The sequence below is a fragment of the Pelodiscus sinensis genome, chromosome 6, assembly GCF_052426305.1.
Source record: "Pelodiscus sinensis isolate ZL-2025 chromosome 6, ASM5242630v1, whole genome shotgun sequence".
In the NCBI taxonomy this organism is placed as follows: Eukaryota; Metazoa; Chordata; order Testudines; family Trionychidae; genus Pelodiscus; species Pelodiscus sinensis.
Genome location: NC_143057.1, coordinates 70,117,338 through 70,405,695, shown reverse-complemented (window position 1 = coordinate 70,405,695; position 288,358 = coordinate 70,117,338). Strand labels below are relative to the sequence as shown.

General features: G+C 41.9%; 3 protein-coding genes and 2 long non-coding RNA genes across 10 annotated transcripts; 2 read left to right on the top strand and 3 right to left on the bottom strand.

The window, feature by feature from the left end:
• Positions 1–38,644: 38,644 nt before the first annotated feature.
• LOC149524166 (uncharacterized) lies at positions 38,645–45,630 on the bottom strand. The gene is made up of 3 exons (XR_016349900.1): positions 44,788–45,630; positions 40,228–42,546; positions 38,645–40,149 (listed from the first exon to the last, which is right to left on the bottom strand). It is a non-coding gene; the product is annotated as an uncharacterized LOC149524166 (long non-coding RNA).
• RGMB (repulsive guidance molecule BMP co-receptor b) lies at positions 41,560–70,444 on the top strand. 3 transcript variants are annotated; one of them, XM_075932084.2, is made up of 5 exons: positions 41,560–41,605; positions 42,473–42,564; positions 46,102–46,319; positions 52,186–52,694; positions 69,495–70,444. In XM_075932084.2, the coding sequence occupies exons 2-5, from the start codon at positions 42,560–42,562 to the stop codon at positions 70,161–70,163; spliced, it is 1,401 nt and encodes a 466-aa protein (XP_075788199.2). In that variant the 5' UTR covers positions 41,560–41,605; positions 42,473–42,559; the 3' UTR covers positions 70,164–70,444. The 3 variants fall into 3 exon arrangements, with proteins under 3 accessions (XP_075788199.2, XP_089635435.1, XP_075788200.2); XM_089779309.1 differs by lacking the exon at positions 41,560–41,605 and having other exon boundaries at positions 42,428–42,564; XM_075932085.2 differs by lacking the exons at positions 41,560–41,605; positions 42,473–42,564 and having other exon boundaries at positions 45,823–46,319.
• Positions 70,445–100,803: 30,359 nt separating this feature from the next.
• On the bottom strand, positions 100,804–200,328 carry CHD1 (chromodomain helicase DNA binding protein 1). 4 transcript variants are annotated; one of them, XM_075932080.2, is made up of 37 exons: positions 200,191–200,328; positions 198,083–198,288; positions 173,465–173,669; positions 171,891–171,998; positions 166,647–166,714; positions 165,773–165,922; positions 164,896–165,158; positions 154,600–154,825; positions 153,227–153,327; positions 151,983–152,161; positions 151,507–151,634; positions 147,243–147,459; positions 144,716–144,805; positions 142,811–143,001; positions 139,000–139,188; positions 138,411–138,573; positions 130,879–131,031; positions 129,597–129,668; positions 128,855–129,004; positions 127,746–127,894; positions 127,332–127,428; positions 127,146–127,241; positions 122,864–123,040; positions 122,571–122,731; positions 120,399–120,440; positions 119,228–119,358; positions 118,640–118,778; positions 117,130–117,280; positions 116,287–116,409; positions 115,789–115,926; positions 111,381–111,644; positions 110,867–111,007; positions 107,963–108,141; positions 104,385–104,481; positions 104,082–104,139; positions 102,781–102,994; positions 100,804–101,811 (listed from the first exon to the last, which is right to left on the bottom strand). In XM_075932080.2, the coding sequence occupies exons 2-37, from the start codon at positions 198,130–198,132 to the stop codon at positions 101,448–101,450; spliced, it is 5,424 nt and encodes a 1,807-aa protein (XP_075788195.1). In that variant the 5' UTR covers positions 198,133–198,288; positions 200,191–200,328; the 3' UTR covers positions 100,804–101,447. The 4 variants fall into 4 exon arrangements, with proteins under 4 accessions (XP_075788195.1, XP_075788196.1, XP_075788197.1 ...); XM_075932081.2 differs by having other exon boundaries at positions 102,781–102,991; XM_075932082.2 differs by having other exon boundaries at positions 104,082–104,136.
• LOC149524165 (uncharacterized) lies at positions 161,096–163,838 on the bottom strand. The gene has a single exon (XM_089779308.1). It carries the CDS (start codon positions 163,416–163,418, stop codon positions 161,193–161,195), a length of 2,226 nt encoding a protein of 741 aa, XP_089635434.1. The 5' UTR covers positions 163,419–163,838; the 3' UTR covers positions 161,096–161,192.
• Positions 200,329–200,645: 317 nt separating the features above from the next.
• On the top strand, positions 200,646–211,840 carry LOC149524164 (uncharacterized). Its single transcript, XR_016349899.1, has 2 exons — positions 200,646–200,784; positions 211,694–211,840. It is a non-coding gene; the product is annotated as an uncharacterized LOC149524164 (long non-coding RNA).
• Positions 211,841–288,358: the final 76,518 nt, after the last annotated feature.

The following is a 288,358-nucleotide window of genomic DNA, read 5'->3' as shown; positions in this document are numbered from 1 at the left end:
AGTGTATGTGGGGACCTAGCTTTCAAGCCTGCTCCCTGTGCTTAGCAGCTTCCATGGAACTGCCTACCCCCCTGAGCTGCTGCCTCTATATCAGAGGCAGCAGAGGGAGTAGGCAGATTCTGGTGCTTGCAGGGATCTGGCTTAAAAGTTGGTTCTCTGGGAGCACTAGCTCCTTCCTGCCCCCCTGTGTGTAAAGGTGCAACCACTAAAAAATCCAGTGGTTATATGTTTACACAAATACACGTTTGTTAATATCCCTAAGCTGAACTAATGCTAGCAGTACTGGGAGCCAAAAATAGTAAACAAGAGCCTGGTTATTGCACTGCTCAATAACATAGAATAGTTCTGCAACAGAAATCTGTGAATAGAGAAAAAAACACCACTGAAATACTTGCCATAAATTTCACTGTGTTCTTCCAAATCTAAGCTGAGGGTGAATTGCATGTGGCCCCTGAAGACATAATATGCAGACCGTAACTTTCCTCTGTCAGTAACTGCAGGGGGAGGACAAAGAAGATTAATTTCAGGCATTTATTGCTTTTGAATTCAAAGAACAAGCAATTTCTATTTGATTATTAAGGAAGATACAAGATCAAGCAAATAGTATGGTTCTATGCATTTATCTCTGAAAAACATTATGTATATTAACATGCAAATTAAGAGCAACCCTTGGTTTCACTAAGACTGAACAACACTATCAAAATTTTAATTGAAATGAAAACAAAGAAGCATTTTCCTGTGCTCCTGGTTGTGAAGATACAGATTATTTTGTACTGTAAATTCATGTACTGTACTTCTGTTTTGTTTGCTCTGCAGCAATGCAGAATGAAATATGTATCGCCAGCAGTGGTATCTACTACTCTTCACTGCACCCTTTGTCTAAAACTGAACATTAATTTCAGTTAATGAGCCTGGGTTTGGATGAGAATGTTTTCACACTTCTAAACAACATCAGAAACACTAGCTCTAATCACTGGAAGATTAATTATAAAATAATTCATGTTATGAAGTTATGATAGAGGGCCAATTGCTATGTTAAAATTTACACAAGGTAGTATTTTAGCAGACCAACAAACTAGCAACATATTTAGTTTTCATGTGCATATGCAATTAGCAGTTTCTAACCCTTTCACTAATGTGTTCTCTGTTGTGAAGCACTAGGGCATTTTTCCTTTGACTTCCTAAGGTTACAGTGGAATCCAGAGTTCCACTGTAACACAAAGCATACCTAGCAGGGGAGACAGCTCCTGACCTGAATCCAGGTTTTCATCACATACCTGGTTCCACCTGGACATCCCCAGACCATTTTTGGAGATGCAGATATGGTTGAGGATATCAGTTTTGTATCTCTGCAGGGCTCTATTCAATCAGGTAAATGTCTGGAGCTGCTTCCTTGTTCCCTGGATGAAGGGAGAATCAGAGACCAAGACCAAGTCTACACTGGCACTTTACAGCATTGTAAGTTTCTGTCTTAGGAGTATAACCCCTCACCCCTCGCCCTCAAACACAGCCAGTTACAGTGCTGTAACATGCCAGTGCAAACCAGACTATAGTTTGGGAACTGCGCTCCCAGTGCAGTTAACTACTCCCCTCATGGAGGTGGTTTAAATAGAGCAGTGGCTCTCAACCGCTGGTCTGCGGACTGGCTCCAGGCCGTGAACTACTGGCTGCTGGCCCATGGCAACTCTGGGGAGGTGGGCAGGGATATACTGCCCAGCACCTCCCCCACCACTGCAACTGTTGGGAGAGGTGTGTCCTGCCTTGCCTCTTAGCCAAATAGCACTGGGCAGGGCTGCAGGATGCAAGGGGCATCCGGGCACTGCTCTTAGGGCTGCAGGTGGCAGCAGGGCCCTGATCCCAGCAGGTGAATGCCTCCTGGCCCGTGTCCCCATGCAGTGGGCTGGCTGGGGAGAGAGGGCTGTGCCAAACACTGGCTGCATCAGGCAGATGCAGAATGCTCAGCATGCACCGCTGGCCGGGGCTGCCGCTGCTGTGTGTGTGCTGCTCCTGGCAGGACTGGGGCATGTGGCTGGGTGTCTCAGTGCCGGGAGAGATGCGCTGGTCATGGTGACAGACAATAAGCGTGAGCCACAGCACTGGCTCGGGCCCCCTTTCCCCTGCACGGGGTCAGTGACTGGACCTCCCATGCTGGCACTGGGGAATTGGCCTGGCCATGGGTAAAGCCGGACCTGCACTCACCTGTCCATAGCTCTTTGCTGCTCCCTTAGCATAACCAACCTTCCCCCAGCCCTGGGGCTCGGGACCCTGCACTCCCCCCCACACACATCCCAGCCTGCCCTGGCCCCAAGACCCACCACTCCCACTCCTTTGCCCAACCTTCTGGCCTCATTCCTCAATCTGCTTTGTCCCAAGCTGACAGCAAGCCCCTCTGCTTCCCTAGCCTGGCTACCCAGTTGCAATCCTCCCTCCTCTCAGGATCTGCATGTGCCCAGCTCCCTTCTGCACTCTTCTGAGCAATGGGGTGCTCTTCTTTCCCTCTTCTCGGAGGAGGGTGAATTCACTGGCCTGCCCAGGGTGTGTCTGTTCTTCTCCCCTGCACTCTACATAAGAATGGTCATAGAAATGTAGCCGTGTTAGTCTGGGGTAGTTGAAGCAAAATGCAGGACAATGTAGCACTTTAAAGACTAACAAGATGGTTTATTAGATGATGAGCTTTCGTGGGCCAGACCCACTTCCTCAGATCAAATAGTGGAAGAAAGTAGTCACAACCATATATACCAAAGGATACAATTTAAAAAAAATGAACAAATATGAAAAGGACAAATCACATTGCAGAACAGAAGGGGGATGCGGGGGGGGTGGGAAGGGGGAGGAAGGAAGGTAAGTGTCTGTGAATTGCTGATATTAAAGGTAGGGAGAGTGGGATGTTTGTGAGTTAATGGTATTACAGGTGATAATTGGGGAAACTGTCTTGGTAATGGGTGAGAAAGTTCAAAGACTTGTTAAGTCCTTGTTGGTAAGTGTCGAATTTTAACATGAATGACAGTTCAGAGGATTCCCTTTCAAGTGCAGATGTAAAAGGTCTTTGTAGCAGAATGCAGGTGGCTAAGTCATTTAGAGAGTGTCCTTTCTGGTTAAAGTGGCAAGAAACTGTTTTCTCTTTGTGATCTTGTCTGATATCTGTTTTGTGGGCATTAATCCTTTGGCGAAGTGTCTGAGATGTTTGTCCAATGTACATAGCAGACGGACACTTTCGGCACATGATAGCGTAGATTATATTTCTGGATGCGCAGGAATATGTGTTCTTGATCTTATAACTCACTTGGTTAGGTCCAATAATGGTATCAGCAGAATGAATATGTGGACAAAGCTGGCAACGGGGTTTGTTGCAAGGGAAGGTACCAGGGTTGGTATTAGTGTGGTATGTCCTGTGGTGGTTGGTAAGAATCATCTTGATTGGTAAGATGATTGGTAAGATGATTCTTACCAACCACCACAGGACATACCACACTAATACCAACCCTGGTACCTTCCCTTGCAACAAACCCCGTTGCCAGCTTTGTCCACATATTCATTCTGCTGATACCATTATTGGACCTAACCAAGTGAGTTATAAGATCAAGACACATATTCCTGCGCATCCAGAAATATAATCTACGCTATCATGTGCCGAAAGTGTCCGTCTGCTATGTACATTGGACAAACATCTCAGACACTTCGCCAAAGGATTAATGCCCACAAAACAGATATCAGACAAGATCACAAAGAGAAAACAGTTTCTTGCCACTTTAACCAGAAAGGACACTCTCTAAATGACTTAGCCACCTGCATTCTGCTACAAAGACCTTTTACATCTGCACTTGAAAGGGAATCCTCTGAACTGTCATTCATGTTAAAATTCGACACTTACCAACAAGGACTTAACAAGTCTTTGAACTTTCTCACCCATTACCAAGACAGTTTCCCCAATTATCACCTGTAATACCATTAACTCACAAACATCCCACTCTCCCTACCTTTAATATCAGCAATTCACAGACACTTACCTTCCTTCCTCCCCCTTCCCACCCCCCCCGCATCCCCCTTCTGTTCTGCAATGTGATTTGTCCTTTTCATATTTGTTCATTTTTTTTAAATTGTATCCTTTGGTATATATGGTTGTGACTACTTTCTTCCACTATTTGATCTGAGGAAGTGGGTCTGGCCCACGAAAGCTCATCATCTAATAAACCATCTTGTTAGTCTTTAAAGTGCTACATTGTCCTGCATTTTGCTGTAAGAATGGTCAGACTGGGTCAGACCAAAGGTCCAGCTAACCCAGTATCCCGTCTTTCCACAGTGGCCAACATGCCAAGTGCTTCACAAGGAATGAACAGAACAGATAATCATCACAGGATCTACCCACTAGCAACCATTCCTAGCTTCTGGCAAATGGAGGCTAGGGACGCCATTCCTGCTCACCCTGGCTAATAGCCACTGATGGACCTACATTCTATGAACTTGTGTGGTTTCTTTTCTAATCCTGTTATAGTCTTGACCTACACAATATCCTCTGGTAAAGAGTTAACTGTATTTTGTGTGAAGAAATTCTTCCCTTTTGTTCTAAATCTGATAGGTAAGTATCCTACCTGCCTTTTCCTGGTGCTGGTTGGCTGAGTGGAAGGGCAGGATATGCCTCTCCAAAACAGGCATGGAAGGAGGAGAGGCACTGGGTGGTGTACCACAGCCCCAACCCCCAGAGCCTCTGTGACTTGGTGCTACAGCACTCAGCTGGCAGCTGGGAGGCAGCACAGGGCTAGGTGAGGGGGGGCAGGGCAGGCACTGGGGACTCCGGAAATAAGGCTACTGCTGGGAAGCTCTGGGGATGGGGGACTCTAAGTGGCAGGTTGCTGACACTGGGGGGAACTGGGACATCCAGGGTGGGGAGCTGGCACTGGGGGGCTCTGGAGATGGGGCTAGTATTGGGGGGGGGAGCATGGGGGCAGGGCTGACACTGGGGGGGCTCTGGAGATGGAGCTAATATTGGGGAGTGGTGGCTGGCACTAATGGGGGTTTGAGGGGGTTGGGTGCAGTGAGGCTCTGGAAACAGAAGGTTGGCACTGGGGAGTCTGGGGGGGGAGCTATAAGGGTCGGGGGACTGACAGAGCTGAAGCCCACTGTTCATGGTGGCTCTGAGGGCTGGGACTTTTAGTGAACTGTTAACATTTTACCTGCATGTTTGCGTATTCATAATTTGCATAATGAATATGTAATTATGCAAATAAAATGTTGCCAGTCTGCCAAAAGTTTTGAATGGGTTTGCTGGTCTGTGGTATAAAAATGGTTGGGAACCACTGAAATAGATCACTAAGGGTACTTCTAGGCAGCAGTGCTATATTGGGATACACTGGATGTATCCCAAAATAGCATTTTCTGTGTCTTGTCAGTATGCTCATTATTACAAAATGCAATCATAATAACGGGTTTACTATTCTGACATCCCAGTAAGCATCATTCCATTAACCTCAAGGATTAAGTAATTTGGTCAGAATAGCAATCTATTTCAAAATTTGGCATTGTGTAGATAGTCTATTTTGCAATTTGGTGCTATCTCAAAATAAGCTTGCATGGCTTATTTCGAGCTAGTGCCGTTATGTAGACACACCCTGAGAGAGCTCTCTCCTAGTGCTTGCATTGTGGCCACACTTTCAATGTGAAACGTAGACAAAGCCTAAATTACAACTGTCTGGGTGCATCTACACTGTAGCATTTTTCCAGAAAAGTAGCCGTTGTTTCTGGAAAAACAATACTTGCGTCCACACTGCCATTGAGTTCTTTTGACAAAAAGTCGAAAGAATGGAGGGGTTTTTCTGACAGTGGTAAACCTGATTCTAGCTTTTTCGGAAAAAGGCGTGTGTGGATGAAGAAGAGGGAGTTCTTTCGAAAGGAGATGCCTCCAGGCAATAACACTGGTACTCTGGTGACCTCTCCATCCAAACTAATCCCAACTTAAATGTGAGATAGTGTCCACATTGATTGGATGCTATCTTTCGAAAAAGCACATTGCTTTTTCGTTGCACTTTTGCTGTGTGAACGCTCTCTTTCTAAATAAGCTTTCTCTGAAAGCCTCTGAGTCATAGCTCAATCCTATTTCTGCTCCTGGGGCAACATGGCCCTTAACAGACACCTTTAAATGACCCTCATTTTGACTCTTAAATTATTTCTCATACTAAAGAAGACCAGGAGGCAAAAAGAAATATCTGCCCAGAAACCTCTCTTGTGTCAGATAAATATTTTAATAATTTGAATAGATATTTTTCCTAGGTTTCTGCCAAAATTGCTTGCAGATTTCTATTGTCTCTGGTCCTGACAAATGTTCTTCTATCAAAACCAAATGATTTATTTTTAACAGTAAAATTGGTTGACTTCATGGGCTTGGATTTGGGGTTGCAAGTCACAGATTTGGGGCTACAAGGCTTATGAATCTGTTTCTATCTGATTTTTCCAATTTTCTTTTGAGCTCAGGGTATGTTGGCATTGCCAGGCGTTTTCTGTACTAAAGCTAGCTTCACAGTCAAATTTTCAAAGGTGGATACTCAAAATATTTCACACCTAATTGCAACATATACAGCTACCTGAATTGTAAACATAAATGTTACTTTGCATATGGAAACTTAACTCTTTGTTCCATGCTGAAAGCTTGACTCTCAGGCAATGTCTACACTGCACACTTATTTAGAAATAATTCATGTTATTTTGAAATAACAGAGAGTGCGTCTACACAGCAAACCCGTTATTTTGAAATAATTTCAAAATAATGGACTTCTTACTTCGACTCCTGTAACCCTCATTTCACAAGGAGTAAGGGAGTTGAAGGAAGAGTGTTCTTCCTTTGACTTCCTGCTGTGTAGACAGAACCAAAAGTCGAATTAAGGTACTTCAACTTCAGCTACACAATTAACATAGCTGAAGTTGTGTGCCTGAACTTGACTTTAGCCCATGGTGTAGCCATGCCCTCAAATTTTCTTCCTGGCTCTGACCCTTCTATTCTGATCATTCCCTTTTTCTTGGTCATCTTTACTCTGACATCAATCCCATCTCCATGGCTGATCCCTTTCTGTCAACTTGCTCTCTAGCATTGTGACTCCTTTTTTTTTTTTTTTTTTAAACAGAGGAAAGTGATTTCCTATATCACCTTGCCTGAGTTGCTTAATCTTTCAGTGGCTTGGTTCCCCATCTGTGAAATGGGGAAAATACCACAAAGAGTTGTTGTGAGGACCAGTTAATGAATTAATAATGCCTATCAGGTCATGGCCATACAAAATCCTAGATAGATAGATTAGATAGATAGCAGTGTCATATATATATATATATATATATATATATATATATATATATATATATATATATATATATATATATATATATATAGTCATTTTATTATACTGATCTGATAAACATGTATGTGTATATCTGTGTGTATGAGAGAGACTTTCTGATACTCACCCATACTTAGTTGCTTCTCTGAACTCCTTCCACTATGGTATGGTTTCTTCTTCCTGTCAAGGCTCTTGGCTACAAGACAAGTCCCTAAGTTACTGAAGCCCCAAATATAGGCAAAGGCAAGAGACTAGAAGAATATTTGGCATGGTTAGTTTTCCTTGATGACTCTTACAGCATTTGGCTGCCCTAGGTCTGCTAAAGATGGTGTGCGTGGGCTGACCAATCTTCAGACAGCATTGGAAACTGCTCCCTGTATCATAAAATTCTCCTCTCTGACGGCTAGCACAACATCTGTTTCCTTTCACAGCTTGGGCAGATCAGATAGAGGCAACAGCTCTGGATAAAGCACACAGTCGGCAATTGTTCTTATGTCAACCCTACAGAGCATAGGCAATTGTAACAAGTATGGCAGAGATGTGAGTGTACATGTTCCTCATCCCAAACGTTAGGAGAATTTCACATTGTGGCTTCAAATCTGCCACTAACAAATGAGTCTTTGTTGAGTGCCATGGTTCTCAAAGGGTGGTCTGTCAAGAACTGCCAAGTTGTTTGCACATCTGCTTCTGTCACAGGGATGAAGCATCTTCCAATTTAAAAGCACTGAAGAGTCCTTCCAGTTTAAGCCCACTCCAGGCGTCTTTTAGATTTTCAGAGACATTTTGGGACTGACTGATTTCATATAGACAAGCTTCCCCCTGATCCTTGCACATTTCTTTCGTATGTGTGTGTTTGCATTTAGTGTGGATTAAATGGCGATAAAAGACATGGTCCAAACTGCTGGAGGTGCAGCAAACTGGAAAAGAGAAACAAACTGCAGAGGGGACTGGAGAGAGTAGAAGCTATTAAAAGTACAGAAAACAATGATGGGAAACTGTCCTAGGAAATGTGAAGTTCTGCTTTGGGGAGTGGAAATACAGATACAGTAGGGGAGAAAAGATGTAATAAAGAGTCATTTCCATCACATAAAATCAAGTTTAATTTCATTTTGACTTCTTAACATTTTCCTACCGTCACTCATGAACAAGACCACAGGATATTTGAACTCTTCCACTAAGAGCAACAATGATGTGGGTGTTACCCTAATCCGTAAAGTGGGAGCTGATTTTTCAGATGAAGCTTTTGGTTTACAGATCAGTCTCTGTCAGCCTCACCTATGATCATGAACTTTGGATGACCAAACAGATAAGATTATGGGAACAAGAGGTGGGCCTGAGATTTTTCTCCAGGTTGGCTGGGCTTACTCTCCAAGAGAGGGTGAGGGGCTCAGCTATTCAGAGGAGAGGAGCTTGGACTAGAGCTGCTACTCATCCTGATCAAAAGGAGATGGCTGAGGTGATTCAGCCACCTGATAAGGATTCCATTGGAATGCTACAGGGCACCTCCTACTGAGAGGAAACCCTGAAGCTGACCCAGGACATGATGGAGTCATAATATCTCCCAGCTGGCCTGGGAACACTGTGGAATCACCCAGAAGGATCTGAAACCAGAGAAAAGGAAGGCCTGGTCCTTCCTACTCTTTGTGCTGCTTGCTGTGACTCTCACCAGGAGAAGTGGCTTAAAAGAAAAAGAAAGAAAGAAAGAAAGAAAGAAAGAAAGAAAGAAAGAAAGAAAGAAAGAAAGAAAGAAAGAAAGAAAGAAAGAAAGAAAGAAAGAAAGAAAGAAAGAAAGAAAGAAAGAAGAAAACTGTCCTAATTTTTTTTCAAATATCCAAGCATTCCACATGCTGTGGGAAAGGTACTCCAAAGAGAATCTGAATCCCAAAGGATGATGGCCCCCAAGAAAATATATATTTTAAATGGCCTAAAAAAAAAATCCCCATTACTGATTCAGTGTCATGGTATTATAAGAAAAAAAAACCCCTCAGCTCTACTAATTAATCTCTGATAAAGAATTCTTAGAAGGTTTCACTTAATGATGGGTTAATGAAAAAGTGGTTCTTGCAGCATTTTGGTTTTGAGACAGGTTGATCTTTGCAAATCACTGTGTGTCTTAACATACAACTAGAAAGTGTATACTTGGAGAGTGTTATCAGCAAGAATGGGGGAACTGAAGAGGACATCAGTGAAGGACTACAAAAGGTGCAACAAGCCTTTGCCATATTACGACCAGTCTGGGGTACAAGAGCCATTTCATCAAGAATCAAACTACGTATTTTCACTTCCAATGTGAAATCAGTGCTGTTGTATGGCTCGGAGGCCTGGCATGTTGTCCAGAGCAACACTAAGAGAATTCAGATGTTTGTCAATAAATGCCTTAGACACATTCTCCAGCTAAATTGGTACGATAGAGTGCCAAATGAAACCTTGTGGACCAAAACAAATCAGAAACCAATGGAGGTTCAGATTAGGAAGAGAAAATGGTGATGGGCAGGCCACATCCTGCATAAGGACTGTGAGGAATGTATCACGAGATAAGTGTTAGAATGGAATCCAAAGGGGAAAGGGGATGTTCCAAACAAACATGGTGATGAAGCATCCTGGACAAAGTAAAGCAGCTGGTTTAACGTGGGATCAAATCAAGACTATCGCTAATGATCACAAGAGATGGAGAATGACTGTGGAGGCCCTATGCTCCATTAGGAGCCCAGAATAGAATGTATTCTGACTCTCCGTTTTTAAAAAAAATCTCTTTTTCAGACAATATGTTGCTTAAAAAAGATTTTGAAACAATTCTTTAGTATCCATAGACCATTCCATTACGTATACTTATTTATTAGAAGCATTCATACAAGTACTAACCTTTTAGACATATCCACACAGCATTGTTAGCAACAAAGAAAATGGTCTTCATGTTTTATTTCTAAAGATTTCACTGTGTCTGTAGCTTGCTGCAGCTGTGCAGCAAGCCACATGCTTGTCACTGATATGGCACTTTAATTTTTGTCTAACAAATGTTCATAAGCAATTATATCTTTAATATAATTCACTTATACTCATCCTCTTGCAGATACAGCCTGGACAGACACAGCATGTCCAGAGTTTCCTGAATAACTATTATAGCTAGCAACTGGCAACATATTGTATTGTGGTTGAATTTCCAGCATACATACATACTGTTAGTATGATGGGACGGCTTAAGTTAGATGTCCATAGGAACCAGGCTAAGAGTCAGAAGCAACTTGCATTCTAATCCCAGCTCTAACACTACCTCCCTCAGTAGTGCTGGAAAAATCTACTAGCTCTAAATTGGAAGAGCATTCTTGTCTTTGGATACCTCTAATATAAATAATTATATGCTGGTTGTACTAACACCAAATTTCTTTTTTTTTTTCTTTTACATTTAAGAAAGTTGACACAAACAGCTGAGAACAGCAGGTCAGTCTCCTAACTGCAATAAATCAAGTGTTCACCAATATACTGATAAATCACTTATGACAGCTCTGGGTTTTGCTGAGCAGAACAGGCTGGAACAATGTGTTAAATGTGATCCATGCTTTGTTGAAGAAGAGAGACAAATGTAATGCAGTAAGTACCATGTGTAACCCCATCATCTCTGAGAAACTCAGTACGGGAGACCAGATTCCTGTTTTGCAATGGATAGTTATGGCATTGGAAAAGGTAACAGTCCCATATATATTCTTTTCCATAAGTTAGCTCTCATTATTTTTAGTACTTCAAACTTGTTTTTGTCAATTATGTCCCCCCATGTCTTGTTTGGGGTACATGGGTGCAGGAACTAGAAGTATTGGGGGTGCTGCTGATGTACCATCTGCCTGGAAGTAGTTTCCATCATACAGTTTGGTTTGATGGCTCTCAGCATCCCCACTATAAAAATTGATCCAGAGTCACAGTTGAGGGGAGGGGATGAATAATTTCTGAGATATATATTTCAAAATACAATCTTAAGCAGCAGTTTGAAACCTTTTTCATATTTGGGTGAGAGGGATAGGATCACTTGATGATTACTTGTTCTTCTGTCCATTCACTCTGCGGGCATCTGAAATTGGCCACTGTCAGCAGACGGGCTATGGGGCTAGATGGACTGTTGGTCTGACCCAGTATGTCTATTCTTATGTTCATAAGATGTTTTCATCATGTATTAGTGCCCTTTATAGATGCTCACATAGGATAGCTAAGTGAACATAGTGAATATCATCTCGCCTAATGCAATGGATGCAATTGCTTAGAACCTTCCTCCACTTCTTTCCTATGCACACATTTTATAACCATCAACATGCATAAGTCTGACATAAACTTGCCCTTTCAAACTGATGGCAGTTCATGTAGAATGAACAGCTATTCAGCATTAATAAGGAGGGTAGAACAGGGTCGTTAGTGCCTGTTGTGTAGTACCTTGCTTGTTCCCTAAGTCCTCTCACTTGCTTCAGTGGAAGAACCCAGCTAACGGGTAGCAGAAACAGCTCCCGAGATAAAGGAGAAGTGGTACACCACCTCCAGCAAGGTGTGATCACAAAAAATGATATTTACGAAGTCAACTGGTGAAAATATAACCCAGTGTTTCTCAAAGTGGTCCACAAAACCACTTTGATAAACCTGCTAACTGGCTGCTCTGCTGTGTTTATTTAATGGCACCACAGCCACTGAGCCTCACAGCTCCCATTGGCTCCAGTTCACCATTTGCAGCCAAGGGGGGTCATGGGAAGAGGTGGCCTAGCCCACGCCTCTTCCTGCAGCTCCCCTTGGCTGCAAACGGTGAACTGGAGTCAGTGAAAGTTGTGAGGCTCCATGGCCACGGCACCAGAAAGTAAACACACCAAAGTGGTTTCGCGGACAACTTTGAAAAACACTGATATAAACTGATCCTTTCTCACTGTTTGCCACCCACAGCAGGTAGATCTTTCTAACAAAGAGGAGTTTAATTGTGGTGAGAGCATCACAATTTTATTTGTTTTTATTTGTCTATAGCAGCACCTACAACATTTTTGGAGCTATACAAACATAAATGAAGGCAAGTGTTGCCTTATAACAAAGAAATGCTTGACGTGTTAATGCACTTTTCTGAAAAGCCACAAAAGGCAAAGACCAGGATATATTGTCAGGACTATAGAATGCTGTCTCATGAAGAAAGCCAAATATTTTCTCTGCTTTGTCATAGCAATTTACATGTATTTTAAAGCTTGTTTTTTATTTTTGTGACGCACAAAACAATTCTGAGAGTGTATGGAACACTTCCAATAAATACTACTATGAAACAAGACACAGCAGCAGGTTGTTAAGCAATTACCCTTTTTCAAGATATATATTTTTTTCTGTTTGGCTTTACTAGCACAGGAGAAAAGTCACTGGATTGCAGAGGAAAGGCAGCTGGATTAATGTTTCTTGCTACTTTAGAGGTTCATGATGTTTTTCCCATAGGGTATGTCTATACTACCCTCCTAGTTCGAACTAGCGGGGTAATGTAGGCATACCGCACTTGCAAATGAAGCCCGGGATTTGAATTTCCCGGGCTTCATTTGCATAAGCGGGGAGCCGCCATTTTTAAAACCCCGCTGGTTCGAACCCCGTGCAGCGCGGCTACACGGGGCACGAACTAGGTAGTTCGAACTAGGCTTCCTGAAATGAGGAGTAATGGTAGTTTGAACTAGGAAGCCTAGTTCGAACTACCTAGTTCGTGCCCCATGTAGCCGCGCTGCACGGGGTTCGAACCAGTGGGGTTTTAAAAATGGCGGCTCCCCGCTTATGCAAATGAAGCCCGGGAAATTCAAATCCCGGGCTTCATTTGCAAGTGCGGTATGCCTACATTACCCTCCTAGTTCGAACTAGGAGGGTAGTGTAGACATACCCTATGATCCAAACATTCTTCACAGGTGTCTCTGTAGGATGAATCAAATAAATATAAAATATATGTTAAGGGTGTAATTTATCTCAGTGTGGCTCACGCAAGCACCTAATCCTGAATTCAGAGAAAAAATAAGGTTTAAATGATACATAGGGCTCTCTTCCCTAACACGAGTCTTACCCTAAAATAGTATTAGGTAGCTTCCCTGTCATTACTTGCAGCAAGTGATGCTCTCTGCTTTATGTCACACATCATTCTTGAAAAAATATAATCCATCAGATTTATTACATTTGTGATTTAAATGAAATTTATAAACATCCCAAATCAAGCAAGAGCCTCAGGTATTTACTTTTCTTGTTATCTCTGATGTTTGTTCTTTTTCTACTAGCTTGGTCATGTTATCTTTAGTACTTTAACCTTTCAAATAGGAGGTTATTTTAAAAAATGTTGGACAATTGCCCACTGCAAACAAAACACTGTGAGGAGAGTGGGTATAGAGAAAGCTCAGAATGATGAGCAGATAGAAGCTGGGCAGACTTCCAGGCATATCCATATACAAAGACAGGGTCAGAAAATTGCTAAGCTGATCTAATGGAAGCAGCAAAGATAACACTCAAGTCTGCACTGTCTGACTGAATTTTGTCTGATCCCAGCAACATGAAGTAAGTGTGCTAGTGCATTTTCTCTGGGGGGAGGGGGACCCATCAAAGTACACTATGTCTATTTCCAATCAGAAAGTTATTTTTAACTTTTCACTAAGAATTGCAATAGCTGTTGTCAGTCTTTGCCTCTGTCAAAATCTCTTGCACTCTCCCTTCCTCCCCCCCCCCCCCCCACACACACACAGTGAGAGAGAGTTCTGTCCCCACATATTGGTAATAAAATAAATCTTAGTATTGCTTTATCATTGTGCCGAAGGGCACATTGTAGCACTTTGGCATGAAAGAATTATCTGTCCATATTCATTCTTTCGGCATTTTCAGTATAAATAGAAAATTGCCCACTTAAAAAAACATATCTACTTCTCCCAAGTAAATTTTGGTGATGTAAATACACCTCTAGTGAGGAAGGCTTTAAACTAGGTTTTCCAAGGGATGGCGACCTAGCCCTGAGGTAATTGTGAAAGTCAAATATCAGAAGGAAACACCAGGAGGAAGGTGCAACAGGGGAGACCTCCTGATTCTTACTGAGAAAGTAGGACAGTCGGCTAGTTATCTTAGGTGCCAGTACACAAACACAAGAAGTCTAGGAAACAAACAGGAAGAATTAGAAGTCCCAGCAGAGTCAAGGAACTATGATGTGATTAGAATAACACAGATTGGGAGGGTAATTCACATGACTAAAGTACTGCCATGGGTGGGTATAAACTATTCAAGAAGACCAGTCAGGGGAGAAAAGGTGAAGGAGTAGCACTGTATGTAAAAGAACGGTGTGATTACTCAGCACTCCAATATAAAACTGAAGAAAAGCCTGTTGAGAGTCTTTGGCACATCTAGACTGAATCCCTCTGTTGACAGCAGGCTGCAAATCAAGCACATCAAAATTGCTAATGAAGCAGAGATTTAAATATTCCGTTCATAATTAGCATAAACATGGCCACCACTTTTTTCGAAACAGAGCTTTTTCGAAAAAAAAACAGCAGTCTAGACGTGGATCTGTCGAAAATAAAGCCTTTTTTGACAGATCCTGTATTCCTCAAAAAATGAGGTTTACAGGATCTGTCCAAAAAGGCTTTATTTTTGACAGATCTGTGTCTAGACTGCTGGGTTTTTTTCGAAAAAGCTCTGTTTTGAAAAAAAGTGGTGGCCATGTTTATGCTAATGAGGCACAGGATATTTAAATCCCTGCATCATTAGCAATTTCGATGTGCCTAATCTACATCTCTCTGTCAACAGAGGGATGCAGTCTAGACACACCCTTTGGGTTCAGATTAAAGGCAGGAACAAAAACAAAGCGATGCTTTGATGGGCATCTGCTATAGATCACTAAACGAGAAGAATGAGGTAAACAAGGCATTCTTTGTAAAACTAACAGAAGTTTCCAAATCACAGGTCCTGGTTCTCATGGGTGACTTCTATTGGGAGGGCAATGCAACAGTCCCAGGTGGCCCTAGACTAGTTGCCAGTAACTGGCGCCCTAGGCAAAACATGCAATCGGCAGCCCCACCTCCAAACCCCTCAATGATATTGCACAACCATTTGGCGCCCCATTTAACTTGGCGCCCTAGGCGACCGCCTAGTTCGCCTATATGGACGGGCCGCCCCTGGCAGCAGTGCACAGACAATCCAGGAAGTTTTTGGAGAGTGTTCAGGATAACTTCCTGGTGCAAGTGCTGAAGCAGCCAGCGAGGGGTCATGCTCCTCTTGACCAGCTGCTCACAAACAGTGATAGATGATGTGGAAAATGTTGAAGTACTCTATGCTTTTTTGCTTTGGTCTTCACAACTAAGGTCAGCTCCCAGACTTTGGCACTAGACTGCACAATATGCGAAGGAGGTGAGCAGCCAGACCTATGTAGTGAAAAAACGTGTTACAGCTATTTAGAAAAGGTGGACATGTACAAATTCATGGGGCTGATTCTAATGCATCCGAGGGTTCTGAGTTGGCTGATATGATTACAATACCTTTGGCCATTATTTTTGAAAACTCATGCTGGTTGGGGGGAGATCCCAGATGGCTGGAAAAAGGCAAATGTAGTTTCTGTGATGGGGTACAGCCACAGAAGTCCCCTTGGTTTATCCCCTTAGTGTACTGACAGGCTAAGCAACAGTTCTGCAGAAAATGACCTGGGGATCCTATTAGATGAGAAGCTGGATATGAATGTGTGCCCTTGTTGCCAAAAAGGGCTGCATATTAGTAGGCGCATCATTAGCAGATCAAGGAAAGTGATTATTCCTCTCTATTCAGTACTGGTGAGGCCACATCTGGAGTATTGCATCTAGTTTTGGGCCTCCTACTGCAGAAAGCATGTGGATAAATTGGAAAGAGTTCAACAGAAGGCAATGAAAATTATTAGGGGACTGGGGCACGTGACTTATGAAGAGAAGCTGAGGGAACTGGGTTTATTTAGTCTGCAGAAGAGAAGACTGAGGGTATGTCTACACTGAAGAGGTTTTTTTTGAAAAATGGCCATTTTTCTGAAAAAGTTTCACTTATGTCCACACTGCAATCATGTTCTTTCAGAAAAAAATCAAAAGAACAGAGGGGTTTTTCCGACATTGGTAAACCTCTTTTTACGAGGAAGAAGCCTTTTTCCAAAAGAGCTCTTTTGGAAAAAGGCACGTGTGGACAGGGAAAAGGGAGTTCTTTTGAAAGAAAAGAGGAAAAAAAAAACAGGTGCCATGGTGGCTACACATTCCATAGTAATCACAGCTTAAATGTGAGATAGCGTCCAGTTAGTGTGGATGCTATCTTTCGAAACAGCAGACTGCTTTTTCAATGTGCTTTTGCTATGAAGACACTCTCTTTCAGAAGTTTTTTCAGAAGATCTCTTCTGGAAAAGCTTCTTCTGAAAGAAACCTACAGTCTAGACTTAGCCTGAGAGGAGGGTTTGATAGCAGTCTTCAATTACCTGAAGATGGGTTCCAAAGAGAATGGAGCTAAGGTGCTCTCAGTGGTGGCCCGTGACGGAAAAAGAAGCAATGGTCTCAAATTGTGGTGCAAGAGGCCTAGGTTGGATTTTAGGAAAAGAACAATTTACTAGAAGGACACTGAAACACTGGAATGGGTTACCTAGTGAGGTGGTGGAATCTCTATCCTTACAGGTATTTAAGGCCAGACTTGACAAAATCTTGACTGGAATGATTTAGTTGGGATTGGTCCTGCTTTGAACAGGGGATTGGACTAGATGACCTCCAGAGGTCTCTTCCAGCCCTAGTCTTCTATGAGTCTATGATTCTCTGAGGACAAAGTCAACAATGAAGTAGACAATTCATTTCAAACAAACAGAGAAAGTAAACATATTATAGCAAAATGCTAACTTCCTTGCACGTTAATTGTATACATAAAGAAGCATGTGAAAACGGACAGTTTCATAATGTGGACAAAAGTTTCCATCTTTCACGTGATACCAGCACTTGACTTTCACTCTCTTCAGAGTAGGATTTTTTTCCATGAGAACAAGAACTCACACAAATGTCTATTAAGGGAGCAACATGAGAAACAAGCAATCATTAGCTCAATACAGTATTTTTACTTAAATATGAGATAGGCAGATGGTCTATGTATTCCTTCTGGAAGCTTCCCAGTGACAGATGGATTCTTGGGGGAAATATGCCTTTGGAAATTCAACACATTCCCTGACACGACAGAAGTGATCTTACCTTGCAGACAGTCGTCTTAATTCTCTTCCTCCGGGGATGAGTTAAGCATATCCTCTGTTCCAGAAGGTTCTGAAATTTCCCAGATCACACGGCATCCATGTGCTTTCAAATCCCCATTAAACCAAATTATTCAAAATGGAAAATACTCAAAGAGCAGTTATAAGTGTTTGCCAAAGGGCATTTCAGGGGGGAATATAAAAGAAGATATTTTTCAGCATGAACACAGAACAAAAGCACAATGGGGTTTCAAATGTAAAAATGACCTATTCGAAGAAGAGCATTTCAATTTCCTCAATAACCTTCACTACATTATTTTACTGAGCACCAATGTTAATTCATCAGCTTAGACCATTTCAAAGTGTTATTTTTACTGACTAGAAAAAAATGAATTGTGATTCTTACAAGTCAGGCTAGAAAATATATCTTGTATATAGATATACAGTACTTTATAAGTCCAGTGATCTCCGTTTTAAAATGAAAATTGTTTTTGTTTATTTGCATATTGTACACATAAAAGAAACTTTAGTATGTGGTAACAGCTCCTTTCAAACATTTAAAATCACAGATATTATTCTGGAACTCTTTCCTAATGAAAGAAGAACTTGTTCTGTTTCACATATACATTTCTGTCAGGTTAACTATTGAACTGCCGATAAGTGCTACCATTAGTGAAATGTGATAAATCACAGTAAAAGAGAAAGAATGACTATAAAATACTCAATCCACTAAATGCTAGAAATTCACTAACTGGAGATCAAATCTGGCTTGAGGTTTCATCAGTGTAAATTCAGAGAGTGAAATTCTGGCTGCAGTAATGTCAATGGCAAAGTTCCCATTGACTTCAGTGGGACCAGGATTTCAGCCAAGAGTTACTCTGCTGCCTTTATGGAAGTTAATGTGAGCTTACACAGATGTAACTGAATGGAAAAAATGACCTTAAAGTAGATTTTTAGTTGTATTTTTTAGTAAGGTGAAGACTTTCAGCAACTAAACCATACACATTGGTTTACCTCTTTAGCCCAAAGATTTCCTAACATCATCAACATTACTAGAGCAAGGTGAAAAACAGAATTTTCTTAATTTTTTAAATTTTCTTTGAAGTTCAATATTTTTTAGTGTTGTCCTCCAAAAATGACTATCACTCATATTTCCTCCACCACGTCCTTACTTACATCCAGACTTACTTAAAAAAAAAGCAGGCTGACTTTTTATATGGTTGTATAGTACCCAGTGCAGTGCAATCCCAACCTTGATTGGTAACTTCCAGTACTGGCATAACACAAACAACAGAACTGGCTGAAAAAGTGTCTAAATAAAAATATTGAACTTCAATGAAAATCAAAAATAAAGAAAATCCTTAACATCATCTTCTGTTGGGAAAGGACCAGAGGCATGATTACATGGATTCTCTGGACATTGCCTCCAAAAAGCAGAGATGTAGTAACATTAGAAATTACTGCTACCTCAGGACTGCATTGTAACTGTGGAGGGCTCCAGAAACACTCCACTATTAGAAGATGGAGGTTTGTTCTATCCTATCCTCACCCAGAGGAGCCCCTTGCTTGTTCAGATTGTGCACTACTTTCCAAAATGCTTGTGTGAGGTATCCCTACAGAAGAAGAGGAAGAGGAAAGAAACTGAAAAGCTTCTCTTCAGCATCTGGTGGATTAATATCACATAGATTTCAGCAATATGTGCATTCAAGCTACACAGGTAGCCAGAAGGATTGTTGAATGATTAGGGAACTAATTTTGGAGTAGGGAGACCAGGGTTTCATTCTTTGTTTTGCCACAGACTTCCTGAGCATGACCTTGGGCAAGCCACTTTAGTCTCCTTGTGCCTACATTCCCCAAAGACAAATTATAGTGCTTTCTTGAGGCAAAATATATTAAATCTATGATGGGATGCTCAAATGGAACAATGGAGAGGAACCTGAGCTTGACACATGTAAATGAAATTGGAATTTTGGCCTCCTGATATCAAAAGAAAGACTAGGCTGACTGTTTAAAAGCCTGGGCTGGGATCAGTAGAGTTACAGCAAAACTGAATTTGCCCCCTGATTATTACACAAACTGGCTTGATCTCTGTTTATTTCCCTGTGGTCTTTGACTGGTCCTCCAGACTTGATCTTTTTAACAGTGATCTTTTGTATCTTTTTTTTTAACAAAGACATTTTGAAAATATTTTAGCATGAATTTTTCAGTGTCTCCCACATTGCTGAGCTACATGGAAGTTTGATTTAGTTGCAAACTGACATTTAGATCTGAAAAATATAGGACACTCCAGTAACCTGAAATATCATTCTGCTATGCGTAGTGATTACTGGAGTTTTTCAGATGTTTGTAAGTGCTTGACTTTGAAAAGAATAGGAATTCTGGGGATGTACCATAGGTCGCATTCTAAGCTACTGCTTCAATTTTTCATCGGTTCTTTAGTTAGGAAGTGATGAGGATCCTCTGAGCTTGCCCATGGCAGAATGACCTATTATGTGAGAGAAGGGATGATTTAAAATGCAAGGAGCTTCTCATTCCCAAAAATGTGGTTACAGTTATAGCACCACCATATTTTAAAAGTCTGACAGCGATTAGAACTCAGATGTAACTTTTTTTACTTAAACCTGTCTTATTCCTACATCTATAATAATGATAAATAAACAGCACTTGCTTTCACTGTTTGCACTATAGATATGGAGAATAAACATTACAACAGTAACACCTACCAATGCCACTTATTCAATAAACTAATGAGGAGATAAGCACTTAAGGCCATAAGAAAAAAAATGTAAAGGAATGAGCAATTCTGATTGTTTTTTAAAGGAAGTGTTCTTCCTAATGATCTGTTCGGATTTGGAACTAATACTGAATTATGCATGAATACCAGATGCTATCTTGGCTATCCAGCTTTATTTAGGTGTAGGACCTACAATTTGCTTTTTCTTTGTTTTATCTCAATTTTAAATTAAGGCACTGAAAGGTAAGCACATTGAACCACTTCTGCAAATAACACAGCTCTACTGAAGTCAAGGGAGCTATGTTGATTTGCACTACTACATCCCTGCCTGGCCCATTTTTTCTTATTTTAATATAAATGAATACCAGTGGGGCTATTTTTAACAAATTGTAGTGTTGTGCCAGCAATGGTGCACATGCTAGGAACACCAAGCCAAGCAGAATTCTTGCAGGAGCCACACTTATAGAAGGAAGGCAATTTGGGCCAGACCCACAGGCCATGTAAATGATTATACCACTGAAGAGGTGGCTTTCTAAGAAATAACTCCTAGCGGTGAACATGAACTTATTAAAAACCATCCAGGTCTTTTATAAGTTAATTTATGTTATAGCTCAAGGCAAACAGCTTGCCCTTTCATTGGCCAGTCAGTCACAATTTTGCATCATTCTGAGATCTGCACATGGTGACTAACTCTGTTTTCTCTTCCAGGGATAGGAGGAAAACACTTGCCTCAGGTTCTCCATGGAACTTGAGGGGCTGCATTTCCAACCCAGCATGCCTGTACCTGGGTAGATTTGGCAGTGCTAGAATGTGCATACTGTTTAGACCAAAAATGTGTAGAGAAGGGGATGAGACCAAACATAAGCCTAGTACTGTGAATCTGTAAGGCAATGGGCAAAGATAATCATTGGTTCTGAACTACCCTTGGACCGTGCTCCTTCTTCCATTCTGCAGTGGCAACGCGGAAACACTTCAAAGGTTGAACCCAGTGGGAACAGAATTAGGCTGGCACTGAATAAATAGATGAGCCACATGGATATTTCCTGTGAGGCCTCCATAAAAGCAGAAGTGTGAGGCTTCCATAGGAGTGATGCAAGATTTGCAGATTAATTGTTAAAGCTTTAAATGCAAGGGGCTGCCAGGATCATTAAGGGCATATTTACAAATTCCTTGTGTGACAACCCATCTCCCATCCTTTGCCTGTCTTGTCTATTTAGATTGACACTCTTTGGGGCAGTGTTTGTTAGTTCGGGTTTGTTTGGCGCTTAGCACAATGGGGTTCCAATCTTAGTTGGGGCTTGTAGTCATGCCTGTAATAAAAACTAATAACAATGATTGTTGTATCCTTGCAATATTCAGGTATGGAGCAGCCAGTGGCTATGCACATGTCCAAAGGAATGGAACATATTGTTCACTCTTAGACAAATAAGAATGCTTCAGAACATTAGAGATCCTGAATTCTGACTAGCGGATGGGGGAATAATGACTTATAACATGGTAGAAAGCAGACGAGGTAAAAAAAAACAACCTTATTCCCAGCGCACAAAAGTAATATCCATCTGCTCTGGGCCAGTGGTAAAATGCATGAGAAAGGGACAACTGGTATGCTGCACATTGCATGACAGCTGCACATGCCTCATCAGATGCACCTGGCATCCCAGTCCCCAGTCAAAGCAGCATCACAGCTGAAGCAATTTGAAACTGAGAAGATTCCAAGCCTTCTTGCTGCGCTGGGATCACACTGCAGAGGCTTGTCAATTTCCAGCCAGTTCCACGATCAGGTACATCTGGTTTATGTGGAGGAGTGACATAACTGGGAAAGGCAGACCACAAAGACAGAGGAGTAGTTTAAAGGAAAAGAGAGAGAGAACTGCTGAAAGGAAGAAAGTAGGTAACAGAGAAATCAAAGGACACTTGAGAGAGGCAAAAGACCAAGACAGAGAAAAGAAAAGAGAGAGAATGACAGAAAATGGGGTAACATGGGCATGATGAGAGAGAGCCAGATTGGGACAGAAATGGAAGAACTAATAAAGAAATCCAAAGCAGAAATTGAATAGAGGCCATAACAAAAGAGATGGGGAACTTCTGGGGAAATAAAGATTTGAGGAATAGTGAATAGGACATATAAAGAATAAGTAAGGAGGAATGTATAGGTCACTTCACACTTTTTGAAATTAAAAAAAAACCATAGAATTTTGTTACATTTTTTTCACCCAGCTTTACTGCTTACATCATGTTTACAATAATAATGCATCAAATCGTAGGTGTCCGGGTTTATAGCTACATATAAAATCACACCTGTTTGCTTACCTGGGACTTTTCCTATTGCGCGCGCACACACAAACCCAGAACCTTGATATGAACACAGAAAAATAATGAGGGATTAAATGCAGAGGCTACGACTTGATTTAATACTGTAGCTAGTATACCCATCCCAAACTATTCAGCGGGTTGTTCCAGTGCAATGCTCAGTGATCACAAATAGCCTTGGTGGACTATAAATCTGAGCACTGGTGTGAAAACCATGCCACCCACCCATACCCTCAGACTGTTTGGTCTAATAGTCCACTTAAAATGTATGCAAAACACCACAAGAGGAACTTCATGGCATAATTAGATAGGGTATGATGTGATCCAGACTGACTGTGAAGAAAACATCAGAATTTGGAGAGTGCACCCTGTTCTCCGCAGCCTAGCTTTCAGACCGAGGGGTTAATCTCTGCAGGAGAGATTTGCAAAGGCATCAATGACAATTATTATTTATCATTTGCATTACTATAGCACCTAGGAATCCTAGTTATGGACCAGCATCCCCTTGTGTTCTGGGTTTGTACAACCCCTAACAAAAAAGACAATTCCCTTCCCAGAGAGCTGAAGTCTAAGCCAAGATGCTGACAGATTGGGAAGTACAAGGGAAATGGAAACAACACTGTATAAATAGACAAGACAGAATCAGGGGGAGGTGCAGAGAAAGAGCATATATCACACAGTGAATGGTGGGAAATCACATGGTAGTTCCATGATTTTTATTTATTTATTTAGGATGGATTTACTCAGGAACTTAACTGCATAGGAAGGTAAGTAGGGCAGGAGAGGAAAGGGTAAGAGGGACACACACGTATGATATGAAGATGAGGTGTAGAGCCTGAGCAAGGGGCAGAGGGTGTGCAGCAAACAGCCAGTTCTCACAAGGAAGAAAAAGTCAGAGAACATTCTAGTTTTGACTGGAGTTTCTAAAGGTGCTTAACTCCCATTGAAAGTTGATGGAAGTTAGACACACCTGCTATGTGTGCCTTAGAAAATTTCTCTCCCTATCAAACACATAGATTTGACATTAGCTGTAAAAATATTTAAAAATAGACTCATCCTTCAGAAATAATGAAAATACAGGTTTAAATACCAGGTGAACAAAGAGAAAAAACAATAATTTCTGTTCAAAATGTCCCCCAAACAACTAGAAAATCTTAAGGTTCACACATCTCCTGCAATCTGGAACATCTACACAGCAGCAGTATTTTGGAATTACAGGCAGTCCCCGACTTACGCGGATCCGACTTATGTCAGATCCGCACTTACGAACGGAGCTTTCTCGCCCCGGAGCTCGCAGGCAGCGGTCCTGCCACCTCGACCTCCGGGGCGAGAAAAGCTGCTCCCGGTGCCCCTGGTCTGCTGGGGACCATCTCCAGCAGACCAGGGGCACCTGGAGCAAAGCCGCGCTTCTGGCTAGTGTGGCCCCCCCCCCCCCCAGACCAGGCTTTTGTTGTGGACCCTGGGGCAGAGCAGCTGGGGCGCTGCCGGTTGGTCCCGCAGCGCCGCTCTGGGCACTACTGAACCAACCCGGCAGCACCCCAGCTGCTCTGCCCGAGGCGTCCTGATTCGGCCGCTGCTGGTCAGTTTCAGCAGCGGCTGAATCAGGACGCCTGGGGCAGAGCAGCTGGGGTGCTGCTGGGTTGGTCCAGTAGCCGAGGAGCGGCGCTACTGGAGCAACCCAGAAGCACCCCAGCTGCTCTGCCCCAAGCGTCCCCAAGCTAGCCGCTGCTGAAACTGACCAGCGCTGACTACAGGAAGCCCGAGGCAGAGTTGCTCTGCCCCGGGCTTCCTGGAATCAGCTGCTGATCAGTTTCAGCAGCAGCTGACTTGGGGACGCTTGGGGTTCTTAAGTTGAATCTGTATGTAAGTCAGAACTGGCGGTCAGTTTCAGCAGCGGCTGAATCAGGACGCCTGGGGCAGAGCAGCTGGGGTGCTGCTGGGTTGGTCCAGTAGCCGAGGAGCGGCGCTACTGGAGCAACCCAGAAGCACCCCAGCTGCTCTGCCCCAAGCGTCCCCAAGCTAGCCGCTGCTGAAACTGACCAGCGCTGACTACAGGAAGCCCGAGGCAGAGTTGCTCTGCCCCGGGCTTCCTGGAATCAGCTGCTGATCAGTTTCAGCAGCAGCTGACTTGGGGATGCTTGGGGTTCTTAAGTTGATTCTGTATGTAAATCGGAACTGGCGGTCAGTTTCAGCAGCGGCTGAATCTGGATGCCAGTTCCGACTTACATACAGATTCAACTTAAGAACAAACCTACAGTCCCTATCTTGTACGTAACCCGGGGACTGCCTGTACTCACATTATTCAGAAGTAACATAATGCATGTCTACACTATAAACCTTTATTGCAAAATAATGTCAAGCTGGAGGACTTCTGACTGCAACTCATGGTAAACCTAATTTCATGAGGAGTAAGGGAAGTTGAAAAAAGAGTGTTCTTGCTTTGACTTCCTACTGTCTAGACAGCGCCCAAAGCCAAATTAAGCTATTTCGACTTGAGCTACACAATTGATGTAGCTAAAGTTGCATAGCTTAATTTGACTTTAGTCCTGCTGTGTAGACATGCCCTTAGATGGAAAGGTTCATCCAACCCTCCCTGATCCTATATAATGTTTCTACAATGACACTGATTGTCATGCCAGTCCTCCATATGCCATTCACTTGTTCTATATAGCTGCTGTAATAATACCCAACTTTCTTCCATCATAGCCTGAAAAGGAAGTTAATAAAGTAGATTTATTAATAATTGTTTGTTGGAGAGTAATAGGCTAAGAACTATATTTTCTCTTTTTTTATTTTTAAATGAATCTTTCTTGGCAGCACAGCAATGCAAAGCAATCAAAGATAAAGTGTCTGCTAAAGCTCAGGTATGCACACTAGCACAATGTGTTACTATATGAAACAATAATTCATAATGTTATGATATAATCAAAAGCCTTTTTATGTATCTCATAACAATTATGGCATAATTCAGCTAAAAAATAGACCGGAAATTCTGTGACAGTAAATTACAATATAGAGATAAAAATGGAACACTCATCAAGCTAATAACAAGAAGATGATTGGAAACTCGAAGCACTTTATCAGTTACCTGCTGTTCTTGGAACAAAGGCCAGTAATAAAAGGAACATGGCTGCAATAAAGAAGCAGTCTTTCCTCTTGCATTCTAAGTATAAGATTGCTTTAGGCTTTTAAATTATCTTAAGAACATATTTCTGGAGGGAAATGAAAAAAAAATGTTTTGCTTGCACATTTATTTAAAAATAGGTGTATAGGGTTTTCACAAAAAGAATTATGTAGACAGCAATCTTAAACATTATTCTCCAAATTCCCTAGCATCTCAGTTTAGCTAGTCTTTGAATAGAGCATTCAAATAATAGTGATGGGTGTGATTTTTTTGGACTTAAAAATGTTTTTAAAATGCAGTTTTGTTATTTTTAAGTAGCACTGTCATCCTTTTCGTAGCCCAGAAAACATCACTGATGGCTAATTTTACAAACTTGGTGCTAGTTTTTATTAAAAATCACAGACTATTTGGTATTCCATGCAGCCATGTATGACTGGACTTTGAGGCTTATGACAATCCTGCCCACACAGGTTCCCTGATTTCTGGAAGGACATTAGAACAGTGTGTGGACAGTTCAGGGAGGGAAATGGCTGTGCTCCTCAGACTGCGGGTGATGGCCCTGGGACTGACACTTGTTCCTTCCTATTCGAATAGGAATAGGAGTAGTCAGCACAACATCTGCTCACAGGAGGAACAGCTCAGGAGCATGAGAAAGAAATACTAGGTTGATATGCGACTGAAAGCAAAGAGTTCCTGCATTCTAAATCCAGTGCTGACACTGACTGCTCTGTGCCCTTGATCAACTCAGCAAATATTTCTAGTTGTGATTCTCTGGTAGCAAAGGTTGTGACAACTAAGAAGTTAGACCCAAAATTCCACAAAAAATCCTCCAGTGGCGGGGATGAGGAACAAGGTGTGGAGAACACAATGGGACTAGAGCCATCTAAGTCCCACTTTATTTAAATAATTAACCCTAGCAAAAGATTTTAAAAATTTGGCTGGCAATTAAGCCCAGACCTCAGTTCTGCAGCAAGAGGCTGTGTGTATACAAGGACAAGCTTGATGTAAAACACTCCACTATATTTGGAATATAGCCCTAAAAATCAGTTGGGGAACCTTCGCATCTTCCACAGCCTGGTCTTCTGTCTAATGGGCTACGTCTAGACTGGCATGATTTTCCAGAAATGCTTTTAACGGAAAAGTTTTCCATTAAAAGCATGTTTGGAAAAGCACGTCTAGATTGGCACGGACGCTTTTCCACAAAAGCACTTTTTGCGGAAAAGCGTCCATGGCCAATCTAGACGCGCTTTTGCACAAAAAAGCCCCGATCACCATTTTCACGATCAGGGCTTTTTTTGCGGAAAACAAATCTGAGCTGTCTACACTGGCCCTTTTGCGCAAAAGTTTTGCGCAAAAGGGACTTTAGCCTGAATGGGAGCAGCATAGTATTTCTGCAAAAAGCACTGATTTCTTACAGTAGGAAGTCAGTGCTTTTGCGGAAATTCAAGTGGCCAGTGTAGACAGCTGGCAAGTTTTTCTGGAAAAGCGGCTGATTTTCCGGAAAAACTGGCCAGTCTAGACACAGCCATGATGTAAGGATCATTGTGATCACAGTCACTCCCATATGGGACTGGTGCTACACAACTATCATGACACAACAAACCTATTCATGAGATAACACAGTGTATCTCCTCGTCCAAGTTTTAGCTTTCATTTACCCAGTATGAAATGTATTTATAGAGTAAACTGCTCACAAACAAATACAATATTAAATTAATGTTAAAACTTTTACCTGTGAACTAATTCATATTGTTATAATTACTATTCATTGCAGCACAAAACATTGGCGAGTGTAAGAAAAAGTCACAACAATCATGCTGCCCTTTTGCATAATGGAAGAGTAATATTATCATTTGTAAACAATGTCACATTAGTTTGCACAATTGTCAGGTGCTCATCTGCTGTTCCAATGGTCAAATAGGACATTGTGGCTGTGTCTAGACTGCATCTCTTTTTCGTAAAAGGGATGCAAATTAGACATATCACAATTGCAAATGAAGCGGGGATTTAAATCTCCCCCGCTTCATTAGCATAAAAAATGACTTTGCCGGAAAAAAACGCCAGTCTAGACGTGGATCTTTCGGAAAATAAAGCCTTTTCCAAAGATCCCTTATCCCTTATTTTAAGAGGAATAAGGGATCTTTCGGAAATAAGGGATAAGAGATCTTTTGGAAAAGGCTTTATTTTCCGAAAGATCCGCGTCTAGACTTGCGCTTTTTTCCGGCAAAGCTTCGAGCCGGAAAAAAGCAGCAGCCATTTTTATGCTAATGAAGCGGGGGAGATTTAAATCCCCGCTTCATTTGCAATTGTGATATGTCTAATTTGCATCCCTTTTACGAAAAAGGGATGCAGTCTAGACACAGCCGTAGTGTTTCTGTGTGTCAAAATAATGCAATAATACAATATTTAAAATTATATGAGAAGTTATAGATCAGTTATTTGTCAGTGGAGGAATGGAGTAAAAGTACCACACTTTACTGTACACCTGAGCAATGTACAGACCAAAAATTACTGTACAGACCAAAAATTACAGCAAATTGGCTAATTTGCTTTCATGCAATAATTCAATGAGTTTAGTCCTTTGTGAAGAGTCTGATATTTCTTTTTACAAACAAATATATTCATCTGTTTGCTGTTTGATGGGTGGTTCATGCAGAAGTAGTTTTAGAGAGGGTCCTACATTCCACTGTAATGTCAATGAGGATTTAATTCCTTCTATCCCAAACAGCTCTTGGCCCCAAATGCTCAGGCTTTGGCACTGAGGCTGCCCCTGCACCCACCCACTTGCCCCCCATTCTGAAAACTGATCCACATAGGCAGACAGACCCCAAAAAAAGTCAGAGTGGCCCCACACGGAACCCTGTTCAACCGCTGTTGAAGTACCTTGAAGGATTTGTGAATTCAAATTAATGTAGCAGATTTAGTGTGTTGTAATGATAGCAAGACACTTGATATGTTTCCCCTGCACAGTCTCACAAGAAAACTACAACAAAATGAATCTACCATGAAAGAAGAATACAATTAGCTACTGAAACCCAGACACTGAAAATAATTTTAATGGCAATGTAGTCTGGGAAACAGGACATTAGATGGAAGTTATGAGACCTGCAATCTATTCCTGGTTCTATCATTGCCCTGCTTTGTGACCTTGAGTAGGTCACTTCACCTCTCTATGCCCGTCTCCCCTCTCAGCCTTTGTCTTGTCTATTTAGAGGCTAAGTTCCAGGACAGGGACTGTTTCTTGTCCCTATCTGTTTGTAAAGTGTCTATTGCAATGGAGCCCTAATCTGGGCTCCAAACACTACTGCAGTACAAATGGTTCATTGTCAGATTGTAGAGACAATTGTTCAGGACCGAGATATTTAAGCAACTTGAAGGGGAGACTGTACTAATCAAATTTTAGGCTGCTATGAAATCAGAAGGGGTTACCATTCAATTAATACAATATAGTCTTGAAAAACTAGAGAGAAGACTTAAATCAATAAAGTCAAGTTAAGCCAGAGGTTTCCTACACCTTATTATGGAGAAGGTTATTCTGCCAAAAAGCAAATGTTTTTCCCTCTTGGGACCTTCTTCAAAATGTCAAACCTTAACCCATAAATCTCACCTACTGAGGATCATACCTATCATTTCTCCCGAGACAGCCATGCTTGTCCCACCCCTTCTTCCAAGCCTGCCCTTTCTTTGTTCTTCCTACTCTTGTACTTAACCTTAAGCCCAAAGGGGCCCATAGGTGCCATAGTAATACAAATAAAGCATTCATTTCAATAACCTCAGTGAACTAAGAAGTGAACACATCCCAACTGATGCGCTGTGCCATTGCATCAATGTAACTCCAGTGAAACCACTTAAATTATACAAGGTGTAAAAGAGAGGATGATGGGATCCATGAGGTCTGCTCTCCTGTACACTGGTTTAACAGCACTGATGAGTTGAGTGCCTGTGAGATCAGAATCAGGAGTGATACGCTGTTTATTTTGCATTAATGACTTTATTTTCTGTTTATCTACAGAACATTCTGTATCCCTTCTACAAGCAGAAAAAAGGTTTCTTTTGCATCCAGCTTTTAATAATCTACCAGACAAATTTTCCTTCCCTAAAACAAAGAGGGAAATCCTTACTCTGTTGCAATCAATGAGAGTTTTACTAGTTGCTCCAGTGGAGGCAGGATTTCTCCTAAGGTGTTTAAGGGGACTTGTGAAAGTAGTTCAAAGAGTGGCCAAACTGGCTAGGATGAATGAAAAGAGGATCTGATTTTTGCATAGATGATAAAATAAACAAGAGTCAATGTGATTTGGCCAGAGAAAAGAGCAATTGAACCCAGAATGACATTTAACAGGAGAATCAGGGTAAACAAGAGTAATTATTTTCCTTTACTAGTTAGTATGTAGAGCTCACTTGAAACAGACCAATTAGTTTTGGGTACCACATTTTAAAAAATATAAACTGGAGAGAATTCAGAGAGCAACAAAAGCGATCAAAACTTTGGAAAATAAAAATTTCCAGACAAGGTTATTCTGGGCACTGGGCATGACCAATCCAAAGAAAAGGTGAAGGTGAGGTAATATTCATGAAACAGCAATCTGTCCATCGGAAGATCCTCTTAAGAAACTAGGGATCAATTATTCCCTTAGTTTATGAAGACATAAGTTATGGTGAGTGGGGTGTATATTGAGAAAGAAACAATGAAAAGAGCAACAGTTATGTAATGGAGCCAGCTGGCAAAGGAAGCTGTGGAATTGCTGTCAGTGCACATATTCAAGGTTAGTACTGGCATCCAGTAATTAAAAAAGGTTTAAGACCAATTAAATTAATCCTACCACAAAGAGATGGACTAGATGACCCACTAGATGTTTATCGCACAACAAAAGCATTCTGCGGATTATTTGAGCCAAAATTAATGACATGCTAACACTGTTGCACAGAAAGTATTAATATTCATTGCTTATCTGACATTCACAAACTAGAGACAGAGACTCTCCTTTCAAGCAAATAATCAATCTGCCCAGGTGTCTGAAGTGCAAAGAACATCTGCAATATAAGAAAAAGAAAGTAAACAGGGAAGCTACGTCTACACTGGCATGATTTCCCGAAACTGCTTTTAACGGAAAAGTTTTCCGTTAAAAGCATTTTCAGAAAAGCACGTCTAGATTGGCAGGATGTTTTTCCGCAAAAGCACTTTTTGCGGAAAAGCGTCCGTGGCCAATCTAGACGCGCTTTTCCACAAAAAAGCCCCGATTGCCATTTTCGCTATTGGGGTTTTTTTGCGGAAAACACTACTGTGCTGTCTACACTGGCCCTTTTGCGCAAAAGTCTTTCGGAAAAAGACTTTTGCCCGAACGGGAGCAGCATAGTATTTCCGGAAAAGCACTGATGATCTTACATGAGATCGTCAGTGCTTTTCCAGAAATTCAAGCGGCCAGTGTAGACAGCTGGCAAGTTTTTCCGCAAAAGCAGATGATTTTGCGGAACAACTTGCCAGTCTAGACACAGCCGGAAAGTGCTACATGCAAGTTGCACAATATGTGATTCATCCTGTCAGGTCAGCTGTTACAAGCAGCTTGAGACACAAGACTTATATCTCCCAGAAAGAGACAGTCATTTCCATCCTTTTTAAAGGAGATACTTCATATGATAAAATAGAGGAAGAACCCAGAATCATTCTTCCTCCAATTGTGCAACTCCAGCATCTTTCTGAACAGCCTTTTCTGTGGTGCCATGGGCCACACTGTGTTTCAAAATAACATTATCCCTTTATGCCTGAGTACGTAGCCAATATTCAAGGGTTCATGAATTGTTCACATTCAGAAGAAACATCTGTGATAGCCTGCTATTGGTTTGATGCAATTGTGTTGATTTCCAAAGAACACATGAAGTCTCATTTCTCTGAAAACAGTGGGATCAAACCAAATGAGGCAGGTTATTCATGGTTCCACTCTTGCCTTGCAAGCCAGAACTCTGCCCAAAATGCTCTTTTCTTTTCCTCTCTCAGGGCTATGGTACAAGCACTTCTCCTGCTGTCTCCTGGCTTCTGCTTGCATCTTTTTTGCCAACCCAGAGAAAGACAACTACAAGCAAAACAATCACCAGCCCCTATATTTCTAGTCAGCCTAGTGGTGATTTCCATTGTTTCAGTCCCAACCGGTTCTCTCATTGGATCTGAATGGAAAGTGGCTAACACACCCATCAGCTGAAAGAGTTATTTGAGTGCCCATATAGTTCAAAGATGTGATTGCTGGGAGCAATCCAAATTTTAGCATAACAACAGCATGTGGACCAGGCTAATACTTCAACTGCCTTGTTTTCTTTTTTGACAAACAAGGCATCATGACAAACAAGTTATCCACAAACAAAAACAAACAAAACTGTTATAAAGGTGGCTCAAGCACTTGCTTCTATCAGCATCCTGATTTGTAAATCTTTGGCACAGCAGTACAGAAATCTATATGCTTGGTAAAAAGTAGAAACAAACGTGTCCTCTAATGCACTGAGTATTCTCAGTGTGAATGACTTCACATTAACTGTAACCTGCAGGCAACATTCAGCCCTTTACAAGATCAAGCTGTGTCATTTGCGTGGGGACTTTTCACTGGACTAGAACATTCATTTGAATTAACAACAACAAACTTTGTACAAATTGTATAGCTACATGTAATGCAATGGGTTGCTTATAAAATATAGCTGTTAAATAGTAAAAATGCCTGTCATCTCATGATATATATACTGTCCTATGACACAGGAAATGCCTTGTAGCAAACAGGAGGCCAGGTTCTCAGCTGCTGTACATTGGCATAACTCCACTGACCTCAGTGGAATTACACTAATTTCCGCCAGCTGAGAATGTTTCATTCTGTGAGGTAGTGAGTAATTATCCATGTATGCTGCCTCATCCTGCTTTCTTTCTTCAAACCAGAAAAGTCTCTTTTCCTCCCAAAGCCTGGTTAGAATCTTAAGTTTTGAAATTTACTAGCTTGGTATCCTAATGTTTTATTTAAAAGCATGTGAAATCTAGTTTTGACATTCTAGGATGTGGGAGGATGCAATGTATTTGGTTTGACTGCATGAATGTAATTTTTAAAGGCAGTGGCAAATCTAAGACCAATAGAAAGTCTGGGGTTTTTTTTCTTTACACCAGTATAAATAAGAAAGTAACTCAATTTAAGTAAATGGAGTTACACCAGTGCAAGAACATTGGAAAAAGCAATTAGAACCAAGCTCATAGGGGAGTCTGGGGCTACCCCCAGTCTGGAAAGACTGACTTCAAGGGTCTGATTCTGATTTCACTTTACATTGGTTTTACACAAGTGTAACTGTTTTTATGACTATAGTTATTCCTGATTTATACCATTGTGAAATTGGAATCAGAGTCAGAGGACATAACAGGAAATTTAGATCCTGATTCTCCTCTTTACACCAACTTAAATCAAGAGTAACTCTAATGAACTTGCATCAGTATTAATGAAAGAAGAATCAAGCCATTAGGAAGATTTTCAAAAACAGGTAGTTTCTGAGTCCATGATTAGGCATCTAAACAAGTGGCATGATGCCTAACTAGGAACCACCCATTTCTGCACATCTGAGCTTGCAACCGCTCTCTCCTGAAGTCATGAAACAATGGTAGCTCAAATCACAGTTTAGATAAAGGAGGAACCATGGTTGTGCTGATAATTCTAATCATGTTGATGAAGAATATCTGTTCTCCTTCCTAAACTTTAGGAATATCCCACTTTCTTTTGTCTTCCTCCATCAGCTCCTTTTAAATTTAAAACAAAAATCATTTTTTCTACATGTTGTGTACTTATTTTGTTGGGACTATATACATAATTAGAGTCTATGGTGTCACCCTTGGTGTGGTAATGATGCATATTTGCTCGTGATGATGAACTGATGGAGTAACACAAACACTACAAGAAATGGATAGCAGGTAGATTAATAGTGAAGGTCCTTCCTCTTGAAATCACAGACTCTCTGCAACATATAAAAAGCTTGCTTAATGTGTCCCAATGCAGTATTTTGTGTGACCAAAAATGGTGATTAAGCTATTTTTTCCTGTATAATACCCTTGTAAGTCTGCCAGGAAAAAAGTGAAAACATATTGGCTACGTCTACACTGGCATGATTTTCCGGAAATGCTTAAAACGGAACAGTTTTCCATTATAAGTATTTCCGGAAAAAGCACGTCTACATTGGCAGGATGCTTTTCTGGAAAAGCACTTTTCCGGAAAAGCGTCCGTGCCAATGTAGACGCGCTTTTCCGCAAAAAAGCCCCGATCGTCATTTTCGCGATCGGGGCTTTTTGGCGGAAAAGAAATCTCTGCTGTCTACACTGGCCCTTTTCCGGAACAGTTTTCCGGAAAAGGACTTTTGCCCAAACGGGAGCAACGTAGTTTTTCTGGAAAAGCACTGATGATTTTACTGTAGATCGTCAGTGCTTTTCCAGAAATTCAAGGGGCCAGTGTAGACAGCTGGCAAGTTATTCCGGAAAAGTGGCTGATTTTCTGGAATAAGTGGCCAGTGTAGACACAGCCATTATGAACAGGTTATCTTGCTTGAAATATTGGTTATCTGGTTTTAGATGAATAGTCCAGCTCTGCTTAAAGCAATAATTTCTTCAATTAAATATGGGGACAGTGTTTCTATCCAGCCTTTTCTATCAAGTTGGGTGTTTATTTTGTACCTTTCACTGTAGTATATGAGGCTTCCTCTATACAGGCAGTCCCCGGGTTACGTACAAGATAGGAACTGTAGGTTTGTTCTTTGTATGTAAGTTGGAACTGGTACATATTGAGGGGAAACTCTAGCCAAACATTTCTCCAGAGCTCAGTTTTATTCTCCCACACCTCACTTCCCTCGGTCCTTTATTCTCAAGCTGAGGTGCCTGCTGAGAAAAGCCGCTCCGCGTCTCCCTGGCCTGCTGGGGGGGCGCTAGCTTCGCGTCTCCCTGGTCTGCTGGGGGGAAGCAGCTAGTGCGGGGTTGCCTCCTCACCCCGTTTGTAAGTAGGGATCCGATGTAAGTCGGATCCATGTAACCCGGGGACTGCCTGTAGTAAGGAAATTTCCTTTGGTATAACTGATGTAGTCTGTGGTGGTGGTATGGACATCATCCAGGCCCTGCTTCAGTTTCCCTTCTCTCAGGTTATAAAAAAGTCTAGACAGATCTTTTCATCAAAGGCCACACATTTCCAAAGGTCTGATTTATTAAAAACAGTCATAAGCATAGCAGGACTTTATTCAGATATACCCAGAGGTATCCATCCATCATCTCAGGCTCAGTCCAACTAGCAGTCTTAGGATATTCTTTCCTGCACCTGGAAAGAGTCTTTTCTTCTGGGATTCATTCAGTTCCTGCTCTGGGATACTCCTTTTCAATCCTTCCTTAACCAGCTCTTACCTTTGGAATGGGGCTGTATTAGTTAGTCCCTCACTGTCTTCTTAACCAGGAGTCATCCCCCTCAAAAGGGGTTTTGTTAATCGGGTCCTCTGGTCATTTCCAAGCAGGAGCCCTCAGTTCTCCTCTCTGGAGCTAAGTTGTAGGTTAACCAGCTTGGGACCTTTGCAGATTCTCCCTCAACTAGCTTTCTCTTTGATTTAGCCATCAGGCTTCAGCAAGCCAGTCCTTTCCTGCTCCTAGATTTGGATGTCTACCCAGCTATGAGGAAGGAAGGAAGTTTTATATTGGTCCTCTTCTTCCAGTTCATTCCCACTTGGCTGTATGACAGGGGATCCTTGACTTCTACAATGCTGCTGGCTATTAAAGATATAGTGACAGGATTTCCTTTCAAGCACTATTCATTCCCAGGACTGCTTCTTCTCTCTCTATAATCCCTAGGTCCTTATAGGTATAATAGTCTATATCTATGTAAATATATAGGACCTTTCAAACCTCTAGGAAGCAATGCCACATATCTGGCTGGGCTGATCAGTAGAACCTACTTCTTCTAAGGCCCAGACTGCCCCATCACATAGCAGATGTGAGGCCTGGCACAAACTGGGGCCCACCGTTTTACAATTTACTATGGCAACGTGGCAAAGTAAGCTGCACTGATTACACATTGCTTTGCACCAGTGCAGCACATCAACATGAGGGGTCTCCGTAAATTCCCTAAATATAGGTCAGTCCTGGGATCTGGCAAAATGCACTCTTTCCATGTGAGTAGCCAACACGTAGGCTTGAGCAAGTCTGGATTTCCTGTTGTATGTAGGGGGAAATAATCTTTTCTGTCATGGTAGAGGATGGGAATGGTTTTAAAGTGAAAGATAGCCTTTTTTGGAAAACATTTTTTTCAACATTTTTGTACTTTTTAATCTGAACAATGAAAGCCTAAAAAATCCCCTGCTATGTTTTTCTGTATTGTTTTTCCCTTCTCTTTCTCCTTTTCCCCTTTATCCTCCTTTCCTTTTTTCCTTTTGCAAAAGTGGAAGAGTGAAGGGGTGCATAAGAAAAGAAGAAAAAACAAAGCATGCAGCTTCTGTTGTTTTTTGGTCTATTTCTTCGACAATTTTTTTGTAAATCATTTTAAAAGAACAAACACAGCAAATAATTTTTATGAGGGCATACCATTCTTTCTTCAGTGTACCTACCCAAAAATTGACCATGTTTACTAGATCAGCGGGGACCAGGCCCTATCAGAGAGAGGGCCATTTGGCCCAGGCCTCAAGAGACAAAGGGGCCTCAAATTTTGACATTTTTCTACCAACTCATTTCCATTTATTATGCACCTTGCAGTTATAACAGAGACAACAAAAGAAGCTATATAGACCTGCAAAAAATTGATTTAAATCATTGTGGGACTTCTGGTCTTTGCCAGTTTTTTGGTCACATATGAGTTTTCATCTATGTGACTGGATTAGCTTCTGTGATTAGTGATTCTATGTTATGAAATGCTGTTTACAGTCGTTGCAAAGGTTAGAGGTTTTGAAAGTCGTAATTAATTCTGTTACTATAAAGTGATTTTGCTTGGTCTGAGGGTGAGTAGTTTAACCTTTAAATTAGATGTTTATCTCTGCATAGGAGATTTTTGTATTCCTGGTTTTTTGTATGTGTCTTTTATATACAATAACCATATCAGGCTCAGCTGTAAGCTACCTCTTTGTACAGTTTTAGATTCACCTTCAAAGGCTTTTTTGTGATGATAAACTTCACATCTAATCCGGCAATCACCCTGTGTTCATATTCATAATAACGCATCAGTTATTAGAGGAATTTAATAATGGGAACATGTTAGTAGATGAAATTTCAAGACTTTGAAATAAGGATATAAGGGTCATAGTAAATAACACCCCCAAACTATTATTATATCATATTCATTGTGAAGTATATACAATTAAAATTTTGTATAACCAATAGCCTTTAGAAAATTAATTTATTGTGTGTTACTGTGTTTTAAAAGACAAAATACTTGCACATGAAATGTCAGTATCGCATAAAGATAACTATGTTACATGGACATCAGCTAGTAGAGCAGCACTAGCTGACAGTTCAATTGAAAACTTACTCCTGAGTGAAATAAACACAGAAACTGCTAAGTGGAAAAAACTCCTTGAGCACATATTGAACGTCATTCTTTTTCTTTCTGAATGGGGATTGGCTTTGTTTGGTTCCAGGAAACAATTGGTGACTCTACAAATAGAAACTTTCTTGGTATCCATGAGCTTCTTAGCAAGTATGACACAATCAGGCCATTTTAAGTGTGTTTGTGAATCACATGAGAGATCGGAAAATGTGTGTAAGTCTATTATCTGCCAGAATACAAAATGAGTTTATTGAGCTATGTGGGATATTTGGGCAAATAACAGTTCTTGAGGAGATATGACATGTGAAGTGCTTTTCAATTATTATTGATTCAACTCCAGACTGCTCTCATAAAGAAGAGACAACCTTGGTTTTTTGATATGTTAAAATTGCAGGAAGTTCAAAGATTTCAATTGAAGAACAATTAATTTTGTTCGATAAGTTCACACAAAAAAACCTAGAAAAGAAACCGCCACTTGTGTATTAGAAATTCTGGAAGGCTTCAAATTAAATTTTCAAGTCTGTATTGGCCAAGACTATGACAATGGATCCATTACAGCTGGGAAGTGCAATGGAGTACAAGCAGTCCTTCTTGAGCAAAATCCAAACTGTATTTTCTCCGTTATGGCAACCACACACTAAATCTTGTCAGTGTTGACTGCACTGAATCATGCAAGGAAACAATGACATACTTTGGAACAATCGAGTGATTGTACAACCTCTTCAGTAGCAGTCCTCAGAAATGGGAAATTCTGAAGCAGCATCTGCCTGTTCCCCTTCACAGCATGTCGACAACAAGATGGTCAGCATGAATTGATGGCATTAAACCAGTTGCACAGCATTTGGATTCTGTGAGAAATTTTGTGAGCTTGAATCTCTTACTCTCAGGGCACAGGCTTGCACTAAGTTTAAATCAATTCAGAAGTATACATCCAAATTTGAATGCATTTTAATATCGTCCATGTGGATGAAGCTGCTAAAAAAAATCCACAAAACTAATCTTGTAATTGAAGCATGCAATGCTATTATATGTTGAGAGGGATAACGTTGAATGGTTTCTTAAAAATATTCAAAAGATTCATGATCCGTGGAATGCAATCCTTTCTGAGTCCAAATCAGAAGCACAGGATATTGACATTTCATCTGAGTTTTCCACAAGCTAACATCTCAATCGGATGCAGAAAGGCAGTATCGAACCAATGTTGTTGTTTTATTTGTTATTGTTGACTTCATCAAACATGGTCTTATATGTTGATTTGAGTCACTGCAACAAATTTGTACACTTTTTGGATTCCTCTGGGAATTCAGAGAACTAAGTGATGAAGATCTATATTCAGCAGCTGAACAGTTTCAACAAAGGTTCAACAACAAAATTTCAGGAAATCTCTATGACGAGATTGTTTTCCTGAAACGTATACATTCCATCAACTTTAAATCGGACTGCAAGCCAAAAGAACTGCTTCAAGAAATGTTCAATCTTGGCCTGTCAACTGTATTTCCCAATATCACAATTGCACTATATATTTTTGTCAGTCTCCCTGCATCAGTGGCTTCAGGTGAATGCATATTCAATGTGTTAAAACAAGTAAAGAACTATCATCGTTCTACAATGGGACAAGAACATTTGAATGGGCTCTCAATGCTTAACATTAACAGTGATGTTGCACTTAAATTAGATTTTTCAATTATAAACAATTTTGCACACAACAAAACCAGAAAAGTATTCCTAAAATGAAGAGTTTTACTTGCAGTGGAAACTCACAATTAAAGTTACATTTTAAATATATATGCTATTGATATAATGACTTAATTGTTAATAAATAAATGTTTCAAGTGTTCATTTTCATATATTCTTTTGATTTTAGTATGACCCTGTAAATGAGAAGTTAAATACATCTGCTACCTGGGGGTGGAGCCTCTAAACTCAAAGTGGCTTGGGCCGCTGTCATTCTCTGAGAGGGCCTGGCAGACAGTGGTAATGCCTGCTGAATGTGGACCTTATGCTTTCCAGCATCTAATGAGCTCTCTTCACACTTGTGTTTTGCCAGACTATGGGTGCTCCTGTGCTTTTATTATATGAAAATGTATCAGAAAAAATACACTTCTCTGAATCCTAGGGATGTTATGGGGTTTAATTAGTGTTTGAAAAGCAGCACCTTCAGATTCTTAGATGGCAGTTGTGTCATAAATGTAAAATATTAACTACCTTAATATTGGGATCACAGTGTTAAGAGTAAACTTCAAATAATAAAGATCACTGTGCATGTAAAGAACAGTTCAGATGCCTGTGCCAATGTAATTGTGGGGCTTATGTCCTGTCTGGTTCTCCAGCACCCAAGGACCTCCCTGTAAATAATTCACCTAGTGTCTAATGTGCCGGAAATCAGACAAAAATATAGGAGGGGCAGCTGTCCTAGCCAAGTTGGGTTGGCAAAAAGCTAAAGGGATCTGTGCTAGTAAAAATTAAAAGGTATTTAATTGTTGTATTTATGTTAGTCCTGATTTCTAAGGTAACTTCTAATATATATTGAGCAATGTTTCTGGTAAGAAGAAAGGGACCATGCCTTTGCTCTGTTATCTCTGTTGCATTGGCAGAAACTCAAGAAAGAAAGAATAGTAAAGGACTGGGATTGCATTAGAAAACATTCTCTCAGGCCAGCTTTCTGGGATTGCTTTGAACTTTTACTCATCATTATTTCATGTGCCGAATTTTCTTTGTGCCTGTGGAAGGAGGATAGGGGGGAGAAAAACACACGAGACTTGCCTTTAGGATTTTTAATCAAAGCTACTGCTCTCCTGATTGCTGCAGTGGATTTTCAAACGCCAAAGCAAGTGGGTAAATTAAAATCCCATGTTCCTGTGGGCTAGGAACAGAGCTGTTTGAAATGTTCTTTAACGAGAAGAGCATGTTCCTATTGTTTTTCTTGCCCGAGCCGAGAAGCTCCAAAGAGATCCTATGTCCGGGAATACCTGGCAAAGGGAAACAGAAGTGAAATTAACTAAGGGGAGGGAGAAAGGGCTGGGCTATAGTTGGTTGCGCTCTCTTACCAAGTTGTTTTGGGTCCTGATCCAAACCCCATCGAAGTCCTTGAGGGGTTTCCATGGGTTTTCAATGGGCAATCAGTCTCTCGGTCGCTAGACTGAGCAAATGAGGGACCAGGAATTCTCACAGGAAAAGGAGGAAAAAAAGCTGCTAGCATCTCGCAGTGCATCTGCTCAGAGCTTGAAACGCACAGTCCGGAAAACAAGAAAGCCAAATTCAGCTTCTCCGACCCATGCTGTGGCAACTTAAATGGCGCTATTCTGGTTGAAAAGGAGATGGGTCTGAATGAGACTTTCAGGGCTGGATCCTGAGACAACACAGTAGCGTTATAATTCATCCCTGTTCTCCCCCCTCCCCATAGTTTAGCGAATTCAAAACAAAATGAGCCGAAGGCCAAATTTCCCTCCAGTTAAATGCAGCCGCTTATTTACTAGGTCAGATTTTCAGCCAAACATTCTGCGCCGATTCTTTGTTGTTGTTATTTGGATTCACTGTTAGCTCAAGAACTGGACAACAACGTACATAATAAAACGCCATCAGGAGAGGGATGGAAAACAGATTGGCCGCTGGCAGCAAAACATCTGGAGAAACCAGGCAGAGGCCTATGGGGGGGGGGAGGGGGGAAGCTTGTTGAAACTACTTTGCATGCTCAGGTTATAAAAGGGCTGTTAATACCCCCAAAATAAGGGGGTTGTTGGAGGGCTGGGGGAGGGGGTTTCATATCGTAATTCACTCCCACTGCCTGCGTTTGCTTGCTGAGGAAGTCTGATACGATGTTGTGAACAAGGCTGGGGAGATTGTAAAAGGCAGCCTACATCGAGGCAGGGCTACGTCGGCCAGTAAAAGGCTCCTTTGTGCAAAGCCTTGACTGGGAAGGGCTGGCGCGGCCATGCCCAGCTGATCAGCCAGATGTGCAGGTACATTCCAGCGGTGGCAGGAGCCACTGGCTGGGGGCGGAGGAACTGTGCTGCGGCTCCCGCCCTCCCCGGAGAGAGAGCAGCTTCCCAGGAGGGAAGGGGGAATTATTTTGCACTCTCGCTCGCTTTCTTTTCACCCCCTCCCCTCATTTGTTTGCTATAGGTGGCGGAAAGATCACGCTGTCATTAAAGGCACATCCCCTCCTTTTGTGCCGGTGCCAGGAAGAGAGAGACAGACAGACACTCCTAGGGGCTGGGGGAGCTCACTGGCGCTCCAGATGAAGCCGATCGCTCGCCAAGGTGTCGCTATCAGTCCCATCTTCCAAGGGGAAAGGGGCTGATCCGTTGTCCCGGCCCTCTCCCCCCCCCCCCCCCTCCGACAGCGCCGACGGACTCGCTGTGCCATTCTTGCTGCCATTTTTCCCAGCTGGCAAGCACCAGGGATGAAGACCCGGGGATGTTTGTGGTGAGTTGTTTGTGTTGTTGGTCTCGGGGTTGCGTGTGTGTCTGTCGCCAATCCACCTGTCTCTCGCTTTCGAAGGAGCCACCCGTGGCAAGGAAGGGAGGCGCGCTCACCAGTGTCCCGCCGGGCATCTGAAATCGCTCACATATCTGCAGATTACAAATTGCATCTGATAAAATAAACACCTCTTGCTCCACATTGCTTTCCACTGATGTAACTCCGGAGCGGCTCGAGAATACAGTGTAGCTCCCCAGCGCTGGGCTTTCAGCTGACAACAAGAACATCCGAGGGTCAGTTATGAGCATGTAGTGGAAGAAAGGGCAGAAGGCCCAGGGGGGCACTGATGGAAACTTACTCCGAAGGATCCCAAGACTAGTCCGTGTGCGCGCGTGTTTCTGTGTTCCAGACAACTGCGGGCTTAACGAAGCCCTCTCGGGGCCCGGGGAAGGGAGAGCTCGGCAGGTGTGTGCTTCCCTCTTTGCAGTGACAGTTTCTCCGGTTATCAGAGAACTACATGCAAGCCCAGGCTGCGGTAGGAAAGCGAAAGTGTAACTGACGGCAGTAATTGCATTGTCTGGAAAGTGGGTGGGTGGGGAGAGAGTCCTGAACACTTTAGAGCTTTCTTGGGACTTTCTGGCTAACGAGAGGTTAATTTTGTTTCGGAGGGACGATTGTGTTGGTTTCCTGAGATACATGGGCAGAAAAAGCATTACCTCCTCGGTTCTGGCAGGCGGCTTCCAAATGCTTTCCGCACCTGCTACTTTAGTCAGTATCTGCAAGTCTAGGGCCCCATCAATTTAGGGCCAAGTAACGAACGCTTTCTGTGCCTTGCGAAGACGGACCTAACGTTTTTAATGATCTAATATACAGGTCCTAATTTGCAAAGTATCCCGTCCTCCAGGAGAACATGATGCAGCGTTGACTCCAGCGATCGGCGCCGCACCCTAAGGGTTAAATATGATGTAAGTACAAAAATATTTAGAAGTCGATTTATTATGTACTTATTGCTGATACTTTGCCTTCATTACAGTGGCAAAAGAAATAGTGGGGAATATGACGACTTGTTTTGCAAATTGAAACCCCAGGTTTCAGACCCCGCTATTCTTCCTTCACATGCCAATATAATAAGCAGACCAAGAGGATATTTGTGTTGTGCTTCTGCAACTGAGATTATAGCAGTAGGGGAACAGTTAAGGCATGACGCATACCTTTTGGAAAATAAACCACAGGTTGTTTAAAATGCAGTAATGCTTCTTGCATGTGTTTGACTTTTTCCCAGTTACACGCTCATTAAATTTCTCTTTTTTGTTGGGTCACTGCTTGTTTTGCCATTTGTTTTCCTTTTTGGGGGAAAAGAAAGCGAGAAGGAAAGGTCCGAGGCTTTAAAAAATCTTGACTTATTTTCCTTTTTTACATTTTCAACTCACTACTATGATCCTCGTTTAGATGATCTTTGGTGGGTTATAAAATTAAATGTACACCTCAAAAATCCAGAGACAAATTTGATATTGTTTATAAAAACTGTATACGGAATTCAAATAATTAATAATTAACTTTCACTCTGAAATACAGCGCACACTAACGATGACCTTTCTATGCAAATAGCTCTGCTAATTTTAATATCCTGACACTTGAGACTCTGAACTATTCTCGTAACAACATTGTCTTCTGCTCAAGGATTATACATTTTTATAATAACAAATATGCAAATTTTAGGCATCTGAATCTCAGGCTTGACAAATTTTACAATTAAACAATAAAATGTACTTTCTCCTTTGAATGAACATAGTTACATTTCATAACCCAAAAATTCGGAGTAACTCAAGTGCGCCCTCTATTTGCCAAAGAACAGAACTGACGAACTCAGCAAAAGAATTGGAACAATTAAAAGTCAGCAGCAGGCAAAGATGCCACCGACTTCAGTGAGAATATCGCCTCAGGAGGGATTTCAGGATCTGATTTTAGCCTGGTTACTAATTTAGGAAAACCCGATATTAAAGCGGTAACTCTAGAAAGTCAACACAAGCAAAAAAACCAAGTCACTTTGAGTTTTTTTGGCACAGAACTCCGAAGAACTAGTCTTTCATGTTTCTTTAATGGGTCACCAAATGGGAGAAGTTAAGGATGGAGTGAAAGATCTATTTTCGAAATTCTTGATTTTTATCAATTTAAATCACGTTTTGTTTTTGTTTTTTTTTAACTAAAAAGAAAATTGGGTTAGACACCTGATACCACAATTGCCCCCAAGGCAATGGTTAAAGTCCAGCTTTGTACAGAATACATCATTCCTATGTGGTGTCACTATGATGATATTGTGGATACAACCTAAAAGGCTTGAATCATGCCCAAGGGAGAATCAGCTCTTTGTCACTGGCACAACTACAGGATACAGTGATGAGAAAAGACACTGTCAACATGGTTAGTTTAATATATAATTAGGTTCTCTTGATAACTTTTCCATGTGCATTTGCTAGGAATTACAAAGACAGTCATAGGTAACTTAACAGAGTAGTTTGTACAGATAAAGCATTTTTGTAGGGAAAAATGGATTAGTCCAAGAAATGACTGTTTCTAAACTTTTTTTTTCATACTACTGAATTATTTTTTCCCATGCTTCCTAATGCCTTTGGTTGGGGTAGAGAGATGGGGAGGGAGAAGGTGTATCACTGTGGTCAAATTTCAGTACAACTTAACAAAGAAAAGAAGGTGAAGGAATTGCTGTGGATCTGATCACTGCAAACTTCAGACCAAACACCAGGGATGCTGGAACAATTTGTGTAGTGGGGGTGCTGACAGGTGTTGAAACACACTATAAACCCTGTTTATAATGGAAACCACTTCAAGCCAGCAACACCACCTTCACCTCCTAGTTCTAGCACCTATGCAAACATCCTTCATTATATGGGGCATGTTGGATAGGCCTACTCATTTTCACCTTATTATTAAAAGCACAAGCACTAATTACAGAATCCCCATTTTCCTCTGTAAGCTAAATCCTCAACACAGTGCAGTCTTGGGGGTTGGAAGAAAAGGGGATAAGGTATGTCTGCCTGACTACACCAAAGAGAAATGTGGGTCCTAATGGAAGTGAAAGTGGATTTAAGTGGTAAAGCAATTAATGAAGATTATATCTCACTTCACACCTACTGATAACAAAATTGGACGCTATTAATCACAGCAGTTACCTCCTGTGGTTTGTGTATTTCCTCCTGTTCGGTCTCCTTGTCTGAGTTTCCTCTACAATCCATAATCAGGAGCCTACTTGAGCGCACGGGAGCCAGTCAGCAGTTCGCCTACAGTCCCTGCATGCAAATTAGCAGGGTTGCAGCTGAGAGATTCCTTACACGTAGATTTTAGCAATGCCACTTTAAATTCTCCTAAATTAAGATGTTAAAATTCTCCCAGTCTCGTGTAAACACAGACCGCGAGTCCGACCTGCTTGTTTAACAAGAGCATGCGAGTGCAAGGCGTCTGTCACCCCAGAACGACACAGTGTTTCGATAATAACTCAAGAATAGAAAGTCACCGCAGACTAGTTACCGAGTACCGGCAGAAGGCGAAATCATGCCTGCGGGCGGAGTTCTCCAATGCTCCATTGATACCCCTCGCAGCCAATCACAACCCAGGCACCTCTGCGCCTGCATTCCGATTAGGAACACTGGCAAACACGACGTTCCAAATCGGAATGTTTGGCGCAGCGGCCCGGAGGAGGTGGCTGGCTACTGCGAAGATGAACACATCGGAATCACGGGGTTTTGGAAGGCACTTCTGAGCCGATTCAAAGCAGGGCCGGGCACTAAATTTGCATTTGAGACAAAACAGCGTTTTGAGAGGCGCAGGGCTCCCAGCACGAAAAGAGCCTGCTGGGGGGGGGGAGGGCAGAGCACGGGGACCACGTCTCTCAAAGGTTGAACAGTGAAGGGAGGTAACTCAGCTCAAGAGAGCGACCACCCAGGCAAGGCAAGGCAAGGCAAGGCAAGGCAAGAGCTCCCAGGACACTAGCGGGCGGGAAGCCGGCAAGAGAAACGCTCCATCAGCACTTTTCACACCCACTGGAGCTGCCTCTTGTGCTTCTTGAAGCCACGGCACAAAAACAATAAATCCGAAAGGCGGAGAAAGCAGGGCGGGGACCCGCCAGCAAATCACCTCGGAGCCTCCTCCGCAGTCGGTCCAACTCCCTTCGGAGAGGAGGGGGCTCGGCGGGGGCGGGAGGGAAGAGCCAGGCGGCCTCCTATGAGGCTCGCGTCGGGCTTGTTGGACGGGAGCGGCGAGCCAATGGGAGCCGGGCGGGCTGCGGGGCGGGCGAGTGCGGAGCTGAGATTGATTGGCTGGCTGGGGGCGTGGTGCGGGAGAGGCGCAGGCCGAGCCCGAGGGCTCCGCGCGACCTGGGGGCGAGCCTCACTCTTTGTGTTTGTGTCTCTCCCCGCAATGCTGCGCTGCCTGGCTGCGCCCACCCCCGCCTGGCCTGCTGGCGGCCTCTCCCCGCCGTGGGGCTGAAGGAAGAAGAAGAAGAAGCGAGGAGGCCCGTTCGCCTGCCCATGCAGCAGCCCCGTCCCGCCGCCGCCGGAGTCCCGCAGACCTGCATGGCCGGGCATGGGGAGAGCAGCACTTTCCTGCGCCGCCGCTGCCGGGGCTGAGCAACGACGCCGCCGGCTGCACCCTCCGCCGCCGGCCGCCTTGGTCCTACTCTTCAGCCTCTGGCTGCTGCTGCGCACAGGTAGCGCCGCCTCTGCCTGCCCTGCGCAGCTCCCTCCCCGCCTGGTCCGGGCGGAGTTCCTATGGGGGGGGGGTGCCCTCTGTCTGACTGGCACGTTCCCTCCCCCCCCCCCCATCCCCAGATGCTTGTTTCTCTCGTGACGAGTCGTTCCTGGGCTAGGATGGGGAGTGTTTGGGGGGGGTTGGAATAGCCTGAAAAGGGAAGCGAAGCCTCTCGTTGATCGTCTTGTGATACTCTGGGGGAATCTGATTGCTTCCCCCAGGACATAAATCTTCGAGAAATCCCCGCTCCCCAACCTGCTTAGCGATCTTTGGAGGGAGGGAGGAAAGCTGGCTCCGTTTGGGAAAGGGGGGGGGGTGCAGTCGTGTGAGCTTTAGACCCACGGGGCTTTATTGCTCACTGCGGTGATGTTTACTGAAAGTCAGGGCTGAGATCAGGTTTCCTCCACCGCCTTCTCCGTAGAGAGAGAGAGAGGAAACCTTGTGCCTTTTTTCTGTTCTTTGCAGCTGGAGTTGGGGGATGGTGAGAAGGGAAACAAGCTCTTAATGAAATGGTTTTAATATACTGTAGTCTCTACCGGATGGATTTTTAGCACTTCTAAATTGCTTCTTAATACATATTGATAATTTCATGGTGTTTTGCCATTGTCTAGTAAAACTTGATCAGATTGGTTAGTCTGTCTGGGTCTGTAAAGTTAATGTCCCTCAGATGTGTGCCATCCATCACATTTGTGATGTACAGTTTCTGTTAGCATTTGTATACCCTAAAATATTTCTCAGAGGAGTTACATTTCTCTGACAAATTTTCTAATGCAGAGTAATCAAGGAAAAAAAGCAAAGTTTTTGAAGATAGAGATGGAATAAAGTTTAACATGAGATTTTAAGAGGGTTGTATCATAAAATGTGAAGTTGATGATTAAGATATAGAAACAAACCTTTCAAGTTTGTTAATGAGAAGAAACGTAGTTTAAAATTATATTGACTATAGGTAAATCAAGAACAGTAGCCCCTTTGTAAGGTATCACATGGAAAAGTACATGGTGTTTGAGATTCAGAACAGTGTAATAGTCATTGAGTCTTTTTCTTCCCTTGTATATCACTTACAGTAATAAAATAATTATATTATTTTAGCTTTATATATTAGGCTTAGCAAAACCTAAAAATTAGAGATTAACCCTAAAAAGCAGAGAACTGTATTTGAAATCTTTAAATTTAAAAAAATTTAAACCCTCTTCTCCTCCCCCCTTGTCTGAGGAGAAACTGCTTTAATGACAATATTATGGAAGGGGAAGGGCTAGAAAGAAAAGCCATGTATTGTGGCTTTTAAATTGTTCCTTTATTTAAAAAAAAAAATTAGAGAACACCACAAACTTACCCAATCTCTCAGGAGTGTCTCCTAGAAATATTTTATTATTTTTATCACTTGTATTGCTCATTACTTGTGCTGAAAATTATACTATCCATTTTTAGACACCTAAATATTTCTGTTCAGGCAAAAGTGACATGCTGTTGTTCATTCAAACTGCCTCAGATAATGCAGTGTGAAAAGCCAGTCATATACTCCTAATAATATTTTTTGCAAAAGTTCCAGTGAAATGACTGGAGCCTATATAGAAGATAGTAAAATAAATGCAGCTCGATAAAATTCATCTATTGAGTAGTCCACATTAACTGGTAGAATTTAACTGAGTTAATTCTACTTTTTAAAAATAACTACATGCCTTTCTTAAGAAGTTAGAAAATGTCACATTTATAAAACATTATCAGTAAAGTCTGTGGTGGTCAACCAGAAGTTTGCTTCACTGATGGTCTCTTTCTGTGAAAGAATGTTCTCTTTAGCTAGTAATTCATCCAAAATAGCTATAATTTTAGTTGAATTATTAACATGCAAGATAGTATCCTTCAGATTTATTAAAATCATTTGCTCCCTGTCCTTCCCAGCAGTGACAGCCTTCTTAGAGCAGTGCTTTTGAAATGGAATGGTTTCTGCGTATTGCACAGTGCTTAGCCAAATGCAGTTTTGCAGATGGGCAGACATAATGCTTTTATTATTACTTCCCTGCCACTTGCCTCCTCACCATTATTGTTTACCTTATATTAAGAACACTTGTGATGTGTGTTTTTATAACAATTAAAATGCATAAAATGTGAATATTGATACCTTTTTTAATCTGCATTGTCTTGGCATTATGACAAGGCTCACAAGTAAGAGGCAAAGTGGTGTACACTGTCAGAATGAATTCATGAAGACTGGATATATCTCGGTGTGTGAATAAGTTACTCATCATAAGGGAAGTTCATCTCAGGTTAGGAAATGAAACTGATGATCCCATTTTCTCTTTCCTCTCCCTTTTGAATTCCAGATAACTAATAGTTTAAAAAAATACTCAAAGGGTTGCTTTCTTCCCAACCACCTTTTGTCTTCTATAACTTCTTTAAACCCTACTCCAGAGAAGCAGGGTTTTAAAAATCAGATTTACATTTCAAAAGACGCAAACAACTTAATCAGAATGTTGAAGACAACCAACCCTAACCCTGTTCTTAAGCCAACGGAAACAAGCAAAAAGTGAAGGATTAAGGAAATTCTATGGGTGGGGAAAGACTATTTAAAATGGTATTGTATTTTCACATTTCCCCCACTCCTCCAGAGCATGTGCATGCGCACATTTTTCATAAATATTTCCACACTCTTCTTAATACTAATGTTTTATGACTTATAATTTCAAACAAATATGTACACAGCTGAATTTTATAGCTCATAAAAAGAATAAATAGCCAGAACATATTTTTAATAGGATGCTGTTGGTGCTTGGACAGCTAGCTGTTGTGTGAACTCCTAAACTATATGTTGCTAAGTTCTTTTACTGTCATGGTTGTCTTCAGTTCTTTTCTTCCTTTCCAGTGTAAATCTGATTTTTAAAACCCTACTTCTCTGAAATAGGATTTAAAGTAACTCATGGTTAATAGTGGAATAACTCAGGGATTTTTTTTTTTAGTTTGAGTTAGAGGAAATGTATCTTGTAATTATTTTAAGTGTAATACTTTTAATAGTTTAGGGTGGAGGTAAATTTAATATAGATGGAGCGTAGAGTATTTAAACTAATCTCAGTTTTTTAATAGGAAATCTATCCAGCTCTCCACTCCAAAGTCAGAAGAAAATTTATTTTTTTGATGCAAGAAAGATGAAATAATATTTCAGGTGTTCTTAAGCTTCCCTAGACTGAAATGTCAGCTTGAGTGTTTATTAAAAGCATTTTCATCTTGAAAGCACTTATACCTTCCTGGGTAAAATTTGGTGGTAGGTAGGAGGATATAAATGCTCTTCATTTTTTTAATGAGGTATAACCAGATATTTAGTAAAAGATTACCCAAACTTGGTAACTTACAGGATATCAATAAGTATAAATCTAATCTTTTCCTGTATTGATCTTTCCCCCTCCTTACAGCCTTCTCTCCTCTAGAAGGTTATGTGAATAAATGGAGAACTTTTCACTTGTCCTTTCTAAATCATAGTGTGATGCATAAGATTGTGAACATAATCTCTGCCCTAAAGAATTCACAATGTGTAGTATACTGTGGATGACATCAGACTATAAAAACAAAATAGTATATAGAATACTAAAGTAAAACACCTAAAGAAACATTTTTAAATAGATCTGTGTGTAGGCAGATGAGTGTTACATCAAAGTTATGTCTCTTAAAAATTGGTTTCTAGTTAGTGTTCACAAGCCATTCGTGTGGAATACTGTGCCTGTCTGCTTTTCTTGCCCAAGCTGTTTTCACTTGGCACTGAATAGCTGACTAGGTCCCCCAATCGGTGGAATTTTCAAAATACTTATTGTAAAGTTGTTCCAGTTTACTGCTTCAAATAAATGTGGTTGGATGTTTTCCTGCAATCAGTATGCTGTATATTATACAGAACCAAGTTTTCTGCTTCTAATTGCAATGACATCTACTTTCATACCTCCTTCAGTACTGCATTCACTTTTTTGTCTTGTTTCCCTTCTCCCATGAGTTGTTCTTTGGGAAGTGTTGTGACCAAAGTAATGTTGGAGGATTGGAAAGCATGACATTAAGGGCTGAATGGGCAAGGCAAACAAGGGTTGGGGGAAGCCAGGATTGTAGTTATATACTTCCTCTCCAGCAGCCAGCTGACCATGGCACTGGTCATACTGGTCTGTGAAACTGGTCTGTCTTATTTATACAAACTGAAATGTAAGTCTACCACTTGCATTTCCTGATCTGCTTCTGTTTCCCTCTCTACACGCCCTCCCTATCCCAAGTTATAACGGGCTATTAAAATGCTTGGTTTCCACAGTTGACAAAACCTTAACTGTTGTTTTTAAAGTATAGCATAAAAGGCTTTTTCAGTTGTATAAAGAAAATGATAGACGAAGCACTAGCTGTAGCAGTGCCCAAGAATGAAAGTAAACTGAGTTTTATGCCTGCCTTTTTTTTTTTCTCTTTTTGAGGGAGTGTAACTATGATCTCTGCACCACATGCGGCATTTCCTACAGTGCAAGACATAATCTGTACACTTAAACTTATTGGAAAGTCCCCACTCTTTTAGTTTCTTGGTAAATCCTAGTCCTTAAAACATTTAATTAACTTGTCATGAAAAGCAATAGACTAATGGAAATATAATTACTGACCTAAATCAGTGGTTCCCAACCTTTTTATGCCACAGACTGGCAAACCCATTCACAAACTTTTGGTGAATCGGTAACATTTTATTTGCATATTCATTATGGTAATTAATTTTAAGAGGCCACATATTAGTGTGCCTCTGTATACACACAATGCATGTTTTTGTATCAATCAAAGTTTGCAGATATCTACAGCACTAAAAGAAATCTCTTAAAATAATTCTTTCCTTATCTTCAGCCATTAACACCTATGTAAACTTTGTTTGAAATGGACTCATGCAAATGTCATGAGCTAGGCCTTTTGTTCCTGTATTCAAAAGCAAACTAAAAGCTTTTAACTCACCTGAAATTTTGGCACAACCCTACAGTCTTCACCAGCCCAGGAGAGAGTCTTATGTCTGCAGCCCAGAGGGAAACAAGTTAAGACAGCCCAAACTCCCCTCCACAGATGCCAGCATTGCCCCCATTTCCCCATCTCTACCCTATGCTGCCTCTCTCCCAGACCAGAAAGCTAGAGTAGCATGCATGGTTTTCTCACAAGAAGCTGCAAGCAAACCTGGCTGCTGTAATCAGATTGCTGTAATCAAACCTCTCCTTTCCCATACTTACTGCAAGCTCCAAACTCCTCTCTGCTCTGGCCCCCTCCTGTCCCATGTAATTACTCTCTCCTTCTTCCTTATGTCCCCATTTCTTACCAGCTGGTTGTTTGGAGCAAGGAGCTTCTGCTACTGAGGGAGTACCCCTCCCCATCCAGGAAACTCTCTATATGGCAGCCCTAACCCTCTGGTTCGGACTCAGTTGGGAGTTGCATGGTCGCGCAGCTTACCAAGAACTTAGATTCCCACTGAGCCAATCAAGGCAGGGGCGTGACCTGGCAGACAGCAGTTCGCGGACCAGCACCAGTCTGCGGACCGGCAGTTGGGAACCACTGACCCAAGTGATTAATTTTAGCATGGTTTTATAGCGTCGTCTTGGTATAATATAAAGAAGAAACACTTGATTTGTATCTGGCAGACTATAATTTTTTAAAGATCAACTATCTGCCATTTTTATACAAACTCTATCATCTGTGGGTCACCTCCAGCCTTTTGAGAGAGAGAATTTTCCAATGAGAGAGGTTCTGTTGAGTAACCTTAAGGCTGTAGTGTTCGGGGGAAAATGAATTGTGCTCTAAAATGTTTGCTCTCTCTCTTCCCTACCCCTTTTTATTCTTGTGCTTAGGTGATTGCCAGCTGCAAACACCATGTCGAATCCAAAAGTGCACCACAGACTTTGTGTCATTAACTTCACATCTCAACTCTGCTCTTGATGGCTTTGATTTGGAGTTCTGCAAAGCCCTGCGGGCATATTCTGCCTGCACCTATCGTAATTCCAAAGTCTGTCGTGGAAACCTCGTTTATCATTCCGCTGTGCTAGGGATCAGCGACCTCATGAGCCAGAGAAACTGCTCCAAGGATGGGCCAACGTCATCTACTAACCCTGAAGTTACCCATGACCCCTGTAATTACAGTGGCCGCTTAGGAACCAGAGAACTTCGGGGAGGGGAGCAAACTCCTTCTTCTGACCTATTTTGTGGCTTGTTTGGTGATCCTCACCTTAGGACTTTTAAGGATCACTTTCAGACATGCAAAGTGGAAGGTGCCTGGCCTCTCATAGACAATAACTACTTATCTGTGCAAGTAACAAATGTGCCTCTGGTCCCAGGATCCAGTGCTACTGCTACAAATAAGGTATGGATTGTGCTCTTCTCTTTCTCCCTGCCCTTTGGTGTTGAGTGGAACTTGAAGCAAAGAGCAAAAATGCAATACAGTCTAAATCATTTAATATTCTACTTTTAGACTTAAAAGGTTGAGGTGTTTTATCGAGTACCATGGATGACCATGGTTTGCCTCAGAAAGCCTCTCCAACCTAAAGGGCTAGCTTTTTCTTATAATGGAGGAACCACCCTCACTTCATCAAAAATGTTTGAGATAAAAGATTAATGCTTAAACTCACAGTGGATGAAATTGGATGTAAACTGCAATTCTTTGAGGTTTAGACAAAGGTTGCTTGTTTTAGATGCTTTGCGTTAATCTACAAAACAGCAAGGTATAACAGAGTCCAGTTTCTAGTCCTGTCTCACCCAGCTACATTGTTGCAAGTGAAAAGATACATAGGGCTAGCAAGCTCTCACCTAAGAAAAAAGAACTTAGAGTACATGTGTCAGGAGAAAGATGTGCAGAATATATTTATTACAAATGACCGTTAGGATTGCTGTTACTAAAAGTGGTGGTGCTGTATGGGGAAATATCTGTGCATTTGGTGATATGTTTGAAACTGACAGTACAGTGTTCTTGTTGATGGTGCATGACCTGTCCGCCACCCTGAAGAGGGTGCTTACGAGTAACAGAAACAGAAAAGTTGAAAAGGAAGCAGTGAAAAGCCAGCCAAACAGCTGTGTGCCAAGAGAGGGATAGGCACAGGCATGTTTAATATTGTTCTTGAATCATTAAAGGTAACATAGGAGCAAAAATATCCTTGTGTATTTAACTACAGAATAAACTATTTTAAAAATGCAAGCTGATTGCCCATTCAGTGGTGGTACCGTAATCAGTTAAGGACAAGCTGGGGAAAAATAATATTTAACCTCTGCTGCAGTGAAGCTTGTAGGGGGTCTTTTGGGTAGGGAAAGGGGAAGCAAAGATTGCCATGATTTCCAAAATGGCAGGGAGATTTCCCGGACTAAATCTGTAAGCTAGCTCTGGCTTATCAAGCCACACAACCCTGTACTTGTCTATCAAGGTGGAGAGAGGAACTTAGGTCGGGATCTTCAAATTTATTATCAAGGCAATTATGCAGTAATTATATAAAAAAAGAAGAAGAAGAGCAGCTTTGCTTATCAGTTCCTGGATCACTGTTCAGTTCCGTGATAGCATCCAATATTGATACTATACAGGTGAGATGAATTCTCTGGGTTGGACAGTAATGGAGTTACGTAAAAGAACTGCTGTTGGACTAACTAGAAAAAATTCAAAACTTGAGATGCTTCTAATGAACCCTCGGGTCAAAGCACAATCTGCATATCCAAATAAACCTTGAACAAGGCATATTTTCCATAATCTGATTCTCAAAATAGATTTGCACCTTCCTTTTTTTTCATAGAAGAGTGCTTGCTAAAGATGATCCTGGAAGATGCTTAAGTATAGGTAAACAAGAAGGAAAATACTTCATAGAATACAAAATACTTTTTCATACTAAGTTTTTCTAGGAAGCTGTAAAAAACATCCTTGCATCAGGGAGGTTCCCAGGTGAAATTTTGTGCTAACAGAAGTGGACATAATGTGAGAGGGTAAGTCTCAGTACTATACTGGGTTGGAGAAACTTGTTAATTTCTAGGCATAAGGCTCTTTTGTATTGCTTCCAATGTAAAGCCATGTAAGCAATATTCTTCTGGCCCCAAATCTCTCTAGGGGAATGCTGTGTTTGATGCTTTGTCTTCATAATAAGTATGCTTAATGTTAAAACCTGACCTAAGACTGCATCTCAGCACTAAGGATGTAAATGAGTAGCAAGTATAAGATTAATTTATAAGCCTAGGCTTATCAGGTAATCTTCAACTACTGTACTCACATTCTTCCCCCTCCTCCTGCTGCCTCTGATATACAGGCAGCAAGGGGGGAAAGAAGCGTAAAAGCTGGTTTCCCTGCAGCACCAGCTCCGCTGTGCTGCCTGCCTCCCCTCCCTCTACAACCCCCGGCTGCCTCTATCAGAGGCAGCAGTGTGGGGGTAGCAGGCCATGGGAGGCTGCCACAAAGCAGTCTCTGTCCACAGCAAACCCAGGCCCAATGCAGGCAGCAGCAGGCCCTGTCCGCAGGGGATACAAACTCACCACAGGCAGAGGCTGCTTCATGGCAGCCTTTCTCCTCCTCTCCACAGAAGCCTCTGTCCCTGGGGAGCTCAGGACCCCTCTCACTCCACGGACAGGGGCTGCTGCCACCCTATGCTGCCTCCGTATTGGAGCAGAAGTGTGGGGCAGCAGGCAGCTGGTCTGCATGGGGAGCTGGTTAAACTGGCTCCCCTTGCAGACCATCTCCTGCCTGGCACCCCATGCTGCTACCTCTGATAGAGGCAGCAGTGCAGAGTGGCAGGGGGTCCTTGGGAGTGGGACCACATTGCACTGAATGCCAGACCCACCCCCAGGGACTATCGAATAGTCGAGTAATGGATACGATTTTATGCAGTTACTGGACTGTTCTGATAGCTAACATCCTTACTCAGCACCCACAAGGATATTAAATATGCAGAAACAGTTAATAAGGGAGCTGCAAGCAGGCATTCATTTTAGAATGTCTGACTGTGGTTTATTGACACCAGTGACCATGCTAGGTGCTGTGCAGTACTTGAGGGATGTTCCTTTGCCAGGCAATCAAATTTTTATCAGAACATCTCTTTGTGGGAACTGAAGACTGTGTGTACCTACTTCACTGGAAACATTACAAGATATGTTGGGAACTAATGCATCTTCCTGAGCTCGAGATTTCTTTATGAAACACAGTCTCCTATAAGTGAGAGAGAAGGCCTATTCAATTATCTTGTCAGTGCAGAATTGACTCCAACAATACTTTTTTTTTTTTTTATTGTCTTGTTCCATATGCCTCCACCACTTTGTGGCAGTATTTACTCTCATCGTAGTAGGGATGTAAGCGACTAGTCGACTATCCAATAAGCAAATGCTTATCAGATAGTCAAGAAGTAACTTGACTAGTCGTTTCTCCCCCACCCCTCTTGTTACCTCGATCAGAAAGAGGCTGGTGCTGGTGAGGAACTAGTAAAGCTGATTCCTCCCAGCACTGTCTCTGCAGGGGCAGGGGAGGCAGAGAAATAGCGAGAAACGGCGTGAGTGGGAACTGCTTCAGTCCCTGCTCACACCGGTTCCCACCGCAGGTGCTTCTGCAGGGCTCTTGCACATTTCAAAAGCAGAAGAGACACAGGGAGCTCGGGGTGAGCAGGAACTCAAGTAGACTCAAGTTGGCCACTGTGAACAGAAGGTGCTCCAGGACCAGCCCCTGTTAACAGCAGATATGGTTGTCCACCACGAATAGGGGCTGCTGGACTCAGCGCAAGCTGGAGCCAAGCTGTCGCAGCTTGTACTGATCGCTGCACCTCACATTTTCAATGTAATTGAAAATGCAGAGCTGCAGCGTGGGTGACTCCAGAGCTGGCATGAGCTGGGACGTCTCAGTCCTGTGTCAAGTAGGTTCCTGGAGCTACCTCTGCTACAGCTCTACAGAGCAACTTTTATCAACTAATTGCATAGTCAATACAAATTGTATCGACTACGAGTAGCCATCCTTACATCATAGTGGGCCTTCATTTTAAAAACAAACTGGTATTGCAAATTTCTTAGACTTTTAAAAATTCACTTTGAATGTAACTTCTCATTACTTCAGTTGTTTACTTGTTGCATTTCTTTTAGCTTGGAGCATGATGAAGCTAGTTAGTTTCTAATCTGCATTATTTTCAGGACCCTATGTGCTAGCAGGCATGCAATGTTTTGTATTGCAAACACTCCTGAAGAATGTTGTATGTTTTTAATAGAGAGATTTTTTTTTCCCTATAGGCTTTCCATTTATGCAGAAACTTGTTTTCAGCAACATTCTGAATTTTGAATCAAATGCCATCTGACCCATTCTATGGGGAAACCAATGAAAGGAGAAAATGAATGTTTACCTTGGTTTCCTCTTCATGCTTTTTGGTGAGGGGAGGGGTCTGGGTCATTACATAAATTAATCACCTTAAAGCTGTTCTATTGCTATTTGATAGATTTGACATGGAACCCCCTCCCCTTAGTAGCACGGCTCCCTTAAGAACCGTACTGCTGTTGGTTGTGTCCACTTACTCCGTCTCCCCTCCGTCTTGACAGCAAGTAGAGGGTTTTGAGGCTTGATGAAGCCATAGCTAGTTTACAGTAGGGATGTGAAGGACTAGTTGACAGGATAGTCAACTAGTCGCTTCCCCCCGCCTTGCTGCCTCTATTAGATAGAGGAGGCAAGAGGAGGGGGGGAAAGAGGGAGTACTTCCAGGGCTGTTGCTACACTTCAAAGGTGGAAGTGCCCGATCGACTAATCAAATAGTTGATGTAAAAATGCATCGACTATTTGATTAGTCAGTTATCTGATACTTGACATCCTTAGTTTACAGATTTATTCTGGGAAATCTCCCTGCAGTTTTGGGGATCATTGCATGTAAACTCATTGCTTTCCCTTTCCCCATCTCAACTGCAACAGAGGGAAAAAACATGCTGGGGTGGCATCCTTTTGCTATTTTTAATTAAGGGGAAGTCCCCTATTTCTCTGTGACATGGAATAAAAGAAAACATGGGGCTCACTGTTCCTGTCATTCCTTATGTTTCCCAAGGCTGGAAGGGGTGTGCTTTTACACTTCGTGCTGTTGGCAGTTCCAGTTTTTTTCAGTGTTGTACGTAGTATTGCTTTCCTTGCTCTCTGCATAATGAACACATTTTGCTTCAGAATTAACTGAATTAGAGGCATTGTATAATCTGTAGTCAAGGTGGGAATTGTTGGAACTTGTAACTTTGCTTTCCTTCATACCTAGTCTTTCCTTATACTTGCCCTTTAGATGGAGGAAGAAGCATAGTTCCGTGGGTTAGGGCATTAGCCTCAGACTCTTAAGACTTAGGCTGAAGACCCTGCTTCACTGCTGACTTCCTCTGTTACCTTGGTCTCTTTGTATCTCTGTTCTCCATCTGCAAAATCCATATAAATAGTACTTTACTCCCTCACAAAGGGAAGGGTGTGTAAATCTATTAAAGATAGTGGGAGCCTTAGAAGTACCTTAGAGGAAGGTTCTTCTCTCTTATAGTGATGTTTTTATAGGCAAGGAAATGTTCACTTACCACATCCTTTTGTCAAAGGGGTCTACATCCTCTTCTCACCAATATGTCTCCAAGCATCCCTGAGTAGCAGAAGAGAAAGGTGCAGAAAGGACTGCTCTTCTGCTTATACAAAGGAAACTTCTTCTGATGTAATAATGGTTACAAACTGAAAGGGCTGTTCTCTAGCTAAAAGTTTGCGTGGGAGGGCAGGGGCAGACTGGTGGTAGAGAAGCCTGGGGGGAAAATGGGCAGTTAGAGTACACAGCTTTTACTATAGTAGGCACAGTTAAAAGCTGAAGGTGATTGCAATACAAAGGATCTCTATCAGTTGCATTAGCAGTGTAGTGAAACATTGATAAGTTAAGTGGTCTGTCTTCTAGCTAAAATCCTTTTATATTTACAATTTGGCTTCCGTTTTGCAAGAACTACTTTCATTGTACTGCTACTCCCTTTTAAATAATTAACTGGAAAGAGAACATCTTATTCTTGTCGTTCTAAGAAGGACCATGAAATTGTCAAGTCATGTACAATCATATTGACCTTTTGTATCCCTCTTGCAATGGTTCTAGTGCAGGGGTTTACAGTAAGTGGGCCACATGCAGTACACCAGGGTTAGCCCCTGATGGGCTGCCAGATTAATTATTTACCTGCATATCCACAGGTGCGGCAGCTCTCAGCCCCTGTTGGCCTCGGTTCACTGTTCCCCGCCACTGGGAACTGCGAGAAGTGGTGTAGACTGGGCTAGCGCTTCCCCCAGCTCCCAATGGTGGGAAATAGCGAATCACAGCTGACAGGAGCTGCAAGCAGGTATGGATGCACAGGTAAATAAAGCATCTGGTGGCCCACCATGGGCTGCTAATCCTGGGCTACGTCTACAGTGGCCCCTTTTCCGGAAGGGGCATGTTAATTTCACCTATCGTAGTAGGGAAATGCGCGGGGGATTTAAATATCCCCCGCGGCATTTAAATAAAAATGTCCGCCGCTTTTTTCCGGCTTTTAAAAAAGCCGGAAAAGAGCGTCTACACTGGCCCCGATCCTCCGGAAAAAGAGCCCTTTTCCGGAGGCTCTTATTCCTACTTTGAAGAGCCTCCGGAAAAGGGCGCTTTTTCCGGAGGATCGGGGCCAGTGTAGACGCTCTTTTCCGGCTTTTTTAAAAGCCGGAAAAAAGCGGCGGACATTTTTATTTAAATGCCGCGGGGGATATTTAAATCCCCCGCGCATTTCCCTACTACAATAGGTGAAATTAACATGCCCCTTCCGGAAAAGGGGCCAGTGTAGACGTAGCCCTGGTGTGCCATGGGCCACTTATTGCCCACTCCTGTTCTAGTGTGTAAAGTCAGGTTGAACTCAGTTGTAATTGAGAAAGGGCAAAACTGTAAGAAGGAAAATAGTGTGCAAACTAAGGGTTAAAAATGGAAGTACAAGTCACCCTGCCTGTACAAGTAATTAGAACAATCAGGCATGCAAACTAGGTAGTAACTTGAGCAAATGGTGCTTGTTAAGCGCCAAACAGCCATTTGTATGAGCTTCGCTAACTCTCACATACCGTTACCAGAGTAACTTTTGTGCATACCATGGCCTCTGACTTTTGGATGGGTGTTTAACTTCCTTAAGATCAAGATTTACATTCTGAATGAAAAGAATCTCCCATATATGGCTAAGCTAAAATGTTCATGCTGGCTCTTCAAAATCTAGTTGAATCATTGCTTGTGAAGGGTCCAACTGGCAGCTCTGCGGACTAAGTCATATGTTTGCCCTCAAACAGGTTAAGAACAGGCATTGACAGTTTTCTTCCTAGTTCCCTCCCAAATATCTCTTCTAGGTTCAAGTTGAAGCACATCTCTAATGGAGAATAAGCTCTGCTCATTCACACTCTTGTTTTGTTTTTGGTTATTTGTCTTTGTGCATGGGGGGAGGCATATCTAGGGAGAGAATATACTGGCGAGTTTTGTCAATTAAAAATGGAAGGATGTAGTCCTGGGTCTTGTTTGAGGGATCTGTCTTTCCTTTTGGCTAGAGTAACCACATGACTCCTGGAGCATAGCATGAAGTAGGAGCAAGAAAGCTATTTAAAAGGAGTTTCTGGCTTCTTGAAGGTCCCATAGAAGTGCATATTAAGGATCAGTCTGAGAAGTGTGAAGTGTGGCAAAAGCAGGAAGTTAGTTGTGGGAGAAGTGGGCAGATGTACCGAGGCTGCCTTTGTAGGCAGGGGCTGAAGCAAAAGAGAATCTTTCATTATGTTAAGAGCAGTTGCAAAATTGTCAGTGTCACATGTTTCCTTACTAGTTATTTTATATAGCCTATAATAGAAAAATGGAATTTCACCAAGGAGGAGAGTCTCATGCTTAGAGTTAGTAGTAAGCTCAAGAGATCTCATCACCAAACTTCCAGAGTACTTCTGTCTACATTTTCAGCCTTCAAGGTTTTCCCTTACTAAATGTCTTTTCTTGTCTTCCCCCCCATTCTGAGCTCTACTTTAGTAATGTTCATGCATTTTGTGCTCCTTGTTTCATTTCTGTTTCTGAAGAGGATAAAACAATCTTTTTGTTGAGCATGTGTGGGAAGTACATAAAGAACAGTGGCTTTTTTCCCCTCCCTCTCTGTCCTCCAAAAGATGTGGGCAGGGGATGGAAAAGGTAGGTCAGTCTAACTTGGAGCCTGCCAGCCTTGGCCACGTTACTTATTTGCTTACTACAGGTTGAACCTCTCTACTCCAGCACCTTCAGGACCTGACCAATCCAAACCAGAACATTTTCTTGGAGGTCATTACTGTCATGCAGCATTACCAACACTTTACTGCTTACTGGGCTCTGAGGACATTTGGGGGTAAATTAGGGCCAAGTTACAGCACAGAACCCTGAGAGCCGGAACTGGTGGCTATAACAAACTTTATGGGACCACGGGAAACTTGGCCACACCCATAAAAAATGGACATTCAGCTAACTAAAATCATTCTGGACAACGGATGTTTCCAGACCAGAGATGTTCAACTTATATTGCCAAAGAACAACCAGCCAACTGCTATATTGGGTTAGATCAATGGTCCATCTAGCTCAGTATCATGTCTTTACAGTAGCTGGTACCAGAGGTTTAGTGGGAGTTGGCCTCCTCTCTTCTGGCAGTCAGAACTCCTGGACATGGAAGCTGTAAAAACTTGGGTTAACATATTCAAAGGCTGTCTAATTTCATGATGTCCTTTGCTTTAAACCAATATTTGGTGATTCACCCCAGTGCATTGGTAGGTCTACAGATCTCTTCATACATTGCTCTTACTCCAGTCCCTTTTGTGGACTGCAAAAGCACCATGATAAATCAAGATACTGCATTTCCTTCCTTCAAACTGCAGATTTAAACATTAATGATAAATCTTAATTCCAAGATGCAAGAAGCACAGATAAATGTGTTCCTCTGATTCAGACTGCATACTCAGCAGTCTGCCTGACTACAGAGCCTTGCTAAAATGTATAGATACCTCAATAAGACAGACCTGCTTCTGGATCCAAAGGGAACTGTGTAGCAAAGCATATATTTCTTATGGGACAAGTATGATTCTACTTTCATGTAGAATATAAATTGAAAATATTTGCACCTTAGGATAATTGCATAACTTTCTTACTGTTGTAGTCTTTCTTCCTCCATGTGTACATGTCTGAAATCTACTTATAAGCTCGTCAAGGAAAGGGATCCTATGGCTTAATTTAGGATGACAAGCATTTATGTGTATTACAGTAGCATTTGGAGGCCTCAGTTGAAGATCTAGTGAATTGTGGTAGGTTGCATGCAAAGCTACAGTGAGATACAATACCTCCCCCAAAGGGTTTTACATAGGCAAAAGGTGGGAAGAGAAACAGGCACAAAAGGATTAAGTGACTTGTCCAAATCGTAGCAGGTCAGTGGCAAAACCGGCAACAGATCTTCGTCTCCTGGTTCTGGCCATGATGCCCTGTCCAAGAGACCCATGCTGCCTTTCGGTATTCTTAATACTACAACATAATACTTAGTTTAGACTTTTACATAGCAATATCTTAAATTCAAAGTGAAGGGTTTTTTGCCTAATCTCACAGCCTGTACCAGCAAAAACTGCCTTCTGGTGGGTTTTGTCCGCTTTAGGCATAGAAGATTGGGTCCTTAATGTTACATTCTGATACAGGAGATGGATCTGTACTTAAGACCTGTTCCTTATTCTTGTAGGTGGAGATGATCACAGGGAATGAAATATTAAGTCAATGAGACAGCAGTTTGGAGGTGGGGGGAGAGAGAAATGTTTAACAATGGCATTGTTGTTTTAAATGCATAGCAATACAATCCATCAATAATAAATGATGTGGTATAGTGCAAACGTGCCAAATTGAATTATTGCATTATATGGATTAGTTCATAGAAACAAAGTAAGCAATACAGATGTTAGGTTGAGATTCACTCTTTCAGAGACTAAAAAGTTTCTAGGGACACCAGGTAGAAAAGTGTTTGTGGTTTGTGTGTATACAGAATGTGCTGTTTAGAAGTCCTGAAGAGGTAAAGGGAAATCTGAGGCTCTCAATGATGAGATAGCAAATATGTAACAGATGTTCGTAACATTGCTTAATGCACTCCTGGCTGGAAGGTGTTCTGTTACTTTGGAAATGACCAAGTTACAAGAATCTATATAGAATAGAAAACCAGATTTTGGAGAGAGAGAGGAAATGACTAGGAATTCTCTGGAGATAGCAAACAGACTTAGTAAAGGAAGGAGGTGGGTGTTAAATAATGGTACTTGCAGTCTTGATAGTGTTCTCTTTTAAAGAGGAAAAACAGGAATTAATGTAAGCATTTGTATACTACATAGTAGGAAAAATGGCTTTCTTAGTACTTGTTTGAGCTAATATTTTTCATGTACAGTCAACCTGTGGAACTCCTTGCCAAAGGATGTGGTGAAGGCTAGGACTTTAACAGGGTTCAAAAAGAGCTAGGTAGATTCATGGAGGTTAAGTCCATCAATTGCTATTAGCCAGGATGGGTAGGGATTGTGTCCCTAGCCTCTGTTTGTCTGGAAATGGGTGACAGGAGAGGGATCATCATGTGAGGATTATCTGTTGTGTTCCCTCTCTCTGGGGCTTCTGGTATTGGCCACTGTTGGAAGACAGGATATTGGGCTAGATGGACCTTTGGTCTGACCCAGTATGACTGTTCTTATGTATGTCTCATGCACAGTGCAGGAGCTGATGAAATACAAGCTGCAAAACATGTATAAAATATTTTTGCATTTGGTAATGTCAATTGAAGAGATGACTGCGCTAAAGTTATGATAATTAAAAATGCCAAGGTTCAAGCAGCAGTGCTAACTGATATTGCACATACTCTTTGTCTTGCAATTTGCTATTAACATGCACCCCACCCCATTAAAAAACTGGCCAAATTCTGTTCGGCACAACTCCTTTTTTAAAATTCATGTGACCTAATTTATGAATCAGATAAGATAATATAGTATTTGTAACATGACTACATCTGGGCTCTTAAGCTACCTTGAAGTCTGAAAATGGAACTACAAAGTTAGCTACTGCATTGAATTGCCCTGGTTTTTGTCACGAGTTACAGACTCTCTGCTTCTCTGTGGTGTTGCAGTTACTGAACATTTGAAGGCTGAATGCAAGGGAGTTTAAGAAAAGCCCAGTAAGGAGCAGTATTACTGGTAGTCTTATTAAAATCTCTCCCTCTCAAAGGAAGATTAAAATGTTAGCTCCTTGTTCCAATTGTGGAAAATTCAAGTGTACGCAGCTGTGGAACTCTGCAGTGAAATAGCAGCACCAAACCACTCCAACTCTGACTCCAGTACCATAGCTGCATTATGAGGCTCATCTGGAGTAGGATGAAAGGTATTTTTAAAACATGTTTGCTGAAATGTTTTAGCTAACATATACAAGTATATACCTTTTTACCTTAGGACAGGCATGTCCAAAGTCCGGCCCGCGGGCCAATTGCGGCCCGTGTTCCGGTTTAATACGGCCCCCAGGTAATTTGCCAATATCTATCTTTTATGGCCCCCAACAAATCCATATGTATTGAGATGAATACATTGTAAAATCTCAGTTAATGTCAGTTGGTCTAAATCAGTTATAAATATATTTGGACACAACATGTATACTTGGTGTTATGTTCCTGTTCATATTTTTTGAACTTAAAAGTTGACAGACAACCTTTATTACCAATAATATGTAATGTACTTTACAATGTTCCTGACATTTATTTCAGCTTCCTGGATTTTTTTTTCATCTGGCCTTCAGATATGAAAGGCAGAGTGATTCAACACCTGTTTAGATTTGTCATCCATGTGACGAAATGAAAAGTATGCCGTTTGCAATAAACTTTGCATAAAATAGTTAATTTGCATTTAATTTTAATGGTTCAAAGAATGTCAGGCAAAATGGTCGGCCCTCACGCTTGTTCACTTCATCAAATCTGGCCCTCTTTGAAAAAAGTTTGGGCACCCCTGCCTTAGGATAAATAAGCCTATGGAGAGGCAGTAGCTGCTCTGTAGTTAAGAGAAACCATAGAATGTTCCTGTATTACTAGCAGCTTAGGAAAGTTCCACTTTCAAAACTCAAGCTTCAGAGGGGTAGCCAAGTTAGTCTGTAACAGGAAAAACTTAAAAAACAACACCTAGTCTAGCAGCACCTTAAAGACTAAATAGTTACAAGAGGCTGATAAAGAACCATTAGTTTGCACTTGGAAAGGAAGATGACAAACACCAGATTTTACACAGAGATCAAGAACCATTAGCACCTTCATTGTTTGGTTGGTTGATAATATGCCAGCCATTTGATATCATATTCAGACCATTTGTATGAGAATTAAACTTGTGAATGAAGTTAAGTTCCAACCCTTCTCTGTGTATTTGGCTTGTGGAATTGGTCTGAAACAAAACAGCCACTATGGAGATCTATTGATGAATGTCCAGGAAGATTAAAGTGTTCCCCAAAAGGTTTTTGTGTCTTGCCTTTTTGGATATCTGATTTGTGTCCATTAATTCTTTCCGTAGAGATTGTCCAGGTTTGCCAATATATATTGCAGTGGGGGCATTGCTGGCATTTGATGGCATAGGTCACAGAATAGTGGATGTGAGAGGATTTTGTGCTAAAGAAGCGTTTGTTTTTACAAGTAATTTTTTTTTTTATGTTCAGGAAACTGGAAGTGGAGAGGATTTTTGCTCATTTCAAAAACACATTTCTTTCATGAGGCCAAGCAATGGAAAGTTTTAGCCCAAAACATTGAGTAGGAATTTGATTTTTTTTGTACATAACTTTTATGTAACTGAGGCTGGTTTAGAGCTTTGGGAAATCTTGGAGTAGGAATGGAAAGTGTTAGTTTTGGGGTGGTTTGTCCTCATAATTGCAGGAACTTTTGAGAGCACATCACATTCTCAGAACGCTTGGCTGGCAGACTGATTTTACTTTAGCAGAGTGTTTCCTTCATGCAGATACACATACGTTAAGGCTCTTCCAGCAGCTGGAATTCCTCTTTGGCTTTATTTCTGGTCTTCGAACACTGTAATAGATCAACAGAATTTACTTGGGTTGAATTAAATGTTACATATGTACACAGTAACAAAGGGCAGGCTTAGGTGCAAAGATTTTGAAATGCTGAAAGAATTAAATTATCCAACTGTTCTCAAAATACAGTTCAATGTAGCAGAGGCAAGCAATTTATCATGAAATTTACCTTTTCTCCCTTCCCTCCCTGCCCTTAAAATATCCAGGAATGGCATACTCTCCAGTGTGGGTTGCAGAGAGAGTTGAGGAGGAATCATTGAGTAAGGGGTATTAAATCCACCACAAGGCTATAGACCTCCTTTTCCACTAGTCCACTCTGCAGATTGAACAGGATCTTGAAGCCTCTCCTTTCCATCTCAAATGAGCATTCTAGCGGGTGCTTAATTTGTAAGGAAAGCAGTGCTGGGGCTCAAGCGGTTGTTTTTATGTGCATAACTCATGCCAAAGCCCAAAGGCTTGCAAAATTGCCAAGCCTAGAGGTGGCAAGCTCAGTCATGGAAAGCTCTAGCAAAAGTTAAACATTGCTTCTATCCCACTGCTTCTAAGTGTGGAATCTAGCCAGTGGACTTCTTTTGCTAGCCGATTTGGGGGCATTCAGACCACAGGCTATACCTGCCATTTCACTGATAGCTATTTAGCTTGTGCTCTTTGTGCAGCACCATTTTAAAGATGTGGTATGGAGTAAGGAGGTTAGCTATAGTGTAATTGAATAGTTGTATAACCGCATGAAATCTAGGTGGTTGCACAACTATTCAGTAGTCCCTAGGGGTGGGGTCAGCAGCCAGTGAGCTTCCTGCTCCACTCCCAGGGAGCCCCTTGCCACCTTGCACTGCTGCCTATCAGAGGAAGCAGCAGGGTGGCAGGTTGGAGCTGGTTCACCAGGGGAGCCAGTTTAAAAGGTACCCTTGCAAACCGGCTGCCCCGTGCTGTGGTCTCTGATACAGAGGCCACAGCACGGGGTGGCAGCAGCCATTGTTCACGGGGATGAGTGAGCTCCCCACACGCAGGGGCTGGTCTGTGGGAGCAGTCCCTGTCCGCTGGGAGGTTTGAGCTCTCCATGGACAGAGGCTGCTCCATGACAGCAGCCTCTATCTGCTGTGAGCTCAGGTCCTCTGGGGAAAGGGGCTGTTGCTGCCCTATGCTGATGCATCTGTATCAAGAAGCAGCAGCGTGGGGCAGCAGGCAGAACTGGTGCTCCTGGGGAGCCTGATTAAATCCAGCTCCTTATAGTCGACAAGATTAGCCAATAAGGCTTATTGTTAAACTGTATAAGTCAACTACACGTTGACATCCCTAGTATGGAGGCCATTGTTCTCTCCCTGGGCTCGTCTACACTGGCCCCTTTTCCGAAAGGGGCATGTTAATTTCACAGGTCGTAATAGGGAAATCCGCGGGGGAATTAAATATCCCCTGCAGCATTTAAATAAAAATGTCCGCCGCTTTTTTCCGGCTTTTAGAAAAGCCGGAAAAGAGCGTCGACACTGGCCCCGATCCTCCGGAAAAAAGCCCTTTTCCGGAGGATCTCTTATTCCTACTTCAAAGACTCGTTCAAAGTAGGAATAAGAGATCCTCCGGAAAAGGGCTTTTTTCCGGAGGATCGGGGCCAGTGTCGACGCTCTTTTCTGGCTTTTGAAATAGGAATAAGAGATCCTCCGGAAAAGGGCTTTTTTCCGGAGGATCGGGGCCAGTGTAGACGCTCTTTTCCGGCTTTTCTAAAAGCCGGAAAAAAGTGGCGGACATTTTTATTGAAATGCCACGGGGGATATTTAATTTCCCTATTATGATCTGAAAAATTAGCATGCCCATTCCGGAAAAGGGGCCAATGTAGACGTAGCCCCTGTGTGTGAGTTTTACTCTTGATGAAGAAAGCAGAGTCCTAGTAAGAGCAGTTAGTGACTGTTCATTATTTATATGGTCTCTTGCCAGAAGCAGAGTAAAAATGTTTCCTTCTGTCACATCCAGATTTCCTCATGATCTTCACCAAGCAGAGGAAAGTGTCCCTCTGCACAAGCAGTCCCAACCGACTGAAATTTTGGGTTTGACAAACTAGAGGCAAATTGCTCTCTTTTTTCCCTAGAGAAGCATTAAGTTAGTAATGTAGCATATTGATGTTATGATTGTTAGGGAGTTACTGGGGGTAGCTGTTTGGAAAAGCAAGTTTTGTGTGGTGTCATTCAAGCCATCTGAGCTGTTAACCTCAGACTCACTGCTGAGCAGTCTTGAATAGAATTTTCCTTTAGCTGGGATATAAATCATTCTTCTTTCAGACTGTCACAAACATGCCTAAAAACGTTACCATTGCTGTTCCGTTTGTGTCCTGGGCTGCATTTATTAAGGTTTAGGGATCAGATGTACAACTAATTAATCGTGAGACAATGTCCGGGGACTGCTCACCCCCCCCCCCCCCCCCGGGCTGCTGGACTGAAACCTAAAATATTGGAAGTAAAGTTAAATGGTGGTGTCACTACACTAGACAAAAACAGTGACTTTCTAAGGGGAAGTACTTCATATATTGTCTGGATTTTGAACGAGTCTTTCAAATTCAGTTATGGGCCAGACATATGAATTTAACAGGTTGCTTGATTGCAGCTGTTCTCAAGCTTGCTGTATAACTGATTATAGCAAGGAAACCATTGGAAAATTCAAATCACAGTACCACTGGGAACATGTGAAACTAAAATAGTGAGTGCTCTCTGTGAGAATGTAATGCTAACTGGGGCAGATAAAACATTAAAACTAAGTAGTGTTATGTGTGTTTGAAGAGGGTTTGAAGTAGGGCGAGGACATGATAGTAAGGTAAATCTTCACTTTCATTTACAAGAAGGGTGCAAATTTAACATTTAATCTTCCCCCTCCTAGAGGGGAGAGGTGTAATCTAGCTGCTTTTGAGTCTTAACTCATATTTCAAAGATGTTGTGCCCTAGTGTAGTGGCTAACTGAAATTAAAACATTCAAGGACTGCTAGAAACTAAAGAAGGGTCGTAGTGCTGGAAAAGGTTCATGAACACATTTTAGAGTACTTAGAATCTCTTGGCCACATATCTACAATTTCTTTGCAGTTTATTTTTCGGTTCCTTTATGATGTATGTAGTTTGCCAGGTGTGGACATATTGCCATTAAAATACCATTAATTTCAGTATTAAAAAAACCCTTTTGACTGTTCAAGTCCGTGTTTCCTCTCCTCTTCACTGTTGAGAAGAAAGCTGCAGACGTGCCATTTATTTATACAAAATAAGATACTTGAACAGAGCTCTAAGGACCCTAACAAAGTAAAAATATAAACAGTTTGCTTTCTCCTAGGAAGACTGGAAGATCTGATTTCTGGTGTGTTAATTTTAAATAACACATATTTAAGAGGCTATTAGTATGCCCTCATTTAAAAAAAAAAAAAAAAAAAGTAAAAACTTCCAGGTATGGTTTGCAAACGACCTTTTCAATAAAGTAGTTGGCTATATTTTTGTGTCTTGTTCAGAGTGGTATGTTTTCTTTTAAGCCACTTGTTTTATTCCTCTCCTTCCTGTAATATGTAGGTTCAGTGGCTGCTAGTGAACTTGGAGGTGTGGATCTTCTAGTTTATAAAGCCTACGTCCAGTTCCAGATACTGAATAAACAGTGCAGATAGTCGGATAATTACAAAAGAGAGCAGCTAGTCACTGCTTGACCATTGTATTGATACTGTGCTATTTCCACAGCGCTTAAGGTTGTTGCAGGGTACAGTGAATTTTCTTTCCATGTTCACTTAATCGGCGGCACCCCTTACCCACTGCCTCCCACTCTCCAGATAGAAACTAGTTCTGTAATGGAAGATAGTGTTGTGGGAATTGTTTGGCACATACAGCTCCTTGTGACTGCTGATAATTTCCAAAGTGTAGTGAACATTAGTAAACTGAGTTGTGGCATTTAGTAATGTATACAATCTGTGGCCTTTTTGGCCTCTTTTCCAGTTGCTGTCTTCTAATATTGTGGGTTTCCTGCTAGTTTAAGAACTCCGTTTTCAGTCACTCTTTGCTAGATTATATATTAAGAGTTCCGGGAATATGTGCACACTAGATACACTCTTGATCATTCTGTAGTTATGCTAATGGTTTAGAGATGAATTTCTCCTCTAATTACCCTTTGTTTTCTTCCAGATAACGATTATTTTTAAATCCTACCAAGACTGCACAGATCAGAAAGTGTACCAGGCAGTGACTGATGACCTACCGGCAGCTTTTGTAGATGGCACAACAAGTGGTGGTGACAGTGACACCAAGAGCTTGCGCATAGTGGAGAGTGTCAGTGGCCGATGCGTGGAGATGCATGCCAAGTACATTGGAACCACTGTGTTTGTGCGCCAAGTTGGACGTTACCTAACGCTGGCCATTCGCATGCCAAAAGAGCTAGCTATGGCTTATGAAGAAAGCCAGGACCTGCAGCTGTGTGTGAATGGCTGTCCCTCAAGTGAGCGCATTGATGATAGTGGTCACTTGCCTCTGCCCGTTATGGGGCAGCTTCTTCCTCATGTTTCCTCTGCTCAGCCCCGGTCCATTTACACAGTGGAGAGTGCCACTACTAAATGCCACGAGAAGATGCTGGTGAAGGACCTCTATTTTTACTCTTGTGTGTTTGATCTGCTCACCACTGGTGATGCTAACTTCACAGCAGCAGCTCATAGTGCCTTGAAGGATGTAGAGGCACTGCACCCTAGGAAAGAGCGCTGGCACATCTTCCCCCATAGTGGAAATGGTGGCATTGGCCAGAATAGCAAATTGCCTGTTAGTCTTGGACTTGTGTGCTTAATCCTTGTTGCGTTTTTGTAGGTTTTTTTGGTCTATAACAAAGTTTTAAAATATATATTGTCATAATATATTGAGTAAAGCTAAGAGTATATATGTATATACCATGTATATGAAGGGATGTTTGTCTTGGGACACCCGCCAGATTGTACATATTGTGGTGGTGTTTTTTTATGTATGTTGGATGTAGTATTCTTTGATTGTATCAATTTGTTTTGCAGTTGGTGAAATGTTTTATAATGTCCCTGCATTGGGACTTCATAGAAAGCACTTTATTTTTTATATATTAAATATTTATGTGTGTATCTGGGTAATATGTATAATACACATGTACATACACCACACCCAGTGCTCCCTCAAGTATTATGTGGTTTAGCCAACTTTCTATGTAAATGCTTTTTCTATGTTTTCCTTTCAGTCCTTAATTTCTTCCCAAATCTAGCTGTCATTCTCCTGTGAATATAGCACTAACTTCTTGTTCTCTCTAGGTAGATCATTCAGAATTGAGGCTTTACTTTATCCCTGATATAGCTTATCCTTGCTTTCTCCTTCAGTGAAAATGAAACTCCTCTAATGACACTAAAATTTATCTAATCTCACTCTGCATTTATACAGCATTCGTGCTGTAGGTAGGACAGCCTTGGGGGTTTCTCTAGCTCATTGGAGATGTTAACTGCATAACATGATACCAAAATATCACCTTTCCCTCCTAATCATAATTTTATTCCATGAATGGATTAAAATGGGGGGGGGGGGTCTCTTGATTGCCTAGGCTGAAAGAAAGAACCTGAGACTTTAAAAACCACCTAGGACTAGGTAAGAGAAGCTGTTTATATCACTGTAGGATATCAAGAAGCATGCTGGGAAATCTTCCATATGCGTGTGCCCCTCCCAATACATCTTGCCATAAGGGTCTCTGTCATAGCTCTCCATGTTTTCTTGGGGTTGACTAACATCCTTCAGTGTGAGTCTAATCAGCTGGAGAGGTTCTAAGTGACCTAAGAGATTCTCTTCTGTAAGCAGCACTTCTACCAAATGTGTTAAAGTATAGGGAAAGATTTCAGCAGAGTTCTAATGCAGGATAGGGATAAAGTTCAAACGGTGGTTCACTAAATCAATCTAGCACCTTAAATTATTACAAGAAAAAGGTAATAGTTTTTCAGCCGTGTAAACATACACATGTACCACTCCCCCTCTTCCCCTGGTGTAAGTATTTGTTACATTCTCTTTTTCCCTTAGAAACAGTTTAGTGTAAATGAGTAAGTCCTAGAATCCTAAGGGTATGTGTCTTTGCTGCATTTTGAAACCCATCTTAGTGAGTCTGAGCCCAAGTCTACAGACTCAGGCTTGGGGGTTGACTGTGGCACTAAAAACCATAGTGCTCCAAAATCCCCTCCCTTCCAGGCATCAGAGCCTGAGCTCCAGGTCCAGCCTGAATGTTTGACTATTTTTAGCACTGAAATGTGAACCCCAGTCTGTAGACTCAAGCACTGAAACTTGCTGCTTCAGGTTGTTGGGGGTGGCTGTTGGTATTTTGGGGGTGGGAGTGCTATGTATACATGAATAACAAACTGGGATGGTCTTGCTTTCCTTACTCTAAAGTTCTGTAATTCAGTTTTACTAAGTGCTTGTTGATGGGGTGGTGAGATTTGGAAGTGAAATCTCTTCTATTTTTGCATGGAATGGTGGTGAAGACAGATTAGGGATTGTCACCTTGTAGCAATTGCTGGGATTCTCTGTTGGCAGAGACACTTAACACTGGAACTTAGGTGCCACTTACCCTGGGCTGGGAATTCTGTTTTGAAAATCAATTTAGCTGGCTTGGTTTGGCTAGCCGGTGTGGAAGGCAGGACTATGTACTGAACAAGTCTGTTCAGTTTGCTCCATCCCAACCACACTGTTTAAACTGAATTAGCTGGAAATGGTTTTCCAACTGCTCCGACTAATGTGGTTTCTGGCCTTTTGTAGAATTGAATAGAGATCCATAAATTTTGGGTGACTGAATTTCTTTATTGGTGCACTGAGTTTAAAGGTATTGCAAAAGGATTTTGGTGGCTAAACCTAGAGTTGCCCTAGTAAAAGTACATAGTAAATGATGCAGGTCTACTAGCTAGTTTCCTGTGTTCTCCAGTCTCATGAATATATGTATATACACTAGTAACAGATTGTGAGCCCCATAGACAAGTAATATTTCAGAATTGTAGTGCTTCCTTAAACGTTTTCATTTTCTTGTTTCTGCTGTGGGATTTCTTGAGAAAATGTTATTTGCACATGTTGGTTCTTGAAGTCCATCCTAGCCAAAAGAGCTTTATTTAATGCCAAACATCTGGATATTTTGAAGCTTAGTGAATGGTCTCTGGGGAGAGCTATTGCTTAGACAGAACACTGGTTTTCACAGACGCTCCAAATGGCTGTCTTTTAGAAGGCTTCACATTTTATTTTTATGCTTGGAAACCCCACAATGTGTCAGTCTTTGCAAAACCTTCTAGATGTGGTTCATGGATATACCAGTAAGTATATGTTTGTGTAAAAGAGTGACTGTGCAGTGTGTAAATACTTTAAATTATTATGATAGAAGAATAAAGTTACATGCCATGCTGTGGAATGTTTGTAATGTGGTGTTAGTGACCTCTGGTGGCTTGATAGAGAAATTTGTGCATATGTAGTTACAGTGACAGTAACTGGTAGCCCTCTTAAACCAAAGCCCTGTGTTCATTTTCTGAGTCACTTGCTGTACAAGACTGTGCTGTACCCAACCTCCATACTCACTCACATGGTTAATTTATAAGAGGCAAATATCCTTGTCAGTTATAAATTAAGTGTCATGACACTTATAATCAGTAATGGTGAAACAGGACAGTTTAAATGAGTGGATAGTATATGGTAGCTGAGCTCAGGAAACATACACTCAGTATCCCCCTTATGTACACTTTCCCTATATTGTTTGTGGAGATATTTGGAAAATTTCAAATTCAGTGGTCTCCTTTTGTGCTTCTGTTTTGAAAGATGATAAATTCCATCAGTGCTTTCTATCCTGCAGCTGTGCAATGCCTCCCAAATCAAAAGAGCCTTGTACAGAAGTGGAAAATCCACCACTAATTTGTAGGTGGACATTGATATGTTAAAAAAAAAAATTACCCTCTCTGGACTTCACAGGCTCATGGTATTTTTGGAAATATGATTTACTAAATCTTTCTAGAAACATAATATTTTAGATACGAAGATGACAACGGTGCGCTAAACCCCCAATCAAACTTAGTTATAATTGATACTTTTTTTAAAAAAGTAAAGGCCTGATAAACACAAGTTTGAATATCCTTTTGGTACTATTTAATAGGGCTGGAATTGATTAAAAGTAACCCCTAAAGTGGCAGATGCCCTGTTTAGAAGAGCTGTAGGGGGAGGAGAGACTAAATGTACACGTGCCACTAATTTATTGTATCGACGTTTTGGGAAGGATAGGGACATCACTAGAGTTATAGTTGTTTCCAATGTGTATGATTTACCACTTGCAGATTTGTAGAAGCTCATATGCAGCTGACAGGAGAAATTTAACTTGTACAATGCTTAAGTAAGCTGACACTATCCACTGTTTTTGCCTTTGTACTTGGATTTTTCAAAATGTTTGGTGTCATGAACGCTATTGTTTGTTCATAGGATTAAATGAGATGCATACGTTTTTCTGTACCACTTTTTCACCAGAAGATTTACCAAACCTATGCTGATTCATCTTCATAACATTGGGAGAAAAGCATGATCAAAGTTACCTTTTTTCCCATAGGCCACACAGCCAGAGAACCCAAAATTTTAGTCCTATTCCAGTGTCATAACTGCATTCTGCACTTGATGTAATAGTTTGAGGAGGTGGGGATGGGGGGGGGGGGAGGGAAAGAAGGAAGGCTGAGTGCTCCTATAACAATATCTTCCCTGTTCCCCTTCCCAAAAAGCCTGGTAAGATAAACAAGCCTTGCACTGTTAGACTTCAATAGATTGTGGTTCTTGTGGAACAAGAGAGTAATTTCCAAGAACAAGGCCACTTCTGAAGTATACTGGCTGTAGCCCCTCTTGTGGTTAAACTAAGATGCTCAAGCTAAAATGTTTCTCAGAGAGCAATGGTCTTGCTGGTAAATGGAGCCTAAACCATTTAAACCAATGTATGGTATTGATATATATTGCATATTTTTCTTTGCTTCTGAGGTTTCTAAAATGGTCATTGAGATAAGAGTGAGGTAATATCTTTTGCAGTGGTTCTCAAGCAGTCACAGGCATACCTCTCTCTTCAGCATATATATCAACGCATCTAGGTATTTGCCTAGTTTTACAACATGCTACATAAAGCATTAATAACATTACAAATTAAAATTTTATAGAGTAAATTAGAGAAAGCAATTTTTAGTGCTAATATGCTGTTGCTTGCTTTTGTATAATGTCTGATTTTTGTAAGTAGATTTTAAACAGGTGAAATTTGGCATTTGCAAGGCAAATCCATTCCTGAAAAGGGGCACAGTAGTTGGGAAAAGTTGAACCAACTTCTGTTGGTGTGTGAGAGAAGCTCTGTATAATGTGAAAGTTTGTTTCTTATACTGCCTCAGTGATTGTGTCTTTCTAATATCTTGAGACTAAGATGGCTAAAACAACATTGCAACTAACCTGTGTAATGCTCAGAGATGCGTGTTAATGGCTTGATTTTTAGCTATTCAGTGTTTTGATCAGTGTTCTTAATATGCTACTAGATTTCCCTCTACCTCAAAAATAAGGACTATATATTAACACAAGTTAACAGACAAAGCTAAATTAGATGTATGTTTATAATACTGGCACAAATAATCACATCTGCTCTGATTGTTTGTTTGTAAATGACTTGTAAGACAAAATGCTGCTGATTAGAGAATCAGTGGGGAGCAGGTAAGATTGATTACAGCCTTTGAATATACAGAGCCATTAACCAGATATAAAAACCCCTTCAGTATATGCAATTTCAGGAAGTGTTCCTCTTAGGCAGTTGCTTTTATCACTAAGGTTACTTTTAAGACCATTTTTATATACAAACAACATGTGAAGAACCCACTCAATAGGAAAAAGTTATGCACATTCTCACACTGACAGGTTTTTTAGGGGAGTTACCTTTTTTTTAAAAAAAAAAGACTGCACCAAGCACTGCCTCTTAACAGCCCTAGCCTTGCAGAATGAACTGGTAAATCAGGCATGGATTGTAGGTGACAAAGGCGATTCACTGTGTTGCATGGGGGCATAGGGGTCTGTACCTCATTCTGGAGACTTTGACGGTTGGTGCACAGGGCCTTCTTTTCCTAAATATATTTGAACACACAGAAGGAAGCCCTTAGCTGTAGCTCTACCCCTTTTGCTCTGAGCAACACAAGTTTCACCATCCTAAGCACGAGTGTGGGCAGTGAAATGCCATCTAGATCCACTCTCCTGGTGACATAGCTACTGCCTGTCACAAAGGTGAAGCAATTATGCTGAGAAAGAGCTCTTCCCCATCGACATAGGGTATGTTCCTTACTAGTGCTACAGTGGCATAGCTCTATCAATGCACTTGCCATGTAGACTAGCCCAGGTTCATAAAGCACCACGATCTATTATCGCCTGGCAATGCAATGTCTAACTATTGATTTTAGTTGGTTAAGGCCCTACCAAATTCAGAGCTATGGAAAACATGCTAGAGACCATGAAATCTGATCTTTTGTGTGCTTTCCCCTTTACTATACAGATTTTGTAGGAGAGATCACCTGAGCTGTGTTCAGAGCTGAGTAGCCAGAGCCTAATGGCTTTAGGCTAGGCATGACTCTGAAGGCAGCAGCCCACTAGCAGAGAATCAAATGCCATACCATGCTACCCTTTTGTGCTGCTGCCAGCCGATCTGAAAGGCTAGAAGGTGACAGCTGCTGACTTAGGCCCAGCTCTGCAGGCTGTAGAGCAGAAGTAGGGGTGGCAATACCCTACCACCTCATCCTTCTGTGCTGGTGGTGATTCTGCAATGAGAGCAGCACTGCCACCAGCAGCAGTCAGTGTAGCAGTCACACACTATAACCTCCCCACAGCTCCTTTCTGGCTCCATACACCTACAATTACAACACTATGAAATTTGAGCTCCTAGTGGCTGCAGTCATGACATTATTTTTAGAAGCCTATAACTAAGAAATCAACCAAAATAGACCATGAATTTGATACGGTTCTACCTGTTAGCAACAAAGTGCTAAGCTTCATAAACGTGCCTGCCTGGGAGCCGTATACAATTCATGTTGAAATGTGGGGGGAGAGAGGCAGGGCATCTAGGTTGGGGACCTTTCCCCCCAAACCTAAGCTAGCCAATATGAAATGCAGACAAGAGGTGTGTCCTAAACTCCACCTCTTTTGCTGTTGGGCACCTTAGTTTGGGCTGTTTCTACTTGTGAACTGGATTCAGGTGGTTTAGACCAGTAGTTCCCAATTGCTGGTCTGGTACTAGGCCGTGAATTGCTGGCCCAGGGCTCTGTGCTGTGCTGTGCTGCTGCTTTGAAATGTCATGCTGGAGCCTGGGATCAGCTGGGGAATCCCACTTCCCTTAAAGCTTTAAATTCATGGGTTTAGCATGATCACCCAGGATGTGGGAGACTTGGGGTCAAGTTCCCCTCTTCAAATAAATCGAGGCCTAGTCCCCTAACTACCTGGCCACAGGGTTTTTCCTCATGTTCACCTTTTAAATGACTTAAGTATCTAAAATGAAACAGGAGAGAGTGAAGCAGCCACCCAGCATGGTATCCCATAGTCCTTTGGTTAGAACATACGCCTGCCAGGTAAGTGATGCCTGTTCAATTCCTTTTGCCCCCTTAGGCACAGGAGGGAATTAAAGTGACTCTGATGCTTCTGGGCTAAAACTTATAAAAGAGCTCATATCTCCTCCTGGGCCTGCTGTGGTAGACCTACTCTATCCCCACCTACAAGTTGTGATGCCACATGCAAGAGAGGTAGAGAAACACCTAGCTTCCCCATTTGTGGGTTGTCTTAGATGTGAGCTAATCCTACAGATGCCTAAGATGAGGCAGTAGTGTGTGTGTGTGTGTAGAAAGACACACCTAGGAAACAGAGCAGTGGTCCCCAATGCAGTGCCCATGGGTGCCATGGCACCCATCAGGGCACTTATGTGCACCCACCTAGTCGGGGTCGCAACGCAGGATGGCCGGGGAAGGACGGGCTGCACGCGCTGCGGGGCTGAACTTGCACCATGACGGGGTGTGGGGAAGCGCCGGCGGCAGGAAAACCTGTTGGGGAGCCTGGCGGCTAGTACGGAGCAGCAAAATGGCCCCGGGGGGGCGGGGGGGTCTGGTGCCAGCGCAGGCACACTTGGCACAGGGCCAGCGAGCCAGGTGATGCAGTGGGATGATGTCACCTACCGGTGCAGTGCCTACTACACAAAAAGGTTGGGGACCACTGCTTTAGAGCAAAACTTCAGATGCCAAATGAATATAGACACCTACAGGATTATGGATCAGTCACCCAGATGTTGTATGGATCATAGTGGTACCAAAAAACTGGGTCTTGAGTTAAAACACAGCTTTAAGTACCTAAGTCCCTTCATGTATAAGAGAGCCCTATGTTTTTATATACATGTTAAGGAGTTTCTCCATACTTAAGTAGCCTTTATTTTTCAAAAGGTCTATCTGCTTTTTGCAACAAGCCTTTACAAATGTAATGGGGGAGAACTGTGAGAGTTAGCAAAGTGTCATCTTTGTCTCATTAAAGGCCATTCTTTTTCTGTAAAACTAACTTTTGAGAAGTACCCTTTCTCTTCTGTTGTTTGTATTCATCAGGAAAGCTTAGACAGCATGCCAGAATCACAACTGAGCAGAGCAGGCCCAGACTCCAGTTGGAATTGATTAAAAGTAACCCCTAGAAGGAGGAGAGCCAGGCTATGTTCCACAGGATCAGCTTTTGACCTGACTCTCCCTTTGGGAACACCGGGTGAGGAAATGATTCACTTCCAAATTCTGTCTCCCAAATAAACTCTGCTTATGTGCTAAAAATCACAACTGAGCCCACTCACTTTAGGGTGCAGTTGTCTGAGAGGCACTTGAGCTGTGGTCCTCATCTGTGGCTCTTTCCTATACTCAGGGGCTACGTCTACATTGGCCCCTTTTCCGGAAGGGGCATGTTAATTTCACGAGTCGTAATTGGGAAATCCGCGGGGGATTTAAATATCCCCCCCGGCATTTAAATAAAAATGTCCGCCGCTTTTTTCCAGCTTTTAGAAAAGCCGGAAAATAGCGTCTACACTGGCCCCGATCCTCCGGAAAAAAAGCCCTTTTCCGGAGGATCTTATTCCTACTTCAATAAGAGCCTCCGGAAAAGGGCTTTTTTTCCAGAGGATCGGGGCCAGTGTAGACGCTCTTTTCCGGCTTTTCTAAAAGCTGGAAAAAAGCGGTGGACATTTTTATTTAAATGCCGCAGGGGATATTTAAATCCCCCGCGGATTTCCCTATTACGACTCGTGAAACTAACATGCCCCTTCTGGAAAAGGGGCCAATGTAGACGAGCCCAGGGGCTCTGCTGAAACCCTTGAGCCTGGTGGATGGGAATGTGTCTGAGCCTCTCCAAAGGTGTGTAAATTATCATTAGTTCTTACCTCACAGACCTAGTCTTCCAAACGCACACTGACATCACAAGATTAGATCATTTTTGAAGTTTTCTATATAGCCATAATAGCTAGACCCTTAATTAAAAAAGGTAGGTGAGCTTCTGTAGAACAAAATAGCAATCAGCAAGCTGTGGGTACAGGTGCTGAGTTTTATTTTCCCATTCTTCTCCAAGGCTCCACACATGCTCTGCTTCTTTCTGGCCCTGTCTTTGCCTCCCCCAAACAGCTGATCAGCAATGCCACTGCCTGCTGTGGCTGATTAGTGCTGTCCACCCACTATTTTTTCCCATGGACACTTGAGCCCTGGAGCACACATGGAGTCAGTGCCTATGGAACTGAGTGTTGACCCTCTTCATGCTGGAAGGCAGCCATGGGGCTGGCAATGCTGAATAGAGGATTCATTCAATAACTTAATTCCCACATTGTATGTAAGAGTAGGTCTTGGTTTTCTTACTCAAGCAACCTATTTTGTAAGGGAACCAGTGGATAAAATTATAGCCTGCCAGAAGAGAGTTTACACCATGGTCCAGAGGACAGAAAACTAGACAAGCACTCAGACTTGGATTGTATTCTCAGCCCTACCCTTGACACGCTGTGTGACTTAGTGAGCCTCTTCATTAGTGTCTGCCTTTTTCCAACCCATTGTCTGTCTTGTCTACTTAGCAAAACTGATATACCACTGAGACTTAGATAATAATTTAATAATTGACTCAGCCTCTGGCCAGGTTCTCAGTAATTCAGTGCTAAAGAACAGCATGTAAAGAGGACAGAGTAGCTGCTTGATTTTAAGACTCAAAATTAAATTTTCAATAGCACCTAGATGCCAAACTCTCAAAGGCCTCTCTCTCTTTAGGTAACTACATCCATCAGTTAGAAACCACTAGCATTTTCAAAACTGACACTTAACTGCCTCTAAGTCCAGTAAGTGACTACATTTCTGGTGGTTGGCATTCACAAGCTGCCCAAATCCTGATGCACCGCACAGATAATGAGCGACTCGGAGCCCAAGCTCAGGCTGAATATCCAAAGGCTCTGAGGAGGGATTCTCAAAGGAGGCAGGAGTAAAAGTATCTCCCCAAGAGGGCCTGATACTGTGGGCATTCTGAGAACACACATAAGACCTGATACCTGTCAGAGGCTTCAGGAGCAGGCAACATAGCAGCCATATAAAAGCAAGCCTAGGTGAGGGCATTTAGCAACAGAGCTTGAGTGGAAAAGAAAAACTGTTTCAGCTGCCAGGGCATGGGGGTATCTAAGCAGCCGAATTGACTCAGATAGCCCCAGGAGAGGGTTCAGGCAAATTCAAACCTTGCCTGAGAGTTAACAACTCTAAATAAAATATTCTCCCCTGGCCACCTCCATCTCATTTTCCAGTGCTGCTTTTCAAAACACCATAAATGACATATACATTCAGAGATTCAAAATGCTAACTTAGCAGTTAGTACCTTCCTTACCCTAAGAAAGTACTTCAGGGAATTTCTGGAAGGTGATGTTGCTATTTTTCTCAACTCAGGAAAGCAATCACTATCTCCCTTCCTCCCCTAATTTAAAAGATCATTTCAGCAAACATCAAGTTGTATGAAACCCACAAGAAACATGCCACACTTTAAAGCTCATTTTTTGAATATTGTGTATGTCGATAGTAAGGAAATCAGAACATTTGCAATGTCTTTCTACACATGTAGAAAGTATTGATCCAGTATTAGTGTTATGTAAATAATCATCTTGCTGAACAAAGGGAGGAAGATGGAAGAACCTACCCTGCTAGAGAAGGGCTTATAAAGCAAAAGATTGTTAGCTGGATACATTTTGCTCTGGACATTCTCAACTTATGGTCTATTCCATTCCATACAATGATCTTTTCATTAATATACACTATTAGAAGATTTACCTGACTTTGCTCAGGTCCTTAATTTATTTTTTTGTTTCCTTCATTTAAATCATGAAGCTGGGGATGAGGGGTTCAGTATACAGGCCACCCCAGGGAGCAGGGGCAGATGACGGTTTTGCGGGGCCCCGGGCAGCATACTTCCGCGGGGCCCCCCCTTTGCCACAGCGCATGCACAGTGACGCCATGCGCATGTGTAGCGGCGCCACGGCGCATGCGCGGGCTTTCTGAAGCGCAGGGCCCGGGGCGGCCGCCCCGTTCGCCCTGTCGTAAATCTGCCCCTGCCAGGGAGAGAGGACTACCTCAGCCCTCTCTCATTGCAGCAGCTTGGGGCAAAAGAGACTCTCCATGGTTGCTGCAGCTCTAGCAGGCACAGCTGGGGAGAAGTGCATGTCTCTCAGCTGGGGCAGGTCTAGGTTTGTCTGCCCCTGTATTCCCTGGGGAAAATGAGGAATGCAGCAAATGTGCACTTCCCCCTTTCTCTCCTATGAAGAGCAACATCCATCAATAGTCCCATATAAATTGGGGCTACAGGGAGCTTCAGACCACTACTGCCCTCCCTAAAGGGTGCCTAGGGGGGTAGGAGGCTCAGAACCAGGGCAGTCCTGCATGGGGAGAGAACCCCCAGCCACACATTTCTCCTCCCTGGTGATTCTCTCTCTTTTCTGTATGGTTTTATAAGAAGCAATCCCCTTTCAGGGGCATCCTCTTTTCCTGGAAAAAACAAACCATGTACCTTGCTTTAAGTTAAAGAGGAAGCTGCATACTGAATTTGGTAGTCCTAACGCTTACCATTTAAGAGGTGATCTTGAACAGACAAACTCACTGACTCATATGTATATAATAGATTACTTGATCCAAATTTTTAGAATCTCAGTTTTATGTGAAAGCAGCTTTAATTAGCCAGGCAGAAAGCCTCTCTGGGGAAGAATGGCAGCATAACTTCTTTTTTGCCCCAGCTGAGGCTAATTTGGTTGGCACAGAAGAATCTTGCAAACTGGGCTTTAAACCCACCTGCCACCAGGATTTCATGCCAAGTTGCCATCCCTGGAGGAAAAGGATGGATTGGTATTAGTGAAGCCAATTGTCAGTCTCTTGCTGGTTGACATCAATGCTGATAAAATTACAGTAGGATGGTTTGCTGGGAGCACTTTGAATCGATTGCCTACGGGGGTTGAAGGAGATGGGAAATGCTGGGCTCAGGTGGTTCCATTGATGAGGTCACAACCTTTGGATACTCATGACCCCAATTTAAACATTTTTCTTTATGGCTGTGAGTTTTGCAGAACCCTAAAGCAAATTAAATTTGCAGACCTGACATGATAATAACCTAATCAAGTCAGATTTATGCCACAGGAAGAATACATTTATTATAGCCTTGTTTGCCACCAGTCCCTGGAAGAGCATAGAGGAGTCCATTAGGAACAAAGGCAGCGTCAGTGACTAAAGCAGCAAATAGATTGGTTATTTTCAAAGTGTTAAAAAACTACACCATCTCTCTCACCCACACTTGACAAATACTCTCTTTGAATCTGCTGACTACAATGTGCAGCATAAATAAAGAGCTGATACCATCATGGCACACACATTCTTGGGAAGATGTCCTTCTACTTTCTTTCAAAAGTTCCTGCTAATTACAATAATGGGCCCCACATTTGAAAACAGCATGCTTAAATTTACTATTTCAAGTAGCCCCATTGGCTGAAGTGGCCCTTCTCACAGTAGTTAAAGTTCAGCATGTATGTTAGTGTTTGCAGGATTGAAGCCTTATTAATTAATGCTGTGGAGTAATGCAGCAAGTAGACTCAGCTATCTATTTCTATGCATTTTCATCTAGAGTTTTGCCTTGTGTCCAAAAAGCCACTTTAAAAGCTACACATTTATTGACATTGCTATTAGTCCAGGGCTTGCCTATAGAATACTGCCAAACACACATTGTGCAGGCCTAATAGATAATCAAAAACAAGGAAATTCAGGCAGATGGCTGCTAATTTGTCTATAACTCACTTTGTTGTGCCTTCATATTGCTAGCATCTCAGTGCATGCTGCCATACAATAGCTATTAAGTACACTACCATCAATTAAATAGCCAGAGTCTTAGCCCCGAATTTCTTTGCTTTTCTGTGGTGGGCAGCACGGGGGGCAGTGGGGAAAATAAGGTAACAAAATATTAGAAAATGTGAATATTAGCAACATATAACCACAGAGCCAGAAATGAAGCAAGACTAGTTTATAACAGCTAAGGATCTGGCGCACGCTCTCCTAATACAGGAATAGGCATGTGAAGAAAAACCACTTCCATGAACAGTCTGGTCAGCCTGTGGTTCACTCAGATCCAGTGTGAGGCTGCTAAAGTAAATATGAGTCCCCATTGAATGACACTCCTCATTCAACTTCATGCAAGGTTCATGTTGTCAGATACAATATTACAAGAGCCATTATCCTTCCATTGACCTAATATAAAATTTCCAATGATAGCATCTCCGTGCTCACAGTGGAGCTTGTGAACCCAAAAGGTTGCATTTGGATTTAATTAAAATTAGGCAACCTAACATTTCAAACTCAGCTCTGCCTACCAATAGACAGATCTTGTAAAATTGGCCTGTGCAAAAGTGCAGTGACTGATTTTACAATTTAGCTGATGATATGCACTCAAATATTAAATAGCATAATCTAGGCTCATCTGTAGCAGTAAAAAATGCTTTGAGAAAGAATTACTGAATATGGAGATTAGACCTAGATCCATGAAGGTTCTCAGCATTTCAATGCTGAATGTCACATCACTCAGCTTGTAGGAACCTAGAAAATCATAGGACAAACATGGTGATCCACTAAGTGGAGTTAGGCACCTAAGCTCCCTATACAGTGCCTGAGGAGAGAGAGGTACTTTATACTGTGATGAACAAAGACAGCAGGCTAAGGTGGGGAGCTGCCTAAATTAACCAACAGGAAATGCCAACCAGAGAAGTGTGTCCTATGCTCTGTCTCTCTCACAGCCTAAGTCTGGGCTGCAGGGAGGCGTTTAGCTCTGCTAGACATTCATGAACCAGGTGAAATTAAGCATTTGGCCTTGCAGGACTAAGGAGCTGCCCCACCCACCAATTCGCCTGGGGGCCTGTGGTGGCTGTCAGCACCGCTGCTTGCCACATTAATTATGAAAGTAAAAAAATTGCTTGAGCCTCAGCACCTAATTGTTTGAGCCCTGGCACCTCTTTTTTCACAAATTATATACTGAAAAAGGGTACTGTTACTTTAAAGCTTGGCATCTATTTCCATTGTATTCAAATCATTGCTTTGGATAGGAGTAATGCAAAGCTGAATAGAAACAATAAAGAGCATGAAATCAGAAGCATCCCTGAAACAAATAGAGGGGTAGCTTTCTATCGATTGTAGTAGCAGATATCAGACAGTTTGGCAGCTAGCTTCTGTCAGAGGGTTTTAAGGGAATGAAAAATCCAAAGTCCCTCCCCTCAGCTCATGAATTTAAAGTCACTTCAGCCCCTGCTCAAAAGGGAGAAGGAAAGAAGAGGTGCATCTCATCTGACCAAAGAAGCCTCAGTGGCCTCTGAAGCAAACCTACATCACAGAACTTCTGAGTGCCAAAAGACCCAGCTCCTCGTTACTCACCTTTCCCCTGGCACTTTCTAAATGTCAGTTCTCCGTTAAGATACAAGCAGCAGCGGAACACGGAAAGCCTGGGGGCAGCATAAAATGGATTAAATGTAAAGTAAAAGAAACAAGGAACACAGCATTGTTTGGATTATTTATTTTCATATTTAATTCATTAGAAACCTCATTTTTAACTGACTTGAATCTGCCACAGACTTTGAGGGAGTGCTGCACAAGGGTCACTGCCACTAGACATGGGGCCTAGTTCCTGAGGCGCTTTTGGAATGCGGTTTTGAAACTTGTGCACTTCTGGGAAACCATCATGTTGGAAAGCAGGAGGCTCTGTGGTTCTAAGGGACTTGAAAGGCAGTCAACAAGAGGGGAAGGACACAGGTGGGACCAAAGACCACCCTAAAATTATGCTAAGATGACAACTTTCCAAGAGAAGGGAAGGAAGCTTTGCCACTCAAGCACTGGAAATGTTGAGTGGATGAAGTGCTAGCAAGAAATTTGCATTTGCAACTGGACAGATGAAAATTCCCTAGACCACTGCTGGAGGTGCTGCTTCTCTCTCCCATTCTCTCCTTTGCACTTACAGTGCTCAGCTCCAGGGCAGTGCAGTAGTTCTAAGGGACTCAACAGCAGGGGTAGGCAAATTCCAGCCTGAGGGCTGGATTCAGTTCACAGGGTTAGTCCCTGGTGGGCCCCCACCTCCATGTTTACCTGCGCCCCTGGAAGTATCAGAGGATCACAGCTCTGGTTGGCTGCGGCATCCCATTCTGTGATTCTTCCCAATGTTTGCATTGGCCATGAATGGTGATTCGTGGCCAACAAAAGCTGTGATCTTCTAATACCTGCTGAGGTGCCGGTAAATGTAGCAGCAGCCTGCCAGGGACTAATCCTACCAGCTGCTGGGGAGGGGGGCCAGGAGGGAGGTTGGTCCCTCCTGCACTATGGTATGAAGAAGCTCACTGATCTCTGCTGACCAGGAGCTGAGAGATAAGAAAACTGTGATGGATTTGGAGATGATAAGTGCAGGAAAGCAAATGCAGCAATGGAAGGAGGAGGGAGGGAACAAATTGCTCTTTTTCTTAGCTTCTGTGTGGCCTTAACATTTGAATAGGATTCTGCCAGTTTTTCCCCCTCAGCTGAATTTAATTTGAGTATGAGCATCCAATTTAACAAATGCGATTTTGCATATCCCCACTAGATGTCTGTGGTTGACAGAATGCACCCTTACTGCTAGGTGTTGCATGGATTTAAGTAGTAGATGGCTCTCTGAGTCCCTGCAGCAGATTGGTATTTCGGGCTAGGGTCCCCATGCCTCAGATGAAAACATTGTTTCTGGTGGCTATGAGTGCATGTGTGACGTAGTGGGGGTACTTGCTGGGATGTGGTGACCTCTGCTGTCTGGAGCAAGACCCAGCAGGGAAAACCTCACTAGGCAGAGGTAAGGACAAACTTGTTGAACCAGTGGCCAGACACCCCCCATGGAGAGGAACAAAGGAAGGTGAATGCAGCCCTGGCTGGGGGGCAGGGCTGGAAGTGGGTTAGTTGGTTGGTGGCTGTCTGTGAGGATGGATGAGACAGCCTAGGGAGAGGAGCTGGAGTTTTAGGGGCCCAGTCTCCCCCATCTCAAGGGGACCTGAGGCATCCTAGCCCAGTTCCTGTAACCAGATTACATCTGTGCTGCGCTGTGCTGGAGGAGCAATAAACCACCCTCAATTCCACTGGCTGGTACAGTCTGTTTGTGCCATTTCGGGGTGCAGGAGACGGGGAACCCCCAACGTGCCGTCACAGCATGTCATCAGCCACCCATGTCTGTGGCTCAGAACCAGCCTTGTCCAGTGGTACGCTGGTCTAAGCTCTTTTATTTTCACATGGCATTGCTGTGTGGCTCTGACCAACATGCGCTGTGCAGTTTTGGTGGATATCAGCATTTCTTTTGCTGATTTGGTGCTCTGCCTGCACAGCAGATGCTACTTTCTTCTCCACCACTCCCAGCAATCAGATCCAGTCTCCTTAATGCTCCACGCTCGAGCCATTTGTGACCCTGGGAATGCATGCTCCGCTCTGCTGGTGAACTCTCTACACTACTCCAACAGGAAATGAGCATTTAGAAGTTCCTGGGCCTTTTCCTGCTCACCTGGCTGAAGAGCATTGGAGGTCAAAGTGCTTGCCACAGCATTCAAAATGGTGCACTCTGAATCACCACCTGGAGGCCAGTAACTCCAAATTACAATACACAGTGTTTACACCACCCTTAATTTGAGGCGCAAATGTCACCTTCACTCATTCTCATGGAGTACAAGGAGGGACTGGGCAGTGTAGACACACTCATTACAAATTTGAACTAATAATAATAATGAATAAATTGACCTAAGCTTGTAATGTAGACCAGGCCTAACGTTATGCAGCGACATTTTCCCTAGAATTATAAACTTGTAAATTATTTCAGCTATAGATCTAACTGATCCCTTTTGTGCTGCTGAAATCATTTTGTTTTTCAATATGAAAACCATGTAGTTATTTTTGTTTATGATTTTAGCTGAACATATTTGCCCCATGGTCTTCAAAATTACAGATTTTGGAATGCAATCAAGAGGCTCTCTCTGTTCTGGAAATCAATAAGGGTATGTCTACACTATCCCGCTAGATCGCACTAGCGGGGTAATGTATGAATACCGAACGTGCAAATGAAGCCCGGGATTTGAATTTCCCGGGCTTCATTTGCATAAGCCGGCCGGCGCCATTTTTAAATGCCGGCTTGTTCGAACCCCGTGCCACGCGGCACAGGCTAGATAGTTCGAACTAGCAAGCCATTCTGAACTATCTGTACGCCCCCTATAGTTCGGAATGGCTTGCTAGTTCGAACTAGCTAGCCCGTGCTGCGTGTAGCCGCGCGGCACGGGGTTCGAACAAGCCGGCATTTAAAAATGGCGCCGGCCGGCTTATGCAAATGAAGCCCGGGAAATTCAAATCCCGGGCTTCATTTGCACGTTCAGTATGCATACATTACCCCGCTAGTGCGAACTAGCGGGGTAGTGTAGACATACCCCAGGTGACTATATTGAATTCCCTTTTCATATAAATTTGGATAAAGAAGAAATAGACACCAGCACAGGCCAGACAGATCATGAAATCTTCCTTTTTAGAACTAGAACATCCACTGGGCTTGTAATAAAAAAGGAAGCTTATGGTTAACCTTTTGTATTTCACTATCTGATAAATCATTACATATTCTCTACTCTTCAGGAGAAACCATCCATATTAAATACATTCAAAGGAGCACATTTTTGGAAATTATTGTCCATTACATATAAATTATTTTTTTAAGTCAGAATTTACTATATAGGTATAACGGTATAAGCAAAGGTCAGTACGGTCAGTACCTTGTTCCTGAAATGTTTTTTCTTACTGTTCAGACATTTTTCAGAATCTTTCTCTCTATAAAAAACTTTTCCTGTGGCATGACATGGGCTGGAGCACTAGGGGAGTGAGGTGTTTCAGTTGGGGGCTCAGATCAGTGAAGGTTGGGGTTTTTTGGAGGAGCTTTTTATTTCTTCTCACTTGTTTGGTTTCTAACTGATTTTTCAGCACGTCAATGGCTCCCAACTCAAAAAGGGTTCCCCACTCCTGACATAAATAAAGACAATGTTGAAACTTTTTGTTTTGAACATAGTATTTTACTTGAATTAAAATGAAGCCTGGCCAACCAGGCTTCAATTGGGGCTCAGCCCCCATCTGGCCACAGAGTCCTGTCGCCAGACACCCTGTCCCTGCCCTGTCCTCCCTCTCCCGTCCGCAGTCCCGACACCCTGCCCCTAGCTGGCTCCTGCCAGTCTGGCTGCAGAAAGGGTTGGTGGTGGCCCTCCTCCTGCTGTGGCATGGGTAGGAGGAGAGGCTACAATTTGGCTATGGTAGACAGAGGAGGGTTGGCAAGTATAGTGAGCAAGGGTGCAGCTCCCTAGTAGTTTTTAAAAAAACCGGACACAGACCTGAATTTTCTATGAGAGATGCTTATTACCAGGCTATTGTTCAGCACAGTAACTGAAAGCATACTACCCTCTAGTGGTCTGAACTAGTCCTTTACATTTATGGGTAGAAAAAGAATAAATTTCCCTCCATGGATTAGAATATGTGTTTTCTTAGACAACACCCAGAGTGAAGGATTAAGCCATAAATGCAGGAATGCATCTATATCACATGAAAAGAATTGGCAAATCCCAGAATAAGGAACATGATTAAATATATAATTCTAGAGAGACCAAATAATTCTAACAATTTCAAAAATAAAAATCAGAAGTGATCCAGTGTAGTAAATAAATTGCAGGGACCTTACATTGACAGCACAGCCTTCCAAACTGCAACTGAAGGAGCACTCACAGCTCACATTGTGCTCATTCTCATTTTCAGTTGCTAAAATCCTATTTTCAAAACTAAAAATACTGATCATTTTTGAAGCAAGCAATTACAGCAGTTGTCACAGGGATGCAATTCAGTAACTAATGGTAAGGCAAGTGATCTATGAAGGGTGAGTGTGGGACATAGATTCTGGAACTCAGGTTTCTGGGTGTGCTGCAATATTCAGGTTATTCCTGGTCCCTGGCTTGAAGTGATTTCAATTAGATTACATAGATATAGGGCTTGAAGTGATTTCCATTATATATTTCCATTATATATATACAGTTTGGTTCAGTGGCTTTGAGCACCCCCACTGTATCAATTATTCCCCTAGTGTGGGATGATTCACAAGACACTCTCCTTGAAGATATGATTTACTCTGTTAAAATATTGCTAACACCTGGTGACAGAGCAACATCCTTGAAACAAACGTCACTGAATTAGGTTTAAATATCTTTGGAGCCATCTGCAATAAATGCATTGTTGTGCGCATAGGTCATCTGATAGGTAACCTCTCTGGGTGAAGATGGGATGAGAATCGGGGAATTACATGCAAACAGTATCCTCTCAGGACCATGGCAGAGTATTGGCTGCATCATTTGATTAAAGATGGAAGTGCTGCTCTCCCAAATTTGGCCTCTGATCTAGCAGCTAACTGCAGCTCATAATGCTATACAAAGGTACCACTTACCCACCTCATCAATTTCAGATACTAGAACATTTTGGAACCTGGCTGAAGTCATTGCTTGGTGTCTGGTAGAGTGAGCCGTAATAGACAAATGAGAGAAGTACACTAGTCAGTTAAATATAAGGTGTTCTCCATTTTGATAATCCTCATAATGAAATAGCACGAGCCTTGGAACAGCCAGCCATAGCCACAAATAGACACTGAAGCATTCTGAAAGATTTGGTCCAACAGCTGTAATAGCAAAGACCTATAGAGACATCTAGAGTACGTAGCTTCTTCTCTCCTTGTGAAGAATATTGTTTGGGGAAGAACACAGGTCACATTTAATTGATTGACTTAAGTCGAAGTTGGAAACCATTTTCTTACTGAATTTTGCATGAAGTCTCCGTATCACTTTGTCCTTACAAAACATAGAACATGAACACAAGTGCCTGCTCATTCTTCTTCCGAAGGCACTAAAAAGACCATTTTGAGGGAGAGATGGAGGATGGAGCATTCCAAGTGAGGCTCAAAAGGGCACTCTAGCTTCAGAGGAATAACATTGAGGTCCCCTGCTGTACTAGATTCTCTGGCAGGTAGGAATGTGTGCATTAGACCTTTAAGAAACTTGAAAACTGTTGGATGAGAGCAGTGGAACTAGAATACTTCTCATAGTGAGGGTTCTAAAAGCCAGCTAACGAAACTGTTAGACATGTGTGTTGAAAAGCAATGTGAAAAAGTGCAATTTCTGCTTCTATCAGATAGGTGTGGCATAGTTTCAGGAGTCTAAAGAAACAGAACTTATGCTAGCTTCCTTCTCACAGCAGCAAGGAACTTTTCACAGTGAAAGCTAGGTATGTTGTCACACCTGTCACACCCCTAAGTTCCCTATGGATGAGAGAAGATTGAGAGCAACTATGTTGTTGAATGGTGTGCCAGTATTGCTGCTAAGTGGACTTTGAGCTACAGGAAAGACTGGAGCATTTTAACTGCTGCATGAATTGGGGATTTTTGGTTCTGGGACCTGCACCAGCTCTAGGCTTTATCAAGAATCTTTTTGATGGAATAAGTTTTCTTAATGAATGTTTTCTTGCTTTATAACAAACAGTTCTTTTAAATACTACAAAACATTGTAGATGGTTTCTTTCTTATCTTTGCATATGTAATATGGTCAATTTTCTGAAAGCATTCTATTTAAAATTCACATATTGTCACCATTATCTGTTAATGTGATATGTCACATTATCTGTTAATTTTATGTCATTACAAGCTTTCACTGTATGTTAAATCTCTCAAAAAAGAACATGATTCATTTTTAAAGCAGCAAAGTTAAAAATATAATGCATTGCATTTCTTTGCTTTTGGCAGATCCATATTTAAGGTTGAATTGAGTTTTGCACTCAAAGCAGGGGTTCAATCTCTTTGTTATGTTTGCAGAATGTAGCAAATCTTCCCCAGATTATAATGATTATTCCAAGTATAGTAGGAACTCTCCAAAAATAAAAAAGTAGATTAATTAGCTTGAACTAACAAGCTTAATGCTTTTAATAATTGAGCCCCTTATATCAGATCCATCTTTGTCCTGAATTATTTTAATAACCAAATAAAGTAAACTCTTTAAATTTTTCCATAAATTTAAATATAGTACATTGGCCAAACTTGAAGAATTTAGTTAAGGAATAACATTCATTTTTGTCATTATTCTTCAGAAGGATACATTTCTTCGTAAGGAGAAACTGACAAATAACGGTTTTTCTCAGAGAGCCTCACAAAGAACTGCTTTCTTCAAAATGGTTGCCTTGCCAGCTTCTATTGTTCCCAAAGAGTCCGAGACTAAAGGCTCCCTTAGCAAAAACAATCACCTCCTCCCTTTGGCAACAATAACAGTGAAGCCCACTGATATTTAGAGACCTTAGAACATCCCACTTCAGTCAGTATCTTTTGTATGGCTCTTTTTGAATTTTTAGCAGTGACATCCTTGATCACTGCATGGGTATATCAGAAAATTTGTTACTTAAATAGTTTAATTTCCATTTATGGCCACCAACCTAGGTTGTCTTCCTATGAATAGGATCCAAAGGTAGCTAAACTCTTTGTCCAACAACTTTTTACTTCATTATACCTCTCCATTGGGCCCCTCAAATGTTTGTAAAGCTGTATAAATAACTTATTAAACTTGGTCATCAGTGAAAATTTGACTTCAACTTTACTTTTAGTTAGATACAAAGATTTAGAAAGATCACCCACAATGAAATTACTACTAGTCAATTACTAAATATTTTTCTGGGCAATGTGAACAAGCAGACTGGTCACAGAAAGAAAGTGATCTGCTATCATTTTCAATTCTGTTTCTTAACTTGGGAAGTAGCAAAACGCTTTCAACTTATGATTTTTCAATTGCAATGAAGTATATGAAATAGAGGCTTTAGAACCTCTCTGTTGAAGTTTATTGTTTTAGGAATTATGTAAGCATCTTTGTGATTTTAAGATTAATGCTTTGATCTTTAAAGAGGTAAAATTTGTTTTATCAGGCATTCTTAAAACTTAAATACCCACCTTGGGGAATGAGAAAACAGATTGACAGAGCCAGACAAGTACCCAGAAGTCAATTACTTCAAGACAGGCCCAACAAGGAACATAACAGAACACCACTGGTCATCACCTACAGCCCCAACTTAAACCCCTCCAGCGCATCACTGACAATCTGCAACCTATCCTGGAAATGATCCCTCACTCTCATAGGCCTTGGGAGACAGACCAATCCTTGACTATGGATAACTCCTAACCTTAAGCAAATACTTACCAGCAGCCATATATCACACCTCAGATACACTCATCCAGGAACCTACCCCAGCCACAAAATCTATTACCAACTCTGTCCCCGTATATCTATACAAGTGACAACATCACAGGACCTAATTACATAAACCACAACATCAGGTGCTCATGTAACTGCACATTTTCTAACGTGATCTATGCAATCAAGTGCCAACAATGCCCCTCTGCCATGTACATTGGCCAAACCAGACACTCCATGACAAAAGATAAATGGACACAAATAAGACATCAGAAATGGTAACACAAGTCTGTAGGGGAATATTTTAACCTGCCTGGTCACTCAATCATGGTCAATTACACTGTAGTGTAATTGACTAACAACTACTTGAAGCAGCTGCCTGCCTCTGGCACCCTCTCTGCCCCTGCCGCTTGCAGGCTTTGCCTCCCTGCAAAACGACGGAGGGTTCAGCCCTTGCCGCGTCGCCCCTCCCCGCCAGAAGCAGTAGAGGAAAGATAAATTGCGAACCTGTCAATTACACTACCACGGGACTATGGTCAGTCAGTGGTAGTGTAATTGACTAACAACTTCTTGAAGCAGCTGCCTGCCTCTCGCCCCCTCTCTGCCGCTGCCACTTGCACTTGCACTTTGCCTCCCTGCAAAATGGTGGAAGGTTCGGCCCTCGCCGTTCTTTGCCGAGCCTGCCCCCTCCCACCCCCGCCAGAGGCAGTGCGGGTCCCGGCAGACCCGTCACAGCCCCCCCGCCAGAGTATCTCCTGATAGTCTGGCATATCCGATAATCCGGCACCACCTGGGTCCCAAAGTCTACTGTATTTTCTTTAGTCTCTAAGGTGACACAGAACCACTCGTTTTGGAAGTAGAAACAATCTCAAACCATAATAGCTTTGCAACTAGCCTATTTCAGAGAAAAGAGAAATGAAGCTGATTTTCTATAATTTGCTTTCATCTTCTTGCCCCGGAATCCAGGTCATGTTCAAATGCTTTCCAAGAGTGAATTGTATTTTTGAGTTTCCTCTTTGAACAAAAAGGGTAAGGTATACTTTGATAGACTGAGATTTCACACATCAACAATTTGTGCTGAACAGGGACTAGAGGAGGGGCTGTAGAGTATTTATTCAAATTCTAGTTGCCCCTTGATGCTGGTGTACATTTTAACAAAGATCTTTCTGCCACTATTAACTAGAGATTGTCTCAATATAATGTGCTCAAGAAATATCCTATGGTGTTAGAGAACTGTTTCAGGGTCTTTTTTGCTTTGTTGAAATTGATAATGGAACAGTCCATTCCCAATCAATTTCTCTAATATGGTCTATGACTGATTGGATCATTACCCTTCAAATTCAATTACTTGAAAATTGCCTGGTTGAGTGAATCCTCAAGACCTTTTGAGGATATTGACATCTCCTGTCTTGTTTACATTGAGTCCCAAGGATAAAAGTGACATAGACCAAGGAGCCCTAAGGAGATTATTCTCCTTCTTCCAGACATCTTAAATATTCGGCTCCAGAATGGACAGTTAGGTCAGATCTGTATCACCATATTCAACCATTTTGATTAACTTCAGCTGGGAAGGATCTCTCCTTTAATACTGCAGGTCATTTAAAACCAAATCCCTTCTCCTCCTTCTTCTGGAAAAAGAACAGGATACAAACCCACTAAATCTAAATTTTACAATAAAAAAAGAATAACTAATATAACTTTCTCTCTCATATTAACAGCTTCCTGACTAGGAGGACTCCAGGAACACAGGGAAGAAAAGGAATTGAAAGGCATTTGAGATTGTGGACCTCTCATTTTCTTGGTCAGTGCTATGGTAGATGCATATGTGTTTCCAGGATTAATGTGCTTAATATAAGGAGTCAAAAGCCATAACATATGAATAATACATTGATAATCATCTGCACAAGTGAATTCATGATGGATAATTTTTTCAACTAAGAATCTTCTGCTCTAATCCTAAAACAAGGCCTTTGATATATAGCAAATGCTTCTAAGACCTCATTGTATCCCTATGATTTATGACCAATCATAAAGAAACATTGAATTGTATTGTCTCAAAAAAGATACGTCAAAGCCAATGCTATCCACAAGTACTAAAGGAGGATTTTTTTTCAAACCTCAGTGCCTCTGAGTTTCAGAGCATGATGCTCCAGATTATTCCAGTGTATGAAATTTGTTTCAGTTTAGAACCAATTGAGGTGCAAGCAAACAAGGAATGGAACAGACCCAGTTCATTCTTTACATCATAGCAACAGTGCATGATTTTCTGCTACAATAACTTATAGCAGGTTGTTTCTCTTTAGAGACACTGACTCAAAACCTTGAGTTTGTTGAGTATTTAATATGAGAGAATAAAATCAATCCCAACAAAACAAAATACACGTCCTGTGCACTACAGTTTTCAGTGTGTGGACTCACCCTAGATCCAATCTAAAAAGCTTTTCTGTCTGACTCAAAGCTTGTATAAAAGCTTTTGAAGAAAAGCATTAAGAGAGATTTTAATATAAGCATTTAAATGTTTTATATCCTGCAATTCATTGCTCTAAAGCTCTTAATAAGAGGCCCACTTTCACATTAAATACCTTAAAATGACTGAATTTTACATGTTTGTAATTATATTGTAGCTATGTAAATAACATCACATGTTATGCAAAGAGGTGAAGTCATAACTGATATTAACAAAACAGGTAGCCAAGACTTCATTTAATTATGGCCTGAGGATACCAAACCATATCTTGGGAGATACCAACTCTGGTAATTTCTAGCTCTTTTGTTAGTTATACTAACTCACTCAAATTTGGAGTTAATATTTGTTGGCAGAAATCCTAAACAGAATAACATTTCACATACATTTTAATTATTAGTATATATTATCATTGACTTTAATGTGAAAACTCCACAAAAAAGTACTAAGCTGTATCCAAAGTTTGCACTTCAGTTTTAACATAGACCTGGTCTAGCTGGATTAATTTTCTTAAGGTGACAAAACAGGAGCTAATCAGGTCTCAGAAATACCTTTTTGTTCGTATTATAAAATATTCAGTTACAATGTTTTCCCGTCATTAAACAAAATAAAATACAATAAAAGAAGTGTAGTCTAATGATAAGATTACCAGACAGGCATGGGTTCTGATTCCATGTGGAAATTACCATTGATTCAATGGATGATTATGGCTGTTAAATCATTTACCCGCACCATAAATAAGATAGAGATAAAAATGACCTACCTTGGTGGCAAGACTTAAGCTTGAGCCTCTCATATATATATTGTACAATGGAAGAAAACAAATCAGAAATACCTCCTCAATAATGCACACATCTACTAAGTAAGTTTAAGTGAAATACAAGGAAAAAATCATAAGCATGTTTACAAACCTCTGTTACTTTATATATTTACCAACAGAAATATTTATTGCCTGCTGCAAACTTATCATGGTAATTCTACATAAATAATTTTGTACTTCTATTTTATTCTGTTCACATGTGCCTGCATAGAACGACATACCTTTGGAATGAACTGAAATCTGGGTTTCAACCAGTCAGCATAGACTCTTAATCACACACACAGTTTCTGGTCAATTATAGGGACTCCTAGATGCTGAAGAAATGCAAAGAAAAATGAACAAACCCCCTAAATTGTAAATCAAAGAGCTTTATCTAGAATATAAGGTACTGTATTACTTTTATAAGAATCTTCACTTATTTACTGTACAGAATTTACTGTACTTATTTTAAGTGCTGGTGTTACTGGTACAGTCATGTGTATAACAACCTAACACACCTTCAGTCTTGAACATTAAAACATAAAATGCAGTCTTCATAATAAGTTTGTGAAGAAATGTTACAGAATATGTTATCGTTCAGAGAATAAAGATGACTCATCTTCAATTACTAATGATCTTGTGGGCTACTGTTTTTATTTGAACACCTTAATAGCTCTCTTCTTTCCCGTTTAATTAGATATTTCTGTGCAAATTAATAATTATAATAATTTGTTGCTTGAAACTTCTAGAATTTCCTTCATATTATCAGGTTTATAATTCAGGAAAGAACAGTTTCTATCTAAAGAGAGAGGCCTACAGGTTTTGCAATTAAAAAAAATAGTGAAATTTACCTACTTAAGAGTGGCTAAATATCGTTCAGTATACAGTATATTTGGAGACTGGATTATTTATTTAACCTAGAAAACGAAGAGAGAGGTTACCTACCTTGCAGTATGTGGAGTTCTACTAGATGCTTTTGCCCACATGAATCTCACTGAAGGTGTGCATGCCTTATGCATGCAGGATCAGAATCTAACAGCATCTGTTGAGGATGTACATGTGCATTGCACATCCTTGTATTTCTTAGGTGGTTATAAAAGAGTAGTCCCATCTACCACTCAGTTCCTTCCCTAACATAGGGCGTGTCTACACTGGCATGTTGGGAGGAAAAGTGACTATCTTGACCATCTTCATAGCCTTCACTATACGGTAGAGGCAGTGGGACAAAGAGGTGGTTGCCCTGTTGCACCAATAGGGGAGTGATTGGTACTGAGAAGTTGTAACTGCGACATTGAGTGGACTTCTGTATTGATGTGGTAGAGGAACTGTGTCAGTGCTGAAAAGCATTTTGCTGTGGTGTGTTTCAGTGCTAGCTTGGTGTGGTACTGATCAATGCTGGCTGTCCCATTCTCTTGTGCTGAAGTCTGCACTGAGCCTGGTGCTGGTGGTGGCAGCATCTCTGCATGGGCCCGCTTTGGTGCTGGTTACCATGCTAGTGTTGTTGGTGCCATTATGGAGACCTTGTGTCAAATTTGTATAGGGTTTGGGCACCATCGGCATATGTGCCAAGGCGGTGCCAGAGTTGACAGGCTTGTCTTACTCTGAAAGAGCTTGGCACTGCAGGCAGAGATCTCCCCTGCGAGGAAACCCTCAAACTACAAGAGTCCCATTCTGAAGATGATGAGACTTGTTTCTAGGAGCAATGGAAGACTGAGCATTGTCCATAGACCCAGATTTTGACGGGTCAGTGGCAGGGTCATCTTGTGTCGGTTAAAGAGATTTGTTCAGGGGAATCAATCATTTTCAGGCATAATTCTCTATCCGCGTGGTCTTGGCCTTCTTGTTACTGCAATAAGAGCACTTCTGATGGATATGGCTCTCTCTTGATGCTATGAAGACAGGAGGAGTGTCCAGAGACTGGCAAGAGTCTCTGTAGGTGTTGCCTTGCTTAAAGCCTGGAAAACTGGACGTGGCAATGGTTGGGAGTTTTGTTGTCTTATTTCTTCAGGATGCAGAGATTTGTTTTTCTTCTCTCCTCTTTTTAAAGAGGTTCGGCCGGGTGACTCTTTGGAAAAAAAGAGGTTAAAGAAGGAGTTCAGAAAGGGGTGAGAAGGATGGGAGAACTTAATGCCTCTTCTCAGAATTTTTGAGAAAAAGGGCAAGAGTAAGAACTGGGAAAGTGTAGGATTTACCCAGTTCCATAGACGTGCTTCTTTTGCTGTCCACCTCCGTTTAAATAGTACACAGCTTTTGCCTTAGCAATCAGGATTTGAGTAGTGGTGTCCTGAAGAACTGGCAGAAAACCATTGTGGACTAACTCACCTGTTCTGAGATCAAACATATTTATAGGCCACTGGGGCTATGTCTAGACTACAGAGTTCTTCCAAGATCTTGAAAACCTCCACTGTATCCTGCAAACGCATCTGTTCTTCCAATATTTTTATGAGGAAAAAAGGCTCTCCCAAAAGAGGAGATATTTTTCTGAAATTTGGCTCAATATAGATGGGCCAAATTTCAGAAAAGCCTCTTCCAAAAAAAAAAAAAATAAATCAGAAAAAGGTACGTAAATTGCACTCCACAATTTGCATACCTTTTTCTGGGGGGGGGGGGGGAGAGAAGAGAGGGAAGCGGCAGTCTAGATGTAGCCTGAGACTCTGCTAAGGATCACATGACTTGGATTGGAAGAGAGCCCAAATGAACAGTGCAGCTCAATCTTGACTCATATCACTTCAGCTGCCAGCAGATTAGGTGGTGGTGAACAAAACAAAACACTAACAGATATTCACAGGGTCTGTCTACCAGAAGAGAGAGTATCTTTAGATAAACTTTTACAGGGACTCCATGCAGTGTATAAATAGTCCTGAGCCAACACTGGAGGGATTGTAGGCATAACCATTCACACACAGACATGTAAACACATGCTGGCATATGGCTAACAAGCTGAGTAGCATAGTTACTGTGGTTGTTGTATGATAATACCATCTAAGCTACAAAGCAATCAGGAAGACACAGAGGCTTTTATTTTAATGTTTGGCCAGGGAGATGATTAGCAACATTCAAATAATGAAGTAAGTGGGCAGTTTCAGGAATGGCTTGATGCAAGTCTGAGATACCACTGACAAATGATCGCATCAGCCACTGATTTACAATTTGGTACAATTGGTGACTAGTAGCCACAATTTCATTGTACATTTTTGCTTATCTTCCAAAGGTATAAGATATGACAGCACTGCCATGCAATATTCTAAAACAGTTTGTGATCCACTGTTTGTGAAATAGGTTGAAGCCTGGAAGTTCTTGTCATGCAGCTTACAATCAGGTGCTTTTTTGGGACATCAGCAATATCTGAGAATTTTTTCCCCAATGTGCCTCAGGATTGGCTGAAGATGCTTTAAGAAGCTTGAAAGATTTTATATGAAGGTTTTACAGATTCTCATTAATTGGTAAATTCAAGATTGCCATGGTTTAACTGTACTCCTATGATGTACAGTTTATTTCTCAAGATTTTGATTCAAGTATATGTGGCAAAGTGAACAAATAAAGAGACGTTGATTGTAATGTTCCACTTACGATTCTTATTGCAGCATTAACCTGCGCATCCAACAATTTGGTATGTAACCAGAACTCAATATTCAGCAGTAGAGTATGCCCGTGCTCTAGTCTATGTTTAAAGTATGTGGACATCAACACCTCATGTTGCACCCATGACTTCTCAGACAAGACTGGTCTCTGCTTTCACCTTTCTACTTTTCCAGATGGGTTTTAAAAATCAAGTTTTACTGCAGATAGTGAGAAGGAACTCTGAATGGTGGTTGAAGCTGTTCTGCTTTTTTGTACTCTTGTTGCAAGGGGTATGGAAATGTACAAAGGGCGCATGGGGTTCCCAAACAATGCTGGCTACAAGATTCCAGGTTTGCATGCACAAGGCACACAAAAAATACAGTGGGATCTGTGTGGGCCAATGCTTGAAGAACCTTCATTTCAACTTATAAAACTTTCAAGTGTCCGAAATTTTTTTATACAATTAGAAATCAGAATGAGAAATCTGAGCAATATATGATTTATATAGTCTGAAATTAGGGATAAATGTCATGTGATGCACAATTGGTATCAGTTCTAAGATATTTTACTTTATTTTATAATTTTATTCTCTCTCTATATATATAAAACTAAAACTATTTAGGGGAAAGTTTATTTTTCTAGACTCGTTTTCCAGCAAGGCAGCTGACAAACATTGTGGGTTAACAGAAGAACAGCTATCAATTTTTTTTTGAACACACACAAAATGAATAACTTGAGGTTGAGATCTTATCAATTTTATATTATATATAAATATAAATAAAATATAAAGAGAAATGTATGTATTGCAAAATCTCAACCTCAACTTATTCATTTTGTATCTACGTATACTGGATTTTTGTAGACAATATTTTAAAAGATGAACATGAGTCAACCCCAGGAAAAAGTTTGGGAAAAAATTCTGCTTGCATACCTTTTCCTGTATTTTGTCTTCCCCTCACAAAAGACAAATTGTAAGCAGGGACTACAAATCATGAAATAAATTAACTAAACAAAGAGATCCTGGTTTTGGACATAGGATTTAAAGAAATAATATGGAAAAATAAAATACTATCTGAGCCCCCTAAAATAAGCATTCATTCAAATCAGTGGGTTTTTAATCTTATTAAATTATTCCTTCTGCCATATATTTTAAATATCATATATTTTAAATATCTGATTTTGCTACAATATTCTGAAATTTGGTGTAATTACTAAAACTACTATACATTTAAAGGGGCTGAACTTAATAATGTTTAACTGATAAGGAAGGTAACATTACAGGAAAAGAGCATCAGAAAACTACAGGAGCCCAAGTATCCATTAGTTAAATTTAATTTGTCAGATAGAAGTTATCTATTTACAATCAGTGTGCATTGTAACAATTTCTATTAATAAAGTCACTCAACTCTTCTAAAATATTAACTGGCTGCATAGCACATTTGACATTATTGCCTATACTGAAAGGGAAAACAAATGGATTTACAATAAATTTTGGCTGATATGTATTTGGAAGGTTTCATGTATTAAACTCTTCTCCTTTTAAAACAAATACATCTAAAAATGTTTTATTCAGAGCCCAAATCAGTTGTATATTTCTCACCATTTCATTACAACAATCACAACACGGACAGTTTATTAAAAAAACAAAACATGTATCGCACACAGCATCCAATAAAAAAAAAAGGAGCACTAAAACTGAAGTTTTCCTTTTCCCCAATTTTACATTCTGAACAGTGATTCTGTCAAGATACTTCATTCAAAAGTGTAATACACTGATTTTGTTTCCTATTTGTGACAAGACGGCCTGAGTTGATGGGGAAAGGAACAGTCAAAAAAAGCCTGAGAGGGGAAAAAGCTCATTTAATTAATTTACAATAATTTACAGCTTCTTTTGTAAAAAGGCATTACAACTGATCACCAACAGGAAAAAATCCTGGCTTTTTTACAGTTCTAGGTACAGAATTTAAATATTCAAGCTTGTGATGAAAAGCGGCAAGGTGGTCGCAGTGTACAATGTAAACAAGTAGCTTTGGAAAGTGAACAAGGTCCTTGAGAGTTCCTTACTAAGAAAAATAAAACAAAATAAAACTCAAATGCCTCATTCCTTCCTGAAACACGATCACAGGTCAGTGTGTAAAAGTTCATTTACAAACATAATTTAAACTGTATTCAGCCTAAAAGCACTTTGACATGAAGAGTTTCATAAGATCCAGTCTGAATGGGGCAGTGTTGAGGTCCCTGTAAAAGTAAACATCTTCCATTTCTTAAAAAAAGTGCCACAACATTTGCAGCACAGTGCAGCATAAACTTTAAATACAAAAATATTTTTTCTTCTGTTGGGATAATAGACCTTGCATCCTGGAAAGAAGTAACAATACTGCTACTGATAGAATATCCAGTCCACGTCTTTCAAGTCATGTAAGGCAATTACTGTGTTAGTTTTCTGTATATGGCTAAAAGAAGGTCCAGAAATGTTAGTCTTTGTTATGTTTTTCGGATACTCCATGTATGTTCCGGTGTACTTTTGTGATCTGCTGAGTGTTCAAATGGAGATCTGTGTCCTAAGGGAGACCTTGAGCCATAAGGAGACCTCTGATCTAGTGGTGACCTAGGGCCACTACTGGAAGCTCTATGGTCCATTTGCCAGTCTGAGTGGTACCTATAGTCCCTGGAAGATTTATGATGACTGTATTCTGAACTGGATCGATGATCTGAGTGTATCCGATGATCGGAATGGGAACGGTGGTCTGAATGAGACCGACTGTCTTTTAAATTTCCTTCAAGGCTTGACCTGTGATCTCTACTCCTGTGGTCATCTAGCTTTCTATGTTTGCTATCGCTGTAGTATCTGAAAGATAAGATAAATTGTTATTTTGTTAAAAAAGGTTGAAATTCTCTAAACCAGGGCTCTTGTCTGGCAACATCCAGGACCAGAGAGTCCCAGTGGAGGGCTATCGTCCAGGAGCCCTGTGGGCTGGCTGGGCAGTGGGAGACTACGATGCGGCAGTGGGGCTTTTTGGCAGGGCAGCGGGAGCCTGACACGTGGCAGCGGGGCTTCCCAGCTAGGTAACAGGAAAGTGACATGCGGCAGCAGTCTGCCCAACAGGGCATTGGGAGCCCAGTGCACAGAGGTCGTGAGGCTGCCCAGCACGGGGCTGCAGGGCAGGTGGGGGAAGTGGAGGGGAGAAAGCCAACCAGGAGGCCAGCGGTAGGGCTAGACCTGGGGGAGCTGGTGGCAGGGGAGCCATCTCTCCTGGTTTGGCAAAATCCCTCATCTGGGACTGGTTAGGTCCCAAGGGTGCCAGACCAAGGAGGTCCAACCTATAGTAATAAAAGCAAGGATTAACATGGTGTCAATTTAGCAAATTAATTCAAGTGCTCATTCTTTTAAATTTTTCATTATGCACAAAAATCATCTGAAATAACAAAAGTTTTAAAATGGTGCTTAGCTGCATCTTGGCAAAATAAGGTTCATCTCTCTTTCTCTCTCTCACACAGAATAAATCAATCTTCAAGAGGGATTTAAATGCACAAAAGGCATGTGTTCTTGTGGACAAATCATAGGAGAAGCATTCAATTATTGGACAAGTGTGGGCATTTTAATGATAGAACTGTATTCTAATTAACGGAGTAAGTTTTAAAAATATTTTTATATAAAAATATGTGGGATAAATATCTTCGATGATCTAGCAAACTGGCAACTTGGTTTTGATATGAACCATTTAACTGAAATGCAATTAAAAATCTCCAGAAACAATTCCAAAAAACAAAACTAACCCCCTAACCCAGATTTCTATGGATTATTGACAAAACTTACCTATTGTCCTGTTTGTAGTGATCCCAGTCCCTGTGGTCTTTTCCATTGCTGAAGGCAGAATAAGGCCTTTTCCTAGAGTCGCTTTTTTTGTAAGCATCTACTTGATGTCTGTCTTTGTGATGTTCGTGGTATTGTGACAAATGTCTGTCAGAAGAATAACTGTCCCTGCTACTGTCATCATGGTTTGTATTCTCTTTCAGTCTTTCCACATCTGCTTAATAAAACAGAAAGCTATGTTGAACTGTACATTTCTGTGTCAGGGAATTTCATAAATTACAAAATTTCTAGCTGAAAAGTATTAAAGGACTGTTGTACAGGACAACACTTGAACCTCCTAGATTTAACTATGAGAGAAATACAATGATTTGTAACAAAAGCTAACAATGGGAACAAAAATGTGAAAACAGAGAGAAATCTGAGGGGAGAATAGGCAGACCCAAGCAATGCAGAGTGGATTTAGAAGTGGAGAGATAAAGATTATGTAAGATTTAGAAAGAAGGGATGAAAAGTTCAATTTGATAAAAGGACAAAAACCTAACAGTGTTTCAATGGGAGATCAATGACAATAACATTGCTTTTTCCAGCGAAATTCTGAAGAGCGGCAGAGGAGGAGCAGAGAAATTTATAGTAGTGAAGGTGAGGAATGTTCATGGCATGGACAAAAGTTTTATTAGTGCAAGTAATGAAAAATAACATTTTAGTGTAATTCAGAAGAAGCAGTATCATGGCTTCATGAATGACTGGATCGATACAGTGAAAGAGGAAACAAAAAGTTAAGTGTTGCATTGTGGCTGCAAGCTCAGACTGGGATGACAATGTCATGGTCAATGAAAAATGGGATATTGCATCCTACACCACAGATTGCTGGTCTCTGCTTTACAATGAAGGCCTTAGAATAATCCACAATAATGATTATGACAGCTTCAAGCAAACAAAAAACCCAAACCAAAATAAACAAAAAAAACCCAAACAAAACAAAACAAAACCATGTTGGAGCCTGAAACTAGTCTTTGAGGCATTCAGAGCTCTTTTTCATAAAATAATTAAACACATTTTTATATGTACTTTAATGAAAAAGATTGACAAATAAATTCTTTTAAAAACACTTGTTGCAGTTGGATTGGGCTTGATTTAGTTTTACTAGCAGAAAGATGTATGCTACGGCTAAGTTAATCTATACAAGGACAACTGTACTTAATGGTAGGGAAAGTTTTAGAAGGTTTCATAGTTACTGAAGTTTATTTGATTTCAAATATCCTCCTGTACAACATTTCAACACAACAACATGCAGAACTTTTTACCTGGATTTCTAATCACATGTGTGTTCACATTGCTGCTGATGTTCTGGTCATTGTGCTGCTAAGAGAAATAGACAGAACAATTGACATTGCTAAACCTCAAAATTACAAATACTAGGTGCTAAAACATTCCATCTGATCAAAAAGGTGATGTTAATAAACACATAGAAACATATCTTTTAAGTCCGACATTTTCATTTGCACAAGGTAAACTCGGAATCCATTACAGCTTTACCCTCACAAAACAGTTTTAATACTTAAAAAAAATCTTTTCAGAATGTCTCTAAATATAAAATAATATATTACCTGAGATTCCTGGCGTTTTTTGATTGCATGTTTATATAGTTTGTGCAGCTTTCTGGCATCAAATTCTGTAAACTTTGAAACAAATATCCACAAATTTCTAGAGAAATTAAAAAAAAAGAAGAAAAGGCTAGCCTTTCTGCATATGTTGGATTTCCCTTATACCATATTGTATACAATGGGCCTGATACACCACTGTGATATTTCAGTGCCACACTTGTATAACTACATTGAAGTCAATAGATTTGTACCGAAGCAGTGAATTAGATCCCATCACAGGAGGAGGCAGCATATGTAATAGTACAATAAACAAGTTTGCATAATTATCTGAAGACACAAGATAAAGCATTAAATGCTACCAATATATTATTCATTTCTCTTTTTCTTTACTACTCTGTGATGTTTATAATAATTAATTTAGAGTACAAAAGTAACTGGCATTAATGAAAACTCTGCTACTTTAAGGGTAGGATGGATCTGACTTTACAATAGGAGCTGCGTGCTCAGTTCTCTTAAGAGAAACAAGTTGAGTGATGTAATATCTTGGTCCAAACAAACTGTTGGGGAAAGAGACAGCCTTTTGAGCTAAACAGATCTCCTCTTCAAAGTCAAAAAGCCTGCTACCTTTTAAAATCCCATTCTAAAATGGAAAGTGTGTTACCAGTGGTGTAAATTCCAAGACAGACTTCTTTACCAGTCCAAGACTTTTGTGCTACATGCCTAATTGGTTGAAAATAGCAGAGGCAGAGCAGAAGTATCCATGTGATTTCAAGAGCTGGTCATGCATCTACTGCTTTGAAATCAGATGAATATTAGGAGAAATCAGTGGAAAGGCCTTCAAATTTTTGGCCTTTATTGATTCAAGAGAGTGAGAAAGAGAAATGTCTTTGCTTCTGTCCCCAATTACACTTTAAAAGCCAGGATTGCAGTACAGAATGTAGAAGCATTAAATTGCCACTTTCACTATCATGGTTGAAAGTTAAATTTGAAAGAGAGGGTGGAAGGAGCAAGGCTAAGCCTGGAACTATTCAGAACTACCAGATACTATTTGAAGAAAGTAAAAAGGAACAACACAAGTTCTTGGGCTTTGGAGGGCCAGAATCCTTTTTATAAAAGGAGTTTTGCTCTGACAGTCATACCTCACAGTATGACTTCCAACTTCACTGCTTCAGAAAAGTTTGTAGGTGTACTGTGGAAAATACAAACCAAAGAGTATTCACTGATGTTCTCACAAGTTCCAAAACACTGTCTTTAGTGCTTAGTTTACTACTTCTTCAGTACACTAAGTTACAAGAGATTTATTATTACTATGTTGGCCTAACACTTGTGTCCAACATGCTAGCCACTAGCCAGATGTGGCTATTTGGCCAGTTGAGTGTGGCTAGTTGGTTCGAACAGCATGGCTATTTGACTGGTTAGTACTAGAACTATGGTATAGTAGAGTGGTGATAGAAATGTAGCCGTGTTAGTCTGGTGTAGTATAGTAGTAGCCACTCGAGTGGCTACTGCTTCAGAACTGGTTGGACACTACGAGTCTGGGGGTATGTCTACACTAGCCCCCTAGTTTGAACTAGGGAGGCTAATCTAGGCATTCGAACTTGCAAATGAAGCCCAGGATTTAAATATCCCAAGCTTTATTTGCATGTTCCCGTCCGGTTGCCATTTTTAAATGCCACTAGTCCGGACTAACTGCCCGCGGCTACATGCGGCAGTTAAACGGTAATTCGAACTAAGTCCTTAGTTCATTCCAGAAGGAGTAACAGGTAATGAGAACTAAGGACTTAGTTCGAATTACCATTTAACTGCCGCGTGTAGCCGTGGGCAGTTAGTCCAGACTAGTGGCATTTAAAAACGGCGACTGGACGGGAACATGCAAATAAAGCCCGGGATATTTAAATCCCGGGCTTCATTTGCAAGTTCGAATGCCTAGATTAGCCTCCCTAGTTCAAACTAGGGGGCTAGTGTAGACATACCCTAAGATGTTTTTTAAATATGTACAATAGCGGTATTTATTGAAACTTGAGTAACTAGTCACATGTGTAATCTCTGAGAAGTGTAGGAAATGACTGCCTTTAGCATGTTGTTTGGTGTAGTTTGTCTCGTAGTGCCTTATGTATGGCCAAAAAGAAGCCAGAGTTTGTACAGCCATTGTTTATTAAATATAAGGTAATCTAACCCAAACACCATATATGTTATGAATAGGTATGATTTCTCAACATTTTCTGGTAGGTTTTATGGCAGAGATACAGGGGCAGAGATAAGGTAGCAAGGACGATATTAAAATGTGAATGTTTATATTGTTTTTCTTTAAAAAATAAGAATATAATTGTTTAAAGATTTTATGGTTTCTGGGACATGGATCCTGCTCTCGTGCTTATCTAAAGTGCTTAACACAATGCTGAAATACAATAATTAAGAACAGCAGCATATGTAGGCTAAAATTTGTTCTTCAAAAAAATTGTAGCATTCAATTAAGTGATACACTTTAACCTGGTAACCCTGGGATTAAAAATTTTCTGGGCCAGGCAGGACACCTTGGGGTCTGGGTGTGAGGGGAGTTGTGGTGGGCACTTACCTGGCACCCTGCTCCTGGAGGCACACATGGCTTTACGCCCCCCCATCGCTATGGGAGTGGTGGGGAAAAGCCTTAAATGCTGTATCTCACTGTGCTGCTGTTCCCTAGCTAGGGGAAGGAAAGCAGCATCCTGCAGAACTGCTTCCTCCTCCCCCTGGCAGGGTCCCTATCATGGGTGTTCCTAGATTAGGGACACCCAGAGAAGGGAGATTCATATGTATTCTGGAAGTTCAGGATTTTATTTTTTTGCAATGATAACAAATGACAGAGTCTTCCCTAAGGGCTTACAACTTTTTTTATCTAGTTAGCTGTGTATTTTATTTGAAAGTATAATCTAGGTGAAGTGAAGTCTTTGGTTTATAATTAAGCACAAAAACATATTCAGAGATTCTTCTGATTCTCTTTTGCCAGCATGTTTGAAATTTCAAAGCGAATAGCTGTGAAACATCTTAGCATATTGTGCCAAAGTTAGTATTTCATTATAAAGACAGAGCTGATAAGCAATCTAGTTTCACAATAAATTTTAGTATTTTCCTAGAATGGAAGCGTTAAGCAAATTTATAAAAATTCAGAAGTATGAACTATGAAAGCATACTGAATAAAATAATCAACATTAAAAATTAAATGTCATCTTCCTTCTTTACAGATAAAAATGGATTGTGCCCGTGAAAGCTCATGATACCATCTACATTTTTTGTTAGTTTCTAAGGTGCTGCAGAACTATTCATTGTTTTTTAAGTTTTTTCAATTACAGACTAACATGGCTACCCCTCTAATGCTTTTAATCGTGATATACAGTTCAGCATGTGGAGGAACATGACTCAGGCTTCAAAAATCCACTGTACAATTAATTTTTTTTATGGATCCTCATATGATATTTAAAAATATCCATAAGTAGGTACAAGACTGTGAGAGTTGGAAACGAACAAAAATTGATAGAAATCACTCTATCAGAAACAGTGATTGATTTTTCCCTTTCCCTCATGAAAAGTGTAGGGTTACTTACTTCCTCCACTGCTTAATTTGTTCAGGATTTGTGTACTCTTTTAGACATTCAGTGATGTGATCTCCAATTTTGATCAGACATTGTCTAGTATGTTCCAGCTGTTCCCTTTCTGAAAGACCTTTTTCTGGTCTATCCAGCTGTTTCAGTGCTGCTTTGACAGGCCTCATTCTTTCTTTGCACTGTAAAGTGGAAAAATGAATATATAAATCAGGACGACAAAATAAAAGGTACATTCTAAAACATGACCCACCCTCACTACTATGATATTTACACAGGCAAGACATCTTAGTGCCACTCTAAGCCAAATGAAACATCAAATCTCTGGCTCATAGCACTTAAAGTTCTGTTTTAATACAGGTTTCCTTTTGAAAAATAATTAGCTTCTATATTAACATTAGATAGCATTTGCTTAAATCTTAAATACAAATTTAATAGGTAAGGTTAGCATGGCTTCCGCCTTGTAAAGCTGTAGGCCCCCTGTGGCACAGAGCTTTCAGCCTAATAAATAAAGCCTCTTGGGCTCCTGGGCTCTGTGGGTGGTCCAGGCTTACTTCACCTCTCTCTCTGGTTAAAAGCATGCAACACGAGTGTATCTGGGTTTGAACAGATGCTAGTGGTCCTTCAGGGAAATGAAATAACGACACTACCCCTCTAGCCATCAGGGGGATGGAGCCTAGGGTCTGCCACAGCATCTTGGTCATGTTAGCCACAGTCTTGATAAATGACAGGGCCACTCAAAATGGATCCTCAGCTGTTAGAATGTCCGCCATTTGGTTGGATTCCTCCTCTACCTGTACTCCCAGATTTTGGGCCAACCTTCTCAACAAATCCTGATGGGCCTTTGTGTTCATGGCTGGTAGGGAGGAAGATGTACCCGCTACTGTCTCATTAGGTGAGGCCAGGGATGACTCTCTGAGGGGGACATGCTCCTCAGGCTTTTGCAGTACCTTTCCTTCCACATGACAGGCTTGTTGGGTGGTTGGGGACTGCAAGGTCGCCACGGTCTCGCTCTCAAGAGGAGGCTGAGGACTAGCCCTCTGAAGGCTGTGTCTTGGCCCCAACCTGGGAGCCCCTGGAAGAGGTGTGGCATACGGAGCCCTTTGGGTAACTGAGTAGACTGATGCCGCCCAAGATGTTGGTGGACCCTAGGCCTGGTGATGAGCCCACAGTATCCAGAAGGGCTGCTGCATGTGAGGTTGCCATTGTGGTGGCCCACGTCATCTGAGAGGCTTGGGGGTAGTGCTTCGGTGCCAGGAATAGTGCTGAGCCTAGGAATGGAGACCCATTGTCCTAGATGTGTCCTAGATGTCCTAGAAAGCTACTTCTGTCTGCTTATGACTCATAAGAAAATTCAGAGGTGGACCAGGACAGTGCTGGAGAACGGTGTCACAGGGAGTGACATAATATACCTACTAGTTTGCTTCCTGAGTCTCACCACGGGTGGAGGTGGAGTCGACACCAGTATCACAACTGGTGCCAGAACCGAAGAAATGGGTGGGGCCAGTGCCAAGAGCAGAGGGCCCCTCTCTGGGGGCAGTAACCTGCAGCAGTGCCGACAATGTCTGAAGGGGGATGGCTGGTCAATGTCTTCTACCACCATGTCTTCCAACTCCAGGGAATCAACCTGTACCAGGCTCAAATGTGTTCTTGAAGTGCCAGGAGCAGGTGCTGATGGAGCAACCATCTTAGAACGTCCTTCCTGGGGATGCACTCAGGCTGCATGCAGGGAAGGAGAGTGACCCCTCTCTGCTCTCTTTTACATATGCAGCACTGGTGCCAATTCCGAGACCAACTGCAGCCGAAGTGCTGCCCTCATAAGGAGAAGTTTTAAGTGGTTGTCTCTCTCCATTTTAGTGCAACGTTTAATCCGTTGCAGATTTTACACCAAACTGGCTAGTAATACTCTCCCAAGCACTTTAGACCAGAGTCATGTGGGTTGCCATGGGCATAGAGTTCAGGGATTTAACACAAGGTTTAAAAACCTGAGGTCCAGGTATACCCCGGTTTGTGGAAACCAAAGTGGAAGGGAAACCCCACTAACTCTAACGGCAACTATACAACTAACTATAACAAACATGAACTATATACAGCAAACCACTAAGGAATCACTTGTAGAAACAAGGACTAGAGCAGCGTTTCTTAAACTTTTTGAGACCACAAAACACCAAACTTTTTTTTTTTTTTAAATGTGGAACAACGATGAAAATTTTCTTAAAAAAAAAAAAAAAAAAAAAAAACCCCAAAAAACAACCAAAAAAACCACACAAAGAAGAGGTCACGGCACATCTACGAGTTGGTCATGGAACACCAGTGGTCCATGGAACATAGTTTAAGAAACACTGGACTAGAGCGTTCCAAAAACTGTCACATGTGGTAAGAATGAACTGAAGAGGCAGAAAGCCAGCAGGGTTATGTATGCTCCACCATGGAGGCGCCACTCCAGGGGCCTCCCCTGCCAGCCCAACTGGTATGGCTGAAGGAAAAACCTCCTGACAATCATGCATGCAGCATGCACGCACCTAAATGGTATGGACGTGAGCAATCTTTCAAAGAAAAGAACATATGTAGGCACCATGAAACAACTGGGAGATCATTCTTATAATAGTTTCATAGGAACTCACTAAAAAGGAGAGTAGAAGCACACATGTGAAAAAGCTGCTATTGGGCTTGTGCACAGCGGATTTTTCCACAAATTTTGTAATGTTTAGAAGACAGAACTGAACCTTTAAAATATATGCCTTGTCCACACTTTCGGTATGCTATTCTGAGACCTCTCTGGCAACGGATCAAGGGCCACAATGTCTAAACATATTGGCATTAACTGAACACAAAGAAGCAGTTTTATTTTAGATCATTATACTTTTGTGTTAAATATAAGCATTAAAATAGCAATAAGGAACTTACTACACTGAATGTCTTCTGATCCAATTCTTCAGATTCTTCAGATATAGGAACTGGCTCACTACTTGCAGTAATGTGAACTGGAGTATCTGCTGGTGTAGCTTTCTTGGTTTTTTCTTTGTTGTCAGATTTAACTTCACTTGTCTATAAATAATATATAAAAATAGATCTGAAAAGGGAATTGAAGTTTAGGTCTACAGTAACATAACCTTACTACACATATGAACCATTGACATCCATTTAATATTTTCTTTCGGTTTTTTGCCTAAGGATGTGTAAAGGCTTCTTATCCCACTTGTATTTCCTGCCAATTAAAGTATGTGGCAGTAAAGGTGTAGGTTCTACAATCAGTTGCCATTTCTTCTAGTTGAAAGTGGTGAAAGCAAAATACCAGTTATAGGGAAAAGTTTTGTTGTAATCTTAATAGAGCACTAAATGAGCTGAAATGCTTTTCTGCCTCAATAACAACCTGAGTGCCTTTTTTTAAGGTATTACAAAATACATGAAACCTAATTACCTTCTCTTCCTTTGCTTCTTTGTCTTTCTGTGTAGACTCCTTTACTTTGCTTTCTCTCTTTTCTTTCGTATCTTTTTCCTTTAATTCTTTCTTATCCTCTTTTTCCTTTTTCTCCCTTTTCAGCTCCCTCTTATTTTCCTTTTCTTTTGTTTCTCTTTTTTCGTCAGCCTCCTTCTTTATACCAGCATCTGGCTCGGATTTCTCGTCATTTTCTTTTTCTGCTTTTATTTTTTTATTTTGATGTCTCACTGAAGTGATCTCATCCTGCAATATTTAAGCATACTCATAGTAAACTCAATTCCTAACTTTACAAATTTTACAGTAGATATATTAAAAATATCATTCTTCCTGTAAGTGATTTAAAAAAAATTAATACATATAAAGTGCAGCTAAATAATAAAATGATTATGTAAAAACAATTACACTTGTGAAATTTATTAGACAGGTGTCAGAGAACACTGAATTGATCAACACTAGCTGTTACAGGAACAAAGGGAATCACATTTAGTTTTCCTGAGAACGGAAGAAAAAAGTCAGATGGGCAGTCTCCTTTTTTCCAGGCTGAAATGTTCCAGTCTCTTTAGTCTCTCCTCATATGGGACCCATTCCAAACCCCCTAATCATTTTAGTTGCCCTTCTCTGAACCTTTTCTAATGCCAGTATATCTTTTTAGAGATGAATAGACCACATATGTACGCAGTATTCAAGATGTGGGCGTACCATGGATTTATAATAAGGGCAATTAGATATCCTCCGTCTTATTCTCTATCCCTTTTTTAATGATTCCTAACATCCTGTTTGCTTTTTTGACTGCCGCTGCACACTGCGTGGACGTCTTCAGAGAACTATCCAGGATGACTCCAAGATCTCTTTCTTCATTAGTTTTAGCTAAATTAGCCCCCCATCATATTATATGTATAGTTGGGGTTATTTTTTCTAACGTGCATTACTTTATATTTTTCCACATTAAATTTCATGTGCCATTTTGTTGCCCAATCATTTAGTTTTGTGAGATCTTTTTGAAGCTCTTCACACTCTGCTTTGGTCTTAACTACCTTGAGCAGTTTAGTATTGTCTGCAAACTTTGCCACCTCACTGTTGATCCCTTTCTCCACATCATTTATGAATATGTTGAATAGGATTGGTCCTAGGACTGACCCTTGGGGAACACCACTAGTTACCCCTTCTATTCTGAAAATTTACCATTTATTCCTACCCTTTGTTTCCTGTCTTCTAACCAGTTCTCAGTCCATGACAGGATCTTCCCTCTTATCTCATGATAACTTAATTTACGTAAGAGCCTTTGGTGAGGGACCCTTGTCAAAGGCCTTCTGGAAATCTAAGTACACTATGTCTATTGGATCCCCCTTGTCCACATGTTTGTTGACTCCTTCAAAGAACTCTAACAGATTTGTAATACATGATTTCCCTTAACAGAAACCATGTTGACTTTTGCCCAACAAATTATGTTCTTCTATGTGTCTGACAATTTTATTCTTTACTATTATTTCAACTAATTTACCCTGGTACTGACATTAGACTTACCGGTCTGTAATTGCCGGGATCGTCTCTACAGCCCTTTTTAAATATTGGCGTTACATTAGCTCTCTTCCAGTCGTTGAGTACAGAATCGGATTTAAAGGATAGGTTACAAACCATAGTTAATAGTTCCGCAATTTCACATTTGAGTTCTTTCAGAACTCTTGGGTGAATGCCATCCGGTCCCAGTGACTTGTTACTGTTAAGTTTATCAATTAATTCCAAAACCTCTTCTAATGACACTTCAATGTGAAACAAGTCCTCAGATTTGTCACCTACAAAGGACGAGTCAGGTTTGGGAATCTCCCTAACATCCTCAGCCGTGAAGACTGAAGCAAAGAATTCGTTTAGTTTCTCTTCAATGACTTTATCGTCTTTAAGTGCTCCTTTTGTATCTCGATCGTCCAGGGGCCCCACTGGTTGTTTAGCAGGCTTCCTGCTTCTGATGTACTTAAACATTTTGTTATTACCTTTTGAGTTTTTGCCTAGCTGTTCTTCAAACTCCTTTTTGGCTTTTCTTATTACATTTTTACATTTAATTTGGTAGTGTTTATGCTCCTTTCTATTTACCTCACTAGTATTTGATTTCCACTTTTTAAAAGATGCCTTTTATCTCTCACTGCTTCTTTTACATGGTTGTTAAGCCGCAGTGGCTCTTTTTTTAGTTCTTCTATTATGTTTTTTAATTTGGGGTATACATTTTAGTTGGGCCTCTATTATGGTATCTTTGAGAAGTGTCCATGCAGCTTGCAGGGATTCTACTTTAGTCACTGTGCCTTTTAATTTCTGTTTAATTAACCTCCTCATTTTTGTATAGTTCCCCTTTTTGAAATTAAATACCACAGTGTTGGACTGCTGAGGTGTTCTTCCCAGGACAGGAATGTTCCATGTTATTATATTATGGTCACTATTTCCAAGCGGTCCTGTTTCAGTTACCTATTGGACCAGATCCTGCACGTCACTCAGGACTAAATCGAGAACTGCTGCTCCCCTTGTGGGTTCCTGTAGCAGCTGCTCCAAGAAGCAGTTGTTTAAGGTATGAAGAAATTTTGTCTCTGCATTTCTTCCTGAGGTGACATTCACCCAATCAATATGGGGATCATTGCCGGTAGACGGGTGCTAGACACTGGTGGAACAGTTGGTGGGACTGTGGTTGCCTTAAACAGAGAGGTGTCACCAGACTCTCAACGTGTGCCTCGAAGTTGAGGGATGGGAGGTAGAAGGCTGGTCAAGGGTTTGTCTCTGTCTGGTTTGGTACTGCTTCCTTCTGTTGTCAAAATGTCTCTATGTTTGACTAAAAGCATGGGTTTGTATTGTTGAGTAAAGAATCTTCCCTGTTTACATTTTGCTTCAGGGACGTAAATACTGAGCATCTTCACTGTGGCTTGGGAATATTTAAGTGAGTGGAGTGATGCATTGGTGGTATCCGAGAAGAGCATTGAGCCCTGGAAAGGAAGATCCTCCACTGTAGTCAGTACCTCCTGGGGGAAACCTGAGAGATGAAGACATAATGACCTCCCCATCACCACGGCCGTCACAATGGAATCAGATGCAGTTTGTAGAGCAGTGCGGGAATTCAGGGTGCCTTCATTCATATTAGCCCCGCACTGCTCTCTCTTATCCTCCAGAAGTCAGTCAATAAAATGTGATAGTTTCTCAAAAATATGGTGTGTGTATTTTGCGAGCATTGCAATGTAGTTTAATATGTGGAGTTGGAGACACACAGAGGAATAGGCCTTCCTCCCCATGAGGACCAGCAATTTCCATTTCTTGTCATTAGGTGTGGTTCTAGCTGTGCTTTGTTTTTCCCTCTGATTAACTGCATCTACAACTAAGGAGTTAAGGGACAGATGGGAAAACAAGCAGTCAGCACCCTGTGGTGCAACATAGAATTTACAGTCTGAACTCTTGCAGACCAGTGGCACTGTTGCTGGCATCTGCCAGATCAATTTGGCAGGGTCCATTGGTAAAGCCAGCTTAGTAGATGAGGAGGCAAGCAGCTATACAGGTTAATTTATCCTGGGTTTCAGGGAGGCTCACTAAGGAAACCTATCTCCAGTACGTTGGCCACCCTTTTATAAAGATCCTGGAATGATTTAAAATCCCCTTCCGCTGTTGGAGAATCAGGCATTAGGGTGTCATCTGGGGCATTAGGATGCCCATGGTGCTGCATTGGTTTAAAAATCACATCTTTGAACAGGTGAAACCAGTCACAGACTTGAAATACATGTTATCTTTTTAAAATTGGTTTACATGTTTGGTCACATTAAAAACAAACAAATGTTAGCAAAGAAGCCTAGAGTTTGAGAGGTGAAGGAGGTTTGTTTAAGAGAAGTTATGTAACCTTCCTGTGTCTTGCTTTTTCCGAATGGAAACTGGAGACAGCATTACTCACACTCAATTGAACATTTGATTAAAATGCTTCAAGTGCTAAAAATGGCTATGCATGCACCAACACAACTGTTAAAATTCCATTTTAAGAATCAATGCAGCTAGTAATGATGCCTTAGACACAAAACAGTACAGCCTTATCTGTTGCTCAAATGCTGGATTAGCATTTCTAGCAAATTTCACAGTATCATTTTTCAGACTATAATCATACTTTATTATGGAAGAATTCAGCATTTCATCAATACTGCCACGGATGCTGTTTTCTTTACAATTAAGCTAAAAAAATTGTCTCTCCTCCATAATGTTTACCTAATGTTAACAAGAGCTATTACAGAAAATATGATGCACTCAAATGTTAAATATGCTTTGTTATGAGAGTGCCATTCAAACTATTTTGTGTAAAAGCTATATTTAAGTGAGATGGAACAAAGCGAACCACAGAAATGTTTCTTTTAACAGACATTTCAAAATTACCCACCTTGTTATCTTCCTCTTCCTCTTCATCAGATTTTTCTGAGGGTAGTGGAGAAGAATCACTTTTTATCTCCTCTTTAACTTTTGCAAGTTTTACCACTTTATTCTTCTTCGCTCTTGTCTTCCTCCTCTTTGAGTTTCCCTGAGTATAAAAGCACCATCTTAATGCTGCCAACTGTTCAAAATGTCTCAGTGTCACAAGCCATACAGAAAGATTAATTTCTATATTAAATAAAAGTTGATTTTATTTAGACAAGTTACCTAGTTTGACCAGAAATGGGAAAGGGAGCTAGCCTGACAATAAAGGGCATATACAAACTAAAGACAACAATCCTACATGATCTGATCTTATAAATCATTTGATCTAGGCAGACTTGCTCTGATTAAATGGTTAACAGTGTGGAGAACAAGTGGTGGGCATCTGGTGAGGGTGGAGGAGATTATCTGCTAACAAGGAGATGACTACTTTATCATATTGTTAAAGATTAGAAATTTCACTTACTGCACCAGAAAGTCTTTGTGCTTCCTTCCTTGCAAGATCTTTATTGAGTAATTTAATGAGGTAGTCTGCACGGGTCTGTAATTGCTTGGCCTGGGGTTTCTTATCTGGATCATCTGGTAGAATCTGAGAGGGGGAAAAAAAAAAAACCATGAAAAAAACCAATATTTCCAATTTGGAAGATGCCAGAACAGAGAAGAAGTAGCAGCAGAAATACAGAGTACTGGAGATGGGAAAAAGCTGCATAATTTTGGATCCATTCTAACACTACACTGTAAATGTGCAAATGTCCCTGAAGGAGTGGAAAACTTCTTGGAACCCACATTCAACTTTTTGCTTCCTCACATACTAATGTAGGGAGTCTCAAAAGCAACTCACCAATACAAGAGTTACCATTCTTGAGTTTGTATTTCTTCTCTCCCATCACATAATTCAGCTAGGAGAAGGTGGGGCACCTGCCTCACATGGCTATCAATGGATGGAACTTCTACCTCAAATAGCTTACCTGCTTCTACTGAGTAGTGGAATGAGACAGATGAGCAAACAGGAATGGGGAGCAAAAAGTAAGAGTAAAAATGGATGCAAAGTGCCAAAAGAGAAAGGGGATGAGAGAGCTAACAGATAGAAAAAAGAAGACAAAAATCACTGAACCAGGACATAGAACAGTGGGGTAAGGATGGCCTTGGCATCTACCAGTTAACCACAAGAGGGGTTTCAATAAAGCAGAGTTGACGTATTATTTTAGGAGATTTCTAATTCCCATAAAATAAACAGTTTCAATTTCTCCTTACCAATTAAACAAAATACATTTAAAACATGCTCACTAAGCTGGATGGCATGACGTACCTTGTGTGTCAAGCTGAGGTCAGGATCCATTTTTATCATTTCCCAACTTCCATACCCATATTCATAGATGCCTATTAAAAGATTGGAGTCGTCATCTTTGCCCCAATCTATATCAAAATGAGCTGCCTTAGTGTGGCATGGAATGGCATATCTAGAGGGAAGAAATCAGAAAGTCAAACTTAATACAGGTTAGACTTCTCTGGCCTGGCCTGAGTGGTCCCGAACCATGGAGTTTGTTGGACCAGGGGAGGTCAAGGCTCCTCTCTGGGCTGTGGGCATCCCAAAACCTGGGTCTTCCCTCCCCGCTGCTGGCCCCATTCTGGGGCTCGCAGGGTCAGCCTCCTTGGGCTGGGATTCCCAGCTGGGCCGGATCTTCCCATTGGCTCTGCTGCCGCTGGAATTTGGGCCTGGTCCGGGGATTCCTGCTGGCTGCCACTGGCCCTGCTCCTGCCAGGAATCTCGCCTCTGGCCACCAGCCCGCTTCCACCAGGGATCCCAGCTAGGGTTTCCGTCAACGGCTCAAATGCTGCTTGGATTCGCAGCTGGGGCCGATTCCTCTCAGCCACCACAAGGACTCCCCAGCCTGGGACTCCCCAGGGATGGGCTCCCCACTCACGAAACTAGGCTCCCCAGCATCCGAGGGACTCACAGCTGGCTTGTGCTCCTCAGCTCCGGGACTCACTTGTCTAGCATCATCCATGGTCCTTCCTTCTGGACCATGGATGTTGCTGGACCAGAGAGTCCCAGATTTGGGAGGTTTGTGAAAACTAAAAAGGTGGGGAAAAGGTCAGGTTTTCATTTGCTGAGAAAGAAACAAATATATTTTCTAACGTTTTCACAATCATTTTACAACAATTTTGAGAATTAAATCTGTACGCTAAATAGGCCAATATTACTATAAAAGAGTATAAGGTGTCTGGGACTATTATTTCTGAAGTCACGTGACTTATCAGAGTTTCAGCAATAACTTTGAAGTCTCTAATCTCAGATAGTTGTGAATAAAACCTTGAAAATGTGTCCTAAGCATAATCACTGAAGTTTCCGCGGACAGTCTTAAATAATAGCTGTAAAAGGTGGGAATCTCAATGGGAATCTCAGGATGCCACAGGACTCCTCGCCGCTAATGGGAATCTCAGTGGGTTAACCCAAAAGTCACATGCTTTGGGAGGCCCTACTCTTACCACACAATCAGTATTCTTCATGTGGCCAGAGAGGTGCCAATCCTAGACATCCAAGTAGATATATTCCAGTAACAAGGGTACATACTGCCACACCCTATACTTCTTCAGTGATGGGAAAGGGAAATGAAGGGGACTCACCACCACCATTCTAAATCAAGGGCAGGGGAAAAACGGAAGAGCCCCCCGACCCCGGCATGCCTAAAGTCCGGATTGCTTTAATCAAGCTAGGGTGCAAAAGATATTTGTACAGGCCAATATATAAAGGCATTTAACATAGTAACGTAACAGAAAATAACTTCTTTTCATATTATATAACTACTACTACTCACCGTTTTCTCTCTTCTGGATCAGAAGGAATAGATTTGTGCAATGGTGCTAACTCTTCCTCATGAGAGATGACTAGCTTTGCATTCACTTGTACTCCTGAAATTCGGAATGTTGGGCCTTTAACTTTTCCAAGTCTGCCCCCTTGAATTAAGAGCCATAACAGTATAACATATCTTGTACATAACAGATAAATGTTACTTGTATTTTATCTATTGGAAACGTTAAAAAAAAAGTGCCTGATTCTGGTCTTAAATGTCCATCATGAAACAATGCACCTTAACATTTTATCCATCCACTCAAATTAATTTTGGTTAAAAAAATTCCAGTCATCCTCAGAATTTCAAGTACTGTCAAGTACCGATAACCCAGATTTAATTTAAACTTTTGGATCCAGTGATAATGTATACCATTGTAATTCACCCAGAAAAAAAGCTTTAGGCACAATGATAATCATTACCCAATCTACCTATTCAATGTTTCTAGTGTATTTGCAATAGTTAGAATCAGATTAACAACTCTGAAATACTTACCACTTTATGTAACTTATTTGTAATAATTTTTTTATTCCATTTTGCTCTGTTCAGACATACCTGCTCTTTCTTGTCCAGAGGAATTGTCCTTTAAAGCCTTAATGCATCCACTGTGTACGAGCTCCCCCAGTCGCCTAAGGTCTGTCTCAGATTTATCAACTAATTCAGCATCTCTAGCTATAGCATCTAACCTGTAATAAAACACAAATTCTTCTTATATCTTTGAAGCTTTGACACTTTATAAACGATTGTTTTACTGAAGCTTCAGGAGTAGCCGAGTTAGTCTGTACAGGATAAACTTAAAAAACAACAAATGGTCTGGTAGCACTTTATAGAGGAACAAAACATCTAGATGGTATCATGAGCTTTTGTGGACACAGCCCACTTCTCCTGTCATCTGAAGAAGTGGGGCTGTGCTCATGAAAGCTCATGATACCATTTACATGTTTTGTTAGTCTATAAAGTGCTACCAAACCATTTGTTGTTTAAGTTTGTCTTTTACTGAAGAGTTACATCAATCTGCATATCCTACTCCATGTTGTGAGCACTTCTGATGAATACATTTTAGAAATGCTATAGAAAAACTAGAGAAATTGTAAAAATGTCAATAAAAGTGATGTAGAGATCAGGAAACAAGAACACAGGAACAAAGCTAATTTTATTTTTAAGTATTGGAGTGTGTACACAGTGTGTGTTTGAGACAGACACACCCACACCGATAACAGTTGGTAATGTGACCTTACAATCTACAGAAAGATAGAAAGAGATGACTTGCTCACATTATACAAAGTAAGATCTTTTAAGAAGAAAAAAAGAGGACTGGCACCAGGAAAACACACATAATGGTGAGACTAATTGCGCAACTGGGACCTGATCATTGTGAGTCTTTTTATAAACTTAAATTGAACAGGGTCTATGATAATTTACAAAATTAGGTGGCCAATTAGCCATCACTGAAGGTGACTTAACACTGTGGTAGGTAAGATAGTACTTGGAAGGACATAGTGAATAATCCTACAAAATACAAAGGGTCAGATTTTATGATCTGAGGTGTTCCTTTGGAAATGCTATATATAGGGGAAAAAGGAAAAATAAAGAATATTCAGATTAATTAATATTATTAAGGTAACAGACTAGCACAAAGTTCTCTTTTCAAGATATGGACTCCTGCTAAATAGTTTTGATATATAAGCTTCCGAATTGCTACATAACTATAAGCAAATAGGTTTACCTTTCCAGAGGCCCACCAAATTTCTTGTAACTCTTGATAAACCTAATAACAGAAAATAATTGCTTGGTGTAAGTGTAAGTTTAACTAATCAAAGTTTAAAAATTAGAGTGAATAATATGTCTATTACAATATAAAAACCAAGTTATATGAATAAGGCTAAAAAGAAAAATCATTAGACCACTTATCAAGATAATCCACATTTAAAAACAACCGCTTCATTAAGTTTATATGGTAATATAAATAAAACAATAGAAGCTCTAATTTATTTCAGAAATTACTTTATTAGTTTCACAAGATAACAGTTATTCAAAGCAACTAGATGAGTTTAGTCATAAGATCAAATGTAAATTTACAGTAAATAGTTAATTCAGAGATTATTATCCCTTATGTAGTTAAGATGGAGTAGTGATTCAAGACAGATTACAGTACTTCTATTAGGATTTAAGATAACATGGCAGAAAAGAGAAGGAATATTATTGCAATTAAAAGAATCACATGTGGATGATAGGTTATTAAGATATATTTAAAACATTCGGGATAAAGAGGGGAAGCAAAGAATCTTAATTTCCTTTCCACTCATGATCAGAACCTGAGTTACTAATGTAGTGACAAAAGCACCCTTGGGGAAAAAGAAGCAGCAATCCATTAATGTTGCTAGATGAAACAGAGAAAGAATGAGGATCCTAAAGTTTAAAATCATGATTTTAACTCAAAATATTCTGTAAGTATTATAATAGTTTGAATAGAGATAAATTTAAATACTTAAATTACAGAAACAAACCAGCATATTTACAAAATGCTGAAAAGGTAAGAAAGTAATTATTCTCCTTCATGCCAAATATTGTTTTCTGTACCAACTATTTGAAAGGACCATGCCATGCAGATTACTCCAAAAGATCACTTAAGTTTAAGTGATTTCTTGCAGTTTTAAAAACTTAAAGCACCATATCATTGGAATTCAATTATGCTGGTGAGAAATTCAAAACAAAACCCACTCAGTTTTTGTAGGTCTCCCCACAGAGAGGTGCAGGTTCTTGCTACAGCTACAGTTTTATATAAACAACTATAAAAATATTTAGCCTACACATATAATAGAATGTCTGATAGACATTTATCTAACCTACTCTTAAATATCTCCAGAGATGGAGATTCCACAACCTACCTGGGCAATTTATTCCAGTGTTTGACTACCCTGACAGTACGACCCCATCCTCCAGATTAGTCGCAACCCCTCCCAGCTTGGAATCATCTGCAAACTTAATAAGCGTACTTTCTATACCAATATCTAAATCGTTGATGAAGATATTGAACGGAGCTGGTCCCAAAACAGACCCCTGCAGAACCCCACTTGTTATGCCTTTCCAGCAGGATTGTGAAACATTATATATATTCTATAAACATTTCTCATCATTGTAACAATCTGTTTTTGAAAGTGCAATGTCAGGAATAACTTCACCACAATTAAATGGAGAGAGGGGTTGTCTGAGCTTCCAGGAGAAGGACAGTTTCTGCTTTATGGCCAAGAGGCAAGGGAGATGCATGTCAGAGACTGCTGCAAAAAGGGCAGATGGGAGGCAGTTTGAATCTCTGACTCATCCCCTTAGGAATGTCTGAAAACTATAAAGCAGGTGTCGGGAACTTACGACCCTGGGGCTGGATGCAGCCCCTGGCTTGCCTGGATCTGGTCCCCAAGGCTTGGGGCTCCCTCCAGCATTGGGGAGCCTATGCTGACACTCCAGCCCCCTGGGCACACCCCACTGAGCCTCACTGCAGGCTGGATCAAGGTAAGTTGGAGGCCGATCTAGCCCACAGGCTGTAGTTTCCCTACCCCAATCTATATAATAAAGTTGTAACTTGATTAAAATCTGTATTAAGTATCTCCTGTTGTCCTTTTGATATACCCAGATAATGCAGGGATTAGCAATTGTACACACTATGAAACAAATCTTCACACTCCACTTAATAGCATACCTTATTAGAATGGATTGTGTACACATTAATAATCTTTTATGTCAGCACCATATAAATACTTAAAAGAGAAGACCTAAATGCCTAAAATGAAAATTCTTAATTGAAATTCAGTAAAAACGGTTTTACTTACATAGTTTTAAACTATAGTCTGTCTAATTTCATTTCATAACTATGAATAAGCAAGTTTTTTCCCAGTCTTACCGCCTAATCTCTGCATCACTAAATCCTTTAATATTCTCTCGTGGAATAGTACGTGGTCGTCCTCGTTTTTTTGGTCGTTTTCTCTCAGAGATAGAATCACTATCAGAACCAGAGTATCTTCTGTTCCTACTACGCCTCCCTTCACTTCCATTAAAGCTGATCTGGAATTTCAAAAAGGAATAAATAGCATAAAGTTATATGATCAACATTCATAATAAAAGCTTTAGCTAAAATTGATTGTAATTAAAAAAAAATGAAAAAGAAGGGAAGAGCTTTTCAGAATCCAAAGATACCTGTTTTGCACAGTTTCGCATTCTTGGAAGCATATAAATTTCTTCAAGCTCCTTCTGTCTTTCTTCCTCTTCTAATCTTCGCCTTTGGAGCTCTGGAATGATTTCTTCCCAGTTCCTTGAATTTCGTTCAGGCTCCAACTCAATGTCATCTTCATCCATATTTGAAAAATTGGCCACCTTATAAAGCAGAACACATTTATTTTTGCCAATAAGACATGGCAATTTACTTCTATAAACTACAATATTAGAAAAATATGGTTATTATATTCACAACAGCATACACAACTTTTATAACTACAACTCACTACAATTATGCTTAGGTATACAGGCAGTCCCCGGGTTACATGGATCCGACTTGGATCCCTACTTACAAACGGGGTGAGGCAACCCCGCACTAGCTGCTTCCCCCCAGAAGACCAGGGAGACGCGGAGCGGCTTTTCTCAGCAGACACCTCAGCTTGAGAATAAAGGACTGAGGGAAGTGAGGTGTGGGAGAATAAAACTGAGCACTGGAGAAATGTTTGGCTAGAGTTTCCCCTACAATATGTACCAATTCCGACTTACATTCAAATTCAACTTAAGAACAAACCTACAGTCCCTATCTTGTACGTAACCCGGGGACTGCCTGAAATGTATACATTATATACCATTTTTCACATGTGCATGCACAACACACACCACCTTGCCTGGTACAAGTTGGACCTCTCTGGTCCAGCACCCTCAGGACCTGACTGGTCTCAAAAGAGGGAATTTGCCAGACCAGAGGAGGCACTGGTCCCTAGTCCGTCCCCCTGCCAGGCTGCCATGCTGCTTCAGCCCCGACAGTCTGGACTGCCGTATCCCTGGCCCGCTACTGGGGCTGCCCCGGCTGTGCATCTCCAGCCCTGGCCTCAGAAATGGGGCTGCCATGGCTGCCGCATCCCTGGCCCCATGTCCGCTACCACGGCTATTGTGTTCCCGACCCCACTACTCGGGCTGCTATGGCCCTGGCTGTGCTACCAGGGCCACCAGCTCTCTTGCCACTGGGGATCCCAGCCAGGACTCCCTGGTCCAGGAACATCCATGGCCCTGCCTGACCACAGATGTTGCCAGATGAGGAAGTCCCGGTTTTGGAAGGTCCAACCTGTAGTGACAAAATTGTAGTCATATGATCATTTCATGATGATACTATAAGGCAGATGGTGCCTAACTGTACATTTCTTATAGTATATTTGAACTTTAAGTGTAACTTTGATTCTATATTTTTGAACAGTATAAAGCTTATTTCTAAGATAATTACAACATTCTTGTCATGTTTTCTACTGTTAAATTATTGATAAATCCTTTTATGTCAAATTCCATTTTGATGGAGCTTTTTCCTCGGGAATTCATAGAATCATAGAATACTAGGACTGGAAGGGACCTCGATAGGTCATCGAGTCCAGTTCCCTGCCCTCATGGCAGGACCAAATAAATGTGCATCACGGATGGTCTAGACAGAATCTAACCTACTCTTAAATATCTCCAGAGATGGAGATTCCACAACCTCCCTGGGCAATTTATTCCAGTGTGACTACCCTGACAGTTAGGAATTTTTTCCTAATGTCCAACCTAAACCTCCCTTGCTGCAGTTTAAACCCATTGCTTCTTGTTCTATCCCCAGAGGTTTCCCTCCTCCTTATGACACCCTTTTAGATACCTGAAAACTGCTATCATGTCCCCCCTCAATCTTCTCTTTTCTAAACTAAACAAACCCAATTCCTTCAGTCTTCCCTCATAGGTCATGTTCTCTAGACCTTTAATCATTCTCGTTGCTCTTTTCTGGACCCTCTCCAATTTCTCCACATCTTTCTTGAAATGCGGTGCCCAGAACTGGACACAATACTCCAACTGAGGCCTAATTAGCGCAGAGTAGAGCGGAAGAATGACTTCTCGTGTCTTGCTCACAATACGCCTGTTAATGTATCTCAGAATCATGTTTGCTTTCTTTGCAACAGCATCACACTGCTGACACATATTCAACTTGTGGTTCACTAGAACCCCTAGATCCCTTTGTGCCATACTCCTTCCCAGACAGTCACTTCCCATTCTGTATGCATGAAACTGATTGTTCCTTCCTAAGTGGAGCACTTTGCATTTGTCTTTATTAAACTTCATCCTATTTACCTCAGACCATTTCTCCAATTTGTCCAGGTCGTTTTGAATTATGACCCTATCCTCCAGATTAGTCACAACCCCTCCCAGCTTGGTATCATCTGCAAACTTAATAAGCATACTTTCTATACCAATATCTAAATCGTTGCTGAAGATATTGAACAGAGCCGGTCTCAGAACAGACCCCTGCGGAACCCCACTTGTTATGCCTTTCCAGCAGGATTGTGAACCATTAATAACTACTCTGAGTATGGTTATCCAGCCAGTTATTCACCCACCTTATAGTAGCCCCATCTAAGTTGTATTTACCTAGTTTATTGATAAGAATATCATAAGAGACTGTATCAAACACCTTAATTCTTTTGACACTGTCAAATTTTTCCTCGGGAATGTAAACAAGACGGGCAAATGGTTATTTTTACAGTTTATAATTCAGCTAAACCCAAGTGGAATTTCATTGGATAAAGAAAAGACACTTTGCTAGCCCAAGAGCTTTCTCCATGTGAAACTTCAAAGGTTTGCTGTAAGCAATGAAGGTGTTAAGGATTTTCCAAATAAACCACCACAAGAAGCTCTTAAAAATGAATGTATTAAGCAATCTAAATCTAAAAGATGTGACTAGCTACCATTAGTATGAAAGAGCTTAGACCTGAACATTATTTTAATATAATGTTAGATGTTACGATGTGTCAATCTTGGCATGAATAATTTATAAAAATCACAGTGAAGTTGTAACTGAAGGCACAATAGGTCATTACTTGATGTCCTACTGATGAGGCAAAATAAGAACAGCTTAGGTTTTTTAAAACCTTATATCAGCAGTCACCAACCAGTTGATCGGGATCTACCGGTAGATCTTGGAGCCTCTGGCAGGTGATCCTGACTGGTTTGGCCAAGAGGCTATCAAGTGCGAGCACTTCAGCTGCCCCTCCCCCCACTGCTGCTCCTCTCCTGCCCTTTGCCTTGGAGCTGCCCCTTCCCCTGGGGAGCCTCCTGCTTGCCGTGCAAGGCAGGGGAGGGAGGCGAGGGTGCTGATGTCATGGTACCCCCTCCCACTCTGAATCCTTTCTCCACAGAGCAGAGAGGGGGCACAACAGGACTTGGGATGGAGTTTACTGGCTGCTTCTGGGAATGGACCAGGGTCAGAGCGGGGTAAGCCCACCTTAGCTCCACTGCACCACCACCCAGGAGCCACCTCAAGCCCCCTCCTGCACCTCAAGCCCCTGCCCCAGCCCCGAGCATCCCTGCATCCAAACACCTTCCCATAGGTTGCACCTAGAACCCGTCCTACTTCCCAACTGCCTGCCCCAAGCTCAGCTCAGAGCCTCTCTCACACTCCAGATCCCATAATCCAAGACCAGAGCCTGCACCCCAACCCTCGGCCCCAGCCTGGTGAAAGTGAGTGAGGATGGGCAAGAGAGGGAGGATGGAGTGAGCAGGGGCGGGGTCTTGGAGAAGGGACCGGAGGGAGGTGGGACAAGGGTATTTATATTTGAGGTAGATCTTGGACTGCACTTAAATTCAAAAAGTGATCTCGTGCTTAAAAAGGTTGGAAACCCCTGCCTTATATTGTAGACAACCACCTTGGGCACATAAAAAGAGATTTCTGGAAAAAAGTGTAGTGAATTTCCTTAATTTGATATGACTGTTACATACAAATAGAGATAAGATGGATATATTGGAGATTTCTGTAACCAAGACTCCCCAGCTGATCCTGGGCTCCCTGCGGCATTTCAGCGGATCCTGGGATCAGCTGTGGAGTCTCCAGCTGATCCTGGGTTCCGCTGAAATGCTGCGGGGAACCTGGAATCAGCTGGGGAGTCCCGCGATGACCCTGGGCTCTATGCTGCGCTGCGGCTATGAAATGCACAAGAGCCCTCACTGGGGACTCTTGTACATTTCAAAGCTGGCACACTACGTGCAGCCCTGAGTCAGCGGGACTTCCCACTGGCCCCGGGGCTGCATGTGGAGTTCTGCATTCCTCCACAGGGGCTCTTGTACATTTCAAAGGAGGGATGTGAAAGTGCCTATTGACTAGTCAAGTAGTCGATGGAAATTCCATTGACTACTCAACTAGTCAATTAACCGATATTTAACATCCTTATTGTACAAGAAACTGCCACTGACAGAAATAAAGAAAGAGTAGTACCTTAAACTGGGAAAGCAACTCATCCCCTACTGTTAATGGGCCTGGCTCATTTTCTCGTGTTTCAGCCCTCTTCAAGATTTCATCTATATCCATTTCCTGAAAAAAAAGAGAACATTTCTCTTTTATCATTAAAGGACTAAAAACAAGATTAGATTGATGTGTATGTGGAAAGTTAGCCCGGCCTACCTGCGGTTCCTGCTCTTCTCCTTCAGGTTCCTTAAAAAGTTCTTCAGCACCAAACTTTAAAATTGCTGACAATTCTTCCTTATTAAAAGGAGTAGAGCTGAAAATACAAACAATAAACATTTTCTACTATTTATAAAAACACTAACTTAATATTAGCAAGACAAATTTCTCCATAATTCAACCAATTTTTCGTCTCACTTTTCTGCACTGTCAGAAAAAGTTGCATCTAACACGTAATATGAAAAAAAGTTTTTGAAAGTAGCAAAAGTAATTTTGAATCAGAATTAAGAATTCTTTAAATTTTACATATCCAAATTCACAAGAGATACTTCCGCATACAACATCTAAAAAGTAAAATTATTTTTAGTCGATGTTGATATGTTATCACCCTTTCTGAATTGTGCATCAGTATACCTTGAAGGAGTGGAACCTGTGTGAAGTACAGTCTTCCCTGTAGTGTCCATTCTCTGAATTACTAAATGATCTAACACCATCTTCTTTTTCGCTCTTTCAAGAATATCCTCCTCTACAGATCCCTTTGTGACTAGTCGATAAATATTAACCTACATACAAAAAAATATAAACTTTACATAAACATTTGGAAATTACACATTAAAACTGTATTTAAATAAATCTAAAATTAACAAATATTATGGAAAAAGGGAAAGAAAAAATAAAGATGCCAAATCTTTGTTTTCAATGTCCTAATTTTTTGTTAATTTGTTTCCAGATTTAAATTCATTTTAGAGATTAAGTCAGCTCTCTTACTCAAATATCTCCGTAAGCAGTTTCCTAAGTAATGTAATTCTAGAACCTAAACCCCAGCGATGAGGCACATAGATTCAGCTATCTTCTAGAATAGCATCCATGCACAATGTATGCTTAAATCATGCTACGGTTGTGGCAGACCTATAACTTGCCCCATACTAATGGCAACTATCCTCTCATATTCATTGCTATGAAAAAGCAAGTTCCAGATTCTCAATGAAAATGTCCTGTTTTAGTCAATATAAAGCTCAATTAAGCTCTAATACAGAAAAAAATTTCATATCACATTTAATGTAGGGAGCACAGCAGCTTGAATCTACTATTATAATCTTACTAGTGTGACAATGCGCATTAACTAAAAAAATTGTTCGCACAATTACATTTTCAATAGACACGTCGTTGCTCTAATGTTGCAGCTCAGTCCCAAGATATTAAAGAAACAAGGAAAGTTCACCTCTCCACCACCAAAAGTTGGTCCAAGAAAAAGTATTAGCTCACTCACCTTGTGTCTCTAATTGTTCTAATGTATTTTACAAATGAAAATTCTTTACTAACTATCAGTTAGTAAAGTGAACATCCTACTTGCACAGATGTTATATATGTATTATATACAAAAACACACAAACACCTTATATTGAGAATTATCTATGAACCCAAAATTTATTGATCTAAAAATGTACAGACTTTGGCTCTCAATCCTGACCTGACAGACCCCCTATTAACAGGTTCAGGGCTTAAAGCTGGAATATACATACCTGTTTCTTTTGGCCAATTCTATGAGCTCTAGCCTGTGCCTGCAGATCATTCTGGGGGTTCCAGTCAGAATCAAATATAACTACTGTGTCAGCAGATGCCAAGTTTATACCTAGACCTCCAGCTCTTGTAGACAGTAAAAAGCAAAAATCCTGTAAGTAGAAGACAAAGAAATGCATTATGAATATGGCATCAAAATCCATCCCAAATCAATCTGGAACTTAAATGAATTTAGATTGCATAAGCTCTTTGGGGAAGAAACAATCTTTTAAAAAGTGTATTTGTGTAGGGCCTACCACAGTAGAATCCTGGGTCTATAACTGTAGCTTGCTCCTGTTGCTACCACAATACAACTAATAAATATTGATATCAAGTACATTTTTTAAAGTAAATATTAAGGCTTTTTATGCTGATGGAAATCCCAAGAATGTGGGACTGCCTTCAACAAAAAGTGAGGATGAATCTGTCTTGCTAAATCTAGATAACCTTCACAAAGAGATAAGTTATCTCTTCCTAATGTTAAATAACAAAAAAAGCCAGAATCCTAGAAGGTAGATACCCAACAGAAAGAATAAGTGACATAAGTAAGTTATGAAGTAGAGTATTTGTGACCATTTGGATAAAACTAAAATCTTGTCTTTTACTGTAATAATTTTTATCATAATTATTAATTGCAAGAAATAAAATATAAGTAATAGAAAAAGACACAGCAAATTCCACAAGTGAAAACACATAGTAGCCTACCTCTGAGCCTTCTGCATTAAAATGATCCAGTGCTTGCTTCCTCAATTCCCCTTTTATTGATCCATCTAATCTCTAGAAAGATTGAATGTGCCCGTTAAAATATAAATCCATATAAAAGTTAGTTCTTACAATGTACAGGTTGAACATCTCTAAACCGGGATTCTCTGGTCCAGCAACTTCCATGGTCTGGCAGGGCCAAAGAGTTCTGGTGGAGAGCTGGCTGCTACGAGACCAGCAGGCTGGCAGGGTAGCGGGCTACTGGCAGTGAACTGTCAGCGGGGCCCCTGTTCTGGCAAAAACCCTCATCAAGGACGGTCAGGTCCCGAAGGTGGTGCACCAAGGAGGTACAACCTGTTCCACTAATTACAGTAGGTGTAGAAGAGCCTAAGTCTTCTGTTCATAATTACTTCTAAGTAAAACTGTAAAGATAATTTGGAAAGGCACTTTTCTGCTAAATAAACATGATATTAAGACAGTATATAGTGAAAGAGAATGTGAACTCTTTAGGCCAGGAGTGGGCAATAATTTTTGAAGGGAGGACACTTCAAAAATTTTCAAAGTGGTTGTGGGCTCTCCTGGAAATGCTGGGGCCTTGGGCAGAAGGGGCAGGCTCTTTAAATAGAAAGAAGTGAAAGAGCTCATGCCTCCTCTGTGGCCCCAAGCAGCGTGGCAGGGGTGGCTTCTGCAAGCCCTTTCAATTGTTTCTATTTAAAAGGCTCACATCTTAGCAGCTGCCAGGAAGGCACAACCCTTTTAAATAGAAGCAGCTGAAAGGGCTCATGTCTCCGTGGCTCCCAGGCAATGCATTAGGACAGGGATGGCCAACCCATTAAATGAAGAGAGCCAAAACAGCAGCAGAAAAAATGTGAAGAGCCATACCAGCCAGAGTTGTTGAGAAAAATGAGAACGAGAGAAAAAGAAAGGTGATGATCCTTTAAAAATGTTAGGCTTTTTGACCACATCAGGCCCCCACTGGCCACCACCATCTTGCTGACGCCATTTTGAATTGCCACACCAGATGCCTCCCCTGCACCCACTGAGCACAGGGAGCAGGGGAAACTCAGCGAGCCGCAGGGGAGGCTTTGTGAGCTGCACTTTCAAGGGTTAAAGAGCCGCATGTGGCTCGTGAGCCGTGGGTTGGCCACCTCTGCTTTAGGGGATGGGGACGGGAACTGCCGCACAGGCTGGATAAAAGAGGTAGGTGGGCCGGATGTGGCCCACTGACAGGCTTTTGTTCAGTCTTGACTTAGGCCAGTACAAGAGAACAAGAACAAACTTTTACCTGAAAAGGAAACTGACGATACTTCAAATATTCTGCTAGGATGTCCAGCATCCTCACCATCTGAGAGAAAATAAGAACTCTGTTGCCACGCTCCCGTAGGCGAATCAGTAGCTTATCAAGAAGGATTAATTTCCCGCTACTACGGATTAAATGCTGCAGGAATAATAAGTGTCTTTATTACCAAATGAATCCACATAAATTTGTATTCGGTGACCAGAAGAGTACATTTTTATAAGATAAATAACAGAGTACTTGTGCAATAAGCAAAAGTTGAATAATTAGTAAATCAAATAAGCAGGACATTATATTCAATTCCACCTCAGTATAACAGGACAGTATGAATTAAGCCTGCCTCAAGCAGGCAAAAGTAAGCAATGAGAGCCATGGCTGTTAGGTAGATGATGAGAGCTTTATTAATAAAGTATTTGTGCACAATTAAAAAAAAAACATCAAGTACAATCAGAAGGCAACTTTTTGATACCTAAAATATTTAATGTACAATGACACCTAACTCTTCAAAATATAATTTGCTGGGCTGTCCTAGTCAGTAACAGTAGTCTGAAGAATGTTCATACTATTTTAATAGAAAACTTCACTGGAACTTTCAATTAAGTCAATTTCATTCACTTCAATTTACTAAACATAAGGCCCCTTTAATTTTCTTTTGCTCTTTACTGATTTTTAACAAAAAAATACCCATATTTTACACTTTTTTTAAAACTAATTTTCACCTGAATTTTGGACCACTCAAATACATGAAAACATTGATTATGTTAAGAAAATCCAATATATTACATTAGTTATATATGTGTGTATATTAATATAGCCCTAAGTGCATATGTGAGGCTGACTATTAAAGAAGCATAGTATCTGATACTCATATGCACGTGTGTGTGTGTGTGCAAGAGAAAGACTTTTTGAATCCCCAAAAAAGTAGTTCTAGAATTCTCTGGATTTTGCTCCCTGCTGTGGAAGAAGAGATGAAGAGTTGGTAATCAGACCTGACCTCAATGGTAACAAGATTGCTTTCTTTTAAAAGAAACGTTTTATGAAAAATTGTAACATGGTTTTATGAAACTAAACACATTTAACTAAATAAACAACTACAGCATTAAAACCTGTTTTTCATTTTAATACTCTTACTTTTCTCTATTTTTTTCTGCCTTCCTGACCCTGAACATTAAACCCATTATTTATCCAGGACATCACCATTAGGCACCAATTTTTCCCAGTCTTTAATTTTTCTAATACATACTGGTATTTTACTGGGAAATTTTAAACAATTTAAAAACTGAAAACAAAGGATCTTGACTAGACAAAGTCAGATTTGTAACTAAATACAATTGCTATAGAACTATGTTACTACCCTAGATCAGTGTTTCTCAACCAGTGGTATGAGTCCCCTAAAGGGTACTCGAGAGAAGTCTGGGAGGTATGTCAACACAATTTGAAGAAATTTGAAGAAAACTGAATTTTTGTTTTAAATTTTGCAGTGCTTTATTATTTGTGTACTTTTTACACCCAAAAATTTCATCGTCCGCCCAGCTATGATTAAATTGTATAGACAAATGTGTTGCAATGGACGAAAAATTTGTGTGTGTCTGAGAACTGTAGGTACTGGGGGTACTTTTTTTAAAGGGGTACTTTATAAAAAAAGGTTGAGACACACTGCCCTAGATGATGTTCAAAAGGCAGAGAAGTTATCTGGCTTGTTTGTCTGTTTGTTTTAACCAGGAACAACAATCAGATATTATGGTATTTGAGTGTCTTAAAAGTAAAAAGTAAAACAACTTAATGCTTTAAAAGTGAGATAGTATCATGGTGAAACTTGGAACAATATACGAGTGCCTTAAAAGTTCCCCTCTCATCACAACCAATCCTATCCTTCTTCATAAAAAAAAATTACATGACAACTAATTTTTTCAGGTATCTAAAAGGGTGTCATAAGGAGGAGGGAGAAAACTTGTTGGCCTCTGAGGATAGAACAAGAAGCAATGGGTTTAAACTGCAGCAAGGGTGGTTTAGGTTGGACATCAGGAAAAAGTTCCTAACTGTCAGGGTAGTCAAATACTGGAATAAATTGCCCAGGGAGGTTGTGGAATCCCCATCTCTGGAGATATTAAGAGTAGGATGTCTTGAGGTCCCTTCCAGTCCTAGTATTCTGTGATTCTATAACTAGTTGGATCTGTTTAATTTTTAGTTTAATTGCCCGGGGGCATGCTGAATATAGCTGAGTTCCTGGAAAAAGTATGCTGTCCCACAAGTGCAGTACACATTGAACTGACCACTAGGGATGCGAACGGGTAAAAAGTTACCTGAAGAATGGTCTGCTGCGGGCGAAGGGCTGCTCCAGCTCTCATGGCTCGAGCTGGGAGCCAGCCCCAGCCTTGGGGTTGGGAGTCAGAGCCAGCTCCAATCCCAGTGCAGAGCTGGGAGTGTGAGTCCTGGGGGGCTGGAGCCATGAGATCCTGCTAGTCAGTTTACTGGTTAAATGTTAGATTAACCTAAACGTAACTGGTTAACTTAGCATTTTCCAAACTATGGGCCGTGGCCCGGTACCAGGCCACGGCAAAAATATACCGAGCCTCAGCATGGATGCCAGTGTTCTGGGCTCCAAGTATGGCCGTGCGGCACCGCGTCCCCAATCCCTGGCCTGGGCTGGAGCTGGATGGAGGATGCAGCTGGGAGCTCCGATCTCCCAGCGTGCCCGTACGGCGCTGCATCCCCAAACCCTGGCCCGGGCTGGACGGAGGATGCGGCTTGGAGTTCTGGGCTCCTGGACTGCCCATGTGGTGCCGCGTCCCCAAGCCCTGGGCCGGGCTGGATGGAGGATGCAGCCGGGGTTGCTGGATGGCGGTGGTCTCCATGGGTGAGTGGCGGACTATTACTTATGGGAATTCAGTGGCTCCTCCAGGGGACTGGCTCTCTGTAGGGGCAGCACAGTGCTTTGGCAGAGCTGGGGAGCGTAGGCCACCTGGCAAGGGCAGCGGGAAAGGGCTTCGTTTCCCCGGAAGCACGTGTGTTTTCATGCAGCCAAGCCTGCGTCATTGGTTTTTCTGTCATGTGATACAGCAGCCTCAGCTTGTTTCTATGCAGTGGGACAACATGCACATCATCCTAGGTTAACTGCTTAAGCTTTCTTCATTTATTTTCAATAATATACCCTCTCATTTTCATCTTTAATATGGATAAATGGCTGAAAAATGCGACTGGAAATACAACTAAAAAATGTTTGAATAATGTGCAGCCTAGTACAAGTGAGAACAAGAAGATAAAAACTCCTTGGACCCGCAATTATTCTGATGAATATTTGAAATTTAGTTTTATAAAGTGTTGGTAGTGATAATCACTTGCCACTATGCCTAATGTGTCTCACAGAACTATCCAACGAGTACATGAAACCATCAAAACTGAAATGCCATTAGGAATGCAAACATCCAGATTACGCAAGTAAGCCCATAGATTTTTGCATAAATAGGAGAAATGAATTAGCTTTTGCTAAAAAAAGCATGAAAAGTGCACTTTCTATGGGCTCTTCAAATGAAAACTTTGTGTTGGCTTCATATGAAATTTCAAAACTAATAGCCGAGACAGGTTACCCGCATACTACTGGCGAAAGGTTAATACTTCCCGCATTGCATATTATTATATCCTGTATTTATGGAGGAAAAAAGGAAATCAGTTGGGTGCTCTGTCTTTATCCAATATTACAGTGAAACGTAGAATTGAAGAAATGGCAAAAAATATTGAAGGAATGCTCATTCATCGAATACAGAATAGTCAGTTTTTTCCATTACAAGTGGATGAAAGCACTGATATAGCTGACGCTGCCAATTTGATGTGTTTTGTTAGATATGATTATGAAAGCTCCATTCAAGATCTCTTATTTCATAAACTACTTCCAACAAGAACAACGGCTGCCGAAATTTTTAAGCTAATCAATGATTTTATTATTCAAAGCGATATTGACTGGAAAAAGTGTGTTGGACTGAGCAGTGATGGGGCTCAAGCAATGGCAAGGTCTCGCACTGGGCTTGTCCCGCGGATTCGAGCTGTAGCACCTGACTGTGTATAGGTGCACTGTAGTATTCACAAAGAGGCACTAGCGTGAAAACTATGCCATCACTTTTGAGTTCTACTCTTCAAGAATGTGTGAAATTTATAAATTATATCAAATCTCATCCTTTGAATTCCAGAATCTGTACTGCTTTGTGCAACGAATTAGGAAGTGAACATGAGCATCTCTTATTACACTGTGAGGTTTGATGGATGTTGAAAGGAAACATTTTGAAACAACTCTTTGAAATGAAGGATGTTTTATTGTTCTTGGAGCGACACCCTCCATCGGCAAAAGATGTTATATTTACATTTAAAGACAGGTTTCATGAATTTGATTGGTTAACAACGGTGGTTTCCTTATGTGATATATTTTGTCTTTTAAATGATTTATGTTTGAATTTACAAGGCACTAAAATTAATATTTACAAAGTTCATGAAACAGTTGAGGCAACAATTAAAAAACTTTGTTTATGGGCACAGTGAGTTAACAAGAGAAACTTTAAGTCTTTTTGTACTTTAACTAAATTACAAGAAAAATATGCTGAAATTAATATCTCAGATGTGATTTCTGCAGCAATCCAAGAACACCTCTTGGGGCTAACATCAGGTTTAAATGAATATTTTCCTCCAATTGACACCAGTAAAATAAGGATTAAGAACCCGTTTACTGTTGAAACCGAAAATGAAGAAATACTACAATGACTGCATCAGAAGTAGATTCATTAATTGAACTTTCCTATGATTCTGCCTTAAAAGAGAACTTTGATAAACTCTCCTTGATTGATTTTTGGTTGAGCTGTAGAAATGAATATTCACATTTATCTGAGAAAGCAGTCAAATTCTTAATGCCTTTCGTCACGACATATAAGTGTGAAACTAGTTTCTCATCTTTGGTTTTCTTCAAAAATAAATATAGAAATAGATTGAATGTCAAACCAGATTTGAGGATAAAACTTTCTTCTTTTGTGCCTGACAAAGTTGCTATGTGATGCAAAACAACATCACTCTTCCCATTAGTTCTCTTTTTAGTTATTTAAAAGCTATAAAGAGCACTCAGATGACTTATATTCAACTCATTCAATTATAAGTAAACAAACTTCACAACTGTTAAAATTCTACTGGTTAAACTGTTATTAAGATTTATGTTATGTACTGTTGTTCTTGTGAATAAATAAAAAAACAGTAAAAATGTATTCATTTTTCATTTTTTTTAATATGCATTTATATTTTTGGGCTGCAAAAAACAGTACTAAAAAAATGGGTTCCAACTAACGTAAAAAATTTGGGAAACCCTGGTCTAGCCAGCTTTTTATCCATCTTACAGTCCACTTATCCAATCCATATTCCCTTAACTTTCTGGCAACAATATTGTGGGTGACCGTATCAAAAGTTTTGCTAAAGCTGGCAAGGAAGGCTTTGGGAGGACCAGCAACTTATTTGCATATTCATCATTTGCTTAATGAATATGCAAATATGCAAATGAATGTTACCAGTCCTCCAAAAGCTCCTAAATGGATTTACTGGTCCCCATGTCAAAAAGTTTGGGAACCCCTGGGTTAACTGATTAACTGGGATTTTGCATCCCTACAGATCACCATTATCTTCTGTACATAGTAAACATGTATCCACTAAAATTAATATTTATACAGTATAATAGATTGATAGAACTTTAACATAGGTATGATTAGCTAAAATCTTAATCCTGTAAACATTTACATACATGCTTAATTATAAGCATGCAAGTAGCTTCACTGAAATCAATGGGACTATTCTGCTGCATACACTTAGCATAAGTGTCTGTAGTAACAGGGTACAGGTTGAACCTCCCTGGTCCTGCACTCTAACCTGTCCTAATGAGGGGATCTGATGGATCAGAGGAGGTCCCCTGTCACCGGCCTCCCAGGACACTGCCACTCCCTCCGACTGCCTCTGCTCCAGCCCTGCTGCTACAGGGCTTGGTCTTGGCTCTAGTCTGCTTCTGCCAGCCAGGGCTTTCTGAGGACAGTGATCCTCAGGCACCACAGCCCCGCTTCTGTCCCTTCCCAGAGACAGGCTCCATGGCTGGCTGGGGCTCCCTGGGACAGGCCTCACCAGTCTCTCTGCTGCCCCATATGGAAGGGCTCCCTGGGGACAGGGCTCACCGTTCCAATGGTAGGGCTCCCCACTGATGGACTCCTGACTGGCTCACATTCCCGGGTGCTAGGGCTCTCTGGTCCAGCAATATTTGGACAGATCCTGCTGGACCATGGATGTTGCCAGACCAGAGAGTCTTGGATTTAGGAAGTTCAACCCATATAAGAAATATTCTAGGAGAAAATGAAGATGCAATTTGTGCATCATTTACAGTTTTTCACTAACTCATTATCTTTTTAAAGATAAGGAGTAGGGAGGGTATTATTTAGAATATGCATCTGTTAGAATGATTAAGCTGAATTTTTTACAAATATGGCCTATGATTTATGTACAAATTTATACTCAATAAGCCAAATTTTAAGATAATTATGTTTCAGCCTTCTTAGCTCCTCCAGCACTAGAGCTGCAAGTGAGGGGATGGGGAAAGCAGTCCAGACAGTTCCTCTGGCCCCAGGACTGCAGCAGAAAACTCAGGTGAAGAGTGTTCCTGAGGCCTTGAGGTCAGAAGAGCTGTCAGCCCCATGAGACACAGAAGCCAGAGGAGTACTCAGCTCTGTGACTTACCTTGAGGTGTCAATCATTGGCAACCTCCCGGCAGCAGTACTCTTTCCCTATAATGAACCCCTGGGTAGAACAACCAAATTGCTATAATGAAACCTTAAGGATTCTAGCTAAGGAGTAGTGTATTAATTGTTTAGCAGGCTATATTTGTCATCAGTTATTCTGTCGTCTACTTCACTATAACTCATGTAAGTTTATACTTAAACTGCATTAGAAAGCAGTCATTACAGTAGTATCTTGGCCTTTTCATTTGTTCTATTTCAGATTGATTTTAAAATTAGGAATGTTAAAATGTGTTTAATGAAGTAAATGTGTAACCGCTGAAAATGTCAGTGGTTACATGGTTACATGTAAGGAGGCGGAAAAGGGCTCAGTAAGAGCAACTGTGGATTGGAAGCCTGCATGTAACCATGTACAGTTACATTTTCACATCCCTATTAAAAATCAGTCAAGTTTTCCTTTTATTCAAAATACAGTCTCAAATTTTCAACCCAATCAAGTCTACTTACCTTTTAATTAAATCAATCTGCTATACTTTTATTCAAAAATAAGGATAGATCACTATATTAATCATGACACAAAATGGAAACTAGGAAACAAAAATCAATTCAATCACATATCAGTAATACAAAATATACATCACAAGTTCAAGTCTTCACTTTACATAGTATGCTTCAATAGGACAATTGATAGCTAAATACTGTATAAACTATTTTTGTGCATATTTAAAAAAATAAAATAAACTGAAGTGAACAGTTTTATTAAAAAAGTATCTTTACCTGTAAGGCCTCTTGTTTATTATAGAATTCATTATCATCTGGTGGTTTAATGAGGTAGCAATGGTTACAACACTTCTTAAGTTCCATCATGATGTTCAAAAAGCCTGAGGTACTGCCCTTTGAACCTTTACTGAGGGCTTTGTAATTCCTGGTTAAAATCCACCTATGATATAGAATATGCAGTGTAATTTTTAACCACATTGGGGTATCGGGGGGGCAGAGGGGGGCAAAGAGGAGACAAAAGGTGGCAGGCAGCTATAAAATCGCATAGTAACTGCATGAAACAAAATGAAACTCCAAACATAAAACTTGCAAGTATCTCATAAAACAAACCGACTGAAAGGAAATGAATATGAGTTCCAATAAAATAAATCTTAAAAGCAGAGCCCATAAAAGTGAAATCCATTCAAGACAAAAGTCTCAGGGGTTAAACAAGGCCAGGATTTTACAAGTCTTTATTACATGCTAAAAAATATCTGTTTAGAAGTTAGTATCATGAAAAGACTCCATAAAATAGGACAATCACACTTATACAGGAAGCAGGTGGTGGGTTTTTTGGTGTGTGTCTATTTCATACTTTCCTACTTACTTGTAATATTGCTTCTGCAATGCACTCATCTCCATTCTCAAAATCTGTTCAACCTTGGCAGGTAAAGATTTTTCTACATCTTTCTTAACCCTTCGTAACAGAAATGGCTCAAGTTCTTTGTGAAGACTTGCATAGCCAAATTCTCTCCCTTTACCATGCTCCTCTTCAAAATCTTCCCAGGAAGAAAACCTTAAGGTAACAAACAATTTCAGTGGAATCAGATTTTTCTGTTTCTCTGTAGCATTTGAAAAACGAAGGACTAAAACACTCTTGAGAGGGAAATGGACTAAAAAATGACTAGTTAGTTTTGCCAAACAGAGCAGATTGGAACAAAATTCAGAATATCCTCCATGGAGAGTGGCATGCTTCCTGCATTTGGCCCAACTGCTGGAAGCTTTCCTAGTGCCCAGACCAGGGCTTTGCACAGACAGCCAGCCCTACATTACCTCTTCCACCGATATCCTGCCTATTCCCCACTCTTATGCTGCCCCTCCCTTTGGCCCCCACCCACTGCTTGCCAACTCCCTCCTCCTCTCTACCTCCCTCTTCCACAAGGCCCCTACTGCCTGCCACCTATGTCTCACCTCTCCTCACGAGGCCCCTCCTCTTCTCCACACTCCCCCTTAGATCCTGCTGCACACAGTCTCTACCTCTTCCCCTCCTTCAACTTTGTTTTTTAGGGGAGAAGGGGGGGGGAGGAGAAGAGGGAAGCATTTGCTTGCCTCAGGTGTCCCTAACTGATGCTTGCTGCTTGCAAGGAGGAGGGGAATGCCGAGAGGTGGGGCCATATGGGGAGGGATTCAAAGAAGAGGAGGGATGCAGTCAGGGGTTGGTTGTGGAGGCCTGGGAGAAAGGGCAGAGCAGAGAGTGAAAAAGGACAAGTGCAGTCAGGACCACCATTCCCCAGGTGCTGTGAAAGGCAGTGGTAGGTGGCTGCACAGCAAGAGAAGCTTAGCCTCCTTTGGCCTATTATACCCAAAACCTATGATATCCTCCCGTAGGGGATGCCAACATTTCAACATTTGTTTTAATCCTGAATTCGGATGAAAAAATTAAATTTCAAAGTTTTTTGTGGAAAGGAAATTTTGATCAGGAAATACAAACATTTCTTTTTGACATATTTGATCAAGAAATTAAATATTTTGCTATTCTGGAAAACAGAATGTTTATTTTGGTTTATTGAACTGACAGAAAATGCTTCATTTTGAATTAGTTCAATAACAAACTGCATTTGCTCATAGTAGTACATTTCTTCATGGGAACTATAGTACGAGAACTTGGGGGTTCTTGTATTCCCCTAGAGTTCAGGTCTACTTGCCCAAATTACATTTTCTATGTTTCATCAAGTCACATTTCTCTCATAATGCACCATATAGCTCAGAGACAAACCCATAATGGGAGATGTAATTGCTCTGAGGAATCCAGTCAATATTAAGAATGGGTGCCAGAAGAAGTCTCTTTAAAAAACAATGCATTGTAAGGGAAGTAGTCTTGACACAGTTAATTCAGATTCATTTTGACTACAAAGGTTTTGTTTCGAATCACTTCAACAAAAGATTGATTAATTCATTTTAGGTTAAGCTGATCCAAAATTTAATATTTAATTTAGATTTTCCTCAACAGAAAAATCAAAAGTTTTCAGAAAAACCAAATTTCTCAGAAAAAAAAGTCTGAATTTTTAGGAGCTACATTTTCAAGGAGAAAACCAATTCCAATGGAAAACTCCCAACCAGCTCTGAAATGCAAATATATTAACAACATAGTGAAAATCAAATTACTGTTCAGACTGCTTGCATTTTTATGTAAATATAGTTGGAGAGGGGATTAGGCTATGATTTTCAATAACATTTAGTTTAGTACAATGGACCATACAGCATCACTGGTTCTGATGTCAATATAGACTTCTGCATAGGAATCAATGACACTATATTTCCCTTTGTATTTTATAGTCATAAATAAGCTTTACTGGAGGACATGAGACACAAGAGGCCTTTGCTATACAAATATAATTGACATTAACTGGTAACATTAGCAGCTGTCTCAAAGAAAATGATTGAAAAGTTGTTGAGAATTAAGGGTATGTCAACACAGCAAAGTTTTTTCATAACAACAGCCGTTATTTTGAAATAATTTTACTAGCGTCTACACAGCCAAACCGCTATTTCAAAATTAATTTGAAACAGCGGCGTGCTTATTTCGAATTTGGTAAACCTCATTCCATGAGGAATAACGCCAAATTCGAAATAGCTATTTCAAAATAAGTGCTGTATCGACACTTATATTGAAATAGGGGGCGCCTCCAGCCTTCCCAGGGTGCCCTGGTGGCCACTCCAGCCTCAACCAAGAACACTCCTTTCCCTCCCCGCTCCCCGGAGCCCTTAAAAAGGGGTTGACTCTGGCCACAGTGCCTGTGCCAGCTCCAAGACGGCCAGCCCAGAGCCAGCAGTCACTGCCCCTGACCCAGTGGACCCAAAACATGAGCCAACAAGCCACTGGCAGCCAGCCCTCCACCACTCCCAAGGAACAGTCTGCCAGCTCCTAGGAGCCTGCCAAGGCCCAGCGCGGCCGGGCACCTTCCTGGTCCAGGGTGGAGATCATGGACCTTATTCAGATTGGGGGGGGGGGGGAAAATGCCCCCAACATCCATGATCTCTGCACTAGACGGAGGAATGCGGCCATCTATGGCAGGATAGCTGCCAGCCTGGCCACCAAAGGCCACATACAAACCCAGGAGCAGGTCTGCATGAAAATCAAGTTGGTCCGGAAAGACTCCCAACCCTGAGCTTCCCCTCCCCGTTTTTCCTCTTGATCCCCCCTTCCAGCTCTCTCCTCCCAGGTTAGCCCCTCCTCTCTCCCATCTTCTCTTCTCCCCTCTTCCACCTCCTTTCCCCAATATCACCAATTTCATTCCCCTCCCCCCAGTTTTGTTAAATAAAACATGTATTTTCATAAACACAAACACATTTATTTTATTTGACATCAGGAAGGGGGGTTAGGGAGGGGTAAGTGGAAGACGTGAAGGAAGAATGAGGCACAAGCCCCCAGTGGGGTACACCAGGGAGGCTCTTAGTGCTCCTCAGGGTGGAAGCTCTCCCGCAAGGCCTCCTGGATACTAACAGCCCCCCGCAGCCAGGTTCGCAGCAATGCATCCACGAGAAGCACCAGAGTGCCCACGGTCAGCTCTGGCTTCATGTTGCAGAGTGCTGTGGTGTCCCAAGTGAGGACAACCAGAGCACGCAGAGACAAAATGCTTTGCTGTCCCTCATCGAGGTAGGCAAGCAAGTGGGGAAAGCTGAGAACCAGCTGTCCGGGGTGGGGGGGGGGGTGTCCCTTTAAGCACAGGCCTCAGATAGCCTTAGGCAGCAGCCACACAAAGTAACTTCTGACTGGATGCCCTGCCGGACATGGTTCCGGCTGGCCTTAAATGCGATTCAGCATCCACTCAGTGTGGACGTGCTATTTTAAAATAGCAAAAAGCTATTTTGAAATGCATTTTGTGTGTAGATGCATTATTTCGAAATAACGCTGTAGTGTAGACACACCCTAACTGTGTAGAGATAATCCTCCAGAATAAGATGAGGCATACTGTCAGAATTGTAACCCGCATTAAGAAATATGGTTTTCAGTATCAATCCATTTAATTTTAATAGTTTTCTAAAAACAGAAAAGTTTTAAACTATCATCAAAGTTATCTATAAGAAGCAGCATGAAAAATAATCTGTTTAAACAGGCTATTTTAAAGTATTTTTTCTTTGTGAAATTTTCTGTTTAAGAATTTTATATTAACAAGAGTATGCAAAATCTTACTTACTTTTCTGGCATGATGAAGTGCAACAAAGACCAGAGCTCTTTGAGGGAATTCTGAAGAGGAGTTCCAGTGATAAGAAGACGATGGTTCGACTTAAAGTCTATTAACGTCTTATACAGAAGGGAATCATCATTTTTTAAACGATGAGCTTCATCCACTCCTATAAATGCCCAATTTAGACCGCCAAGAAAAGACTTAAAAAAGAAAAGAAAATTATGTAAAGGAAGCTTAGAATAATGGAGACAATACAAATTGTCTACAATCAATATTCAAAACTTAAACTGACCGCTAGTTCTGCCAGTCCCTTTTCACATGTCTAAGACAAAACTGAGTAACCAATGACTGGATATAATGTTCAATAACAAACCTTTAAATAAATGGTATATGGACACCAGTGTATTTTAATGTTGAAGTATGTCTTTGAAGTTAGCTGAGATCAACAGCAGGAAAAGAGTTCTTAATTATATAATTAGCTGAAATGTGAACTATTCCAACAAAACTCAAGCCTCAAGAGGTCATTACACTACATTAGCTTTCCTCTGGTTCTGCAATAATTCAGAGGAATGCTATCACACATGAGGTAGTACAAGTTGAACCTCTCTAGTCCAGCACCCTCAGGACCTGATTTGTGTGAAACCAGAGAATTTGCCAAATCACAGGAGGTCAATATTGCCTAGCAGCATTACCAAGACTTTCACAGCATACTGTGCTCTTAAATGACATTTAGGGGCAAATTAAAGCTAGGTAACAACACAGAAATCTAACAGCCAGCACTGGTAACTGTAAAGAAACTTTATGGGACCACAGGAAAGTTGGCCATGCCCATGGTAAGTAGACATCCGGCTAACTAAAACTATGCCGGACCATGGATGTCGCCGGACCACGAGAGGTTCAACCTGTACAAGTTTCATTACAAAAAGAAGTCACCATGGTCCTCTTCTTCCCAGAATATATAAAACAGATAACAATGGGGGAAGGGAGGGAGAGAACATCACTTGCTGCAAGGACTAGGAAGAATAAGAGAAAACACTGTGAGTTAACCACAAAATAATTGTGGTATGATCTTCTGACATGCCATTCTGATGTTTGTATTGATAATTAAGGACTAAGAATTTTTTTTTTGTTTAAAGCTCAATTCTGAAGTTCTAAGCACACTGAATTCCACTCAGATATTTGGAGTGCCTAGAAACTGACATATGAAAACATTGCACTAATGTACATCATCATTATACACTGACCAAAGACTGCCATTGAATTATAGGATATTGTGCCATATCCATTACTCTCCGATGCCACTCCTCAAGGTTCATACCAAAATTGAAAGAGCAACAACAGATAGCAGTAGCACTAATAGCCTAGAGAAACAAATCTTAACATCTCACAGAAATTTAAAGAAAAAAAGCCAACTTGCCAAAGAAAATCTATCCTACTTATAAAATAAAGTGTGCACATTACCAGGAACCAAAATAAATGAAATGGCATGGACAACTCTGTATGTTGTGGTACAAGATAAATCAGGGGTGGGGAACGTCAGACCTGGGGGCTGGATGCGGCCCCTCAACTTGCCTGGATTCAGCTTCTGAGCCTCAGGACTCCCTCCACCGAATTGGGAAACCCGAGCTGGTGCTTCAGCCACCCCTGCTGCCATACCATGGGCACTGAAGCACACAAAATCTACTAGCCTGAGCTCCCCTAGGCTTTTGTGTGTGAAGGAAGTGTAGGGAGTGTCTTTTTCCTTCTCTGTCAGGGGCCAAATCAGTGAGGGTTTGTTTTATTTTTTTGCTTCTCACTTGTGTGTGATCCCCGACTGATTTGTCTGTGTCATCGACCCCCAACCCAAAAGAGGTTCCCTACCCGGAGACAAATGGTGATCTCTGTTAATGAAAAACAATAAAAATGATGACTTACCTTATCCTTTAGCAAAATTTCATAAGTTGTCAAAAGGATATTAAATTTTAACCTCTTAGTCTGTGGATGCATCCATTCATGAGTTCGTATCTACAAAGAAAGATTGTAAATTTGTCAGAAATTAAAGAGAGAAATTTGGGATGATCATTTTAAACTTGATTAGCTTCAAATGCTATAAAAGTATGAATGTTAAATAATATACAATACTCTGATTACAGTAATTACTCGTTTAACACGTGCCCGCTTAATATGTTTTTGCAATAGCATGGTTTTGGGGGGGGGGGGGGGGGGCAGAATGTTTTTCAAATAACAGAACTACCCCCGAAATAACATGAAAATAATCAAGTGGCAGATTACCTTGCGCCGCGGTATAAGTTGGTGAAAACAGTGGTAATACGCATGAGTGGATGAATACCTGAAGTTACAGCACTCCTCCACTCACTTGTGTTTATCTTTGTGTTGTAACAAACCGCAGTGACTTGTGTTGCTAGATAACTAATGTTGACATTGATAACCCAGCACCAACAAAAAATTGACTTTGCCACCACTACCTGAAACACAACCCCCACCTTTTCCATTATTTTTAATGGGAAAATTGACTCCGCATAGCACATTTTCACTTAGCTTGAACATTTTCAGAAACGCATCTATCATGTTAAATGAGGAATTACTGTATTTAAAAAAGCACAAAATAGAAACAAACACTATTAGGAAATAATTATACTTAGAAGCACTAAATATATATATGACAAACATTTAAAAGTATCTTGTTAGGTATACGGGCAATGTCATAAAATCATTAAAGAAAAACAGGACAGTAATTTGCTCCTAAAAAGTAGCATTTGAAGGAGGAAGCTGAAGAAAAAGTTGGTCAACTATCTTCCATTTTCAAGTACATGACAGCTTTGATCTATAAAAACATTTTAGATACATTTACAATTTATTCCAAAATAAGAACCTAGATACTATTTAATGTCATTTTTGGCCATCATTTATATTCCTCATACAAACAATCAGTAACTAACTTATAAAATCTTTTCTCTGTAATGATGTAAATCTATTCTAGTAATAGAAAAAATATTTAAAAGTTATTGTATGTTCATTATGGATCATCAATTTGTGTTCTAATTCAATTTTGTAGCTATATGATACTTGGCTATTTCATTGTTACTTTAGTAAAATAAAAGCTGGCTAAAGCCTCCTAAAGCTCAAGGAGAAAAGTAATAGGTGATACTTGGACAGTGCTTTCTTATAGAATATTCCAAGAATTTTTGGGGAGATGAAGACGTGAACATGAAAAATTAAAGGTTTTGAGTGTGAACCGGAGGGAAAAAACAGTACCGTAATTTAGCGAATATACCCGCACCCAAATATACCCCGCAGTTTTTTCTATTTGAGTAAAAAAAAAAATCTACACACGAATATAACCCGCGGGATATACAAGACTTTTCTGTGCTGGGGGTATATTTATGGTGCGGGGGGGAGGAGAGGAGAGGGGATTAGCCACTCACCACCCCAGGTTCCAGTGCAGCTGCCAGCCTCTAAGCCTTCGGGAAGGGGAGCGCTCATCCCACAGGTTCCTCGCAGCCACAGGAAAGGGTGGGGGAGCGCTCATCCCCCTGCCCCTTCCTGTGGCTGCGCAGGAACCGGGCAGTGAGCGCTCCCCCGCCTGGAGGCTGGCGGCCAGGAACCGAGAGATGAGTGCTCTCCTGCCCCTTCCTGTGGCTGAGCAGGAACCGGGGAGTGAGTGCTCCCCCTCCCGGAGGCTGGTGGCTGCACAACCACAGGAAGAAGCGACGGAGAGCTCACCACCTGGGGAGTAAAAAAATTCTGTATATCCCATACCCGAGTATACCCCGGCGGGGGGGGGGGGGGGGCTTGTAAAAACAAATATAACCCGTGGGTTATATTCGCTATATTATAGTATTCTTCCCAAATCTGGCCACAAATGAAGCCCCAACAATCCTGCAACACCACTCACATCATGTCTGCCCACGAAAGCTCATCACCTAATAAACCATCTTGTTAGTCTTTAAAGTGCTGCATAGTCCTGTGTTCTGTTTCAGCTAGACCAGACTAACACGGCTACATCTCTATTACTGTCAGATCTTATCTAACTGCTATGACCAGCAATGAAATAATCAACTGTGACATATACTTAGTAATTCCTTGATGTGAACAGGGAAGTTTGCACATCTTTAAATTGTTTCATGGCATCTGCAAACCTGAACAGATGACACACTACCAGCTTAGATTCTGTTCATAATTTAAAAATGTATCTTCTCAATAACGAGGTGAGAGAACATTTCTTTGTAAAATGAACCTTAGATTTTTTTTAAAACAAGCATATATAAAAAAATATTTAATACCAATCAGTTTATGTCACACTTGCACATTAAATACTGTATTTCAGGCAAATACGTGCTTTCTAATCTGCAACTAAATACATAAAAGATGAATAGTACGCAAATATTTGAAAGAACTCTTTTTAGCACTGTGTTTTTCATTACTGTTCAAATGTACTCACCATGTTTCTACTATTGATATCTCCTAAATAAACCACAGCATTCATCTGAGAAGCCCATGTCTGAATTTCTCTTTGCCAAGATGTCAAAGTAGAAAGTGGCACTACCAGCAAGAAAGGTCCATATAACTGATGTTCATGAAACAGGTAGTTCAGAAAAGAAATAGTTTGTATTGTTTTACCCAGACCCATTTCATCTGCAAGAATACAACTGTTCCCTCTGTAAAATGAAAGAAGAATAAAAACGTTTATACAGTACAGGGGTGGCAAACCCATTAGAGACGAAGAGCCAAAACAGCAGTGGATAGAGTGCAAAGAGCCATGTACCGGGGGAGAAGGGAAGGGAAAGGGAGTTGTTGGAAACTTGTCCCAGGGCATACCATCACAAAAAAAGCACTGGGAAGGGGTGAGAGGTGCAAGGTCTGGGAGGGAATTTGGGTGCAGGAGGAAGTAGAGAAGAGGATGCTGGCTCAGGGAGGGGGCACCAGGCTGGAGAATGTTGGGGTCAGGGGGAGGATTGGGGTGCTGCGCAAGCTGCAGGCTTGTGGCTGTGAGAGTGCAGGAGTTTGGGCTGGGGTACATGAGGGGTTCAGGACAGGGAGGCTGGAGCACGATGGGCTCAGTACACAGATTTGCAGTGTGTGGATGGTGCAGGAGTTTTGTGGCTGAAGACTGGAGATGTGGAGGTGCAGGCGTTTGGGGATGTGAGAGGCTCAGGACAAAGGGTTCCAGCGTATGAGAGGCTCAGGTTTAGACTCTGGGGGAGTGCAAGAGTGTTATGATGCTGCGGCCAGATGGGGGCTTGGCCCCAATTGGCCAGGCTTCATTTTTAAATAAAATATTATGTCAAACACAAAATGCTTCAGCGTTATCTTTATTTATGAGAAGGGCGGGGAACCTTTTTTGAGTCAGGAGTCACTGATCCACACAAAAGTCAGCCAGGGCCACACAAGTGAGATGCAAAAAACCAACCCCTCCAAAACCCCCCAAGCCTCACTAATGTGGCCCCAACTGTGCTGGTGGGGGCAGGGGACAGAATGTGGGGGCAGGGGACAAGGTGCCGGGGCAGGGGGCCAATGTGTGCCAGTGAATGCTGGGGCAGGGTACTTGTGGGGGTCTGGGTGGGGGGGAGGAGACAGGGACCAATACCTGGGGATCCTGCAGCTGCGTACCAAGGCCCAGGAAGTGTGCGGCTGCTCCCCCAACCCCCAAACAGCGGCGCGGTACCTGAAATGCTGGTCCGTTGAATGCCTGATGCCTTCCTGCATGGAGGAGGGAGGGAGAGTCCTGGACTGCGCCAGTAACAAATGCTCAGGTAGCTAGTGCCTTGCCCCTCCACTCCCCACGGCAGCACGCACTTATTGAGCAGCTGGAGCCTTCACTCTCCCCTGCTGCCTTCCTTTCATTCTTCCCTGCTGCCTTCCTGCATGCAGGGGAAGGGGGGGGAGGAGGAAGTCCTGGACCGCACCAGCTCCAACTACTCAGACACGCGTGCTGCCGTGGGACTATCCAGGACTCTCCTGCCCTCCCTGCGCGGGGGAAGGCAACAGGGGAATGAAGTCCCCAGTGCACCGGCTCCAGCTGCTCAAGCAGTGCGTGCCTTGCTCCTCCACATCCCATGGTGTCACATGACACAGGAGGAGCCGGAGCCAGCGTGATCCCAGACCCTCACCCCCCTCCTCCACATGCAGGAAGGCAGCAGGGGAACAAAGTCCGCAGTGCACGATGGACCGGCATTTTAGGTACCGCGCTGGCTGTTGGGAGGGGTGGTAAAGAGCAGCCCATGCACTTCCAGGACCTGGCGTGAGCTGCAGAATTTCCTCCCACCCCACAGGAAGCCCGTGCTTCCTCCATTGTCCCTGGAGGTAGTATCAGCGAGGCGTTCATCTTGGGGGCAGTGCCGGTGAGCACAGGGGAACCAGGGGCCGTTGGGGGCGGGGGGCGCGCACAAGGGTGGCTTCGAGCCACTGGCTGCCCACCCAGATATAGTATCATACTGCTAATCACCAAGATAAAAAATTAGATTCTTTTAAGCATTTGTTAAACAGAAATTCAATGATATTTTGCATGATTTCTCAAATTAACTCACAGATTATTAGGACCATTGCTTACAACTGTATATTCAGAAATAAAACAAACAATGTTTTCATACAATCAATTCAGAAAAAAATGGTAAACTGTTTTGTAGTGTTTGTTCTCTGAGATGGGTTGCACATGTCCATTCCACTGTAGGTGTCTGTGTGCTCCAGTACACTTGTCAGAATTTTTCATTTAGTGGTACCCAACAGGGCAGCACTCATCAGGACAGTACAAGTGCCCTCTGCTGCCTCATGCACTCATCAGGGCAGTACAAGTGCCCTCTGCTGCCTCATGCACAGCATAAAGGACCATGCTACCCAAAACCGCCCTAACTCCCTCTTAGCGAATGATTCCAACAGAGATGGGAAAAAGATCAAATCATGGAATGGACATGTGCAACACACCTTGAAGAGTAACAGTTATGAATAAGTGAGCATTCATTTTTCCTTTGAGTGACTGCACATGTCTATTCCATGTAGGTGACTACCAAGCAGGCCCAAGGAGGTGATTTCAGAGTCTATTTGAACTGGGACTGGAAACCCACTCATTCAAATTTAGCATCATCTCTAGATTACAGAGACAGAGATAGCAAGAGGCAAACATGTTACATGATGATCAGGTTACCACTCTGCAAATGTCGAACATGGGCACACTAGCCAAAAAAGCCACAGAGATTTCTCGGAACCTTAGTTGAATGAACCATCACACTACTTGGTGGCTTCACATTAGCGAACTGTTTGGACATAAGAATGCCCTTCATTTAGTCCACAACAGTAGGGAAGAACCTTAAGGGAGCAGATCTGACCAGTTTAGTCCACTGCTGTTAAAATGCTAAAGCTCTTCTATTATTGAGACAGATAAGACTCCTAAATTGTCAGTGACAGCAGCACCGAGAGGTTCAACAACTCTCTCTCAGCTTCAAATATCTCCGGGGTTCTGGGAAAGCACTCTTCAGTACTGAGGAGTAAGCTGATCCCAATGATCATGGTTAGAGAGACAAACTCAACAGCCTCATACTGGGCTCTTCAGTCAATGAATTCCCCTGATTAGAGTCCTTAGCACCCTCTCAAGTCCTTACATAACCTCAACCTCTTTACTTACTTTGAAGATTCTGGTACTATGTCCAATTTATAGTGCCTTTTCCTTAGGAATAGTAATTGTATTCTAACTCTCAGTGCTGGTAACGCCAGAGGTGCACCACTGACTAATGCTGAGCTGTCTAGTACCTGGATTCAGGTAGATGGTTGATACGGAAATCACAGCACCAATTCCAGCAGTAGATTTCAATCTAGTTGCAGGTTGTTTTTGAAGTGGGGCTTAAAGCCTTTATAATCAGCACATTTGTCACTCAAATGAGCCTTTCCAAGTGATTAAGACAGCTGGGATCAGGGTCACTGTTAGATACTGCCCTATCACAACAGTGGCAAGCTTGAAATCCAGAGAGCACAACATATATCCGGTACCAGTATCCAGTCAGAGTGCCGAATACATACAAATTCTCTTAAAAAAATAATTTCTTATTCAAATAACTATACTAACAATCCAGGACTACAATAGATACTATTAACATATCTGACTTCAGATTTGAGGAAGGAAAAGGATCTCCAGTAACTATCATGGGCAGTGGGAAGTAACTGAAGGAGCAGGGTGGGGGATCAAGGACAGTTCATTTCTTTATGCCTGAACATGATGCACAAGATATCAGAGGGCACTGGTGCTGCCCCAGTGGGTACCACTAAGGAAAAGCCCTCTGTCCATGCACACCAGAGCACAGACACTTACACAGGAATAGACAGAGCATCATTTCAAAAGAATCTTAATTATTGTCACCTCTACAATTTGAAAATTCTTCATTAATCAAATGGTAAAGAGGGACAATGTAAATTTTGGTCTAGATATAGCTGCTAATGGCTCTTTTCCATGAATTTTAAAAATAACATTCAATGTGTGATATTTGAGGATAATTTAGCTTATTTTCTATTTCACCTACAAGCATTTTCTATTTCACCTACAAGCATTCCCCCATATTTGAGGGAAAAAGGAAACCAATGGAGAAGTCTTGCTTGTACAAATCAACTGGACTTTACATTTTACTACTCCAATGACAAAATAATCCATTCTGCCAGTTTTATGAATTTCTACTATTTACAAGTAATAAAATAACATCAGACTTTCAGATCGTACTTACTTGCACCAGGAGTGAGCAAGCCAGTTTAGTCCATTTAACTGGTAGTCTCTTAATTCTAAACCCTCATGACCACCAATATATGATGGTTGCTTCTTCAGTGCAACAAATCTCGGCCTCTGTTTTAAAACCTATCAAAGTGAAATTGAAATTAGCCCTACTACTGAAAGTTTTCAGATTCTAAACATAATTTTACTGATGTTGCAACAACAACAAAAAAATAAAATAAAAAAAGGAATAAATTTAAATTACTAGATTAACTTCTAAAAGTTAACATAATTCCATGTTTGAATGAAAATAACTACAATGGGGATATTTACCTACTATGAGCTAATAAGTTATACACCTCAACAGGTAACCCAAGCAATTTGAAAAACTTTATGTAACATCCATAATCCTGAGAACAATACAACCCAATACAAATATTTTTGTCGTCTCAATTCTCAGGCATCTATGAAATTATCTTAAATTTCACTTACCTTGCAATCCTTAAAAGGAGTAGTCTTGGATTGATTTCTGCTAAAATACTCATCAATGCATGGCTGAAATTTTTTGGCAATGAGAGCACCATCTTCCCAGCTGCACTCTGAGTAAGGGAGACCTTGCCACTTGCAATAATAATCTGGATAACCTGCAGCTGACTTCTGATTTGAATGAGCTGAAGAATACATTTGAGATACTTCATCATTAAAGTCAAAATTATTGTGTTATTTCATTTCTGTGACACAAACCAGTGACAGAGTGCTCAGAATTAAAGAACACACAATTAACCTGCATCTTAATTTACGTGCACATTATTTTACTTTCAATCTAAAATAACTATGAATTCCAATAAATGCATTATCCACAAATATAAAATTTGGAGAACTGGTTTGATTTAAACAAGATGAAATTCAGTAAGGTAATTTCAAAGTACCTCATTTAGGAATTAAAAATCAAATGGACAACTGCAAAATGGGGAATAAATGTCTAGAATGTTCTGTTATTGACAAGAACCTGGTAGGGGTGAGGGGCTTAGTGAATCACAAATTGAATACAGGTCAACAATACGATGAAATTGCAAAAAGGCTAATATTCTGGGATGTATTAACAGGAATGTCAGATAGACGACATGGGCAATAACTGTTTCAGACTACTCAGTGACGCCTCAGCTTGAATACTTTCTCCAATTCTGGCTTCCATACTTAATGAAAGATGGGGACACACTGGAAAGAGTAAAGAGAAAAGCAACAAAAATTATAAAAAGATTTAGAAAACCTAACTCTGGAGGAAAGGCCAAAACAACAAGGCATACTCAATCTTGAGAAAAAAGAATGTGGAGAGACTTGATTTAAAGCCTTATGAGGCTTTAAATACATTATAGGTGGTTATAAAAAGAACAGTAATTAGTTGTTCTCTGTGTCCACTGAAGGTAAAAGAAGAAGTAATGGGCTTAATCTACATTAAGGAGGGTTTAGGGTAGATATTATGAAAAACATATTAACTACAAGGATAATAAAGCTCTGGAATATGTTTCCAAGGGGAGCTGTGGAATCTCCATCATACAGGTTGGACACACACCTGGGACAGTCTAGGTTTACTTGGTTCTACCACAGCATAGCGGGTGGACTTGATGACTTCTTGAAGTCCCTATGAATCCTAAATTTTTAAGAGTCCATAAAAATAGAAACAATGACAGTATATTGACCATATTGTTATTTCCAGTCTCCAAATTGTCACTTACCAATTATTCTCTCCACTATTTGATATTGTTTATGCAGATCATCAGTAAGTTCTTGCTGGCAGTTATAATACTCCACATCTTCTGGAGAAGCATTTTTCAGCCTGGAACAGAAATTATGTACTCATCACACTGTTTAATTCTAAAATTAAGACAAGTTGACAAACCTAAAGCACCCAAGGAAACTGCAGGAAAAGCTTCTTTGAGAAAGGAACTAAGGGAATCTCAATGGAGAAAAAACACCTGCTACATAAATTCCTCATCTGAATTAGGTGCTCTCCTGCTGGGCAGCTGAGGAAATTTACTGAGAGACTGTACTAATGGCAGCTAAACCTGATAAAAATAATTAATGTAGGTATAATACAGAATGTTCATTCCCAACACTTCTTACTTCGTAGGACACTTTCTTCACTTCATGAGAACAACAAAGAAGATTAAGTTTACAGAAATCCATTTCAATCATTCCTAACAGTAAATGGACAAGAACCACCACTTTTCATACATGACATTGAATAACTCACTGGAAACAAGAGAGCATCAAAAGAAGGCAATGGAAGATAAGGATTTTCTCCAACATTTCATTCAGGACTTTGAACAACTAGCGATGTTAAAATACGTGTAACTGTGTAATCATGTAACTTCTGAAAAGTTCAGCAGTTACATGGTTACACGTGGGGCAGCAGCCAGCTTCCTGGGAGCCAGTGCACACTGGGAGGCATAGAGTTCCAGCTCCCACCTACCACCCCAGTCTCAGGGAACCAGCTGCTGGCCTGCTCTGCTGGCTCCCTCCACGAGCCAAACTGGGAGCTGCATGCAACTGCTAGAGTAACTGATAAGCAGAAGCTTTAAATGGTTATACAGTACTCTTATGTCCCTACTAACAACACTGACAGAGTGTACTTTTTGATCCCAGACAATGGGCAGAAAAATGAGACAGCAGAACTGGAAAGCCTAAAAAAGTGAATGGAATTTAGGTAAATTTCTCAGACAAAAGATTTAAGTGGAGAACGTACAGAACAGTTCTGCTTAAAGAACAATGATCAACAAAAGCAAATGGCAGGCCATCATTTATACTATGTGCATTATAAACATTTAAGAAAAATAATTTCCAAGAAGATTTAGCTGTTTATTAAAGACATAATCCCACAATATGCTGCACCTCACCCTTCACTCAATGGAATGAAGTTGAGGATGCTGTATACCTCTTAGAACCTTAAAATGTTCAAGTGATTTTAACAATAAAAAAAACCATGTGTTATTCTCTTTCTGAACATACGCTATGAAAACGTTCTCATATGGAGATCAATCCCATTACACTTGCTGGTAAAAAAACAAACAAACCTGAATTATAATAGATGGCAATAGATAACACTCACCATCGTTTTGTTTCCTGATCCTTTTTCTTGTAGTTGTCCAGTTTCTTCATTCCTTTAACATTCTGCTGCTTCAAGGTTTCTTCAGTCTCCCATGTGTTATGGATATGGGACCAGCCTTTCCACTTAATCAGATACTGTATTTCTCCAGGCTCCTTTGATTTATCAAATCCTGTGTTTGGATCACCATCTGCCTCAACTGCATAGATGGTGGTGGTAGCACCAGTGGCTGAGAGCAAATCACAATATAAATTGTAATAGAATATATGTACCGGTGAATCACCTAACAATGAATGTGATATTAATATAATTCAATTGGTAATTTTTTATAATATGGGCATTTATCAACACATGGCTAACTACTTTTGTTATTCTCTTCTGCTTAGTGTTACTTACATAAATTATTCTGTAAAAGTGTATGCCAGTCAATAAGAGTTTCAAAAATTTGATTTAATAAGACAATTTAGCCAATAAAACTGTGCATCTGAATTAAGTGAAGCTGAAAGAAGGATGATGAAAGAAGGGGCAGACATCTACCTTACAAATACCTAAATTAAACTGATAGAAGAGAATGAACAAACCTGTCAGGATATCTCACGTCAAAGAATACCATCCCACCACTCAAAGGGTTTTTCTGGGGGCGTTAGTTGTAAGAGGGAGCAATTTCCATAACCAATCTATTGTGAGCTATCACAATTCCAGCAAATCTACTCTCCTAGATATTCTGGGATTCAGGAAAAGCTGACGTTCTACCAATGCCCACTTATCTATCCTGACTTTTTGTTGTACAACTACAATGCAATCACATGTGTGTGATTGCAGCTCAGATAAAAAACACCCATGTTAACTCTAATCTAGCAAACAAGGCTAAAAAGTGCAGTGAAGATGTGATGTGAGCATCAGCTTGGCTGTACATGCCAGCACAGGACCTGGGTACATACTTGCAATGATCACACAACCATTTACACACAACTTACTCTGAGAAATATAAACCACGTTGTAGTTCTCTACCATAAGAATCTCTACCAGCATAGTGTCAGAGTAGTTAGAAATTGGTGGCATGATAGTCCTACTGCCATCAATAACATACCACTGCTCACTGATTAAGGATCCTATTTAGTCAACTTTCTGCTTTCTACTAAATAGGGGATATGTTTATAGGAAGCTATTCAGTTGTACATACAGAGCAGCACTGGGATTTATTTGCATGACATTGAACTAGCTTCCATTTCCTTCCTCAGCAGCTGTCCTCTAATTCTGTTCCCATTACTTGACCATGGAAGCTTCCCAATATTCTTCAAGGCTTATTTAAAAGGCACTATCCATTTTAAAACACTTTCTGTTTTAAGCTTTTAACCTAACATCATTATATGTAAAACCTAAAGTTGCTCATAACTAAAAGCACAGAAAATTCCACTTGTATACTCTATGCATTTATCATATTGTGTATTACTGTTTCTCTTATATAGTCCGTCTGGTGATTTCTCACACACCAATAGAGGGGGATAAAGTTTTTTAAAAGTCAAAAGTATTATTGTTAAAAAACACACATTGACAATGGGACTCAGGGACATGACTTCAATAAGCAAAGGATTTCACCTCTAATGCAAGTGCAGTTTTCACCAGTGCAGCAAAACCTGCACCCGGGTAAGATGGAGCAATGCAGCTAGATGGCATTCCTGAGACAAAGCCCTATTTTCTGGAAGTTTCATAGTTTGGGATATCAAGGCTATAGACTTCCACCAGCACAGCCATGTTGCAGAGGTGTGGTTTGTGACCAATATAGCTGTGCTGGCAAAAGCCCCTAGATCAGACGCAATTATACCAGCAAAACTGAATGTATTTTGCTTTAAAATTGTGGGGCTGAAGGACTAGAATAATCAATGCTTGCAAGAGCAGTGTGCTAGCAAAGCACTTCTAGCATAGATTTGGGCAAAACCAAGGCTGTACAGATCTCCACAGAATATACTCTGCAGAGGATAAAGTGCCCTAAAATGAACCTTTTCTAATTTAGTTTTATTATTTCCAAACACACTTGATAAGCAAAATACAGTAGTTCATTGATAATAGTTTCACTTTAACAGAAAGAGACATTAACGGTGAGGCTACCAAAATTTGCCTCACTGATACTAGGGCTGTAAAATCCTAATTAATCAGTTAACCTGTTAAGCATTAGGTTAACCTAACATTTAACCAGGTAACTGATTAAGTAGGGATCCAGTCTTGGAGCTGGGGCTGGGGCTGCCGCTGCCACCATGGACAGCAGACTCCCAGCTCTGCTCCCAAGGCCAGCAACAGAAGACTCTCAAGTCCCAGTCCTGGGCAGGGCAGCTGCTGCTGTCAGCAGCAGCAGGACACTCCCGGTCCCAAGGCCAGGCGGGTTTTTGCTGCCAGCAGCAGCAGGATGCTCCCAGCCTGGGACTGGAGCTTCTGATGGCTCCTGGCATCACCGGGGCAGCCCTCCGCCCGCAGCAGGCCATGGGTCAGAGGGCTGCTCCTACGCACTGGTTAATCGGTACCCAGTAAGCATCACCCAGGAATGGTGATACATATGTACGGGTATATTAATAATTTAAATAATTTATAAAAGAGTACACATTACAATTTGAGGGGACAGCAGCAGAGGTGAATTTCTGGTGTTGATCAAGGTTAATCACTACATACATACACTTGTGTATTCCCTTTCCAAACAGCCTGTCAAATCTAATTAAGATCTTATGAAGTTATGAAACTTAATTTTTCCAAATCCTTAATGCTCTACCATCAAGGAGAAATAATTCATAATGTGCTTTAAATAGAATGTACATTTAAAATTATTTTGGGGGAAGAGGAGAAAGTTAAATGCACACTATACAGGCAGTCCCCGGGTTACGTACAAGATAGGGACTGTAGTTGAATTTGTATGTAAGTCGGAACTAGGGGAAACTCTAGCCAAACATATCTCCAGAACTCAGTTTTATTCTCCCACACCTCACTTCGCTCAGTCCTTTATTCTCAAGCTGAGGTGTCTGCTGGGGGGGAGGGGGGCTTAGCTTCGCGTCTCCTTGGTCTGCTGGGGGGAAGCAGCTAGTGCGGGGTTGCCTCACCCTGTTTGTAAGTAGGGATCCGATGTAAGTCAGATCCATGTAACCCGGGGACTGCCTGTATACTTTTGAAATGTAAAAATGTTTTTGCTTAATTGTAAGTCACAACAAACACCCTAAAAATAATTTTAAGAAGAAGTTACTCACCCTGTGAAGTAACGATTGTTCTTCGAGATGTGCCCCGTGGGTGCTCCACTCCAGGTGTCGGGTCCCGTCCCGGCGCCGCGAATCGGAGAGCTATCAGAGCCGTGGTCCGCCGGACCGCGCATGCGTGGCTGCCCGAGGCGGCGTTCGCGCCTTTGATGTGTTGTGCGCGGTCCGGCTTGCTCAATTCCTCTCAGCCGCTCCCTGAAACGATAAAATGAAAATACCGGAGCGGGGAGGAAGGGCGGGTCGTGGAGCACCCACGGGGCACATCTCGAAGAACAATCGTTACTTCACAGGGTGAGTAACTTCTTCTTCTTCTTCGAGTGGCCCCGTGGGTGCTCCACTCCAGGTGACTTCAGAGCAGTACTCGAACACTTGAGCGCTCCGGGACTAAGGTTTATGGCTATGCGAAAGTACTGCTGTAGCCACGGAGGAATCGGCAGCAAATTGGTTTACTACAGCGTAATGCCTCATAAAGGTAGAATGCGATGACCATGTTGCTGCTCGACAAATGTCTCGGAAAGGAACACCTCTAAGAAAAGCTGTAGTCGTGGCTACTGCTCTCGTAGAATGGGCCTTAGGAGTACCCGCAAGAGGTTTGTTATGTATAGAGTAGCAGGTTGTAATACACGACACTATTAACCTCGCAATCCGTTGGGAAGTGATGGGTTGTCCCTTGGTTCGATCTGCTAACGACACTATTAGACGGTCCGATTTCCTAAAGTGTCGCGTTCTTTCGATATAAAAGGCTAATGCCCTCCTCACATCGAGCGTGTGCAATCGTGCATCTTCCCTTGAAGTATGAGGCTTGGGATAGAAACAGGGGAGAACAACTGGCTCGTTGATGTGAAAATCCGAACAAATTTTTGGAACAAAAGCTGGATGAGATCTCAACGTTACCGACTCTTTAGTAAACACCGTGTAAGGCGGTGATGACATGAATGCCGCTATTTCACTCACTCTGCGAGCTGATGTAATGGCAAGCAGAAAAAGCAACTTAGTAGTTAGAAGTTGCAACGGTATCGTAGCCAAGGGCTCAAAGGGGGGGCGTGTCAAGGAATCCAGAACAAAGTCTAAATTCCAGGAAGGTGGTGGTGGTCGCCGTGGTGGGTTGAGATTTGTAAGTCCTTTTAGGAACCTCCTTGTGATGGGATGAGCAAATACAGAAAACCCATCCTGACCTTGATGAAAAGCACTAATTGCTGCTAGATGCACTCGCAGCGAGGCTAGCGCAAGGCCCGTGTCGTGGAGGTGTAAAATGTAATCAAGTATCTGGGATATTCCTGCGACGTAAGCATCCCTACCATCAGTGCTACACCACGTTTCAAATCTGGCCCACTTGGCGAGGTAGGTCTTTCGAGTGGAATCTTTTCTGCTGTGTACTAATACTTCCTTGACTCTCTGCGAACATGATCGTTCGATTGGATTGAACCAGCGAGCATCCACGCCGTGAGGTGTAATGTTTCGGGTTTCGGATGGGAAAGGGAGCCGTTGCCCTGAGTCAAGAGATCCGGAAGCAGAGGAAGGGTATACGGTGTCCTGATGGACATCTGGTGGAGTACTGAATACCAAGGCTGCCGTGGCCACGCTGGGGCTATGAGAATTACTCGAGCCCTTTCTACAGTGATCTTTTCCAGGATCCTGGGAACTAGGACGATCGGGGGAAAGGCGTATAGCAGTGCCGTTCCCCAATTGTGGAGAAAAGCGTCTCCCAAGGAGCGATGTCCGATCCCTGCCCTGGAGCAATAATAGGGGCACTTGGCATTGGCAGCAGTAGCGAACAGATCTATTGAGGGAAACCCCCATTGGGCGAAAATACCGTGTAGAATGTCCGTGCGAAGTTCCCACTCGTGGTCGTGGGGAAACAGCCTGCTGAGTGAGTCCGCAATAGTATTCTGGACACCCGGCAAATAGGAAGCTGTTAGGATGGTATTGATGCGGGTACACCAGTTCCACAAGTGCATCGCTTCTATACAGAGAGATCGGGATCGAGCCCCTCCCTGTCTGTTTACATAATACATGGTGGCAATATTGTCCGTAAGGATTCTGACAGTCGTGTTCCTTATATGGGACTGAAAATGCTGACATGCATGACGTATTGCTCGTAACTCGAGAATGTTGATATGTAAGAGCATCTCCTGCGGGGACCAGCGACCTTGAATCGTCATGTCGTCCATGTGCGCTCCCCAGCCAGTAAGGGACGCATCTGTTGTTATTTGCTTCGACGGTTGCGGACGGTGAAAAGGAATGCCCGCCATAACATTGGTCGGCTTGGTCCACCACTGTAGGGATTGTTGTACATGTGACGGTATCGCCACCACCTTGTGAATGCTGTCCTTCATCGGAGTGTATACTGTACTCAGCCAGTGTTGAAGGCAGCGAAAATGTAACCTTGCGTTTTGAACAATAGTTGTTGAGGCGGCCATGTGTCCCAGTAGTTGTAACGGTACTCTGACGGGGATCGTTGGAGCATACGTCAGGGTGTGAACAAGATCTTGAATGGCGGCAAAACGTTCGGCAGGTAAATAAGCGCGCGCTGTTCTCGAATCGAGCCTCGCTCCTATGAAGACCAGATCTTGTGTAGGTTCTGGCGAGGATTTCTGCATGTTTATGAGTAGACCCAGAGAGTGAAAAACCTGAGAGGCTGTTGTCACCATGTGTTTGGCCTCTGAATATGTTTGACCTCTTAGGAGGCAATCGTCCAAGTATGGGAAAATTGTCACTCCCAGTCTGCGCAAGTGGGCAGCCACTACCGCTAAAGTTTTGGTGAAAACTCTGGGTGCACATGCCAAGCCGAAGGGTAGTACTTTGTACTGGAAATGTTCTTGACTTAGCTGGAAGCGGAGAAAACGCCTGTGTGCCACATGGATCGCTATGTGGAAATAGGCGTCTTGGAGGTCGAGGACTGCAAACCAGTCTCCCTTGTTCAACGACGGAATGATGGCATTTAGGGTCACCATCTTGAAGCGATGTTTCCTGAGGTAGCGGTTTAGCTTGCGTAGGTCCAAAATGGGTCTCCACCCTCCTGTCTTCTTTGGGGTAAGGAAGTACCGGGAATAAAAACCTTTTCCCTGGAACTGACTTGGTACCCTCTCTATAGCACCGATATTCAGTAGGCGCTGAACTTCCTGTTTCAGCAAATGTTCGTGAGAGGGGTCCCTGAAAAGGGACGGGGTAGGAGGGGTGGTGGGGGGAATGGATAGAAAGGGGATGGAGAGACCAAATTGTACCACCTCCAGAACCCACTTGTCCGTGGTGATACTGGACCAGTGAGGGAGGTACCATTTTAATCGATGGTGAAACATGTGTAAAGAGTCCTGTGGTACGTTGAACGTGGGGGTCGTGCTTGCATCCTCGACGGGAAAGTCAAATTTGCTGCTTAGGTGCAGGTTGATTGGATGAACGGTTCGTTTGAGATCTTTTACGTTGAGGACGCTGCCGGAAGCGCTGATTGTTTTGGGGACGTGATTGATTCTTATTGAATGCATAATCGTACCTCCGTTGGTAAGGATAGTAACGTTTACGTTTATAGGGAGGTGTGTACATTCCCAAGGTACGTAAAGTGGTACGGGAGTCTTTGCCAGAATGAAGAACTTCGTCGGTGTTACTAGCGAAAAGCTTCTGTTTATCAAAGGGTAGATCTTCTACTTTATTCTGAAGCTCCCGTGGAGTTCCAGCAGATAATAACCAGGAAGACCGCCTCATTGCGACCCCCGTAGCTGTGGCCCGTGCAGCTGTGTCGGCCACATCCATGGCCATCTGCAAAGTAGTATTACAGGCTATATATCCTTCTTGGACTATGGCTTTCAGTAAGGGTTTCTTGGCATCAGGTAGATATTGTAGTAGCTCTGTAAGCTTTGAGTAATTATCAAAATTGTGGTTAGAAAGGTGGGCTGTATAATTTGCGATTCGTAACAATAACGTAGCCGAAGAGTAAACCTTTCTTCCAAACACATCCAATTTTTTATTATCCTTGTCTTGGAATGTATTCTTATATTGAGGAGCCTTAGCCCTCCGCTGTACCGCCTCAACTACAAGAGAGTTGGGTTGGGGGTGGTTGAAAAGGAAATCCAGTCCTTTAGCAGGTACGAAATACTTTCTATCAACCCTCTTACTAGTTGGGGCAGCCGATGTAGGGGTTTGCCATATTTCGTCTGCCACTTCCATGATGGCCTCATCGATAGGGAGGGCGATTCTTGCCCGTTGTTGCTGTCGCAAATTCTTTAAAAGACGATGTTTCTTCATGGGAACGTCTGTTAACTGTATTTCCTGTGTGTTTGCAACCCTTTTGAATAGGTCCTGGAAGTGCTTCAGGTCATCCAAGGGAGAGGCATCATCTGGAATCATTGCTTCATCCGGTGACGACGAAGGACAGTCCGTTGGAGAAACGTGTGGCCGAGGATCTTCTGTCTCGGACAGTTGGCCCTCTTCTGGTTCTGAGTGATCCTGATGGATGGTTAAGCTTTCTGATGGAGGTGATGAAAACAATCTTTGTGGACGCTCTGGTAAGTGCTGCGCACTGGGTGATAGACAGTTACGTGAAGAACTCCTATAAGATAGGGTAGCGCGACCAGGGTGGGGGCGATCATATTCAGCCCTATGGTAGCGATCATAGTAACGGTCAGAACGTGCTGGTGAAGAGTATCTGGAGGATCTTGAACTGCGAATATAGTAGATCCGTCGTGGCGACCGCCTAGGTGATCTATGCCTTGATGAACTCCTTGGGGAGCGAGAACGTGATGGGGGGCGTCTTGTTTCTATATAGACCGTGTCCCCATGGGAAGGTCCTCTTAGCACTTGATAAGATGGAGAAAGACTATAGTCCCGGTGCCTTCGGTACCTGGGTGGAGAAGGAGACGGTCCTGGAGAGAAGGTAGGCGACGGGGAAAGCGGCCTGTAAGTTTCTCTCTCTGCGGCTTTGCAATGCAGTGAAGCCTTGTCAATTTCTCCTGCTGGTGGAGAGCTCGGTGCCGCACGCGGCTGTAATGCCTCTGTATCGCCACATGGGGGCAGCGTTGACCGTGCCGACGAAGAGCCCGGTGCCGGCAGATCAGCCAGCGGTGCCGCCTGAGAGACTTGGCGGCTCGGCACCGAGGGGTTTAAAATCTCCGCCACCGGCGCCGCTTGGGCGGCAGTTGGCGGTGCCGGCTTTCGCGCTCCTGCCGATGCTGGTTTCTGCGCGGTTTTTGGAGCCGGTGCCGGTCTCGTCTGACCAGGAGCCCGTTTCTGCCCTGGGACTGCTGACCCAGATGCCTCGTCAGGGCATCTTGTTTTAGTGGTGTCTGGCAGCGATCGAGCTGGGGACGCCTTAGTCTTTTTTGTAACGGCTGTCCCGGGAGACGTTGCCCGCCGTTTCTGGGCTGCTATGCCAGAGGCGGGTACGGCATCGGACTCCAGCGCCTTTCCATAAAGAATAAGTTTGAGGCGCAAGTCTCGGTCCTTACGAGCCCTCGCCGTTAACTTGCTACAGTGAGTGCACTTCTGGGGGACATGCGTCTCACCCAGGCACCTCACACAAGAATCATGACCGTCTGATATCGGCATAGGGTCCTGACAGACGGAGCATTTTTTAAAACCGGGGGATCCCGGCATAGTGAATTAAGGAGGAGGGAGAAATTGAGTACTCTCCTCCACTTGTCCCCTCAACTGGCTGTGAGATCCAGTCCGTTTTTCTTCTTCTTCTTCTTTTTTTTTTTTTTTTTTTTTAAGTAAAAACCAACAAGAACTAATTAACTAATCAGGCTCTGAACTATTTACAAATGTGAAGGCTTCTTTGAAAAAGCTGTTGCGAAGTGAAACTGACAAGTAGGAGCTCTCGTCCGCGACCGAGGGCGGCTGAGAGGAACTGAGCAAGCCGGACCGCGCACAACACATCAAAGGCGCGAACGCCGCCTCGGGCAGCCACGCATGCGCGGTCCGGCGGACCACGGCTCTGATAGCTCTCCGATTCGCGGCGCCGGGACGGGACCCGACACCTGGAGTGGAGCACCCACGGGGCCACTCGAAGAAGAAGCAATATTATTTAAGGCTCATTCTGGACAGTGCCAAACAGTTGTTTTAATTATGGCTGTGGGATAGGGCATAAATATTAAACTCTATATACTACCCTCATAATCCACATAAAATTTTCTTTAATAAAAAAAGTTTGCACAGATATACAGTTGAAAATATGTATTTTATTTAACTAAACTTTTATTAAAGTTTTAGATTTATCTATTATCTTATTGCTACATTCAGCATCACTTAGGTAAAGTATGCTTACCCCCAGGACCATCATTCTTTGTACCCTTCCCTGCTGATTCTCTCTCCCCCTTTTTTTTCCTCTCTATGGCCATATCTACACTATGAAGAAGTGTTTATTTTAGCATGTGTTAATACATGGTAAAATCCTAATAAAGACAAGGTAAGTTGTGGTTTTAAAATGTTAGCTGGTTGAGGATAGTGCTAGGATTGAGTCTAGGGTTTTCTTTGACAATTAACACCCATGAAAAAGTACGTTTCTTCTTAGCTAAGACAACATCTGTATTTCTTTCCCTAAAGAAACTGGGGCTGAATTAAGAAAGGGTCTTTAGAGGCAAAAGCCTGGGTCCCCAGGCTGCAGCCACAATAGCCCCAAGACAGCCCTTTCTTGGTGGGGGAAGGGACGGCTCTGCTTTCATTCCTCCTCCTGCTCCCGCTTCCTCCAGCCCTGGGCTGCAGCCGTGTCCTGTAAGCACTGGGAAACTCTATCCCTCTGCTGACCTCACCTAGAGGCTCCACCTCCACAGCTTCCATTAGCCAGGAATCACAGCCAAGGGAAGCTGTGGGGTGTGTGTGTGGAGGGGTATCTTCAGATGAATATGGGGCTGTACAGATCACACAGAGTCACCTATCCCCCTACAAACAGAAGCTTCCCTAAGTAAGCACCCTGCAACCCCAACCTCCTCTCTAGCCCTGAGCCCCTCTCACAGCCCAACTCCCTCCTGGACTCCGCACCGCAACTTCCAACCCTTACCCCACTCCTGCACCTAACTTCCCCCCAGGCCCACACCCTGTAGCATTTTGAGAATCTAGGTTAAAAAAAAAATACCTCCTTTTCGTCCAATGCGACTATCCATAAACTTTTCTATTGTTTCAAATTCATCTTCTTCAGGTTGTGGGACGTCCTCTCCACAGACTTCCAATAAGTCATCTGAATCAGTCTTTGTTTCTTCAGCTTCTTTGTAACTAACGTTGACTGTTGCCTGGCGACGAGACCCTCTTTTATCATAATCATCATCCTCATCTTCGTCAGATGAATCAAGTTGCCTCTTTTTCTGTCCTGCATTCTTCTTCCCGCTTTTTGGCTTAATTCTTAAAAAAAACAGGAGTTGACAAAACAAAGATGTTTTCAATACAGAAATAGTCACAAATGTTCTGCCGTTTCTTACAGAGTACTAATATTTGACAGTGATTGTTCAACTCAACTATATTGAACTCTAATACAAGGAAACATTCACTATGGGTACGTCTAGACTACATGCCTCTGGCGACAGAGGCATGTAGATTAGGCTACCCGGCATAGGAAAATTCATCCCCGGAGGCATACCTGGGAGGTCGACAAATGCCTTTGATGTCGACCTCGGAGCGTCCAGACTACCACGCTGAGCCGACAAACAGCTGATCGGCTCAGCGCGGCAGCCATTTAAATTTAAATGAAGCGGCGATTATCTTCATCGCCACTTCATTTTCCTATGCCGGGTAGCCTAATCTACATGCCTCTGTCGCCAAAGGCATGTAGTCTAGATGTACCTTATGACTTACTGCTATGATTACATCTTTTGTAACTTTAAAAATCAACTTCCTCTCTAGGGATACAGAATTCTATGAATAGTTACATTTTGATTTTAGCTTAGGGAGAAAGAGAAGACATTCCGATTCTCATCAGAAACCTTACCATAAAGTATCTTAAATTCCATAATTCTTACCTGATTGGAGGTTTCCTGCTTTTCACTTTATTTTTTGGCTCATAATCAGATTCACTCTCTTCACAACTGCTTTTCTCTCTATCTTCCTCTGATTCAGAATCTGAACCAGTCCCAGAGACAGATCCTGATCCTGACATTTGCCAGTCTTCACTGCATATAACGAAAGGCAGAAATGTTAAGAATTAGAATATTCAGCACTACAGTTAAGCCATGTACACAAACACCGGAAACCAGAATAATCCTTCTATGGCTCCCACCCACTGGACCTGCCCCAGCTGGGGAACATACATCCCTTCCCAGGCTGTGGACATGGAGAAGAGTTTCTCACCTGACTCCAAGCTGCTGCAGTGAGAGAGGGCTAGGGTAATCCTCACTCCCCAGAGCAGCCTGCATAATGAGCCCTTCAGCCATGTCACATACATTTTCAATTTATTTTCCAAAAAACAAAAATTAATTGAGTTAAAGACCTGAGCAACATCATGTAAATCTTCTAGTATATAGATAATGTTCAGGATAGGCAGCTATTCAGCAGGAAACGTGTGTTACAACTAATACGTTTCAGTGTAGATTCTATAAAGCATTGCTGGAGGTACTTTTGAATAGACATGATCAATCCAAGCGTACCTGATACAGGGTATTTTACTAACTAGGAATGCGAAGTCCTGTTTTACATAAATTGCATATGAACATCTATATTAGAAAATATCCCAACAGTCTAGTCAAAATTGAAAAGCAACAAAAACATGTCCAAAAAACCTGAAGTCCAAATAGAACTGAAATACTTTTATATATTAGATTAAATATACATAAATACTAAAATATGCAAGTACAAAGGAAACTTTTATGTAGTATTCTTATATGTAAAATATCCTACTCTTTATGTTTTTTCCTCTTGTTCTCACTGGATGATTCATCCACAGTGTCTTCGCTACTAGAAGAATCCTGCCACGAAAGTGAAGAATGTACAGAATTTGTTATCAAATATTAAAACAGCAATACAATTGTTAGCAATCTGGGCTTCCATTCTTGAACTAGCATACATTTATTTTCATGTTTGATTTCCTGTCTCTTTCAATACACAACAATGCACTGAATATGAGAAAGGTTTCCAAATTTTAGTATTCAAAATCTATCACAATTGTTTGTCCATATATAAGGCTCTACTAGAATATCTTTTTAAAAATTATTGTGCCTGCATGCAGTATGTTTTTAAAACAGTCATAAGCTAGTTACATTCAGGCCCTAGAACAGTTTAAAATGTTTCTTAAGAATGTCAAAGAAAAAAATCTTACCTACCTTTCATAATTGTTGTTCTTCAAGATGCATTGCTCATATCCATTGCATTCTAGGTTTGTGTGCAACGATATGCACAGTTGTGGATATTTTTGCTTTAGCAGTATCCACAGGGTTGGCAGCAATGTCATCTTGAGTGAGACACTCATGTACTAGTATAAGACACTGCTGACCCTACACCCTCTCTTTTCTTCTTGCCGGCAACTCTGACAGGGGCAATGAGGACAGGTAATGAAATGGACATGAGCAACACCATCTTGAAGACCAACAGTTACAAAAGACAGTTATAACTGTTTTTTCTTCTTCAAGTGCTTGCTTGTATTGATTCCACTCTAGGTGACTCACAAGCAATGCCAATAAAAGTGGTCTCAGAGTTCATGGTCCTGCAGCTTGCAGCACTGCCCTGCTGAAGCCAACATCATCCTGGGATTGCTGTGAAGACAAACAACCAGGTAGCAGCTCTATAGACCTATTGGATTTGCACTAGAGCCAAGAAAGCTGTTGATGACACTTAAGAACCTGACCGTCACCATTAGCCAGCTCGTAGCAGTATCAGATGCAGGCTGTGATCCAGGACTAAATTATTTGAGTGTCTGCCACTGTCACGAACAGCTGCATTGACCTGCATAATGGCTTTGTCCTGTCAACCTAGAAGACCAGTGTCCTTCTCATGTCCAGAGTGTATAATCTATGCTCCTTTTCAGATTTATTGTGCTTCAAAAGAACAAGTTAAAAAAACCATCCTGGCCAGCATGAAACTGGAAAACTACCTAGGTAGTAATGCCAAGTGTGGCCACAACTGGACTTTTTCTTTGTAGAACACTGTATACGGTGGTTCTGATGTAAACACTCTGATCTCAGACACCCTGAAAGCAGATGTAACCGCTACCAGGATCTAAATCCTCCAGGAGAGGAGAAGAAAGCAGAAAGCTAACGGTTTGAAGGGAGCCCCATAAGTCTTGACAGCATGAAATTTAAATCCCAGGGGGAGGCAGGGTCCCAGACATGAGGATGAAGATCTCCAGACCTTTTGAGAATCATACTGTCATATAGTGAGCGAAGACTGACCTGCCCTGGAACAGAGGTTGGAAAGCCAAAACAGAAGCCAGGTGGACTCTGATCAAGGACAAGGACAAGCCCTGAAGTTTGAGGTGCAGAAGAAACCTGCAATGAGATCTGCTCAGCTCAGATGCAATATTCCATAGCCCAACATGTGAACCTTTTCCACTTTACCAAGTAAGTCATTTTGATTGAGGAATTTCTGCTATCCAGCAAGACCTGTTGTACCCAGTCTTTCACTCTTCTGTATTCAGCCAGTCATTAGCCATTCTCACAAGTGCAATACCTCCAAGTTTGGGTGCAAGAGATTGTCGTGATCCTAGGATAGCAGGTCCAGAGAGGGAGCCGTCTGGGACAGCTACTGAAAGATATCAGGATAACCCTTGCCCAGTACGTTTGGTCTTCACAAGGACTTTATGCATCAACAGCATGGGTGGAAGGCCCCACAAGGACCCCAGAGCTTGGGAACAAGGAAGCATCTGACAGGGAACCTTCGTCCATCCCACAGAGTCAGAATAACATGTAGCATTTCCTGCTCTGATGGGATGCAGACAAGTCCACCTTGGGAAATGGGGAACTCCCCAAGATCATACTGGGTGCCTCACAGCAACCTCTTGTAGAGAGACAAGAAGGTCCTGCAGAGGCAATCTTCTAGCACATTTCTGGTCTCTGGCAGATGCATGGCTACCAGATGAACTAGAGATGTAAGCGAGTACTTGACTACTCAATAAGTCTATGCTTTACTCGCTCTCTACCCTGCTACCTTTCATACAGAAGCCAGTACTGGGGGGAGCTGCAGGATAGCAAGGAGCTGACACCACCCCACTGCAGGCAGAGGCCGCTGCCACAAAACACCCTCTGTTCGTGACAGCCTGAGCTTTCCGTGAGCCAGGACCAATCAGTCCCAGTTTGCGCCAGCTCCGGGACCACTGCGCCTCTGCATTTTAAGAGTAGTAAGAACCACCATGGGGTAGCTTCCAGAACCAGCGCGAGCTGGGACTGCGCAAGCCAGGACTTTGAGTGGCAGACACTCAAAGAATGTAGTCCTCGTCTGCATAAGTATAGCGGTCCCAGAGCCAGCGTGAGCTGGGACTGTTCAATCTCAACTCATCAGCTTTGGGAGCTACCCTCACTGCAGCTCTTCAGAGCTCCTCCCCTTATTGACAAATTGTGTAATTGATACAAAATGATTAGCAAAATACTTGTTCCTTAACATCCTTAAGATGAACACCAAGCCACACAAAGCAGTCCTGAAGATGAACAACTTCTTGGCAAAGGGCTGACGAACTGGCTCCGCCTTGCTTGCTGATGTAACACATATTGTTGTTGAGGACTTGAACCACATTTTCCCTAAGGTGGGACAAGAATGCCTTGCAGGCCAGACAAACCTTAGCTTCCTGATGAGATCCATCCTGCAAACAGTGACCTTGAGTGCTGAGCTCATCACTATGGGCTCCCTAGCCCAGGTCTGAAGCATCTGAGACCAAGGTCGGGAACAGGGCCATGAATGGAATATCCTTCAATGCCAACCAAAGGTTCAACCACAATTAAAATACCAGCAGAGCTCCGGAATCGGTGCTGGGGGAAGGGACTGGAAATATGATGAGGAGAGGTCCGACAAGGCAGGCCACTGGGACCTGCATCAAGAGGACAACTGACAGGAGGGCAAACAGCACTGGCAGTACAGTGATCAGCATCTCCCTCAGGATAATCCATGACTGCAGTGCCAGTGACTGAGGGTGAACCTGAGAGGGTTTGGGCTGCAACTTGAGTGATCTGACGTGTGGAGGTGGAGAGCACTGCTTCATCTTGGGGGAATCTGTGGAGCACCACTACCCCATGACCAGCAAGCTTAGTCTCAGAGAGCCTTTCCCAGTTTTTGAGGCATGTGAAGAAGTCTTTGATCTCTCGGCTTGTGAAGGCATTGGTACTTTCAGGAGTTTAGGTCCCATGTTGCTCCTGGGAGTGGGTGGTTAACCTATCAAGTTGCTAAAGGAAACCTCAAATGCGTGGCTTTGGAGTAGCTGGGCAGCCCTAAGTGGTTCTCATTGCCCAATAACCCAAGGCCTTTATTGTTTGATGGTAGGGAGCCATGCTTCCTAGCCTTTCTTTTAGGCACCAGCAATGGGGCAAGATGCCAAGCAGAACCCAGTACTGAAGGTACACCGACTCCAAGGTGTTTAGTGAGTGCTGGTGAGACAACACAGAAGTTATATGAAGGGCAGATTCCATGAGGAGAGCTCATAACTGAATATCCCCATTTGGGTGTGCAGGGTGAAAAGCTTTTACAAATATGGCACTTGTCTTTCGTGTGATTTCCTGCAGGCACTTTAGGTAGTTGCTATGGGGGAGGGGGGAATCACTTGCAGAAACAGGCCCACTGAACTCCATGCAGGCCTTAAACCCAGGACACCAGCGCATACTCCACCTGGGGCAAAGTCCAGGCTGGGACTTTAACAGCTAACTACACTTAACAACTACTTAACACAAATTGCTATAAACAAACTAATTACAAGGCCCTAAGGCTTGACATCAGTAAGACAAAGAGTAAGTCTACACTGCATTCCTCTTTCGAGAGAAGAATGCAAATGCAGCGAAGCGAAATTGCAAACGAAGCGCGGATTTGAATTTCCCGTGCTTCACTTGCATAATTGCGTCCAGCCGCTATTTCGAAATACCTTATTTCGAAATAAAAAACGCTGTCTAGACGCGGTTATTTCGAAAGAAAACCCTTCTTTCAATAACCCTTAAACCTCACTTTATAACCCTTAACCATTTTTTCAAAATAACCCTTAAAACTCATTATATAAACCATATCAACATGAAAAACTTTAAAAAACCAACAAATAGTCTGGTGGCACTTTAAAGACTAACAAAACATGAAGGTGGTATCATGAGCTTTTGTGGGCACAGTCCACTTCTTCAGATTCTGAAACAATAGATATCCTAGCAATAGTTATAAGTTAATATTTTCAATATGTTTACATAGAAAATCCTAATTTACATTTAACATAGAACTGAATAAATAGTTTTAAAAAAACACAACTGTATCATATAAAAACATAAGTTCATGGTAATAGAAGAAAATGTAGAATTTATGAGAGAAGATACTTCTGACCATACTGTTTAATTATTCCTAGAAGTGAAGAGATGTTCACATACTTTTTTGCTTATCAGATAACTTTTACCCTCTCAACCTCAATAACATGTGTTTGCATCCTAGATTCAACTAAGATCAACTGATCAGAACTATTTTGTATTTGAAAAATTCAAAAATCATTACAAGAAAAGGAATCCTTGAAAGAGACTAGAAGTGAGTTCTCAAACTTTTTTTTTTTTAAATTATGTGGACCACATCTTCACAAAGACTGTCATATAGCCCTTCCATTCACTAATGTATGACATACTTTTAGAAACCACAGCAATTGCTTATATAAAAAAGTAATATTTGGAAAGTATCTTTATGCATATAAGTAATTTAGAAGCTGGAAACACAGAAGAGGGCCAGGAATAAGTGACTTGCGAGTATATGGACTGTAATTTGGTAGTATCTGGTTAAAGCTCTTTCTAGGAAGGGTAATTTCTGCATTACTTAACCCAAATATGTGAAATTAAAAATGATTCAACATTTCTCCACAAGAGCCACATTCTCTTTTGAGATTATGTACATAATGCTTATTGTCTTCAGATTGTTACATTTACATAGAGAATGAGTAATTATATCTATGCTTATATTTAAAACGATGACTCAAATTGAGCTATTCACCTCTTCTGACCCACTGTTTGATGAGGCTGCTTTCTGCTGTTGTTGCTGCTGCTTCCTGAGCATTGCTGATCTCTGTACAGCCAAAATACTTGGATTTGATCTCCAAAACTGAAACAGGATTCAAATAGAAGAGTCATGCAGTCAAATACTGTGAAATGTTACAATAATTTAATACAGCCAAATTCCCTAACTGAAGTTTTGCTACTAAAATTAGCTGTTTTTAATATTATTGAAATTGACGAATTATTCAAATGTATTCAATTTGAAGAATTAAGAGAATGTTACAATTTGTTATAATATTTTAATGCAAAATGTAGCATGTTTTATACAGGACAATGAAGTAGTAACTATTATGGAGATTGAACCTCTGTCATCTGGGACTCTCTGGTCCAGCAACTCTATGGTCTGGAAGAACCACAGATGTTGTGGGACGAGAGTGCTCCAGAGGCAGAGGTTGCTAGCGAGTTGGAGTGCACATGGAAGGCAACAAAGCCTGCAGCCAGAGGGACAGGGAAGCCGTGGGAGGGAGGCAGAGCTCACGGGGCAGCAGAGGCTGCAGCCAGTGGGGATCTCGTGAGCTCCGGCAGGGTGGTGCTGTAGCTGTGAGCTCCAATGGGGCCAAATCAAGCTCCAACAAGGCCAGGCAACTGGGGAGAGTAACCCAGCGGGGAAGCTGGCATCTCCCCTCTCTCAGACCTCATCTGGTCCACCAAACTCCCTTATCCCGATAGGTCCCAAGGGTGCCAAGCCAGGGAGGTCCAACTTATATTAACACAAATACATATGCTATAGCACTGTATTGCTAATATATTATAATCTGTTATAACCCAAATAATTCCAAAAGGAATGTAGTTAATACAATTAAGGAAGCATTGCAACATCTTGAAAAATGAATAAAAAAGTAAAACTGAGTTTTAAGCAGAATTATGTAAATTAATACCATAATTATTATACTTTATTTCATCCAAGAGGAATAATATTTTACAAACTTTATATATTACACACAACAGCAGCTAGAGCAATTTTGAGGTTTTTACACCCCGTTGGATATACTTAGAAACAATTTTCTAAACAATTTAGATTTTCTTCTGAAATTTTGCATTCTTTTTCCTCATAGAAGACTAACCATATGGAAATTTGAAGTTTTCCTGGTAACAGCAAACTAACGTATACAGACATGATTTTCAAAAATAAAGGTAAGAATAGATTTAGTAGAGTAGGTGCTGAAATAAAGGATCTGATCTTTAAAAGTGGGCTAGCAGTCTACAATTGATAGGTGTAGCTGGGTGCGCAACACTTTAGAAGTCAGGCTATTTAATTTAGGTACCCGGGAATTTAGTAGCATAATTTCATGTATCCCCATTTCTGAAAATCTTGCCCTTAATAAATTCCATGATATTCCTATCCATGATACACAGATATTTTACTAATCAATAAAAGCTCAAATCTTTACAGTTTAACAATTCCTTCATCCCTAGATCTTATCTATAGCCTATAAATAGTGAAAATAGCTATAGGAGAAAACCACACAAAGTCTAATACCTTTTACGAGAACATTTATTTGTTCATTTTACCTCAGCTCCACCAACTTTAGGTGGTTTTGCTTGAACTTGTTTCTTCTCTCTAGATGTGTCTGATTCTGATTCTGACTGACTTCCTGACTCTGAACCAGAGTCCGAGTCGCTGCTACCTGACTGGCTGCTACTTCCATCGCTACTGCTTCCAGAACTTGAACCAGATCCAGAACCTGATGCTGAACCAGAATCGTCATCCGATTGGCTGTAATTAAAAGAATATTATGCAGCATTTTGAGTAGCAGAAAAAAGTAAAGTTTGAAATAATTTGACTTCACCTGTACGTTGTGAAATTAGTCAAGTACGTATATAATAGCCTACTCTTACAAATGGATGCAGTGTATTGTTTAAGGCTTCTGTGCTGTGATAACTTGGAGTACTTCACAAGGTGGGTCAATTAATAACATTTCCATTGACATATCCCCTGCAGCCCACAGCTTCAAAGAGAAAAATTATTAATTGATTAAATGTCCACTTTTATATTCATATAAAGATAAGGACAAAACAAACATGCTTCACTGATCTTTATAAATAGGGCCAAATTCAAGGTAAGAGGAAAATGTACAGCTGTCATCTTGCTATTGTGCAAGTCCTACACTCAACTTCCATGAAGTTCACATTTAGGATAGGTAATACTAGCTTTCTTGTCTGGTGTAGATTGTACTACAATTTCCAGGCTTGCGGATAAATAACAGCTGATACACAATGCAAGGGACTAAGATGGGGAAAAAAAAGGGTCAGAGATAGCCCCTCCTCCTTCCAAATAGCCAGACAACAGGAAAAGAAGAAAGAGGCCTGAAAAAATTCAGAGCGATTAGCCAAGCTTTGTATAAATTTGTACTTCAAGTAAGGACCAGGGACAGCACTCTTACACAGGACAGATCATCCATAATCAGAGTACACAGTCCATGCAGGCATAATGAGTGTGAAAGAAAGTCACTACCATCTAAACCACTTACTGAAATTAAATACATGTCATTTAAAACAAACACCACCCATCACTCTCAGGTGAGAAGGAACAATACAAATAATCTAAAGCAGCAAAGAGGTCTTTCAACAAAATCAGGATAGATCAGATCATCTGTCCTATACTTTTAAAGAAAAATGGGAAAAAAAACCTGAAAAAAAAAAAACCTGAAGAAAAAGCTTCAAAACTTTAAAAAACCCACACAATTTCAGCTCCTCTTTATACTGTATAGAGGAACCAAAACAGGACAAAACATCAATTTAAACAAAATCCTTTGTAATGTCATATTTTACTCCTTGTGTTATAAATCTGGACCTATAGATATACACAAAGAGAGGGTTATCAGGAAGGGTTATAAGGATTCTATTCCTAATAGCTCACCTACACAGGTGGTGATACTAAGGATAAGAGGTGAATAATTGACTAATTGTGTAGTTAATACAATTTGTATTGGCTACATGATTAGTCAATAAGGGAAAGCCCTCTGTCCCAGATCGTGCTGTTTCAGGAGCTACCTCCGCTGAGATTCTGCAGTTTAAATGTAGCAGGAGCTGGGTGCGCAGGCATTATTCAGTCATTGACAAAAAGCTCTGCACTTGCTTAAATTGGTTCAAATTATTTTAAAGTTTATTATTTTATTAGTTTAAAGTTACATGTGATAACTGTTTTTTGAATCATGTTTGATATAACTGAAAGACTGTTAAGAGGATGGATTGATTTTTGTAATTATTCGGGTTTTGATATTACCTGTTTTTTATCACGATGCTTATTTAAAATTATGCAGCTATCTTCAAGGCAGTATAGTTCCTATAACACTTTCCATAAAGATGCCTATTTAAAAATATTGGGACAGCAGGGTGACAGTAGCCCGTCTAGGGCAGGGTCTGAGCTCCTGGACCCAGCGCAAGCTGGAACTCAGCAGGGGTGCCTTCCCTCCCGGCTCCTAATACATTTAAACTGCAGAGGCGCAGCGGGGATAGGTCCCAGGTAGGTCCCGGACCAGCACAAGCCAGAAAAAAGCCAGGAATGCTGCAGCTCTGTATTTTAAATGTAGTAAGAGCCAGACTGGCACAAGCAATGGGGAGGGTCAGGGAGGTAGGAGAAGCTGCTGCTGCAAAGCAGCCCCTGCCCACAGCAGGGCCAGGCTCATCATGGACAAAGGCTGCTCCAGCAGCACCCGTTTATGGTGGTTGGGGTTGGCCATGGACAGGGGCTACTGGACTCATCGCCAGCTGGGACTGAACAAGCACAGCTCAGTCCAAGCTCATGCCAGTCTGGAACCGCTATGTTTTTAAATGTAGTAAGAGCCAAGTGGCTCTTTAAATGCAGAGTCACAGCGGTCCCGGCTGTGTTTTGGCTCGCGCTGGTCCAGGACCTACGCCTGCTGCGCCTCTGCAGTTTAAATGTATTAGGCCCCGGGTAGACAGACAGCCTGGCTCAGTTACAGTTTGTGCCAGGTCGAGCAGCTCAGACACTCCCCTTCCCCCAGACAGGAGCTGCTGCCACTTCATCAGAGGCAGCAGCAAAGGGCGGCAGGCAACCAGTCCACGAAGGGGAGCTGGTTTTTAAAGTGTCTCCCCTCGTGGACCATCTCCCGCAAGGCACTCCGCACTACTGCCTTTGATACAGAGGCAGCAGCGAGGAGTGGCAGGGAGCTCCTCAGGTGTGAAGGGCAGAGCACACTAGGGATGTTAAATTGCAGGTAACTGACTATTCGATTAGTTGATAGGGTGTCTTTACCTTTGAAGTGTATAAACAGCTCTAGGGCTTTTGCTACACTTTAAAGGCGAAAGCACCACGTGGAGCCCAGGATCAGCTGGGGACTCCCTGCTGACCCAGGACTCCTTGCAGCGGTATTGCTTTAAAGCACTGCGGGAGCCCAGCATCAGCCTCCCGCCAGCGTTTCAAAGTGGCAGCACCAGGTAGCACCTGGGATAAGATGGGGAGTTCCCAGATGATCCTGGGCTTCATAGAGCACTGCCACTTTGAAGTATGCCCTTCTTCCCCACTCTTTCTGATACAGAGAGCAACTAGGGGGAGGAAGGAAGAGGAGCAACTAGTTGACGAGCTTATTGACTATCTGATAAGCATTTGCTTATCCAATACTCGCCTAGTCTTTCACATCCCTAGGAGTGCATTGGTTGCCGAACCTATCCCCAGGAACTATAGAATAGTCAACTGAGAAGTATTCATGAGGGTACTCAACTATTCAATTAACTGATATTTAACATCCCTAATATTTTTTAAATATAACTCCCCATATTGACATTCTGAGTGCTTTTCTAAATGGGGAATTTTATTGGCATAAATCTGCCACTAAACTACTGCATAAGCACCAAGTCAACTGCCCTCCATACATATTTATGCCCCTTTTCTCTCTCTGTTCTTTAGTTAGACCACACTAGTTAGACCACATCTTTTTTAACTTCTATAAATTATTTGAACTATTGTACATAACATTTTGAAACCATTTTTTGTATGCACATATTTTGAACTATGTTCAAGATACAAACACTGTTTTCTGAAAACAATACTAAAAACCTAGAAACTGACAAATAATCAGGGCTTGACAAACGGCGGCGAAAGCTGCTTGCCAGCCCCACACTGCGCATGCGGCGCAAGAGCTGCATTGCACATGCGCGCGCTTCTGGTAAACAGGGTGCGCGGCTGAAATCTACTCGTCACAGGTGAGTAGATTCTATAGTATGCCCAGCCCAGCAAATAACAATAATATTAATCTAATACAGAAGTCCCAATATTTTTAAACAGGTATCTTTTTGGAAAGTATTATAGGAATTATACAGTCTTGAAAGTAGTTGCATAATTTTAAACAAATATCTTGATAAATAACAGGTAATACCAAAAACCTAACAATTATGAAAATCAATCAGTTGCATCAAACATGATTTAAGAAACTATTATCACATCTAATTTTAAACTCATGTTCTTTTGTCCTAAAATTATTTGGACCAATTTATGCAAGTGCAGACCTGTCTATCAATGACTGAATAATGCATTAGAGTAAGAATACAAAGTATGCAGTAACTATTTTAAAGACAACCAGTAGCTTTATATTTTCTAAAAAGACATAACAAATATCCAATTAGATTAGAGAAGAGCATGATAAGAAATTTCAGATGGGTAGCCTGTTAGTCCTACCTGGGGAACTGAAGAAACAGATTGATAGAGCCAGATGGGTATTTAATAGTCACCTACTATAGGACAGGCCCAACAAGGAAAGTTACAGAAAACCACTGCTCATCACCTACAGTCCCCCAATTAAAGCTTCTCCAGAACTTCATCAAGGACTATCCTGGAAGACAATCTCTCAGGACAATGCTCACTTACAAAAAGCCCCAACCTGAAGCAAGTATTCATTAGCATATCATACAGCAGAAACACTTATCCATGAACCAATCCTTGCAACTAGCCACACTGCCAACTTTGTCCACATATCTACGCAAGTGACACGAACCGAGAACCTAGCCATATCAGCCACACCATCAAGAGTTTGTTCACCTTGCACATCTACTAATGTGATATATGTCATCATTTGCCAGCAATGCGTCTCTGCCATTGGCTAAACCAGACTGTCTCTATGCAAAAGAATAAATGGCCGCAAATCAAATGTCATGAATAGTAATGCTAAAAAACCAAGTAGGAAAGCACTTCAGTCTCCCTGGACACTAAGCAACAGACTTGCAAGTTGCCACACTTCATCCAAGAAACCCTGTAAAACCAGACTTCAACGTGATACTAGAGTGCTGCAACTCACAAGCAAATCTGACACTATCCAATTGGGTCTGTATAGAGCCTAAATGTGGCTAGCTCACTATAAAAAGCAATTTTCCCTCTTTTAGTATTCACACTTACTCAACTATTCAGAATACGGTTGTAACATTGTAGATGATTAACGGATAAGCAAAAGCTAATAGGTTAATGCTATAGACTACATCCATTCCCCCTATCCCCACCAGTACATTTTTTAGTAGGCTGGCCAGCAGTCCTGGGATTAAAGCATCAGGATTTTGGCACTCTTACCCCTGGACTATGAGTATGTGGAAGATTTGTCCTACCCCATTCCCACCAGCCTCTGGACTTCCAGTCTTCTCTTCAACCAGAATATACTCTCTCAGGAAACATGTACAAAAAAATAGTGAGGCATTGGTAAATGAACCAGTGGGACAGCACCAGCATAAGCACCAACAATGTCATGAGTTCATATCAGTACTGCTATTTCAACTAGGGATGTAAGTGAGTAGTCAACTACCTGATAAGTCTGGGCTTATCGGGTAGTCGAGCTGACTACTTGCATTTCGTGCAGAAGGGGTAGCTCCAGGACCTGACACAAGCTGGGATGAAGCACCTTCCCTTATTGACTAATAAGGTGGGGAAGAGAAGGTTACTCACCTTGTACAGTAACTGGAGTTCTTCAAGAGGTGTTCCCTGAATGTCCCCGTGGGTGCTCCACTTACGTGTATCAGTCCCGCTGTGTATACGACCCAGAGATCTTTGGTAGCAGTTCCTGGCCGCTATTGCCCAATTGCTCTGAGTAACAGTTAGGCATGCACTTGCGGCTATTCCCTGTGTTCCTTCTCTACGTCAGAGTGTGTTAGTTCGGAACAGAGGGGAGGAGGGTGGGTGTGGAGCACCCACATGAACACTTCTCGAAGAACTCCAGTTACTACACAAGGTGAGTAACCTTCCCTTCCTCTTTGAGGGTCCCCTTGGGTGCTGCACTTAGGTGACTATGCAGCAGTACTCCTGCTTGGCGGTGGTCACTCCGTGATGCAGGACTGGTTGTTGGACAGCATTGTAGGCCCAAAACTAGTGTCCTGAAAGGACTGAATAGCGTAATCTTGAGGAAAGCAGTTGTGGTAGATACTGCACTCATGGAATGCGCCTCTTTAACAGTTGGCAACTCTGTATGTTTCTCGGTGTAATCCAGTTGTATGCATGGAGACATCTGTTTGGATATTTATTGTTTGGAAAACAGGTCATTCTCTGAACCTGGCCGTGCACAACACGAACAGTCTGAGGGTACGTCAGAAGACTCTTATACTTTCAAGGAGAAGCTAATGCCCTGCGCATCTCCAGCATATATAGCCCTGCCTGACTGCTGTCCTTGTGTGGTTTTGGGAAGACCTGTTGCCAGACACGAACCCCATCTTGTCCCCCCCTCCCAGAGAGCAAGAGAAAGGCAGTCAGCCTTTGATGCCCTGGGAACACAGGTGTGCTGCCTGTCCCTGACTCTACCATAAACAGAAATCAGACAGTAAATGGGCTAGCTGACGACCTGGGGCCTCCCGCCGTCCTGATGGCTAGTATCAGTAATTGACACGCCTGCACTGTCCCAGGAGAGGAATCTTCACCCATCACATACCAGAGGTGCCCATTGTCTGCATTTTCCCAGGTGTGAATTATGCTTTGCACCCTTCTTGGGAAACCTGGCATTCAAAGCCATTTTTCCTAATTGGCCACTTGAGACCAGGAAGAAGCCTACGTGACCTAAGGGGTATAAAGAGGGGTTTAGTAGCCCACCCCATTTGAGCTCCAATCATCTATACCTGCTGGCAGGTATTGATTGTCTCCCGAGGTCTGTGGGACGCCCAACCTCGTCCTACTTCTTCCCGAGGGATTGAGAGAAAGACGCTGGCCACGCCAAGTCTGGAATGCAGGGGTGAGAATATATACCTGCTATGTGTCTATTTGCATGCATTTAATAAGAGCTCAAAGAACCAAAGGGGTTTCATGGTACCTATAAGTGACTCCTTAGTGTAATTTCTGTCCTGTCCTTTGTAGTGACTGTGTTATCTGTAACACAGTAGTAGCATTTAACAACTAAGTTTACCCTGTAACAATAAAATAGTAACTGTTTAAGCTTTAACCTGACTCCTTCAGTTGCTGTAACAGAACCAAGCACAATTTAAAAGAACTTCAGCCGGTCTTAAGGGACAGATATAGGAAGAGCTTGGGCGTTTGGATTTGTCACTCCCAGGTGGCAGATCCGTTGGGGCACTTCTCAGCCTCCCCCAGGCTGCCCGCTGCGAAGGAATCACGGATTCTAGCAGCTAAAATCTGAAGTGTAATAAGCTCTCCCTGTAAACTTATTGGGGCGCCCATCAACCTCTTCCAGGTTGCCCACTGCAAGGGACCCCGGTCTCAGCAGTTGAAGTCTCGGGTGTATAGCGCGCGCGCGCGCGCGCGCACACACACACACACACACACACACACACACACACACACACACCACTCACTGCCCTGACCGTCGGCTGACAAGACCACAGATAAGTATATTGGCTAGTTACATTGGACTGAAGTAGGTATCTTAGGCAGGAATTTTGGGTGGGTACTAAGGATGACTATGCCCTTGTGGAACACCATGCACGGCTGGGCGGGTCCACTCTGTGTGCCGCTAGCTCTCCCCTCTCCTAGCTGATGTTACTCTGAGAAAAGCTACTTTCATTGGAAGGTGAAGTAATGAGCAATTGGTGAGCACTCAAAAGGCCGTCCCTTAGTGAGTTTAGCATTAGAGCCAAATCCCATAATGGTGCTGGATCTCTGTGGTAGATTGAGATTCTATATCCCTTTCTGGAATCTCTTCACACATGGGTGGGGAAAACCCAGAATACACCTCTATGTGTGGTCACATCACAGATATAGCTGCCAAGTATACACTGAAGTAAATAATTGACAGTCCTGTGTCCTGCAGACGGAGCATATACTCTAGCATGTCTGATATCCCTGTCCTACGTGTATCTCGTGCTTGTGCTAAATTCCAGACTTCAAATTAGGCCCACTTCTACAGGGAAGTCCGTCTTGTAGTGGATCTTCTAAAATTGATCAGAATATCTGTGATCCTACAAAACCACATTACCTCATTATTTGAGAGCCAACAAGAATCCATACTAGTAGATTAATGTGTGGAGTCCAGTATGTGGTATGTGCCCTTTGTCCTGGGTCAGCAGTGCTCATACCGATGGGAGCTCATATCGGTGATGAGTGTTGAGTTGCAGTATGGGAGGGTACCAGATATGTCTCGGCAAACTGGGGACTACCAGTATGCCCCATACTGCATCCTGTTTAATGTTCAGTATCGTCTGTTGTATTGGACACATGTACGCCAATGGGAAGTCCCAGTGGACTGCAAATGCATCCGAGAAAGCACGGTACAATACCTGCTGTGGAAGGTGTAGATGTGCGGCTACCCCAGCAAGGATCATTACAGAGGGCACTTGGAATTGGCATGCATCGCAATGCATCCACCACTGGATAACCCTATTTCTTAAAAGAAAAATTTGTTTATGATGGACTTGTTGATTTCCCATTCATACTTCTGCGGGAATTGTCCGCTGAGGACATCCAGTAATACCTTGTCCTTGCCCACTGAATGCATTGCGATAGGTGTGATGTTGTGTGTGAAACGCCATCTCTCCACTGTTTCATTTCGTCCGCACAGAGGCTGCGTGATCTCACGCCTCCTCTGTTTATGTAATATGTCGCTGCAGTATTGTCCAACATCATTCTCACTGTTTTGTTCCGTATGTGCTCAAGCAGTTGGGAGCATGCTTGTCTGACTGCCCTGAGCTCCAATATATTGGTAGGGAGCCGGGACTCCTGTCATGTCCGCTGTCCCTGTGGTATCATGCTCCCCATGCCCACAAGGACATGTCTGTTGTGATAGTGACGTATGGCAATGACGCCTGAAACAGAGGTGCCATGCATACATTGCATATGTCTGTCCACCAGTCTAGGGAAGCCTTGACCCGAATGGGTACATGGAGTGTGTCCTGTGGATCAGGTGGTGTCTTGGTCAATACACCAGATTCAGCCATGCCTGTAATGGCCCTATAAGCAGTTGAGCGTGTCCCTCTACAAATGTGGACACGGCCATGTATCCAAGTATTTGCAGGCATGTATGTGCCAAGAAGCATCTGCCACTCGGCATGACATGATCAAGTCACGTAATCCTTGCCATCTGTGGATTGGCAATGCTGCTATACCCTTGTTGCAGTCCAGCTGCACTGCTGTAGGAGTGAGGGAACATTTGTCCAAGTTCAAGAGGAGCCCGAGTGTGTCGAGTAACTGCCTTGTTGAACATAACACCTGCTGCGTGCTCCATACATGGGTGCCATGATCAAACAGTTGTCGAGATAAACATATGGCTATATGTGCTTTCCCAGGAGGTGTTTGTCTACCCTGGCAAGGATCTTGGAGAATACTCTGGATGCTGTCGACAGGCCGAAGGGGAGCACCCTTTACTGATAGTGTAAGTCCTCGATGGTGAACCTGAGGATCTGTCTGCATGCTGGGGGTGAATTGATATGTGGAACACACGTCCTAGAGGTCAAGGGTTGATAGCAATGGTCCTATCTCCAAGGCAGGAATGAACCTTGCCAGCGTAACCATCATGAACTTCTGATATTTGATGAACTGGTTGAGACCACGAAAATCTAGGATGGGTTTCCATCCCCTTCCCCGCCCAATTTCTTGACAGAAAGGAAGTATCTGGAATAGAATCCACTGCCTTTGTATCAGCTGGGTACTCACTCTGTAGCACCTAGTTCATGAGGCGCTATGCCTCAGCCAAGAGCACACACTCATGGGAGGGGTCCCGAAGAGGGACAGGGTGGGTGGGTGAGTTGGAGGAGCTGCTGTGAATGGTGTGCAGTATCTGGTTCGTATTATTTCTAGGACCCCTTGGTCCAAGGTGATGGTTTTCCAAGCTGAATAGAATTGGGAGAGCGTTTCCTTAGATCTGCCTGCCCTGGAGAATTGAGGGCCACTGTACCCTCAACCATCACCACAAATTTGCTGACGAGAGTTGGACTCCTGGATGTTTACTCATTTGATTGTCTTTGGCTAGATTGTCTGGGCGTCTCTTATTCACATAGGCAATACCCTGTTGTTCTGAACCTGTGATTATAGTGTTTGTATTGTTTCTTCTTAACTCCAGGCTGTTGAATCCCTAACACTCAGAAGCCCCCCCCCCCCCCCCCAACGGAAGAGCTTCTATGTTTGATTGTACTTTTTTGGGAAAAACCCGGACAGTTGTAGCCATGCCACTCTCCTCAGCACCACCGCATTTGGCATGGACCTGGCTGCTGTATCCATAGCATCCAACACTGCCTGTAATGCTGTGTGGGAGATCAGAAACCTTCCATCACATTTGATTCGAATTGTTCCTTTATCTCTTCTGGTAGATATTGAATAAAGGAACTGAAGGTCCTAGATGTCTGTTGTGAATATTTTGCTATTAAAGCTATGTAATTAGCAATTCTGGCTGAAGGGAGACTGAGGGGTATGCCTTCGTTCCCATAGCATCCGTCTTCTCTATCTCCTAGTCATGACTCTGTGTTCTGGAGTAGTGCTGTTGATTCCCCCTCAGAAAGGCAGCCTCTACCACCACCAAATTTGGTGAAGGATATGAGAACAGGAATTCTACCCCCATAGGCATTACATAGTATTTCTTATCTATTTGCTTGGAAGTCCCCGGTACTGATGTAGAGGTCTTCCATATGGCCTTAGTTGGGGCACTGAGGCCTCGGTCATCTGCAGAGCCAATTTGGTGTGCTGAGGTAAGGCAAGTATGCTTGTGATTGTTGTGCCTTACAACCAGGAGTTGTTCTAGTGTCTTCGTGACCCTGTGGAATAGGTCTTGAAACCTGCTATAGCTGCACCTCCAATAAGTGACATAGGTAGATGATGGTCGTCCATCATTACACAGGACTTATTAGGAGGGATAAACAATCTTGTGTAGCTTCCTCCATCAATGACTCACTGTCATGGGTGCCTGGGCTGTAGTGAACTCATCCCATATGTGTGCGTCGGATGACTGAGACCTTGGTACCCAGAGGGTTTGTTATAGTTTATTTCTATAGGGTGCCCACAGCTCCCATAGGGCCCCTGAGGTGGAAGCAGTGGGGGTACCCATTGTACCATTTGCCAATTCTGGGCAGTGTACTGAGGGACTCTAAGCTGGCCCTTACTCATCATCACCACTACATCGCGCTGATATTAGCGATGCTGGTGTGGACAGTAGTATGGAACCTGTAGCATGGTATGACGTCAGTACCAAATAATGGGGAGCATGATACCAATGGTACCGCAAAGCCCGCCTCAGTCTTGTACCTCAGTATCGGGGACGGCAGTGGCATCACTATAAAGCTTGCCGTTGCTGAATACATCTGTGCATTCTGCGCTCTGGGTACCGAGGATACCGCAAGCGTGTCTGCGTGTGGCATTCCGCTGCTTTGCAGCCTGCCTGCTTTGTTATCGGCTGCCAATATCGGCTTTTCCTGCGGTACCGCAGGCTTGTTCTGATGAGAGCTCGAAGCTTGGCCAGCAACTCTGTGCTTCACTTTGGGATCATTGGTTCTGAGTAGGATCCCTTCACCTGCTTTTTGCTGCCCTGTTCGGGACAAGCACTGTGCGCCTCCTTGCCCCAAGGGCCTTTATTACTTGGTTACAGAGTGTCAGCAGGGAACCTGGCGTGTTTTGTGCTGCTCTCCTGTTCCAGCTCTCTCTAGCACATCCCTCTGAAGGAATGCTCCTTTTGCCCCCTGTTCCAGGTGTATTGTCTTTGGGGGTGGGAGTTGAATCAGGCTGCTGGGCAGCCACAGTCCTATTCATGCAAAACAAAAATTTCTCTGCTGTGAGTCTCTCGGCTCCTTTCAGAACTGGGGGAAGAGGGTGGTAGTTTTTAACAGGGAGGGCAGTGGCTTATCAGATGGTCCAGTCCTAGGCAGTGGAGACACTGTGCAAGGGGGGACACAGAGGTGTGGATATGGGCCTCAGGGAAGCAGGGTCGGGGCAGTGGAGCTGTCCAGGGGAAAACGCGGGGGCGGGCGGGGGGAGGAACCGGCTGGCAGGGGCAGTGAGGCTGGCTGGGGGCGATCGCGGGGCTGGCTGGGGAACCGGCCTGCAGAAGCAGGGCTGGCTGGGGTGGGGTGGGGGGGGCAGGAGCAGTGGGGCTAGCAGGGAAAGATGGGTGGGGAGAACTGACCAGCAGAAGCAGGGCTGGCAGGGGAGATCAGGAGAGAATTGGCTGGAGGGGAGCGGGACAGTTCAGGGCGCACGAACATCCTGAATAAAAATTTAAAAGCAATGCCTTTTAAATATCCCCACTGCTGACAGTGAGGTTTAAAGGCACTACAATGTGTCAGAATGGAGAGAACCTGGTGCACCCACCATCCGGAATGAGTATATGGATAAAAAATTCCAAAGATGGTGTCAGCTTTCTGAAAATAAATAAGACCCTTTTCATGATGTGATGGTGCAGGTTTTTATTGGATTACGCTGGTTCTTCTGGCAGAAGCAAGGCTGGCAGGGGTGGGGGAGGCAGTGGGGCTGGCCGGGAAAGATGGGGGCGGGTGGAGAGACCCAACCGGAGGAAGCAGAGCTGGCGTGGGCAGCAGTGCTGGCTGGGGAAATCAGGAGAAACGGGGGGGAACCGCCAGGCTGGTAGAGGGTCGGGATGAGCAGAGATGTCCAGGGGCAGGGGGAAGAGACTCGGCCAGCAGGGAGTGGGACTGATCCGGGCACACGCAGATCCTTGGGTGCTGCCCGTCCCGTGCATGGTCCGGGCGAAGCACAAAGGAGACTGGCCTCCTAGATTCCATTTTGCCACCCCCGAGTAGTTGCGAACTGCCTGGCTGGTGGACACACTCACGCAGCACGTGTTGACCAGCCAGGAAGTTGACAACTACAAACTGATACACCTAATAATAGTAATAATAAAACGTACCTAATTAGAAAATACCGGACATTTTCTATGTTTGGTATTTTCTCAATTTGTTTCCGGACAGAACCCTCAAATACCAGACTGTCTGGTACAAAACTAAACACCTGGCAACCCTATCCCTCCTTGCACTCTCCCTCCTAGCCAGATACCCTACGCCCAATCTGCTCCTGCTCCCACCTCCTGGAGTGCCCGTGTAGCGCCGGGTCCCCCAAACCCTGGCCCGGGTTGGGTGGAGGATGCCGCGAGTGAAACAATGAAGATTTATTCATTTTTCTTATGTGATTTTATATTTTTGGGCTGCAAAAATAATACTGAAAAAAAACCCAGTTTCCAACTAAAGTAAAAGTTTGGGAAAGCCTGGTCTAGTCAGCTTTCTATCCATCTTACAGTTCATTTATCCATTCCATATTCCCTTAACTTGCTGGTAAGAATATTGTGGGTGGCTGAATCAAAAGCTTTACGAAAGCTAACCCTGGGAGCTTTGGGAGGACCAAAAACAATGTATTTGCATATTCATCATTTGCATAATGAATATGCAAATGATGTTACTAGTCCTCCGAAAGTTTGTGAATGGATTTACTGGTCCCCGTGTCAAACTGTTTGGGAATCCTACCTTAGTTCTGTTTTTCAGAGCCAAGGGCTAAGGAAGATGGTCCTAAGAAAAAGACTTGAGAGTTGTAGCAGCTCCAAGTATATAGGGAGAGGGGGATTCCATGTGTAGTTTAGACTAAATTCCAGGTGGAATTCCATGAGTAAAATATACATACAAAAGTTACAAGTTTAAATTACATTGGGCTTCATTGTTTCGCTGTAAGATGGAATTGGGGATCGGTCTAGTGGAAGATAAGTGGCTCCAACTTCAGAAGAGTACCATCTTGACTGCTTTCAATCCAACACTAAATTGGGACAGGAAGATTAGGTTGGACAAGTTTGCATGCCTGTCTGTATTCAGATGATAGAGGCAATAATATGAGATACCAAAACTGTTGGAGAAGAATTAGCAAAGACATTCTATGATAGCACTAAGAGCATATGTATTAACCATTGCTGTTATTACATTTACACAGCTACTAAGATTCTCCGCGTTAACACTTAGACAAGCTGGCCCACTGGTTAGTTTTACTGGAACTAACTCCCATCCATAAAGTGATTTTTATTTACATTTCAATGTCACTAGAAGCACGAGTATACCAATGTGCTAAATGATCCACAGAGTGAATAAAAGTTAAGTTTTCCTAGTGCATACAAGACCTATCTTGATAAACTGTTTTGACATAAGATAATTCTACGACAGCATTTCTTCCATCCCCAATATTCCACATCAATGTCATTATCGACTGGCTTTAGGAAGCAGCAAAAATTATGCTGAGTGGTTGAAGACATTTAGCATTTAAATTTCTTCTTTTTTTAAAAAAAATCAGATCTACTAGAAAAATGGACATCAGAAATTCATCACTCGGCTTTCTAGTATCACAAATTAGATTCATTTCATCCCCCATGCTACTTCCTGGTCTAACATTTTTAGTTACAGACAAGGAAGAGGAAACTATTCCCAAATCTAAATCCATTTGAAAAACAATTAAATATGGTCACACTGAATTTATGGTAATGAAGAACTTTCTCCCAAGTTGTATCACAGTGACAAGTGGTTTAATCTTTCTTGAAGTAGAAAAGGAAAGATGTGATATTAGAAGTGATCAATATGTTTCAGGCAAGAATCATTATAAGCTTCCATTTTTAACTGAACTACTACTGGTAATGTTCCACATTATATCAAACTTGACCTTTAAAGTAATTGTTTTACTAGAGAAGAAGTACATGACAGCATGTCAGTCAAGTTAACATTACAATGAAATAGTACCTGGGCTCCCTTTGTAATAAAGATATTAAGATGTGAATCTCAACTGGTAGCTGTTAGCAAATGTAGCTATATCTCAATGTCTCCTTTGCTCCATGTGTAATTGAGACTAAAAATTACTCTAAAAATTTAGACTAAAAATTACCATTAGAAGAAGCGTTGCTTCCTCTATTTCCTTTCCCCGCCCCCCATCCCTTCCCACTTTCTCCAGTAGCATATTATTCCAGCAACTCTCTTTCCCAGGATATATCTACACTTGCACCCTCTTCCGAGAGAGGGATGCAAATGCAGACACTCAAAATTGCAAATGAAGCCAGGATTTAAATATCCTGTGCTTCATTTGCATATTTGCGTTATGGCGCTATTTTGAAATAAGAGACGCTGTTAAGACGTGGTTATTTCAAGAGAAAACCCTTCTCTTGAAATAACTGGTAAACCTCATTGTATGAGGAATACGGGTTATTTCGAGAGAAGTGTTTTCTCTCAAAATAACCGCATCTTAACAGCATATGTTATTTTGAAATAGTGCTATAATATGAATATGCAAATGAAGCACGGGATATTTAAATCCCGGCTTCATTTGCAATTTCGAATGTCTGCATTAGCATCCCTCTCTCGAAAGTGGGTACAAATGTAGACATACCCCCAGCTGGAGAGTAATGCATTCTACTCATTATCAACCATACCTCTTTAGTTATGCCCTGTCTCACAATGAATTCTCCCTGCTCATTCACTGACACTCCCAAGCAGTCTCACTGAACTGTATGGAAATGGTCACCTGAACAGATACTGCTCATTATGAGTTAGCATTCTAAAACTATACCCCTCATTTTCATAGTTTGAGGTATTACTGAAACATTCCTTCACCCTGGACCTCAAAGGGCTCATTGTTTCTAATATGTGCTTGTCCACAAAGTAAGTGACCAAGCCTGACACTTGAATGAATATCCTCGGATACAACTACTGCAAATAAATATGATGTAGCTCACCAATGCAGTTTCTCCATTATGTTTGACTCTTGCCCTACAGTCCAAGGATCATATCTGTTTCATATTGTTCAAAATTAGGAAAATAACTGGAACCTTCATTTCTCATTCTGATATTCTTGCAGAAATTGTGATCATCTGCTGCTGCTGGTGGTTCTTATGTGAGGATAAGAAGAAAATGAAGAGGTAAGAAAGGCAATTTGTTCATTTGCCTCCCCCACACTTCAGAAAATTTCCAAGAGCAATGTGAGGATCATATCTTTGGTTCAGGTACTCTTAAACACAAAAGCAGTAGAGTGAAACTCAATATACGTCAGTCCCATCTACTGAGACCACTTAAAGGATTATGACCAGAAAGGTAAGCATTCTTTCCTCTATAAGCTGAATGACAATAAAATAAGTTTTAGGTAGGATTTATAAAATAGAGAGGTTCTGGTGTTTTTAAATTTTGAAATGAACAGTAGTAGTTAGTCGTGCTCTGTTAAATCTCTGTATCATTGCTGTTCTCTCAAAGAACTGTAAGCAATAACATGAGTTCACTTGCAATTATCAAGGGATGAGTTAAACCCCAGAGAGGAAATTGTATCAGTACTTCTGTAGCATAAATGAAAGTGACAAGTCAGAAGTTGTATATTTTCTCTCTCCACTCTTTCCATTCTTCTCTTATTATCAAACATATTCTTATCATTCAAACTTCTTTTTTTCCTGTCATTTCATATTTACCTCCACATTATACAGGCAGTCCCCGGGTTACGTACAAGATAGGGACTGTAGGTTTGTTCTTAAGTTGAATCTATATGTAAGTCGGAACTGGTGTCCAGATTCAGCCGCTGCTGAAACTGACCAGCAGCTGACTACAGGAAGCTTGAGGCAGAGTTTACATACAGATTCAACTTAAGAACCCCAGGCGTCCCCAAGTCAGCTGCTGCTGAAACTGATCAGCGGCTGATTCCAGGAAGCCCGGGGCAGAGCAACTCTGCCTCGGGCTTCCTGTAGTCAGCGCTGGTCAGTTTCAGCAGCGGCTGACTTGGGGACGCCTGGGGCAGAGCAGCTGGGGTGCTGCCAGGTTGGTCCATTGGCGCCCAGAGCGGCGCTGCGGGACCAACCGGCAGCGCCCCAGCTGCTCTACCACAGGCGTCCGGAGAAAAGCCTGGTTTGCTGGGGGGGAGGGAGGAGGCGTGCACTACCTGCGCGCCCCCCCCCCCCCTCAGCAGAGCAGGGAGATGCGGGCGGCGGACCGAGACACACCACGGTCCTGCCGCCTGGGTCCTCCACGGCTTTGCTCCACGTCTCCCTGATCTGCTGGAGACCAGCAGACCAGGGAGACGGGGAGCAAAGACAGCCGCGGCGCGTCTGGGCTGTCCCGGTGCCCGCGTGCTCCGCGGCTTTGCTCAGCGTCTCCCTGGTCTTCTGGGGTGGGAGTTCCCCCCCCAGCAGACCAGGGAGATGTGGAGCAGCTTTTCTCGCCCTGGAGGACACGGGCAGCGGGACTCTGGTGCATCTGGGCGTCCCACCGCTCCAGTCCCCGGGGTGAGAAAAACCCCGTTCGTAACTGCGGATCCGACGTTAAGCCGGATCCGCGTAACTCGGGGACTGCCTGTATTGTCTTCCTTTTACTCCATCCTTGATTACATTCCTCTTCTAAAGATCCCTTTTATTTGTTTTTCTTCTCTCATTTTCCACTATGTCATATCAAATGGCCACTCACCCCATTAGAAGAAACTTAGTACCCAAAAGCATACAGGGAAAAAGAAGGGATATTGGTGTGGAGCCACCTATCCTAGAAATTCCTGTTCTTCACTGACACATTGAGCTACCATCGGAAGAAAGCACTGTTGATGACAGCTGTGTGGGAAGTGTGCAGCCAAGCATCTGCTGTCACAAACTGTTGGACAACAGCTGAGTAATAGTACACTATGGGTGCCTCTCCAGTTGCCTAAAGTATAGGCTCATAGAAACTGCAATTCGTCAGAGAGGTATTATACAAACTTAAGAAAAAATATGAGCCAAACAAACAAACATTTTGGATGTATAAAACATATATTCTGTAAAACTAAATTGTGTCAGTACTGATGAAGATATTCTTTATTTTTTTAAAGAGAAACCTAAAGATGCATGCACTGCACTTTATAAATAATAGCTCAAAACAAAAAAGTGACATAAGCAATGTACATAATAGTTTCAGGGGCACTGTGGTGCTACATAGGGAGTACAAATAGCAGCAGGTCAGCTGCAAAACCACTGTTTTCTGCCCTGATGCAAGGCAGAATGGTGGCATGGTGTGCTTTATGCAACAGAACTGACAATACTTGTACAGACATTGAATGAATCTTGTACCTCACATTAATACAACTCACCAGGTAAACATCTTAGTGTAGATGAGTCTCAGTGTAGTTTTCCCATGTTGCCAGACTGGGATAAATTTTAAAGGGGAGTTTAGTGATACATCATGAGTGTCTCTACTTCCCACCTACCACCTCACCCCCAAAGGAAATTGCTTTGTTTCTACTGCAGCAAAAATGACATTGAATTGAGATGGGTGCACAAGTTCACAGTGTATGGTTAAACAGTTTAATTTTATGTTCAAAAAGAACCTTTCATAACATTACTCATGTATAACTCATGTTCTTAGAATCAACATGAGGAGCAACAATATGGAAAAAAGTACACAACCCTGGGATATTTAGATTACTTGCCAAAAAAGGCATGCAAAGAAAAGCGTGATAATCCAGTGAAAAGATGGAAGATTTAAATTATTCTTTTTGTATCGATACACTTAAAAAATTCTCATGAAAAAGAAATATCACTCGCAATTTACATTCCATTCTTGTTAAATTGCTGTTTCAATGATATTTTTACAAAATATATGTTTATAACTCCTTGTCACAGTATGAGCTTGCCTTCTGAGAATCCTGGGCTTTGCCTCACTCATAACAGGAGTATGAGACTAGACTCAAAAGGAACAGAAAGAGGCTGAAGAACATAATATCTGGGAAAAACAGATTTTGACTTTATTAAAATAACTTTTCAATGTGAATAAACAAAGGAGAATGTACTTAAATGACAAGGTCCATTCTATTTTGAGAGACCTCAGGAAGAGTAAACAGGGAATGGAGACACCCTAACTACATTCTTGTTAAATTGAAATCTGTAACCAGAGTATAGTGGATCTACCACTTTGACATAATTTAATAGAGAAAACTTTGTACATATTCATCTTAAAAATTGGAAATTCATCTAGACAAAATTTTCATACATTTTTAAATGACTATGCCTGTGAGAAAATACATTATATAAGATTCAGCATCCTAGCACAAAGGGCACGAGGCAGTCATGTGCACTTCAATACCTCCAACATTTAAACTTTGATTTTCCTAACTTAAAAGGCAGTATCCTTAAGTTACTTTCCCCTGTAATTACCAATAAGATTGTTCAATCTTAAACTTTTTCCAGAGTAAACATGACAGTGTGAATAATTTCTGGATTGAGCTTCTGTTGCATCGTTCACATGCAAAGTCAGTAACTCTATTGCTCCTCTGTACAGATATCCTCCCAATTCTGTTATTCCTCTTAACCACGTACTTCAAAAATTCCACCAGAAATGTCCACGTAAAACAATAAAACCAGCATATGGCTCTCTCTTCTTGTGCTTCCCATCCACCCTCCCTCAACCCACTAGACTCTTTCATCAGTATGTAGCTCCTTGCCATTCATGTGCCACCATAATTAGAGTCACTGGACTTTAATACACAGAGAGAACCATTGACTCCCAAGTTGGGCTCAAGAAGGCCATGGTCTACAATCTACAACCATGAGATTATGCAAACGCACTTGAATACAGTGTGCAATATCTAAGTTAAAACTCCTAACTAGCCAGTAATGCCACTTCTTACTGAATCCAACACAATTAAATACACTTGAATGGGCCATGTCTGGTTGTTTGAGATAAGCTCATTGATACAGCTTTTTTGTAGCAGAGTATAAAAACAAAATAGCTTATGATAATTCATGCGAAACATAGAAGCTCTTTGAACTAGGGATGTGAAGAGCTAACCTGTAAGCATCACCTTTATTGGGTGATGCTTACCAGTTATGGTTAACAGGTGGCCAGGGGGCTACTCCAGCCTTGGGAAAGGAGGGCGCCAAGTATCTTACATTGCTGGAGTTGTGTTTCTTAATCGATCACTAACACTAATCTAATACTGTCCGTGTGTGCCTGTCTGTTCAAGAACTTCTCCTAAATGGTAAGAGCAAGGGCCACCAAATTCAGCATACAGCTTCCTCTTATCATAATTTAAAGCAAAATGAGGGTTTTCTTGTGCCAGGAATGGAATCACTTCTCATAAAATCATTCAGAAAAGACACAGAACCACCAGGCAGGTGAAAGAGGCAGACTGGCTGCTTCCCCCCCCCCCCCCCATCCAGGATTGCCCTAGCCTCAAGCCTCTGACCCCCAGATGCCCTTTAGGTAGGGCAGTGGAGGGCTGAAGCTCCCCCTCCCCCATTCATATGTGAATATTGCTGGCTTTTCCCTTTCATCAGGGAGCAAGGAGAAAGTGCACAGTTAACTGCATTCCTCACTCTGCCTGCGGCATTCAGGGGGCAGATGAACTTACACATGCCCCAGACAGGAGACATGCACCCTCCTCAGCTGCGCGCACTAGAGCTGCAGCAGCCATAAAGAGGTGCTTCTCACCTAGCCACAAGCTACTAATGGTGTGAGAGCTGGGCTAGTCCTCCCTCCCAGGGGTAGCCTGCATCCTGAATCCCCCATCCCCAACCCACCCCAGCACAATGATTTAAATTAAGCATGTACATTTTCATTTTATTTTTAAAAAAACTGAAAAATTAATTCAGTTAAGAACCCCAGCAATGCTGGGTAAACCTTCTAGTAATACATAAGCAATGGAGGAAAATGTCTCCCCTCCCCCCCCCCCGTCTCCCCCTATGTAAAGGACCATGGTGAAACTCAGTGGGATCCATGAAGCCCACTGTACACCCACAAAATAAAATCAAAATTGTATAGAATCTTCTTTCAGAGTTTTTTAAAATATGAACTCTTTTGATGAAAAGATACTACAAACTGCTTTTACTTTCCGATTTGTGCTGGAATCGAACAGACTGACTTGTCTTAGTAGTGGGTGCTGTACCTCCCATTTCCCTAAAAAATGTGTTTCCAGTTTGGCTCAAGGAATGGGTTGGGCTTTGATGCTGAATTTAAGCAGGGCATCTCACTTAGCAGAACTAGCTCTCTATCTTGTAAGTCCATGCAATGTTCACATAGAGAGGGTTCAGGGACAGCACTACCAGGGCACTTCTTGGCTACTAGTGGGGACAGTGACACTTCTTTTCCTCCTTCCTATGCATTCATTCTTCACCCAGAGAAAGGGAGGTTTGTACAATACAATGCTTCACTTCCCTGTCCTATCTGAAGCACATAAAAGGAGCAGAAAAATGGAATACAGATCACAGACATTAGTTCAGCCCATTAGTGTTGATATTATGTGTATGCAATTCAGGAGTAGGTAATGTAGTACTGAATTTCCCCATGGGGCTGCCCTAACTTGCTTAGCTTTTCTTGATGCTAACTGGCAAGCAAATGTAACTGAGCCTCCTTAAAAAGTTACTAGCCCACAAAGGTTAACTTTTTCTGAACACCTGATTCCCACAATGTTTCTTTCCTCCTTAACAACCAAAGTCATTTGCACAAAGACAGTTTTATTATTGCTGACTTTATCTGCTCATGCTTCCTTCCTATTCAGAGAAACAATATTTGTGATGTTACTGTTAAGTGCTCTGGATACATACATTATCACAGGATTGTGCACTTTACATACTGGAATAAGCAGAAAGAAAAGAAGCCTCCAAACAATCATGTAACAGAACACTCAGATGATAAAAAACAGAGGTAGATGATAAAATGTTTAGTCTTGTCCACCCTACAGCTGTCACCATCGTTGGCCCCAGTGATAAATTATAGATACAAAGTTTATTTTTTCAGTTGTGGAAAAAAAACTCCATTCAACTTTCATATTCTTAGCCAAAGCATTTTCCAGGTATGGCATATGAACAACAAAGGTTCACGTGCAATACTTCACAAATGCTTGGACTATGAACATGAAAGTTACAAGTTTTTTCATAAGTGATAAAAATTCTTCCCAACTGGCAGCTGCTATGAGTGTACAGGGATAGAAAAGCCAAATGATAAATCTAATCAACCTCTGGATGGGGAATGAGACTGAACACAAATAAGAGAGATCTGTACTCGTCAGAAGCAAGATCTCTTCTTCCTTCCCTTCCCCCATTACCAACTGAAGGAAATAGAAGACAGCTAGAATTCTATCATCAGGCTACAGGAACAGTTCTTGAGAGCTTTACTTGTGCAACAACTTCTTGCACACCATGAGGCAGCGAACAGGGGCTTGCTTTCCCCTTCAAAGTGCTGCTTGTTTCCAGACACTAGCTGCACAGTCATCCCCTACTCCTGCAGCCAGCACTCGCGCTGCTATCCTTCACCTGTGCTTCTTGCCTGACACCACTGAGGCTAAAGGTAAAAAAAAAAATATGGCTTGTAAGTGTACATGTTCATAAGTTGGATTTTGAAACTTGGGAGCACCTGTATTTTGTTCAGTGCCGCATCTGTTGTATTGTCACACAGAATATAAAAGACCTTTCTAGAATTACAACTCTTTCTGGGTTTTTTTTTCCTTCCCCAACCTCTTTTATTGGTTTCTCTCCCCATTCCCTGTCTTTGAGTGCCTCCTATATCCTTTTCTCTGAATTTACTTTCTTGCAGCAACTCTGACTCACCTACTCATTGTGTTTCACTCCTATTCTCACCCCCATTCCATCCACTAAAATGATCTGCGATTAAACAGTTTATGTTGACAATGAAGTGTCATCACAAGACTTCAATACTGATCTTCTAGTCAGATTAAAATGGGACATGAGCGTTCAGCTCTCTGGGTTATGGTTAGAACACAGATATCACTGAATTGGGAACATTTGAAAGCTTATCTCTGCAACAAGAAGAGTTAGATGTTCTTTTTTTTTAAAAGAAAAAGATTACATTCTGGAGTCTCCAAAAAAGCATTATGGTATAACAAAGCTACATGGGTTGACCACACATTTAAGGACCCTTTGATGGATTTTAGCTAGACAGTACTGCTAGAATTTACACACAGTTCAGATTACCTTCACAACTAGGGCTCAAATAACTTTTAAAATGAAAATGTATCTACCATTCACAAAGAAAGGCTTCCTGCTTGCAAGTAGGGAACTAGATTTTTCAAGTTCTATTCATGCATTATTTGGCTATATGGTTAATAAATAATACATTTAAACAAGCTGTATTTAAATGCAGAATGAAATCTGACTCCAGAATTAATAATTAAGCTGATTATGTATATTAGAATCTCTGCTTGATATTCACTTGTAATCGGATTATTGGACACAATTGAAACATTTTAGTTAATTGCAACATTTTTTATACCTTTTTTAAACATGAAAACACACGTTGTTATTCTAGATACATTATGCAGCAGGTGCGACATTTCAGTTTGAGATGAGGCATCTCTCTTTCTACATTATCTTTAATTAGGATGGCTTGTGTTTCTTTTTAAATAGCCAATGCAATTCCATACATTTGCAGAGAAATTTGAGATGTTCCAGTCAAGTTAGCCACAGTTTTTGAATTTTGATTTACAACATTTTGAAAATCAGGCTAGCGTTTGTTGACACTATTTTTTTTTTGAGAAAGTAAAAATAAGTATAGCTCTGAACTTGAGGAACATTATGGTATTAATTGCAGCTGAAATCCTGCAACTTTGCTGTTTCTAATAAAAAGCAAGGTAACTGTCTAGTCATCAACTAAGCTTTTAAAAATATTGGAGTGAATCATTATAATTATCAAACACTAAAACAAAAAATTTGAAACTAGTCATTTTAGAGAATAGCATAAAATGCACATACATTGTTAACTCTAGGTATAATTGAAGTTCTCATTAAACAGAGACATAGGATCATTTACCGTGTAAATATATATTTGTGCATATTTTTCCCCTCCCATGTGCAGCATTCATCATGTCACTAATTTAAACAGAAATCTTTGAGCATCCTACAGTCACACAAGCTTAGCACACCATACCAAGTACATTTGTAAGATAACAATTTCTAATTCCAGTCCATAGCGCTTAGACACATTATCTGGGTTTAACTGATTTGTTAATTGATTAAATAGTTAATACTGACACATTGAAGTTTGAATGACAACTAGTTAACATCCCATTGAAAGAAAGGGTATTTCACTCTTGTTGTTTAAGTGTGAAGATGGTAAAAATAACAAAAAATAAAAAGAACAACTTGGCTCAAATTATCTGCAGTCAGGCATTTCTTAGATGGAAGTTATATTTTCTACTCTAAAAACAGCCATGGAGGTTATCAGAAATCCAGAGAAACCCTACATTTATACATTCTATGAAAATTATACACAAAGTTGTATTTTTCCTATTCCCATTAATGAAAAATCAAAAAATAGTCTTTGAAGTTCAATGAGGACTGCTTACCTTGGTTTGAAAAACAAATTTTGTATTATACTAAATAAACTTCCCTAGAGCAAGAAGAACATCTTCTAAACAACAAATAACAATATACATCCTCAAGCACCAAAACAAAGTTTGAAATAGGAATGTAAAATCCTATTTAATTAGTTACCAGCTAAACATTAAGTTAAGCAGCCCCCACATATGGCAGACCTGGCCTGGGCAGGCAGGGGAGCTGTTCCAGCAGAGCAGCCCCCCTGCCCGTCCCCTTTAATTGGTTAACCGGTTAAATGTAATGTTTAGTCTAAATACCAATTAGTTAACTGTATGTTTATAAATACAGAATACATCAAACTATTATGGTGACAGGAATGGTACCAAGGATCCAAAGAGGACACAGCAAGACCTCAAAACTATGATCTGCATCTATGCCAAAGAGTTTCAGCTCTCCACAATAAAGTTAAAAATTCAAGCTGTCTTCAAACAAAGCCATATAGCAGAAACTTGAAATGATTAGTGCTTACCTTGATTCTCCACTGTTTCTTATGCTTTCCTCATCACTGTGCCCATTCATTGTAAATATTCAGACGTTTAAAATACAAGTCCACTCAGTTTTTGAGATGGATATTAAAAGTCAGCTTTGTTGTTGTCCTTGTAGTCCACGTGTTTTACAGGTGGCTTGTTTGTTAGACTGTTCACTAAAGGTATTCAAGATCCTTTCCCAAATTACCTAAAATAGAGTTAGACAAAAGTATTTAGAATATTATTTGAAATATTGCATGGTTTCATAAACCTCTGGGGATGCCAAAGATACAAGAATCAAATATGAAATCTACTTAATTAAAAAAAAATAAGTTTCTGGAACAGCTGCAATTACTGATGGTTTTGTAATCACTTTCCTGTTTTAAATAATGGTTTCTCTTTTTCCTATTGCTCTGTGAAAAGGCCACACAAAGAACAGAGTACAACTGGCTATACAAAGGAACTGCTAAACTGAAAGTACTGTGACAAACACAAAGTACACAAACTGAAAATAAATAAAAATATTTTCTAGTTTACAGTAGGTGAGGAAGTACTACTTGTGAATATTTTGGGATGTTTATTGAATGTATCATGGGGTTAAAAAGCATGATCAGACTTAGTTTCTAAATACTACTGCATTATAAACTTTAAACAAGGACAAAGTTAAAAAGACAAGTAGTTTATTTCAACTGATGGAATAAGATCAGTAGAGATATTATAAACATATGGTAAAAGCATTTCTGCTGTTCAGGCATAATATTTTAGTTTATTACCACACAACCTAACTGCAAGACATTTAAAAAGTTGGTCTGGTCAAGAGTTATCCAGTAACAAATAACTCAAGATCTCACAGCTGGAAAGGTTATTTTTTCACATATCAGGATAATCAGAAATGTGGGCAGTCAAGTATCTGAAGTGTCTGAGATCAGTGTAAGTGTCCTATACCAGGAGTAAAAGGATGAACCTAACAAATCAGCGAATGAAGACTGCCCTCAATCCTACTGAATGGAAGTGAATGAGACTAGGGTTTCGCATACAGGGTTCCCCCCACCCCACTTAGTCCGGATGCCTCCTGATTTGCCCACAGTGATCCGATTGTCTGTCCTGCCGGGATTGCCTCTGGCCACGGCTACTCTCAGGCATCATCCGCAACACAGTCTCTCATCCAGGCCAGTACACAAAGGACATGGCGGAGGGTATGAGCGACCGAGGAGCCCGATAATTCTGCCTCAACCAGACACCCAACCCGACCGGGAATCAAACAGGCCGCTCACAAGGAGCCGAGCGCGTCCGTGGAGCGGCCCTACGCCGCAGCATTGACTGACGCAGTTGAGGTCGGAGAGCCCCTGTTGATCACAAACATGTGGGGTCTACTCGTTCAACGAAGCTGCCCGATGGGAGGCCTGGCACCCGTTGCGGACCGGGCTCCTCGGTCCTGCCACCCCAAAGTCACTCACCGGCATGTCCATCCCCGCCAATCGGCCTTTTGCACCGTCCAAATGTACCCGCCAACCCCGGTGCTCGCAGCTCCCTCTCCCCACCATGCACCTCCCCGCCTGCTGTGTTGTGGGACCCCCTGGCTAAAGAGCCCCCTGCCGTAATCCCCTAAACGCAGCGGCCTCCCACTTTCCCAACCACCCGCCCTCCATGAGCGCCCAGGTCAGAACCGCCTCCGCCCCCTCCCGCCAATGGTCGGTCTTCCCCCTCCTTCGTGGACACTTCCCCGCTCCCGGCGCGGCCTGCACTGGCGCCGCTCTTGGCCACGGCTCCCCGGCCGCCGCAGCCTCCTGCGCGGGCCGCTGAAACCCGCTCCCCACTTCGCCAAGGCACCGCGAGGGCCGCGCTGCCGGCCCGCCGACTCCCACCGCCCGCTCCCAGGAGCCAGCGAGCCCCCGCTCCCTCCGCGGCTCACAGCGAGCCCCGCTCCCTCGCGATCATCACCCCCGCGCGCCCGCCCGCCTGGAAGCAACAAACAGGCCCCACTCCCGGCCGGCTTCTTCCCACTCAGCCCCCGGCCTGGCCGCTGAGCCCGGGCAGCCGCAGCGAGTCCAGCTCCACACCTGCGAGAAACTAACGAGCCCAGCCCGCGCCCGAGCAGGCCGCTTCCTACCTGCGCGTGTCCCGGCCGGGCCTCCCCAGGGCTGCGCTGTCGGGACACAGCGTTATCCCAGCGGAGAGCAAAGTGCTGCCTACAGCCCGGGCTCGGGGGCTGCTCCGGCCGCCGCCGGGCCTGGGCCGCTTCTCCCGCGCCGGTCGCACTGGGCCCCTCGCTGACCTACACGACAGGCTGGCCCGCGGCGCCTCGCACAATGAAGCCCGAACCGGGAGCGGGAGAGAACCAGGGTGCCGCTGTGCCGCTGCCGCCACCGCTTAGGTCCTCCCGGCCGCCGCCATCACGCTACCACCGCTCAGTACAGGCTCCCCCTCCCTCGGTCCGATGGAAACCCCGGGTGTGATGTCAGCCCGGCGCCCTGGGACAGTGTGTGAGCAGAGGGAGGAGCTACGCGAGAAGGCAGGACTGGAGCAGCCGGGAGTAAAGTGGCGGCCTGACAGGGAGCAAAGGAGAAGGTGGCGGACGCTGGGCGGCATAGCAACTAAGGGTGAGAGGCAGAAAGCAGGCAGGGTGAAGCCAAGGGTCATTCACTGTTGGGCCTGCTACCGGCATCAGTCAGCAGTGGAAACTTACATCTGCAGTGTCCCAGATGTAAGTAGTTGCATTCTTCTCTAACTTTGGTCAGATCTTTCTTGGGGCCACCGTGAACCTGGCTTATTTTAAAAATCTTGGCTCGATTTGGCTTCTACCACGAACCTTAAGAACAAGTTTAAAATGGTTCCTATCCGTTTGTTTTCTTCCAGGTTTGTAAGTAACCTCACACTAAAACAGGAAGGTGATCGTTCCCACGCCATTTCTGGGTTTATATGCACTAAGAAAGACAGTAGCATGCTCTTCCTGAGACATGGAAGCCTACACTACTGGAAGATTTTTTGCTCTCACTCCAGCTGTTCTCATCTTCATGGGACTGATGAAGTGAGACTATTATTGGACCATTTATTTAATGTTAGTAAACATGGGGGGAGGGGGAAGGAGAAATCACAGGGATTAAATATTTGTCAATAACTATTACATTCTCAGTATTGTTGATTTAAAGTCCAGGTATTTCCAGATAATATACTACATGCATAATGTTTCTGTTGTGTTGTACATATTATATATATTCCATTCAACAGCCATTTCTTTGCCAAAAAAAACAAAACTCTGATTCCAGAATTCCATCCATTATATCCTGCTTTGTACACTGCAAGGCTAGATTCATTATATGTTAAGGCCAGCAGGAACTATTGTGATTGTAAAATCTGACTTCCTGAATAACACAGGTCACAGAAATCCCTCAAAATAATGACTCGATCTTTTAAAAAAAAAAATTTAAAATTTATCACTGGTGGAGAACCTAAGTAGAGTTGCCTGTTAGTTGTGTGCTTTTGCGACTGCTCAGGAGTGATTTAAATGCCATCCAGCTGATTAACAGCCCATAGCTAGGTTTTATTTCTACTGGGGGTGTGAATTCACACATGCCTTGGTTCACATAAAAGAATATATTCTGCACTTGGATGGAAAAGATTAGAGGAAACATTGACCACAACCCTTGGTAAACTTCCAGTTGTGAATTATTCCCACTGTTCAAAATTCATGCCTTACTTCCAGTTTGAATTCGTCTAGCTTCACTGCCAACCACTAGATATTGTTATACCTTTCCCTGCTACCTTGAAGAGCTCATATATTAAATGTATCCTTCATGTAGATATGTATAGACTATAAGCAAATCACTTCATTACTTTTTCTTTTAGATATATAGAGTGTGTTCCTTGAGTCTGTCGCTCTAAGGCAGCCATGGCCAACTAGCAGCTCGCGAGATGCATTCGGCTCCCCCCCATATAAGTGCAGCTCGCGAAGCTGCCCCTGCACTCCTGAAAACGGTTCCTGTCTCCCGGCTCCCTGTGCTCACTGGGGCAGAGGAGCCATCCAATATGACCATTCAAAATGGCATCTTCAAGATGGCAGTGTCCAGTGGGAGAGTGATGTGGCCAGAAAGCCTTTAACCACGTTTCTTAAAGGGACAGTCCTTTTTTTTCACTTGACCAAATGCGGCTGGGGGCTTCTTCTTTTTTTCATTGCTCAACAGCTTCCCCGGCTCTTTGTGCTATATGCACAACTATTTTGGCTCTTTGCCTATAATGGGTTGACCACCCCTGCTCTAAGGCTTTGTTTCTAATCCTTTAATCATTCTCATGGCTCTTTTATGAATTGTCTCAAATATATCAATATCCTTCTTGGTAAATCTAGCAGCAGTTGCAACATTGCTAACTACCCTCTCTACTCCTACTCAAGATTCCTCTGTTCAGCATCCCAAAATTGTATTAGCTTGTTTTTAGTCACAGCATCACATTGGAAGTTCATATTCAGCTGATTATCCATTAGAATCCCCCAATCTTTTTTTGAGTCCCCGCAACTTGCGATAGTATACAAGAATACCTAATGTATACACGGCCCTTGTCTCTATTTATCTGCCATTTTGTACCCTCAGAAATTATATATATTCTGTCATACTCCAACTTCTTGCTGTTATTTACCAGATAGATTTTGCTTACACGGCTAGCACCATGGGACAATTGTGGTGACAGCTTTTAAAATCTTAATCACAAATGCTTACAGACAAGGTTTCATTTATAGTGTTACCAGGTATTTACTAACTAGAGGTATGAGTTTCAAAGCCATTCAAGGACTTGTAAGAATGTATTGTTTGCTTATTGAAACAAAGATAGCAAAGGGGAAGTATCATAAATAGGTACTAAAAAGAGTTGCTGGATTATTATAATAACTAGAATGAGGAAGTTAGACAATATTTCCCTGCTTGTTGTGCTATATTAATCTGGAGAGCAGAAGCCTAGCACAGCCTAAGACAACAGTAATTAATGCCAAAAGAACATTTCAGAGTGAATATTTGGAGTCAGATATTTGTTACATACCTGTTGGCTGCTAACTCTCTTGAAGGGTAGGCAAGGGGCGATGGCAAGAAAGAAAAGAGTAGATGGTAAGTGAAGAGAAGGTGGGTGATAGCTGGCTGGGTGGGAAGGGCAGTGTAGGCTGCTAGTGACAGCAGGGGAGGGGAGAGAAGTGGAGGATATGCAGGGGGGCAACTGCAGGGAAGGATGAGTGACAGCTACCTGGGCAGAAGGAGTGGGTGGTAGGTAATGGAAGGAGGTTGATAGCAGGAAAGGGGAGGATGGGTGACAGCTGACTGGGCAGGAGGGGTAGGATAGTTGTTAGGCCATGACAGGGAAAAATAGGGTTAGTGCAGGCAATGGCAGGGGAGGGGAGAGGAAGCTGCAGGAGATAGCAAGGGAAAAGAGGTAGGTAACTATCAGCTAGGTGGGTGGAAGCTAGAAAGCCTTGCTCTGGCTGCTGCACTGCAAGGACTGGACAACTAAACTGTTCACCATCCGCTGAGGTGACAGTTGGGATCCCCAACAGCCCCGCTTTAGAACTCTAGAGCTGATCCTGGAACTGGGAGAGCCTGATTGGCTGGAGCTTGTAATGAAGCTGCCATCTCAGCCAAAGAGGTTTCAAAGTACAGATGGAGACTGGAGAAGAGGCAGCTACCCTTCCACTTCTCACAACCTTAGAGAAACTGCAAAACCCTGTTTTTTTATCTTGCCTTTTCCTTACTGCAGGAGTTCTCAGACTTCCTTGTGCATTTCTGACAACAAAAATTGCTACCTGCCCCCAGCAGGGGGGATTGAACCCTGAGCTAATCCAAGTCCCCCATCCTGGCTAGGAGGATCAAAGCCAAAGCCCCACTGTCTTAGGTGGAGGGAGGTGAGGGGACCAAGATGAATCCCAAGCCCAACAGCCCTGGATGGGGCGGGAGGTTAAAGACAAAGCCCAAGAGCTTCAGCCCCAGGTGGGAAACCTGAAACCCTGAGCTTCACCACCCAGGGCTGAAATCCTCATGCTTTGGCCCCAGGCAATGGGGTTTGGGTCCCAGGAAATTAAAATGGGGTCTTCAACCACTTTAAGAATCACTGCATTACAGTGATACCACACTAGCAGCATTTAAAAACAAATTAAGCTCGGTCCTTGAAGTGAGGAGAGATGGGATTTGTTGAAATACGTTAAAGTGTCCAGAAAAAAAATCACAATGATTCAAAGCCTTGAAAACCTTTCTTAAATAGATTGACCTTCTTGTCAAAGAAAAGCAAGAAAGAATTTAGTGATGTGATGGATCACTGGAAGTCTTTAAACCAAAACTGGATGTCTTTTAAAATATATGTTCTAGTTCAGCCAGAAGCTATAGGTTTAGTGCAGAAATTACTAGGAAAATTCCATGGCCTGTATTATCTAGGAGTTTAACTTAGATTTTCATAATGGTTCTTTTGCCCTTAAAATCTATGAACATGTAAGTTTACAAGTACCATTGATTCATCTGTGGTAAAATGCCATGGTGATGGATTTGCAAGGGATTTATTCAGGTCCCATTCAAGTCAGTTGAAAAACTGCCTCCACAATGGTGCAATAACAAGCCTTAAATGAGGAGTTCATCCCTATGAAACAAACATGGTCCACAGAACTAGGAAAATCTTGAGAAAGTAAGCATCTAATCCTGAATGAAAGCAGAGAAAGGAAATAGAGGGTATCTACTGAATCACAGAATCCTAGGGCTGGACTAGACCTCAGGAGGTCATCGAGTCCAGCCCCCTGCCCAAAGCAGGACCAACCCTAACTAAATCATCCCATCCTTTGTCAAGCCAGGACTTAAAAACCTCTAAGGATGGAGATTCCACCTCTCTAAGTAACCTTTCCAGTGCTTCACCACCCTCTTACTGAAATAGTTTTTCCTAATATCCAACCTAGACCTCCCCCACTGTAATTTGAGACCATTGCTCCTTTTTCTGCAATCCACCACTACTGAGAACATTGTGGGAGACCATATCAAAAGTTTTGCTAAAATTAAGGTGCATCACATCAACTGACTTCCCCATGTCCACACAGCCAGTTACCTCATCATAGCAGCTAATCAGATTGGTCAGTCATGGATTCATTGAGAATCCCCTCCATGATTTTTCCAGGGACTGAGGTAAAGCTAACTGGTCTGTAGTTCCCTGGATTGTCCTTCTTCCCTTTTTAAAAGATGGGCACCACATTTGCCTTTTCCCAGTCATCCAGGACCTCTCCCAATCTCCACAAGTTTTCAAAGATAATGGCCAAAGTCTCTGCAATGATATTTGCCAACTCCCCCAATACCCTCAGATGCATTAAATCCGGATCCATGCACTTGTGTATGTCTAGTTTTTCTAAATAGTTCCTAATCAGTTCTTTCTGTACCGAGGGTTGCCCACCTCCTTACCATACTGTGTTGCTTAGTGCAGTAGTCTTGGGGCTGACCTTGTCTGTGAAGAGAGAGGCAAAAAAAGCATTGAGTCCTTTAGCTTCTCCCACATCATCTGTCACTAGGTTACCTCCCTCATCCAGTAAGAGTCCCACACACTCCCTGATCACCCTCTTATTGCTAACATGCCTATAGAAACCTTTCTTGTTTCACTTCACATACCTTGCTAGCTGCAATTCCAATTGTGCTTTCGGCTTCCTGCTTACTCCCCTGCATTCTTGAGCAATATATTTATACTCCTCCCTAGTCATCTGACCAAGTTTCCACTTCTTATAAACTTCCTTTTTGTGTTTAAGATTTCACCAAAGATTTCACTGTTAAGCCAATCTGGTCACCTACCACATTTGCTTTTCTTGCCAGATGTTTGGGATGATTTGTTCCTGTGCCTTCTATAAGCCTTCTTTAAAATACAGCCAGTTCTCCTGAATTCCTTTCCCCCTCATGTTAGTGTCCCAGGGGATCTTGCCCATCAGTTCCCCGAGGGAGTCAGTCTGCTTTTCTGAAGCCCAGGGTCTGAATTTTGCTGCTCTCCTTTCTTCTTTTGTTCAGGATCCTTAAATTCGATCATCTCATGATCTCTGCTGCCCAGGTTGCCACCCACATCTACTTCCCCTGCTAGTTCCACCCTGTTTGTGAGCAGCAGGTCAGAGTATGCCCCTGGTTTGTTCCTTCAGAACTTGTACCAGGAAATTGTCCCCAACATTCTCCAAAAACTTCTTGGATTGTCTGTGTACTGCTGTATTGGTCTCCCAAGAGATGTCAGGGTGATTGAAGTCCCCCATAAGAACCAGGACCTGTGATCTGGAAGGTTCTCTTAGTTGTCTGAAGAGAGCCTCTTCTGCCTCATCCACCTGATTTGGTGGTCTATAGCAGACACCAACCACAACATCACCTCTGTTGCTCCTACCTCTAAACTTAACCCAAAGACATTCAATGAGCTTTTCTCCCTCTATATACTGGAGCTTAGCAATCATACTGCTCTCTTACATACAGTGCAACTCCTCTTTTTCTCCCCCGTCTGTTCTTCCTGAACAGTTTATGCCCTTCCATGACAGTGTTCCAGTCATACGAGTCATCCCCCCAAGTCTCCCTTATTCCAGTCAAATCATAGTTCTTTGACTATGCCAGGGTTTCTAATTCTTCCTGTTTGTTCCCATGCTTCTTGCATTTGTGTACAAATATGTTAGATAACTAGTTGATTGCTCTACCTTCTCCGTTCGAATCAGGGGTCCTCTTTTGTTGCTCTTTCTTCCTTGTGTTTCTTCCTAGTATCCCACTCTCCCACTTAACCTCCTCACTAGCAAGCCTGCCCGCGAAGATGCTCTTTTCTTTCTTGTTTAGTTGGATACCGTCTCTTCCTAGCAATCCTTGTGCAGGAACTGGGTCCCATGGTCAAAGAAACCAAAGCCTTCTCTCTGACACCACTTGTGCAACCACGCATTTACTTCCACGATTTGACGATCCCTACCTGGACCTTTTTCTTCAACAAGGAGGGTGGACGAGAACACTACTTGCATTTCAAATTCTTTGATTCTTCTTCCCAGTGTTACATAGTGAACCTGCTCAAAGTCATTCTTGGCCATATCATTAGCTCCCACATGGAGAAGCAGGAAGGAGTAGCGATCCAAAGGTTTGATACATTTTGGAAGACTCTCAGTCACATCCTGAATTCTAGCTCCTGGTAAGCAGCACACTTCTTGAGATTCCAGGCCTGGTCGGCAAATGGATGACTCTATCCCTGTGAGGAGAGAGTCCCCGACCACCACCACCCATCTTCTTCTCTTGGGGGTGGTGATCGTAGAACCTCCATCCCTAGGACTACGCATCCTATGCCTTCTTCTGATCCCTTCCCTGAGAGGTCTCTGCCAAAGCATTCTCCACCGTAGTACCTGTGCAGAGAGCCTGAAAGTGGATACTTACCTCTAATGGAATTGGGGATACCTGCGTTAGCTTTTTTCTCCTGGAGATTACATTTCCTTATTCTGTACTGCCTTCACTGGTTCTTCAGTCTTCTGTGCCTGCAGTATTAAATGCTGCCTTTTATCGAGAAAGTCTTGATCTTCTCTGATGGAGTGCAGGGTTGATACTTGGGCCTCGAGTCCTCTAATTTTTTCTTCCAATATGGCAACCAGCTTGCACTTAGTGCAGATGAAATCCCTTCTATCTTCTGGGAGAAAAAAGAGAGTGTAGGCATCAACCAGTTTTTACATTGTGTCTAATCTAAAGATTTATCAGAAGTGCCCAAGGAAGAAAGAATTTAAAATTCCTATCAATAACAACAACAAAGTGGACAACCTAGACAACTTCAGTTACTTAATTACAAAGTACAGTTGGCTCTTTAATAAGCATTCAAACTCTAAATATCACCAAAGATACCAAATGCTAGTCAAACAAATCCTTCTACTTTCCCATCTCAGTTCTAAAATCCTTTACATGATCCTTATTATCCAAAACAAAATATATTTCAGTTTTTTCCCAAATCAGGGAAAATATGTAGAAAAGCATTAGCTATAGAAAAAGTAGCTACAATTAAATACATTCAAATCTGGTGTGTGTTAGAAACACCGAATAAATCCCTATTGCCAAACAATACATTTTTAAAATTCATAGTTATATCTACTACAGATATAGTGCTTGGTCATGCCCTGAGGGCAGGAGACTGGACTTAATGACCTCTCGAGGTCCCTTCCAGTTCTAGTATTCTGTGATTCTATAGTGATGGCAGTCATTTGGAGGAGAAGGAAATCAGGCACTGTTTCCAAGTAAAATGATTGGTTTAGAAACCCGTGCCATCATTAATGTGGGAAAATCACACTGTCAAACAAAAGTAAAAATATAATGATTTACAGTACACATATCTAAATTTCTTTGCATGAATTCCAATACTAGAGTTGGAATTTATATTGGAAATATAGGTGGATCTCTACATCTGTATATAGCTGATGGGGCTTCACCCGCAACATTTCCTTCACAAGATCAAAACATTAAACCAGAAATATTTTAAGCAAGTGTATAACTTCATGCAAATGAATAGTCCCAATGAATGGTTAAAGCCTTGTCTTCACTAGGAAGTCTTTAGCTCAACTTTCTAATGTGAAAGCTACAAAGTGCCTTGTCTTTGCTGAGATTTTGCCTTGTGTTATCATATATGTTCTCAGGACTTAACAACATACCTTTTTCCCTAGTGCAGTTGCATGTTAAGTGTTTCCATGATCAGGTTTTTAATGAAGTTATTTTTGCACACAACATCACTTATCACAAAGCTCCTAAAGCCATGGGCTATTTCTGCCTTTTGTTTATTAGATTAGCATGTTATTGCATGTTTCACACATACATTGTCAATGTATTGCACAAATTAGAGGCACAGATTTGCACTTAACACTTACATTATTTTAAAATCTGACTTTTGAAGTTATCATTTTGAGAGTAAAGGTACCGGTTCATGCTTTTCAGACTATCTGCAGTGAAGGAAGACAATTTTGCATTGATTTAAAATCAGTTCACATTTAGGAGCTTTTCTTCATAATCATAAAAGCATAAAAACCTTGTATTTTAAAAATAAAGGCCTGTAAGCTGCAGTTTTTCATGAGATAAGATAAATACCTAATACAAATAATAAGCATACCTGACCTTGTACCATATATTTAACACTACTAGTTTAGTGCTGTCTATTTCCTTTGAAAAACAGTGCCTACATTTCTCTAATACATCTTTTCTATTATTATGTATTATGGTAGTGCTTAACAGCATAATATAAACAATAAAAAGATGGTCCCTATCTCCAACAGCTTACAGTTTAAAGTCTTATGTACATGGCCTTGTCTATCTCTTCACTCTTCTATTCCCCTATTGTTATTATATTCAGTCTTTCATTCTGTTATCTGTGTTTCCATCATCATTCTCTTTTATTTTGGTTAGCCTTTGGAGCTCCAACCATGGTGATTTATCTAGGTGTTTATCACTGTATGAGAGTATTTCATCTTTCGTTCCCTTCTCTCTATCCCTCATATATACTCTGTTACCCTAGTTCTTTCAGTTGTTTCCTTTCTTGCCATTCAAGTGACTTCTCACTTCTCCCAGGACTTCCCTTCTCATCTACAGCCTAATCATTTATTTTTCAGTACCAGGCCCTGTCTTAGGGCAAGGTGAGCAAGGCAGTTGCCCAGCGCCCACCCATGTGGCTTCTCAGATCTTCCTCAGTCTCCCCATGGATGAAGCCGCCGAAGTAGAAGTCATGTGTGGTTGAGTAGGTGGTGTTCACCATTGAGGGCATTTGAGAGGAATAACCATTGTAGAGGAGGGTAGAAATGATAAAGAGAAGTCAGGGTAAAGAGAATGGAGGCTCTATGTGGGAGGGGAGGGAGTTAGTGAAATAAAGCATAAAGGGCACTGGGCACAATAGGCAGTGTTGTGGGGGTGGGCAGCTGTAAAGAGGATCAAGATTGTGCAAGAGTGAAGGGGTTGCAAGCCACAAGAGGAAGGGGTTGCGGGGCAGGCATAGACAAAAGGAGGAGAAAGTGGCCACCCAGCCCAATGTAAACAGGAGCGGGGGGGGGGGGGGGAGGAAGGGAAAGGAAAATCCTCACATGTGCTTGTGATAAGAGTCTCTATTGCAGTAGTTGTCCCAGGGGACTGGCAAACAAGTAGGCCAGGAGATAGTCTTCAACAACAGGAGCAAGAGTGGATGGAATGTGGGGAGGACCCTGTCCAGCTCCCCTACTCACCAGCTGCACAGCAGTAGCAATGCTAGCAGCAGCCACCTCAACTGCTACCCACAAAGCGACAGGCAACAGTGAATGAAGCAGGGGATTGCAGGAAGAAAAAGGAATGTTGTGATGTTTGGGGGATCATTTAGTTCAGTAAGGGGTTCTATCACCACATGCCCTGTAACTTAGAGTGTGTTGGTGCTATGTGACTATGGTTTATATGCTCTCATGGCCCTTGTACTCCTTTCAGGTGACATTAACAGCCCTTTTAGTCCTGAATCTTCCCAAATCCAGCCTTTCTGATTTCTTAATTACTAGACATTTGAGCTATTCATTTGTTTCCTTGAAGGTATGAAATCAGTTCTCTAATTATTAGTTCACTCTGGCACACACATTTCACACAGTTTGCATACTAGAGATCTACTTAGTTTATTTTATAGAAAAGAGACCAATTCAAAGATGAAATAATGAGGCAAACATATACAAGTTATTCTGAAAATAAACATAAAGACACAATTCCATTTAGATAAAACCCCTTCAGTACAATATATGTTTGCATTCAAATAGTTTCTCAGCATAACTCCTAGCTACAGAGGATCCAGAGTTTTACAGATAGCTTCTTGTCTAGAGGCTGTGTGTCAGGCTCTGAATAGATTTCATGTCAAACCCCTTCCATTTTAAAAGGGTGCATTTGTTCCCTTCAGGCACTGTAGACATTCAAAGTGAGGGAAATTTCCAGTTATCTCAATATGTTTCCATTAACTGGAATGTCCGATCACTGTCTTTTCCTAGGTTGTACAATGGATCATTACTTGAGTCCAGTTTTGTATAAATACTTAGTCAGAGGTGCCTCTCCCTGTCTGATCATTCGCTGCCATGCTGTGAGGTGTTTATGAGTACAGTTCTCTGTATAAGCAGATACGTATATTCATAACCATAGTTGTATACATATCTCATGATTTCTTAGTTTAGAACACCACAGGCTTTCATAACAGATCTCTAATTTTTACTGTACAATAACATTGTATACAATCAGTTGTTTTCAATGCTTATTTTTGGGGTTAAACCATCTGTTCTCATCTTTGGGTGTATGGACTCTGATTGTCACAATGGTTTCATAGTTAATACAGTTTAATGTTGCCCTGGAGAACTGGATTATGTTCCTGTCTCTGCTTGAGAGTTCCTATATGATTCTGGGAAAGACACTGTTATGTTCAAATTAAAAAGTACAAGTCACAGGATAAAAAACAAAGCACATATGGAATGTAATATGTAGCTTGCCTCAATATATAAAACGAGTGGAAGGATGAGTATTTTTGTATTGACCTAGGGGATAGCATTATATTATATTGATTGAGTTATCTTATTATGGGCTTGTTACTTCCAAAATCAGACTTCAGAAACCCTAAGAATTACCTGCCTATATTTGTAATTTAATTCTAAGTTTTTCTGTTTTTGGTAGGTGAAAGGGGGTGGCCTGGCCTAGAGGAATTGCTCCCCAGAACAGACTCATTCTCTCACCTCCAGGAGAACATGGATACAGACTTCAGCTCAAAGGATTGATGCTCAGGCAGAAATTCCTCAAAAATAAAAAAAACTTTTTATTTTACATCAGATTTCCTAATGTATCTAAAACAAAAGAACATTATGAAAACACAGCAAATCTAAAACATATATTAAAAAGAATAAAACCACTCTTTTTAAACAAAAACGTTTTAAATTTAGATTTAAAGTACCCAAAATTGCAATATCCTACAATTAGAAAATAACTTTAAGAGGTTAAATTTTATGTGCAATGATCAGTTACAGATAAGGTACATATACAATCATTCAGTTTTATTATCTCAGATACAACCATTCTTACATTCTAGATATTCCTTATAGAATCATAAGGTTGAAAGAGACCTCAGGAGGTAACAAATCCAATCCCCATTAAAAGTAGGACCAATCCCAACTAAATCATCCCACCCAGGACTTTGTTAAGCCTGGATTTAAAAACTTTTAGGGATAGAGATTCCACCACTTCCCTAGATAACCCATTCCAGTGCTTCACCATCCTCCAAGTGAAATCCCTTGACCAAATCCCTCAACAACTGCATAGTGTTGAATTATGACCCTATCCTCCAAAGCACTTACAACTCCTCCCAGCTTGGTATAATCTGCAAACGTAATAGGTGTACTCTCTATGCCAATATCTAAATCATCGATAAAGATATTGAACAGAACAGTTCCAAAACAGACGCCTGCGGAACCCCTTTTGTTGTACCCTTAATAACTACTCTCTGAAACTGGTTATCCAGCCAGTTATGCACCCACCTTATAGTAGCCCCATCTAGATTGTATTTCCCTAGTTTATGGATAAGAAGATTATGCAAGAACGTATCAAATGCTTTACTAAAGTTTAGGTATACCACACCCACTTTTTCTTTCCTATCCACAAAGCTTGCACTTAGTGAATCCATGTTGACTATTCCTAATCACTTTCTTCTCTTCCAAGTGCTTCAAAAGGGATTTCTTGACAATCCATTCCATGATTTTTTTCTGGGGAGTAAGATGAGACTGAGCAGTTTGTAGTTCCCTGGACTCTCCTTCCCATTTTTTAAAGATAGTCACTACATTTGCCTTTTTTCCATTGTCCAGGACCTCCCGCACTCACCATGAATTTTCAAAGATAATGGCCAATGGCTCTGCAATCACACCAGCCAACTCCCTCAGCACCCTTGGATGCAGTAGATCCGACCCCATGGTTTTGTGTATGTACAGCTTATCAAATAATTCTTAACATGTTTTCTCTCCACTGAGGGCTGCCAACCTCCTTTCCATACTGTGTTGCCTAGTGCAGCAGTCTGGGAGCTGACCTTGTCTATGAAGAAAGAGGCAAAATAAGCATTGAGTACTTCATCTTTTCCCACATCATCTATCATTAGAGTACCTCCCTTATCCAGTAAGGGTTCCATACCCTCCCTGATCACCTTTTTATTGCTAACATGCCTGTAGAAACCTTTCTTGTTACTTTTCATATCTCTTGCTAACTGCAATTCCAATTGCACTTTCTCCTTCCTAACTGCATACTCACATAGTATATTTATACTCTGCCCTAGTTATTTGTTCAAATTTCTACTTTTTGTAAGTTTCCCATTTGTGTTTAAGATTTCACCAAAGATTTCACTGTTAAGCCAATCTGGTCACCTACCATATTTGCTTTTCTTGCCGGATGTTGGGATGATTTGTTCCTGTGCCTTCTATAAGGCTTCTTTAAAATACAGCCAGCTCTCCTGAATTCCTTTCCCCCTCATGTTAGTGTCCCAGGGGATCTTGTCCATCAGTTCCCTGAGGGAGTCAAAGTCTGCTTTTCTGAAGCCCAGGGTCTGAATTTTGCTGCTCTCCTTTCTTCTTTAGTTCAGGATCCTGAATTTGACCATCTCATGATCTCTGCTTCCCAGGTTGCCACCCACATCTACTTCCCCTGCTAGTTCCTCCCTGTTTGTGAGCAGCAAGTGAAGCTGAGTGTGCCCCTGGTTTGTTCCTTCAGCACTTGTACCAGGAAGTTGTCCCCAACATTCTCCAAAAACTTTGTGGATTGTCTGTGTACTGTTGTATTGATCTCCCAACAGATATCAGGGTAATTTAAGTTCCCTATGAGAATCAGGGCTTGTGATCTGAAAGCTTCTGTTAGTTGTCTGAAGAAAGCCCTGTCTACCCCATCCACCTGATCTGGTGGTCTATTACAAACACCCAACAAGACATTACCGTTGTTGCTTCTGCCTCTACACTCAACCCAAAGACTCTCAACAGGCTTTTTTCCTGTTTTATACTGGAGCTCTGAGCAATCATACTGCTCTTTTGCATACAGTGCAATTACTGCAACTTTTCTCCCCTGCCTTTCCTTCCTGAATAGTTTATATCCTACCATGACAGTGCTGCAATCATGTGAGTCATTCCAACAAGTCTCCGTTATTCCAATCACATATCTTATGTGACAGTCATCATGCCTTCTTCTCCACAGTCTTCTGTTCCTCTTCTCTGTCTAGGTCCTTCTGATCTGTTATGATTGATGTTGCTGCTACTGCTTCTTTGCTTCTGCCTCTGTTCAGTAATTTTAGCTTTTAACTTTCAGTTCGTGATGTCTTTTGATGAGACTCCAAACATTCACTCACTCCATCACCTTCAACTCATATTCTGACACAGATTGACTAAAGACTGACAGTTCTCTTTCTTATATACAGATTTTTCCCTCTTCTGCTTGGTTATTTTTACAATACTGAGGTTTTCTACCAATCAGATTTAAGCTCTCTATCTGTCAATCGAAACTGGAACTGATAGAAAACCTGAGCCTTAGACACTGGACCTGATTGAGAACCTGTGTTATGCTTAACTGACCCCCTCCCTTCAGGTTTTGGAATGACCTTTGTTTCACCTCATTCTGTCTGCTCCCTATGGCTGACTCCCAGTCCTCCATTTTGAATTACTCTAATTGGGTATGTCTAGTTCACACTAGCGGGGTAATGTATGCATACCGAACGTGCAAATGAAGCCCGGGATTTGAATTTCCCGGGCTTTATTTGCATAAGCCGGCCGGCGCCATTTTTAAATGCCGGCTTGTTCGAACCCCGTGCCGCGTGGCTACACGCGGCACGGGCTAGATAGTTCGGACTAGCAAGCCATTCCGAACTATCTGTACGCCTCGTTCCTCGTTCCACGAGGCGTACAGATAGTTCGGAATGGCTTGCTAGTCCGAACTATCTAGCCCGTGCTGCGTGTAACCGCGTGGCACGGGGTTCGAACAAGCCGGCATTTAAAAATGGCGCCGGCCGGCTTATGCAAATAAAGCCCGGGAAATTCAAATCCCGGGCTTCATTTGCACGTTCGGTATGCATACATTACCCCGCTAGTTCTCACTAGCGGGGTAGTGTAGACATACCCATTGTGATTGCTTGCCGCCACCACCATCTTGTCATTGCTAGCTGTAACCTCCTAAAACTATATTAATAATTAAAGCTTTATAATAATAAACTATCCATATCTAAATATACTCTAACACTATGATTCTCTGTCTCTATCCTATTTTTATTATCTTAAATTTAATTCCAGTCTTCCTGTCCTTCAGTTAGTGGTGGCAGCACAGAGCTCTTAGGGCAGTGGTCCCCAACACGGTGCCCGTGGGTGCCATGGCGCCCGCCAGGGCATTTATGTGTGTCTGCCGGGGCATTTATGTGCGTGGCGCCGCCCTGGGTGCATAGGTGGCCCCGCCCCTGAGCACGCTGCGAAAAGGCGGCCCCTCACCCGGGCTTGTGGTACATGGGGAGCACCAGCCCTAGGTGTGTGGCAAATGGGCGGCCTCGCCCCCACCGAAGTGTGTGGCTCAAGGGGAGCACTGGCCCCAGGCGTGCGGTTATGGGGGGCAGTGATCCTGGGCATGCAGTGAATTGGCAGCCCTGCCCCCGGATGCACAGCACATGGGGTCGCTGGTCCCGGGCCCGTGGTGCATGGGGGGCCCCGCCCCTGGGTGCCCGGCAGCTCCAAAAGATTGGGGATCACTGTCTTCGGGTGTGTCTACACTACTGAAGTAAGTCAATTTTATTTAATTTGTGTTTGAGCATGTGATTTAACAAATGTGATTTTGCATTTCCCCAGTAGGTGGCTGTGGTTGATGGAGTCAGCAATCAATGTGGTTGCATTGATTCAAGGAGTGATGCATTGTGGGTAGCTAACTTACACTCTCTGCAGCAGATTGGAATGCTGGGCTTGGGTCTCATGAGATGAAAACTTTGTTGCCAGTTGTTATGAGTGAATACTATAAACCTTCCATATCTGTGGCTCACAACCAGCCTTGTTCTAGGATGCACTTATCTAAGGTCCTTTATTTTTACACAGCATTACTGTGTGTTCTTAGTGGAGCCCTTATCCACCAATCCCTGTGTGATTTTTGGCATAGATATCAGCATTGTTTTTGCTGGTTCAAAGCTCTGCCTATACACAGGACTGTCCCTAGAAATGTTAATGCCCTACACCACTCCTTTTGAGAGGGCGGTTGTCCTTTTGTGGAGGGGTGGGGGTGGCGGCCCCTATGTAAGGGGACTGTCTCTTGACCATGGGGGAGGAGTTGTAGGGAGCAGGAGTGGGGCAGGGAGGCAGCAGGGATTGGGTCTGCACTTACCAAAAGTAGTGGGAAGTGGAGCAAGCTGGCCCCAGCCTCCTCCACTCTCCTGTCTCCAAGCCATGTTGCTTGAGGGAGGGAGCTGGGAGAAAGGGTTGGGACTACCTCCTGCACTTAGTGGTGGTAAAAAGCAGAGCAACACATTTGGGAGGCAGGGGAGTGGAGTGAGCAGCATCTTGGTTACTCCTCTTTCCCCCTCCCCGACCACTGTTGCCAGTGAGTAGGGGGGCGGTGTGAACCCTTGCCCTTGGTGCCAGGACTTCCCTATTGTCCCACAGGCCATGTGGCTCTAGGGAAGAGATGGCATGGGTGGAGGAAGCGTGGAGGTATCCTAGGTCCCATGGCCCCCTGGGATGGCCTTGCTGGGTGCAACCTGTCAGAATGGGAGTGGCTGAGGGATAGAGCTGGCCACTAGAATTAATGCTGCCCCATGGACAGCACACAACTGGCAATGGCACCATGGAATTTGGGGAAATTTGATGCCCCAAATTTCATGATGCCCTGTGCATCTGCATACTCTGCTTATTGGTAGGGATGGTCTTAAATATCTCCAGAGATGGAGATCCCACCACGTCCCTAGGCAACTTATTCCAGTGTTTAACCACCCTGACATTTAGGAAGTTTTTCCTAATGTCCAACTTAAACCTCCCTTGCTGCAATATAAGCCAATTGCTTCTTGTCCTATCCTCAGAGGCCAAGGAGAACAACTTTCTCCCACCTCCTTGTGACACTCTTTTCCACGCTGGAGTGCATTTGCAGCTCTGAGCACTGCATGTTAAGCTTTACTGGTGAGCTTTTTATGCTGCTCCAACAAGGAATGAACATTCAAAAGTTTCCCAGGCTTTTCCTGCTCACCTGGATAAACAGCATTGGAGTTCAAAGCATTCTGGATCACCACCTGGAGGCCAGTAACTCCAAATTACAACACTGTGTTTACATTGCCCTTAAATTGAGGAGTGAATGTCCTTTTAGGTGGAATACAGGAGTTGATTTTAAAAACCCTTTAGGTCAACACGAAGAATTTGGCAGTGTAACACACACATTACAAATTTGACCTAACACTAAGCATGATGAACTTATGTGGCCGGGTGTCCCTGGCGACGGGGTGGCCTAGTGGTTAGGTCATGGAATTAGCTGGCAGAAAAGGAGTACAGAACCCTGGTGCTGGTAGCCCTGGCCAAGGAACTCTGGCCCACTAATTTAGTATAGTCCTTAAGTTTGGGGCTTGGCCACAAAATCCAGATTCCCCCCTTAGTTAGGGTTCTAGCAACTTCCGCCTCCCCCCCCTTTGTCTCTGGGGGTCGGTTTGGATGCTTATGGCTCCTATGGCTGGCCAAGTGGACAGGCTTTGGTTCATTTCCTACAGATTGTGTAACCACGTTCCTGTCTCTGGTCAGTCCCTCAGGGTATGTCTACACAGCAAAGTTATTTCGAAATAACAGATGTTATTTCGAAATAACTATCTTAGCATCTACACAACCATTCTGTTATTTTGAAATTAAATTGAAATAGCGGAGGGGTTATTTTGAAATTGATAAACCTCATTCCATGAGGAATAACGCCAATTTCAAAATTGCCATTTCAAAATAAGTGCTGTGTAGCCACTTATTTCAAAGTAGGGGGCCACCAGCCTTCCTAGGTTGCCCTGGTGGCCACTCTGGCCGCAACCAAGAACACTCCTCTCTCTCTCCCCATCCCCGGAGCTCTTAAAGGGGTAGACTCTGGCCACAGTGTCTGTGCCAGCTCCAAGCCTGCCAGCCCAGAGCCAGTATTCACTGCCCCTGACCCAGTGGCCCCAAAACATGAGCCCGCGAGCCACTGGCAGCCAGTCCTCCACCACTCCCCAGGAGCAGTCTGCTAGCTCCCAGGAGCTTGCCAGGGCCCAGGGAAGGCGGGCGCCTTCCTGGTCCAGGATGGAGATCATAGACCTTATTCAGTTTGGGTGGGGGATGCCCCCAACGTCCATGATCTCCGCACTAGACAGAGGAACGGGGCTGTCTATGGCAGGATAGCTGCCAGCCTGGCCACCAAAGGCCACATGCAGACAGACAGTTCTCAGGTTTCTCTGCTTGCTGGTCCACCTTGCCGTGGGACAGCAAAGCATTTGTGTCTTGGAGTACTCTGCTTGACCTCACTCGGGACACCACAGCACTCTGCAACATGGAACCAGACCTGCCCCTAGGGACTCTGCTGCATCTCGTGGACACGTTGCCAGCAGCCTGGCTGCATTGTCTGCAGGCTGCCATCCAGGAGGACCATCGAGGGGCTGTCAGGATCCAGGAGGCCGTGCCGGAGAGCTTCCACCCCGAGGAGCCCTCAGAGCCACACCAGTCCTCCCCACTGGGGGCTCGTGCCCCATTCCTCCCTCACGTCCTTCCACTTATCCTTCCCTAGCCTCCCTCCCCCACCTTCCTGATGTCAAATAAAAGATATGTATTTTCAAAAATAGAAACTGGGTTTATTTAACACAACTGGGGAGGGGGAATGAAACTCTGGAGAGATGGGGGAAAGGAGGCGGGAGAGGGCAGGAGAGAGGGTGGGAGAGGGGAGGGGGAAAACTGGGAGGAGGGAGCTGGAAGGGGGAAGCAAGGGGAAGAAGGGGGAGGGGAAGTTCAGGGCTCAGGGGTGGGGATCTCACCGGGCCAACCACCTCCCATCATGGGGGGGAGGGAGGGAGCCTCGGTGTCCCTGGAGGGATGGGAAGGAGGGTGCGAAGGATGAGATGGGGGGTGTGGACATTGAAGAGGAGGGTGTGGAGGTTGAGGAGGAAGCAGTGGGCAGGAGTGGGAGAAGGGACAGTAGTTGGGGGGGCAGCAGGTGCAGGACCGGCATGGGGCACCATGCTCTGCAGCAGGGCCTGCAGGTTTGAGTTCAGCGCTTGGTCCTGAGCAAGCTGCTCCCGGCACAGCTGCAGGTCCTCCAGCATCCAGGCCTGGACGGTGCGGTGCAGGGCTCACAGGGCCCCCCAGGTGCTGGTCCCAGTACTCCTGCCGCATGGTGGTGGTCCGGAGCAGGACGCGGGTGCGGGAGCAAGTCCCAGATGGGGTGGTGCGCCCTGTACGAGCAGCTGGTGCAGCTGTAGAGAAAGAAGAGATGGTCAGTTCTCCCTGGGGACACAGTGGATGAGGCCGAGCCCCTCCCCCGTGACATGAGGGCGACCATGTCCTGCACTGTCAGAGCTGATGTGCTTGCACAGAGGCCATGGTCAGGATGTCTGGCTCTCCCCAGTACTGGGAGCTACCCCAAGACTGCACTCATGCCCCTGTGCTGTGTATAGTGTGGCCGGGGCGGGGGGGGAGGAGATGTCCCCTGCCTCTGTGTAGAAAGGGGCTGTCTACACTGCACCCCTTTTCCGGAAAAGGGATGCAGATGAGACAAGTCGGAATTGCAAATGAAGCGGGGATTTAAATTTTCCCCGCTTCATTTGTATAAACATGGCTGCCGCTTTTTTCCGGCTCGGAGCTTTGCTGGAAAAAAGCGCCAGTCTAGACTGGGATCTTTTGGAAAATAAAGCCTTTTCTGAAAGGTCCCTTATTCCTGATTTTAAGAGGAGTAAGGGACCTTTCGGAAAAGGCTTTATTTTCCAAAAGATCCCCGTCTAGACTGGCGCTTTTTTCCGGCAAAGCCCCGAGCTGGAAAAAAGCGGCAGCCATGTTTATACAAATGAAGCAGGGAAAATGTAAATCCCCGCTTCATTTGCAATTCCGACTTGTCTCATCTGCATCCCTTTTCCGGAAAAGGGGTGCAGTGTAGACACAGCCAGGGTGTGTGAAGGGAGTGTGTCAGATCTCTTCACACACGCGTGTGCCTATTGGGCAACGGCCCCGGGGTGTCATGCAGCTGGAGCCACCTGCCCAAGGCTGGCATGGCACGTGCTCACACGTGCACAGGTGGCTGTGTGATCCATGGGAGGCATGGCCCACGCACATGGTCCTTGATCTCCCTCCTCACCTCCCCCTCCCCCCGGGCAGAGGACAGTGCTGGCACTTACCCAGTATGGCCTCCCTGCACGACCCTGCCAACTCTGGTGCCGGAACAGCTGGCGGTGGCCCCTCTGGTGTGCCCGGATCAGGGCCCTCTGGTCCCAGCTCGCTGCCTCCTGGGGTGGCACGGACCGCTCTTCCCCCCAGGAGTTGATCCAGGGCGGGGAAGTGGGGGCAGGTGGCAGCCCCTGCTGTGGTACTGCCCCTAGTGGCCCTGGTGTACACCTGACGCAGCTCTTTAACCTTCAGGCGCACCTGCTCCTGGGTGCGCCTGTGGCCTTTCCTGGCCATGGTGGCAGCTATGGGGCCATAGATGGCCGCATTCCTCTGCCTAGTGCGGAGATCATGGATGTTGGGGCCTGCCCCCAAACCTCAATGAGGTCCATGACCTCCGCACTAGTCCAGGAGGGCGCGTGCCATCTACGGCCCCTGGCTGGCCCCTGGTGCTGTGGGACTGGGTGGGGAAGAGCTGGCTGCCACTGCTGCCATCCTCTGGCCACTGGCCAGGGGCGGATATAGGGCAGGGCGAGTGGGGCGGCCGCCCCAGGCCCCGCGCTTCAAGAAGCCCCACGCATGTGCCGTGGCAAAGGGGGACCCCATGAAATTGTGCTGCCCTGGGACCCGCAAAATGGTCATCTGTCCCTGCCACTGGCTAAGGGTCTGCGGCTGCTGGCAGACCTGGCTCTTGCACGTGCCCTGTGGCCAGAGTCTGCCCCTTTAAGGGCCCAGGGGCTGGGTGAGAGGAGAGGAGTTTTCCTGGTTTGGCCCAGAGTGGCCACCAGGAGGAACTGGGAAAGGCTGGAGGCCCTCTAATTCGAAATAAGTGTCTACACAGCACTTATTTCGAATTAGCTATTTCGAATTAGGTGTTATTCCTCGTAGAGTGAGGTTTACCTAATTCGAAATAAGGGCTCCCCTATTTCGAATTAATTTCAAAATAGTGGTTTGTATGTGTAGACAGCTATTACAGTTAATTCGAAATAACATCTGTTATTTCGAATTAACTCTGTAGTGTAGTCATACCCCAATTCACCTGATGAAGCAGGTTTTGCCCATGAAAGTTCATGATTCTGTATATTTTGGTTAGTCTCTAAGGTGCCATAGGACCGTTCGCTATTTTCAACCAGTTAACGTTTAGACTGCACAGCTTTTCTGGGGTACCTCCGGAAAAGCTCTGCCGCATTCATGGAAAGCATTCGCTTTTCCGAAAAACAAAAATGTTGGCAAAGCAGACACGTTTTGTCGGCATCCCTGTAAATCTCATTTTACAAGGAAGAAGGGATGTTCCAAAAGAGGTTTTTTTCTCCAAAATTTGGCCCCATGTAGACAGGCCAAATTTCAGAAAAGCCTCTTTCGGAAGTAAAGGCTTTGTAGTTTTATCTTGGTAGTCTAGACCTAGCCTTTGTTCAAGCACAAGGTAACAGTGTCAAATCTATAGATGAATTCCAGTTCTGCAGACTCTCTCTATAATTGATTAGTGAAATTCCTTTGTAGAAGAATGGCTATTTTAAAATACACGATTGAATGACCAGGCAGGTTTCCTTACAGGTTTATGTGCATTACCATTTCTGATGGCTGATTTTTGCCCATTTATCCTTTGTTGTAGAGATTTCTGTACAAATAAAGCACCATAAAATACTAAGTTCTCTGAAAAAAAATCAGGCCATAGGCATCTAAATTTGGGCACCCAAAATTAGTAGATACTTTTGATTCTAATTTCTTTGTGCTACAGTTCCCCATGTGTAAAAAGAATAATAATACTATTCCACATCTCACAGGGATCTTGAGCAGATAACTTAATTAATATTTGTGAAGGACTCAGCTGTTACAGTAATAAGCATCTCACAGGGATCTTGTGCAGATAACTTAATTAATATTTGTGAAACACTTAGATGCTGTAGGAATGAGCCCCTTAGGAAATTAATAATTCTGTATTCAGAGCAGGGTTTGAACAGTGTGCAGTAAATAAGGCACACTGAATAATGAGGATACAACAAAATTCTGAATAAGTGCTCATTCATTGAGCATAGTCCACTCTCTGCACCAAATAAGGAAGGGGTTCTGCAACAAAAATAGTATGTGATCATAAAATTAAAAACCATGATAATCCATATGCACAAGAAGACCAAATTAAACTGGAACAAGCAACCTTAATAACCAACTTTTGAGTGTTTGACTTTGCAGACTCAATTTTCTTTAAAATTAGTTTTTGCTAACTAACTAGATGCTCTATCCCAAATGCAGTTATATGCTGAATCACAGCCTTTCCATTTCCTAATTCTGCCACAGAAATAGAGTTTTGCAGCTCAGCAAATTCCACGCTTCATTAGCGGATATGTTCTTACCTGCAAAATGTGTGTTTTGACATCAAGATAGCCATTCTTATACACCCTTATTATAGGGAATACAAAGGAAGAGAGCACAGTAACAAGACCCCTTCCTAACTGCAGCTTCATTTCATTTTTTATCTCTTCTCCGCTTCAAAATAAATCCATTAGCACATTTAATTAATGCACTCACCCTCTTTTTAACAGCTGCATAAACCATCCAACAGTCATTATGATATTTACAGCTGCAAAAACCTGACTTAAAAATTTCTAGTCATATATTTACAGAACTGCTGACCTAGATAATGTGCATAATAGAAGGCATCTTAGTCATTGAGAACTCATCACAACTCAACTATACATATTAAATAACTACAGATTGGACCTCTCTGGTCCGGTATCATTGGGACCTAAACTATGTCTGTGAGTGGTATCCTTCCTGCCTTAGCATCTATCTATTTACTTTGATCTGTTTATGTTTAAATACCCATTCTCCAGATACTTAATGGTGCCCTGCCTCACACCCCCCTTCCTTTTTCCTTTTTTTCTTTTTCTCCCCCCTCTCCTTCCCCTCTCCTATTTATTAAAAGTTTTCCTATCCCCTACTCAGCTCTGGTCATCTGAAGAAGTGGGCTGTGCCCACGAAAGCTCATGATACCATCTACATGTTTTGTTAGTTTATAAAGTTCTACCAGACCATTTGTTGTTTTTTTCTGTGACAGACTAACTCGGCTACCCCCTGAAGGTTCCAAACAAGAGAATTTGCTGGACCAAGGGAGGTCTTCTGCCACTGGCCCCCCAAGCCCATCAGCTGGTTGGCTACCCCAGCAGGCAATCCTGCCTTCCCCTCCCCTACCTGGCTGGGCTCCTTGCCCAGCTACTGCTGGCTCCCTGGGTGGTACACGCTCCAGCTCCTGCCCTGGGGCTACAATCCTGTGCAGCCAGGAGCAGCTGTAGGATTGGGGATCTGACCGCAGCCCCAGCCGTGGTCCCATGTAGCAGGGGGAAGCCATGGGGCTCCAGCCCTTGCCCCACACAGCTGGAGGAAGCTATGGGGCTCTGGCCCTATTCCTGCGCAAATGGAAGAAGCTATAGGGCCCTGGACTCATCCCCACGCAGCCCCTGCCTGGTCCTACACAGGCAGGGGAAGCTGTGAGGTTCTGGCCCTGTCCCAATGCTCCTGGGCTGCTGGAGGGATCTGGCTCTGAGGTCCTACCCGGCTGGCCCTCCTGCCCATAAGCCCCCAGGCGCTCTACTCCAGGAGCATACATGGTCCAGATGTTGCCTGCCCAGAGACTCCCGGATTTTGAAGGTACAACCTATATATATATAATATCTGTCATCTACTTTCCTTATGATACTTGGGCAGAATTTGTGAAAATATATTATAAAACACAGCATAGACAAATCTGAAATATTAGTCCTCAGTTGTGATAGAGGAAAAATTGATCCTGATATAGCAAAGAAAATTGCAATTGCTGTAGTAAAATTCCTGGTAATGACTTTGAATTAGAAGTGTCAAACAAAATAATAATGTGGAAAGTTACCCCATCATTGCTGGGTAAAAATAATGTCATCAAAATTAATATCCTTAGTGTTTATTTTTATTTCAAATGCTACACTGAACACATTTGAGAACCCTTTAACATTCTCCACGTACCATTACATAGCAGGAGAAAAGGTCAGCTAATACTACAGGCAGTCCCCGGGTTACGTACAAGATAGGGACTGTAGGTTTGTTCTTAAGTTGAATCTGTATGTAAGTCGGAACTGGCCTCCAGATTCAGCCACTGCTGAAACTGATCAGTTTCAACAGCGGCTGAATCTGGATGCCAGTTCTGACTTACATACAGATTCAACTTAAGAACCCCAGGCATCCCCAAGTCAGCTGCTGCTGAAACTGATCAGCGGCTGATTCCAGGAAGCCCCAGAGCAGGGGCTTCCTGTAGTCAGCCACTGGTCAGTTTCAGCAGCGGCTGACTTGGGGATGCCTGGGGCAGAGCAGCTGGGGTGCTGCTGGGTTGGTCCAGTAGCGCCGCCGCTCCTCAGCGCTACTGGACCAACCCAGCAGCACCCCAGCTGCTCTGCCCCAGGTGTCCTGATTCAGCCGCTGCTGAAACTGATCAGCAGCGGCTGAATCAGGACTCCTGGGGCAGAGCAGCTGGGGTGCTGCTGGGTTGGTCCAGTAGCGCCAAGGAGCGGTGCTGCGGGACCAACCGGCAGCGCCCCACCTGCTCTACCACGGGCTTTGCTCCACGTCTCCCTGGTCTGCTGGAGACGGTCCCCAGCAGACCAGGGGAACCCAGAGCAGCTTTTCTCGCCCCGGAGGTCGAGGTGGCGGGACTGCTGCGCTCTGGGTGGTCCCGCTGCCTGCGAGCTCCAGGGCGAGAAAGCCCCGTTCGTAAGTGCGGATCCGACGTAAGTCGGATCCGCGTAACTCGGGGACTGCCTGTACCGAATATTACATTATAATGAATATATATAAATAGTTGCGTCTGTGTCTCATGCTTACTTTTCTTTGTTATTGAGCAATAATGATATGCTAAAAAAGGAAAAACTGACTCAACATTGGGCCCACTAGGGATCACATCAAAGAAAAAAATGATAACCTCTAAATCTCCTGAAACCCAGGAATGGCTTATACATCCACATAATGTCGAATAATGGAAGGAAAATGTACCAAACTAGCAATAGCACATTTACGCATCTTACTCACTTCTGAGCATTTGGAAAAAAATCTATTTTGAATAGCTAATGGTATGCTAAATGTAATGTCTGTAAGGAAAAGAAGAAAGAACAGACACAAAAAATGTGGTGTTAAAAATGTGGTGTGGGCTAACATCAAGTTGTGCATTTCATTGTTAAACTATGAAATAATTAGTATGGCTACCAACAATAAAACTATAATATTTTATTGGTATTAACTATAATGCTTGAGACTCCAATAAAGTTCAGGACCCTCTTCTGCAAGGCACTGTACAGACGCATAGCAAGGTCTTTTTACAATACAGAGTTTTTGATGACAAAAGTTAGTTTTCATTGACAAAACACTGGAGGTGTTCACACTACAGTGTTCCTGATGTAAAACTCTCCTGTTTTTTCAACAAAATGAAACCATCTTGCCATGAGACATAAGAGCTTTTTGTAGCAAAATTAGATCTAGAAAGTGTTAGTATAGACATGCATTTTATTATGCTGCTGTAAATGGCCTCCAGGTGGTCCACAATGCTCATCTTGACCACTCTGGTCAGCTACTCAAACTCTGCTGACTTGCATCCAAGCACACAGGCAACTGTCCTTTTCCCTAAAGGACCAGGACTTTCTAAAATTTCACTTCCTGTTTGCCCAGTGTGGAGCGCTCACATCTTATCTTCCCAGCTGATCATGATGTCTCCACATAACACATTCTCTCCTGTTAGAGGGAAACAACTGTTATTAGTTCTACTGGGCCTAATGAAGAGAGGAGACGGTGCTGTTCCTACTTTTCTCCAACTGTAGTAACTTTGATAGTACTACCCGTGCATCATGCATCTTCTAAGTTGGCCTGCACACTGATATAAGTGAAATGACCCTAGTGATCTACCAGAGCTTGCAACACCAAAGAGAAGCACCATATTCTATTGATGTACTCCATCACAAGATGGTCTGGGGCCAAAATTGTGATATGTGCGCCAGTTCTTGCCCTGTTGTAGTTAGGCAGTCCAATTTAATGCACATTTCCAAGAGCCACTGTCCTTTGTAGTAGGATGCAATTAATAGCCCTGCACAATTGTGTGAACATAACCTGTACTGTGGACTACCCAATTCCAAACTTATTCTCACAACTCACTGTAGTAGTTTGGAGATGGCAGCTTCCACACAGCAATTGCCATGTACTTCTTCACTCAGAGGGCAACTCTCATTTCAGTAACCTTGCACTGCAGTGCTAGGGTATAGTTCCAATAAGGTGACTTTGCATATCAAGAAGTTCTGCAGCCATTGCTTATCATCTCAGACCTATATAATGATGGGATCTCACCACTGAGTGGTAGTTTCCCAAGCTCATTAGTCTACCATGTGTTACTGCTCCATAAATAGCCCAAGTATCAGGCTTTGTTTCTTTCCATGGAACACAACAGGTTAGGCACTATCGATTCCTGTTTAGATTCAGAGCTCATCATATACTGCATGCTCCGTTGCATCATGTTTATAGCTCTGAGCACACTAGAACAGAGCAGTGCAGGATCCATTCTTTGAGGCACAGATGGTAGGTACATAGTAAACTGGGGCCATTAAGAAATAATGTGAAATGAAGTCCATGGAGTAACGGGACAGAAGACACTGCATTATGGGACACTGAACCTGCACTCGTGATGTACTGTGATCCCTCTGTTGTGTAGACATAGCCTTAGTAATGGTTGTAACAGTGACAGTATCGGTAATATCCTGAACAAACCTTTTTGAATTCAATTAAATCTTAATGAATAATAGTTAATAACTTATAGGTACATTCTATTGGAAAAGCAAATGTTTATGAACTATTGTGAGGCTTTATGGAAGCAGAAGACAAAATTAATTTAATCTCTGGAAGGTATGAAGAAGTTCAAAGGCCTTATTGCAACAATAAGTGTGAAGTAGATTTCCTAGGCTGAAAATACCTGGTGAAAAGATAGAGACCCATGTTTTCACCCAAAAGTGGCAATAGTTACCAAGTTGGAAGCCTGAGTCCACAAATATACTTACTAGAAGATTGATGCTCCAGATCTTCTGGCATTCAATTTAGTGGTGGGGCTAGTATGGACCAGCTAAATCGACTGCTGAGGGTATACCCTTTAGTGCTAAAACAAAAGGAAAAATTATGTAGCACTTTAAAGACTACCAAGATGGTTTAATAAGTGATGGTGCCAAAGTTTGACTCAAGTTATATCAACTCCACCTACGCAATTAAAGTAGCTGGAGTTGCGTATCTTAATTCAAACTTCTCCCCTAGTGTAGACCTGGCGTGAGAGTAGGTGCCTTTTCTGAACCACCGAGGGAAGATATAAATGCAGTTGTCGTAAACTGTGACAAATTTGGATTTACAATGGAAGATCCCAATCCTATGAGTACTTAGCCAATGTCTACTCTTTAAAACGTTACCACTTTAACTATTTTGGCTAGGAGTGTGACTTCTTTTACCAAAATTGTTATATCAGAAAAAGCCTTACTGTGGATCGTTATACTGGTATTAAAGGGTACGTCTACACTACAATGTTAATTCGAACTAACGGATCTAGACTAAAAAACTAGTTTGAATTAGCGTTTTGCTAATTCGAACTAGCATGTCCACATTAAGTGGGCCCTGAACAGGGCTTAAGGATGGCCGGAAGCAGTGCCGGCAGGGCATCAGAGGAGGACTTAGAGCGTGGAGATGCTGTCTCAGGCTAGCCGAGGGCCGCGCTTAAAGGGTCCCGACCCCCACCCCGGACAGACAGTTCTCAGGGGTGCCCCGCTTGCCAAGCAGTCCTGGCTTGGAGTGCCCTGAGTGCCCACATTGGGCACATCACAGCACTCGGCCATCAGACCGGCTGCACTTGCCGCAGGCTGCCATCTGGGGAGAGGGGGCAATCGGGGGGGCTGCAGGAGAGCTTCCACCCCAAAAGCCCGCAGAGCCAGCCCAGTCCTCCCCATCGGGGGCTCGTGCCCCATTCCTCCCTCACTTCCTTCCACTTACCCTTCCCTAGCCCCTCTTCTTGATGTACAAAATAAAGGACAATTGTGTTAAAAAATGGAATCTGTCTTTATTGAACAAAACTGGGGGAGACTGGGAAAAGGAGGTGGGAGAGGGGAAGAGAGAGGCTGGAATGGGGAGGGCAACTAAAATGATCAGGGGTTGGGAACAGGTCCCATATGAAGAGAGGCTAAAGAGACTGGGACTTTTCAGCTTAGAAAAGAGGAGACGGAGGGGGGATATGATAGAGGTCTATAAAAGCAGGAGTTGGGTGGAGAGGGTGCATAAAGAAAAGTTCTTCATTAGTTCCCATAATAGAAGGACTAGAGGACACCAAAGGAAAGGAATGGGTAGCAGGCTTCAAACTAGTAACAGAAAGTTGTTCTTCACAAAGCAGAGTCAACCTATGGAACTCCTTGCTGCAGGAGGCTGTGAAGGCTAGAACTAGAACAGAGTTTAAAGGGAAGTGAGATCAAGTCATGGAGGTTGGGTCCATGGAGTGGTATTAGCCAGGGGTTAGGAGTGGTGTCCCTGCCCAAAGTTTGTGGAAGGCTGGAGAGGATGGCACGAGACAAATGGCTTGGTCACTGTCTTCGGTCCATCCCCTCCAGGGTTCCTAGAGTTGGCTGCTGTCAGCAGACAGGCTACTGAGCTAGATGGACCTTTGGTCTGACCCAGGACGGCCATTGTAAGCTCAGGGCTCAGGGCTCAGGGTCGGGGGTGTCAGTGGACCCCCTTGATTTTCATGCACACCTGCTCTTGGGTGGCCAGGCTGGCAGCTCTCCTGCCCAAGCCGGCCACTTTCCTGTGCCTAGTGCGGAGATCGTGGACGAGGTCCACTATGTCCGCACTAGCCCAGGCGGGTGCCCGCCTCTTGTGGTCCCGGGCAAGCTCCCGGGAGCTGCCAGCCTGGTCCTGGGACGAGGGGGAGGGCTGGGGGGCATCGGGTGGGTGGCTCGATCCGTGCCAGGAGTAGGGTCTGCTGGCTGGGTGCTGGCAGGCTTGCACCTGGCACGGGCATCGTAGCCATCCCGTGCCCCTTTAAGGGGTCCGGGGCCGGGAGGGGGGCAGACGACTTTCCCTGGTGTTGGCCAGAGTGGCCACCAGGGAAACCTGGGGAGGGCTAGCCTCCCACTAGTTCGAATTAAGGGGCTACACAGCCCTTAATTCGAACTAGTAAATTCGAACTAGGCTTAATCCTCGTGGAATGAGGATTACCTAGTTCGAACTAAGCGCTCCGTTAGTTCGAATTAAATTCGAACTAACGGAGAGCTAGTGTAGTGCCTATGAAAGTTAGTTCGAACTAATGTCTGTTAGTTCGAACTAACTTTGTAGTGTAGACATACCCAAGGTTATTTATATCAGTATTGTTATTTCCCTTGCCTTAAAGCAGTGTTTCTCAAAATGGTCCATGAGCCACTCTGAGAAACCTGCTAACTGACCACTCTGGTTTGTTTATTTACTAGCTACTCATCCACAGAGCCTCGTGGTTCCCATTGTGAAGTGGCATGGTCTGGGCCGTTACTTCCCGTGGCTCCCCTTGGCTGCAGAGCCAGTAAATAAACAAACCAGAGTGTCCAGTTAGCAGGTTTCTCAGAGTAGGTCCATGGACCACTACGAGAAGCACTGCCTTAAAAGAATGAGTTTATACTGTACTGGGAAGCATTTTTATATTGATACAAGTGCATCCATACTGCAGACTTGTATGGCATAAATTATGCTGGTACAGTTTAAGTATGTAACTTTTACATATAACTGAGTCCTCACACATGTCCTTAACTTTACATTCTGGGACTTGTCCCCTTGATTATACAAGATTATTCACAGCATATAAAGTTAAGTATAAGCGGCGAGGAGTCCTGTGGCAACTTATAGATTAACAGAAGTGTTGGTCTATAAGGTGCCACAGGACTCCTCACCGCATTCGCAGACTTAGACTAACATGGCTACCCCTTTGATACTTGAAAGTTAAGCATGTGTAATCCAGGTCTACACTTGGAAGACTTTGCTAGTATAGATATAGCAGTACACTATACTCACTAATGTTCTTATGTGGACATAGCTTGTACTGGCAAAGCTATCACTCCACTCCCCACTCAAAATAAGCTATACTGGCAAAAGCATGGTTTTACTGTATAACTGAAGTTGCTTTTGCTAGTGCAGCTATGTCAGTCAGCAATCACATTTTCTTCAATCCCCGACCAACATAGCTATGGCAATGAAAGTTTTTAGCATAGATCTGGGTCTGGAATAAGTCTTTGCTGGACCAGAGCCTAAACAGACAAGAAAGACTGGCCATGTTTACACTACAAAGTTTTGCCACCATGACTATATTAGCTAGCAGTGTGTCCTTTTGTTGGAATAATTTATGCTGCTAGAGAAAGTGGCTTAATTGTGCCAGCAAAATAACTGTTTGCATTATAAGCAGCATCTCCACTCAAGAACTTTTCAATATAGTTAAGCCAAAATTGCTATCCAAGCAAAGCCTTTGTAGTGAAGACTAGCCAATGAAAACGATGGGAGTGAGACTAATGAAGGAAAAGGATGGTCACAAAAATGAAAAATAAAAACTGAGAAAAATTTCAATGTTATTTTTGTTTATTGGGATTTAAAATTTCTTTGCTTTTATTTCCAAAATTTGTATTGTTTCCTTTTTCCTTCCTCCCAAGTCATTATTTATTTCAAAATGACTTAAAAAAAGAAAAACAAGCAAAAGGAAATTAAAACAATAATTTTTAAACAAAATATGTTGTGAAAAATTCTAAAATGGATAATTGTGCATGAATATTTGAAATGTTTTGAATATTTCTAGGTAGGATACATTTAATATAATCTCCATGTGACAGATAATGGGTCTGATACTCACTTGACTTTTACTCTATTGACATTCCATTGCCTTCAGTGAAGTAATTCACGATTTTCATCAATGTGAGTAAAAGGAGAAAAAAGGCCTTAAGAGATTTTTCCAAGGTCACACAGGAGACCTGGGTTCAGTTTCCAGGCTTCAGTTATCGGTCTACTTGATCAGGATGTCACAAAACAATGTCTCATCATTCTCTGAAGTCACAATTTCTATATGGGGCTGAGTGGGCACACAGGAGACCTACAACCAACCTAGAAATTAAACCCCAGTAATCTTAGAACCTTAAACACAACACTATACTTCCTTTACAATTACATAGTTCTTCTAAGTATCTCATTCCCAAACCATACATTGAAGATTTGTATGGAGACAGTCCTTTATATCCAGAATGGAAGGATAGTTCTTTGACATTTCTGTTTTAGGCAAGAAAAAGTTTTTTTTTCATGTGAGAATAGAAGTCTGTCTTCAAAATTAGATAACTAAAATAGTCATTAAAAAAATTAAGTTTCTGGGTGCAACATTTTCACAGGGTTACACTTAATTTAGATCAAATTATCTATGTCATTCAGGAGTGTGAAAAATTCACTTCCCTGAACACAGTAGCTATGCTGACTTTGCTCTTAGCATAGACAAAGCCAAGTTGACAGAAGAATGCTTCCATCACCCTAGGTACCACTGTCAGGGACATGGATTACCTAGTGATAGCAAACCACCTTCTGTCACTGTAGGAAAAGCATCTACACTACAATGCTTCCACTGTAATGCTCACAGTGTAGACAAATGCACAGTAATTTCCCATAAAGACTAAATCTGAAAAGAATTCCCTTCCAGTGCTGCCAACTCATCTCCATATACAAACTGTGATTTCAGAGAATGATGAGACATTGTTTTGTATCAACCTGATCAAGGAAGAGAGGCAGCTTACCATAGTGGGTTGCATAAAGATAAAATGCTTTGTAATTTCTCATCTCTCTTCCTCCAGACAAGAACTATTAACTATTATCATTTGTGAAAGCTCTTTTTTTATTCAACAATGACAACAGCTTAATATTTTAAAATTAAGGTACGTAGGTTCCACCTACACTGAAAGAATATGTGCAAAACCACATATTTTTCTACCTCTGCTAGAAGAGCATGTGTTATAAATAATACAGATGGGGGTTTTTTTTGCCAGTGTGAACGGAAAAACATAGTTTTATAACTTTCTTAAGGCTTTGGCTCAGATCTTTGAACCACATTGCAAACAAGTGCAAATGAAAGTTTCCGCAAGATTTTTCTTGCAAAGTATAATATTAATTTTGCTCTTCCTCTTAGCTTTAGAATCTCATCCTGACCAGAGATGGGGAGGTGGGAATGTGTTTTTCTCTTTTTCAAGCGGGTCAGTACTTTTATGAGGAACAGGAGGCTGAGGAAGTATTATGGAAGTACTGGGACTTCTAGGCTACATCTACACTGCAGTGCTATTTTGGGATACTGGAGTTATCTGGAAATAGCTATTCCATGTCTTTTGAGCACATCTGTTATGTCAAAATATAACAGGCTTGCTATTCCGATGTCCCTCATTCCATGAGGAGTAAGGGATGTTTCAGAATAGTGATTCATTTAGAAATAATTGCTGTGTAGAAAGTGCCAAATTTCAAAATAAACTATTTTGAAATTGACTCAAAATAAGCTCACACAAAGTCTGATTCAAATCAAAACCAAAAGATATATTTACCTACGTTCTATGGATGTTAAAGGTACAGTGAAGGATCACCACCTCTTTAAATCACACCTGGAAATAACATCAAAGTCAGTATACAATATTTTATCCCTGCACTATATTACCAGCTGGGGAACTGATATTTATCAATAACAACTTTCAAATTAATAGCTTTTCACAAGTTAGTGACAAAGCCTTGGCTGGAATGATTTTGTTGGAGTTAGTCCTGCTTTGATCAGGAGATTGGACTGGATGGTCTCCTGAAATCTCTCTATTAAACCATCTTGTTAGTCTTTAAAGTGCTAGATAGTTTTTCCTTTTGTTTTAGCAAGATCAGACTAACATGGCTACCTCTCTATTACTAATCTTCTGAGAGTCTGCAATTGTAATGATGCAAATCTTTAGCATCTCACTTAGCAAGAAGGCACTAAATGCTAAACTAAACAAGAGATTTCTGGGCTAGGCATTATAATATGTGGTTAACATTATTAATTATGAATCAAAACCATAACTTCCAATATTTCTTATGGGTACAAAAATTCATGGATTATTTAAAACCTGGCCTAAATATAAACTAAATTTACATTTAAAAATGTACATGCACTATTTAATGCCAACCATTCAAACTCTTTCTTGCTTTTCTTTATTATGCTGTGTTATATGACAATAGAATACATTTTCTCCCAGTTTTCTTTCTTGATCTAGGTAACAAACTAAATGTGGATTTTAAAGGAAAAAAAAGAAACAACGAAAAAATGAAAGAAACAAAAGAAGAAGAATCAATAATGGATTAAACCACATTAATAAAAACCTGCATGTTTAGTGCTACCCCTACTTTATAGGGCTGATGGCTCTGACAGTATTGGCACATGAGTACTAATCTCCAGCTCATTTTATTTGATACATTCATTAACTAATAGTTAACTAAATGAAACATACATGAAAATGAAACATACATGGAAAGACGGGCATCCATAAGAATAGCAAATGCTATTCTGCAAAGAGCTCTTTCACTGTCAGATGAATTCATAATGATGGGACAGTTAAAGTAAAAATGATGCTCTAATTTCTGTTACAGTGGATGCCTTGAGAATGCATAATGTTTTAAAGACCAGCTTTTAGACTGCTAGTTGGAGTAATTTTACTGAATGTTTTACTGACATGCACAAAGCCAATAAAACTATTATTTGTGACATTACTTGAACTAAAGTAGAAGTGTTTAGATTCTTAATGGTTTTGAGAGAGCTTTGAAGACAGGGATGGACAGGGATATATATCTTCACTCTTCCTTGTTTGGAATGATTTGTCTTGAACCAGAGAGCATACTAAAAATCTAACATGAGTAGGTTGTATACAGGCCAGAATTTAGAATATTTGATCATGACACCTTTATTCCTCTGTTTACCCCTCATAATTTTCTCTATATAAATTTATTAGATTTCTAACATATTTTAGAACACAGTTCGACCAAGCAAAATTAAAGCTGAGATTTTGCACTCCTCACTCAAAGAAAATTCCCCTTGAAATCAATGTAAACTGCATTGCATATCCACACAGAATGGGAGCTCCAATGGTAGAAGTGCTAGCACTAGACTAGACTTTGATGTTTTACTATTCAGTATCTTCTAATTCTGCTCAGAGCAGTTCCGGATACAATGGCTGTAAAGCCATTAGCAGTGGCTCTTAGGCCTGGTCTACACTAGGGGTACATCTACATTGCATGCTTATTTTGAAATAAGCTATTTCAGAAGAAATATTCGAAAATAGTTTATTTTGAAATAAAACATCTACACTAAGGGAAAACTCAAAATTAATCCAAGGCAAGCTTCCCTAATGTGGACATGTCAACTTGATATGGAGTCCCAGGATGCACTGGGGAGTAATTACTCTGAATGCCTTGGGGAGAACCTATTTCGAAATAGCAGCAGTGTGGCATCCACATTATTGCTATTCTGAAATAGCTATTTTGGAATAGGCATTATTCCTCGTGGAATAAGATTTACAGAAGTTGACATAAACTGTCCATTATTTTGAATTTATTTCAAAATAATGGAATGGCGGTGTAGACGATCGCATTGTTTTTTCGGAATAACAGCTGAAATAATGCTGCTGTGTAGATGTACCCTAAAGGAGAAAGTCAACTTAAGATACACAATTTAAGATATGACACAAAGTATCTTCAATCATGTTTTGGTGCTGTCCACACAGCAGGAGGTCCATGGGAACACTTGCTCCCGTCAACTTCCCTTTCTCCTCATGAAGAGAGGACTACAAGCACCAGTAGGAGCACCCACACAGTTTGAATTGGCATGTCTTCACTAGACCCACTAATTCAAGCCCTGGAAGATTGAGTAGGGCAGCTTCAATCTTTTCTGTAGTGTAGACAAGCCCTAACTGAATACTCTTAATTTTGCTAGTACCGATTGTACGAGGCCAGTACTTCAGCAATAGTGGAAGATTTCCCCAAATCCTCAGAGTAAATGGGCCTAACCTGGGATTAACAGATGATAATAATAAATGACAAAGGTATATTTGACATTACTCTCAGCCAGTTATGTATTGGTTTGCCAGCAGACATTGTTTGAAGAGTTATTATTTTAGTGAAATTTCAACTATTAAAACTAAGTTAATGTTGTTTTGATTTGACTTTCATATAGAAATAAACTTGAATGACTTTCAGATGTTGTTTACATGATTATATATGCACCATTTAAATTTAAATGTTTTTATTTGTAATTTAATCTCCTCATTCCCAAAATGAATGTTTATTTCTTTGAGGTGAATTTTTGCAGTGTTAATTATGTCCCAATTTAAGATATTGTAAGAACATGGAATTTCACTAATGTACAGTTGGATAGTCAAGGCACAATGCAATGGAAGTCTAGAAGCGAAATTCTGCTCTCAGCAGAACAGTATAATTTTGAAGCAGCTCCATTAGCTTCAGTTAAGTTACTTTGAATTTATTTGTGAGAGAGATGGGAATCTGTTCCTTTCTCCCTTCTTCTATATTAAAAAAAAAAAGTCAGACAGCAGCAAAAATCTCCTCATTTAAAAAATAAATTAATTTGTAAATAAAATGAAAAGTTATTGCTAAAAGAATTAGAATTGGATAGTATGAAAAATGAAAAGAAACGTCTGCTCCTAGGTGATGGTAGTACGGTAACTCTTTTACAATTAACATCTAGCCTGACACAGAACATAATATTTTGGTCCCTGGGTAGAAGTTGGTGAGAAGGTTTTACTTTCATTTTTCAAGATTAGTTAGCATTTAGGTCTCACTGGGCAGATTCCACTTTCTGGAAGTTTTATTTCTCAAGACTATTTCACTGTGCAAGATGTCTCAAGAAAGACATTAATGTATCAGAAAAGGGCTGATTTGAGAATTTCTTATTTCTAGGTAACTGCATGGGGTGTGTAGACCCCATGTGGGATTGGTAACCAAGGAATTAATGGAGAAACTGTCAGCCACCACTGATTAACAGCCTCACAACAGTCAGAATAAAAGAACCGAGTAGCAGATTACTACACAAGAAGCAGGCCTGAGAAAGAAAATCCTGCCAGCAGGTTAGTGAGAAGCTGTTCCACAGTAACAACACCAAGAAGGGAAGACCAAAGCCACAGTGTATAGAACCAACGGGGGAGTGGGGGCTGGGAAAAAAGGTGAGAGAAAAAGGGTAGGAAGGTGCACAAAGTACCACAGGAGAATTGTTGAGGACTGATTCTGCCTGCCTTGGTTAAGGGACCTGAGCCGAAACCCAGTGGAGTGTGTGCACCTGGGTTCCTCTATCCCTTAACAGGGACTGAAGAGCCAGTGGGTTGCATGCTCCTTGCAGTCACAAACTGCTTGAAACTGGCTGTATGGCTCCTTATTCCCTTTTAAAATGCACTTTAAAACTAACTGGCTTATGGCCAGTAAAATCAACACATTCCCCACACTGTATTATTCCTCCATGTCTCCCTTTACCTTTTGCCCCCAATTCATGTGTGCCTTGATTTTACAGATTGCCATTGCTGTAACTTCTGTGCATTATCAGGTATTTGTATGAATAAGGCATGATAAAAGTAAGTTGAATTATATAGCATTTTTTTGGCTTTAAAAACTGCCAAACACTTTATTATGATTATGGTTTAATAGCTGTGGGGCTCAAGACACAGAATAACTTTCTTTTCCTTTCCAAGATAGAAGTGTATCATCTGACACCATAAAACTATCCTTTAAATTCAAAGTGCACTAGTTGTAAGTTTGTCATTGCTACTCAAATTAGGGAACTTTTTAACTTCTGTCTGTCGCAATAACTATTAACAAGAACTTAGACAAATGGTAATGAAACACACATTTAATTCTGCTTCAGATGCTTGGCAATTAATAACAACAGATTCTGGGTCCCTCTAGTGGAGAAATGGTTCCAATTCACAATCAGGAGACACTGGAAAAAATAATTCCAAGCCATTTAATGTATTACATTGATGGAGCATAGAACTTCTGTATACAAAACTTAGTGCAGAATTTTGTGCCATAAATACCAGGCATATGTGATCCTTTACAGAGTAAAGAACCACTTAGTTTTGAATTTCCCTTCTTTTAGGGATAGATCTCAAGTATTTTATCTTTTGTACAGACAAGTTTCTTCTTTTCACTGTCCGAATTTTACACTACTTATTTCATTACTGAACATGTTGTAGCCAATTCGGAAATAGTTCAACAGTACTCTAAAAATGGTGTGCAACATATGCTTTGAGACTTTCCTAATTCCTATGCTTCTCATTGTCACTTGTCTGCAGACTCTGCTGACCTCTTCTTATTGCATGAAACCAAGAAATTAACAACCATATTAATACAAATATCTTTTCTATGAAAGGAAGGACAGTCCAGAGATGAGGGCGCTAAACGAAGAGCCCCAAAAGCCCATGTTAAGGTTCCTGCTTTGTCACAGACTTTCTCAGATGGTGGACAAGTCATTTAGGCCAGTCCTACACTAGAAAAGATATAGCGGTATAATGGCCATTTTTGTGAGAAAGCATGTCGGGATTTTATATCAACAAAAAGTGCTATTGCTAATATAACTTATACTGATACCTCACATGAAATAAGCTTTATCGACAAAAGCATCAATGTCAGTTTAACTGTCTATATTATGGATTACTGGTAATTCTTACTCTTTAAAAAAATCACATTCTTTTTTTAAAGAATCACTTTTTTAAAAAAATCACACTCCTAGCAGACATTACTATACTGGCAAAAATTTCAAGTGTAGACCAGGCCTTAGGATATGTTCACCTCAACTCCTCTCAAAAATGGGATTTAGAATACTTTTTCTCCTTAGCGGTGGTATGATGATAAATATACTAGAGATTATGGGACAGGTGGATACCATGGTAATGAGGCTTATACCAGTATCAAAGTTAAATAGTAATTATGAAAATTTAAAAAATTCCTGGCACTTTCTTTTACTTCATCTACCAACTTCTTCACATGCACACATATTTCCCCATATTATTGTGTTTGTGGATTTATTTACCATTTTCTGAAAAAGGTATGGTTAGCCCTGCAACAAATAGTGCATCAATGCTCCAAACTCTGTTCTAGAAGAGTAAAACACATGGTTCAGAGAATGGGGAAGAACTAAAACAAGAAAAAACACTGCCCAGCAAAACCAGGGGTGTGTCTAGACTACAGAATTTTGTCGACAAAAGTAGACTTTTGTCGACAAAACTATACCTGCGTCTACACTACCGCTGAGTTCTGTACGAGGCATAACGCCTTTTGTTGACAGAGTTCTGTCGACAGAAGGTGTTATTGCATCTAGGGTTGTGTCTAGACTACAGGGTTTTGTCAACAAAGCAGCTTGCTTTGTCAACAGAACTGAATGTAGTCTAGACGCTCTTTGTCGACAGTATCTGTCGACAAAACTTCTGTCGATAAAAGCCTGTAGTCTAGACGTACCCCAGGTGTTAGCAGCCTTCTCCTGTGTGGCTGCCAGAGGAGAAGCATCTTCAGTTCTTTGAACAGCTGAGAAACAAAGTTAAGGTTTGGTATGTCAGGAGCAACTAGTCCAGATTAATAGCTGCTCATAGTGTACTAATGTATTTGGGACATTCAAAGGGATGGGAGTAAAAGAGAAATATAAGGGGGAGGGGAAGAGGATGTCTTCAGAAGGAGAGAGAGGCAAAACTAGTATATGCTTCAGGCTGGCCAGCATTAATTTGGAGGGGCAAATAGGAAACAAAATGAGAATAAAATCAAGAAATATGGCAAAAGAACAAAATGCCTATAGAAAAGAGTATAAACAACATCAGAGAAGTAACCAATAATGCTGCACTTGAAGCAAAAAGAGATGATGAACAATCTGGTGGTAGTGTGTCAGTAGGAAATTTCCTGAAAAATCCCATAGACAAGACTGTAAGGCAACTAGCCCCTAGCACAGAGGGGTCATAGTGTGCATCTAAGGCTTCTAAATGCTATAGTAATCAAAATAATAAATAACAGCATTTGTCACAATTTCAGCTGTAGGTATGTAGTTTTAGTGCCTCCTCCAAACTAGGATAGGCCCCCCCATGTGAAAAGAAGGCTGATTGCAGTGACTCGTCCTAGTGCAGGCTAAAACTCACCAAAATGGGGGTGGGGGAGAGCAGTTGGAAGGAATGAAACAAGTTATTAGTAATTGTTCTGTAGGTTGTGAAAATGGTTGTTATTGATTCTCTTCTACCTTCTTATCTCTACTTTTGTTTGTTACTTAAAGCATAAAAAAAAATCTTCATTTTCTAGTTTTGTTGGGGGAAAAAAGGGAAGGGGGGAGGTTTCAAGATAACTTTTCCACAACAGCCTGTTTCTCCAACATTAAATACTTGTTTGAAAAAAGAAAAAACTTTTGACCAGCTCTAAAAGCATCTTCTATAATAAATCATGCTCAACACATAGCTTAAAACATAACAGAACTTCAATACACAGCGTTAAAATGATATCAGCCTACCAGATATACAAATACAGATTGTGAAAGGAGACTAGAAAATAGATATATATATTTCTCCAAAACTTACTGACAATTTCTCAGAATAGGGCTTTTCCAGTTGCTCATTCTTAATACCAGTCTTTTGTTTTTAGTGTAGTTCAGCTTCCTTGAGAACTCTTCCTATACAGAACTCCTCCTCCTTGAGCACTTTGTATTGAGATACTGTCTGCTTTCAGAATTTTTTCAGGTTGGTGTTGTGAAAAAAGAGCCCATGCCTCACTTTTATGTTACCACTTCTACTAGCTAGTTGGAACCTGGACCTCCCAGCTACCTTTCGATAGAACAAAGGAAAGAGACTCCATACGTTCTGGAAAGTCAATTCTAAAGTACATATCTTTAAAGACTTGTTCCTTATGATAAGGTACTTGAGAAAATTATCAATATGCATTTTCTTTTTAAACTACTAAGTAAAAGGAATTCTTTAAAATCATTCCATAAATGTATTGTTGGTTTTGTTTCTTTTGGAATCTCCTATGCTAAATTGACCCCTGGGGTATTGATCACCATAGCTCTGATCTCCTGGTAAGTGTAGCCTTAATGGTAAGTGTAGCCTTAATGGTATAAGGGAGAGGAGAAATGACTCAGGATTTCCTAGGACAGATGTTAGTAGATATTGTCTGTTTGTCCTCCTGTCCTTCTCTTTTTTAAATCCTGGACACAGAGTCATTAATGTTTCATGACACTTGTACTTTCACAAAGTATAACTAAGTGGTGAGAGGCTACACTAGTGGTGCTTAGTAGTAGTCTTATGTGGCCATTAACAGATGCTTGAATAATGCAGTTTTCCCAATTCCCTGTTTTATTGTTTTATTGTTTCTCTGCTTTTGAGGACTTGAGTAATCACTTGCAAATGGTTTAAAACATCATAAAGTAAGATTGATAGTATTTGTGCTCCCTTATCAGAGCTGTAAATGACTACACAAGATGCAAGGCAACAGAGAATTAGATTGAATATGTACCTAAAACATTAATGTGATCAACATTAGCAGGATATTAACACACTATGATAACATACATCTGAAGTGATTCTCAAATCTGCATTGTGATTATGTGCACTGGTCTGACTTAACTAAGGTAAATGTCTCAATCATGTAATCTGAAGAAGTTGGTTTTGCCCACAAAATCCTATGATACTATATATATTTTTGTTAGTCTCTAAAGGGTAGTTCTACACTATGGGATAAGGTCGAATTAAGATACGCAACTTCAGCTATGTTAATTGCATAGCTGAAGTTGAAGTAAATTAACTCCAATTTTGGTGCTGTCCTCACTGCCGGAAATCTAAGGGAGAACATTCTCCTTCAACTTCCCTTACTCCTTGTGGAACCAGGACTATTGGCATAATCGACCAGAGTGCCCCCTCAGTATGAATTAGCGTGTCTTCACTAAACCCGCTAATTTGAACCCTGGAAGATCGACAGAGACAGCTTCAATCTTCTCAGGAGTGTAGACATACCCTTGTGGGGTATCTCTTTTGGTAAAAATGATTTACTGTTTTATAATTACATGCAGGGCTCAACAAATAATACAATCTATTCGCCCGTGGCGAGTAGACTGTAACCTGCAAGAGCTGGTTTTGGGTGGTCTGCACATGCGCAGATCGCCAGACAGTGTGGCTGGCAAGTGGGGCTTGCCACAGTTCGGCAAGCCCTGATTACATGGATGTCTATTCAATGGTGATAATTTCAGTAATTTTGGGCTTACATTTAAAACATGTATAGATTTGCAAATTACTCTCTAGGAACATAAATTATCACATAGTTTTGCTTTTGTGCTTGAAATATGTGGTACACATCCATAGATATATTCTTCTCTTTTTAGTACTAGTTCCTCAACGTTGGGATGTCAGCAGTTTGGTTAATGCACAGAGACATCAGCATTGCATTAATCAAAGTCATCACCTGAATAGCTCAGTATTTATCAGTTTTCCTCTGAAACAGTGACCACTTTGGTAGAGTACTTGACAAGTTGAGAAGCAGTTTGAGTCCCAATAAATGTACATCAGGAAATTTCAGGGCATATTATTTTCATCGCCAAAGCGCTAAATGAATATGTGGCAAACAAGGTATCTAGAAGAGTCAACAGAGAGCCTGTGAATCACACCAGAATATTAAGCTGTTGTCTTTGCAAAACAAGTTCCTCATGATTAGCCTGATTAAATCCACTCTTCCCTGCCCTCATCTTTACTTAGAATATATCATGAAATGAATGTCTTTAATTCTTCACATCCATATAAACCCTCATGGCTCATCACCCTGCATAATTTTTAGCTAAAGAAATATCCCAAAAAGTCCATTTAAAGGTCGTCAAATTACTAGTGACTGTAAAATATAGCTTCTTATTCAAGAAACAAATTTTCAGTAATCTGGTAATGGCAATGTTAACGTTGTGTGGCTGACAAGCGGATAAGGATAGCCACCTTTAAGGACAGTAAACCAGAATAACTAAAAAATAAAATAGTCTCTTTTCTCTTTCATTTGATAACACTTGCTACTGTAAATTCATGAAACGGCATTTGTCAGGTCCTTGAGTTAATCAATTGCAAATATTTAAATTGGATATATTCAAAGAGCACATGAAAAGAAAATATTCAAATATATGCAATGAATATTTAGGACTGACTTATTTTTATTTGCAAAAGATAATCTTGGATTCAGTTGTACGGAAGAGTAAAGTTTTAAAGCTGTTTAGTTTATCTATATTGCAGGTTTCCTGCACAAAAGACCTAAATAAGGGAAAAGCTTAATATAAATCTTATAGGAAGAAACCACCACTTGCAAGAATGACTGACCTGGGGATGTGGTGGGTACTCCATCTCTTGAAGTCTTTAAATTCAAACTGGATCTCTTTCTAGAAAATACACTATACCTAGAAATTACGGGCTTGCTGCAGAAACTGAGTGAGGGTCATTGGTCTGTTTTGCATGTCAGACAAGAGGATAATGGTTTCTTCTGGCCTCACATGAAAAATGAACCAAATATTAAAGTTTCATTTAGCTAGGCAACATACAAATGAAGTAGATACTCCCCATTCTAGAGTCGACATCTAGGGCCACAGTTCTCAAACTTTAGCAATCTGAGGACTCTCATTTTGATTTAAATTTTTTTGTAGGCTCTTAAATGACGCCCCCCCCGCCCCACTTCCACTCCTCTGCTTCCCCAAAAGCCCCACCCTTCTCTTCCTGCCCCTCCTCTCTACACCCCCTTCCATGAGTGCACCCTGTCCTCACTCCTCCCCTTCCCCAACAGCACCTTCAGCATCCAGGAGGGAAGGAGGAGTTGATTAGTGGGACCACTCCTTCTCCCAGAGTGCACTCTGTCTCCACACCTCACTTGCTTCTCAGTGCCTCATGCAAACTATGAAGCAGCTGTTCCATGGTACTGAAAGGGAGGGGTCAAGTTCAGAAAAGGAGGGGAGGAGTTGATCAATGAAGCAGGAACCCTTGTGGAACCCCGGGGGTTCTTAGAGCCCAGGTTGAGAGACACTGATCTACAACCCAGGGCCTGAATTCAGTTTTGTATTGGCAGACTCTTATGCCCTTGTGGAGCCTTATTAATTTCAGCATGACTCTGTGCAAGCAGTCTCCCTGTATAGATCACATTACAGGATTGGGGGCCTCCCTGTCAGGCAGGATGTATCAAATATTTGAAACAAACAAGGGGGGGGGGGGAGGAAGCAAAATGAGCAAAACTTAGCATGAGTGCAAAAGATTCATCCTGCCATTTATTAAATCAATAACAGCATAACTTACTGACCAATTTAGGGCCAGATGGTATAAACTTCACTCCCATGAGCAATTCCATTAGTTGAAATGGGATTAGTTCCATGAGTAAAGTATAATAGAATTTTTCAATTTTATACATTATCAGAGTGCCATTTGTCTCCTTGAATCTATTTAAACCCTGTCACTGTTATGATTATTGAAATCTTATTGCTTTAGTTTATTCTGGTTTATTGTCTGGCACTTAAAGAAGTATGGTGGCTTAAAACAATATTGTTTATTATTCACCTTTGATCCTTCAAGAAATAACAAGTCTCTCAAAACCTCCCCCAAAATGAGTGACTACTAATTAAATACTTTCCCTGTGCTGTGAAATGCAAGAATCATTGTACCTTGGTTACCGGAGGGGGCGGGAGGACGGAGGGAACTTGACCAGTATTTGGATTTGCTGTTGACTTCTTACAGTCTTAGGCCATTTCACTTACAATGTCCACTCCAGCCATGATAAGTTATGTATGTGTCACATAGGACTAGTGAGCAGATAGCACATCCAAGTCCTAGATTCACTTGTCCATTTTCTCAAAGTGCTTTTTAAAATGTAAAGACATGATCCGTTTTCCTTTTTCAAGTTGCCTGAACAGGCATAAACTGCATCTGACAGATATTATAATCTTGTGGGGTTCTTCACATTCCATTTCATGCTGATTCAAAACTCAAAGCTATAGTGTTTCTTAAAATAAATTGAAATATATTTGTGATTTACTTTCTGATCCCAGAGCTCCTGTACAGATGTGATAAATAAATAAATAAATTATAGCATAGCGTGACCTAAAAATCCCACAAAAATGTATTTTTGGAGGATTAATTTATGGCATCTAAGTTTATTTATAGATATATTTATTATAATCCAACTAAAATAGTATGGACTTCAGTAGCAGTTATGATTGACAACTGTTCTCGCAGAGATGCCCAATAAAAATCAGTCCTTTACATTCCTTTTTCCTCTGACTCTGAAGAAATGAAAAAAAAGGCAGATTTATATTAACCTAACAACAATGCAGTTGGTTACAATAACGGTGAGATCAAAGATGAATTCCTAGGAGAATGTCTGATTGGAGGTGAACTCTTCCAGGCTATCATGAATCCCTGGGAAGCTGCCTATGTCTCAACCACTGAAGTTTAATTACTGAGTTGGGCTTAAGTATATCAGTATAACTGTTTCTCTTACTCTTTTAAATGAGAGGTTAATGCTTTTGTTTCTATAACTCTATGACAAATGAAACTGTGTTTTGCATATATTGTGTAAGAGCTCTATCCAACCATTGTCTTCATGGCATAAGAGCTTTTAGATATTTAATGAGTTTAGTTGGCCACGCATGCTCACATTGAAGTTGACGTCTTAAATAGTCTTGCAGGAGACAAAGGCAAAAGTACACAACACAGAGCTGTGAGGGACTGAGCCAGGTCTGGGCACTGCTGAGGGTGTCCTCTCAGGGTGAATTGCTCAAAACCAGGGCTACTTACGGCCCTCAACTGGAGACCTTTCCCATATAGGCTACAAACCAGTCACACAGTCACACAGAGTGCTTCAGCTGCCAATTTAGCCAGCAGGAAGCCTCACGAGCAAAACCACTCAGACACCCCAGCTCTCCCTGTGCCACAATCAGCCCCAGGCCTACACACAGGTGAGAGGTTATAGAACCCAATCTTACCTACCCTGAATGGGTTCTCCCTGTCCTAAAGAACCAGCCACAGATCCCTGGTCAATTTACACTTTAGATCTTACCCACAACAGCATGCTTAGCCAATCCCTTAGAATCTAAAATCTAAAGATTTATTAACAAAAGAAAGAAAAGGTAGAGAGTAAGATTGTTAAGGAGAATACATTTACATGCACCAATCATCAAGTTCTTGATGCAGGCTCTTAGCAGAGATGTTACAACCTGATAACTTAGAAGTCTCTGGTATACAGGCAGTCCCCGACTTACGTCGGATCCGCAGTTACGAACTGGGCTGCCCCAGAAACTGACCAGCGCTGACTACAGGAAGCCCGAGGCAGGGTTGCTCTGCCCCGGGCTTACTGGAATCAGCTGCTGATCAGTTTCAGCAGCAGCTGACTTGGGGACGCTTGGGGTTCTTAAGTTGATTCTGTATGTAAGTCAGAACTGGCAGTCAGTTTCAGCAGCGGCTGAATCTGGACGCCAGTTCCTACTTACATACAGATTCAACTTAATAACAAACCTACAGTCCCTATCTTGTACGTAACCCGGGGACTGCCTGTATATTGTTACGGTATCTCTTTGACAGAATTAGGAAGGAAACTGGAGACGTGGGTTGTAACTGACAACCACAAGACTATATTATTAAAGACGAACAATTTAACAAAACAATACCTCGAATGAACAGATGAGGGGGCAGCCCCTTTTTACACTAAATGGACCAGGAGGGGAAGTCCCTCCAGGCCCCTACACCTACTACAGAGTCTACGGTGACGGAGACGATTGATGGGCGCTGGCGACCTACAACCCTAGGGCTAATTGGAAGCTTTTGGGGAGGACCTGCCAGGTGTCCCTCGTCGGCTGATCCGGTGCTTGGCGACCTACAACCTTCGGGCTAATTGAAAGCCATCAGGGAGGAACAACCAAGGTGATCCCTCGAAGTGTGAGTAGAGAGCGATGACGGTAGATTCGTCTTCCACGAAGTCTTCTGGTCCTCGCGATCCCTTCTCCACGCTTTGGTGCGGCTGGATCAGGGATGGATGCTAGACTCTGTACCTTAACTACCCTAATCTTACTCAAAAAGGAAAAAACCTTATCTAAACCCGACGTGCCCGACCTACAAACTCAATGACGGCTGATATGCGTTGACCGACGTGACCTGACGTACAGACACGACGAAAACTAACCTATCTAGATATTATGCTACCTAATGTAGAGAAGGTCTGACCTTCCGTCAGCCTAACTCTAAGACTTAAATTTACTGAATTGGAGGAAGCATAACCTTTCGTCAGCTTCTCCAAAAAATAACCTTTACAGGACCTCACTCATACTAGACCTAGGACAAGAGTATCTAGAACCTTGATCTCTCTCTCTCTCTTCACCTAAGACCTATCCCTAAGCCCGACGCCCCGATGCAACAGGTAACTGCTGCGTAGCAGAAGCTTTTATACTCAGGGCTCATGAATATTCATGACTGTTCTACTTTTAAAATGATTGGTCGATAGAAATGCTGTCATAGCGTGGTTCAAATTGATTGGTTGATGGAAGATGCTAATGAATATTCATAAGTTATTCTAATTCTGACAGGCAGGTGAGTTGCTGGTTTTAAACTCTAACTGCCTGCGGACGTGACAGCATGCGCTACTCAAATGGATGCTACCAGGAAAGTACTAAACTCAAAATGGAGTTTCAGACTCCATTTTGGGACATTGTAAAACTTTACATATTTTCAAGGTTACAAACTTTACAAATGAGTGGATTGGTCTATATATGTCTATCAATAACATCAGTCCTATACTGTACAGGGTGACACACATTGGGTTTACATCAAACATTTTGCATTTACATTTAATTATTTGCATATTACATTTCTGCCTTACAATATCCTATGTCAGAATGGGTCAGCAATCCTTCCCAGCTCTCTGTCCTTAGCAAGGCTGCATCTGGGATCAGTAGCGAGATTGAAGACAAAATGGAGTCTGCCTCATGGCACTTATATATCTCTGGTGTCTCCCAAGCTGGAGCTGGTCACATGATGGCATATTTCAGATCCAGCAGCCGTGAGATACTGACTGGTTTGCAGGTTTACAGATGCATTCCTCAGGTGTGTATTGGCCACTTTCAGAATCATTGTCCTTGAGGCCGTGCTAGTTAGCACAGTTATTGACTGAACAATCCTTCTTTACAACAGGCAGTCCAGACCTCTCGGACAGAGAACATTCACAGTACAAGCACAGAGTCCATATTCATAACTCCACACAAACACATTAGTAGCATACATAGACTCATTAGAACATAAGCTTTCATCTGACACCTGGCCCCCTTTGTATAGACTTTGGGTCAAACACTCTCCCCTCCCCATGGGCACACAAGTGATCTGGCTGCTCTCCTTAAAATCCAATAATGTGACAAGAGCACTTAATTTAGGTGGAACTATTGGAATAACTCATCACCCATTCCCACTGGAATAAACATGGTGGTTCCCCAGTAGGCCAGTCCTGAAATTCTCTTCTCTGGCTACAGAATTTCTTCCCACCTACTTAGTCTTTAAAAGAAGATGTCCCTGTGTTTTTCTGTCTCCTGCACAGCAAGTAGCCTTGAGCAATGCCGCCTGAACTAGGGGTGAGGTAGAAGGAAGGATGCATGGACAGACCATGTTCCTTTTGAAAGTGGATAGGACATGTTCCTTTCCACCCTATATCTGACACAGTGGGGGAGGGAGGGAACGAGGGCCTGAGAGGAGGCCCCAGGCATAATCCCCATACTCAGGCTCTCTGGCCAGTTCAGGGATGGTAGAAGTGGAGGGTCTGCAACTCCATATTCACTCCCCATAGTAAGAACCATGCAGACAGTTGTAATGTGGACCCTCCACCTGCCTGGGCAAGCAGCCTGGGAGATGGGGACATGGACCAGGGACTGCTCTCAAGCCTCCTGCCTAGGTGGGTGGAGGATCTGCTCTGTAGCTCCCTGTAGCTATTTGCACAGATTTTATCATGGCTGGGCTGTGGCTCCAAGGCCCTTCACCCTGGCTAGAACCCATCCAGGGAATGAGCCATATGGGCAGATGTTTGGGAAGCTGCTGGGTCCCTCCACTTTCCCTGGGTGGGGGTGGGAAAGCTGTGCACTCTGGTCCTGCTCTGGCTTGGCCAGGGATGGAGCCTCTGAGAAGGGGTGGAGCCATGGGAGAAGAGGTAGGGCCTCAGGATGTTGGGGACCTGCCCCCCCCCACTTTTGGGAAGCTCCATTGTCCTTGCCCTTGAGTTTCAAATCCATTCCCATTTTTTTTTCATTGACTTCCATAGCATCTCTTCTGAAACACTGCTACAGCTTGTGCAAAGAATTCTGAGATGCACTTGGGAACTGAAGCAACATAGTGCAGAAACAGGGAATGGAAGGGCTGTTGAGTAGAATGTGTGGGAATGGAGCAGATCAGGGAGCAATGAGTGATAAGGGTTCAAACTATCTTTCCCTAAAGTCACCAGTCCATTTATATGCTTCTGCTTCTTCTGAATCTGAGTGTAGCAAATCTCTCTTCAGTTTAAGCAGCAGAGGTTCTGTTGGTATATAGAGTATACACAAACCTACAGAGTAGGTAATGAACATAACTACCATCACTATTAAAGCCAGGCTTTCAGTGCTCAACACTCTCAATTGGGCTAGATTTACATTAGAGCTTAGTCCCCATTCAAGCACCTTAATAAGGCCCACATTTTCAGAGATGCTTGGCACCTGTAAACGTAAGGCAGTGTTTCTCCAAAGATCTCAGACAGGGCATTAGCTCTATTGAAAATCTGGTCAAAGTATCCCATCACCACTACTTTCTTTTTTATAACAAAACATAAAATATAATGATAATGTGGATTTCAAAATTTGAATTTTCAAAAACATGTAGAGGAGCTGTATTACATTTGAAGACTATATCAATGTTTTTAATTTCAGCATATATTATAAAGATGGACTTGTGTGAGGGTGCTCAAGTCTTTGATTTTGGTTTGGATTGGTTATGACCTTCCAAAAGTAGTATAGTAGCACTGTTTCAAGAAATACCTGATTCAGAAACTTAGAGGATGTAAGAGAAAATTTGATTTGCTCATTCAGTATGTTAGGGGAAAAACAATGTAATGGCAATCTTAGAAATGTTAGGTATTAGGAAGGAGCAAAGAAAGGAACAATATGAAAAGAGAGACCAAGGAGAGACTTAGAAAGGAGCAATAACGGCCCTGGAGGGGGCTTTCAAGATTTGTGTTAAAATCTACTACTGTGTTGAGTGGAAAATACAGGTTTGTCTTTCTTGGTTTTGATGGTGCTAATTTTGTCCTTAGCTCTGAGACTGAAGCAGTTCTTTGGGTAAAAACACAATACACATGATGTAGGTCAGGAAACCAACAATATTAATATAGTGCTATGATTGGCTCACAAGGAGATGCTGCCCACCTGTTCCTTTGCATCCATTTACTCTTTTCTCCACAAATAAAAGGTAAACATGGACAAAATCTCAAGCTGATGGCTGAATACCAAGAAGAAAATCTGTGCTTAGAAATTTTCAAGAAAATGAAGACAGACGTGAATAGGATGTATTGCACTGCAAGTTCTGCAGCATTGAGGTCAGTGCTCATGCTGACAGAATAAAGGAGCATGTCAAAAGCAAGTGACAAAGAAGCTTAAAGAATAGAGTGAGCTTCAGCATAAGCAGGTCAATATCAGTAGCTCTCACTAGGACTTGCATGAAAAAGATGGTACAGCACGACTGCATCAATGAATTCATGCATGCTCTTTGTTTTGCCGGACAGACGCTCTTAATTGCAGAGGGGCTTATTGGTGACTTTTTGTAATAATATCATCTAACAGCAATCTCACTTGTAACTATCCGAAAGAAAATGATGATGCTTTAGTATCTACATTGATGTAACAAACTGATGGAAATGTTGTGTGTAGTCTGATCTTTTTTATGAATTTCTTGATGCATTGAACCATCCAGTTCTTAGCCTTCTGTTTTCATCATCTGATTTCAATGCAGATAAATCCACATTGTTTTGTACTAATGTGACTTTCATCTCCTTTGCTGACACACATTTTGTTGAGGCAGCAATAATGGACATATTTGAGATGTACCAGTGAAGTTGGGAAATTGTGACTACAACTAACACAGATTCTGCTTCCTACATGGCTACATTTATACAGGAGATTAAACTCAAAGGCTGCATCTAGACTGGCAAGTTTTTCCGCAAAAGCGATTGCTTTTGTGGAAACTTGCCAGCTGTCTGCACTGGCCGCTTGATTTTGCGTAAAAGCACTGATGTTCTACTGTCCAAAATCAGTGCTTCTTGCGCAAATGCTTGGACGTTCCCATTCAGGCAAAAGCCAGTGTAGACACCTGAAAACTGTTTTGCGCAAAAAAGCCCCGATGGCAAAAATGGCGATTGGGGCTTTCTTGCACAAAACTGCATCTAGATTGGCACCGACGCTTTTCCGCAAAAAGTGCTTTTGCGGAAAAGCGTTGGTGCCAATCTAGATGCTCTTTTCCACAAATGCTTTTAATGGAAAAACTTTTCCGTTAAAAACATTTGTGGAAAATCATGCCAGTCTAGACGTAGCCAAACAGAAATGTGTTGCTATGCATTACCTGTCCTGATTAACACTTTGCTGTCAGCAGCTATTACTATAGAAGATGTAAAATCATGTTATTGGATTCAGGGCCATTTTCAAGCATGCAGTCAAGCTGAAGTCTTTGTTTTAAGCAATGTGACACAAATGCTGAGCCAAATTACACTGCTCTACAGCCAAAATGCTTCTGAAATAAATGTAGTCAAACTTTACTAATTCTGGGTCACTGAGAACGAAAATTATGCTTAAAATTGTTGATTGGCCCTAGTTTTCAAGATATGCTATTGGGTCAGTATATACGACCCTTGACTTGCGAATGGCGGAGGATAAGTGAGTTTAGTCAGAAATGACTAAAATACATCTTTGACTGGATCTGTGAACAAATCTATGACTGGGTTTGGACAGTACTTCCTTTTTAGGCAAAACAATGAATGATGCAATCTGAAACAGGTATTGGGTCATACATGATATGAATTGCATCATGTTATTCCTAGAAGTCATGGATGATGCAATCATAACGAAGCTTACATTACTCTGCTGAACAAATTGCCCTATATCAGCTCTAGAAATCATACAGTGTTGTGCTCTCTTATTTGTCAGTGTTTGATTTTGCAAAGGGACACATTTCTGTTTAGCCAAAGTGAGCAGAGATGCCTTGTACTTGTGTGAACAGTGCAGATAACTTCTGCTATGTTTGTGGTGAAGTGACTTTTGCATCACAAAAGCGCAGTATAACCACTGTGGTTAAGAAAGCCTATCACCTTTATTTTGGCTGCAAAATTGGATATCAGGACAAGAGGTGGGCCCCACACATATGCTGCAACACTTGTGCAACAAATCTTCACCAGTGGTTGAACAGGAAAAGGAAATCTATGCCTTTTGTAGTGCCAATGATTTGGAGAGAGCCAACAGATCATACCAGCAATTGTTACTTCTGCATGGTGCCTCAAAGAAGAAAAAAGTGGACTGTGCATTATCCAAACATTCCATCAGCTGTACGCCCAGTATCTCACGGAGAAGGACTGCCGGTTCCTCATGCACCAGAATAATTCTCACTTGAGTCAGACGAGGAAGAGGATAAAACTTCTGGTCCTGAACCATCAGTGTCACAGGACCCACATTTTCTCCCATCCTCCTCCTCTGAACCACACCTCATAACACAAGGTGAACTGAATGACCTTGTCAGGGATTTGGAACTATCCAAGAGTAAGGCAGAGCTGTTGGGCTCCAGACTACAGCAGTTGAATCTCCTGGCAGGTGATGTTAGGGTTTCCATGTTCCGTGACTGTCAAAAGGATCTTGTCCCATTCTTCCTCATGGAAGGTGATCTTGTAGCCTGCAACAACATCGATGGTGTGATGGCAGCCCTCAACATCGTTCACGATCCAGATGAGTTGAGACTGTTCATCGATTCATCAAAGACGAATCTTAAACCTGTTTTGCTGCATAATGGCAATATTTTGCCATCAATTCCAGTTGGTCATGCAGTCCATATGAAGGAAACCTATGACAACATGAAAACTTTTGAGGTGCATAAACAATGACCAACATCAGTGGCAGCTTTGTGGCGATTTGAAGGTTGTTGCTCTCTTGCTTGGTCTGTAGACTGGATACGCAAAATACTGCTGTTTTCTCTGCGAATGGGATAGTCGTGCAAGAGATTCCCACTACATCAAGATAGATTGGCTACTCTGACAGTAATTGGAGCCTGGGAGGTGTTACTGTAATCTTTTAACAGAATGGAGAAGTGTCATGAAGACTAGCTACTCCAGATGGTTACTTTGTAACCGTAACCTGGTCTCATCTGCTAGGGATGGTATATTCGGTGCATATACTCATACCGTATCTGATCACCGGTAGAGTAAAATTCCTCAGTGATATTAGACGCGTATAAAATAAAAACTTAACAACATAAGTTTAAGTGGAAACCACAAGACTATATTGTTTAACAGCAAATTTAACAAACAATACCTTGAAAGGAGCTTGAGGGGCAGTCCCTCACTTAACTAAAACTTACAGAGTCCAAGACGCAAAGGGCGATTGAGGTGTTGCTGGTGACCTACAACCTCGTGGCTAGTTGAAAGCCTTAAGGGAGGAACTACCAGGCGTCCCTCGACGGATGATCCCGACGATTGGCGACCTTCAATCCTTTGGCTAGTTTAAAACCGCAGAAGAGGAACAGCCAAGGAGATCCCTCGAAGTACAGGTAGAGAGCGATGGCAGTCGGTTCCCCTTCCGTGAAGCCTCTGGCCCTCGATACCTCTTCTCCGCACTTCGGAGCGGCAGGATCAGGTGATGAAAGACTCTGTACTATACTAAACCTATCCTAAAAACAAAACCCTATCTAAACCACGACGCGCCTGACGAACAGACTCGACGATGGCCGATATGCATCCACCGACGCAGCCTGCAGGACAAACTTGATGACGGTATCTAATCTAACTAAAACCTAATCTAAGAAAGAGGAGGTCTGACCTTCCGTCAGCTTTTCCAAAAGAAATAACTTTACAGGACCTCTTTCATTCTAACCTAGGACAAGATTAAATGAACTCTCTCTCTCTCTCTACCTAAGCCTTAAGACCTATCCCGACGGAACCCAAAAACCCGACGCAACAGCAACTGCTGTGCGGCAGAGGCTTATATAGTCTGGGCTCATACATATTCATAAGTTCCGCGGTATGATCTGATTGGTTTAGAAAAGATGCTATTCCAGCATAGTTTAAAGTCATTGGTTGACACTTTAGCTTATGCATATTCATAGATCATTCAAATTTCAACAGGTATACTAGCTTTTACTTTTAAATCCCAACAGCTATGTATACAGGTATCTGTGGCACGTGACAAGATCTTGACTTAAAATGGATGTCTATAGAATTCTTAACTTAAAATGGAGTATTGGACTCCATTTTGAAATATGACATGTGTATATATATAAAAATTAGTCTTACATAGATTTTACAGTGGTTAGGCATTCAGATACATAGCTATCAGTCCTGTATTTTACATACACTGTACATGATGTTACATTATAGACTCACACTAGATGTTACACTTATATTCACTTGGTTACATACTTGTTACCTATTACATAGATATAACCTTGGTATTACAGTTCTGCTTTACAGAGGAAAAGTGTTCAGCATCCACCACTTGTTGACTCAAGGAAGATTTTGTTACCACCCTTACACATCAAGCTGGGTCTGATGAAGAACTTTGTCAAGGCCATGGACAAAACACAAGCAGCTTTCAAGTACCTCCGTGGAAAATTTCCAAGGTTAAGTGAAGCTAAGATAAAGGAAGGTGTCTTTGTTGGTCCTCAGATTCGTGAACTTCGAGATGATGCATTTGACCATGCGCTGCGTGGCAAGGAAAAGACGGCATGGAAAGCCTTCCTGTTAGTGGCAATAAATTTTCTCGGAAACAAGGCAGACAACCACAGGTTGTTGGTGGAAAACCTTCTCAAGGCATACAAAAGCCTTGGTTGCAACATGTCACTAAAGATACATTTTTTGCACTCATCTAGATTTTTTTCCACTGAACTGCGGAGCAGTGAGCGATGAGCACGACGAGCGATTTCACCAGGACATTGCAACAATGGAAAAATGCCATCAGGGCAAATGGAGCCCATCAATGCTTACAGACTATTGCTGGACAGTGACAAGAGATGCTCTATTTAGTGAATACAAGAGACAAGCCAAGAAGCGCCGTGTAGTCACTGAATAGGACTAAACTATGTACATAGTTTGCTTTTTGTTTCATAATAAATTTTATTTATATAACCCTTTTGCTGATTTTTAAAGTGTTACATAAACAGGACAGGTGAAATATTATCATGTAAAGCAACCATAAACACATGAAAAGACCTAGGTTTACAATTTATGATTAAACTCTATCTACACAATATACGTAGACGTAAAATGTAAAAACTTAAATATCTTGGAAACAGTAGCCAATCAGTTGTTTTAATTGTCATATTTGAATTCAGCACATCAAAATACATAATAAATAGCACATTTTATCTCTGAAGCAGACAACTTCTAAAAAAATTGTAGACCAGTGTTACATACCCATTATGCCACATCAGTTGATGAGATTGTACTTTGCTGCCTGTTATGTAACAGACATGGGGATTGTGCTAATACATCTTCTATATCATCCTAAATTCGTTGGTTCTAAAGTGGAAACTCCAAAGACATTGGCAAGTAACCAAAATGAGCACTGCCTGGGGAAAGGATCAGTTTTATGTGCTGTTGAACAGAAGGGATGTATCTTCTTCTAAGAACTATTCTAATGAATAAGAGAAGTGGAAATCAGACAGAATCAATGTTGGTTTCTAATGTATCGTAATCAGTAACCAGAGAGATGTCAGACCATGATGATGTAACAACATCAACATCACCCACGTCAACATAAATCTTTCACAACCAATAAAAATCAGAGCAAGTGATAAAAAAATCAGTGTCATTTTAGTATAACTAGAATGCAGGGAAACTCTCACTCCATAGATAGTTATACATTTTTTGCTTGAAAAATTTTACCCTGGCAATCCTAGGGGTTCCTTGAAATTCTTTCAAGCTGAAAAGAGTACGGTGGCCAAATAAAATTGGGAAATACTGATTTAGTGCATTCACATGCACTAATATGATTTGTTATGTCATGAGTTGTTGTATTTCAATCATTCGGTTTAGCATCAACTTTAGAGTCACCTGAAGTGACCAAAATTTATGAGTGAGGTGCCCAAAAAGTATGAAGACTTTGGCTTAACACATCACTACAGTGACCCAAGTCCATCTTGAAAGCATTTTATTTGACTTCTGGTTCTTGAGTTTTCAAGATGGGCTTGGGTCACCGTGATGGTGTTTGAATCTTTTACTGGAAAAAAAGAAGTTAAAGTTTCTCTGGTCTCAGGGGTCTCTGCCCAACTGCACCTGTAAAAATGGGAACAGAGGAGGTCTGTGGCAAGCAGACAGGGAAGGAGAGTTGACCCATAGTCTGAGTTTGTGAGAAGCAGTGCTTGCTGCATGAGGTCTGGCCACAGTGGTCTAAGTCTAAAAAGAAGGGACCAATGCACCTCTCTAGTTAGAGACTGTGTCTTTGCTTTTGCCTCTGGAAAGAGAAGGAACTGATGGGATATAATGCAGGTTAGCAGCTGCATATCATCAGAGTGCAGGACTGGCTGCCTACCATTGGGACTTGGCTCCTCTACCAACTCCTAGGCTTAGGCCCATGGTAGTGTAGACATTGATCTAAGTTACATGACTTCAGCTACATAAATATCTGTCTACACTGCCTGTGGATCCAGTGCCCCTATAGAGAGATAACTACAGAGGCCTACTGCTGACCCTAATTAGGGTGGGGAGAGATGATCTTAAAGGTAAAAGGGGTAGAGATGGGAATCTCAATGCATAGCAGGGGAGAGAGGGTACCTGAAGAATTTATACACTGAAATTAAAAACCCACAGCTAGCCTATGCCAGCTGACTTGGGCTCACAAGGTTCAGTTTAAGGGGTGTTTAATTGCACATTACGCATGTGGGCTGCAGTCCTTTCTTTGGGATGCTCTGACCTTTCAGGGTCCTAGATTGAGTGCTCTAGCCCAAGCATCTATACTACATGTAAACAGTCCCTTAGACAGAGCCCTGCAAACTTGAGACAACTGGCACAGGCCAGTTGTCATTTTTCAGTTGCAATGTAGACATATCCTCTGAGGTTTCCCACTTAATCCTGAAGGTTTTCCCATTGTTGGACTTTCTATATACATACCCTGAAATGGACTGATATGAATGTGACCTGACTAGAAGACAGTCACGAGACGGGCAGAGTAATAGAAAAAACAGGGGATGTGCAGGAGGAAAACAAACTGCCACCCTCCTTTTCATCTACTAGGTGAAATTAATGGTGAGTTTTCCCTTCAGTCACATTTTGAAGCTTTTCTCCTCAACCATGGGGACTAGAAGTGTGTGTGTGTGTGTGGGGGGGAGGGGGGGGGGGGGGGGGAATAGAGGAGGGGAAAGGAGAGGGAGGAGGAGGGGATTTTTTAAAAAGTCAAAATACTTACCATGGCTCATACTTTTAAGGAACATGAAAAATAACAAGGATCCCAATTGAGATCACAAATGTTGGTAACTTAGGGTACGTCTACACTGCTATTTTGGGATACTGGAGTATTCCAAAATAGCTATTCCACATCTTCACAGCAGGCCCATTATTTTGGGCTTGCTATTCTGACTTCCCTGTAAACCTCATTCTATGTGGAGTAAGGGTTGTTTCGGAACAGTGCTTTATTTCAAAATTTAGTGCTGTGTAGACAGCACCAAACAACGAAATAAGCTATTTCAAAATAACACCAAAATAAAATACACAATTTGAGTAGTACAAATTAAATATCTTATTTCAATCTATGGTGCAATGGACCCTTTGTGTTACTGAAAACAGGAAGTGTCCCAGCTTCATGTCCAGTCCAAAAAATGGGCCAACACTCTTCTAGATCTGCCTGAGGCTTAAACAATAATCATTAATGAGCTATGCACATAAGTCCTCCATTCATCCAGAAGGTGAACCCCCATGTGTGTTAAATAACTGTTGCCAGTGTAAGAGTTGCAGGATCAAATTGCAGAAATGATTGATATTTATAAAAGCTACAATTACTCAGTAATTGGGCTAATATCTAAGCAGCAATTGATTTCTGCCTCACTATGGTAACTTCATCCTTAAAATAAATAAGAGATATAACTTTAACCTTTACAGGAATAAAGACCTGAGTTCATATCTCTTTTCATACTCAAGCAGATGTATATCCCTGATTATTTGCTCAGGATTTTAAAGCTTCATAAGAACAACAATCCTTCCCCCTCCCCCCCCCCCCCCCCCCCCCCCCCCCCCGCCAAGAGGGCATGTAGCATCAGGATTCTCTGCATTTACAAATAATTTTAAGGGCATTTGACCGAGAGAACAGAATCTGAAAACAAGGAGGGGAAAGCTTACAAACTTAAGTGAAAAGGGGAACTGAAAAGAAACAAAAACAAAACAAAAAACTAGAAATGAAATCGTGCTCCTAGTTTTAATGTTTTCTAATTCCCATTTATCACAAGCAAGTAAGGTGGATGGAAAGAGCGAGGGGGGGGGGGGGGAAGGGGAAAAGGGGTGGCATGACCAATAGTAGTTGATACACATGGTTATAAATATTTGCATGTGTATAATTTACTCATGTAGAGAAATAATTTACTCATGTAGAGAAATAAATCAAATTTTTAACCTGAGTGATTTAGGAAAGTAACAATTCATTCAACATGTAAACAATGTAGGCTGTGCATTTCAATAACTTGTTGCCATATTTGGTTCTTAGATATTAGTGATGAGTGTTACAGAGTTAGCAGCACCTCTGGCTCGTCCAGGTCCTGGAGGGTGCATTTACACTGCACCCTTAGGGCGAAATGAGAGACAATTTGAACTACGCAAACTGCGTATCTTATATCCATCTAATTTCAAAATAAACTATTCCAAACTAACCCTTGTGGAACAAGGGTTACAGGGACATTGGAAAATTAAGACCATTATTTCAAAATCTATTTCAAAATAACAGGCTGGTTTAAAAGATGTGGAATAGCTATTTCGGGATACCTCCAGTATCCTGAAATAGCGCCGCAATCTAGACATACCCTGAGAGGGTACTCCCAGTTCCACTTTCTCTTCCACTCTCTCAGATTGGCCCTTGGGCTATATCTCCCTGTGGTAAACTAATTACCTCTGCAGTCTATAATTCCATTTCCTCTGGGAACAATGCCAGTGGTATTCAGTGACCTGACAGCATACTTAAAACAAACTATTATTTATTTAGAACAAAATTATCTAAGACAAAGAAGATTTTAAAACAAGGAACTGGTCTATATGAATGCCTGTCTCTCTCTAAGACTTACTGTTTCCTGTGCCTGGAAAGGCCCAGCTCCTTTAAACTACAGTACTGCAAAGTGTCTCCGTAACAGCTCCCTCTGGACAACTGACCACTCCCCTTCTCTTCTTTTCTCTTCCTGAGCAAGACTTTTAAGCTACTTGTAGGCCTCTGATCTGTAAAATCACTGCACAGACAAAATAGCTGTGTCACTTTGGTCTTGGCCTGGAAATAGAACATCGTCTTGTAATGGTCTGCTTCCCAACGTTTACTTGAAGAGTGTGGTGTTTCTCTGCTTATTCTTCCCCACAACCCACTCTTAAGCCAGATCAATACAGTCCTACAGACATAGCCAATATATGACAACTTTACTTCACTAACCAGGTAACAAATGGTGTTTATAAGATTCCATCTCAGTATTCTTAGGTTATTACATAGCAACTCCTTGACTATCAAAACAGATTCTATAGCGATCCCAAGGATGACATTATTTTATACTTCCACCCACAATTCTGGGGAAATAAGCAAAATTACTTAAATGGTGTAATAACAGAAAAGGGAGATGTGAAATTTCTTTATCGCTGCATTTTAACATCTGTAAAATAGTTAATAAACCTTCTAGAGCTATGTGCTTGTCACAGCATGATGAGAAAATATCATCTCCCACAGAAACTATTTTGATAGCGACTTCTGTGGTTATGGGATCTGCTACAGTACATGACTGTTTCTGGTGCTGAGAAATAAATGACTTGTTTGGAATATAGAAAGAATACTTGGTGTTGGTGGGAAGGCATTTGTGTTGGTGGGAAGGCATTTGTTTAATGGCTTTTTTAAAACCCTTAATGTAGCAGACTCTTTCAACAACTTTTTTGTTAGATGGGTGGTTTTCTACTCTTGTGTCTTCTGGAAGATTTGAGATCAACTGTTTCTAGGGACAAACTAGCTTGGCTTATTCAGTGAAAAACAATAAATTGATAAATTCCAGCCACCTCCTAGTGAGAATGTGACTGTCTCAATGATATTAGGTGGACTGGTAGGAAAGGAGACTTGTTGAGGAGCAGGCACAGATAGCTAGGCTAGGGAAGACAGCCTCTAGTTAAGGACAAATTAGCAAGAAGCCCAAAATGAAGACAACCAAGTTATTAGGTCTCTATTTTTATATCACATCACTGTTATGACAGGAAGGGCTGTTTATGCTTATTAAGCAGTACTTATTAAGTGGTACTTAGTGTAATGATAACATATTCAATTCTTTTTGGTTAGCTGCCAAAGAACTGCAATGTAGGGCTACGTCTAGACTGCGAGAGGTCATATATGATCCCAGACCTTTTTACCTGGGGGTGGTCGTGATATGGTGACTCATCAGAAGGGTCTTACCCGGTTGTGTAGCTAGGACATGTTTGAATTCCCATAGGAGGGAGCTCATCTCTTTTTGCTATTTTTTCGTCAACTCTGCCCGATATGTGTTGTTCCTTCTTATCGCCTCCCCAGGGTCCCAGCTCCGGTTCCGATGGCTGTAAGGTGATAAGCATACCCTCTCGTGCCCTCCACTTCTTTAGTAAATTGAAATGGTAAATCTGCTTTTCCTTCCCCTTTCCCGATAACTTGATTTCGTAATCAACTGGTCCCACCTGTCGTATGACCTCGAAGGGTCCTTGCCATTTGGCCAATAATTTTGAGTCCAGTGCTGGTAAAAGCAGGAGTACCCTGTCACCTGGTTGGAATGTTCTGAGTTTGGCCCCTCAGTTATAATATTAGGCCTGCTTATTTTGTGCCTGGAGGAGGTTCTCTTTAGCCAACTCCCCTACTGTACGGAGTCTCTGTTGTAAGTCCAAAATATAAGGTACTGTACCCTTCACCTTTGAGTTTGTGTCTCCTGCAATAAGTCCAGTTTTCCCTAGGGTTGTCTGCCGTAAAGTAACTCAAATGGGGAAAATCCTGTTGAGGCCTGGGGCATCTCTTGCACCACAAATAACAGTGTCGGCCGTAACCGGTCCCAGTCCTTTGGATCTAGCTCAACAAGCCACCGCAACATCCCTTTTAAGGTCCTATTAAAACGTTCAACAAGTCCGTCTGTTTGTGGATGGTAAACTGAGGTACGCAATGACTTAATGTTTAAGAGGTGGCACAGTTCTTCCATCAGTTTAGAAGTCACGTTGGTCCCTTGATCGGTTAATATCTACCTCGGGACTCCCACCTGCAAAAATACTTGCACTAACTCATTTGCCAGTGTTGACGCTGTCATGTTTTTGAGTGGGACAGCCTTGGGATACCAAGTGGCATAGTCAGTTATAACCAAAATATACTGGTGTCCTTGTCGGGACCTCTCCAGGGGTCCCACTAAATGTAGAGCCACCCAGTCAAATGGAACATCCACTACGGGAAGAGGAACTAAGGGGGCTTTTGGCACCACCCCGACCCGTCTTCTGGCATTCAGGGTAGGACTCACAAAAATCTCTGACTTCCTTAAAAATCCCTGGCCAAAAGAATCTTTGAGTTATGGCTGGAGAGTTTTTTCCCCACCCCAAGTGTCCTGACCAGGGATTAGCACGTGCAAGGTATAATACCTGTCTCCGGTATCTTATGGGACCAACAACTGGCTAACTTCGGTCTGCCCGTCGGCTGTCCACACAATCCGATACAATCGGTCTGCTTTTACCTCAAATTGTGGGGTCAGGATAGTAGCTGTTCCCGCGCTGTGGTCCCCCAGCCCTTCCGCCGCTTGTTCCCAGGCATGTGTTAAGGAGGGATCTTCCCGTTGTTCTTCATCCCCTCCTACTTTCTCCGAAGCAAGGGTTTTCTCGGGGTCCTGATCCTTCCCTTGGTTTCGGGATGTTCCCGTTTTCAAGTCCTCAGTCTATGTTGGTGGCGGTTGCCCCTGCCCATCCCAGCTATGCAGGATGCGTCCAAATCCCGGCCAGTCCCGCCCCAGGAGTACAGGGTTTACAAGTTTCGGGGCTAATGATACGCTGCAGATCACCTCCTTTACCCCATCTGACAGACGGGCCCACTCTGTGGGATAGGCCTTGACATCTCCGTGTATGCATTGCATCAAGACGTTACTACCTGCCACCTCCCACTCTGGGACCAGCTCCGTTCGGACCATTGTCTGGCTGCACCCAGAATCCACCAGGGCAGTCACCGGCTTTCCCTTTAATCTTACCTGAATGGTAACCTTTGTCTGATCCTGGGGTCTCACATGGAGATCAGCAGCCATGGCCGTATGCACAGTCTGTGCCGGAGTAGCCTGGTTGCCAGCGTCCTGCTTGTCCCTGCTCGTAAGACCCTCTGGAGGGCCTCCAATCTGGCCTCCCTTGCTTATCGATCTCGCCAGTGACCAAACCACCTTCTATTCACCCTCTGGCTTCCCCTATCATCGAAGGTTGGTGGACCTGCGTCCTCTTCCAGGCCCTTTGGAGCTTCGCCCTTCCCTCCGGGTGTGTTGGGGTCCTGCAAGTCCTCCTAGCACACCCCTTCTTTAGGTTTCCAGGCTCCCCTCAGGCCCAACATGTTTGTGACCCCCCCCCCCCCGTTGCCTTCACAGGGGATGCTCTATTATCCCTAATAGCTGGGGGGGCCTCCCTACTCCCATCCCATAGGGGCACTCCCTCCTCAGGTGGCCCCTGTGCCTGCAGGCAAAACAAGGTCTAAGTCTCAGCCCTAGCTGCCCGCTCTTGGTGCCTGGTTTACTATGGAGTCCAGGTGCCTGCCCTTGTAGGGGCCAGCTCAGTCCTCTCCGCTGCTCAGCCCGTTCAGCCTCTCAGACCCTCCAATATCTATTCTTTTTTTTTTCCTTTCAGTTCTATTGCTCTTCGTGTATGGCCCAAGGGCCAAAGTTTGCCCATAATAGCTCCCTTTTCGCAAATGGGAGGGGGGGGAGAAGGGACTATAGTACCCACATTATCCACCATCTGTTAGGATGCGTACTCCCCACCATGCCTCAGTGACCCACTGACTGTCTTCATCTAGCCCATCTCAGGGCAAGCTGCAGTCTGTATGGGCTGTTCATCACCAGCACAGGGTGTATATCTGCCACCCCGCTTACCTGGGCTGCGTTGCTACCACCCTCCAAGCCCCGGGCCTTGCCCCAGGTCCTATAACCAGGGAGCACCTTGGCCAGCACTCCCTTGGCCCAGCCTAGCCACCCCATTACTGTTTTCTCTTCTGGGAGCCTTCTGCTTTCTCCACTGTCTGCTCTTCCCCCTAGCAAACTGTTCTTCTTTATATAGCCCCCAGCTGGGCTCTCATTAGCCCTAACGGCCTCAGCTGGGTCTTTGCTTTCAGCCCCTGCTGGGGGCCTGAGTTCTGCCCTTAAAGGGCCAGTACAGGGCAGGCGCCCTGTCACAAATGGGAAGAAGAAAACTGCCAACTCTTGTCCCTCTCTTATATAGGCATAATAGTAATTTTACAGAAAATCAGATTTCAAAAGCTCTCCAAACAGCTCATTTGTTTTATAAAGCTTTTCTTACATCAGTTCAGACTCTCTGGCTACGTCTACACTGGCATGATTTTCCGGAAATGCTTTTAACGGAAAAGTTTTCCGTTAAAAGCATTTTCGGAAAAGCGCGTCTAGATTGGCAGGATGCTTTTACGGAAAAGCACTTTTTCCGGAAAAGCGTCCATGGCCAATCTAGACGCACTTTTCCTCAAAAAAGCCCCGATCGTCATTTTTGCGATCGGGGCTTTTTTGCGGAAAACACTACTGTGCTGTCTACACTGGCCCTTTTCTGGAATAGTTTTCTGGAAAAAGACTTTTGCCCGAACGGGAGCAGCATAGTTTTTCCGGAAAAGCATTGATGATTTTACATTAGATCGTCAGTGCTTTTCCGGAAATTCAAGCGGCCAGTGTAGACAGCTGGCAAGTTTTTCTGGAAAAGCGGCTGATTTTCCGGAATAACTTGCCAGTGTAGACACAGCCTCTGTGTATCAGTTCAGTACTGGCATGTACTGGAATAGGATGGGGACTTCAGGAAGCTGTCACATACACATGTTCTTACGCTAAGTCTCATTTGGCTTGCTATGGGCTTCCTTGTGGACATGACCTATCTTAAAATACATTTCTTCTCTCAGTCCCACTTTTTTCTTCTATGAGTGTTCTGTCAAAACATGATGTAAAACCCATCAGAACCTTCAAGACTTCCACTCATATTTTATCTACTTTGATTAAATTAAATTCAGAATATTGGTGAAGTTTTGTTCCCAAATACTATTTATGACATTAATTTACCTATACTTGCTGTGTAATATATAGTGAGGAATGCAATTTTTTTCTATGTTTTCAGTACATTAAACTGAAAATGTGGAGGTCTGCATCATATTTTATATTAATATAAACTATAAAACAAATACAAGGGATAATAAACTGATCACTTGCATGTTAATCCATTAAAATTTTTATTGGAAAAACAGTTCCCTCAAAATGTAGTAAAATTTCTAGTTTGCCACACCCAAATGCTGTAGAAAGTAGGAAGCCCTCTGACAAGTTACAGTTTTCCTATGGACTTCCTATGCTGCACATGAATATTATTTTATACTGCAGTAGAATCTAGAGTCTCCAATCAAGATTCAGGCTCCATTTCACTATATGCTAGTTAAACTGATTTAAATGAACAGCTTTCAGGTAATTACCACTCAAGAATTGGCCAAGGAGCTCTTTAGAATGTTATCCAAATGTTCTCTTTTATATGTACCTGTGCAATTACTGAACCTGGGATTTCTGGATCTAAAAGCATGAGACACTACTTATAGCTTCTTCCTACCTGCTTAAACTTTATTTTTTAGGCTCTCTCCACTAAAAGGAAAGGGAGGGTTGGGAGTTAGCCAGGAGAGAAGACAGTCAGTCTATGTCACACCTGTGAAGCTGGAGTAGTTTTAGAGGAAATGGAAGAAATTTAATATTATAAAAAGGTAAACAGAATGACCCCATCCAAAATGAATGCAATAGCTATTACAAAGACTTAACTAAAGATGAAAATGTAGTTAGTGCCAATGAACATGATCATATTGAAAAATAGATGTTCTTAAATTAGCTCAGCTTTTGATGGGATTGCAAGTTTGGCTGATAGATGTTACAGATTTAATATTTTGATTTTTGTTAGGTAATTGATTTTGTCTAGAACATGTATTTTAAATAAGGTGTCGTATTACTAACTCAATGTCACATCTTGCATGATTGAAATCTGGTTAACTTACAATTCTCAGAACAATTTAATATAGCATCAGTGGGTAGGAATAACTTTTTTCCTCCTTCAGGGATCTGTTCTCAGCCCAACACAATTTTATATGTTTAAAACAGGCTCCACGTCAGCCATAAATTACTGGGATTAATGCAGGAAATACTGCGTGAAATTCTATGGCCTATGTTATGCAGGATGTCAGAGATGATTGTACTAGTTATTCCTTCTGGCCCTTAAAATCTTAGAGGTTGACATCCCTGCCACAAAGGCTATGTCTGCACTGTCCAGTCTTGTGAAAGAGCATATGCAAATGAGGCGCAGCGATAACTATCGCTGCACATAATTTGTATATTTAACGAGCCGCCATTTTTGCACAAGGGCCTTTTGCACAAGAAGGAGCAGTTTATATTACTCCTTCTTGTGCTAAACCCCCCATTTGTGCAAGAGCCATTCTGTCTGAAAATAAGCGGCAGAATGGCTCTTGCACAAGAGGTTTTTTTTGCACAAGAAGAAGCAGTGTAGATTGCTCCTTCTTGCGCAAAAGCCCCTTGCGCAAAATGGCAGCTCATTAAGTATGCAAATGAGGTGCAATGATATTCATCACTATGCCTCATTTGCATATGTTCTTGTGCAAGACTGGCCAGTGTAGACGTAGCCAAAGAGTTTACAAAGTAATCTAAGACAAAGCCACTTTTTTGTCTTAAACAAAATTCAGATGGAATAGGGGAGGAAGGAAAGGGCAACAGAGTTTTAACAGACATAGATTGGTCATAGACTCTCTCTATGGTCATGGCAAGTCACTTAATCTCTTTCTACCTCAATTCCCCTTCTATATAATGGGTATAATAGTTGTTTCTACCTCCCAGACTACTGTGATGAGAAATATGATAATCAAGACTGTGAAGTGCTCAGATACTATGTAATTTGTGTGTGTGTGTTTGTGTGGGTGGGTGGGTGGGGGGGGGGAAGGGCTATATAAATACATAAAATTGCTTAAGGCACAGGCAACATTTCTCTTTGCAAATCTTCCTTTGTCTCCAAACTACTGCAGGCAGGTTGGCATTCACAAAATGACTGTCAGATCATGTTCATTCTACCAAATAATTAACAAACATAAGAAGTGCAGTTTTATTCTGTAAGAGTTTGTAAATAACTGCAGCTGTTTTATATAGATTATGCAAATGAAGGAAATGATTTTTACACTTGTTGCCAACACTTTGCAAATGTGGTAAAAAGAGCCAGAAAGAAATATCAGCTGTGCTCCATTTTAAGTAACTAAAAAGAATTAGTACAATATAGTGTTCCAGCAATAAATACTGGGGAAATGTTTGTACTATAATTCTGGTTGAACCTATCAAAACTGGGACTCTCTGGTTCGGCAACAATTGTGGTCTGGCATGAATGTTCCCTGGCTGGGAGTCTGGTGGCAGGCAGGAAGGCTGGTGGTTGGCAGCAAAGCTGGCAGCCTAGCTGGGCCAGCGGCTGTGAGGATGGAGTCCAGGAACCCTGCCGAGTAGCCTGGCCAGGCCGGCAGCAAGGGGGCCAGTGACGAGGTGCTGGATCAGGGAGGTCCAACCTGTACCTGCAAATACATTAAAATTACCTGCTTCTCGTGCAGAAATTCACCTGATTACTACCTACTAGTTGGTAAAGTGTTTTTTAACGCTTCTCCATGCCTTATTATTATTGAGCTCACATTGTTCTTCTTCAAAAATGCTTTACAGTCATTGATTCTCACCAGACCTGCGTCAAGTGGTGTTCCATAGAGATCAACAGAATCAGATGTCAAGTGATATCTTCAAGTAAAGAAATGATCACAGGAGTAAGTCTAGCCCTATTAGATCAGCCAACTAATAATATAATGGGGAAAACAGGTTTTTTTTAAAAAAATGTCTCTGCATATTTCAGCACCACAATTGCAATGTTGATCCAGTATAGAAATGAATACAAGGAGTATGTCAACACTGGAAGTTGAGCAACAGAAATATAGAGCCACCAAGGCTGAGACACAAACAAATCCTGTACAGTGGTTTATTAATAGACGTTGTGGTAAAGCATTATGTGTGTGTCACATACAATGGAAAACTAAGCCAATTAACAGCCCATACCTTCTACTCTTGCCCCCCAAACAGACAACTAACTATCACCACAACTTCTGTGGTATAGTTGTACTTCTTTGATCTGACACCCTCAGGACCTGACCAGTCCTGAACCAGGAAATATGCTCAATCAGAGAAGTCAATGCTGGCTCCTCTGTTGTTGCCAGCTTTGGGGCTCTGTTCCTGTGGCAGCAGAGGGGTCACATTGATTGAGTAGGGACTAGAGAGGGGGGAGTGCTCTGGGGAAGAGGCCAGGTTGCTGCAGAGCCCCACAGATGGGGGCTAGGAGTGCAGTCCCATAGGATTGCACTGAGCCCCATGGTCACCAGACTGTGCTTTTGGCCTCCACTGCTTGTGGAGCTGTGCTCCTGACCCTCAGACACAGGGCTCCGTGCACCCGGCCTTTTCCCCCAAATGTTCCCCCATCCCTTCTCCTCCTCCTCCTCTTTTCCTGAGCTATTTGCAACACTCCAGAAGCTCTGGGAAGGAGGGGGATGAGTTTTTAAGTGCAGGGCTTCAGCTTTTCCCTATGGCTATGTCTAGACTGCAAGCCTCTTTCGAAAGAGAGCGTCTAGACTGCACGTTGAACTTTCGAAAAAGCAGCTTGCTTTTTCGAAAGAAAGCATCCAGTGAGTCTGGATGCTCTCTTTCGAAGAAGCCCTATTTACATTCAAGAACGCCTTCTTTCGAAAGAGGAACTTTCGAAAGAAGGCGTTCTTCCTCGTAAATTGAGGTTTACCGCCATCGAAAGAAAAGCCGCATTCTTTCGATTTAATTTCGAAAGAACGCGGCTTGAGTCTGGACGCAGGTGAAGTTTTTTCGAAAAAAGGCTACTTTTTTCGAAAAAAACCCTGAGTCTGGACACAGCCTATGAGTGCTTCAGCCCAGGAGCATCCAGGGGGGTGCTGGACCACAGATGTTGCTGAACAAGGGAAGTTCAGACAGCAAAGTTCCAACCTGTATATAATCTTAACTCAGCCCCCAGGAGTGCCAACCTTTCATCAACCTCTTTAACCACAAATTTTCACATAATTCTTCACCAGACACAACACAATCAATCATTACACCAAATATCCACAGCAGGAAGTGAGCTGGAAAAGGAGTGTATTCATAAAAGAGTGGGGAGAAATGGGTCAGGATTGGGTTTTTGGAGCATAGTCTGTGATATACAGTGGTTGTGATAACAGGAAGTGGTATGGAACAGTAAATGACTCTCACATGTGGTTAGTTCATGAGAACAATTATTACTGAAGTGAAATCCCATCCCCACTGAAGTCATAGGAATTTTGCTATTGATTTCACTGGGGTCAAGATTGCAATGGGATCAAAGAAATCTAGTTTTCTCCTCAGTGAAACAGTTCCAATTGCACCTTCAGTTTTGTCCAGGTTTCTGCTGCATCTCCAGACATATGCTCTGCAGACTTGGTTCCTAGTCCCTGGGGTGACTGATAATCCCACAGTGTCACCAGGAGACCATAGAAGGGCTTACCCAGGGACCACTGTGGAGAGTAAGCACTGCAGGAAGTATTGCCCATGAGAGCCACAGAGACAGGACCCAGCTGCTATCTGGTTAACCAGGTACTTCAACTGGACCCCATGGGTTGCCACAGAAAGTTGTTTGGGCAATGACAGATCTCAGCCTCTGGCAATCTTTGACTTTGCCTTGTCTCTGCTCTGTGATTCCAGCCTGACTTTGACCCTGACTCCCCTGTTTATGGGACCTAGCCTTGTGATTCCTCCAACTGAAGCCTGGTGACTCTTATTCCTTGATGGGCAGATTTCAGCCCATGCCTCATTTCCTTATAACACCTGTTCTTGTGGTCAGCATGTTACAGGGCTTGTCAAAAATAATCATATGTATTCCATTAATTTTCAAAAACTCACAAGTGTGTTTTCTAATTTTTTTCAAATAATCATTTGTCAGATTGCAACAAAAAACCTCTTCCCTTTTTTTCCTGCCCTAGGAAAGCCAACCGACTTTCCCCTTCATCCCACATGGAAGCAAACCCCAACATTGAGTAGATGACAAATCAAATACAAACATTTTCCACAGGAAGGAGTTCAACCAGCATTCTGGTCTCAGGGTCATCTCCTGGGGCTGGATCTCTGCAAGAAGATTACTCTTTGGATAGTATCAGAGGGGTAGCCATGTTAGTCTGAATCTGCAAAAGCAGCGAGGAGTCCTGTGGCACCTTATAGACTAACCGAAGTGTTGGAGCATAAGCTTTCGTGGGCAAAGACCCACTTCATCACATGCATCTGACGAAGTGGGTCTTTGCCCACGAAAGCTTATGCTCCAGCACTTCAGTTAGTCTATAAGGTGCCACACGACTCCTCGCCACTTTTACTCTTTCGATAACTGCTTAACTCTGCCTTCTTGTGTTTGGTCATCTCAGTGTTCTTCCTGTACCCTGGATTGCATAGATTTCAGTCAACTACTTCCCCTCTCATTGCTGATAAGGTATGGATTGCTGGTCCCTGCTTGAGCTATCCCGCTAAAGTAACATTCTCCTCTTTCAGTGGGAGGTGGGCAGCAGCTGGAAGTCAAAGGTAGGATTTCTTGACAGTTGTCTAGCAAACTAGGTCTTTGAATATGAAAATATTGGCTCCTCTTTTCCATCTTTCCCTTAATCTAATAGGGGTGGAGAGCAGCAGTGCTGCTGCTATGTGGCATTGGGGCTCAACAACAGTGTGAACAATCAGTCAAAGGCACTTAAAAATGGGGACAGGTAACCCTGCAAGGATCAAAAGTCCAACTTTTACAATTAATGTCTGTGTCACAGATGTAGCAGGAACTTGGTTTTTATTTTATCCTTAGTATTTCTCAATTTATAACCAGGAAGTTGCTAAGAGGAACAAGTCAGTATTCTGGTGTTTGGGAAGTGCTTGCTATAGCAAATACCCACTTAACTGCATTACTTTAGCTATATTGATAACATCTCTTCTAAAGAAATAAGTGGCATCTTCAAAAAGGGATAGGATAGGGTTGCTTTTTGGTAAGCAATTGACTCTTAATCACTCTTCCTAAAGGTCATGTTCATCTCTCTTCACTCTGGCAAAACTGGTTGCTTCAATTAAGTGAGTAGCTTCTAGTGATTCAGTTAATTACTCAGTATGCAGTTGGGTGTAATATACTGGCTTGCCATGTATGTGATTTACTCCTACCTCCCCCTGATCTTAATGGCAAGCTCCAGGCAGCTGTCATTCTAGCAATTTATTAATAGCTAATGGAGTTATTTAAGAATCAGTGCTAGCTACTGGAAGTCCCAGCTGTGCTCCTGAGTGATCACCTTGGTGTGAATATATGTATCTGGCTGTGGTTTGTTACATTTGACAGCCCAAAGAGAAATGAGAGATAATCCATGGAATTGTGCATCTGTAAATATTGGATTCTGGTTGTTGTATTGTACTTCTGTCTGTGACAGAATTGTGTTTCTTTAATTTACATATGATAACAATACTGTTATGGAATTAATGCCTATTAAAGGAATCAAGTTGTTTTATAGTGTAGACTGAAAGCTTAGCTAGAAAGAAATTGGAGTCAAAATAACTTGTCAATTGTAATTTATACCTTTTATGTCACTCTGATTTATTTTACATATAAATACATGTATCCAAATGCAGAGATGCACTGAAATGATTAAAGATGTGAATTACAACAGACTCAGTGACTTGAGTTTCCATGCAGACAAGTCTTGAGATAATGAGACCTCTGTCCCGGAACAATGATAAAACAAACCAAAATTCTATTTCTAAATTCAAGGCTGACTAAAGAGCAGGGAAACTCCAAGTGAACTCTAGATTTAGAGGCAAGAAAGTGGAGTGGGGAGAAAAAACTGCCATCTGGTGCTAAACTAGTATGTTGTGGTGGTTGTTTGTTTTTGGCAGGGGGAAAGAATGAGGAAGAGGATTTAACAGAAAGAGAACAGAATATTTCCTGCAGTTACACCAAAAAAAGCTGGTTGGAATTGTGGATGTAATCTTGCCCTGCTGGAACAAACACAAACTATTGAGTGGAAATGGTTCAGAGAAAAGATCTGATGAACAATTTAAGAGACCTGGAAATCCTGGGACCAAAAAAGGTTTGTGCATGTAGTATATTAGCCAAAACTAAATGCATAATTCCCTCTTGTGTCACTTATTTAAAGACAAGATGGTTCTAACAAATGGAGCATTGCATAGTTTGAAGTTCGCTATGATTTGTACACTATCTAACTTTAACATAATTTATTTTCTTCACTGAAGACTGAATCCCAAAGAGGAAGCTACTTTCAGAAGGGAAGGTGTCTAGACACCTCTGCCAAGGGGCTATAAACCAAAAGAGTCCTCCTCTTCATGTTTTGTATGGGACTGCTGTCAGACACATGTAAATTTACAGATGGATACAGACATAATTTACAAATGTGACATTGAGTTGGTATCATCTGCACCAATCAGTCACATGTTGAATATCATTTTATATGAAAGGCAGGGACAGACATTAGTTAATAGCTCTCTGCTGCTCAAGGTCTCTTGCAGGTTAACTGCTGTCCTCCTCCTTTTGCTTTCACTAGTTTTACATGAACAACCATCAACAACTTCAATTGCTGTTCATACAAACAATCTACAGACTCTACAACTGAAATGAACATTAAACTTGGCTTACTGCTATGTCACACTGAAAATGAGATCACAATATTCATTCTGTCCCCCCTATCTTCACTTGTAATTCTTCTACATGGAGACAGATCCTACTCTGTTTGCTGTACAACAGTTAAAAATCAACTCCCCTGCCTTTCATAGTAATTGTGAGATCACATGGGCAGAACTAAATGCAGAATTTTGACTAATTAATTAATGTGTTTAGCCTAACTTTTGAATACATTAACAAAACAATTTGCTTCCATATTTCTTCTCCCATTTCATACAATAAAAATGTGAATGAATGAATTTTATAGAAGTAGATTTAATAGGCTTTTCATGATGATATGGACTGCTACTGCAGCAGACAAAGACTGGAAGTTGATCTGTTCAGTCTCCATTTTGGGCAATATGGGACTAATACTGAAGTGGTCTTTTCTGTGTACAGTAGTTTTGTTCCCCTGAAAATAAAATTTCCCTATAAACTAAACTACACTTTGGTGAAGGGGGAAGACTTTCCAAGTATTTAAAGTCTGCTGTAGTCCTCTAGCATATAGCTGTTGCCACAGTAACATATTAACTGCCTGCCCCTCCTAAAGATTTGACAAGTGAGCCTGTATTTAGCCTCAATGGTTAAGCAAGGGCAAATCTCAGGCTTTTAGTTCCTTTGTTATTACGTTTGTGGGTGGAGACCCACATTTCACTCTCTCTTCTGAGCAGTGTATTTTCAAGTTTCACTCTTGCCTGCTGTTATGCCTGTTGTGTGTTATTCTCAGAGTTTCCTCTGTAGCATGGGGTACAGATCACAGCTAGAGGATTCTCTGCATCTTGGGGTCTTCAAAGTATTTGAAGGCTTCAATATCTGAGATATAGGTGAGAGGATTATTCTAGGAGGGGTGGGTGAGATTTTGTGGCCTGCACTGTGCAGGGGGTCAGACTAGATGATCATAATGGTCCCTTCTAACCTTAAAGTCTATGAGACCGGCTGCCCAAATACACCTGCTTCTATTTCTCTTCAGAGACTGGTAATAGAGTGATTGTCAACAGTTATAAGAATCATACTGTTCTTTCTATGCAAGCCTATTCTATTTGTAAGGTTAAAAAGCACCCCAGGAAAAAACATTTAAAAAAAAAACCTTACAAGCATGCTAATAACCTACAAGGGTTCATTCCAACACTGATTTGGATTCTGGCAGAAGTAGTGCTCTAAATCCTCACTCAAGGAGATTCCTTGTGGTTACAAGTTCCGCTCAGAACAAGCCCATAGTCATGTGGAGCCTCAGTAGGCCCAGTCCTTTGTATGCTACAGAAAGAACTGGCGCTGGTAACGGAGGAAGTACATGTTCAACCTCTGTTGTCTGGGACTCTCTGGTCTGGCAACGTCCATGGTCCAGCAGGCTCACGGATATTGCTGGACCAGAGAGCACCAAGACTGGGTGACCATATGGCTGGCTGTGGCAGCCCTGAGACAGCAACGTCATGGCAGCCCTCATGGCCCCAAGGAGCGGAGCCATGGCAGCTGTGGAAGCCTTGGTGGCCCAAGTAGTGGAGTCCTGGCAGCTCTGGGGAGCAGAGTCATGACTGCTGCAGCAGCCCCAAACTCCTCCCCTATCCCCAGTGCCCTGAGCCCTGGCAGCACTGTATCCGGGAAGCCGTGATGGCTTCGGTGTAACAGAGTCCAGCAGCCCTGGGGAGCGGAGCCCTGACAACTCCAGAGCCACTGCAGTCCTGACACTCCAGAGCTATGGCAGTGTTGGTGCCTGAGAGCCACAGCTGCTGTGGCCCTGGGACAGTGGCATCCTGGCAATCGCTGGGCATTGGAGCTGTGGCAGCTCTAGGATGAGTGGAGCCTGATGGTCCCAGGGAAGCAGAGCTGCGGCAGCAGGGACTGGCTAATGGAGCTGGGAGTCAGTGGTTTGAGGGCAAGTGAGCTCCACTAGGTCTATTGACTGACCCTGGGAAAGCCCAGAGTCCCATCAGCAGAGGGATAGAATTGACCTCCCCTGGTATCGCAAACTCCCTCATTCAGGTCCAGTCAGGCCCAGAGGGTGCCAGACTACGAAGGTCCACCCTATACATTAAAATTCTCCTCTTACTACAGAAAGTGTATGTGCACAATAAAACATACACTACTGCGTGTTCAATGCAATGCATCTTCAGACATAAACTTTACTGAATTTGAGTTAATCTTAATCCAGATATGATAGATTGACAATACTAGCATTGATGCCTTAGCTGCCCATGAAATAATGGTCTTCTGTTTGATTTCAGTATTATTCTAATATACTGTACGAGTTATCAAAACACTAGATTTTTTTAATTTACTTTTTAAGAACTCATGCAGGGAAAAATATGAATCCAGTTTATAAATTACGTAGTCTCATTTCCTGTGGCCATGCCCCCTACGAAATTCACATGAATCAGTTTAGCCTATTGGATTTTCATTTATACCTTTATCCAGGGCAAAAAAATATTAAACCCTTTATTCTCAAAGACCCCCTGAAATTTGTTAAGAAATCAGTATGCTGTCTTGATGCTTAAAATTACAGTGAGGCTTCTGCTCATGATACCTTCAAGTTCTTGTGTCCAGAGATCAATAAGTGAATTTCAAAGCCCTCTCAGTGTTAACAGAATCCTAGCAAATGGTGATAGTTTGTGGGTGTCTTTGCTTATTGCCCCCCCCCCCCCGTTTTTTTACTGAATTCAATGAAAACTAGAACTTTATTCCTTCTTGGTAGAGTATCCTGACAAATGTGTGAATTCAGTGGCTTCCTGCTTTCTGGAAAGTCCAAAATACAGTTGCAGTCTGACAGAACACTAACAATTAAAAAAATAATCTCCATAGATTTTGGTCCATGGATGGCTTTTAAGTTCTGAAATGGTGCTCATAATTACAGAAAACTTTTCTTCTTAAACTAGATCTACTTATTGCACTTAAAAATAACCATGTTGCAAATAAATACTGCAATATAGCTGTAATGGGAGAAATGCAGGAGTATGTGACACTTCTTCATAGCGTTTTCAAATGTTCACTTCCATATTTCTTTGTAATTTTGTATGTCAATTCAAGACTAATACTCATATGTAGTCATGTCTTGTTTGAATATTATTTTTATACCTTTTATATTAAAATTAATTTCCTTAGAACTAAAATAATCTAAATAATATAAAATACAACATTTAAGTTGTTAAACAATTTGTAGAATAGATGGGCATTTTTCTATTAAAATAAAAATTTACAAACATTTTAGTAATCACTTTTATAATCTTATATCAGTCCATCTAAATGACACGTTTCCAAGTCTGTAAATGTTACTAAATTATAATGCCTTAAACAAGATGTTACAAATGATTCCAGTGTGTACCCCCCATTAAATGGTGGCCCAAAGAACTAAAATAATACTAATATATGTCACAATCAGCAACATGTAAGAATACATAACTATAGTCATTCATCTGACTGTGTACCTATTTGTTAAGCATTCAAGAATGTGCTGGGTATATTACACATGCCCCAGAGAGAGTCTCTTATTGCTCAGACTTTATGGTCTAGTGCAGGCTTTCACTTATTTGAACTGATGGTCAAGCTCTCACATTTATCCACTTAATTCCATATTCTCATTTTAAACCCAGAACAGTTTCTATTGGGTTAGGTACATTGACTTATACCTTTTTGTGAACAGTTAGAACATTGCTACAGTCAAGAATGGAACATAATTCTGTGCATTTCTGTTACACCTTTTGTCAGAGTCTTTTAAAATGGATTTGAAAGCTAGTTAAACCTCTCAACGACCCAGTCAAGTACTATAGCTAAGCATTAGTGTTTGAAGGTCAGGAGCCTGTGCTGGAAACAAAGCCCATCCACAAAAAAAGCTTAGATGTTGCAAAATTAAGGGCAGGTATACACTATGGGAGCATAGTGTAGCTGAAGTTGATGTACTTACAGGGGCAACACAGCGACACACGAGATTGGGCATGAGGGACCACATGACCCAACACAGTGGGTGGAAGGAGTCGGCCAGCAGTTGGTGGGGAGATTAATAAAGGGAGGTGGCTGGCACCCACCAGAAAGATCTGCCCCACCACACTCATCAGTAGTGAGGGGGGAAGCAGAGCAAGGCAGACCAAGTTGCTTTTCTCTCTCAGTATGCTTCTGTGAGGAAGGAGGACGGAATGCCTCTGCCCTATCCGTCAGGAAGCAGAGCAATGAGGCTAAGGGAGCAAAGCAGCTGGGGTTGCCTTGCTCTGCTTACTCTACCACAGCTGGGGGGCGGAGGGATGGATACCTGCTGCCAGCACTCATTCCACTGGTCCCCAGGTTTGCCTCTGTTGTATAATCTTCAGCCCAATGGTGAGAGCACTCAGATGGGTTGTGGGATACCTGAATTCAATTCCCTCCTCAGTCTCGCGAGAAGAGATACGAACAGGGGTTTACTTACTGCATGGTGATGCTAGAGCCACTTGACTTCTCCCACTGAATGTTTAATACAAAGTGGAATGACATCAACAGGCATGATAAAGAGAGTGACTCAGGAATATTCTATAGCTCACTGGTATGGGCACTTACCTAAGAGAAAGGAAACACCTGTTCAAATCCATTCTCCTCCGCAGGTGGCAACATTAGTAATTGCTTTATAGTCTTAGAGCTTACTACTGAAGAGAATGTATAAGTGAAGCAGGATGCTTAATTAGGCACATTAGTGCATTTTTCTGTGAACAAAGAGGCCCTTCTTTTGAAAATGTAGTGCTATTTTATGTTGACATTCCCAAAATACTGTTCAACTTGCACATACAGCAGCTTTTTCATGTCATTTTCAAAACAAACCAAGTTTAAAATTTGGACTGTTACAGCTTTAGGTTCAAAAGAAGGCTCTGGGTTGAGGATTACTCCAATAAATGAACCTGAGGACACTTCTCTTCTAAGGTAAGTTGATGTCCATTTAGGTCAGTGTTTCTCAAAGTGATATATGGACTCACTCTGACAGAGCTGCTACTGGGCCACCCTGCTTTGTTTACTTTCAGCTCTGCAGCCATGGGAAGCAGTTCAAGGTTTGCAGCCAAAGGGAGCCATGGGAAGCAGTGGCCCAGGTTATGCTGTTTCCCGTGGCTCTCCTTGGCTGCAAATGTTAACCACAATGTTAGCCAGCCAAACGGCTGCAGAGTCAGTAATTATACAAACCAGAGTGGCCCGGTTGCAGCTTTCTCCTCCATGTACCACTTTGAGGAACACTGATTTAGATTGAAGAAAAGTAAGAGGATCTCAAATGTACAACTTTCACTTTGCTGTAACTATTGTTGTTTTGCAAGAGTTGGTTTGATTGGCATGTTAGAAAATGAAACTAAAGCAGGACTATACGTGGTGACTAGTACAGGGCAAAAACATTTACCATTGCAGAAGAAATCCAAAATGGTTACACATATTTTTGGTTCTAGAAACTATTTTTCTAGATTTCTTTCCTTTCTTCAAGGTACATCTCATACCTTTTTCAAAGGAAAAAACCTCAATCACTGGGGAAAAAAGAGAGAATTTTATATTTAGAATCAAAATACTATTTCAGAAGCAAATATAAGAATAGTGTAATTCTAATAAGATTCCTGTAAGAACTTTAAATAAAGAGAAATTGTAATAAGCAGACAAAAAGAATCACCTCTGTGCTCCCCTCTTAAATTAGAATTGTGATATTGAAGAAATAATTCTGTCCAACTGTCAGCAGAGGTCCTCAGTTCCATACTTTATGCAGCACATTCAAGCACCACAAAACCTTTTGTCCTCAATTTACAATAAGCCCAATTCCTGTGTTTATATTCTATTCCTTCATCCAGCTGATTGCAATTAGGTGAAGCTGTTTCAGATTCTGGCTGCAGGAATATACTTTTAGGTTTCTCAAAGAGACATGATGGAGCTAAAGCATGCACAAAATATACAATGGAGTAACATTCTAAAAAGGATCCACAGACACAAACCAACAAGGGCCATGAAATACAACATGAAACACAGAGTGTGAGGAGGGAAAAGAGCCAACCATTTTGTTCCTGCGGTATTATTTGCCTCTATATATTTGCGAACAATCAGATTATTAAATTACAACCTGGAGGCTGTTCTGGGAATGGATAAAGTTGTGGAGAGATGCTTTGAACACAGTAGTTCTAAATGGAAATAAATTCTGAAGATGTAGAGAGAGAATCAGAATGTAATTGCGGACAGTTTAAAACATTTTGGCAAATTTGAGTCTGAATAATTTGCCTAGTTGCAGTATGATTTATTCAAAATGTATAAAAAGCAGTGGATTGGCTTAAATAATTATTTAAGATATTGTTTTTATTTGCCATGATGGTGCAACCATATAGCCTAGAAATTCAGGCTTTTTAAATTGAAATTTTACTTGAAACTATGATTCCAAGAGGTGGGGCTTAAAAATGAACCAAATGTTGCAAGACTTGGGATTAAAATCACAGTAGCTGGCAACATTTTTTACTCTTAACTAGCTCTTCATTTAGCATTGCTGCTGCCCTTACCTTTGAACTTTAAGGGTCTAATTCTGCTCACTGAAATAGGAAGTAACCGCTTTTGAGTAAAGCTGTTTATAGTATGTGTGTGAAGGGGAGGAGAAAAATCTAGATTAAAAAATCATCCTATGAAATAAAATGTTTTCCCATCTCCACTCTGCTCTGAGCATTGGTGCTTTCCTACTTTTGTCTCCAGAGCTCTTGACTCTTTATTTTCCACAGATGATATACTTCCAAAGACTCATTGCCAATCCAGAGGTAACTGACCAAAGCAAACAATTCTGAGGTAGAATTGCAGATGGGGAGAGAATGGATGGACTCTCTAAGTACTTTAGCAACACTGCTCGGGAGAATTGGACTGACAGCTGAAAAGACTCATCTCAGAAGTTGGGGAGAACACTTCACCCCCTCTTTTTAGTCAAGTCTACACTGGTACTTTACAGCGCTATAACTTTCTGGCTCAGGGGTGTGAAAAAACAATCCCTGAGTGCAGCCAATTACAGTGTTGTGAAGCACCTGTGTGAACCAGGCTACAGTACTGGGAGATGTGCTCTCAGAGCTGTTAGCTGCTCCCCACATAGAGGTGATTTATTTTCTTCCAGCTCTCATGATCACTTTCAATTTAAAGCACTGCTATGGCTGCACTTTGAACTTTTAAGTGTAGACAAAGCCTTATTCTTTGTGTTGGGGGAATGAAAAGATCAAACAAATTGGCCCTCTGACTGGCACCACTGTAGAATATACTGTGGACTGTGCAAAATAAACACAATGTTTAGGGGTCCTGGTAGTGTTAAGACACAGTAGCATGCTCCTTTATTTCTTTATGGAGAAGAAACATGGGGGCTGTGTCTAGACTGGCTAGTTTTTCCGGAAAATCAGCCGCTTTTCTGGAAAAACTTGCCAGCTGTCTACACTGGCCGCTTGAATTTCTGCAAAAGCACTGCCTTCCTGCTGTAAGAAATCAGTGCTTTTTGCGGAAATACTATGCTGCTCCCGTTCGGGCAATAGTCCCTTTTGTGCAAAATTTTTGTGCAAAAGGGCCAGTGTAGACAGCTGAGATTTGTTTTCTGCAAAAAAAGCCCCGATCACGAAAATGGCGATCGGGGCTTTTTTGCGGAAAAGCGTCCGTGGCCAATCTAGACGCTCTGTTCCCAAAATACTTTTAACGGATAAGCATTTCAGGAAAATCATGCCATTCTAGATGTAGCCAGGTGTATATATCTCTTTTACAAAACATAACTAGAACAAAAAATTCCAGGGCCTTATTTGTATGCATGTTAGGCTTTTTACTGCCTATCCTGCTAGGCTTGTTGTGGTGTATTTTTGCTTGCTTTTTGTTGTTGTTGTTGTTTTTTTTTTTTTAAAAAACAAAGGTTCAGGGACTGCAGGCTTTGTACACTACTTTATTCTCATATGGATTTAAAGTGTTTGCCAAAAGGGCTTCACTACCAAACTTTTTTGGACTAGTAGGATTACTTCGCATGTCTGTGAAAGAGCTGCTTTTCAGCAGGCACTACTTAAGTAAGAAAGGGGAACTACTAGATGCTGTACAAAATTTAATTCAATTTGAAAGTGTATCAGTTGTTAAAAATCAACCTTTAGTAAAAAAGTGTTCCCAAGATAATCCATTTTTTCCTTGTTATCTTATTGACATTGTATATTGTGAAAATTCAATTAATTAGAGTGGGAAAAAGTTGCCTATATATTATACTCTAGATTATGATGCTCAGCATATATTATTAGCTATTTTCTTGCAGCTATCAATAATTTGAATGCTGTTTCGGAGAAATATCCTAATATATTTGAAAAGTAAATTCAGTATCTCAACATCCAATTTCTATTTTCATTAAATTCTCTATAAAAATTTAACTTTAAAGTAGCATTTGTTACCGATCTTAAAAAAGATTTTTTTCAAAACCCTAAGAAATCCCTGCCACTAACTCTTAAGCAGCACTTGCAACACACAACATAACCCAGCCCTATATGTTCATATCTCCCCACAATTATCTTTATTCATATGCTATCTGAGATTCACTTCATCATTTTACATTGTCTGTAGAAAGTTAGTTAAATTAAAAGGTACAGTGACAAAAGTAAAATCTCTGCAAGCTGCATGGAAACTTTTCAAAGAGACCATAATAGAGGCCCAACTTAAATGTACATACCAAATTAAAAAACACAGTGAAAGAACCAAAGAAGTGCCACTGTGGCTTAACAATCAGGTAAAAGAAGCAGTGACAGATAAAAAGATATCTTTTAAAAAAGTGGAAGTCAAATCCTAGTGAAGAAAATAGAAAAGACCATAAACTTTGTCAAATTAAGGGTAAAAATATTATAAGAAAAGCCAAAAAGCAGTTTGAAGAATACCTAGCCAAAAACTGAAAAAGTAATAGTAAAATGGTTTTTAAGTACATCAGAAGCAGGAAGCTGGCTAAACAACCAGTGTTGCCCTTGGACAATCGAGATGCTAAAGGAGCACTCAAAGATGATAAAATCATTGCAGAGAAGCTAAATGAATTCTTTGCTTCCGTCTTTATGGCTGAGGATATTGGGGGGATTCCCAAACCCGAGCCATCCTTTTGAGGTGACAAATCTGAGGAATTATCCCAGATTGAGGTGTCATTAGAGGAGGTTTTGAAACAAATTGATAAACTTAACAGTAACAAGTCACCAGGACCAGGTGGCATTCACCCAAGAGTTCTGAAAGAACTCAAATGTGAAATTGTGGAACTATTAACTGTGATTTGTAACCTATCCTTTAAATCAGCTTCCGTACCTAATGATTGGAAGATAGCAAATATTTAAAAAGGGTTCTAGAGTTGGTCCTGGCAATTACAGACTGCTAAATCTAACGTCAGTACCGGCAAATTAGTTGAAACTATAATAAAGAATAAAATTGTCAGACATTGGATAAATATAATTTGTTGGGGGAAAGACAAATGGTTTCTGTAAAGAGAAATCATGCCTTACTAATCTGCTAGAGTTCTTTTAGGGGGTCAACAAACATGTGGACAAGGGGGATCCAGTGGATATAATATACTTAGATTTCCAGAAAGCCTTTGACATGGTCCCTCACCAAAGGCTCTTAAGTAAAGGAAGTTGTCATGGGATAAGAGGGAAGGTCCTTTTGTGGATTAACAACTGGTTAAAAGACAGGAACAAAGGGTAGGAATAAATGGTAAGTTTTCAGAGTGGAGAGAGGTAACTAGTGGGGTCCCCCAAGGGTATGTCCTGGGACTCATTCTATTCAACTTATTTATAAATGATCTAGAGAAAGGGGTAAACAGTGAGTTGGCAAGATTTGCAGATGATACCAAACTGCTCAAGATAGTTAAGACCAAAGCAGACTGTGAAGAGCTTCAAAAAGATCTCACCAAACAGAAGGTATATCTAGACTACATCCCACTTTCGAAAGAGGGATGTAAATTAGACATATTGAAATTGCAAATGAAGCCGGGATTTGAATTTCCAGTGCTTCAGTTGCATAATCATGTCATGACGGTCTTTTGAAAAATGCTATTTCGAAACCACGGTCTAGACATGGTTCTTTCAAAAAGAAAAGCCTTTAAAAAAAAAGCCGTGATGTGATTATGCAAATGATGTGCAGGAAATTCAAATCCCGGCTTCATTTGCAATTTCGATATGTCTAATTTATATCCCTCTTTCGAAAGAGGGATGTAGTTTAGACATACCGTAAGTGATTGGGCATCAAAAAGGCAAATTAAGTTTAATGTTGATAAATGTAAAGTAATGTGCATTGGAAAAAAATAATCCCAGCTATATATACAATATAATGGGGACTAATTTGGTGACAACTACTCAAGAGAGAGATCTTGGTGTCACTGTGGATAGTTCTCTGAAAACATCCACTCAGTGTGTAGTGGCAGTCAAAAAAGCAAATAGAATGTTAGGAGTCATTAAAAAGGGATAGAGAATAAGACAGAAAATATCTTATTGCCTTTATATAAAACCATGGTATGCCCACATCTTGAATACTGCGTACAGATGTGGTCACCTCATCTCAAAAAGGATATAGTGGCATTGGAGAAGGTTCAGAAAAGGGCAACAAAAATGATTAGGAGTTTAGAACAGGTCCCATATGAAGAGAGATTAAAAATACTTGGACTTTTCAGCTTAGAAAAGAGGAAATTAAGGGGGATATGATAGAGGTCTATAAAATCATGACTGGTATGGAAAAAGTGAATAAGGAAAAGTTGTTTATTTATTCCCATAATATAACAACTAGGGGTCACCAAATGAAATTCATAGGCATCAGGTTTAAAACAGACAAAAGGAAGTTTTTCTTTACTCGGTGCACATTCAACCTGTGGAACTCCTTGCCAGAGGATGCGGTGAAGGCTAGAACTTTAATAGGGTTCAAAAAAGAGCTAGTTACATTCATGGAGGTTAGGTCCATCAATGGCTATTAGCCAGGATGGGTAGGAATGGTGTCCCTAGCCTCTGTTTCTCTGGAGGTGGGTGACAGGGGAGAGATTGAGGGAGGATTACCTGTTGTGATTACTCCCTCTGGGGCATCTGGTATTGACCACTGTTAGCAGACAGGATTCTGGGCTAGATGGACCTTTGGTCTGACCCAGTATGACCATTCTTATGTTCTTATGAGGGTCCCTAGGAGTGTTATTTAGGAAAAACTGACATTAATCTGAAATAACATAGTCTGCATCTGCATTACAAGCAGTTATTTTGACATAATGTCAAAATAAGGTTGAGCTGGAGGACTTCTTACTCCAACCCCTTACTCATCTTGAAATGAGGGCTACAGGAAAGTCAGAGGACGAGTGGTCTACTTTGAAGTTCCTGCTGTGTAAACAGTGCCAAAAAACGAATTAAGTTATTTTGCCTTAAGCTATGCAATTGACATAGCTCAGGCTGCATAGTTTATTTTGGCTTTAGCCCTGCTGTGTATTTGTGCCCTGAGAAGCAATAAAAGGGCTAAAAAGATAATCAATTGAATTCTAATATTGTTGTACTATTGCTTTTGTTTTTCCACTTTGGGTTTTCCTCACTTCATACAGTACTCATCTGAAAAACTTTTTATGATTCAGGATTATATATCTTAAAGAAGCCAGCCAGCCAGCTACAAAGTTTAAAAATGTGGTGGCTTAGGCTGAGGTTCACACATCCTAGTGCCATCCTGCTGAACATCTTCAGTTATTGGATAGTGTATGAAACAAAGTGCTACTGTGTACAGTGCACAAAAATGCACAATTATTTAAGAAGACTGAATCTCATAAAAATAACATTTCCATTCCTTGGGTAAAACAGTTTTGTTTGCCTGCAGGAAACAATCCCTTTTCCTCAATTATATCAATATGGGGATAATTCCTCTTGGCAGGAAAGAGTTTTGTAGGGCTAGTATGGACTTCTCAACAACTCTCAGAGTTGGCCTCAGTCTGCTTCCATTACAGAGTTAGGCCAGTGCTTTTGTAAATCTCACCCTTACCAATAAAAGATAATTATGGTAATAGATCACTGCCTCTTTAAGAGACAATAGTAGAATATAGAGGACTGAGACACAAGCTTCAAGATGTATTCATACTGAACCAATTGTTCATGCATTTGTTCAAAACGATTAATAATGGCCCCACTGTCTGGTCTCCTTTGAGCCATTGAATACATGCTGATAAATAAAATGTAGGTAGTGTAATAAATCAGTGACAACAAAGGATTTCATGGATGTCCTTATACTGCATTCCATGGCCAGTTGGAACTTTGGAAGAATCACAGAATCCAGATCCTCCTCTCCCAAAAACAATAGCCTTTGTCATTTGAGCTAAAGAAGAATCTTAACCTGTTAGCAGTACAGGGCCTATAACACAGTTGAAGATTTTGGATGTCATCCAGTAGATGGTAGTGGTACACATTCAGTAACTCAATCCACTGCAATATGATATATGATTCACTTTTCTGGTAGTTAAAAAAAGTCTTAAGAACTGCTGTCTTCTACAGAAGGACATATTTGCAATACAGGGAAGAAAGGGTGCTGAGCTATTTTTCACCTGTATGTCAATGGTGGCATAGCTGAAAAAGAATAATACATTATTTGCTCAGGTGAGCAGATTGCCTCTGTCCCTTGATATTCTGTCACAGATGCAGTCAGCAAAAGAGAGGGAATTTGAAATTGTCTTTTGGGGGGGGAGGCACAGGTATCTGGAATTTGCTACACCTTGTTCTGATATAGAACAAACTGGTGACTATAGGAATGCTGCAAAAGCCATTTGTTTAAGAGTTTATGGGATAAGATGAGGGTATGTTCCTGGCCATGATTTATGGGTGAGCAGCTTTTCTGTTTTCTGAGTAAAGTAAACTGCTACCTGAATTTGATTATTTAAGGTTGCTCACTGGCAGAATTCATTTATCTGTGAATTGGTATTAATGCTGCTGGATGTTTATTAATTATGATTAATATGATTTCAGTAATTATGGCTGGGATGTTCAGAGCTTTCATGCTCATGGTTTTTTAATGTCAAATTTAAAGCAAATATCCAGGAGGTTGAAGATGCTCATATCTTCCAATGGGAAATGACAGCAATTTTAAAACTAAATTAGAGTCTGAAGTTCAGTGGGAATGTTTGGATGACAATCGAGTTTGCATAATGGGGTGTGACCTTTTTTAACTGGTCCTGGTGAACCTGAAATATAATTCATTTCAAAGCATGAATTAAAAGTTGTTTTGTGTACTACACCTGTGCAGAGTGTCCCAGAAAATTATTATGGCTTTATCATTATATTTATATTTTTAGCCTTTTCTCACCTTTGTTGCTGCTTCAGGCCCACTCAAATGGGGAGATGGGACCACTATAAAACAGCAATATTCGCTATACACAAAGTGCTGTCAAATTCAAAGTAGGCAAACCAAAGAATAATATGTTTCTTGAATCCCTTCAGTTATAATAATCTAAGGCAATAATTGACAATAGTAGGTTTAAAAAATCATAAGTTTTACTTTTTAAAAAATTGGTGTACCTTTAAGCCACTGACATTCACAGGAAATATCTGAAATGATTTTTTTTAATCTAAGTGATGCATTCTATGCCTTTATAATAAAGGGAAGTATCTTGTCCTGAGACATAGTTGTATAGCGACCACACTAATTTCTATATTTTTTTTAAAACTCATTGGTCCCAAACACTGTCCCTTTCCCCCAATACTTGCTTTGGAAAGCACTTTAATTTTTATCTAGGAATTGGTTTCCCTTTGGAAATGGAATTAAGGTTTGGTCGCTATAGCAACAGATTTCAGTATTTCTGTTTCTCACGCCATATATTTATCTGGGTTGCTACAGTGCTACTGCTTATCGGTGTTTTATCCATTGAGTGAGTGTCTGACATCTACAATAAACTTCAAAACAGTGACCTATGATATTTCTCCGAGTAACAGAGCAACTTGCCACTTTATACATAGAACTTTACCGCTTGTCTTCAGTTATTTAGCTAGGGTACTACTAATTTATAAGCTGTGTAGCTTTTGTTTTTAATGGCATGACTGGAATAATTCATAAATAATAATAAAGGGTTGTTTAAAAATCTGTATACTTTTGGAACAGTGACCCCTTCCCCAAATAATGTGTATTTTGAGTAAGAGATGTGAAAGAGAGGAATGAAGGATATTTTGCATACAAATGTTTGAAGAGTTTAAACACCAAGACTCTGATATAGGACAGCATTCCTCTTCATAGAAGCATTTAAGCATTGACTTCAAAGGGACATGAGCAGGGCTTAAGTTTTCTCCTGAATGAGAGTCCAAAGAATGAATAAGCATAGTTCAAGGTGTTATAATTAGGAACAGAAGGATAATGTGAGAGAGCTGAATATTAATGAAAGACAAAAAATCCAGACAGCAAAATAGACTTTTGAAAACTGTCCCATGGCCTTTGTCTTCATTAGTATTTTTTTAAGGACTCATCTCCACTTACCCCAAGATAGACACTCCAGAGATTGATCTCCCAGGGTTTGATTTAGCAGATTTAGTAAGGACCTGCTAAATTGACTATTGATGGTACCTACATAAACTCTGGTGTACCACCAGGTCACAAGGAGCAAGGGAAGTTGACAGGAGAGATTCTCTCATTGACCTCTCACAGTGGGGACACCACAGAAATTTGACCTAAAGTATGTCAATTCCAACTAATCTATCTTGTAGCTGGAATTGTTTAACTTAGGTTGACTTTCTCCACTAGTATAGACCTGGCCTTTGGATTTATTGCCATGGCATCTCCAAAAGCAAAATCTCTTGAGGAGACAAACTGTTGTCACTTTCACCACAATGTTGTATAACCCAGTTCCAAGCAGGTCTGATCAATACAGTATTAAAAAAGTGAGATTTTTATCATTCATTTTAATGAACCCAGGATGTCATCCACCATCTAGACATGTCTCCCTTGGTCACTATTTGAAAAATTGATCTATTAAAAGATATTGCCTCATTCACCACTAATATCATGGGACTGATACAGTCCCATCTATACTGCATGGAGTCTGTTTGTTCTGTATAATCTGAAATAAAAGTAACTTACACTGAAACACACATTTCATACTGCATACATGGGAAAACGCCACTTTGATTTTACCTTTCTAGTATGGTTTAAGTGCCTGGGAGCGACTTCTTCATCCCTTTATCCCAATCTTTCAACTTGATGGACTCCATTGTTATGACTTACTCACACAGAACAGAATGTAGAAGTTCTGAAGTATTTCATGCTGTTTAAAGATGTTTCTTGTTTGCTCATGCCACATGCACAAAAGTTCACTTTTAATTACATGATATGGTAACTTATTCACGTTTCCTTAATATTCCTTTATCTTTGCTTGCTATTCAATGTTGTTCCAGCTTTCAAATCCTGTCTACAATATTGGATTTTCTATGACAAATCCAGCTTTTATTTGTCACATACCTTTTATTAATGCATTTATACCTTAAAGTTCTGTAAATGCCATAATTCTTGTGAATGATGCTATATAAACGAATAAATAAAATATGTCTGATTCAGTGGGAACTAGACAGCTTGCAATTCAAGCAAATGTCAAAATCATTTTCTTTGAATACTCTTTCCTCGTCTATAGCTCTGTTAGCATAGAGATAATTATACTATTCCATATGCATGAAAAAGAAAGTACACTCTCCTACCTCTTCTAGACATCTTCCTGGTAAAGTATCAAGTGCTATCATAGACCTTACTTCAAACTTTCAGAGTGGCCCCAAATTCCTGTAATTTGTACTTCTATAATACTTATATTTTGTCTTTATTTTCTCACAGAATTATAGAATCGTAGGATTGGAAGGAACCTGGAAAAGTTTTCTAGTCTAGTCCCCTGAACTCAAGGCAACACAAAGTATTATCTACACACCATCCCTGATAAGGATTTGTATAACCTGCTCTTTAAAACCTGGAATGCGGGATATGCCAGTCTTTAACTACACTGGTGGTTAGGAAGTTTTTTCTAGTGTCCATCCTAAATCTCCCTTGCTGCAATTTAAGTAATTGATTCTTGTTCTACTCTTAAAGGTTAAAGAGAACATTTTTTCCCTTCTTATAACAACCTTTTGTGTACAGGCAGTCCCCGGGTTACATGGATCCGACTTACATCGGATTCCTACTTACAAACGGGGTGAGGCAACCCCACACTAGCTGCTTCCCCCCAGCAGACCAGGGAGACGCGAAGCTAGCGCCTCCCCACCCCCAGCAGGCCAGGGAGACACGGAGCGGCTTTTCTCAGCAGACACCTCAGCTTGAGAATAAAGGACTGAGGGAAGTGAGGTGTGGGAGAATAAAACTGAGCTCTGGAGAAATGTTTGGCTAGAGTTTCCCCTACAATATGTACCAGTTCCAACTTACATACAAATTCAACTTAAGAACAAACCTACAGTCCCTATCTTGTACGTAACCTGGGGACTGCCTGTACTTAAAAACTACTATCATGTCACCTTTCAGTCCTCTCTTCTCTAAATACATAATTTTTTTTCAATCTTCTTTCACAGGTCATGTTTTCTAGAATTTTAATTTTTGTTGCTCCTCTTAGACTTTCTCCAATTTGTCCACATTT

What these genes read in the sequence shown, in the direction of transcription:
- CHD1 (XM_075932080.2), bottom strand. Translation starts at nt 198,132, where the DNA reads ATGAATGGGCACAGTGATGAGGAAAGCATAAGAAACAGTGGAGAATCA. An exon ending in GATCAGGAAACAAAACGATG is followed by an intron (nt 153,328 to 154,599) that starts GTGAGTGTTATC and finishes TTTCTGTTCCAG; the next exon opens with GCTGAAAAATGCTTCTCCAG. An exon ending in AGTGATGCAGAGATTAGGCG is followed by an intron (nt 120,441 to 122,570) that starts GTAAGACTGGGA and finishes TTCTGTTATTAG; the next exon opens with GTTTATCAAGAGTTACAAGA.
- RGMB (XM_075932084.2), top strand. An exon ending in CTGGCTGCTGCTGCGCACAG is followed by an intron (nt 46,320 to 52,185) that starts GTAGCGCCGCCT and finishes TCTTGTGCTTAG; the next exon opens with GTGATTGCCAGCTGCAAACA. An exon ending in GTGCTACTGCTACAAATAAG is followed by an intron (nt 52,695 to 69,494) that starts GTATGGATTGTG and finishes GTTTTCTTCCAG; the next exon opens with ATAACGATTATTTTTAAATC.
- LOC149524165 (XM_089779308.1), bottom strand. Translation starts at nt 163,418, where the DNA reads ATGCCGGGATCCCCCGGTTTTAAAAAATGCTCCGTCTGTCAGGACCCT.